At 40.1% G+C, this 288,358-nt stretch overlaps 3 protein-coding genes across 5 annotated transcripts; 2 read left to right on the plus strand and 1 right to left on the minus strand.

The window, feature by feature from the left end:
* The first annotated feature begins 14,294 nt into the window (after window positions 1–14,294).
* Window positions 14,295–33,175, plus strand: LOC130930418 (EMILIN-3). Of its 2 annotated transcripts, XM_057858384.1 has the most exons (7): window positions 22,194–22,203; window positions 26,115–26,237; window positions 26,936–27,016; window positions 27,092–27,402; window positions 27,501–27,847; window positions 27,924–28,271; window positions 30,926–33,175. In XM_057858384.1, exons 4-7 carry the CDS (start codon window positions 27,099–27,101, stop codon window positions 32,042–32,044), a joined length of 2,118 nt encoding a protein of 705 aa, XP_057714367.1. In that variant the 5' UTR covers window positions 22,194–22,203; window positions 26,115–26,237; window positions 26,936–27,016; window positions 27,092–27,098; the 3' UTR covers window positions 32,045–33,175. The 2 variants fall into 2 exon arrangements, with proteins under 2 accessions (XP_057714360.1, XP_057714367.1); XM_057858377.1 differs by lacking the exons at window positions 22,194–22,203; window positions 26,936–27,016 and adding an exon at window positions 14,295–14,807.
* Window positions 33,176–56,939: 23,764 nt separating this feature from the next.
* Window positions 56,940–125,445, minus strand: b4galt5 (UDP-Gal:betaGlcNAc beta 1,4- galactosyltransferase, polypeptide 5). Its single transcript, XM_057829880.1, has 9 exons — window positions 124,545–125,445; window positions 74,582–74,698; window positions 74,395–74,508; window positions 73,384–73,511; window positions 72,709–72,825; window positions 72,396–72,583; window positions 72,183–72,305; window positions 71,720–71,821; window positions 56,940–64,051 (listed from the first exon to the last, which is right to left on the minus strand). The coding sequence occupies exons 1-9, from the start codon at window positions 124,648–124,650 to the stop codon at window positions 63,904–63,906; spliced, it is 1,143 nt and encodes a 380-aa protein (XP_057685863.1). The 5' UTR covers window positions 124,651–125,445; the 3' UTR covers window positions 56,940–63,903.
* A 271-nt stretch (window positions 125,446–125,716) lies between these two features.
* On the plus strand, window positions 125,717–202,279 carry slc9a8 (solute carrier family 9 member 8). Of its 2 annotated transcripts, XM_057829878.1 has the most exons (16): window positions 125,718–126,059; window positions 144,494–144,669; window positions 150,755–150,835; window positions 158,395–158,453; window positions 178,640–178,723; window positions 180,512–180,613; window positions 180,733–180,767; window positions 183,441–183,584; window positions 192,461–192,602; window positions 192,693–192,798; window positions 192,872–192,988; window positions 193,074–193,156; window positions 193,240–193,351; window positions 196,019–196,239; window positions 199,519–199,665; window positions 201,491–202,279. In XM_057829878.1, the coding sequence occupies exons 1-16, from the start codon at window positions 125,824–125,826 to the stop codon at window positions 201,602–201,604; spliced, it is 1,959 nt and encodes a 652-aa protein (XP_057685861.1). In that variant the 5' UTR covers window positions 125,718–125,823; the 3' UTR covers window positions 201,605–202,279. The 2 variants fall into 2 exon arrangements, with proteins under 2 accessions (XP_057685862.1, XP_057685861.1); XM_057829879.1 differs by lacking the exon at window positions 183,441–183,584 and having other exon boundaries at window positions 125,717–126,059.
* The last annotated feature ends 86,079 nt before the right edge of the window (window positions 202,280–288,358 follow it).

The raw sequence follows: 288,358 nt of genomic DNA on the forward strand, positions 1-288,358 counted from the left end.
GGAAGCATGGGCAATCTCAAGGCTACAAGTCCATCTCCAAAGACCTGAATGTTCCTGTGTCTACTGTGCGTAGTGTCATCAATAAGTAAACTGTGGCTAACCTCACTAGATGTGGACGGAAAATATAAATTGACGAGAGATGTACAGTAAATGAAAGATTGTGCAGATGGTGGCTAAAGAACCTCAACTAACATCCAAACAAGTTCAAGCTGTCCTGCAGTCCGAGGGAGCAACAGTGTCAACCCGTACTATCCGTCGGCGTCTGAATGAAAAGGGACTCTATGGTAGGATACCCAGGAAGACCCCACTTCTGACCCAGAGACATACAAAAGCCATGTTGGAGTTTGCCAAAACTTACCTGTGAAAGCCAAAAACGTTTTGGAAGAATGTTTTCTGGTCAGATGAGACAAAAGTAGAGCTTTTTGGGAAAAGGCATCAACATAGGGTTTACAGAAAAAAAAAACCAAGATGCCTTCAAAAAAAAAGAACACGGTCCCCACAGTCAAACATGGCAAACATTTTCCTCTGGCAATGCACTGCTTGACCGTGTGCATGGCATAATGAAGCCTGAAGACTACCAAGAAATTTTGCAGCATAATGTAGGGCCCAGTGTGAGAAAGCTGGCTCTCCCTTAGAAGTTATGGGTCTTCCAGCAGAACTATGACCCCATACACACTTCAAAAAGCACTAGAAAATGGTTTGAGAGAAAGCACTGGAGACTTCTAAAGTGGCCAGCAATGAATCCAGACGTGAATCCTTTAGAACACCTGTGGAGAGATCGGAAAATGGCAATTTGGAGAAGGCACCCTTCAAATCTCAGAGACCCGGAGCAGTTGGCCAAAGAAGAATGGTCTAAAATTCCAGCAGAGCATTGTAAGAAACTCAATGATGGAAACCGGAATCGGTTGTTCGCAGTTATTATGTCTAAAGGTTGTGATACCAAGTATTAGGCTGAGACTGCCAATAGTTTTGTCCGGCCCATTTATGGAGTTTTGTGTAAAATGATAATGATTTAAAAAAAAAAAAAAAAATGCATTCTCTTTTGTGTTTTTTCGTTGCAAGGAAACTAAATGAAGATATTACTACCAAAGCATTTGTAATTGCAATCATTTTCTGGGAGAAATTGAGCATTATCTGACAGAATTGCAGGGGTGCCAATACTTTTGGCCAGCAGTATAGATCAAAACTTCTTCCTTCTTTCTTCCTTCCAATGATGTTCTGTCTTGACTTTATGTTCATTTCGGTCAGTGAGGTCCAAACCCATTTTTTTGAAGGTTAGGTAGTACTGAGGGTAAAGCAGTACCATTCATTATTCCCTCAGAGGAAAACAGATTTTACTGTCATGACACATGACACTCAACATGCAAAGACCACATAATAAACACTTGATGGTTGGAGTCTTGCTCAAAGGATACCTTGACTTAATGTGACTAAGGGAGTAAGTAACCAATTCCATCCTTTCTCGTTTTGATCCCTTACCGTATGTCAGTCTAGGTGTGGTCAGGCCACAGTCTACCCCGCTTAGTTCCCACCCTAAATCAGATGGGAGTATGTTAATGGTAAGAGCCAGCTCCTAGTAATTTGATTCCTGGGAAGTGTTGGCTTACTTGCCTGGTGATTCAGTGCATGAATTTTTCTTACAGTGCAAATTAGTGATGACGTCACACACGTATACTGTATTTGTCTACTACACCAGCTTTGTGTCGCATTCTCCATTCATGACCAATCAACCCACATATAATCTAACTGTTACACTAGTGTAACATTTGGCAAATGGTATGAATCCCAAATTCTTCATGGCATTTGGCCAAATTGCGACATCTGTGACAAGTCTCCTGAGAAAATGTCACGGTTTCAGTTTGCCTTACTTTGTTTGGTTTGGTTTGGTTTCATTCGTATTTGTTCCCATGCCTTGTTGTTGTTTTTTTTTTTATTATTATTTTTGCATTCTTATTTGTTCCCATGCCTTGTTTTGTGTTTTGTTTAGTTTCATTCCGGTTTGTTCCTCAGTGAGTCATGTTCTTGTGATTACCGATGTCACCTGTTGTTGCCTGCTCTTTGTATGTCTGGCCGGTCAGCTTCCACGCTACCTTTCGTGCTCACCAGCTCGTTACCCGTGTCTGTGTATTTAGGCTCCCCCATTCTGTTCAATTTTGTTGCGTCATTGTCCATGTCATTATCCTGTGCCTTTGTCTATAGTATGTTTAGTTTATTACTCTGGCTTTTGGTTTCAGCTTTTGTATTTTTGTAGGTAATTTGTTTTGGGAGATTTCCAGAAAGCCTCCCTATTTTTATGCACTTCGGTCACATCACATCGTTCCTCACTAGCTTGTTTATCCCATCCATGACAGAAAATATGTTGGCAAAAAAAAAAAAAAAAAACGAAAAAAAAAAAAACAAACAAAGCGTATCATATAAAGCAGAGACATGGATCAATAACTCATTTTCTGCAGAGCATGATGCACAATCCATATCTCTTTGACCATCCTCTTACTGCTTGCATGTGTGTAGCCCGGCCAGTTATTGCCCCTGAAGTGCTTCGACAATGCAGCCCAGATGAGCCCGATTTCACTTTAAAGCCTGTTGCACAGTGTGCACAGGAAATTGGGGTCTAGAACTGGGCTTAAACAGTGAGACGGAATGATCATTTGAATTTGGAGGTTCATATATAGGGTTTTACTGTATACTGTATGTCCATTCACAAAGTGGGACTGTTTCCAGTTTTAGAGGAAAAAGTAGTTCATGTTACATTTATTGAGCGAGAAGTCCTAAAATGATGATTTGTGAAAAATGCAGGCGGCAATTTTCTCCTGTGAATTCATGAAGTCATAAATGTGGCTTTCACCTCACAGTGTTTTGAAAGCTATAAAATAACATAGTGAGAAGGATTTTTATGTGCTTTTTGGACTGGTAAAACGTTTTAGTCTTTGGTGGTTATGAGTATTTAATAGACCTACGTGTGACTAGATGAGAACCAAATGATTCAACGTAAGTATTTAGTGAGGGTATTAGGTGTCAAAATCATCGAAGCTAGACAGCCTGAAGAAAGATCTCTTAGAAATTGTGTCTGTTGATATGACAGAAGTTGGCAAAAGTTGAAATTCATTCATAGCATGATTTTCCACTGATACTCTTCACCATAAAGTATGTTGCAATCAAATCCTCCCAGTCGAACTCAGAAAATGGCTCCCTTCATACATTTCTTTTTTTTTTTTTTGCTTCCTTTATCTACATTAAATGGAAAAGAGTACTTTATTTTCTGTCAGTCCAACTTTGATTTAAATATTTTTCTTATAAACTCAGCGTGACACAGTTTAAATCATATTGGTTTTGTCAGAGCCTAGGACGGCCAAAGCTCAGGATTCCCAGGATTCCCTCTCCAATAAATCATACTTTTGACCACCGTTTGCTCAAACTTTGTTTGTCAGGAAGTGGTGTTTATCAGATCATCCAAAAGAGCAAGTAAAGCTTTTTTTTCGACTTTTTTTTGGCTTAAGCACTGGTTATAATTGGCTGGGTGGTCTTAGGTTGTTAGTGACCGACATGCGCATTGAGACCCTACTAATATTACAGAGCCAGTTTTGGCACCAGTCGCAGATGGTATGGTACACCTATTGTGAGTTGGTGGGAGTTATTTTGGACTACGTCCAATTTTGTTTAGAAAGTGATATGTGATGAGCTAACTAAGAAAGGGAGCCAATTTGCCACATGGCTTGATCTCTACAATTAAATTCTTTCTTAATGGTGGCATTGTATAAGTACGTAAGAGTAAGGACTTGGTGAGTGGCCCTGCATTATTTGCGGTTTGAGGAATTTTTTGGAGGATATGTGCAAGGAAAGACAATGATACTTTTACTATCATTGACCACGAATGAACTGCTGACCACCTCCCAGTGTCTGTGGGAAAAACATACGATGCCATTTACACAAATAAGAACACACATACACCTCTACAAGCGGCACACAAGGTTGTAAGAGTGATTGGCCTGTTCCCTTTGTGTGCAGCATAGCAACAGGAAAGATAACAAACAAGCACAGCAGGTTTCTATTGTGCGTTACACTGTTAACTACAGATAAGATAAAGGCAACATGAGCAGAGAGAAAATACCTGTAACTGACTGATTTATGTTCTTTTTAGGTCGATAACGTCAACTGAAATAACATTGGACACCTGTACTAAAACTATTTTGAGTCGTGGTTGTGGGTGCACCGTTTTTTCAGTCAGGCGTGAACATCCCAGGAAAATTGATGCAATTGCCAAGTCGACTTCCACCCTGCGCATTAAGCCACGTGAAAAACCCTTAAACCCGCTGACCCCGAGCAGGCCAAATACTGTGGAACCCCCTTTCAAGTCTATCCAAATAACAATAATCCTTCATCATGTGTGTCGTTTTCTTTTTCTGGAAAGGTTCCAGGGAAAATGAAGTAAAGGTGCAGACCACTTCTTTCACACATGGAGGCACTTATGTCAGTTCACACACTCTCTACACCATCATGAGACGCGTTTTTCTGCAGTACACTGCACAGATCCAGCATTGAGTACTTATCTTCTTCATCTATACAGAATTACAGCAAAAATAATGCATACAGTGGAACCTCAATATTACAGTATTTACCCTAATTTTCACTGGACAAGGTTTTGGATTATTTCAATTTTCACTGCAAAATGTATCCCAGTTTTGTACATTAGCTTAGTTTTTATAGCGTTCATAGTCCATAGCCTGCCATACTCATTACACTGCCACTGTGACCGAGGGTCTTTTGTTTGATACTTAGACGTGCCCTGTCTTAGTGTTTTCTCTGTATTTTGGTTGTCTAAAGATGAATGTATGGTTTGACATTATTGTGTTACTGGATGCAGCACCCATCACATGAGTGACCCTGCATCTCATCCTATGGGTTAATCGAAAGCATTTCAGAAACAGAATTTTGTGATTATTTATCGAATGCTACTGTTCAATAGGCCACTATGGGGTCAAAGACAGTTAACGTTAAAAAAAAAAAAAAAGAAAAAGAAAAAAACCCCGCCAAGATTCCAAGAAAGAATTTGAACAAAGTATGAAAATATGTCATACTAATAATAATGTCCTGATAGTGATAGGCATCCATTCCATTTGAATTGGGAGAGCTTTATTTTAACCTTCAAGCTGGTTTTATGAAGATGAGAAATAGCATAGAATTCAAGGTAGAACTTACGAAATGGCCAAATCCCTTTCCAAAGAATGCCTTCCTTGTAGACGTTTAATGGTGCACACAAGTCACGGTTTGGTGCATACCTCGGTTGGGTACGGGATCGGTAAAACAGGGAAAACAAAAATGCTACTTTATCACAACATTTGAAAGTTTGGAGGGTTTTTGGAGTTTTTCCTTGCCGCCATGGAGGGTCTAAGGATGGGGGATGCCCAGGACATGAACTCATCTCATTCATTTACTGTATCTGACTGTGTATCAAATTGACTCTTTAAAGCCCTCTGAGACAAACTTGTTGTGATATAGGGCTATACAAATAGAATAGAATAGAATTGAAGAGTTTGTTCTATTGGCTAAAACTAAAAATCATCTCCTGTTAAAGTGCAAAATAAAATTAAAGAAAATATCAAACTTGTGAATTTGTGATTTTATTGTTCTAACATTCTTTAATTCACAGTTCAAAATAGACAGCACACCCTTTTTTATAGGGATTTACTGAAGTAACAGTTGAAGTCATGTAGCACTCGCCAGTTAGCAACCTTGTTAACTTTTTAACTTTTTTTTTTTTTTTTTTTTTAAGTAAAACTAAGATACTACCATTTTCAATGCATTGCATTGCGTTGCATTACACACAGTTAACTATGAACAATTACCATAACATACACTTCCATATAAGATGTATTTTTATATCAGCTAAAACAAAATGTGCAAATAGTTTCAAAACAAAAATGCAACTCTTGAAACAGTGCAAAAATAAATACTCACTCAGTGTTTCAATGATATCACCCTAGGGCTAGACCAAAATAAACATTTCCTTATTTGACAATATAGAGTAAATACGTTTCAAAAAGTGATAGTAAAACTGCATTTGATAGTTCCCACTCTTTACATTGGCCATTAATTTTCTAGTAGTGATCAATGATAACTTTTTCTTCATCTCTTTTGGTTTGTCTTCTTTCCCCTACTGTCGCTGATCGGTTTTGGTGCATTCTCTCTAAAATGTACATTTTTCTGAAAATTTTTTTGTTCTCGGAAGCGTATCAATTGTGCACGTGATTTGCTACTTGATATATTGCTTGGGTTTTCGTTCCATTTCGTTTAGACAGACAAACAAACTCACAACACATATCATACTGACAGTATGAAATACAGTTCTTTGTGGTGTCAAGTTGTTTCTCCAACATGGGAAAAAAAGATTACTGAATGGCCTGTTTGACCTCAGCATGTTGTGTAGAAGTGTAAATCGGATAGGCACTGTGTGGTTTCCTCGCCAAGAGGCTGAATGTCTTTCGCCTGCAGCTCTTCACTTCACAGCTCACTGCGGTTGCACACTCTTCTTCAATTGCTCTCTGCAATATTTCAAACTAAATGGCAGTCAAACGCTTTCTGCATGCTTATTGAACAATGGCCTTCTGTGTTACCCTGCTAAATATGGCCATTCCTTCATATACGTCACTGTAGCTGGCAACTCTTATTTCATTGCGCTGCAGCTGCAGAATTTGAAAGGGTTCGTATTCCTGCCTCATTAAGCGGCAACATGCAACAGAACTTAAAAAGCAACCATGAAAATATTTCAGCCCCGCATAGATTAGACTGATGGCAGGATGAAGAGGCTCAAATCAAATTGGACCCCAAAAAAAACAAACAAACATATGCGCATGCATTGGAAGCAGAGCAACGGAAACACTACAGAAGGTTAATAATACTTTCATAAAGTATAATGGAACAAACATTAAATTAAAAAAAATATTTTCAGACTTCTCACCATTGTTACAGCGTGAGCCTCATACAGGTCACGTGGAGTAATAAGATCTGTTCACTCTCAGGCACCTGTTTTCCTCTGCATGTCAGTAGATGTGAAGCTATGCCTGCTTTTGTACTTGCCGGTGCAATATACATGCCCATCTCAGTGATGGGCAGACCAGCAGTATTCTGTCGGTGCCAGAGAACGCTGGCCCATAAACTTGCTTTTAATTGCTTTGCAACTGGAAACACATTTGCCAAGGAAACAAGGCCTCACTGTTAGCGTGTGTTCATCTCAGCACACCTCATATTTTCTGCATGCTGCTCCCCACCAGATTTGCTGCACTGACAGTAAAACACGGTACTAGCTATTTTGCTAAGTGTTTGTAAGCCATACCCTCCTGCAGATGCTTCGTATGCACGTGTGGACAGACTTTAATACGCCTTTAAATCTCAACACCTGGTTAAGACAGCTGAGTTGTTGCTGAGGTGAATAAACACAGTGCTTCTGTGTTTCACCTGGTAAGGTTGCATGATGAGGTATGGTATCCCCCTCCAAAAAAATCACGTAAAAGTGAATTGTGTGTGTATCATGACAGATCTGCTCTGAGTGCTGTTGGTGGTGGTTTTGGTTAGATGTAAACCAGATGTGGAGTAGATGCAGGCTATGGTACCCACTTGTGGGAGAGCGATGCTTATGTGTGCATGCGGCGCGCCAGCATTGATTATAGCAGCAATGTAATTTTATGTTGCACCAACCACATTTGGCAATGCGTGAATACGGAGAAATGAGATCATGCTTCATATGACTGGTAAATCTTATAGGCTGCAAAAAAAACAGCTGGTGTTGGAGGGTTCAGTGGTTGGCGAATGGCGCCATTATTTGGCACAAATAGTTAAATCAACTCTTTCAATACACAGTGACTCTGTTTAACATTTTAAAGCAAGTATTTGATTTCCGTTGGTATAGAGATCAACCTGCTGGAATGATGATGAGGTCAAGTCAATACCATGTTTCTGATAATGGTGGCTGTTGTTAAGAGTCAAAAAATAAATGAAATTCAATAAAATTACAGTCTCTCCCATAATGAGGTGATTTTCTTTTTGGTTTTTTAAAGACTTCTGCAGTTGTACATTTAATTAACCTGTACCTGTGCCTTGAATGAAGTACACACTGTATGTGTGTGCATGTGGTTGTGTGTGTGTGTAAGCATTGGTGGGTAGTAACGCGTTACATGTACTCCGTTATATTTACTTGAGGAACTTTTTGAGAAAAATGTACTTCTAAGAGTAATGTTACTAAGCTATACTTTCTACTTTTACTTGAAGAAAAAACGCTACTCTTACTCCGCTACTTTGGGCTACACATGAGTCGTTACATTTTCTCTCTTGAAAACTCTTGAGAAAAAAAAAAACAACAAAAAAAACATTGTTTTCTGGAATAGGTTTGATGATGGAAATAGCATCTACGCATTTTTCCTGGTCGTGCGGCACTAATTTCAGATTGATTGGATCAGGGGATATGCCGACATATGAACTTTTGAATTCAGATGGAGAATGAAATTTGTCATAAAGGTCAACAGGTCAAGAGGTCATATCTTTATGACCCGTGACTTGAGCCAACTAATATTTTGATATGGAACTTTTCCAATCACATGCATTATAATATCAAAATTAGAGATGGTCAGGTTAACTCGTTTGGGTGAACTGAAAGAGAATGACCAGATGAAAAGAGGTGCTCGGTTGCTTACAAACATTACGTTATTAAATAAACAAACACAAAAGGAACACAGTGGAAAACCTTGAGTGAAAAGTTAAACGTCCTCAACTTAAATGACATAAAGTGGTACCTCTACATATGAAGTTAATTCGTTCCAGGACCTTGTTTGTAAGTCGAAATGGTCGTATGTCGAGCAGGATTTTCCTATAAGAATACATTATAATATCATTAATTAGTTCCACAGCCCAAAAACCTACACTAAATCATTAATAAATACTGCTGCTACTATTGCAAATAGCAATTACAAAGAGCAAAACAAGTAAATTATGAATAAAAATAATAATAATAATAATAATGATAATAATACCTGTAATAATGTAACGAATCGGGTTCTATTGTGGCGGACTTTCTTTTGCTTTACCTGAACGCACCGCGGGGCTGACGTGACGGTGAGCAATAGAACGCGGTTCTATTTTACTTTCTGTTTTGATGCTGGCGTCAGTTAGGGTTGCCACCGTTCAGAAATAGAAATAAGGGACGCCCCTCTCGCGCCCAAAGCCTTACGGGCGAAAAAAAGGGGCATCCCCAAAACTCCTAAAATGCATAGAAATGTATCTATTTTTAGATGCGAAAACTGTATTGTGCACTATGTGGGCAAGGCAGTTTCCTTGCAGCAGATTGTTTTGTCTTTTTTTCTGCAGGTTAGTGAAAACGAAGTTGTGAATATCGCAATTAACATTTGTGTTGTCGGCACGGAATCCGGTCACGTCATCCATTGACAAGCCAAATTTCTTAAGGGAATGTTCCAGGAGAGCTACAATTACAGCAGCTGACTCGTCTGCATTCTCTATGAAGTCCAGCATTTTGTTGGTGAGCCCAGACTCTGGACTGAAGTACTGGACAGCAAGGGGAAGCATCTTCCTGCTCAATTTATTCGAGGCATCGGTCTGGATGGAGAATGGGATGGGTGACGTTAAGATCTTGAGCACATCACCCACTGCCTTTGGACCCAGGACTTGTTTCAACAGTGCCTCTTGCTTTGTTCTCCCCAAAGTCATTTTCTTCACCATTTTGGAATCACATAAAAATCTTCTGATTGAGCCTGTGTCCACAGTCAGCACTATTGTAGCTCTGGCTGGCTACGTTTTACTGTGTGGTATACCTGTGTCACCTCAGCTGCAGTAATTCAGAGGGTAAGAGTGGGATGATGTCAAATTTACTATCAATCAATCAATAGATAGTATATATCCGCAGTAGGACTATTTATTCAGTGTTGGAATGTGCTGTTAATCTATTAGGAATGATTCCAAATGAGGAGCATTAGTTAGCGTAACAAAATATAATGTTGTTTATGGGTACATAGATCCATTCCATATTGATTGATAATAAATGTATGTTTCAAAAAAAAAAAAAAAAAAAAACATTCCTGAAAATAATCAACCATAGTAGCAACTGAAATATCCTAGCTATGCTCCTATCAATGCAAGATGTATGAAGGTAAACATAAATATAGCCTATATGTTATCCATATGCAAGAGCATAATAACATACCAAATCAAGCTCAGGGGATGTTTCAGATACAAATAATTGTGAAGAAGGCTCTTCTAGGATCTTATATTCCGTTTGTGGAGGTCCCCTGCAGCATGCTGTTTTACACTTCCGTGAGACGCTGCAAAAACTTTCCTGCCTGCCTTGCAGTTCGCTTTATAATCATCATCAGTGACTCTATCGAGCCACGGGTTCCCCTCTTACCACTCCACTGTATTTTTTGGAGACGTTTCCCCTTTTGAGGATGAGGTGGGGTGTCCTGAGCTTCTGCTGCTGAAGAAGACATTTTTGTTTTGAAAACGCGCAGGACGGTGCGCTGAACAGAGCGAGCGAGGTAACTAGGCAACGAACCCGGAAGTGGAGCGCAATGCAGGGCAGACAGCAGCGGGCAGGCAGATAACTATCTTGCTGTCTTTAATATCTCCTGCCCTTTGTGTTCATTATTGTTGGCTCAGTGGTCGCTCATGAGCGCAGGAGGTGTTTGTTTGTGTGTGACAGACGTGCATGGGCTGGGCGCACCGCCGCCCGCCACTTCCCGCCACCGGAGCCGCGGGTTGCGCGGGGTCGCCCCATGGGACAATTGTGAAATATGGAATAAACTGCGTTCCGTATTGGTTCAATACGGAACGCAACTTTTAATTCCCAATTACGGAACGATTCCGTATTTCAAGGGACAGGTGGCAAGCCTAGCGTCACAAGTTGATGGAATAAATGATTAGAAACCTGACTAAGATGGCGATTTCTTTGGCGATGTTACCACAATAAGAATTGTCACCTTAACTTATAATGACTGGCAAACAGAGGAGGGCCGCCGGCCCAGATTGACATTCTACGGCCATATTGTCGACCCAGTTCATGGATGCACACATCATGCTTATATTTTGCTATCATTTACATTTTCATTTCAGTGGTAAGCGTCAACTTTTCTTTTTTTCTCCACCTGCACTAACCTTTTCGGATTCAGTGTTGATTTCTCTCACAAGAAAATCAGCGAATGTGCGTCCGTCTTCAGGAAAAACAAAGAAACTGCGGCGCTGTCAAAAATCATCGTATTTCGAGCACGTCGTCGGGTGTAGAAACAATTGGCGAGTCAAATTTTATGTTGGATGTCGAAAAGATCAAGTATCGAAGCGATCGTATGTCAAGGTACCATTATATTTACAGTACATTTCCTTGGCTTCCTGGTGAACTAATACACGTTTTCCCATGTACTTACGGTATGCGTGTGCAAAAGGTTTATGGATCGTTTCCGTGTCATACTTGAGTTGCAATAGTTTTCGCAGCACAACGGCAGTTGAGGCCACAGGGACTTAATGAAGTGTCCCGTTGTTGCAAAAAATATACGACCTTTTTGTTGTCCAGTCACCTGCGTATGCTCCTATTTGAGGAGCAACAGACACAGTAAACACTGTCTCATATGTGATGACAACATAGTGATATTCTCGAGGACATGTGTGGACCAAGAATAAGTTACTGTACACAAGGGAGCCCTACTATATATAGGTTTGGACACAAATGATGATCCCAACCCAATTGATAAAGCAAGACATTCCACAAATCAAATGAGCCGCACGCAACAATTGCACTTTAATTATTTATTAAATGGCCGTATTTAAATATAGATTAAAGAAAAATGTTTTTTTGGGTTGTTTTTTTAAATACTATCTACTTGTTCTCATATACAGTAGCTATGTGTGTGTGTAAAAGTCCTAAAAGATGACTCAGGGAACATTGAAGGGTCACAGAAGAGTTAGGACAATAATTTATGTGCTTTATACACATAAGGTTTGATCAGAAATTATACACTTTGTCAGCATGCTTATAGGGCAAGTATCATAACCAAAAGAAAGTGTTTGTAACAATATTTATGAATTGACCAGATGATCTATAACCCAAAGCAGAGATTTGACTGTTTTACTCTACATTATAACAGTTTCCTTTCAGAATAGAGAACCTTAGAAAGGAATCATTTCTTGTCTGCTGGTGCTGTGACAGCTTCTGGAATGTCAGGTTGACTCTTCAGCAGGAAGCAAAATACTTCTGAAGCTCCACACATTCTTTCTTGAAGCTCATGCGGCATTATCTTTAGGAAATTAACGGCATCAGAGTCAATACTATACCATAATATGATTCAGACTGTGGATGAAAAAGACTTAAAGTCTCCAAAAATGCTTTGAAGGACATATTTTCAGTAGCCATTAGTCCACCCCCCAGAGAAAATACTGCATATATACATTATTTTTTCCTTCTTTTTTTTTGTCTGTGTGCTTTTATTGAATGGTTTAGGAAACTCTTCCACTCACGTGTTTTTCTTTCACTGTGGCTTGTAAATGGAGGGCAAATAGAGTAGGTTAAATGGAGCACAGATCACAGTCAGGTGAGAAAGACCTGGCAAACCAACTGTTCAAACATAAAGGCCATTTCAAACACCTGTTTTTGAGTCTCTCAGGTTTTCTTTACTATTTCTATTTTAAGTCAGGCCAGGGGGTCTTATTCAGTATGCCCCTCAACCACCGCCATCCTAACCAGTGCAAGTCCAAGTTCAATGTGAGTTTAATGTTTTACTTTTACAGAAAAATGTCATTCTTTAGCAATAAAAAGGTATTTGTGTGTTAGAACATTTAACACAGCCAAAATATTGTTTGCAGTATACATTTCAAGACAAAACAAAAACAAGAATTCATTAATCTAGTGAAAAGCAGATTTGTCATTTGACAAAAAAAATGAGTAAGAAAAAAATGAAAATGTTTCCTATCACCCTCTAACTGTGATGCCAACATTTGTTAATTTGTGAAATTCCGATATAAAAATCTGTCCTAAATTTTGATGAACATTTTGTTTTTCAACATAAAGACTATTTACTTTCATATATACTTCATATACTTTCAAGTACTTCATACTTCAATCATCACATTCTATAGCATGATAACCTGGTAACAGACTATTTTACAAAAAAATTTATTTTCATTATGCAGAAGGACTATCTCTGCTTTCTGCCAGTGTGCACAAATGAAGCCAGATAGCCTGGCAAAGACTAGTGGTGCCATAATGAGACAGTGACGTCAATTGGAAACACAGTCTTTACAGACGAGATTGAGGAACTCAGCCGTGGAATGAAGCTCCTGCATGGGCCAATGAGTTCTGGTGAAGGTGCACTTATACAATCACTCTTGGATTCTTCCTGAAATTCACGTTGGATCTATTTAAAATTAAATGCATATGGATTGAAACAGCAATTGGACAAACTAAAAAAGCTTTACAACAATTTTAATTCTGGGCACTGAGATTGTCGAGCAAATTTGGTAAAATGGCATCCAAGGCTATGAAAAATAATGTTCAAACAAAAACAACAATACTTTGGTGCCTCTTCTAAAGTAACAAATTGTTGTGATTCAACACCAAAATTACAAATTATGAAATGTTATGATGATTAACTTTGACTACATGCACATAAATATGATCAGTTTGTTCCAAGTGAAAATTTTGCAAATTCATTGGCTTGGATGTATTTTTCTATTAAAGACTTATATTACATTTTAAATATGTTGGACGGTAAATGCTGAACACATGGACTAAGACTGAGAACAATTTAGTTTTATTAATTAGCAATCTCCGAAAAAGGTTTGATGGAATAAGTCTTTAGAGCATTTTTTGGAAGACCATAAAGGCATCTTCGTGAGAACAATGTGAAAGTGCAGTGGGAAATGATTGAGGCAAATACTGGATTGTTCATGAGTGAGTGACTTTGTTGAAGCAAGCCCATTCTGTGTTGCTCTACAAACATCCACACACACGGCAGAGCACGCTGGAACTATACATTTACTGCTTTTACTGCAACTGACTGAAGTAAGGCATAGAGTGTAATGAAGAACATCAACTCCTCCTCATTCCGGTGCGGTTCAGCCAGGCTGGTCCTGGGGTGGGATATGCAAATACAATCTGTCTGTGTGCCTTCCCCCTTCAGACTCTGCTCCCTGCTCACCCCCACATTCATTCATGCATACTGCCGCGCACAAGGAGGGCTGAGCCTTGACAGTGGGTACCCCCCTCCCGACACACACACGTGTGCGTGAGTGGAATTGAAACATTTTCTGTAGACACCCGCACTATCTCTCCTCTGCCCTCCTAGAGCACACCTTTGTACTATTCTCCTCCCCTCCTTTTTGAGGCTCACAAGCCTCCTCTCCCTTCTGTCCAATGTGTACACTGTGGTTAGTGTACAAGCTGAAGGCGACGCAGGCGAGATGATGCTGATGTGACATCCATTTGGACTTCACTCTCCTTCTGGGCCCACTGAAGAAGACTGCTTCAAGTCTTCAGCACAGCAACCTGAGGAGCCTACGAAGCTTTCTCTAATCACCCCTCTTTTCCTCTGCAGCCAATTTCATATTTCAGATTGCGGGATTAATGTAAGGCGAGTTCAAACAATGAATGCTAAATTGCGTCAGGTGCTAGTGCCGGTCTGTCTTTTGGGAGTGTTCATCTCTGTGGTGGACAGCAAAGGAACTTTCTATGGAGGTCATGTCAACCCTTTTTATGGACACAGATACAACATGTTCAAGGCTGGATTCAACCCACACCCAAACAAGCCTATGACCCGACACAAGTAAGTGCTGCCCTATAGATATACAGTAGGTGTCAATCATGTGTATCCAGAGTACTATTATTACAAAGGCAAAGCTATCCAGGTTAGGCTACATATTCCTTTGTAGAAATATGGTTTTGGTTAAGGCATCTGCTTTGTAATCGATCCTTGAATTGACGCTCTGTTTCAGCCTCTTTTCTTGTGGCTCACACCTAAAACCAGCTGTATTTGGAGTAAGATATTTGAGAGAAACAATAACAAAGAAAACCCGTATTTTTGGTCTTTTTTATGCACGAGCTGATGACAAGTGTACTCATTCCTCACTGTGTGTCTTTGTGTATGTATTACAAGCTGATGAACAACAACTTTGTGGCATGGTTACGGTTTGAAAGGTTTGAGCTGAACAGAGCTTTGATATATATTTTTGCGGCTGATATTTGGCCTATAGGGCTTTGTTTCCCCCACCCCTCCTGTCTCTTTTGGTCGACTTCCCCTGAGAGCGCTTATGACTTTGGACAGCTCCCCAGCTACCTGCTGCTTCACTCAAACTGCCTCAAAACACTGCCTTAGTTTTGCAATGTCTTAGTCACCTTTTATAAAATGGGAATCCTATAATCCCACAACCACAAGTTAGGCACATCTAATAGTCTAATGTTTTCATTTTTTCCTAACAGGTTCATCAGATGGTTTTTGGAACAGATTATATGTTAGAGATACAAGTTTTGACAAGCGGACTCCATACGTGGACAATTCAAGGTCTTGGAATATTATTAATTAACCAATAACTCAATTAAAGATCCTCTAAAGTCAATTTCATATTTTGTTTATAGATACATGACGTGTGTTTGACTTGTAAAGAATGAGAAGAATTTAGCGTTGAATTGCTGAGGTGTAGCAGTAAAGTTCACAGTTCACGTCCTCAGTCGACAGAATTTTTTGAGTGAATTTAAATACGGTTTTTACTGATGTCAGTACAAACCTTGGTTTTTCTGCCCATCCCTCCCACTCCATAATGACTAAGTGCCGCAATTTCAACTTCCTCATTCACGTGGATGTGAAGTTATGGGTACAAGTTACAACCTTTCGTCCATAAATACGCGTTCTCTTGAGTTTTTATGTGTTTTATGTCACAGTATCAGGGCTTTGTATAATGGACACCGAAACAGTTGGACAGCTGCGGCTAGGAGTGCAATTCATCAATTTCATGACGATACGATCAAATATTGTTTGTTTGGACAACAATGCAATATTGTCTGATATCACAATATCTGCTCCGATTTGATTCAATTCGATTGAAGTCAATTTAATACAATATTATGGACACATTTAACACAATCAGTTCTAAATCACTCAAAGATAAAAATAAAAAACACAAATTGATTTTGATACGTTTGACAATTTTGTTGCTGCAAAATTTCAAAGATTTTAACAAAACCACTTTTTTTTAACACAATAGCATATCTAAATGATGACAATATTAACTAATTAAAAAAAAAATTTTTTTCGATTTCACTTCGGTTGTGCCTAATGAATCGATATATCGATCCAGATTGATAAATTGTTACACCCTTAGCTGGGGGGAAGCATGGAGCATCACTGGGAAGCCTAGGAGGCTAGAGCTGCCAAAGTAGCCATCACTAGATGTGCCATGGTCAGCTAAATTCCGCCAAGGGCCCCTTGAATTTCAACGCAGGCAGTTTCTTCTGGGGTTCGGAGTCAAAGGTGCATGCCTGGTTTCCAAACATTTGAGGTATTATTTATTTATTTATTTTTCACAAGGCACATTTACCAACGTATATATCACATAAGTAGCAGGCAAACTATGCTTATAATCTTATAGTATTATGTGATGACGTAACAGCAAGGTGTGTGTTTATTTGACTGAGATGTTTTTCTCCCCAGAGTATGCATTCGCAAAGCCCTGCTAACGTTGCTATGAAAGTGAGTGAGTGAAAAAGTGGCTGAGAGAGATACATTTGGGCATGCAAAGTTGCACTTGTGTGAAGGTGAGATTGGGGTATGCCCAAAATGACTTTTTTTTTTTTTTTTTTTTGTTCAACTCTGACAATTCAGAGTGACCTTTATTTTGTACAGCTTAAGGGTCACCGGTGGAACAATCTAGGAAGTCTAATTCAGACATCAGGTATCAACAAAGGAGAGATGTTCACTAACACATATTTAGAAAGATTTGTGAACAATATTAGAGTCAAAACGGCCAGTTGTGTATGTAAAAAAAGTTCTAAAAGTCCAGCTCACAAGAAATGGGTGTTACGTTTATAATCTCGTTTAGAGCATGTCTTTAGAACAAAGGTGGTTTTATAAGTTTGACTCCCGAGGTCCCAAACCCAAATGCACCCCTGCTTGGCATTGCTCAACCCCCGACCCCCACCCCCCACCCTCGAACCAGCCGAACGCTGTGGTGTACTGGCATAGCCTTCTTCTTTCCTTTATGGTTTCATTAGAAAATCCTTATATGAAATACATGAATGAGAGAACACTAGCACAGCAGAGCTGCAGACTGAGAGCCAAATATGCGCCACACAGAACCAAGTACAACAACATAGATCATAGAACCTCAGAGGAGTAGGACAGAATACACAACATTCTTTTTTTTGAGTTGTGTGTAGGCATATACGACTATCTAAGGTACAACTCGCATGTAAACAATATTGCTATTGCAATGGTCTTGGAAATTTGGGGTTTAACTGACGTCACAAGCAATGGCGGCCTATATGAAATACTTGCATTTTATTGGCTGAAACAGTTCTGGTATGTAAAAATGACGGCTAATAGCAATTTTGTCTACTTCTTTGAAGTATTGGCTTTCATTGACATCTATCTCCACTATTACAACATTAAAAATAAATCCATTTTTTAATTTTTTAAATTGTTAAAGAAGGTTTTTTTTGCTGGGATGCACTTGACCCAAAGTTTCCCAATTCCTTTAAAATTTTCTCCTGCCTCCACCCTACCCTCTCTTTTCTGACTGGGTATCCGCCCCGCGCTCCGTCGCGGTCGCTGGCTGGGCGCCGGTGTATCGGCTGGATGTTGCCTGCTCCAGCGGGAGACCCTGCACTGTCCTGGGCTTGGTGGGCCACTGGGGGTCCCGTGGTGTGCCTTGCCGGTTAGGGGGCTGCGGCTGTGGCTCGCGGGCCGGGTGGGCGGACAGGGGCCGGGGTGGGCGTGGGGTTGGTGGTGCGTCCCCTCTTGCCATCCCTGAAGGCCAGTTGATGGGTGCGTGGGTGGCCCGGGGGTGCACCCTGCATCCCGGGGGGGGGGGGGGGGGTGATGGCTCCTTTGTTGGGCTGCGCTGACCCACCCATGGGCTGGCTGGCTGGGCGCTGTGGCCCTGGGTTGGCGCCCACGTGGCGTCTCCGCTCGTCTGCGTGGCTGTCGCGTGCATGGTGGGGCTCGCGTGTTGCTGGATGTGATTGGGCGCACTCAGGTGGGGGGTCCCGGTGCCAGGAGTGGCGATGGGACGGCGTAGGGTCGGTCGCCAACGGGTTTACACTCACAAATGATTCACACGATTATTGGGTTCTAGATCACAGAGCTGATTTGTGTACACTCTACCCCTTTCAATCACTTAGCTTATAGACTCCCCCACCCTCGTCCCTTTCTTTCCCTGGTAAACAGGCCCCCCACATGGTGTCAACCGGAAATACATCTAACTGACGATAGCACCAACATATTAATAGTTAGTGTAGGCGTTCAATGTATTTCTTGTTGTTGTTTGTGTTTCTTTTCTTTCTTCTCTTGTGTTTCTTTTCTTCTGTTCCCCCATAAGCCCTTCCTGTTCGCTGCTTTGTCAAATAAACGAGGTATGTTTTTATGATCACAGTGGGAGTATGTCATACTGTGAATGTGAAACATTAAAACTGTTCAGACCAACCGGACACTTAGACTTCCATTGTCCGTGTCAAATAGATGAACAGGACACGTTTAAAAAACAAAAATGAATAAAATGTTCTCTTTGTACGTTTCAAAGCTCGTTACCCTTGACTGACAGATTAAAGAAGATTTTTTAGATAGTTTTCTGTATCTATAATAGTCAGCAATTGCTTGCTGTCAGGGTGATAATCCTCTACAAGTGCTGTTCAACAATAGCCTTTATAAAAGGGGTGTTGACCTACCGAGCCAGAGTTGGGCCCTGTTGACACTTGGGAGCAAGGCCACAACTAGAAATATATCAGATCTGCTAGTGGCAATGACAAAATATAAAGTACTTTGAAATAACTTGCATTTACTGCGTGTGTGTGAATGTCTGCACTGGGTTATTATGTGTATTAAGACTGAAACGTGTGCTTTACAGATTATATTATAACATTATAAGACCATGGTCACACAGCCTCAAATTGTAATTCTATTACAGCATTGTAAATTTGTTTTTTTACAACCATCTATCTACCACTGATAGGGAGAGCTCAGCTAAAAACCTTGCAGGCATCTGTCATCATGATGACAGACGAGTGGACCACAAATACATAACAGGTGAAACACTGTCCCCTGACTAGGTTTTGCTGGATCCAAGCAGATGCCATATGCCATCACTGAGTAGGTTAGAGCTCAAGGGCTTTCCAATGATGCATGGGACAGGGATCTACAGAGGTGGTGAAGGTCAAAGGTTATGACCTGTCGTTATAAATTTGTGTTGTGTGTCCAGTGGAGAGCAAGACTGGCTATAGGTCATAAAGACTGAATGGCAAATCCCAGTCTCACGTGACAGCCCCTGCCCTCTGCGTTTATAGCATCTTGAACATTTGAATGAGCTTTGCTGTTTATTTACGAATGATGATGGACATGCTCTAATGGTCTTATGCAGGCATAACAGTAGATTACCGATTCATCAATTTGTCTTTCAAGCAGCAGGAGTGTGAGAACGCTGCCCTTTTGCTAACTTCCTACAAACGGCGCTGACAAATGCTTCCTTTAAATATGAATCTGCAGATCATAGCTCAGCTTTAAATAAATAAACAAGGGCTAAAGTGCAGATCAGAACACTGTGGACATGAGGCCAGGAAAGTTATCGTTACCTCTGAACTGAGCCAGGCTAATGTTTCCCTTTCCCTGCAGTTGTTAGGCTTAAGCTCCTCGCCTGTTTACTGTACTGTATCTTTGATATTAGCCGGCGACCAACATGAAAGAGGTGACCTTCTCATCTAGCAGTCATTTATTCATCTGGCACGCCACAAATCTAAATCATAAGTCTACAGTATGTGGGAAATAGCTGATAGAATAAGATTTAAAATGACTTAGGCAGATAAATAGAAGATACTAGTAGATCAGGGGTGTCCAAACTATTCCTCATAGGGCCGAAGTGGGTGCTGGATTTCATTCCAACAAAACAAGATGACACCTTTTCACCAATCTGGTGTCTTACAAGTGCAGTCAGTTGGTTGCAGTCAAGTGCTGCTTGTTGCAGCAGAAACTGCATTGGTTAAACTGTCTCCGCTCGATTGGTATGAAAAAAAAACCAGGACCCACAGCGGCCGTTGAGGACCGGTTTGGACACCCCTGAGATACATGGTTAATAAATTGAGATTCATAAAGAAATTGAAACAAGTAAACAGTAGAAAATTAACTTTATTTAGCAAGTTTACTACCAAAACCTGGTCAACGTCTTGTTGCTTTTTGACTTAGTGAATTTATTATTGTTTTTAAATTATTACTTTGAATTTGGAGCCCAGGAAGAATAGGCTTCACCTTGTTAGGGAATTCAGCCTGCTGTAGCACATTAGTGCTTGTTTTATAATTGATCAAACACAAACCACAGTTAGATTGTTAGGATTCGCGGAATGGAGGGGATCCTTGTGCAGACACAGGCACGGTGTGGCAATGAACAAAAATGCTTTATTTGTGTCCAACGCAAAAGCAGTGAAACTCCCTGATCGGGGTAGTCGAGTGGGCGTGAGGCAATGAACCTCGGGAAGGAAGCAGGCATGAAATCCAACAAGGGGCACACAAAAAACAGGACCTGGGACGAGAGCAAAAAATGTTGTGAGCCGGTGCACAGAGAAATAAGTGAAGGATGCGAGATACAACTGACGGCCGACGAGGTGGCGGCGTCCACTGCTTTTAAAGAGGGCTGATTATCATTGCCATCACCTGTGGCCGCTACACCCGTCTGACGTCCACTCTGTAATCAGAATAAAAACACGCACACCTGCCAGAGGTGGGCCAGGGCTCAGGAGGGAGGAGCAGAGACCCTAACATACATTTTCCGCATGACACTTTAAATTTACAAGTGTTGTCTTGTTTTACTCATTACCTTATGAAGAATTTGAAGCATTGTTGTGAATCAGTTCATGGTTGCACTCCCACAGCCAACATAAAGTGTTAATCCTTATTAGCAAGTCCAATTTGTAACCTCTTTTTTCTAGAAACACTAAGAGGTATTCTTACTCTAGGAAGATTATGTGCTTTGCCAAATGCCTGGGGACGAAAAAAGAAAGTCAATAGTCTGTAAACAAAACAAAAAAAAAACAACAACAGAAAAACAGGCAGGAATTTCTAAAAGAGTCAGTAGAGGAGTAAAATAAATGCTGGCAAAGGTGGCACGACATCTAAGTGTTCATAGTTAGAACAAGATTTTTTGCATTTCTCTTTGAAGGAACTTTGTTGCATTCTGAGTTGTTTTGGGCACTTGAGAGGAAGGAAGTCTTGCAGCATTATTTGCCAAAAGACCGCACGTGAAAATTGGAGATAGGAATTCCGTAGGCCCCATAAGAGAGTCAGTGAGCCAGTTTACAATTGTAATGCTAGACTGGAAATATTTACAGTCGGAAGAGGCCATTGGTGGGGGAAAAAAACAAGTGACAAAGGACAATATTTTTGTGTGAGCCTGCAGAGTTGAGAAAAATTGGGAAGTGTGTCCTTCCTGGTGTTGCAGGAGGAGGTGAGGGGTGTTTGGCTTTTGATTGGAGTTTGAGTGGGTAAGGCCTGTTGCGATTGGGAGGACAACTTCACTCGCTTGAGAATTAGATTTTAGCATGAGGTCAGATGGGTGGTTCTGACTGAACGTCGACCTGGTGTTTTTAATATGTTGGGACATATTGCCACATTCTTCAATAGTGAGAGAAACAAGAAGCCATATCTTTCTTATTATATTGCGGTCCTTAAACATTTTCTTTACCAGGCTTTAACTGTGTTTTTTCCATGACAGGTTAGCAAAAATTGAAAATAGGAGTACTGTTTGTGCAGCGGACATACATGTCATGATTGTGTGCGTTCTCAGTTCTTTTTCTTCGTTCAGTACCTGATTGAGCCGGATGGGCGGGGCAATGCGACACACCTGTGCTGCATTAGGAAAGCTCAGTATTTAAGATTGCCTGTCACCATTTGCAAGTGTCAGACTATTACTTGCTAACTTGTCTGCTTACCGCTGTCTGCGTCATCTCGAGATCTCTTGCCTTTTACGGTTGTATTCCTTATCACGTTGTTGTGCTGGTATTTTTGTTGGAATTTTCTATCATTCGTTTTAGCCTTTTCTGGCCATTGTTGCCTTCCCCTTGGTTCTCCCGCCGACTCGGTTCGTGCCATTTTCTTTAAATATTTTTTTCTCGCATGTTGTGGCGTGCTCGTTTAGTTCTCGTTTTGTAAAAAATACTACAAACTTCCAAATCTGTGTTTGGATCCATATTTAACGGCTCGTGGTTTCATAACTATAAATACACAGAGAATCAGTGTGTCTCTATAGCCACACAACTTTGCCTTCTGAGATCGGAATGCGAATTTTCAATGCAAAACACCATTGAAAGGCTAATAAACACACTTACTCAACAAGTATTTGAGCATAAATGGTGTATCAACAAAAGCAGACGTGCATAATCAATACTCGCAGTGCATCTTAGTGGGTGTAAATGCTATGGTTAACATATCAGCTGGATTATCTTTATGTGGTTTATGTGTACTGAAAGTCAATGAGGAAATTAAAGCTTGCAAACAATGGAAACTCGTGGCAGAAGATAACCGTGTGGGTTCTGCCATTATTTGGGTGACTATTTTCTTATAGAGACGATGTGTTTTGTAGTGACTGGTATGTATGCACAGTAAATCAGTGACGGTCCATCTAACAACTGACAAAAGATTAATGTATTGACTCTTTCTGCAATGTTAATGAAATAGGTTCTATGCAAGGCCTTAGATTTGTTTGTGATCCTACATTTTTCAATAAAAACAAATTGCTGAATAATAAATAAATGTAAAAGAAAGCAGAGTGTTTAGAGTGCACTATTCGACCTTCGAGAGGAAAATGTACTATCTTCTTTGGGATCACGTCAATTTAGAAAGTTTCTAGAATTATTTTCTCGCTTTTCACTGGCAGACATGACAAAGTTTGAGTATTTTACAATTTGTTTGCTATTTGGGAGAGAGCAATCATGTGCAGAGGTAGGTAGCGTAGCCAAAATATTTACTCAAGAGTAGCATTACTTCAAAATAATATCACTCAGATAAAAGTAAAAGTAGTCATCTGAAAAATGTACTCAAGTACAGGTAAAAGTATTTGGTGAAAAGAATACTCAAGTACTGAGTAACATTGTGAATAACTGCTTACTTGCTTAAGTTTGATTTTTTTTTTTTTTAAACAATGGTATTTTTTTTCATCACAAAGTTATCTATAAGAACTGTTATTTTTATACTGTCCTGTATCCATTAAATAACCATATTAAGCCAAAGGAAAAAAAAATTGAATTCAGACGAGAGGGGAAAAAAATACATAAATGAAGCATCATTCGTCCAAAGAGTATGAGTGCTCTCCATGGAGAAAACATTTCCTATTATGAAATTAAAAAGATCATATTTCCGATTTTCTGTAGTTAATCAGTGACAAATAAAAACTGGGAGTGAGTTTAAAATCCACACTTGCTGCCGTCATGTTGACGGCAGCGCTCTACGTCAAATACTTAATGTTTTACAGTGCTTTAAAGATGACACGTGATTGAACAGGCCAGCGTGATCATAGAAGCTTGAGTCCAATTGGTGTAATGGAGTCATGTGATTATTGTTGCGACGTCTCATTGGTGAAACTAGTAGAGCCATTGTTGGCATCATCTCTGGCTAAAAAAAAGTACATTTTCTATGTAGAATAAAGAGGAAAAATTTAACGGCTCTTGCGTAGCCCAAAGTAGCCAAACAGTAACGTTTCTTCTTCACAAATCTACTCAAGTGAAAGTCAAAAGTATGGCTTAGTAAAACTACTCTTAGAAGTACATTTTTCTCAAAAAGTTACTCAAGTAAATGTAATGCATTACTACCCACCTCTGACCGTGTGTGATAAGAAGTGGAATAAGAAAAGACTATTGCTTGGTTACACTTATTTAAAATGCGCACATGCAACCATTAAAGTAGGGAGTCCCTCTTTCTGTAAGACACAACAATAAAATTCAACCCACAAATAAAAGACTTTACAAATCTGTTAAAATGAACATCCAATAACACTTAGTGCGAGTAGCACTTGCACATGCAGCGCCTGCTCCAAATCAGCTGTAAGCCCAAAAAGGCTTTTTTGTCAACCTTCGACTACACAAACATAAATCATAATGCTTATTGTTGCTATAAATCTATAAGAACACCAGACCGATTTGTTTGGAACTTCCATGTATAAACTTCCATTTGCTGTACTCTTAGACATCACTGTAAAACGGTGCTGAATTGGATCTTGCACAAGACTTATCACATGATGAAATATGAGAGGAAGGTCTTATTTGTTTTGGGACTAAATGCGCTAATAAATCATGCTTAACAGATCGTGAGAGAAGAGGAAATGATCGGTGGTAGTCCCCTCATACAGGAAATGTAAATATGTACTGTAAGCCTTCAGGTAGGGTAGTAGCAGTGCACCAGTACAAATGCATTTCAGCTGTTTCAACAGCGGCATCCAAAAAATTTATGAAGCGGTTGCACCACGTGATGCCAGCTGAAGTGTGTGACCATTGTTTGAAAACAAAAGCATGTTTAATACATTTTTTTCTGAATGAGGCTAAACTTAAAACTTTTTTCAATTTTCATAAATTCCAAAGAGGTCACTTAGGGCATTTGAAAATTGCCTTTGATTTTTATTGTTTTAAGTGAATCTGAGCGGATTGTGTTAAATGTGTACAAAATATTGCATTAAACAATCAATCGAATCAAATCGTAATATCAACTTATAACGTATTTTGTCCAATATATTGCATCGTATCGTCATGAATTGGTTACACCCTTGATATTGAACTAGTTCAACCATCTTTCGAATGGGCCCCCTACTAGTCACCGTCCAACAAGTACTAAGGTGCCCCAATGGAGGATTTTCAATATATTGTCGTTACGTTGTGTAAAGTAGTGCCATACTTTTGTCATTGATATGGTCCAATATGCAGTATGTTGTCCCTCGGGCGGCCATTCGCTTGGTAACTGTCAGGGTTGCCCCCATGTTGTTGCATCTTTAAATGCAATTTACTACACAATCACCCGGCAGCAGGTGGCATGTCTCCCTGTCATTCCTACACATGCAGTGATGGGAGGGCATCCGAACACTGTCAACAGAGTCACCTAAAGAAGGGGAAAGTTTCTCACAGATTGTAAAAGGCCATCATGTCTCTTCAACCTCTTAACCTGTTAACTTGGAATTCGTCAATCCAGTTTGGCCCCCGTGTTGCTCGCTGCTCCTCCAAAAACATAAACTTGTCTGGAGCAGCTGCAGAGCAATATTAAAGTCTGCATGTGTTGCTAAATACTCCCTGCTGAATGAGAGGAGCGCTTCACACGAGAATCTGAAGAGTGAAGATAATAATTTCCTGTGGAACATTTTGGTGTTGCACCCGCTTTTCTGGCAATGGAAAGGAAAAAAGATTCTGGTTTAGCATGATGCAAAAACTACAGGAAACACTTTATGGTGTGATTTTTCTGGTCACATCTCAGCAAAAAGCTAAACTGTACCTGTTTCTTGTCTTGCATATACATGCAACATCGACATAATGGCATATCCAATAGTTGTTTCCCTGAGCGATATGCCCACTCAAAATACTGTTCATGACCAGCCATTATTTCATGTAATGTCCAAAGTATGGGCACGTGTACGTATATACAGTTTCAATGTACACTACCTAACAGAGCAATGTATACAACAAAAAAGTTAAAAGTGCTTACTCAGCGTACAAAGCAAAAATGAAGACCAGATGTAAGCAAGAATACTGAAGAATTACTGTATGAACTCATGAAGGTTTCATCTTAGATGACAGATGTATCTAGAGGAAATATTGTCATCACATGCAGCTGGACAAGCAAAGACCTTTGGATGAATCGTATTATACAATATTGCATTCTAATTTCCCTTTCCTCTACTTGCAGGAACCACTGTGCCTATGTGGTCCAGAAGAACATCACATGCACGATGCAAGATGGAGTAGCGACATATGTGAAGGCTGAGTACACAACCAAGTGCATCTGGGGACAGAAGTGTCCTGTTGTCATGTAGGTGGACACAAAAATGTAAATAAATGTGCCCCAGGGGGGCGAAACGTGGCGTGTAAAAAGTGCATATATTATACTACACGAGGGGGGCTTGTTAACCTTATATCGTTTCAAGGCTGCCCTCTAGTGTTAAAATGGTATTCTTCCATAGAGAGCATTTGAACGGAAATTACTGTTACAATAAAAAGGGGGCAATAGTTGTGTGCTCATGTTCCTTTCGAATGCATTGATGATGAAAATGCTTGTCTTTATATAGAGTATACGAAAAAAGATGGATGGACATAAGGACACTTAGTAAATTAGCATGGGAACAAATGTCTGAATATGTATTTTATGCATACCGGCAAATTTCATGAGTGAGACTTTGATTTGCCTTCCAATGGCCCATTTGTAATAACATTCTGTATCTCGCAGGGGAAATTAAAGGAGTGGGTTTTCACTTACCAAAAAAGATGACTCACTTCAACGAGTGTGTGTGTGGGTTGTGGGCGTGTGTGTGTGTGTGTGTGTGTGTGTGATGAGACAGAGTTGATTCCAAAATCAAATAATCAATGGAAAGTCTACTAATCTCAACAAAAAAGTAACATTGGCATCCAATAACGACCCCAGTTCAATCCTCCAATCCTAATGCCAAATCATTTACATTACACGTCGAACTAATCTCCTAATCCCCTTCTAATCTGTTTTTAATCTGACAGACAATGACTACAACCAGTTATCTATGCCCTGCCCTTCCTGTCGTGATGTCCTCTGCTTGGACTCGTCTGTTAAAACAAAGAGTAAATTAGTGGTGTGAAACAATATAACAACATACAGTAAATAATGGCTGAAGGTGAACATGTTTTCACTTTTAGGTATAGGATGTTCCACAAACCAACATACAAAGTGGGTTATAAAACAGTGACTGAGCTGGATTGGAGATGTTGCCCCGGCTACTCCGGAGAAAACTGCTACGAAGGATCCATGTCATTGCCTGACCTGAAACCCCCTTTCAAGGGGGCAGCTTTGCCCCATCGCCCCGGGTTCAAGGGCGGTCCGAGAGTTCCTGTTGACCAGAAGCCTGGGGGAGCACAGCTGGAGCCAGGAAATTACTACCCCAATGTAGATCATCACAGACCAATACCCAGTGGACAGCTACCTGTGGGAAATGGAAAATCAAATACAGGTGAGAACATCCTACTGTTTGATGTAAATCAGATGTAATTAATTCAGTGCTTTTGCATCAAAACCCAATCTATTGTTGGTCAATCAATGCAAAAACAGGTAACAATTTTTGGATTTCTGGCGTGAGCGGCGAACGACTGGACCGTATGGAGGATGATTTACGACGCCTCACTCAGGGTTTCGACACTCTCAATGGGGTGGTGGCCGGTCTAGAGGACCGACTGCGTGCTTCTCTTCGAGAAGACACCAACAAGATCCTCGTGTCACTCCTGCCAAACCCGTCACGTGGACATGACGCCGCTGTGGGGTTTGGGGCGATCCCAATAGGGGATCCTGGTGGGCTGGGAGGGGAAGAAAATTTTAAGAGAATTGGGGATCTTGCTGGAAGGGTGACTGAAGTGAAGGATGAGCTACGAGCAAAGACACATATATTAGAGGAGATCCAGGTTTGTGCCTCACTTCAAAATACCTTCACATTACTAAAGCTCTTAACAGTCTTCATTGAAATGTATGGTTCTTTAGGGAATGGTTTTAGGTCATGACGGGCAACTCAAGAGACTTCTGGAAGGAGTAAGAGGAAGGCCCATCCCTGGCCCTGGTTCGGCTCATCTAGATAGCATTCTCGAGACCAAACTAGCCGGGATCCAAGCAGAGATCCTTGATGGATTTGAACGCCGACTTTCTCGTCTGGAGGACCAATGTGAGGAGAAAATCGGGGCCGTGCAGAGACAGTGCCACAGGGAGCACATGGATGGCCAAGAACAGATGCAGCAGTCCCTTGATGGAAGAGAAACTGGGCTCAGGGCAGAGTTGGGCTCTTTGCAGGCACAGATCCAAGGCCTAACTCTCACAGAGAGCTGCTGTGGACAGGTATTGAAAAAAGTCACTATCCAAAGTTAATATTTGCTTTTCCCTCAAAAATATGAAACCACATCTCAAGGACTTACTCTAAATCAAGGAAGGAATTCAGTTATTTGTTTCTTTAATACATTATAAATGGCAATTAGGTTACTCTTAGGGATATTCTAGGAGTATTTAGTCAACGTTTTGGGATTTTAAATCATATTGTTCATATTAAGAGGCATTTCATTAACCTTTAAGATGTTTTTGAGACAATATTTACTTTTGTAGTTATTATTATAGTACAGTATTTGTATACATATAGGAGTGTTTTACCCACATTGTACATGAACACAACAGCAGAATACACAACTGCATTTTCATGATGCTCATTACGGGAGGTTGTTGGAGATAGTTGGAAAGTATTTTTGAAGGTGGTACTTGGTGTAAAAAGTTTGAGAACCACTCCTGTATATACAGTCATTGTCAAGTTCAAAAATTGATCCTTAGGTAGACATTGTAAAACTACCCAAAAATAAGGAGAGAAGATACTCAGTTTTCGTTTTCATGGCCAAGGCGAGCAAAGATAGAGAGACATATAGTGAAATTTTAGATTACACCATATGTCCACCAAAATTGATCTAAAGAAAAACCCTCCTTGGTATTTTTATTTAGGGGTTTGTCCTAACACAAAATGGGTGCCGCCCTGAGGGAGGGGGAAGCAAGCTGGAGACACCCATGTGATTTTGATTGGATATGTGTGAGCATGTAGGTGGAAATAAGTGAGTACACGTATGTAAGCAAAGGCTCATGTAAACAATGGTCAAAATGACCCAGACACTTCAGTTATGCAACGCTGCGGCCATGGAAGATGTCCTCGGATGGAAAATTGTCCTCGAAGGTCTAGACAAAAGTCTAGACGTAAGACGTTTAAGATGTCCTAGAAGGTCTAGTTACGCAATGTTGCGGCCATGAAGCAAGGCAGTTGTCATCCCGACTCTCTTTACTCTTTGTAACACTTAAACATTATACTACACCCTAGTATAGCAAGCAATAATCATTTACTGATTATATTAATCATTTACTGGTTATATCAATAAGAAAAATAGTATTATGCAATAGTATTATGCATGTATTAGGTATGTATGAGCACAAGCAGATATTCAATCAATCAAGCAAATATTCAATCAACCCTCGATAATTAACTCAACATAAGAAAAATATTATTATGCAATAGTATTATGCATGTATTAGGTATGTATGAGCATAAGCAGATATTCAATCAATCAAGCAAATATTCAATCAACCCTCGATAATTAACTCAACAGTCATGGACGAAATTATTGGCACACCTGGAATTTTTCCAGAAAATACAGTTTCTCCCAGACATTTACACAATAACATTTTTTTTCAGTAGGAATGTGTTTATCTTTTGGATTTACTTTGGAAAAACACAAAAAAGCTGAAGAGAAAAGCCAAAATGTGCACAATTTTACACAGAATGCAAAAAAAAAATGGGTTGGACAAAATTGTTGGCACCCTCAACTCAATATTTGGTTGAGCATCCTTTAGAAGAAATAACAGAAAGCAATCGCTTCCTGTAACCATCAACAAGTTTCGTGCACGTCTCAGATGGAATTTTGGACCTCTCTTCTTTTGCGAACTGTTCCAGGTCTCTCAGATTTGAAGGGTGTCTTCTTGCAACAGTAATTTTAAGATCTCTCCACAGGTGTTCAATGAGATTTAGCTCCGGACACATCGATGGCTGTCTTAGAATTCTCCAGTGCTTCGTCTCCAACCATTTCTTGGTGCTGTTTGAGGTATGCTTTGGGTCATTGTCCTGTTGGATCACCCATGACCTCTTGAGTCTGACCCAGTTTTCTGACACTACACCCTACATTGCGGCACAAAACATTTTGATAGTCACCAGATTTCATTACTCCTTGCACACTGTCAAGGCACCTGGTCCCACAGGCAGAAAAACTACCCTAAAACATTGGACCGCCACCATGTTTGACTATAGGCACTGTGTTCTTTTCTTTGTAGGCCTCATTCTTTTTTCTGGCACTGGGTGGAGAATATGGAGACTATCAAAATGTTCTGGGTTTTCGTCAAAGGTCATGAGTGTTGCAACAGGACAATGACCCAAAACATACAGTACCACAAATAGTACCATGAAATGGTTGGAGACAAAGCGCTGGAGAAATCTAAGGTGACCATCGATGAATCTGGATCTAAATCATATTGAACACTATGGAGAGATCTCAAAATTGCTGTTGCAAGAAGGCACCCTTCAAATCTGAAACTTGTTGATGGTTATAGGAAGCGATTGCTTTCTGTTATTTCTTCCGAATGATGTGCAACCAAATATTGAGGTCAGGGTTCCAACAATGTTGTAAAGCCTATTTTTATGAGTCTTGTCTAAAATTGTGTCAGTTTTAACATTTTTTCCCCCTCGGCTGTTTTGTGTTTTTCCAATGCACATCCAAATAAAATAAACACATTCATACTGAAAAGTTTTGTAAATGCATTAATTTATGTGAGAAATTCTGTATTTTCTGGAAAAATTCCAGGGGTGCCAATCATTTCGTCCATGACTGTGGAAGTGTACTTCAAAGAGAACCTTTTGTTTGTAGTCAGTACAGTTTTTTTTTTTTTTTTACTTTGTTTCTCAATCTTTGCAGGTAAACAGCCTCTCTCAGCGTGTGCTGCTACTGGAGGAGTCTGTAAAAGAAATCACTGAATCACAGCGACAGCTCCAATCAGCACTCCGCGAGCAGAGCATTCACGTGGAGACGCTGATTGAGACCCGCTTAGTAGAACTAGAAGGCCGCCGAAACACAACAGAAGGTGGAGTGGTTGGCCTCGATGGCTTCGAGAGGCTAGAGGACAAGTTGAAGACTCTAGAGGAGAGGGTGTCTGTGGCTGTGGAGGAGCTGAACAATGCCACTGCACCAGCACTCTTGGAGGGCCAGGTTGTCCCACCACTAAAAACAGATATCGAGTCTGTGAAGAGAAGATTAGATACTAATCTTGATGGCATTGAAAAACGCTTAGTAGACCTGGAGCTCCTTTGCACCTCCTGCTCACCTTCTGCTCCTCCAGCAGGAGGTGTCAGAGTTGGTGAAGTGGAAGGGGAGTGTGAGGACATCGAGAATAAGATGACCAATCGGCTGGACTCTCATTCAGACCAGCTGGACCGCCTGAATAGCACACTGAAGAACTTACTTTTGCGCATCGCCCAGGAAGAGGCAGCAGACTCCGTCTACGGTGAGATCACCCTGCTGAAGGTCAACATCAACTCTGTGAACCGCACTCTCAAGGGACTAAAGGACTCTATAAGTTTCATCGCAAGTGAAGTAGGTCATGCCAATTCCTCGTGGGAACAACGGGAACAAGCACTGGTAAATCAGGTGCAAGGAATCACCAAACTTGTGGGCCACCAAGCCTCTCTCGTGGGATCCGGGGAGAGGCGTTTGGCCCAACTGAAGGGAGAACTTGCAGCATTGAAGAGACAGCTCACCGGGGGGCTTCAAGGCTGCCGTACCACAGCGAAAGAAGTTCAGAAAGAGGTAAAGGACGTTGATAGCAGGGTAAGCCAGGTGGAGGGCCAGTGCAACAACTTGGGGGAGCTGGCAGAGCAGTTGGAAAGGATCAGGGCAGAGCTCGAGAGACATTCGGACTCTTACCTGGCTCAGATGAACGGCACCCTCTCCATCCATTCAGAGCAGCTCTCTAAGCTGAAAGGGGAAGTCAAAGACAATATGCCAGAGCATGGCGCAACCCCAAACGTAGACCAGTAGCATCTGAGCATCTAATTGAATAATAATAACAATGATGAAGACGCTAAAATGACATCTTCCCATTATCCCCGCATTCCATTCCTTTCAGCACATATGAAAATTAATTGGAATCCATTTTCCATAAGCACCTTGCTCCAGTGCCTCCAGATGACCTGCTTATGTAGTTCAGCCAGGTGGAAAGAACACATTTCAAAGACACACCTATGGCTGTGGAGTTGAACCATGTTTTAGTTGATGAACACACACTCATATATATTTTTTTAACTTATATGATGAGGACATTGTTTTGATATGTTTGTATTAGGAGATGTTTGTGTGAGAATGCTAAACATAATTAAAGACCGTGGACTACTATGTCGCTGTCAGAGAAGCTCAAGTTCGAACTCCGAGACAAGTGTTACCTCGATAGCTAGATTAGTGAAATAAATACGACCACAACCATGAATTTAGTAGGTTTTAGTACAAGAGCTCTTGGGTACAGACGCGGATAACACACAAAGCGCCTCTCCGCATGTGGACAAAAGAGAGATACAGGGCATCCCTCTATTTATGGGTCGACACCATAGAAACAAAATCGAAACTCAGTAAAAACATCTTAAATTACAGAAAAACATCTCTCATAGGGGAAAACCACCTTAAGCTGTAACCTTGAATCAGCAGCTGTGGGCAGGAAGAAGTTTGATAAGCCACAGTTGCCACATTGTATTCATTCAGGGCATTTTGGAAACAACAGGAACATGACAGTCCATATTTGGGCATATTGACTCAGTCTACAATCGTCAAGGCTATAAGAAGGCCCACTCAAAAAGATTAGAACAGATTATTTTAACAATGATACTCTATGCTATAATGTTCTCATGCAAGCATAACAAAAGGATTCAACATATAATATATAATGGTTGTGTTTTAAGCATGAATAAATTCTCTCACAGTCGCGATGGGTTTCTCATTAGAAGCACACCCATTACCTTCTGTGTGGACAACTGTGTGGATTTTATATCAATGTGGTGCTATTTAAATTTTTGTAAATGTCTGCTTGTATACATGATTGATTGTGTCGGTTTGGTGAGGTTACGCAATGTTCATGAGGATCGGAGACAACACTTCACTGGCTGAGAAATAAAATCCCAAACTCTCTACTGTTTTGCATTTTAAGAAGGTTGTGTGTAAGAACGTGGATTATTTTTATGATCAATGGGCAGAAATGTGTGAGCCGTAGTTACTCCAGTGACATGACTGTGATTTTATTCATCCCTAAGGCCAACAGTTTATTATGATACAGATATTGAGTTTATATTTGATTTCAGGTTGTTATTTGGTGGTTGTCTAATTGCGTTTTCATTGAGGAGCCATATTATTGAGGCGCGATAGTACTTTTTTTTTTTCGCGTTAAAGGAAACAGGGTTTTCCTTGACATCAAATGGGACAACTGGTATAGAAAACGGGAGGGTGGATGGGTATAGATTGAAGTTCTTGTGTGTATAATATATTATACAATAATAGTGCATTCTAACGTGTTAAGAGCGCCGAACCACTCTTTACATATGACTTTCTGTGCAGAGTTCATGTAGTTTTCTCGAGGTGCTCTGATTGGCTCCTAACTAAACAAAAACAATTTCCAGTTCCCTGATGATGACACTGAGACAATATATGGAATTATAACTGCTGGATGAGTTAAATATAGAAATCAGACTGAAACATGACTGCAGCACTTGTAGCAAGTAAAAGATTACGTTAACGGGTAAATGCAGGGCCGGCCCTGGGCATAGGCGAGCCAAGCTGTTGCCTAGGGCGCCATCTAGTGGAGTGGGCGCTAAGGTTCTCTAGGGGAAAAATATACTGAAAAAAATATTCTCACACTATGCTTCCAAAAAGTTTTCAATCGTATCAGGAGCCTGTACATTTAAATAGGCTACATAAAGAAAATATTTGCCTTTCCAACCTGGAATGTATTAGCCACCATATGAGGCAAGGAGTCCACGTTAACAGTATGTAAGCAGATCCACTTCACAAAAAAGGACAAATAATGGAAGGTGATTAAATCAAAGGTCTTTCAAACTCATGGTTTCAGAACAGAACTAAAATTATCACACGACAAAAAACTAAATATCTAGAGTTGTCCAATAATGACTTCTAATCAATAACCGATATCCTGATATTGTCCAACTCTAAAAATCCAATACTTGCGGTAGTGGACTTAACATATTATGACTAATGGTATTATGATGCCCCATTGAATGCTTTAATAATGATGAATGTAACAACTTCAAGGTTTTCCAAATAAACATTCTGTAAAAATAAAAATAAGAGAACAACTTCAAGTGAAGTTATAGAAAAAGTGCCTAAATTGCACCGCTATATTTATTGTTGGAATCAAAATAGGGCAAATATCAGGTTTTTTTGGGGGGGGGGAATTGAGCAAGTGCATAGAGTCAATAAGGCACTGCCAAGTGCATATTTGCCCACAACCGATAATGAAAAACCGATGTCTCTATCATCCAACATAATTTCAAAATGCTTTTCTGGGCCAATATTATCTAGCTACACGTCGCCTAGGGCACCAAGTCACCCAGGGTGCCTGGGTACATGCCATCAAATCACACATATGTAGGTTACAGAAGTGTGTGCAACCCAAAATCTTATTGGAGGACATTTGTTCACATTCTTCCCTCAAATAAATCATATTAAGAGGGCATTGTGCAGCCCTCTTCAGGTCACATCTTCATCTCAGCTGTGATAGATACTGAACGTTTTGTTAATTGACCTCTTTTGTAAGAGTTCTAGTGATTTGGATGCAAACTCATCAAAATGAAAGGTGCCATTTCTCTTCAGGTCTACCAACAACGTGGGCCAATGTGGTATGATCTGATAAAACCCTATATCTCACAAGTGTATATCTCAGTATAAAATCCATAAAGCACATGCATGCTAGAATTCAGTTTCTTGACCTACTTGAAAATCATTGAAAGGGGGCAAGATTGTCAACCTACAATCTCAAAATGGGGAATGAAACCATCAGCAAAAGGCGGGGCGAGAGGCTGATAACTTTTAGCGCTGTTATTTGAAAGTGGTTAACAATTGCTTTCAAACTGCAGCTCCGTCTGAAATCTTGCTTCATGTAGTCAGGATAATCATGGTGAGAGTGATACTTTAATTTCCGCTCTTGTTTGCAATGCTGCGGCTTTGGCAATGAGGAAACAGCCAGGTTTCCAACAAGCATTGTGACAAAGAGCAGAGCACTGCATTAACAGGCACACCTTTTTCCTCCTCCCCACTTTTGTGTGACGGCATTCATGTGACGTCGCAATGCAAGTTGCTGGCTCATATTATTAGCATGGGCAGAAGAATGGCAGAATGGAAGAGGAGCCCCATGTAGCTGTGTAGTTTCAAGGCAGAAACCAGACAATTGCAAAATGTGGGATTTGCAAAAAGCCAAAACGTTTTCTCAACAGTACATGTTTATTTACTGGTATAAGTGTACTTTTGATATAAGACTTTTCTGAAGAAAAATGTTATAAAGTATTTTCGATTACATTAAAAACCTTCTATTTAATCATAAATCTTTTCCTAATTCTGTTCAACTTTTAACTATTCAAAAACAAAAAGGGAAACATCACAAAAAAAACCTTAAGATTACGAAAAATAATTGAGATTTAGCAATTCAATGATGCATCCACCTTATTTATTGAAGAATATTGGTAACATGTGGCACATTTAAACTGTTTCATCCTTGAAAGACACTCAGATTTACAATTCTCTGTGTCGAAGCAGCTGAAAACGAAAGCAAAAAAGTATCGATATTGGCGATACTGGCCCATATTAGCTTAGTATCTGATCGATACCAAAATATGCAGTATCACCCATCCCTAGAGGTTCTCAGAGTGGGTACGAGTACCACAAGTGATAAGTAGGCTTCCCTCTAGGAGTTAGCAAAAGATTGACAAAAATAAATGTACGACAAATCTTTTTTTTAATCCACTAATGCCATTCATTTATGAAGTGCAGTTCATTCCTAAAACGACAAGAGATTCACCGTGAATATTTGGAGTTTTCAAATATTTAGAATCAACTTCTATGTTTAATACCATTTAACTCAAACCCACCCCACATCCATACCCCCTGGTTGTGGCTTAAAAAAATATATTTTGCCAAAACTTCTGTGGAGTGTCCAAGTGCCATTTTGCGAAAAATTAAACGAGCAACAATGTTTTTTAGACAGCAGTGGCTTCCTCCCATAAACACCATTCTTGGCCCTGACATATAGTTTATGTGTGCACAGAGATATTGGACTTTGCCAGTGATTTCTGTAAGTCTAGCAGACACTCTAAGGTTTTTTTTTTTCCACCTCTGAGTACTCTGTGCTGAACTCTTGGCGTCATCTTCCATGGACAGCCACTCCTTGGGAGAGAAGTAACAGTGCTAAACTCTCTCCATTTTTGACACCTTCACTGACTGTTTTAAAACTTGTTTTAAAAATTTTTTAGGTAAAAATTGGTTTCAAATGCTATTTAAGTCCTAGGCAGGGGTTCACTTACTGTACTTATTTTTCCCCTCTCTGCCATTGATTGCATGCTATCCTCAGTAAAATATGAAAACCTATAAATGTTTGGGTGGGTTTAGTTAAAGCAGACACTGTTTTTCCATCTGTGTGATTTTGACAAAGATCAGATCGCATTTGATGGTGAATTTATGCAGGAATGTGAGAAATTCCAAAAGGTTCAGATACTTTTTCATACCACTGTACTTGATGTACTTGCCTTAAGAAACTTCTACAGCCATTTGATGAAATATACTAACACTTATATTTTAGATTAAAGAGCCAATGCATAACTTTAAAGTAAATAAATAATAGTCATAATGACGAGTGATTAAGCAAAAGTGTGTTAGCTACTGTATAATACTATAATTTTAGATTATTAATGTTACTGTGCAGTTTTGTTTCTGTCTTGATTTAAGAGGCCAAAGCCTGGGCGATCAGATTTCATGGTTATGAAGGTCAGTTACTCTGTGGTTTTGCTGATGTTCAGACATTTCACCCATGACCATCTTATTAGCTATGAGAAAATGATTTACAACACAGTTGACATTTGTTATAGTAATTGGAAGGACACCCGGACAGAAAAAGCAATTGAGTTTATTGAATACGGACATGATGTGTCCTTGTGAAGAAAATATAAAAACATAATATCATCTGCTTGGTTTGCAAAACATGCAGCTCACAAGACAAGTAACATGGTGTGGTCAGACAAATATGTGGGGTCATGAGGTGATGGCATTAAGGATATTAAAGTGTTTGTGGAGTTAATTTTATGGCTCCAACCAAAACCTAACTCTAGTGGGGTGGGGGGAGGGCTGACCTGCCGACGCAAGTGCACCGTCAGCCAGTCTTCTGTTTAGCGTCAGGACATTGTCTCTGAGAAATTCTCTCGAACAGCATGATTCTCTCATCCAGGCATGATGAAAACCAGAAGCTTGATTAAAAAAAAAAAAAAAAGGAAAAAAAGCTGCAAGAGTAACAGAGTGGATGCAAAAAAGGTTGAGGGCTAAAAATATACAATACTCATAAAAACTTCAAAATATTTGGTTTTTGGCTGTTATTTCAGGTTGAACCTAAAGTGCAAAGTACAGGTGAACTCACTTTGACCTGAACAAACAGTTCAACGATGTTAAAGTTTTTTTCTTTCTTAGAGGGGAACTGAACTGAATTTTTCCAATATTTGTCACTGTCCCATACATAAGCTCAAAATTCGAGTGGGCCCTGGTTGAAGAGTGTTATCGACCGAGTTTTTTTTTTTTTTTTTTTTTTTTTTTTAAATAAATTTCAATTGCGTTTGTCGTTAAATCACTCTGCTAGGTGGGTTTTGAAATAGGCCGCAGCGTGACGTCGCACCGTGCGTTATTATGCAAGTACGTAACCTCTTCGTTCTTCCATTAATATCAGAGCCTAGCATAAAGGCCTTAGCAGAGGAGCAGGAGCAGTGGACAGCTTGCCACAGGGAAACCCATGCATTGCTTGTATGGAAGGGCAGTTCAATAAATGCACTTTCTTAAGGTTTCTGGAGCTTTGGTACACTCCAAAGGTGGTTCTGTTACTTAATTGTTTCAGTGAGAATTTGGAGGTAAGTTTTCAAAGTTATGATCTCTCCCTTCTGCATGAAAAAAAGTTGTGGGTTTCTTGCGCAACAATGAAAAACTCATTTGTGGTTGAGACTATAGTTCAGTGAATATGCTTGCTGGAATCGCCAGTCTTCGTTTCCTGGCCGTGTTTCTTTTGCCATCGTTTTGATCTTTTCCCAACCCACTTTACTACAATACCTGTGTTGCATGACCATGTCCTGTCTTTAACATCGACACCCCCCCAGCCCCGTCCGCCAGTCAGCCACTCTGCTTGCCACCAGTTCCCTCCTTGCCTGGTTCTTGGCTGATGTTTTTCAATTAAATATATCATGTCAGTCGCCTCCGAATGAAATACTCCATGACGATGACCTCCAGCTAGAACATAATGGGTGGGTTTCGGCCTCAAGTGATTGAAAATTTTACTTTGAGAGTAAGCATTTTATAACTGTGCAACAGTTTTCAGTGTTCACCATTGGCGTATTCCGACTGCGAAAGAAACCCATGCCCACAAGCATGCTACTGACACAATCACTCCACTGACGGCCACTCAGAGCAAAAATAAAATAAAAATAGAAATGAAAAATATTGCATATTCAAAAATCATCACAAGCCTGTTCAATCACCGAGAGGGTAAAAGCTTGGGAAAACCAAGATGATACTAGAAGAAGGTACAGCGGCAACCCTAGGTTAAATGTTGCGTGTCCAGTAGTAGCACTATTGCACATAAATATGGTTGACATCTTATTACCACAATTATTACAAACCTTTCTCATAATACCAATAGTTGTTTTATTTGTCTGTTTGATTTCATTTGTTTGTGTGCGCAAATGTACTTTATATTAAGTAGGCTCTGTGTTCACTTCCAGTTAAGGCAGTGCTTCTCAATTATTTTCTGGTACGCCCCCCCCCAAGGAAGACTTAAATATTTTACGCCCCCCCCAAACTCTCTGCTGCCACTGTAAATAGTATCATTTGTCTATAAAATTATTATTATAAGTACGCATCTGCCTAACATTGTGTCCTTTTTTTCTACTAAAGAAAAAACATCAATATAAATGAACTTAGAATAAAGTATAACTTTATTAACATTGTTTTGTTTGTAACAGAAAAGTGTCAGGTAGTGCGGGGAAGGCAGGTGGTGTGTGGACCCAAATGCAGGGAAAGGGAGGCGAGGCAGGTAGACGGTGCAAAAACGATTTAATTAAGGCCAGCAAAAACAAAGTATCAACAAATAATGTGGAGATCCCAAAAATGCAGCAAACAAAACTTAGGTCACTAACAAAGGCTGGGTATCAAAAACTTACTGAGGCGAACACGAGGGCTTGGACAGGACTTGAAAGTGACGTTGACATAGACATTGACGGAGACTCTGACATTGACAATGACGCAACAAGGAGTGAAAAGAAACTGGGTGCTTATGTACACACATGCAGACAAGGGGTAACGAGACAACGAGGAACAGCTGGGCAATACAGGAGGACTCAGGGCCCAAGTACACTGCATGCGTGATCGTTGCGTTTCCGGTCCGACTCCGGTAAAAAATAGCGCCGGAGCCAATCCGTTCCCATTATATCCTATTGTTCAACGTATACCGGCCGCGTCAGTGCTCCGGATTGACTGCGAACCACCTCCGGCGTGCCGCATGCCCGCCGGATGGTATAGGCTATTTTCTATTTCTGCCGGACACGCATCCGACAAAATGGGCGGAGCTAGGCCTGACGTCAAAAGCCCAGGTGCCTAATCACGGTTTAAACACGAGCGAAAACGGATGATGAGCGCTTCATCATGGAGGTGGAAAGTCACAAAGTGATATACATGCAGCAGATATTACTATAAGGACACCATTAAAAGCGAAACTGCAAAGTGTCCTATTATTTGTGTTTTTCTGGCAATGGTATCAAACACGACGTGCTAAGCAAAAAAAAAAACAGACAGCGTATCTGGAAGTGGTTCCACTGCAGAAATTCTCGTGCCCCGCGCACAAACAATCTCGGTTTGTATACAGAGTCGAGGGGGAAAAGTACGAAAGAGAAAAAAGAGACGAAAGAGAAAAAAGAGACACCCACAAGTTTCGACCTGGTGGTCTATTCAAGACGTTTCTCTTTCTTTCCTACATTTCACTTGACTCTTCATAGAAAAAACAACAGTTTGCGCTGGCCACATGAATCTGCAGTGTTGAGACACCTATTCCAAGTACGCTGTTTTTTTAGTTCGTGTCGAATATAATTCGCTATCCATTTTATAAATATGACAGATTATTTATCAGTTGTTTATAACAGCTCTATGAGATGTTATGTGCCATAAATTTTAAATGTGCACAAAGATATAAACGCACCGACACAACCAAGGGCATAATAGCCCCCCTTCCCTCCACACACGGAGCCCTGATCTCAACATGATGCAGTTAATCTGGAATTAAGAGACAGACACAACTAAAATATTGTAGCGTCGCCGGGGCTGTCATCGGTGGGTTAATTAATTAATTTATTTATTTGTTAGTTTATTTATTTAAAAAAAAAAGTCACATCCAAATAGTAAAAATACACTCAAGGTACATTTTTGACCATTTGATACTGAAAAATAAAATTTAATAAAATCAGTAAATAATCATAATAATAATTTTTTAAAAAATCAAATTGATTAGAAACATTAACTCATGAGGACAATAAGCCAAAAAATTTCACCGAAAAAACAAAACTGAATAGAAGAAAATAAATAAATAAATTAAAAAAAGTGTCTTTGGACAAAAGGAAGAGTGTCTTTGGGCAGAAGGACAGTTTTTATTTTCGCTGCTCACAGTATCACCTCATTTGCAAAGGTGTGGGGTTATTTAGCACTGAGCATGCTATCAGTGCTCACTAGTTTACTGATATAACACAGACAAAGCGGGATGATTGTTGGCAATATTCGCCACGTTTTCGCTGAAAAACAATCAAGCGGCTTATCAATGAGATTGGGGTCTAATATCTTTAAGTGGCCTCTTAATTGATCTGGCTTCCGGCTGTCCGCTATAATAATTTTTAGACACAGTAAACAGTGGTTTTTCCCTCTTATCCCACTGTATTAAAAGTCAAAGCCAAAAGGCAAACGGCCCGAAAAAAGCGCATTCTCGATGGCCGAGGGAGAACCGTAGGTGAGGGCGGTCATCGTGACGATCCCAAGCCGAAAATGGCACTCCTCGGGGGGACACGTGAGAACGGAGAAGACAGTGGGTCGCTGCATGAGTACGGTCTGAAAACGGCTTTCGAAAACGGCGCACAGCTCTTCTTCATATCTCTTTTCTGTGTGCTCTTGCTTAGTTCAAAAATACTGCGCGCACTCTGAAAATGAGAGCGCCACTGCCACCCACTGAGTGGATGTGCAAGTACACTTTGCTTAGTTCAAAAATACTGCGCGCACTCTGAAAATGAGAGCGCCACTGCCACCCACTGAGTGGATGTGCAAGTACACTTTATTCCAGTAAGGCAAAAAAAAAAAAAAACATGCTCCCAGAGCTCACATGCGCCACCCCTGCCATCACTCTGCGCCCTCCTAGGGTGCGCCCCACTATTTGAGAAGTACTGAGTTAAGGGAACTCTATTTAAAAGGTTTTAAAATCCTATATATTGACTTATCTATGTTTCATACTGTATAAACAAAGAGTAACCTGAGATGACTCTGTGGCTTAAAATGATAGCCATTTGTTTGTAAATGTTAAGGTACTTTAATGTGGTGTGTGCCGTGTTGGACACATCATTCATCATAACAAATGTTAGTTCTAAGTGTGCCACAGTTACTCAATGAGAATTCTGTTTTTTGACAAGCAAAAAGTTAAAATCTTGAATATTCAAAATTGATCAAATCAGCAACATATTAACAAGAATTGAGTTTTTGCAAATAATGGAAACAATTTTAGTGCACCTTTAAGAACTATGAACTCAAGAGCGGTATTCCATTTTATAACCTGTGAACTACACTTTTTCCTAGTTCAGATGGAAAATGAACCAATCCAACACTGACCCTTGGCATGTTATTATGATGTCTTAAAGTGCCTGTGACACGAAAAAGCATGTTTATTTGATAATACACGCGGTATTTTATGCTCCTGAATGATATGGACCGCTTGGATGTGTGTGGAAGCGATCGCTATATTTATTTAGTTTTTTGAATCCCGCGCCAGGAAAATGAATAACTTCGGTCTCGCATTGAGGAGGAGGGCGCTGTGACGTGTACGGTAGAAGACGTCCTCTTCACGCTACAGTGTACTGTTGTGTATGAGGACGAAGGATTCAGCTGATTTTGCGGATTAATACGTTTATTTTTCGCATCACGCCAGACAAACGGCTGCAGAAAAATCATTCTGTATGAGGGAGAGGCATATGCGCCTTTTTGGAGTTTCAAAAGGTTCCCATTCACCGTGGATATTTACTGTGGGACCATTGGACTTACGAGGAAGTGAGTAAACATCTTTTTTTTTCATTATGTCAAATACGAATACAGCGATTACAAAGTAAACACTACAAACTTCCTTTAAATGAAGGACTTCTTACGTTTGATCATTGATAGGCATGTAAAAAGCTCTCCTAATGCATTAGCAGCAGCACTGTTAGCTGCACAACAACTCCAGCCACCCTCCTCCGGGGAACGAACTGTAAATTGCTCTCTGCCGGGCGGTTTGCCGATCCGCTAAGACATTCGACAACCGGGTCGTCATGTCAAATAATCCAGGATAGCTATGTATGATTTTCCGGTTTGAAGACTTTGAAACATCACTCGGTTCGGGTTAGCATGTCGGCTAGCTGTCACGCCTTCTGGTTTGTTTACATTCTCCGAAGCCGGGGAAGGGAAATGACATATGTCTGATTTAGGTGTCATAAAATATCGTTCGGGAGGTGCGACAGTAAAGGTGAAGTCGACAGTTTTGACCATTTTGGAGTAATTTTGCCATGTCGTCCTGAATAAATGCATTTTTATTATTTCATATTCCATTCAGCACAAGACTGTTATTTGTCATGACCATGCCATTTATTTAGCAATTGGGGAAAATACTTGGATAAAAAGAGTATCCTGTAAAAATACTGAAGTAAAGAGACAGAAACAATGACATTTTGCCGCTCTCTTCGTCGCGTTTTCCTCGTTGTGAATAGTTCCCCCTCAATGGGCTGACTGGTCCTTCTCAAGCCATTTATATAGCTATTGGGGAAAAATACTTGGGTAAAAAGAATATCCTGTAAAAATATTGGAGTAGAGAGACTGAAACAATGACATTTTGCGGCTTTCTTCGTCGCGTTTTCCTCGTTCTGAATAATTCCCCCTCAATGGGCTGAATAGTAAAATCGATGAGCCAAGTCTACCGCTGACGTCATCCACCTGTTGGGGACGCTAAAACCCTATAATGGTAGGCGTGGCTATCCGGCAGATTAAAAGACTAATTTCTCGTCATCTGTGCTTTGCTAAATTGTTGTATATAGTCGAATCGTCTCAAAATATGATTCTAATTCACATAATAATGCCATTTAAGACTTTTTATCTCGTGTCATATGCTCTTTAAAACACACTTTTAAATCAACAGACACACATCTAAACACTATCCATACTGAGAAAGCGCAAGTGCTATAGATTTTTAGGGTAATTTGAAGTTAATAGTTAATAATTTAGAGCAGGGCCGGCCCAGGCCATTTGGGGGCCCTAAGCAAAATAATGCCAAGGGGCCCATATTTTTGGCCATCCATTTCGTCACAGTGTACTGTGAAACCCATACATGCAATCTAACCCATACGTCCATATTTTGTATATTAATCATATTTTGTTGCACTGCATACTTCAAACTTCTCACCCCAAATGACATGTAATGACAAGAAAATGGATGTTTGCATGGATAAACGACGATATGCGCCACATTATTCGCGATGCTCTATTAACAAAGTATAAAATGAGGTTGCCAGATTGGGGGCCCCCTAGTGGTCAGGGGCCCTAAGCAGCTGCATAGTCTGTGTATAGACCCTACTCACATGACGTCACAACCACGCCTCCGCGCCATATTGTCCGTCAGCTCGTCAGGTTTAAGCATTACCGCTACGTAAATTCCTCCTATTATGGCGTGTTTTTCTGCTCGTTAACATTAATAATCAAAATGGTGAAGGCGTGTGTGGCGGTTGGTTGCAGTAACAGAGAAGATAGACGGAGAGACTTGAAGTTCTACCGTATTCCGAGAGACCCGGAGAGGAGAGCGAGATGGACTGCTGCAATTCGACGAGAAAACTGGGCACCAAACGATCACCACAGATTATGTAGTAGTCATTTTATATCTGGTAAGATGCATTTAATTTATATTTAGAGGGTTTTGGGCTGACAAGCACAATTAAGATCATTTTGAGGCTAATTGCCGACAACATACAGTTTCAAATTCAAGATGTTTATTTCTTCCGCCATCATTATTTCTTGAATAATATTTAGCTGGTACCAAGTGAAAGAAGCTGGCCTCGTCTCCGGATCATCAGTTAAACAGGTGTGTCCAAACTTTTTGCAAAGGGGGACAGATTTGGTGTGGTTAAAATGTGGGGGGCTACCTTGGCTGATTTACGTAGAGCAATATATTTAAACACATTTTAGCAAGCCCTTCTGTGTGTCACATTTGCTTTATTATATTTTTTTTAATTCATAATTTCAACAATCTCGCCTTTATGGCGTTCTCTTTCCACATTCGGGCTCTTGCGAAATACTGCTGCTGTGAAATTAAACTAGCTTCAAATTGCTATAATTTCTCGCTGCGTATCTTCCTTGTAATGTTGTCGTACATGTCAGCATGTCTTGTTTGCTAATATCGCGTCACATCGAACTCTTTGAAAACAGCGACTGTCTCTTTGCAAATGTGGCAGACACAGTTGTTGCGTATTTTATTGAAAAAAATAGTCCAATATCCACCTATATTTGAAGCGTCGGCCATCGCAATCAACTTTTTTTTTTTTTCTATTGTCGCCATTTTAGAAAATTGGAAGTAAAGGGTCACACAGGGTAATGTTGCTTAGAGTGCTGCTCTTAAAGATTTTCAAAGTTTCGTGAGAATAGACTGAGTTTCTGTGGACAAAATAGTTGTAGATATCAGGGTAGCAGATGTCAGGCAGAGACGGCGAAGACAGCGGGTCGAAAAATATCGATTTAGGCATCAAATATGGATCTGGCAAATGGATAGACTGAAGCTTTTTCCACATAACGCCTTTTATGCAACGCATCCAATGAGTTTACAGCGTCTGAAAGCACCGGGGCTTCCATGAATTGCACTATAAATTGCACGACAAATTGAAACCATTGAGAATACGGATAAACAATGACGGACAATATGGCGGCCGGATACAGCGACACGTCATTCTGTGACGTTGGTGAGTAGGGTCTATAGGCTGGGCCGGCCTTGATTTAGAGGCTAGAGAAAAATAAGCAGATATGAAAAAAAGAGTCTTCGGTGTCTTAGTACATCATTTTGGTAAAAAATCAGGACATTTCCTCGAAATTTCCAGTTTATCTACACAGAATTTAAAAAATAATAATAATAATTGAAAAAATTCAGCGTGTAATCACAATCATAACACTAGAACTACACACTCTACACACTATCACACTCGCAAAACCACAGGGTTGGATTGCTCCAATTAGCATCTTGAGTGTTTGCAGGGTACAGCTGCCTGTTTGCAGAACACTGTCTGACATTACAGCATTGAGAAAGAATAACTGTCTCAATCTCTCTGAATATTTAGTTGCACTGTTTCTTGTATGTATGGAGCTATAATTGTCATATTGCTGATGATGGATAGCTGATGATGCACAACACAAGTCAATTTTTGCACAAAAAAAGCTTTTTATCCAATAAAGAAACGTATGTGAAAAAGACAACAAAGGAAACTATATTGTGTAGAAGGGACGATGTAATAAAAAACAAAACAAAACATTTTTTATGTGGTGACATTTGACACTTCGCCCTTTTCCCGGGGCTAGGTGTTGGAGGTTGTTGCCGAAGCAATTTTTTCCTTCTGCGCCTTCTTTGTGCCCGCATGAGAGTGGGCCAATTCCTTTGCAAGACCCACCAAGAAGTCCACTCGTCTCTCTTGCCTTCCGATGCATGCCTGATACAACACATTCGCATTCGGTGCTGCCATGTCAATCATATTATCGGCGACTGGCTATCTCCGTGTTTGACAAAGCCAGGGGAGCCCTGGATTTACAATATTCAAGATGCTAATTGCATCTATCCAGAGTGAAATTCCCCCTTCACACTTAGGCAGCGACTCCACAGGAGTGTGCAGGGGGGTTGTCCTCTTGATTGCTTGTTTGAGTGGTATTGTTTGACAAAGCCAAGTATTCAGGTTGGTATTGGGGTCATTTGACGCCTTTCTGGTCTTTCTTTATAGCAGCCCCCCCCCCCTCCCCAGGACTTCCAGTGTTAAACTAAGTGTTAATATTAGTCATATCTTCAAGCTTTTTAAAGGGAGAGACAGTTATCATTGCACCAAGTCAGTAATCATCTTCGTTGCAGCTGCTTATCCTCAAGATCTTGTTCAACCACAGGGATGGGAAATGTGACACAATTGTATAATAGGCAGCCGGCGAGTAAGCGTGGTTATATTTTTGTCCAACTGTCACTTGTTTGATTTAGCGCTTGAGCTTAGCTCACAAAACTACGAGGGCACAGTTTATCATGAGACCGGACAAACAGTCTCGTAAAAACACTACAATTAGACAGTGTCAGGAAGAAATTAAAAAATAGGACTGGATGAGAACGGCTTTGACAGCGGGTGTAGAAAGGCAGTGAGTTGAGAACACGGTCCATTGAGGAGGAACACTGGCGCTGATAGGCAGAGATGTGACAAGGCCAGGCCAGCCCGAAGAGTTAAAAATGGACACTTATGACAGCCATGTCAAGCAAAGATGAAGACTAAGCACATGTGTTTACAACAGGAAGAAGATCAGAGTCACAACAGAGCTGTGAAAGTTTGTGTCTGCCTACTAACACACAAAAATTGTAATAGTGACACTAGCTGCTCTAGCCTGTACAACACAAGCCTGTTTAATCACAGAGAGGGTAAATGCTCAGGCAAACCAAGAAAATACTGGAAGAAGTTGCCGCGGGAACCCAGTTTTAAACATTGCCTGTCCAGTAGTAGCATTATTGCGCATTATTTATTGTAGTTGTGGTTAGTAATATGTAAATCATATTGATTACAAACTTTTAACGTAATAAAAATAGTTGTTTATCTGTTTGTTTTCATTTGTTTATGTGCGCAAATGTGCTCTGCTGTAAATTAAGTAGGCCATATGTGTTCACTTCCTGTTATTTATTTAAAAGCTTTTGAAATCCTCAATATACTGACTTATCTACAGTACAGATAGATATACATAGAGTAGCCTGAAAGGACTCACAGTGGCCTAATGTGATAGATAGCTATTTGTTTGTAAATGTTAATGTACTTTAATGTGGTATGTGGCGTGTGGGACACATCCATCATCTTAACAGTTACTCAATGAAGAGTCTCTTTTTTTTTTTTGACAAGTATAGAGTTTTTTCTACTTTTTCTTATACCACTCAACATCACTGCGATACCTTTGCCTCTAAGAAACTTCGTTACAGCGTATCACAAAAGTGAGTACACCCCTTGCATTTCTGCAGATATTTAACTATATCTTTTCATGGGACAACACTGACAAAATGATACTTTGACACAATAAAAAGTAGTCTGTGTGCAGCTTATATAGTAGCTTACATAAAAACTTCATAACGTCAACCTATATAAAAACCTCAATATATAGCCATTAATATATAAACCCCTGGCAACAACAGTGAGTACACCCTTTAGTAAATACAGTGGGGCAAATACGTATTTAGTCAACCACTAATTGTGCAAGTTCTCCCACTTGAAAATATTAGAAAGGCCTGTAATTGTCAACATGGGTAAACCTCAACCGTGAGAGACAAAATGTGGGGGAAAAAAACAGAAAATCACATTGTTTGATTTTTAAAGAATTTATTTGCAAATCATGGTGGAAAATAAGTATTTGGTCAATACCAAAAGTCCATCTCAATACTTTGTTATGTACCCTTTGTTGGCAATAACGGAGGCCAAACGTTTTCTGTAACTCTTCACAAACTTTTCACACACTGTTGCTGGTATTTTGGCCCATTCCTCCATGCAGATGTCCTCTCGAGCAGTGATGTTTTGGGACTGACGTTGGGGAACACGGACTTTTAACTCCCTTCACAGATTTTCTATAAGGTTGAGATCTGGAGACTGGCTAGGCCACTCCAGGAACTTGAAATGCTTCTTACGAAGCCACTTTTTTGTTGCCCTGGCTGTGTGTTTGTGATCATTGTCATGCTGAAAGACCCAGCCACATCTCATCTTCAATGCCCTTGCTGACGGAAGGAGATTTTCACTCAAAATCTCTCTATACATGGCCCCTTTCATTCTTTCCTTTACACAGATCAGTCATCCTGGTCCCTTTGCAGAAAAACAGCCCCAAAGCATGATGTTTCCACCTCTATGCTTCACAGTGGGTATGATGTTCTTCAGTATTCTCCTCCAAACACGAGAACCTGTGTTTCTACCAAAAAGTTTTATTTTGGTTTCATCTGACCATAACACATTCTCCCAGTCCTCCTCTGGATCATCCAAATGCTCTCTAGCGAACCGCAGACGGGCCTGTACGTGTACTGGCTTCAGCAGGGGGACACGTCTGGCAGTGCAGGATTTGAGTCCCTGGCGGCGCATTGTGTTACTGATAGTAGCCTTTGTTACTGTGGTCCCAGCTCTCTGTAGGTCATTCACTAGTTACCCCCGTGTTTTTCTGGGATTTTTGCTCACCGTTCTTGTTATCATTTTGACGGCACGGGGTGAGATCTTGCATTGAGCCTCAGATCGAGGGAGATTATCAGTGGACTTGTATGTCTTCCATTTTCTAATAATTGCTCCCACAGTTGATTTCTTTACACCAAGCGAATAGTGAAGAGTTACAGAAAACGTTTGGCCTCCGTTACTGCCAACAAAGGGTACATAACAAAGTATTGAGATGAACTTTTGGTATAGACCAAATACTTATTTTCCACCATGATTTGCAAATAAATTCATTAAAAATCGAACAATGTGACTTTCTATTTTTCTTTTTCCACATTCTGTCACTCATGGTTGAAGTTTACCCATGTTGACAATTACAGGCCTCTCTAATCTTTTCAAGTATGAGAACTTGCACAATTGGTGCAAGATACTTATTTGCCCCACTGTACATACATCCCTATCTGTCCAAATTGAGTACTGCTTGTCATTTTCCCTCTAAAATGTCATGTGACTCGTTAAAGGAGTGCTGTCAGCATTGCTGCAGAGATTGAAGAGGTGGGGGGTCAGCCTGGTAGTGCTCAGACCATACGCCACACTCTACATCAAATTGATGTACATGGCTGTCACCCCAGGAGGAAGCCTCTTCTGAAGACGGTAGACAAGAAAGTGCGCCCATCTCATCAGACCATAGGACATGGTCAGTAATCCATGTGCTTTGTTAACATGTCTTCAGCAAACTGTTTGCAGGCTTTCTTGTGTACTGTCTTCAGAAAAGGCTTCCTCCTGGGGTGACAGCCATGCACACCAATTTGATGTAGAGTGCGGCATATGGTCTGAGCACTAACATGCTGACCCCCCCACCTCTTCAAACTCTGCAGCAATGCTGACAGCACTCCTGTAATGAGTCACATGACATTTTGGAGGGAAAATGACAAGCAGTACTCAATTTGGACATTTAAGGATGTACATAGTTTCTAAGGGGTGTACTCACTTTTGTTGCCAGGGGTTTAGATATTAATGGCTATATTTTGAGTTATTTTGAGGGGAAAATAAATTAACTCTATTATATAAGCTGCACAAAGACTACTTTTAATTGTGTCAAAGTGTCATTCTGTCAGTGTTGTCCCATGAGAAGATATAGTTAAATATCTGTAGAAATGCGAGGGGTGTACTCACTTTTGTGATACACTGTATATTGCACAAACAACGGGAAACCTTTAATTTTGCTCCATCAGAAGAAAAGAAAGGCCGTTTTTGTCCCGCTTTCAGATTAGCCTTTGGTCCTCATCAGTGTGGTAAAAAGAATTCGTACCAATAACAGAAGGCAAAACTACTCACAAGTCAATAATCTTTTATAAGAAACGTGCAGTTCACTATGTACAACCAAAATATTCAAGCTTTTGAGGGAAGCCAACAACTCATAATTCATGACGCCGTAATTTGTGTTGTAGGAAACGTGGAATGTAGTTAATAACCAAGAGGGCAGAGGCTGTGAGTAAAAACAAACATGTTTTACCCATAGATAATAACAGCAGCCATGAGCTTAATTTGGGAATTCACCTCGAGTTTACTCAGAATATAAAGGTTGCATTCACTCAGTCTCGGATTTTTCCCCCACTTTTTTTTTTTTTTTTTAAGTTTTGGATTTTCCCGTAAAAAACAGACACAGACAAACATCAGTCCCTCCTCTTGTGTGTCCTCTTCCATTTTGCATCTTAATTTTCCCATTAGTTGTGCTGTCCCAACACAAGAGTTTTTGTTCGATCTCATTTGGTCATGCAAGATTTTTTTCTGGGAGGACAAAACTGTGCTGAGCTGAGATTATTGGCGCACAGTATACTGTGTATATATAATATACAGTATATAAAAACACACACAATCAAAACACCTGATTTTTACCGGATTATTTTTTTTTACCTTCATATGGGTGGAGTTGAACAGATGAACAACCTCTGAGAGACCTTTCACTTTACATTTGCAGTTTTCTGGTTCAAGGGCTGTGGATTCACATCCAGTATACTTTCAAATATTTGAACCTTTAAACTTATTTTAGGGATGTATTGAAAGCAAAATTCTTAGCCGAAACCTAAAAAACGAATATTGGAAACACTCCTGAAACCAAAAGGCCGAAAAAATACACATGCATAAAATTATTTTTATTTATTTTTTAATTATTTGATTTATTTTCCGATTAATTCCCTTTGCCTTGGCATTGGTTATACAACCCTGGAGGCTCAAGAAATTTAGTGTGAACAGTGCAGATTCGGAAACCCCATGGGAGGGTGCGTTCCCAACAGCAATGAGGTCTGACGTTGTCATAGCATTCTGTTTGGTGGACATAGACACACACGTCACGGCTGATGAAACCTTATAAATATGTATTCTTGGACGTTTGAGACACTCAAAAATGGTTCTCATACCTCGATTTGCTAAGCTAAATTAGATCTTGATGTACGTTTGTGTGGATTTGTAGTTCACAACAACAACGAAAAACTATTCTATTCTCGCTGAAACTTGTAAAGCTCTTCACAAGGCGATTAAAATCTCTCCTACACCTTAAAATAAGACTCGGTGTTTTCTTGTGCAATAAGTGGAATCGATCAAGAGCCACGTGAGTGGGCCGAGTTCTAGTGGTGACGAAGCCGAGTGAAGTAACTCCCGGCCGGATCAAACGACGACTGGCAGAGGGGGTGTGGAAGTCGCTGGAAAAAATGTGACAAAAAGAGGAAGTGGTCATACCATAAACGTATTGTACTAAAACCACAGCAAAAAAATCATTGAATTCCGACAAGAGAGAAAAAATTACATAAATGAAGCATCATTCGTCCAAAGCGCATGAATGCCCTCCAGTGGAGAAAACATTTCCTATTATGAAATTAAAAGGATCATATTTCTGGTTTTCTGTGATCAATCGGTGCCAAATAAAAAGTGAGTGTGAGTTTAAAATCCACACTTATTTATTTACTTACTTACTTTTTTTTTACGGTGCTTTAAATACACCATGTGATTGAACAGACAGGAGTGATCATAGAATGGAAAGCTTGCGTCCAAATGGTGTAATGGAGTCATGTGAATATTGTTGCGACGTCTCATTGGTGAAACTGGTAGAGCCATTGTTGGAACCATCTCTGGCAAAAAAAAAAATAAAAAATAAAAAAATATGTAGAATAATGAGGAAAAATGTAACGACTAGTGTAGCCCTAAATAGCGGAGTAAGAGTAACATGTCTTCTTCACAAATCTACTCAAGTGAAACTAAAAAGTATGGCTTAGTAAAACTATTGTTAGAAGTACTTTGTATATTTCTTTGATACATCAAAATACTTCCAAACAGCAGACGTTGGCTGTATTAGCGAGACAGCATCAGAAAGCGTGTTTCTTCTCGCCATGCTTTGATTATGTCATCACATGATGACTACGGTTCTTCACACTTTTTGGTGGTAAACTTCCGGTCTTTTAACCGAAAAACGAAAATGCAATTCTTGCTATTTTCGGCTGAAAGTTTTTGGAGCCGAATTTTTGGTCACATCTCTAGTATTTTTATTAACAAAACAAATCCAAAAATCTACACTGTATATACCCTCCTAAAATAGCCGACCTCCTAAGCATATTCAATGGGAAACAATTATTCCTAGATGTTCACAATTTGCGACATTTTTTTCCCAGCCAAAAGAAAAAAATAACATATAGCAGAAACTACAAGAATATGCTTACCTGAGATAGCAGTTCAGCTGCTTCTGTATTTATTCACGGTCAATAAGGTTTTGCTAAAATAAAATAAAAATAAATAAATAAAATCCAATGATGGCTGAAGAAATTTCCCATTTTTTCTGTGCTGTTAATGTTAATTGAGTGTCAGTTGATATTTAGCGTTCATGCGGTAAAACTTCATGGAGAAGCAGGTCCATTAGCTTTCAGCACATGTATGCGACAAGATGTATCGTTGGTTTCAAAAACACAGGTCGACAAAAAAGCCAACACCGGCATGCACACATACAATTTCCTCTTAGGCACTGTTGTTCTGTTGCTCTGATTTAAGAAGATATGAGCGAACGGGCCCCCTAGTGTATGATGTCAGCGCTTCATATGGAAAGCTAAAAATTGTCCCAAGCTAAAGGGCATGGGTGTGTATATAATGTGTGTGCAGCAGTGAGGCTGTGTTTGGAAGGACACACAAGCATGTGGCCTCACAAACTAACAACACAGAGAAAAAGAGTGACAGTGGTTGCATTCTGCGATCCTGAAGGCCACAAATCCAATTGTTCCTATCCTGCTTTCTGATATTTATTCCAGTTTAAGGCTCTCTGTAGAGAGCCGTGCACACAAGTGGCAGAGGCGCCTTCAATAACATCAAAGTGATTGAGTAGCATGCCACTTGAGGGGCTGCATGTGGATGCATTAACATCGGAGGTGTGTGAGTGTGTGAGAGCGAATGAGCAGGCTAGAGTTGCATATTACACCTGTATGTATGATCTTGTTTCCATCGATGGGAATGTGTTCCTGTTGAGTAAATAGAAGTGGAAAGATTCTGTAGGTTCAGAATTTTAGTATACGTTTTTTTTTTCTTCTTCAGGAGGTGGAGTCTTAACTGCATAGACAATGTGGTGTTTGGGTTTTCAAGAGGGATCGTGTGCAGTCATTCTTTTGAGACCTAAAAAAAATAAAAAAAATAAGTTAACAGTTCCAACGAGGGTATTTTGGATCAATAAACTACAATGAATAATGGCGTCCTTTTTACTGGAAACTCATGCTTAAAGTCAGAGGCGTAGCGTCCCATTAGGCATACGCAGGCAATTGCCTAGGGCCCCCAACCACCAGGGGCCCCCAGAGGGCCAACAGATTTGGCACACAAAGATTTAGCACACTCAGCTTCACCGCACTGTCGTAGCTACAAGTATTGGGAGTGATTCAATACCATGGAATCATTTGGCAGATTATCAAACAATTTTGTTATCAGTCCCAATTAGCATACATGTCTAAGCAAGTCCAATCAGTTTTAACCTGCATGTATGTGCAAAGAGTGATTCACCAAGGACTTTATGAAAAGTCTTTGCTGTAGTATTTTATGTTGGTTTTCACAGGCCACCTCATTATTCATGTGACTACTTAAAGAAATGGGGATTTTTCCAAGAAAGTCTATTAATGGGTCTATCGTATTCCTCGTTGAATAATCTATAAGAAAAATATAACATATATGCATCCAAAATAATCCTAAACGATTTTATTAGCAATTTTAATACTCCTTTTAGCAAGGTTCCTTGGGTATGGGGTATGCCACTGCGTACGTTCCCATAGCAACCAGTCCTGTTATTGTCCTACGTCACAAGCGCTGCATATTCTGAGAACGAGAATAGGCGTAAGCGTAAGGTGCACATTTCGAGCAGAGGATGGCCACCCCACCTGTTAGAGGATTAATCTGTGCGTCCATGAACGAATGTAAGTATTTCCTCTTCATGCCATTAAGTTCTTATGATATGTTAGAGCCGTTATCAGCGCGACCGTTCCGTGTTTTTCCTGTTACGTCGGCTGGTTGATCCCACTCGTTCTCGCTGTGTCCAGGAGAGCGTTCTTTACATTATATTCGCATTGCACATTTGCTTTAAGAGGGAAGGTGTTAGTTTAGCATCTTAAAATGATGTTGTACATCCATATGAGTGTAAAGTGCTTACTTTTCGCCACTTTTATGGCCAAGATGACGGCAAGCAGCGCACTCGAACCCCCCCCCACCTTCGTGTTCATTTTACTGTGCAAATATGTATGTGTGTCACGTGACTCAGAGTGAGAGTGGGCGGCGATCAGGCCTTTTTTTAATTGGCAAAATGAAGAGAAGTTATCTGTCTGGAAATGAAAAAAGAAAGAAAAAAAAGCAGAAGAGGAGAAAAGGAAGCAAGACAGCGGTGAGTGTACTATATTACTGTAGTTTTATGTCCTAATGTAGTAGAAGCCGGGCACTTTGAGTGTCCTAAAAAGCGCTCTATGAGAGCGAGGCGTTATTAGACTTTTATTAGATATTCTATTGCTCCAAGTCCAACTGTCACCCTGACTTGCACATGCTCAAAGGGCCCCATGTTGCCTGGGGCCCCCGGGGACCCTTGCTACGCCTCTGCTTGAAGTGATATATTTTAGTCTGTGATTTTCTAAAGCATTGACGTTTTCTGAAGTGGCAACGTTTGCAGTGTAATATAATGACAATACTTTTATGAATATCTACAGATGGAGGAAAAAGTTTGGTTCTGGAGCTGTTGTCAGTAGGAGGTACACAATACGGTGGCTGAGAGGTGTCAGGCGAAATACAGGTCCAAACACTTTGCAAAAAGAAAAAAACCCCAATCCCCAATTTCAAACGCTTGAAAAAAGCACGAATGCAAACTGCCACAACACAATCCCCAATTGCAAAAGCACGATTGCAAATTGGCAAAAGCACGAGCCCCAATTGCCACAACACGAATGCAAAAAGGCACAGCATGACAGCAAATAGCCACAACACAACACCAAGAAGCACAGCACGACTCCGGAAGTAGACTACATTTCACCGAAGTAGACATGAGCATTGCCACTCCCGTCCTCCTCCTGCTACCGCATAACCGCAATTCATCATTTCTACACACGTGCAGAGATGGAAAACATAAGTTACAGAAATTCACTTGCACATTTACACTTTGAATCTTGCTATATGTGCTTGGTGACCATCTCTACGGACCTTCACAAAGTCACCCCCTGCCCACATCAGACGCAAATTTATATAAAAATGATGTCAGTCATTTGTACTGTAAAAGTTTCGTTTGTGCTGCTGTCATTTTAGAGATATTTACAATTCTTTTATATGTAAATCTGAGGTCAGCTAGCCCGCCCATTTCGATTAAAAATTGTGTTAATTTTTTGTGCTAGAACGGTTTAGATATTATACTTTTATTGAAATATTAATTTCGAGTCGTGACGTCTCTCGTAGCTTTTCTCTAGCCTAGCTCCCGCTGCTAATGGAGCGTACCGAATCGCTCAACAACAGAGGGGTGTCCAAACAACTAGCACGAAAGTAGCACAAACGAATGGTAACACTTCGGGTCCATTTTGCAGTAAATGAGGGGCTGAGAGTGACGTAATCACTTGAAATTAATTTCTCAAGACCCCCATTTGCAGCAAAACGGACCTGAATTTGTTTGTGCTTTTGTGTTAGTTGTTTGGGCACCCCTCTGTTATTGAGCGATTCGGCACCCACTGTTAGCCGCGGCTAATTTAATTAATTCCCTCCACGCTAAGGAAAAGCTTCAAGTGGCATCACCACTCGAAATTAATATTTCAATAAAAGCATAAAATCTCCTAAACCGTTCCAGCACAAACGATTAACAGCGTTTTTAATCAAAATGGGGGGCCTAGGTGGCCTCAGATTTACCTACAAAAGAATCGTAAATATCTCTAAAACGACAGCAGCACAAACGAAACGTTTACTGCACAAACGATTGACATCATTTTTATATAGATTTGCGTCTGATTGGTGAATGGGGGATGGGGGTAACTTCTTGAAGGTCCATAGAGATGGTCAGCAAGCACATGTAGCAATATTCAATGTGTAAGCGAATTTCTCTAACTTATGTTTTGAGTTGCGGTTACGTGGTAGCAGGAGTTGTAGTCCTGATGTCTACTTCTGTGAAATGTAGTCTACTTCCGGGTCTTCCTCTTGGAGTCGCGCTGTGGCTTCTTGCTGTTGTGCTTTGGCTATTTGCTGCCGTGTTGTGGCTATTTGCTGTCGTGTTGTGGCTATTTCTTGTAATGTTGTGGCTTCTTGCTGTTGTGCTGTGGCTATTTGCTGTCGTGTTGTGGCTATTGGCTGTCGTGTTTTGGCTGTTTGCATTCGCGTTGTAGCAATTGGGGTTCGTGCTTTTGCCAATTTGCAATCGTGCTTTTGCAATTGGGGATCGCGTTGTGCAGTTTGCGTTCGTGCTTTTTTTTGTTTGCAAAGCATTTGGAATTGGGGTGCGTGGTTTTGTCTTTTGGCAAAGTGTTTGGACTTTGCATGTCACCTCCTCTCGGCCACCGTAGCACAAGATAACACAGTCAGCACAGCTGCATCTTTACAAGTTTTTTTTTTTTATTGGTGTACTTTGACAATAACAATGATGGTATAAAAGAAAACCCCCATCATACAAATTTCAATAATCAAAAGATAAATATGCCAATACACAAACAGATCCATGTAAGGCTGACATCAAGTTTTAACAAGTGGCTTTGGGTGATTAATTCAAGGCCCCTTTACAATTTAGGGACAATGTTATGTCAATAATGTATTGATTCATAATTGAGTGAAATCGGTTTCTTCTCTTAATTGGTTCGAATTCACAGAAAATAAAATAATTTAATTGTGAGCAGGTTGTATTGCCAGTTTGGGTGCCAGTATTTTTGTTACATTTAAAGCACATGGTGTTTTTGGCAGACGACGCCTCAACTTGGTGCCTCGAAGTGCAGCATATCATCTCCTTCTTAAAGGGACACTCCAGTGGAGGTTAACATTAATATAATTGGCTCAAAGAAAAAGTCAAAGTCATACAATCCAGCCAAATTTGATTTTATAAAGGAATTGCTAACTATATCTGATAAGGCTTCAAAATGGGGAAAACACTTAGGCCAGCCCATCTGCTCTCAGACATTGTAGGTGTGCCTGCTGAGTGTGCATTATTACACACAACTTATATTATATAAAACACATGTGAACCTGACAGAAGATATTGGTTACAGAGGTCATAATTCAATCCGTTGCTTCCCCCTGAAGTAAGGCTAGAAATTCAGCGGACCCTTGGCAGAACTTCAGCCAACCACAATGCATCCAATTTTGGCTGTTGCTGTACGAGCTACTACTGGCTGATTCTCATGAAGCTAACCTAAACTATGTATTTGATAAAGGGATATAGTCATTAAAACCTGAAAGTTTAAGTTGAAAGATGGTTATGTCTATTATGTAGCTCAGTCTCCTATTTCTTACCAAATTAGTACTTTGCGTTTACCAGATTTTAGAGTCGTAAATTTATGACTATAATAAATCCATGAAAGGCTTTGATGTTTTCAACTCAATACAGTAGCACAAACGTTCCATCAATATCATTATTATTTTTTTTTTAAAAATAAATTTGTTTAAAACTGTGTATATATACACACATATATTTAGCAGATTGTATTTAAAAAAAATATACATATAAAGTAAAAAAAAAAACAACATGAAAACATCCAAGCATGAAACTTTCATTCCTGTTACACTGTGTTCATGGTTCCGTCATAGCAAGGTCATTAAAAAAAAAAAAAAAAAAAAAACAGATCAATTTATTCTGACCTGTAATGCACCATAAAGAAGGCACGAGAAAAGATACCTACAAGATTGTTTGGCTTTTTAGAAAATAAAATAAAAAATTATACCGTTTACAGTTTACGCCATTGGTGATCATTACCATAATTTGTAGTAATACATGGTTTTATTGGACATTGATCAATTAGATATTTTACTATAAATAAAACATTACGGAGTTCAAAGTGTTGATGGAAAAATAAATTACTGAGTGATCATGGCTAAAGATATCCAATGTTATCAGGTAGCCGGTAAGATCGGTTGATAAAAGCATATTAAAATGATATCGAATAATATCAACATAATTTTTTCATTATCGGTTTTGAGTCAACATGGATATGGCAATGCTGTCATGTCCACTTAATACCTGCCTGTGTTTCTTGTGTTTTGTCGCCCCTTGCTGGCGCTTAGGTGAAAACAGTTATAAGTTCCAGTTATTTCATTGCTTACAAGCTGTACTACCAGTTGCTATTCAAACTGACACGTGGTGTATACTTTGCTATATTTTGCGCCTTTGATATTATTGACACAATATTTTGTTGTTTTCACTTTTACAAAAAACTATCAGTGCGCTTGTCAAGAGAAAGATGACCACAGTAAAGCCAATTCAATTTTACTCCAGCATCTGACTTCTCTATGGTGCCCCATTTGTTCAATATCTGTCGATTTATGTACCCCCCCCCCACACACACACACTGAGGAATGAATAAGTGCCCTATAGGCATTTTGCACTTGTACTGGATCTAATAAAAACTCATGTTTGTACCATTTTGATTTCAACAATAAATATAGTTGTGCAATATTGGCACTTTTTCCATAACTTCAGTTGAAGTTTTCTTTTTTTCACAGAATGTTGATTTGGAAAACTTTGAAGTTGTTACATTTATCATTAGTGAACCATCCAGTGTGGCATTACTATACAATTAACCATAATATGTTGAGTCCACAGCCGTATACATCAATATCGGTATCGGATTTTTGGATATCATTATCTGTGAAAAAGTCATCATTGGACAACTCTAATCCAATCATTCCGCTATTTAAGATTGCTTTGGTGTAGGCCCTTCATTACCGTAATGCATAGCTTTCATGAGAATCACACCACTGTCTGCCAGCCATGTTGTTTTTGCTTGTGGCTAGCCATTTGTCTAAACAAAGCCTAAAAAACATAAAACATAAACACAAGTGAGAGATGATGCATTTAGGGGATTAAGAGCTGTAACTTGGCGGCATGGCTGCAAACGCGCTGGGCACCCTACCCCCATTTTAGGCCCGCCCAAAGAATCTTGGCAGCTTCTAAGTTTCTTGCTAAAACTATAGAGATAAAGCACTCAATTGTTCTCAGTATGTGCTCATTTTCAGTAGTTACTATCCAACATATTTCATGTACTTCAAAACAAGTCACAATAACGACTGGAGTGTCCCTTCATGCTGTCAGACGCCAGAGCGGAAAAAAGGGACACTGGACCCGATATTAAGGCAGGATCCCACTTCTGCCATGACATATCTCGTCAATACCAGCATATTTACTGGGGAAGCCACTTCAATTCAAAATGTATCTGCTAATGTGATCAAAATACAAATTTAGGGAGATAAGGACTTTTTTCATGTGTTCAAAAAAAGCTGTGCTGAGAAGCAGTGATGTAAAAACATTGTTGTCACGGTGTAAGCGTCACTTAAATGGCACCCGGACCAGCCAATCTCACTCCAAATCCTTGTTCTTTATGCTACCATCAGTAGTATTTAAGACCTTATAGATTTTTCTAAAACACTACACACAACAGTATTTACAATGAGCTATAACTTGATATGCACTTATTGAAATTTAAATATTTTTGCTCGTAAAAAAAAAAAAAAAAAAAAAAAAAAAAAAATTTTGAGTGAGAAAAACACTGCAATAAATTAAGAAGCTTTTAAGGCTGCCAGTTTTGTCAGATGCCCAGGTATGGTTCCTTCATTTAAACTAGCATAGAATGGATCAGAACAGGTGAGGTTATGGTACCATGAGCAGCAGGCTCAGTCTTTGCCTGGACTGAGACCATTTACAATATATATAAAGAGGTAAATGACTGGCCAGCATGCTCCTATCGGCAACTCAAAACAATCAATTTCCTGTTTTTGACAAAGCATGAGGGTGGAGACTGTTTAGAGAAGCCAGTCTAGCTGTCATGGAATAAACAAAAGCATTTAGAATTTATCCACAGGTAGATGAAGCTGCTTGTTTTACATTGTGAAAGATAAAGCCAAATACTGAATATGACCAATTCGGTCTTGATATAGCGAGCACCCTCAGCGTCAAATATTCAGGTGAATTTCTTATCGTCTTAACTGTTTGTCTCATTGAACATTTCCATTGAGCTTTTAATTTAAAGCAATGATAAAGTAAACCATGTACAGTGTTTCATGTATGCGTCAAGAAAATAAAGAACCTGCTGGGTTGCTCACTACTAGGTTCCTGGAAAACATTACCAGTGCAGGTAAAGAAAACAAAACCACAGCTCTAGAAGGAGTGCTGTTTCACTTCTGGAGGGTTTCGCCATTTCACTCAAACACGCATGGAGACGTTTTAATGCTTTACATAAATGCTTTGACTCCTCATTACTGTCACTGGACACCTCTTTAGAATTTGGTTAGGAGACTACACAATCTCCAAAATGGTTGAGCACAGGAAAGAATCACATTTGTCACATTTTGTCCTAAGACAAGCATCTATAGTTGAGTCTTGGAATGGACAATTTTGTATAGTTTGATTTTTGACGACTTGCCAAAATTTTGTCCCAGTTTTTGTACACTGACAAAAACAAAAAATAACACAAATTACTTGGGCCTTATTTTCACGGAATTGTTATGAGTTAATCTGATTTCAAGTCAGTAGACAGACGTAGTTAAGTATTCTACCACGCTTTCTTTGGCCAAGCGGTGGCTTAATTAACAGTCACACCCAATAAACAAGCAGAAAATAGTTCAACTGTTAACAAGGCCATTATAGGGATAAAACTAAATAGGGTTTCATTTTTATTTTGAAGGCTGATTTTCCACAGGATGTTACGCGGCCGTTGCCACAACTTGCCTACAGGTATGCTTGTTTTGACCTTATAAAGGTTTGAGAAGCTGCAACACATCCCCCTCACATCAAGATTCTTCATTAATTTAACATTTATTTACAGCTTTTACTTTTAAAACTACAAGTCAATAAAACTTATTTTGATTATACTTTTGGGTAACTGGAATTAATTAACTGGATTTCTTTTCTATACTGTATTTATTTCCCTATATACCCATATTTATTGGTCAATATTTCTTTGGATTGCATTAAGATTATTTTACTCACTTTCCAGAAAGGATTTGTCACGAAAACTGACGTTCCACTTTGTTTTGTAGATTTTTTTTTTCCTCTTTAATTTGTAGATATGGCAAGACTTGTGGTTGTATGGCTGTTGTATTTACATAATCACGTAAACTTAGAACTGGTTGACTAAGCACAACGAACACTTGAGAGGGCGCTCTTAAAAAGGTCATTGAAGGAGGTGCCCAATGAATAACATGGGTAGCCAGCACACTTACAGAAATTCACTTTTTCGCCCTTCCTGCGGTTGTCACACAAAATGGCGCTCCCAGACGTGTCTGCTGAGCAGAATATACGCACACCGTCCAAAAAGGGTGCCGGTCTATTTCATCAGACTTGTATCTGTTTGAAAATAAACAGTTCCCAGGTTTGAACACAGGATCCCAATCCTCCCAACCCCACACAAATACACATGACAACAAGATTCAGTGCATCTAACACAGCCTGTCATACATCACATCATAAATCATCACATTAAATGTGAGAAATTAGAAAAACAAAAACAAAAAAAAACAACAATTACAGAAAATAATTCGTAAGAGATCAAATAAATAAAAAGAGGTCCAGCCTCACTGTGGGAACAACAGTAATTCACCCCCCCACCCCCACGCCAACCCTACAAACAAAAACACACATCTTAAATGCATACAAGGCGATTTGTGTGAAATGGAGTAGCTTTGTGACGGGAGGACAGTGATAATCATGTCCATATAGTTTTTTTTAAAGACCCAAATATTAAGGTTGAGCGGGTCAATTTAAAGCACACATAAATCAAAGAAGGGCAATTATTTGACTGCTGTGCACTTGCAGAACTTCAGCTAATGTCAGTGCACAATGGTAGACTGCACGCCACTCAACAAAAATATCAGGTAATCCATGGTACAGAAGCCGGTACCTAGAATATTCAAGCCTGCGAGAAAGAGGTTTTAGTTTTAAAACAATATTACTAAAGGCAGGCATTATTGTTAAAGAGATTTAAAGCAGGGGGTTCGGGAGCCTCACATATTCAAACACTACGCAATAAATCAAAAGCTTCTGTAAACACCATCTGGACAGTGACAGCAATCAAGTATCTCTACCTCCAGTTAACTTGTGTGAAAATGGAGGCGATTGCAGATTTGAAAACTGGGGGCTGTGATTACACACCACAAAGTAAGTGGGGTCTGAAGTCAATCCTGTCACTCGGACTCTGATGACATGACAATATGATCCATACAAGCCATTTGCATAGGCTCTCCCTCGCTAACAAACTCACAGACAAGCACGCAGCCATGCAGAGGTTCAGAGAAGACATTGTTTTCATTGGGTGTTATGTTGACTTAGGCAAAGGTGTGTCGAACACGTTCGCAAATGCACTCATTCTGTCTCGATAGTGAGTATATGCTAGCACCTGTGCTATTGCATCAGTATCATGAGGCAGTCGGGTCTAAATTCATCTCTGCGGTATTACGGCTTATTGCTAACAAGATGAGCAACTCTCACATCCATAGCCACTCATTGGCAGCCAGGTACGTCCAAAGCAACAACGCAAACATAAATATCACAGTCTTCAAATGGTATGTTCACAGGGAAAATATAGTTTTAAGAAATTATCAAGATATTAATATACTCTAAATTTTGCGTAAACTATCTCACATATAGATGATTGAAAACTCTTCATAGTTCTTTTCATTTGTAGATTTTGGCATACCTTCAGCAGAACCAGCTGCAAGCTTCCACGCGGTAAAAGTTGTGTGTGTATCTGTGTGTACATGCAAATGTTTCACAGGACTACTGCATTCGTGTAAGAAGTCAGAAGTGCAAAATCAAAATAAGAAAGCACGTCATCACCTTTTAAGTCAAACTGCTGCGCGCATAAAAGAGCGGCAAGGGTGTGTCTCACGGCCTATTTTAAAGAACTAATGTAAACTCAAGTGCAGGGATGAGTTAATCGCAGACTCAATGAAGAAAATTAATTACTTGATGGGTGTTGAAGGCCAAAATGGTGCAAAAGGCATGTGGACACTGAAGACTAGGTAATCCCAGATGAGTGAAGTGGTGGACTGTGGCACAAAAAAAGTGCAGCATTTATCCCTATTTTCTTGTATGATTTAGCCAACCCGCATATTTTGTGTCTCCTTTTTTTTTGTTTTGTTTGCAAACCCACAAAAGAAATAAAGCACGAAAAAACTAAAAATATTTTCAGCAGTGCCGCAACTGGTGAGATATGGCTGATGTCCCAGAGGACTTTTGATTCCCAGGTGTTTGTCAGTCCAGCTATGCCTACATCAGTAGTCGGCTACAGGTGCAAGACTTCTGCTCAAGTTGACTGTGACGTTGGTGTAAAGAGGCCTCTTGGACACAAGTGGGGAGTAGTTTAAGTTGTTCAGACCATCAACCTTCTGCCGCTCCTTTGAATGGCGGAGAAGACGATACCTGCGAGAGCAATCAGACAATTCATTAGGTTAGTTGTTTTTTTCATAGACTTTTGTTCAACTATTCCAGTGGTGACTTCCAATATGAGGGACCAGACTTTAAAGACATGTACAATTTTCTCCTTTGACTTCCAGGCAAAAATTTGAGATGAGTATTGAGTTTGAGCGTGTTCAAGACAAACATTAAAACTCTTACTTGTAAACACCACATATAGTTTTGACTCATTCAATCCCAAGACTGTATTTTTAATGCAATTAAAAACTACATTTCAGTCCTAAAGTTATTCCTCTCCTAAGGAGATTAGTTTTAATGTATCTCGAGACGTTTTTTTTTTTGTGTGAATATCATACATTAACACAAGGCAAATGAGGTGAAGTTGCTGGTGGAGGGGAGCAAAGCCCCATTATTTCATTTTAACCCTTGACTTTAGTCATTTGCCATCTTAAGGGAGGCTAACGCCTATTTTTCCGGCCTATGGTATAATTCAAAAGCACATTGAAGTAACAATTTTACCTTGAGTTGATTTGTGAAAGCTACAGTATACATATATTTCATATAAAACTTGTCTTTGCATCATGGCTGTCTCAAATAGCCGGTAATGGGACTGCTTCTTTAGCCGCCCATGTTTAACTTTCTCAGCAGGGCCCGCAACAGCTGCAAGCTACCCCAAAAGAGGCGTACTAGGCAAAAAAAAAAAAAAACCTGCCAGGAGTCTGCCACTGGAAGCGCGGGGAAGCCCATCTGGGAATCCAAGATCAAGTGGCCGAAAGCCAGCGAAAAAGAAAGATGGAGTAGTTTCGATGTCGCTTTGCACGCAGTCCTTCAAGGCGCTGTAAAGGGCAACACTACATCGAAGTTGAACATTATCGGCCACATCATCTACAAAGAAGGTAGAGAATGATTCGGAGGAATGCCAAGGAAAACCGCTACACCGAGGCTGATCGGAAGACGGGAGAGAGAGATCCTCCAGCTGGTAAAGGAGCAATGTCTTCTACGGAAAGCATGGAGGAGAGCAGCGGGTGAGGAGAAAGAAGGCTTCCAGAGCCTCCGGAGACAACTCAGGGCCAGGCTAGCCTAGCTAAGGCAAGCTGAACCGATTAAGAAGCGCAGAAGCCGCAAAGAAAAAGCAAGGGCAATTTTTTGGGGGCGGAAGAGAAGAAATCGGGAGCACTGCAGGTTTCGGAGCAGGAACTAGAAGAACACATCGAAGACCAGCTTAGGGAAAGCATGAGGGGGTGTCCCCTCGGATAACCTGGGTATGTTTCCCGCCCCTCAGAACCCAACTCTCCATTTGACATCTCCTCCCCCAAGTGGTCCAAAGTCAAGCACATGGTAGAGCGGAGCAAGAGCTGCTTCTGCGCCGGGACCAAATGGCGTGCCATGCAGAATCTACAAAAACTGCCCCAGGACCCTGAAGATACTGTGGAAGCTAATATGCTCTGCCTGGAAATCCCAGTCTATTCCTTCAGCATGGAGCAGAGCAGTCACCACTTTCATTCTGAAAGAGAAAGACTCCCGTAGCATCAACCAATTCAGAGGCATTGCCTTACTGAATGTGGAGGGGAAGATCTTCTCGGTGATGGCAAAGTGCATGACCAACCAACTCCTGGCAAACAACTACGTGGACACTCGCTGCCAGAAGGCAGGTGTCCCCGGCTTTCCCGGCTGCATGAAGCACTCAGCTATGATTTGAGAACACATCCATTCAGCAAAGCAGAGCAAGTAAGATCTGTGTGTGGTCTGGCTAGAGCTAGTAAATGTCTATGGGTCAGTTCCCCACCAGCTCATCCACTTCGCCTTGGATTTTTTCCACATACCATTAGACATTCAGGGCCTAGTAGCAAAGTATTTCAACAACTTCCAGATCTCCTACTCCAACCAGGAGGTCTCAACTGGCTGGCATCGCCTGGAGAAAGGGATAGCCATGGGTTGTTCCATCTTCCCTATCCTTTTTACAGCAGCATTTGAAATCATCCTGATCGGCGGAAGGCAAATGGCCAGAGGCGTTAGATCTCAGTCTGGCCACCAACTTCCAGCTATCCGGAGCTACATGGACGACGTAACAACAGTCCTCCAGAAATCGGCTTGCACAGTAAGACTCCTGAAAAGGCTCGAAGAGCTGCTAGCATGTGCCCGGATGAGGATAAAGACAGCAAAGTCCCGCAGCCTCTCCATCAGGAAAGGCATACGGACCGATACCATCTGCTTCACGGTCAACAGCGAGCAAATCCTGCTGGTAGTGGACCAACCAGTACGGAGCCTTGGAAGGCTGTACACAGCCGACCTGTCAGACAAACATGGCCACCTCGACAGGCTTCCAGCTGCTGGCCTCCTGCCAGGAAAGTACAAGGTCTGGTGTGACCAATTCACCCTATACCAGTGACTGATGTGGCCTCTCAAACTCTGCGACGTCACCCTTACAACAGCCCAGAAACTGGACGTGAAAGGTAATAACTACATCCGCAAGTGGCTAGGTCTGCCCAGTTTCCTTTCCACCGCAGCACATTTTGGGAGCACTACACTGAAGCTCCCCTTGAAGTCCATCAGCTTGGGGTATAGACAAGAAAAGGTGAGGCTTGTTTTTGTACTAAGGGATTCACCTGATCCAGCTGTCCGAAACACCCAGGCCCATGTGCGCACAGGCCGCAAGTGGGTCGCCACAAAGGCTTTCGATCAGGCTATTACCCGCCTAAAACACCTGGAAGTTCTCGAATTTCATCAGCAACGCAGGTCTGGTTTTGGCTGGGGTCCTACACCAAAGATGTGGTCCAGGGCTTCGAGGAAGGAAAGGAAAGACCTGGTGATCTCCTAAGTCGTCAAGATCGAAGAAGAGAGCTACAAAATTAAAGCTGTCAGCCAACAACAGCAAGGAAGATGGACGACTTGGGAGGCTGTTGTCAATAGAACTATTTCATGGGCCGACATGTGGAGGATGCCCCAAGCAAGGCTGAGCTTTATGATCAGAGCCACATAAAATACACTTCCCAGTCCCCAGAACCTGCACTTATGGTACAGCACAGAGGAGACATGCCATCTCTGCAACTCCAGCTACCCAAGTCTGCAACACATCCTGCACTGGCAGAGGCCCGGTTCAGGTGGCGCCATGATAAAATCCTGCGCAAGTTGGCTGCAATCCATGAGGCCCATAGGCTTGAAGTTAACAACAGCAGCCCGCTAACATCACACCAGAGGATCCAGTTCATCCAGCAAGGAGGCAAGAGGCACAGCAGCAACACTAAACAGTGGTCCCTACTTTCCTCTGGAGGTGAGTGGAACATGAGAGCCGACTTGGACCGGCAACTCACGTTCCCCGGAGTCATTACATCCACCACCCTCTGACCGGACATTGTCCTCTTGTTCCCATGAGGACAATCATCATGGCGGAGCTAACAGTTCCGTGGGGAAGAGGGGATAGACACCACGTCTGAGAGAAAGAAGGAGAAATACGCACACTTGGCCGCTGCATGTCGCCAAGTAGGCTGGAAGGTAACAGTTTTACCAGCACAGGTCGGGTGTAAAGGCTTCACAGGAACCTCCACCCAGCGGGTCATGGTGTCACTCGGAGTCACAGGAATGAAACTGAGGAAAGCCTTGAAGGACCTGGCAGAGGAAGCAGAGTAAGGCAGCTTCTGGGTCTGCCTCCGGAAGAAAGATAAAGCGTATGGGGGGGGGGACAAGGAACTTAGGACCTCCGTGTTTGGTTGGTATTCGGTCAGGCTTGCGCTTGACTCAGAGACTTTGACTACCCTGCCATGCATAGTCCCTTGGGGCCCAGCCCATAAGCCAGCTGCAGGGGGTGGCAGGGAGACATCTCTGTCACTGCCCCACCACCCAGAGATGTTCCGGGATGAAAGGGGCGAAACATTGATGAGGGGTGGCTCCCGGCTGACGACTCCGCAGCAGGCCCACCGGCACTGTCGGAGGTGCGACAAGCAGTTATGCTCAGCAGGTTCCACCTACCTGTACTCCAATCTGCATCCCAAAATCCATTTTCTCTTTGACATTTTGGAAATGTATTTGATTAAAAAATCTGCAGCTTGCGTTTTTTTCTCCCATTTGTAATCTGCCTAAGTGCTAAACTGTACAGTTGCAGTTAGGGATGGGAATTGATAGGATTTTTACAATTCCAGTTCCATTATCGATATTGCTTAACGATTCGATTCTTTATCGATTCTCTTATCGATTCTAATTTGGGGAAAAAGAAGAACAAACGTTTTGATTGGCATCGAGTTTGTTTAATCAGAACTCACAACCTTACAAACTCACAACGAGATCAAAAGAGGCCCAAAGCCTCAATGTTAACTGTGGCAATAAGTGGCAAATACACAAGAATGTGTAACATTTTACTGAAACATTTATCTAATAGAAATAAAAAATATTGGTATATAATGGCAGATAGGTTGTTGTTCTGCCTTTGGCAATATGTGTTAAAGCAGGGGTCCCCAAACTTTTTCCTGTGAGGGCCACATAACTTTTCCCTTCTATGATGAGGGGCCGGGGTCAGTTTGTAACAGAAAAAGTGTGACGATTGCAGAAGTGCATAAATGTAAAAAATTATTGTTTTTCAGAAAGCCACAATCAAATAACCATTTCTGGATTCTTCACGGAATGAAAATAAATAAAATAAAAATAATAATATAATATAATAATAATAATTAATAATAAAAACACTATTAATTAAATAGATAATAACCAAATAACCCTCTCTGAATTCTTCAAGGAAAAGGCCAGGAAATAAATAACATGATTGAGAAAAAAAAAAAAATTCAAAATGGCCGCCCCAAATGTGGAGGCGGGCCGTATTTGGGCCGCGGGCCGCAGTTTGGGGACCGCTGGGTTAACGTGTATTATTTACCATTACATTGAAATGCATGCCTTTTATTTTTTGTGGCGCTTACACGTTCAAGTGGGGGCGCCCTTGCGCTTCCTCACGCGAAGAAGAACGCGCTCACGTGAAGAAGAGCGCGCTTACACCCGAAGAAGAAATGCCGCATCCATGCGAGTGAGCGAGTTAGTGAGAGAGGGAAACACTTCTACGAGCCTACGTTCTTTGTTAATGTTAATATCTACAGAGGCAACGCCTGTATGTATCATCTTTTGTGTTATTGTTGTTGTGTTTCCACTCGCGATCGGACACTTAAATCCAGTTGTGTAGTGGTTTGAACGATGTGCTAATGCTAGCGAACGAATGCTAACCATTTGTTATTACTGTTATTAGCAGCTAATCATCGCTGATTTACGTTGATGCAAACCTGTTTGTTATTGGGGACGAAATTGATTTGTTTCATTTCTATTCTTAGTTTCACTCTTCAAGTGATGGTTGAATAAAGTCAGCAAATTATACCAACGTCTTCTGCATCGTCATTTGGGAGTTTAGCTAGCTGTATAGCCAGGACTGAGCCTTAGCCTCTCTGTGAGGACAGCGCAGTCGTATTCCCTCCCGATGCAGTTATCTCCACCTTGCAATGACTGCAAGTTGCTTTGTTGTAATTTTTCCTCGTGAAGTGAAGACACACTTTCGAGTGTTTGAACCTACGTGCTGTCATTGTTATGTTTATGGCAGCAATGCTCGTGCTTACCCGTCGTAACCTTTCATTTTCACACTCTTTCCTGGTGAAGTGTAGTCAAACTTTGGAGCGAGTGGTTCTTGGCGCCATGCTAGTTTGATGCGTCTGGACAACAAGACACGTCACGACGCAATACGCGTCTTTAGGAATCGTTAAAGGGATCGTTAAGGCTTTTTCATTGTGGTGTCGAGGCCTCGAAACACTCGGAACCGGTTCCGAATCGGAATCGGATTTCGATTCCCATCCCTAGTTGCAGTCAAACTATCTTGAGGGAATGGGGTGGGCATGATGGATGGGAGGTGGGGCACTGGGGAGTGGAGCAGTGTGGCACTCGTCACAGCAGAGGTGGAGCTCGGGGAAAGAGGCGACAGTAGTGTTTCTGCAGCATCCACCAGCAGAGAGGAGTAGTGATGCAACAATTAACTCGAGTAATTCGATTAGAAATAAGCTTTGAATCAATTTTGCTATTTAGAGCATTTGTTTAATCCGAGTGCCACTGTAATGGTTTGTTTTGAAAGTGTTTGCATTTAGTATTATTGATTTGGTTGGATACACTGCCCTCCAGTGGCAACAGTGAATATGACATTGCTTGTCTAATGGTTGAATTCAACTGCTCCCCTGTTAAGGCCAACATAAGTTTTTAAGTTTGTGTTTGAGCTAATGTTTGTTTATGCATTCATTATTTAGTTTAGAAGTATATTTAGCAGGTTTTTGTGGGAATGTGTGTTTTAATGTTTTGTTAAGAGCTTTAAAAAAAAAAAAAAAAAAAAAAAGTTAACATTTTATAGCATTTAAGCACGCGGACTTTAGTCAATTTAGCTAGCCAATTGTTCTTTTGTTGTTAGATCCTTATTTTTTATGTATATTTTTAAAACTGTTTTAAGCTAAGATCAGGTTTTTTAATTTAATTTCAAACACATTTATGAATTTATTGCTATTGTGAAATGAAAGTGCAATTCTGCATAGTTTGAAGAAACACTTTTATTTTGTATTCCTTATTCCTATTGTATTCATACCTTAGCAAGCCAAAATAAATATTATTGCAAGCATAACTACATGTTTCTTTGTTTTAAATCTCCTATAATTCATTCTGCAACACATTAAATATTCGTAATCCGATTGCTCAATTATTCGAACTGACTAATTGATACATTAATCGGTTACTTAAACAATCTAAAGCTGCAGCACTAGACAAGAAATATTTGACGATTTCCAAAACATAGGTGAATGGTTCAATAAACCACTCCAACTGTGTTTTTAACCAGGAAATGACCACATAGCATGACTAAAAGCTAAAAAAAAAAGTGAAAGTTGTATGTATCCCCCTCTTGAAAATGTATAAGAATTGTATAAGAACACAATGGCACTGCCCCGTACAACTGTTTACAACTTGGATATATCTAACAATCACGGCCATAACTTGTTATGGGAAACGCAAGTAAACATTACGAGTGACGTGATGTGAAATAATTATGTGACCCATGTGCTTGGCTCAGTACATCATTATTCCCAACTGTATATTTAGTAACTACTAACTACCGGTGGTTAGAATGAAACCACTATTCACATGATAGAGGTCTAAAGAAAGAATACAAAAGTATATGCTTTATATGTTTGTTTTCATTTTAAAAAAAAATCATTCTCTCCATTTTTTAAGAGGAGCACTTAAAATTTTGAAAACCTACCTACGTATGATCTGTGATTTACTTAAGAACGGAAGAGAGCAATTTTTTTTCCTGCTGAAAGAGGGGAATTTATTTAATAGATTTGGTATATATACTGTATGTCAAAATCCACTAGAACTGCTGGTACTGAAGGGGTGACTGGGATTGGATAAGTTAAAAACATTAAAAGATTTTAGAACATGACGGACACAGAATTTGCAACTTGAAATTTAGCAGCGAGGACTGTCCCTGAGCGGTTGTAAAGTATGTCACATGCAAAGTCTTTAAACAAGTTAGAATTCCCTTAAAGTCACTGCTTGGGCTTTTCATGTGACTGGCTCACATGAGCCTAAGCTTCATTCCAATTAGAGAGTGTGACTGTGTGTGTGTGTGTGTGTGTGTGTGTGTGAATAAGTTTAGCAATCAGTAGCACTGACCTTCCCAGGAACTGGACCTCTCCGCGATGATGGTGTGGAATAGACATGTAGCGGCCCAGTTCTCCATGTGGTCTGCTCACGGTGTAATTTGCATACAGCACCCTACAAATAGATTTTGTGCTCATTGATGCATAAAGTCTGGTCTGCTGCATTGGTGACACTAATTACCATTTGTTCAAAGAATGCCTGTCAGACAAAAAACTTAGCCTTGAACGTACAAGTAAAATTAACTATTAAATCTATAATAAAAGACCAGTGTGTCTATTCTGATTGTTGCGAGTTCACAGCTGCATTCACACAGGCCAGTTGGAAAGACAAAGTTGTGTGACAAAGGTAGATGAACGAAAGGAAAAAACTACATAACCAGATTAGGTGCTTCATCCATCTCTTGGACATATTTAGTGTTATAATGATGCACACTTTGATAGGACAATGTTGTATATGACTGCGTCTGTGCTCTCACCTGTTCCAAAGGTCATCATCTTCTCCTCCCCAGCCCCAGAACGCATTAGGAAATCCATTAATCTTATCGAACTGTCCCACTTTCAGGCCACTGACACCACCAAAGAACTCATTATACGGAAGCCTTAGAGAAACAATTAGAGGTATTTAAAATGAATATCAAGCGTGGAATACACTTATTAGAGACCCTCAAGGAGAGAGAATTAGGACTCACATGTATGAGTACTTGTCAAGTTTGACCGCAAAGTGTCTGGGCATGTCCGTGCAGCCGTAGTAGTTCCTGTCATTCTCCACGAGGTGGTCGACGTCATGGAAGACAAGACAGTCCCAATCCATATCCTTCATGGCCTCCTTGTAGCCCACATTGAACAACATCGCTCGGTTAAACGTCTCGGTGCCAGCCTGGAGAGGAGATTTGGTACATTGAAGCCATTAAAAAAATGTCTCCCATCATTGTGAAAGGGTCACTTCAACGCTTCGTGGTCTTGAAGGTGAAGATGGTAATAGATAAGTGTGCGTGTGTTTACCTGCTCTATGACATAAAAGCCAAACTGAAGCCTTTGTTTCTGAAGCACTGGCACCAGATGTCTCAGGAGGATAGGCAGGTGCTCATGTCGGTTCCGGAACGGTACTAAGATTGCCACCTGAAGTGACAAAAGAGACATAAGCTTACGTGTGCTTTTGGAACGGGAGAAAAGAAATCTCATTTGTGTAATGACATCTGACATTCAATGAAATACAGATGAAGCTGGGCAGCCAGTGTACTGAAAGGTGTGTTGTTGTTTTTACACGAACTGTATTTTAAACTGCCATTGAAAATGAACAAAGCATACGCTGAGAGCCTATTGTTAGATCAGATAGTAAGTTTGGTCTATGAGAGAGCAAATATAAAGCCTTGTTTTTCAGGGCAAACTCACAGGACAAATGAAAGACAGCATATAAAAATGCTGGATATGCAGTACGTTAAGAGTACATCAGTTTAATCAATGGAGAAATAGCTAAGACAACTAGAACAGTCCATCTTTCTTTGTGGTCATGCCCTGAAAATAACATGGCCAGGATGAATGAGAATATTAGAGTCTTTTTTAGCCTTTCAACTTGTCTGGGTTCAGAACCGAAAATGAAAAATGGGCCCTGCTGAGGATACTTTATCTAATGAATGCCTTTTGGCGACCACTCTTCTGCAGTATGTAGTGACATACCTTCCAGCGAGGTAAACAGTCTTTGGGCTTCCAGTGGCCTCCTGGGGCCATAAAAGACTCGTCCTGCAGCAGAGATCTCTCCACATCCTCTAGTGAAACTTCACTCATATTCACCTCCAACCTACCCTCTGTGTTTGTAGGGCAAAAAAGACAAGTTTTTTATTATTTGAATCTCAGCTACATGCGTTAGTGATTACCAACAGTGCGGTAAGCACGTAGGAGGAAAAATGTGAGTAAATCACTTTCTCAGTTGAGAGATCATGAGCATAATTAGCCACATGAAGTTATTCAGTTTACCGACTAAAAATTTGTACAAATAACTGGATTGAAATTAAATTGCCATTACCTCTATCCAACAGCAAAAAAAAAAAAAAAAAAAAAAAAAAAAAGTGTTTTTTCTTCCTTGAAAGACTGACATGGGAAATATTTCCAAGTGACTTTTGAAAAGAAAAAAATAACTTTATTACATTTCTACTAGACACCACTAGACTCTTCCAGTTTACTTTGAAAATTTGGTAGCCCAAATTTGGTGCCCACAAAAAAATGTAAACACCACTTAGCAGCTTAATTGAATATTGGCAAGTAAATTTTCAGTTTTTGCAGATTTGCCTCCTGCTTATGGTTAGCTATGACAGACTCCAGCACCCTTGCAACTCTTATGAGAAAGCAGTGGCAAAAATGAATAAATGAATTATTTCAGTCCATTGAAATTAATAATGGCAGCCATCTAAACTTTGAAGAGAGGAAATTCATTCCATAATTATACTGTGACGTGTATATATTTGTTTGGGACATGTGTGTAAAAATAAGACGTATCAATAATGACATTTTAATCCTTAATAGACAATTCCAATAACTGCCTCCATAACACAAAATTTCAAACTAAAAATGAAAATAATATTAAGAATATATTTTTGAACATCAGCAGGACCGGGCTATAATATAAATGGCAACACAAGATCAAGTGAATAAAATATGCATAAAGGGAAAAAATAACAACAATGAACTTACTCATTGAAGGCAGCTTCTCAGGGCAAACTTGTGAGGGGAGATACGTAAAACCCCCAGGAAGATATGCAGTGGGAGGAGCATCACTCTCACTCATGTTGAAGTCATATGAGTAATCTGGGAATAGGAACTCATATCAGCTATTGTTTGTGTACGATCAATAGACTCCTAGCAAGATGTATTCTTTTACCTGTGCCATTGCTGTAAGCACCTCTAACCACCTGCTCCAGGACCTGAGCACCGATATTCTTCACATTTTCTCTGATGCGGATCCCTCTGGCTTGGACCATGAAAAAGTACTCGTTCACTGTGAATACAGAAAGGGACATTCAAGTTAATACTCCGTATCCAAGTCTTTATTCATAGCAAATTTGAAGAAGACTGGAATCTTGCAAAAACTTCCAATAATCTATCAGAGCTCAGGTCTGACACTATAATTAAAGTTAATAGGTAAAAGTAGCCATTATATTTTTACCACTTACTCCTTGACTTCCTAAGGTTGTTAATAATTCACTCTTTAAGCCATTAGTCAGCGATAAAATATCTGATTGACAATAGCAAATAATGGGCTAAAAACAGGGGTCTCCAAACTGATCCTGAAGGACCGCTGTGAATCCTGGTCTTTGTTCCAACCGATCCCACATATACATTTTAACCAATGACGTTTTTGTTGAAATTCTGAAATCCTGCAGTCAACTGATTACACTTCTAAGACATCTGATTGGTGGAAAGTGTCCTCTTGTACAGTTCGAAAGAAATCTCTCACCTACCGCGGCTCTTTGTGGAACAGTTTGTAAACACCTCCATTATACCCTTGTCTGGCATTGTTTTTCCATAACAGTTTCTGTACTATATACTTGATTTTAGGGGTTAATTTATTACCATTTTGCCAGGCATAAAAAATGAAATCTTGAGATAAAACCGATGTTGACACGGCAGCTAAAAACAACCCTTCCCAGGTTTGTATGGTGATTATTTCTACTGTAAATGCAATGTTTCAGCTCCCACCACACATGTTAAGAGCACAATTGGCCATTCTTAGGTGTTTTTATCTGTAACATGGCTCATTATTCTGTTGAAGTACATTGAAAGTCTAGTGATTTCATTACCCTGAAGAGTCAAGACACAGTGTGCCAGATGCAGCTAAGCAATTCCACAACATATTACTGCCCTGTGTGTAAATCTCATGACCACAGTTGGTTTAAAAAGGGGTTTCTAAGCATTTACGATGGCAATGTTGTTTACATGTGTTGTGCAAGTAGTTGTATATACCTACTCGGATTTTGCCTGAGAAAAAAGAATCCTTTTTGTATTCTGTCCAACTCCTGTAGCTTTAGGTTGAGCCATACTGCCTTACTTTGGTTCTGTATGGCGTATCGGTGGCTCCCAACTTGTAGCTTTGCTGTACTAGTGTGCTCTCCATCATCTAGTTTATGTTTGCTTCATAAACAGTTTTAACTTGGAAAAATGACAATCGGAAGGCCATGCCAGCACGCCACATTATTTGACTTTTGGTTGTGCGAAGAGGAGGGCTGTGATTTGACCGCCACCATCCATTCAAGCCAAGCCGAGGACAAGTGGTCTGGGTGGCCATGAGAGCAGGGCAGAGGTTGGGTTGGAAGTCAGGCATTATAACTATCAATGTTTTATTGTCATTTATCGTTATCAAGGTAAATATGCTCAATTTACCCTCATAAGTATAGGCCATTGCCCAGCCCTATGTCATGTTTATCAGCGTTTGTGTACTGTGCACTTACAGTGCCTGCTAACATTGTAAGTTATCGCAAAAAGTGCACAAACATCAGAATATTTGTTACTGATATGTAGCAGTGTAATATAAGTACAGTGGAACCTCTAAATGCGAATTTAATTTGTTCTAACCAAAAAACCTACGCTAAATCCTTAATAAATAGTGCAGGTACAATTACAAATAGCAATTATGTATGGCAAAACAAATAAATTATGAATACAAATTGGAATAATATATTAATAATGTAACGAATTAGGTTCAAATGTGGTGGTTTTGTTTTGTATGCTGTTGCTGAACGCACCGTGCGACTGACGAGCGAGTGAGAGAGGTGCGGAAGAGTAGGAAATTTTTGCTTTCTCTTTTTATGTTGTTGTCGGCATAGGCTAAGGTGGACAGTAGCCGTGTTGTGCTGCACAAGTTCGGAATTAAATGATTAAAAACTTGATGAGGCAGGCGACTTCCTTGCCGATGTTTCAATAATAATAATAATAATAATAATAAAGCGGGAAATTTTCATTGTCACCTTAACTTATAGAGACTGGCGAACGGAGGGCGGAGGAGACAGCGTTTGGAGTGGAGGAGGATACATCTGCTTAAGGACCGTCAAGATCGTAGAAATATTCACTGACGTGCACGCCACGCTCATATTTTTCTATCATTTCCTAAATAACTTCAATGGTAAATGTCACATTTTTCCACCACCTGCAATAACCTTCTTGGAACCCATGTTGATTTTATCTCACAAGAAAATATACCATGCTGCCGTCTTGCGGGAAAACAAATCAAATAATATGTGCAAATTATAATTTTTTTTAAAATTTTGAATTATTTTAAACAATATGTTTAACGACAACATAAAGCTTTCAAATTTAAAAAAAAATCTCAATTTTGTGTTCATCATTTCTGGGGTCAGGTATTATAGGTTTAAAACATCCAGTGGGGCATCACAATACCATTAGCCATAATACTGTCCATGACCGCATATATCGGTATCAGATTTTTTGAGTTATCCGATAGGAAGGGATATGACATCAGTTAAAAAGTCATTATCGGACAACACTGGAGAAAAAACAATAGTTAAATACAACAAAATGAGAAATGGTTATGAGCACAGCCATTGCTGTGACGAGTTCAGTTATACTCACGCACAAAAATTGTGATGGATTGAAACACATGGGTAATGACAATGAGAATAATTAACATCATGAGGAAGGATGGACAAGTCTCACATTTTGGCTAAAATAGTACCGGCATTGATACAATCTCTTTCACCCCTACAGGTGGCCATTTCCAGAAAATACTGGCTTTAATTTACATTTTTCTTCATGATACCATATCAAATAAAGGTGTTGTGACTCGTCGCTCGAACTATCCGAGTTAGGAAAGTCATGTGCCTTTTTTATTTTGCACACCCAACCCGAAACTAATAAGCATCCAGCTTTCTTTGGCGTTTTGACACATCCTGGTTGGCAGTCCAAAAGATACCTCCACAAAGGAGGTTGGGTATAACTGATATTACATTTGTCCCAAAATGGCAGCAACACATACAGTGGGGCAAATAAGTATTTAGTCAACCACCAACTGTGCAAGTTCTCCTACTTAAAAAGATTAGAGAGGCCTGTAATTGTCAACATGGGTAAACCTAAAACATTGAGAGACAGAATGTGAAACCCCCCCAGAAAATCACATTGTTTGATTTTTTAAAGAATTGATTTCCAAATTGGAGTGGAAAATAAGTATTTGGTCACCTACAAACAAGCAAGATTTCTGGCTGTCAAAGCGCTCTAACTTCTAACGAGGTCTAACGAGGCTCCACTCGTTACCTGTATTAATGGCACCTGTTTTAACTCATTATCGGTATAAAAGACACCTGTCCACAACCTCACTAAGTCACACTCCAAACTCCACTATGGCCAAGCCCAAAGAGCTGTCGAAGGATACCAGAAACAAAATTGTAGACCTGCACCAGGCTGGGAAGACTGAATCTGCAATAGGTAAAACGCTTGGTGTAAAGAAATCAACTGTAGGAGCAATTATTAGAAAATGGAAGACATACAAGACCACTGATAATCTCCCTCGATCGGGGGCTTCATGCAAGATCTCACCCCGTGGCGTCAAAATGATAACAAGAACGGTGAGCAAAAATCCCAGAAAAACACAGGGGTAATTAGTGAATAACCTACAGAGAGCTGGGACCACAGTAACAAAGGCTACTATCAGTAACACAATGCGCTGCCAGGGACTCAAATCCTGCACTGCCAGACGTGTCCCCCTGCTGAAGAAAGTACACGTCCAGGCCCGTCTGCAGTTCATTAGGGAGCATTTGGATGATCCAGATGAGTACTGGGAGAATGTGTTATGGTCAGATGAAACCAAAATCGAACTTTTTGGTAGAAACACAGGTTCTCGTGTTTGGAGGAGAAAGAATTCTGAATTGCATCCGAAGAACACCATACCCACTGTGAAGCATGGGAGTGGAAACATCATGCTTTGGGGCTGTTTTTCTGCAAAGGGACCAGGACGACTGATCTGTGTAAAGAAAAGAATGAATGGGGCCATGTATCGAGAGATTTTGAGTGAAAATCTCCTTCCATCAGCAAGGGCATTGAAGATGATCCCAAACACACAGCCAGGGCAACAAAGGAGTGGCTTCGTAAGAAGCATTTCAAGGTCCTGGAGTGGCCTAGCCAGTCTCTAGATCTCAACCCCATGAAAAATCTGTGCAGGGAGTTGAAAGTCCGTGTTGCCCAAAGACAGCCCCAAAACATCACTGCTCTAGAGAAGATCTGCATGGAGGAATGGGCTAAAATACCAGCAACAGTGTGTGAAAAGCCTGCGAAGAGTTACAGAAAACATTTGGCCTCCGTTATTGCCAACAAAGGGTACATAACAAAGTATTGAGATGAACTTTTGTTATTGACCAAATACTTATTTTCCACCATGATTAGCAAATAAATTCTTTAAAAATCAAACAATGTGATTTTCTGTCCCCCCCCCCCCCCCACATTCTGTCTCTCATGGTTGAGGTTTACCCATGTTGACAATTACATACCTCTCTAATATTTTCAAGTGGGAGATCTTGCACAATTAGTGGTTGACTAAATACTTATTTGCCCCACTGCATGAATTTGGTCATGTTCTGTATTTAAACATTATTTTATGTTAAAGAAATCTGGGATTTGCAAATTTAGATTCTTTGCACAACCACTTTTCATACGAAGGTCAGCTTCCTTTTTACTTTACAGGAATAGTGATCTTGACACAACACAAACGAAAAAAGACCTTTTCTTACTATTCATGCATTTAGCAAATAGAAATGATTTTGGATAATTTTGTCTGATTTCATGTGACGATGATACTGTATGATGATTTCAAAAGTCAGTCTGTTTAATGAAAATGTTTTTAGATGACGTTATATTAATAACACAATGAAAATGTATGTAAACGTATTGTTTTAATTGTCCATATGGGTAAATATCAACTACTGCTTTAAAACATTATTCATTCCTCATATTTGCGCTCTGATAAACATAGCTGCAACAACATTACCATGAACCTAAAGAATACCAAGGCTAGCATAAAAAAAACAAACTGTCCCCAAGCTGAATAAAAACTGCTGCTGAAATCCTTTTCTGCCTTTAATGAGAAGAATTTCCCGACACACAACTTGACTTTCATTCCAAGGAGCCAACAAGTGGAATTTTAATCAGTGATAATGAGGGCAGGGGGCACAAGTCAGCAAAAACCCAACTATGAAGAGGATGAAATTATGAACTTGAATTGATTTATTAGTTCCTGTCATAATGATTGCAATGAGCCCCTTTGTTTGGTGAAACAAATTCATCTACTGACGATGAGTCACTGATGATTTTTTATGGGAAAATATGGCAAGCAAACAGGAAAAAGGCAAAACCGATGCTGCATTTGTAGAAGTAGTTCATGGAATGCTTCACACTTTCACATCATCACTATGTGCAGTGAGCTAAATTGCAATGCTGTATAAATTAATACTTAAAGGAAAATTATAACACCCACTATAAAGGACTTTCGAGTTTGGTCAGAGTATTTTAGTAGGCAAATCGTGAATTTTTAAGACTTTTGACAATGGAAAAAAACTAGAGTTGTCCGATATTACCGATAATATCGACTGATAAAAACATTTTAAAATGATACCGGATAATATCGACATAGTTTTTTCATTATCAATTTTGGGTCAATATGCATATGGCAGTGCTGTCATGTCCATTTATTGCCTGCCTACCTGTGTTTCTGGTGATTTGTCACCTCCTGTTGGCACTTAGGTGTAATTAGATTTGATAAGTTCTATAACTTTCTGCTGTCGTAATCATATGTCGATGTGAGCTCATAGAAAGCTAAATGGAAGACTTAACGTCTGAAGCCAATGTACCATAGCAGCTCTTGCCATCTCACCACATTGGTTGTGCCTTATGAAAGCATTGCTTGTAAGTTATATTATTCCTCTGTTTTATATTCATTAGAGTTTGGTAGTATATTAGAGACGTGTATATTTCGTTTTGTTTAAATTTGTGGTAAAATGTAGTTACATTATTCTGTACTACTAGTTGCCTAAATTGTTACATTTTTTTTCAAATGTATGACATTTGATACAAGCATTTCCAGTACGAATTGGAGTAAAAAACTTTGTTTCAAACCTTATTGTGTTCTCATTTAGTTAATTTTTTTTTTTTTTTACCACGAGAACGGCAAGTAATGTTTAATGTATCATTTATGATACAAATTACAGAACATTTATGCAAATTAATAATTATTATTTATTCATATTATTATTTTTATTTTTTAACATTATGCTTAAGGACCACATATAGCTTTCAAAAAACAAACAAACAAAAAAACAACAACAACAACAACAAAAAATGAATTTTCTGTTTATTTCTGGGGTCAGGCATTAAAGGGTTAAAACATCCAGTGGGGCATCACAACACAATTGGTTATAATATCCATAACAGCCATAAGACCACAACCACATACTGTATATCTGTATCGGTTTGATATCGATATTGGATTTTTGGAGTTGGGCAATAAAGGGATATCATTTATCTGTTAAAAGGTCATTATTGGACAACTCTAGAGAAAACAATAGTTAAACAAAAAAATGACAAATGCCTATGAGCACAGCCATTGCTGTGACAATTGATGTCAGTTATATCCATGCACATTAATAGTGATGGATTCAAACACATTGGTAATGACAATGAGAATTATAGACATTACAAGGAGGATGGGCAAATCTAGGAGACTCACATTTTGGCTAAAATAGTGCCGGCATTGATAAAATCTCTATGGGTTGCCATTTCCAGAAGATATTGGCTTTTATTTACATTTCTCTTCACTATTACACATCAGATAAATGTGTTGTCTTTGCTTTTAAAGACTGAGAGCATGAATGCAGGGGAATGAAAAAGGAGGTGAGCCAGCCTTAACCTCACAGAGTGATTCATAACCAAGCAGTGCATCCTTTATGAAAAGAGTAAAAGTATGCCAACACCTGTCTGCTGCCTGGATGCCTCCCTTGACTATGACAGGTTTGCCATATGAATATAAGTGACACAAGGGATTAACAGTGGTTACGACACCAGCCAGAGAAAAAAAATATGCTTATTTGTTGAAAGTTCAGTAATTGGCACCTGTTTTAAACCCTTTCTGTCCCTTATGTGAAACTCAACATCCAGCACATCAACATGACACGGTGGATTTTATACATGTGCCAATTACCGGTTTCAAGATATACTGTGGGATGAAAACGTCACATTTCAAAACTGCAAAAAATGTTCTGTCATACCGTCCAAACAGTATTAGCTATTTTTTATGTCCCAAAAATGCAGGGGGAAATCCCTCGCTTGCAGCTGCAAGGCTCAGCCTTCCCCCACCTGTTGTTGCTCAGTGTCAGTGAGTCTGCTATGTCACGATAGCTGGAGGAAGTTAAACTCCTGAATTTATTCCCCCCTTGAAGAAAACAAAATTGCTCGTATGGGAATACTTCACCTACAAAAAAGTTACAGACGGCCACGGCATAGAGGAGGATGCCAACTGACTTGTAAAAAATGTTAGCGGAGTGTGGCTGCCGAGGAGGCAATACCTCCAATGTGATTTTGGATTTATACAAAATTAAAGGTTAGTAAACATTGTCATGAACGTTGCCCAGCAGCTATTTGAGTTAAGCGTGTTGAGCGTGTTTAGTGTGTCTAGCGGTGGTAAAATGTGTTATTTTCTCTCTGGTAACTGTCTGTGTTGAGAAACATTAACTTAACATTATACTTATATTCCAAATTGCTCATATGTTTTGAAAAATAAAAATCCTGTTCAATGGATATCTCAAAGTAACACATTTTAGAGCTGTGATTGCAATACGTGATATTTTGGTTTAAGATTATCATACCGTCAGAATTTCATACTGGAACATGCCTAATGCATTGACTAACTTACTAAAGTAGTGAATCAAAACTATAGCTATATAGAGGACATGATGTTTTGGCCACAACTCCTTAAAAAAATGTTTGGCTTCAACATTTGTTTTCTTCTTTGGTAACAACATGGTAACGCAACACTCCTTTAGCTGAATCACGTCCTCTGAATTTCAAATTCAGCACAATCCCTCTGCCACTAATCCAGACCAAGCAAACCCAACCTGATGCACACCTCTGGATTAATGCAAGTCCATGTGTTTGTGAGTAATATTGATAAGCTACAAATCTATTGAATGTGACTCATCGTTGCTAATTGTATTACCATTTACACAAATTCATCTTGTTCAGTACAAAGTGCCAAGATTGCAGGACTAGACACTTGTAGTTATACAGTGACTTAAGCACATTTCCCATTTAAACTCATTCTATTAATTTAAAATACAACTGTACAATGACTGGACTTTAAAAACATCTTAGTATTATTAAAAGGCAAAACGTATTAATTGATTAATTGAATTGAATTAGTTCACAAACACACATGCACGCATACAATCTCGCCAACTGATGACCATTTGTGGCGCCATATGATGGAAAATTGCTCACAGACTTCTGGCGTGTGATCCGGTCCTGCAGGCCTCCAACCTATTTTGATATACAGTAAGTGTTCCTTCCATGCTTGCCAAACATATGTTGATGAAAATACGAGAGATGGGCCGTTATTCTAGTTTGTATATTATGAATATGGATTTGGGTGAGATATAACAGCATGTGAATAGCTTGCGTGCGCCAGTCATTGCTGATGATGATTTTAAAAGGATGGAACACTAGAGTAGTAAAGTGGGTTGGTACCTTCTCCGGTAAAAATGAATTAGTTCAACAAAATTTCATGGCCACAAAAAAAGCTGGGGTAGGAGTTTCCACCCAGACAGTTAGGAACAATCCAAAGACAGAGAGAAAGAAATAGTATACTGGGTGAACTAGAATCAAATGTGAATGAGAGGTACTGAGAAGGAATGGATAAAGCACCATAAAACACCATATTGACTTCTTTGACATGCCAAATTGGTTAGCCTATATGAAGTCACTCTATTCACAGCCCATCAACATTTAGTGCTGCGATTGAGTCTTTTATATTTTCCTATGATTAAACAATGCCACACAATCCTAATTCCCAATGGTCAATTAAACCATGAATTAGCTATAATGTCCTTTCCTAGTGACTATACAGGTTAGGTTTTCCTTGAAACATTGTGACCTCACCTCTTGGGGAAAGAAACATTTTGAATATATAAATACTGTATATTAAAAAAGCCCTGGTCATTGTTATGTTTTCCTTGAAACATTATGGTCTTCTCTCTTCAAAAAGACAGCAACTCCATTTGGGTTGAGGTTGCAGGAAAAATCATACAGGAGACAGACGGATAACATTAATAATAATCTACCATACACTGCAAAGTGGCACTCATTGGAATGAAGCAATGGTGAGTACTAGGCGTTGGAAGCTACCAACAGTGACAGATGAAATTAGACATAAGAGAGCTGGCATTCAGAAGATGCACATGCGGCAGCCAACAATACAGGGCCACTTGTACCAGACATACAAGATTGGAAAAGGTGCTTGCTTCTACTGCACACATATTCCTGAAGGGTTGTGGTCAAAGCATGTACAATTTTACCTCTGAGACCCATTTTAGTTTGCCATAGTTTCTGTCCGATTCAATTTGATGACTCTTTTTGTCTAAATGTTTACTTGTAGTACATCCATGACCAAAAACGTATAACTCAGCTAGTCATTTCCCGGAAATGAGCACCCACACAAAGCCTCCCATGAGTTAGTGACTCAGTGTGCCTTTGTTTCTCCTTGAGTGAGCATCAACCCGCATGTTCATCCAGAGCATTTCCAATGCACAGGTTTTTTGTGCTTGATTTTTCAGTGAGAATGCGAAATACCTCACCATAGGGCTGATGAAAGCGCCAAACTGCTGGTAAGGAACTGAACTCAACTAAAATGCAAACCAAAATAATAATAATTTTTAAAAAAATTGAACAAAACCAGCATAGCAATGGCCAATCTTGCCGGTATAGTAAGATTGGGTCAAAGATCATTCCAACCTGTTGAGCAAGAAGATCGTTATTATCAATTAGTGCTGCAACGATTAATCGATTAACTCGAGTATTCGGTTAGAAAAAAATATTCGAATTAAATTTTTTTGCTTCGAGGATTCGTTTAATTAAAGTGGCGCTGTAATGTTTATTTTGAAAGTGTTTGTATTTAGTTTTATTGATTAGGATGGATACACTGCCCTCTGGTCTGCCTCTTTTCACATGGCTGAATCCAACTGCTCCCTGTTAAGACCAACGTAAGCTAAGTTTTTGTTTGAGCTAATGTTTTTTAATGCATTCATAATTTAGTTTATAGGTATATTTTTGTTTTTGTGGGAATATTTGTCTGAACCATTTGTTTAAGAGCATTGTAAAAGAAACTTTAGGATTTTATAGCATTTAAGATAGCGGACCTTTTCTATGTAAGTTAGCCAATTGGTCTTTTGTTGTACATAGATCCTCATTTTTTAATTTTTTTATATACTGTTTGAGGCTCAGCTCAGGTATTTTAATTTTTCATGTTCCTTATCAGATTACTCGATTATTCGAACTAACCAGTCCATCGATTAATCCACTACTAAAATATTCGACAGCTGCAGCCCTATTATCAATGAAATATTTTTGTTTTTATATGATTCAGCAGACATTTTTAAAGGGAATAACTACAAAAACTTTGGTTGCACTGTATCACATGACGATTGACTAAACGATATTAGAAAACAATTTACACTCCAGTCCTCACTGCTCATAAAAAAGGCGTATCCTATCAAGCATGAAAGCAGTCCTTGAACGACCTTGTATGCTATACCTTGGACAAGAACACATAGTCCACATGCCAAACCCCGCCCACCCCCCACCTATTCTCTAACTGCACCCACTCTTAACCTATCTGCTCCTCTCTTCATCTTGCTCCTTTGCTGTCTATGTAATATAATTTCCAACATGTGTAAAAACCTATTTGTAGCCATTGAATAATTCAAAATGATTAGTTGCCGCCTTACAGAGACAACTCGAGGCTAAGGCACAGCAATTTGAACGGTAACAAGGGTTAAACAAAATAGAAAAGGCCAAACCAGGGGGAAAATTTTAACCCCAACATCCCAACCCCCCACCAGCCACCTCCATTTTGCCTGTGAAAGGCAATTAACTCCACATTGATAGCTCAGCAGTGTTAGGTGATCGGCCCCACTCTGCTGGCTCACTGATAAGCGCTGAAAGGCAGTTTTCCTCTCTGTGTGCACACAGGCAGTGACACAAGCGCACTCCCTGTACATACACTTCTAGCTTTCAGAGATTAAAGCTGTCACTCTGAGAAAAAGGCCATTTTTAGTGGCACTCCATATCAGTGACGCCCACAGACACCCAGGAAGAGGAGCAGAATGAGTGTCAATGTCCTCAATGAACAGTGAATTTGCATATGTATATTTTGCCCCCACCCATTTTAAAATCTCACAATAAGATAAATCGTATGATCCGCAATGAAATATACCACATGAAATATACAACCTTCAGGAACAAATGAACAATTATTAATCTTGCTGAAAGGGGTGAGCATGTTATTGCCTCCTTTAACCTTCTGTAAGCGATGTCGAGATACCCTGAGCAGGAAGTGGATCGATATACTCACATGCACATGGGCGTGCACAAATATAGATCGATGTAAAAACGCACGTTTTCTATGACTCATGTACATTGTATAGTCATGCTTTCTATGCATAATTTTTCTGTTCAAACTGCAGACTCAGGACCGTTTACATGACAATGGCAACGGGCGTGCTAACGCAATCATTTTTCCAGAAAGCTCTGTATCTTTACACAGCGACGCCGTTTTGGGGGGGACTGAATAAGCTACAAAAAAAAAAATAAAAAAAAAATAAAAAATACGCTGTCCAGAGTTGAAATCTTCAAAAACGCGCCCCTGTCCTCACCATATAAACAGTTGACAACGCAAAAGTGAGTTTTGGGTGACAGTTGACTTCCGTACGATGAAACAGTAGATGCCGATAATGCTCCAATATATTTGTCAGTGAAGGAGGTAAAGATACTGATGACGTCAGTGCACACGGACAGTCGTGGCTAATACCACTCCTTGTCTTATACCTTCATTCTAAAATAATAATAATAAAATAATTGTTGAGTTCCCTTCCTACGCTGGCGATTTAGCTCGAATACTGTTCTGCCCTCGCCAAGATTTTGGAGCCAAGTCCTGGCAAGACAGCAAGCTAAACTCCTAAATGACGATGTCAAATGTCCGTGTGGTTTGCTCATTTTATTCAGCTGCTCATGACATCAACATTCGCACGATGAAACTAAAATAAAAAACAATATTAACTCAATTTCATCTTCAATAACAGCAATTCAAATTTGCATTGATAACCAGCTGCTGATACAGCAATAACAATCCACACAAACGATTCGCACGTATCAGTTAGGGTTCGCACATCATCAAAAACAATCACATAAATTTGCCCCAAGTATTCGAGCACAATTGAAAACGCACAATAAACAGTACAAAAGGGGTCTTATACAGGTGTTGCCTCTGTGGATGCTTCACAAGCAACAAATGTCTTGGCTTGCAGCTGTAATCTGTCCCCTCTCTCGCTCACTCGGCTGCACAGTCTCTTCGGGGGAGCAAATGCCTCTTCCTCGTGTGTGCGCGTGTGTTCTTCTTTGTGTACGCAAATACATTATTCTTCCTGTGCACATGAAGTCTTACTCGCCTGCTATTCGTAATACCTGCTCTCCGCTTCCTGCGCCAAAAAAGAAAACATGCATCACACACCAAAAGTCAACATAAAAAAAAAAAAAAAAAAAAAAAACCAAACAAACAAAAACAGACTCCGGCGTTGTAAAGTCGAGATCAGCAAAGTCAGGTACGTTGTAACCCAAGGACTACCTGTAGTTGGGATAAATGAATTAAAAACGGTGTTTTTTGTCAACGACGACGTCAATGAAAACGTTTCGTTGACGAACAATTTTTTTCATGACGATGACTTAACGACGACGAGCTGAAAATGCATCTTGGTAGACTGTAACATGACGAAAAGATTGCCAATTTACGTCTGACGAGACGAGAACAAAATAAAAATGCGCCATCGTACCTGTCATATGTTCACAATGTGTGACATTTGATAGTTGTGCATGTAGGTTTTTTTTTTGTGCTCGTAGTTCGTCTGCCTGTTTCCGAGCAGTGTTTTGTGTCATTCTGGTGACTTGCGCACGCCCCCACCTTCTCCCGAGTCAGTACACATGAGCTGTGATCTAAACAACATCATTTAACAATGGCAGTTGCAACGGCACAACGATTTACGGTCACATTTTAACTATAATCCGACCGAAAGAAGAACGCAGTGCACTGTCCCCATAGGAGACCAAGGTGAAAAGTGTGGCCACATTAATACTGCGAATCTGAAGCGCCACCTCAATATTCGACACGCTGATATTTATGCAAAGGTAAGTTGTTACAAGTCATTTTAAGATATCATAGATCTATAATTTTATTGGGCAAATGGTCCGTCATCATTTTAATATGTATTTTCCACATTTTTGGTGGAAATAGAGTGCCGCGTTTTGGCTAATATTTTAGCTTTTTTGCGCTGCTATTACTAATAACCCTTTGAAAGCAAACAATGTTAATGGTGAGAGAAATGGTGGAGGAAATGTTTTGTATTCATAAATTTGTCCTCAGTTGATGTTGAAATAATGTTCCTATTGCTTGTTATTATTGACATATTATCTTTTCGCCACAAGATGGCAGGATGGGACTTAATTGTCTAAAGTGCTACTTTTATTACTTCTTTGTGTTTGACTTTGATTACTTTGATTTAGGGGATTGCCTGTGAAGACAGCAATGAGAGAGGATGTATCCGCATGTCGATGGAAATTAAACACGGCAAGTTTTGGCTAAAAGACAACTTATTCTCCGTCAATTCTTCCTACGAATGCAACGTTGAGCTGCAGCCACCTCAATATTAATCATTTGAAAGCAAACAATGTCCAGCCTGCTAACATCATGTTATTGGGAGAACATTTGGCCAAATTTGATCACGCGGCATGCGCTTTAACCTGTATTTGGACTGTCTAAAACATAGTGTAAAGACGTGTTGCTGTTCCCCATAGGTATAAAATGTCAGCAAATCTTAATTGAGCTATACAAGGTTTGAACATATGCAGCATATGTGTACAAACAATGGCTGAACGTCTTTCTGGTTATTAAGCAGGTTGCTGTGTGCTACATTCATAACAGTTTGAAACGGACCCCAATTTTTTTTTTTTCTTGATTGATAGTTTACTCGTTCAGTGGCATTGACGGTAATCGACGTCCAATCGTTTGTCTCTTTTCAGCCATCCCCTGTGAAGTTGTCAGTTTGTAGACAGTTTGTAGGTTGGCGGCGAATATTAACATTCTTTGCCAACCCTCCCACTTTTAATGACTTTTGACGTCTAGCGTCGTCAATGGCAGCCAATGAGTTAAGATAAAACAAACACGAAACAGGCCAGTTACAGCCTCTTTACATTTGTCTTTTTCATGGTCTAGCCAATATGTGTTGAATTAAAACTTGCATACGACAGTAAAAAGATATTCAGATACTCTTGTCGTGTATATCATGCTGAATGTTTTAATTGGATTTGTAAATGCTTTGCTCTCCCATCCAAATCCCTGAGATCAAAATGCCTAAAGAGAACAAGAACAACAACAGGATACAGTTGTCTAGAACAGCAGCTTTTGCCTCAGTGTCCAAATACAAGCCAGACTCGTTGGAACAATGTGCCAAAGAAAATGCGCTTGCGCTTTAGATTGTACGTACTGGGCTACCTGCTTCCACAGTTGAGTTATTGCAGTGCAATTCAATTTGGACTTGTTCTGAGTGGGCCAGGAGTTGGTTATTAGTACTGTATTGTTTTACAGTTATCAGGGTTTGGTCTATTTTAAGTTCCAAACATGTTGTTTACGTCGTCAAGTTCCTGAAAAGTTGCAAGCAACATATGACTTCTACCTCCCTGCACACCAGGAATTTAATTTATTGCATGGATTGTGCAAATTTCACCAAAATAAAGCCAGCGTTGTGAAAATAAGTTTATTTGTCTGTCAATGTTCATTGGAAATGGTTGGAAACATTATTTTTTTACTAAAACTTTGTGTATCCGTCAACTAATACTAGACCAAAATTTTGGGAGTTTTCCTCAACTAAAACTAGACTAAAACTAAACTTGTTTGAATATTCATTGACTTAAACTAGACTAAAACTAACACATTTTGAAATGACTATAATATGACTACGACTAATAAGTACCAGTATTTTCCTCCAAAGACTAAGACGAAGACTAAAATTAAAAGGACTGCCAAAAAACAACACTGCTTAAAAAGTAATGTACTTATTGTGTTTTGTTCCACACATTTTAGAAGAAAAAGCATGGAGCCTGAACATTGCCTAAAAGTGTTTTACATTACTTATGTAAAGATGAAATAAGTTTAAATACATTGGCATGTGTCTAAATGGCCACTTGTAGAGCTCGGGGAGACATTTTAGGGTATCAGTCATACATTGTGCCATCTTGTTCACGAAAGCACTTGTGGTTGAACCCCAATGAGAATTTTAATCATTTGTTGTTGCATGGTTATGAAACTTAATTCATTTGGAAAACTTGAAAATCTGAATATGCCACAGGGGTACTTGACAATAGATTTACTCATAAGACAACCGTCACGAAAAAGTCCAGTAAAAGTATTTCTCCTTTTATGCGGCTAATGTGACGTAACAAAGGAAGTAGTAGTAAATAGTAGTCTCATGACTGTCATAAGTGGATCATGAGAGTTCCTCTGAAACTTTGGCAGCACTCAGCACAGAGAGTCACGGTCCATATGTATATATTTACAAAAAAATACTAAACTATGGCATACAACCTATGAAAAACAGACCTGAAACAGACCTTTTAAAATAGTGGAACTATAGGTACACGATAATTATTGGTCCGATAATAGGAATTATGACGTTATCCCAATAAATACAATAACATTATTAATAGGCCCGATAATATACAGTATAATTATTTTGGCACGGTGTCCGCAGATTGGGATGTGTGCGTTCGTTTCCACTCCTGTTTTGCCAGTCCAATGTATCAATGACTGTGTGGGAGAAGAATAGGGAGTTGTGCCACAAATCAAGCGCTCCCTTCAGTTACGTAATGCTCAAACAACGGCAGTGTGCTTACAAAAAAAAAAAAAAAAGCATGGTGTCGGCAGTGTGGGATTTTTTAAAATTGTCAGTGGAAAACACTTCACTCGCAATTTGTAACAAATGCAAAACCGAAGTTCCACGAGGAGGGAAAAAAAGTGTCGAGCTACAACAATAAGCCACCTAAAACATCACAATCACTTCGATGGTGTTTTAAAAGAGTATGAGGATGCGCGAGCTGCAAATGAATCTGAAAAGTTTCACAAAGATGACCGCGTGCTATAGCAATCACAGAAATGATGGCGTTACCATCCTTTTCCCCCGTCGAAGACATAGGATTCAGGCGGCTACCTTGTCATTTGAAGCCCAGGTTTATCATTCCAAGCCGAATATTTACCGGCAACGTATGATGAGATTGCCACACGCTTCCATACTTGGAAGTTTCACCACAGACATATGGATGTGTAATGTTAGTCCTGTCAGCATGCTTGGTATGACGGTGCAGTGGCTGGACAAGGATTTCGTACTATGCAGAGAAGAAACCTCATGCTTTATTGAAAATGGGTACACTCACTGCCGTTTATATGGATTGTTATAAGGCAAGCCATTAATCCTTTTTGTTCGACCATATTTTTGATCATGAGGAATGAGTGATGAACCTTACTATATAATGTTTGCATTTTACAGTGTTAGTTATAAGTTAGTAAGTTATTGAGATGCCTTTTGGTTATTGATAGGCTTGCTGTCCTATAATTTCCAGGTTAGAAAGTTGTTTCATGGACCAAGACCACTACAGTAGTGTGTAGTCCTGTAGCACCAAATGTTTTTATCTGATGACAAGACACAATACCTGTTGGGTTTATGTTTTAGTTCAGTGCTCATCGTTCAGGGAACACATCTTCAATGATATTGACTAATTGATCGTGACTGACTCAAATTATATTTCAGAAAATAAATATTGGCACTTTATTTGAAGTCGAGACTGTTCTTGTCTTTGTTTTGTTCATTATAATAATGTTCATGTCATCATTAAAAAAATGGTTAGGTCAAAGGCAAATCTATGTTGAGTCCACCACTAGTTTTTTTTTTTTTTTTTTTTTTAAACCTCCAGGTGTTCAAAAACTCAGGTGAATATACATTTTAAAATTCTATATTTATTATCGGTTATCGATATCGGTATCGGCTTTGAGGAGCAGGAAGTTATCGATATCGGTATCAGTTTCAAAAAATGGATATCGCGCACCCCTAGGTTTAACACATTTGGATGATCAGATTGGAAACCACAATTCCTCTTCATAAAATTGTACATGCCTCAATCCATCCAAAAGTGGAGCATGATCTGTGGCTGTACCAAACAGTGAATTCCCAAGAGAATAGGAAATTTGTATGGATTAAAAAAGAAGCAAATATATGTTAAAATATCCAAATAGAAGTCTATTTTAACTCATGAATAAATGAAATACACATTGATTTAAAAAGTGATGAAACATTAATGACACTGCGACATCATATCCACCAGGCATATTTAAATTATTAAAGTATATAAACTCACGACACTCGTGAAGATGAGCGGTTTTGAAGATAAATGAATGAAAGACAATACATGGGTGAATGTGACCCTGTAAAGTGCTTCAGGCACTCTAATGGTGTTGATAAAAGGGCTCTATAATCAAGTTTTTGCGATCTGGTCAATTTAATCTGTGACACATGTTCTATTTATGTCATTCCTTGATTAATCAGTCAGCAGGTAAATCAGCCTTGGGTGCGCCCACTAAAATTCAGCTTTCCTTCCAATATGTGATCAGGCACACTAAATTTATGATTTAAAAAAAGACACCTTTTTTCCACACAGGGCTAAGTAGTTTTTTTTTCTTGACATACAAAAATTCCCATTGAAAAATAATATCAAGCAGCTATTGTAGTCTTGCAGACTGTTTTGACAAACATTTGTGAAAGAATGGGTCGCTCTCAGAAGCTAAGTCAATTCCAGCGTGGAACTGTCATAGGATGCCACCTTTGCAACAAATTCAGTTGTGAAATTTCCTTGCTCCTAAATATTCCACAGCCAAGTGTAAGCTTTATCATAAGAAAATGGAAGAGTTTGGGAACCACAGCAACTCAGCCACGAAGTGGTAGACCATGATGGAGAGGGTCAGCAGATGCTGGGGCGCATAGTGCAAGCCACAAAATGTTAAGTACCAAATGTTTCATATTTTGTTGAAACACTCAAGAAACTTGATGTTCTTTTCCTTAAGTCAAACCAAAACCACAAAAGAATAACCTACAGCTAAGTCAATTCCAGCGTGGAACTGCAGTGTTTCCCCTAGGATTTTTTGAAGCTGTGGTGGTGGGCTGCATCGGAGTCGGACAGCCTCACCATGTCGTGCCACAGCGAATTTTTTTTCCTTCATTTTTTCCCCCAAGAAGAACCATAACAAAGATATATTTGAAATATTTCATTAGCCAGGCTAATGTTGTACCTCTCAGCTACAGTACATGTATGTAAAATGCGTAGCTGATTACAGCTACGTTACCCGATGTACTAATGCGACTTTTTTTCTCGTGGCAATAGTACGACTTACATCTCGTAGTGACTCAGGGTTGGCAACCCAAACTGTTGAAAGAGCCATATTTGACCCCCAAAAAAACACAAAAAAAACTGATACAGTATGTCTGGAGCCACAAAAAATTAAAAGCCTTTTACAAGCCTTATAATTATCGATACTAGCTATATTAGCCTACTATAGAAATACGTAATTAGCCTTCATGATTAAATGTTTGTTATCCCTGCAGTGGATCCTATAGAGAATGACGCACCACGTGACTACTCTGTTGTACTATGCCACCACAAGTTTAACTTCATTACAATATTAATGAATTGAAAGAATGTTTGTGTCATGTTTGTCCTCCTAGAAATCCTATTAAAACAAAAAAATATATTTCCCTCCCCCATCTTTTTCCATTTAAAAAAAAAAAAAAAAGCTCCGAAGCATCGCTAAAGAGCCGCATGCGGCCCGAGAGCCGCGGGTTGCAGACCACCGTCGTAGTCCTCCTTTTTCCTTTTATTTGACCCTCATAAGTACTACATTACCACAACAATAACAGTCCTTCTGTCAACTGACCCATTTAGAGCACTGGGGGAATTCTAATAGCCGTGTAAAGAGTTTTACTTGATTCGGTGAGAAGGTGAATAGTTTTCCCCCCGTTGTTCGTAAACTAAATTTCCACACAAAGGCACGTCGAGGTACCATTAACTTAGCAAGGAGAGGTATGAAAGTCATTTTTCGAGTGTCCCAGAGCTCGCGAAATTTGGGTGGGGGGGGGGCGCATTTATCAAAGTTTCGTCAGCCGTAATTGTCTGAAGTTGACGCGCCGGTGTTGTGCCGAAAAATAGCCATTCCACGTGAAATGTCCCCCCTGACGGGAGCGCCCACACGTCACTCGTACAAACAGCCTTTTCTTACCAATCGATGGACACAGAAACGACGTTCTTGTACCGTGAATATGTATCATTTTACTCTGCTTGAACTGATAAATCGTTTACTGTGACCAACGCTCTGAAAATAGAGCAAGGCTTTATTTTGGGCCCCGCCTCTCCGCAGTCTCTCAGCGCAAGTTAGTCAAAGTTTGCTTTCCGTCCTAGACGGCCGTCCACCGCTCACTTTCGCCGAAAAGTCCGATCCAAATTATTGTAATGCCCCGGATATGGGCAAGAAGGAGAGAAGTCTGTATTTGCTTACCCACTTTATTGTGGTAACAATAATAAAGAAAAACAATAACAAAATAACAGCGGGCTGCTACAACATGCGACCGCTATCTCTCGCTATCTCGCTCGTTCTCCCATTCTTCCTACTCGTTCCCCTTGCGTCTCTTAAGGGGGGGCCTGCATAGTTACGAACATTAGGCTACAATACACAATGAATAGGTGTCCGCTGAACTCCTCCCACTCGGCTGCCGCTAGTTTGAAGCGGCCTTAAAAAAATTTTTTTTATTTAAATAAATAAATAAAATACATCTCATTTGCCAGGCGTGGCGGCTTTCATTTTAGTGTGGCGGTGCGCCACAATCTGTTGAATATAGGGGAATCCCTGAACTGTCATAGGATGCCACCTTTGCAACAAATTCAGTCGTGAAATTTCCTTGCTCCTAAATATTCCACAGCCAAGTGTAAGCTTTATCATAAGAAAATGGAAGAGTTTGGGAACCACAGCAACTCAGCCACGAAGTGGTAGACCATGATGGAGAGGGTCAGCAGATGCTGGGGCGCATAGTGCAAGCCACAAAATGTTAAGTACCAAATGTTTCATATTTTGTTGAAACACTCAAGAAACTTGATGTTCTTTTCCTTAAGTCAAACCAAAACCACAAAAGAATAACCTCTTTCCAACAATGAAAATGTTATCCCATGTACCCTACAAGATGTACAGAGCAAGTGGAAACTCCTACATCACCAATAAAGAAGTAGCATCCCCACCTATAGCAATGAAGGGGTGAGCACTGTGTCATTGAATTTTCTATCTCGTATTCAATGTGTTCAGGTAAAGACTCAAGGGATAAAAACAGCTATCCAATGGGCAAAGAAATTCAGACACACCATGATTATTAAAAACATTGGCTGGGTGATATAAGGTTTACAGTTGAACAGAAAAACGACAGATATTCTGAGCAGATGTCCCTTTTGAGAGGTTTGAAAGTCCAAAAATGAGATCACAGTCCCTGGCATCGGGTCTGCTTCCTGAGAGCCTTCAAAACTCTCATTTCCCCCTCTTTCAGCTTCCCATTTCCTCCTGAATGGTCAATTTCATTCATTAAAAATAATTTCCATTATCTAAAGCATCCAGCCTTCCGTCACCCTCTCTTTTCATTGTCTTTTTAAATCAACTGACATCATGATCACAGTATCTCATGGTACTGAATTGCTGACTGAATGAAACAATTTTGTTTAATCAAACATCACACTCCATAACTGTTTTGTACTAATTCACCACTGAAGCAAATACTCTTGACTGCAAGTTAAAATCATCAGTGTATCAATTACAAATGGTGGAGAATTCTTAGCATATCCATGAGCTTCTCTGGTAAATAATTTGGTTTTGGCACCAGCAAATGTTTGAATTACATCACAGACAAAAAAAAAATAAAATGAATATTTGAATTGGTTGTTGCTGTTGTTTTTCTGCTTCCTGAGGACTGCCTTTGTGTTGAGAATATGAGGCTACGGCGACACTAGGACAAATTTTACACAGGGTATTTCACACCTACCATCATACCTGGCCCCAATGATGTGTAGGAGCATTTAGGACCCCCCGCCGCTGCAAGCTAAACCTGAAATTGTACAGCGGAAAGGAGCCAGCCTCAGATGTTGCGTCATCGTCAGTGCGGTTTACCGGTACCCTGTACCCCACGGCCTCCGTGTCCCGGTTGAGCCCTGGTCTGTTCGGCTAGACATCCCTGGCCTACCACCCTCCCCATCGGTTGGTTGCTGGCTGCCAGTACAGCGGTTACAACACTCATACATGAGATCCTTCACCAACATATTAACACCAGTTTGCAATAAAAGCCAGTAGCCACACAGATGACACATACAACGTGAATCACCACTACTGACCATGTGATTATGACATTGACAGGTCGGCCCTGATTGGGCTGGAAAAGCAGCCATTGAGAGAAGAGGTGCTTTTGAGAGAAATTAATCATTTTTCCAAGTGGTGGGATTCCGTTGCCGGGTCCGAGATTAAACCCTATACTAACAGTTACATGTTACTCTGTAACGTGTTCAACCAAATACTGTCAGTAACAAATGAGTACGCATGTTCACAAGTGATTCCATGTGTAAAATATGGAGCAGCTAAGTCATATCTGTGTCATTAACGTCCATTGTTTACAATGCGGTGATGCCACAAAATGGGGATGGCATACATGTATGGACAAAGAGGTATTGCTGTATTGAAATTAACACATGTTTACACATGTTCACAAGTGCTTCCACATGTAAAATCAGAAACATTAAGAGTGAATACTGTCGCTTCCATTGTTTAGAACGCGATATTGCCACGCTTAAGATGGTGATGGTGCACTACACGAAAGACGGTGATGATGTCAATTCCTTTGTTTTCAATTCTTAAATGGAGACCCATTTTATCTACACCAGGCGTCAGGCCCAGAGATTTTTTTAAATAAACAGCTACCTATGCCGTGTAAAAAGAAAAAAAAAAATCTGCAGAAGAGGTAGGTTAGTGTGGGCAACATTGGGTATTGGCTAAATAAACATACATTTAAGCACTTATCCTGCCTACATTGTCTAAGTGGGGCATGACCAAATGATCTGCTGTGTCACTGGCCAATCTCCTTGACATGTAAAATTCTTCTGCAAGCTGCATTCAGAGTCATCAACGAATAAGAGCAACACTTTTTAGAGTGATTTGGCCCACAATTAGTGGAATGATATACACTACAGAAGGTCGGTATACCGAAAATTTATTATTACCTAGATGATTCACGACGACCAACGAAATTTTGACCATGTCCGTAGATTGTTTTTTTTCTCGACTATCCTCCTCAGACCTCCACTTGCCAGTCTTTATAAAGTGACAATTATTATTATTGTAACATCGGCAGGGAAGTCACCAGCTTCGTCAGATTTTTAACCTTTTTTTTAGAACTTGTGCAACACAACACGGCTACTGTCCGCCGTAACTCATGCCAACAACAATAGAACATGAAAAGAGAAAGTCAGAACGCTTCCGTACCTCTTTCACCCTTTCGTCAGTCACACGGGTTCAGGAACAGCTTGCCAAACACAACCAGTACATTAGAATCTGATTCGTCTGTTTTTATTATTAGATCATTATTACGATTTGCATTTATATAAGCATATGAAGAAGGTGACAATAAAGCTGACTTTGACAGGGCGCACCTAATAGTAAAAAAATTTTACCAAAATGGACGGTGCATCTAATGTGTTGCGCCTATTGTGTGGACTGAGTACCAAAATGTGTCTGTCTGACTTTTTGAAAAGGAAGTAAGTAATAGCCGCATGAGAACCTTAAAGGGAGAATGTTGCGTGTGATAGGGGGCGTGCCCCCAGTAGCTGTTAACGTTTGCGTGTGTGCGTTAGGCTAAACAAGGTTGTTGTGGCGAAGGATCCTCGAAAATGGCATCTACAGCGAAGAGACACGCCAACGAAGCCCAGTTAAAACTCAAGGCTATCACCTACGCTAAATAAGGAGAAACTGCTTCCTATGGTGATTATTAAGAGGAAGACGCTGCCTAAAGAAAAGTTGAGCTGCCGTGTATGATGGAGACCTAGCCCAGTTGTTCAATTCAGATACAGAAGATGAGGACTTAGATGGATTTGTGGATTGGTTAAGATTGATGTGAATCCTTTGGTAAAATTCTATGATAAAGTACAATTGAAGTGTGTTGCTCCCGCTGCCTTAAAAAAAAAGAAAGAAAAAAACGCCAGCGTAGCATGTTTTTCATGCGCCCAATAATGCTGTGTGCCTTGAGTGTGTGTTAAATACAAAAATACACCCGAAAATGAGCATGCGCCTTTTAATACGTTGGGACCTATGGTCGTGAAAATACGGTACTTTAGGCCATATCGCCAAGCCCTAACCTACAATATACAGTACAGAAAATTGACATACGCTCCTTTCGACATCCGACGTAATATTTGACTCGTCATTTGTCTCGACATATGACGACATGCTCGAAATACAAGTTCATTGTTTTCCCGCAAGATGGACACACGGAGATTTCCTTCTGAAAGAAATCAACATGGGTCCCAAGAAGGTTAGTGCTGCATTGTGCAGGTGGTGAAAAAAAGAAAAAGGTGACGTTTACCATTGAAAATAAGAATGATAAAAAATCATGAGCGTGGTGTGCGTGTGAGTGAACTTGCTAGACAACACTGCTCACCGGACACCCCCGCCCCTTTCTACCTACCAACATACCCGTTGTCTCCTCACATCGACCTCCGTTTGCCAGTAAGTTAAGGTGACGATAAAAACACTTTTGTTATTCCTTATTTTTTCATAATGTATTTGCTTTACACGTGTCTTATTTAATGCATTTGTTAAATTAGACAGAACATGGCTCACTGTATCCACATGCACCCGTCGTCTCCACCCACCTCTTTTTGCCTAAGTTAAGGTGACAAAAAAACACTTTTTTATAATTTTCATTTGTAATTATTATTATTAATATTCTGATTCGTATTTATAATTAATTCGTTTTGCTATGTGTAATTGCTATTAGTAATTGTACCTGGAATATTTATTAGGGTTTAGCGTAGGTTTTTGAGCTGTGGAACGAGTCAGTCAAATTACAATGTATCCTTATGGGCCATTCCCGCTCGACATATGACCATTTGGACTTACAAACCAGGTCTTGGAACAAATTAAATTTGTATGTAGAGGTACCACTGTACTTGAAAGCTTGCTCGCACCAAGTATTTAATTAAAAGAACAAGATACTGAAAAGTTTTTTTTTTTTTAATTATTATTATTTTTTTTCATCATTATTTGCGTTCAATGTTAGCTGTAAATGGCAAAAAAAGTACTATGATGTATAGTGGAATTAATATACACTACAGTAGTGATAGACGACAAACACACATGGCAAATGCGTAATGTGCTCAAACACCATGAAGTCTACTCAGCAGTGACTTACAATATCTTGGACTAGCCACTCCAACCCCCACCCAACCCCCACTTTCACATGCTCTGCTGCACCACAGTCCATGTGCGCTTTATCAGCTAGCTTGTGTGCATTTGAGATCTTCTCCTGAGTCACTGTGTCTACTGAGACTTAAAGCATAGAGACCAGATGCGCAAAAAGCATGCACACAGATGCTGCAGAGGTGCCAGGGCCATTTATTTTTTAACTCAGCTGCAAGCAAATAGTGGAAGACATATTGCAACTATTTGTGTGTGTAAGAGAACGAGAAACAAGGAGTGAGAGAACGACAGAGGGATAAATGCACTATTTTTTTTTTTAGCAAAACTCACTTCATCTTTTCAGCTGTCGCTATTGACTGCATCAATGAGCAAAAAATAGCCTTCACTCCTTCACCGAGAGATGGAAAGGAGGGGGTTGGTCATTGGGTTAAAAAGAAGTGACAAGTTGCGGTATTTAATAGTCCTTCTTCAACAACAGAAAATACAAGAAAAGCATGAAGGCACATGCTTTTAACAAAAATATTCATCGAAGAAATATTGTTATGTTCGAAAGTGAGCTGCATCTGTTTCGGCTCAGTGCTGAGTATCTATTCACAACAAAGGTTTCTGTTTTGAGCTATTTATTCACGCAATCCATTTTACAAATAGAGAGTCTGTCTGGACTATTAGTGGCTTTCATAATAAATGAGCATAGCTAACAGTAGTTAGTGCTGGAACTCTCAAAACCGGTCAAGACCACATTTTGGTCTTGTTTTAGTCAACTCCCTCAGGTCTGGGTTTTGTTTTAGTCTCTCCCTGACTGGCTGACAGGACAGACTTTAAACTTTTCATCATGCCCAGCACTTTAACTTCATTGCATGTGATTTTGAAGGAATAACACTTGGGGGGGGGGAAACCCCTAAAACAAACATTATGTGTTACTATATTGGGGCTGACACCAGATTAACAGGTAGGAATTCTAACAAACACTACACTATGCAATGCTCTTGTATTTTCATGACAGCCAAAAGAAAATGATGTATAAGTTCTGTATTTTTGGACCAGTTATCATCTATTTGCGTACTAGCGTTGTGCTGGTGACTTTTAGAGGATATTTCCCTGAGGGAACCTTCTAAAGGGACTAATAAAGTGTATTGAATTGAGTTGAATTTGCCTAGCAAGTGACATTTGAGTGAAGAAACTCGCAACTGATTTGAATTTGTAAGGTTTTCTGATTAGGGGTCATGTTGCCTAATGTTTTGGTTGTTCTAATGGTTCATCACTCTTCATGTTTGGTTTTATAATTAGAGGCAATGGTAGTCTATTATTTAGGTTGGTCTTTTGATTCATCTTTCTCCATGTCCATTTGATTGACTTCAAAATAACATACTTTGCTCTCTGTGTTGCTTAATTAAGCTTTCAAACCCCACTCTTGCGGGGGTGTTATGTTTTGAAAATATGTTATGATAATCTTCATTATTGGGGTTTAAGGCGTTCCTTCAAATTCATAACTTCAGGCCGGGATCTGATTTGCTTTACCACTGCACTGGCTAAATGAGGACCGGAGTTGAAAATGAATGAATGGATGGATTGACAAATCTGTGCGAGAACTAAAATTGCAGCTTTCATTACTCTTGGCAGTTCTCACTAAAAGTAAATGCTGTGCATGCCATTTAGATTCTTATATTCATTATAATTATCTAATCTGAACTGAGGTTCATTTCAGTGTCTGACCTTAATCATTTAAGACCACTCATCATGCAACAGCTTCAAACTTCTCCTGCGTAACAGTTGAAATGCCAAATCTGTTCATCTGCTTTCGGTCTGATTTTAAACCACCCTTGAGCAAAATTCAAAATGTTTTTTTTTTAAATTCATGTCACGGAGAAGGCGCAGTTGCTGGCTAGGTGGCACATTTGAGCTTGGGCTCCAGCCTTCTTGAGTGGAATTTGCACATTGTGGAGTTGTTTATATGTGTCATGCGATTGGCTGGCAACAGATTCAGGGTGTACCCTGCCTCATGCACACAATCAGCTAAGAAAGCACCTCTGCGACCCTCATGGGGATAAGCTGCAGGAAATATAAATGAACGAATGCAATAGAAAAGTACAACATGTCAATGGCACAGGTTAAATAACTTGTCTATTAATAGTAATTAAACTCTAAAATACATGTATCAAATATTTTTTGCTCCAGGCTATACCCACAGTGATTTATTGACAGAGATAAATCAATTTGCATTTATACATAACACAATCAGACGGTAAAAAAGCCAATCTAATAAATGAACATACCAAACATTTACAAAATGGTTTTAATAAATGCAGGCCTAGGATATTAATAAATCACTTTTCCCTATTTCAATTCAGTGTAATAGCTAAACTCAAATAACTACTGTGCTTTCTGGACTATAAGTTGCTACCGAGTATATGTCACACACACACACACACACACACACACACAAAAAAAAGTGCTAGATGGATAAAAGCATATACTTGTAGAAGTCACACTGGACTGTAAATCACATTTTTGGGGTATATGTATTGGGGTATATGTATTTCGCCCACCATTTGTCTTTGCCTGTCACCAAAATCAACCACTTCTACGGCCTGCTGTGTTGCACCGTCACGCGGTTCTTATACTAACTTAAAATTTGTCTAGTTTAGCAAGACGACAACGTGACAGCACTTCATTTTAACAAAATGAAACAATTATTTTTTAGTTTATACCAACTTTCATTAAAAAAAATGCTTTTCAATCATTTTTCATTGCAAAAAGCTTATATCTTGAAAAAGAAAAAGAAAATAAGGCCACATTTGGATCTGGCAACAGAAAAATTCAAAAGAACAACAGTCTTCATCCATGCAACATTTTGGTTGACAATTGTAATCCTTTCTAATTGGTTTGAATAGCATATGTATATTAAACAAATAAAGTGATCCCTCTTTTTTCGTGGTTAAGTAGCGGGGGATCACTGTATAGGCTCTATTCAGTTTCACTGCTTCTTCATGCTTCTTAATCAAAAGTATACTCTCTAATGGCCGCTTGTGGGTAAAAGTTACTTCTGGCTTGGTAAAAAAAACATCTAAACATGTGCAATTCGAAATATTCACATTACACAAGCCTCACCAGAGCAGAGTCGCAGGCCCAGCCAAAATATAAAGGAGTGACTCATAATCCTGAAAATACAGTAAATGTTTAATTGTTAAAATGTAACTCCAATTCCATAAATTGTTTAGATGAAACAAAAAGAAAATCAACTTTGCAAATGATGAATTACAGACACGACATTTTTAGTACGTACAGCACCCTCCATGTATTACAGAGACTTGTTTTGCAATAGAAACAAGCAAACCCCGTTTCCCGTCTCACAGGATGGTGACAGACAGAATGCTGGGAGGACTTGGGCCACCAAACAGTGATTTATTCCTGCAGGGCCCCTGCCTCTCCCTGCTGTCAACTCGTTTTTGCCTGCTTTTGTTACTGGCAGCTACCCAGAACATTCTCAACATTATTGTAATAACCGGACTGCTGTTTTGGTGCATGGGATACACAGGAATGACACTCTTTGTTCAGTGTGCAGAGACAATGTAAAGAATGACATTTGATATACGCAGATAATGCGTCTGTCTATTTTACTAGTCATTTCCCATCCAATAAGGCTGCAATATAGCCAATACATGTGCAGAAAAACACAGGGTGTCATTCATATTCTAGTTAGCCTTTTTGTTTAACTAGAAGTTGCTGCTGAAAACGGCACAATAATGTGTGTGAGTGTGTGTGTGTGTGTGTGTGTGTGGGGGGGGGGCTTTATTTATGTGGCTCCAACTGTAGTCATTGCTGGTGGAAAACCAAACCGGTTCTTGGGAAGCATGTGATTCGAACCAATAAAGCAAAGCACGACCACTAGCACAGAGCAGGGACTGTTTTGATGGAAAAATGGGTGATAGCGGCCAAGGCAGAGTTCGTGGGGGGAAAAAAAAGTGACAGGTAAAGACAAGATTGGGTCGCCCGACAAAGGTATTGTAGTAATCCACAACAAAGGGACATGTACTTTATGTGTACATTTATATACCTCATTTGTATGGCCAGTTGTGGTTCAGCAACCCTCTGTCCATTTTTTTTCCTCTGTGAAATTGGTTTACTTTCATTACTTATCTCTTTTAAGAGGAAAATTGCAACGTGCTTTGATGCATATTACATAAAGCGACTTTTTTTTTTTTTAAATTAGTAGCTATCCAATATTTCTGCAAATGCATCACAGTCATTTGCACAGGAAAACTGAGTCATGAAATTAAACCATATATTTTCGAGCTACAGGGATCCTAGAAAAATGTTTTTTTTTTTTTTTTTTTAAACACCCATGTCGCCAATATCATGACTTGTCACTATCAAGCTTTGCGTGTGATAAAGGTAGTGGTGAAACGCCAACTTCCTCCTCAGTGCTGCCGACATGAGTGGACATGGAGGAAACATGAAGTGAGCATGTACAGTGGTATCTCTACATACGAAGTTAATTCGTTCCAGGACCTTGTTTATAAGTCGAAATGGTCGTATGTTGAGCAGGATTTTCCTATAAGAATACATTATAATTCCATTAATTCGTTCCACAGCCCGAAAACCTACACTAAATCCTTAATAAATGCTGCTGGTACTATTGCAAATAGCAATTACAAACAGCAAAACAAATAATTGATGAATAAAAATCAGAATGATAATATAGTATAATAATAACTGTAATAATGTAAGGAATCTGGTTCTAATGTGGCGGATGTGTTTTGTGTGGTCTAACTGAACGCACCACGGGGCTGACTTGACAGAGTGAGAGGGACTTTTTACTTTGACTTTGTTCAGCTGCGGCAGACAGGAGGCATGTTGTGTTGGACAAGTTCTGAAGTAAATGAATAAAAACCTGACAAAGCTGGGGATTTTTTTGGCGATGTTACCACAGTAATAATCGTCACCTTAACTTATGACTGGCGAAAGGAGGTCGTCGGAGGACTGTCGAGATCGTAGACAATCTACGGCCGTATTGTCGAGCCAGTTCACAGATGCGCGCTCCATGCTCATATTTTTCTATCATTTTCATTTTAATGGTAAGCCTCACCTTTTTCCGTTCTTCAACACCTGCACCAACATTCTTGGAACCCATGTTGATTTCTGCCACAAGAAAATCCGCTGTGTGTCCGTCTTGCGGGAAAACAAAGAAACTGCCGTGCTGTTATGGTCGTATTTCGAGCTTGTTGTTGGGTGTAGAAAGAAATGGTGAGTCAAATTTTACGTCGGATGTCGAAAAGATCGTGTGTCGAAGCGATCATGTGTCGAGGTACCACTGTACTTGCAAAAATCACATTGTGACCACTTTAAAATCCTGTTGTTTGCACAGCGATTTTGCTTACAAAAATGACTGCAAAAAAATCACTAACCACATACATTAGATGACAACACTTCATCCAGATCGCACACTCATTTTGACCTATTTTTTTTTCCATGACACTGTGAATAAAAAAATTGTAATCCCACGAAAGGTCACCATTTTTTTTTTTTAATTTTACACTGCCTATTTAGAACATTACTTCTGCTTATACGAGGAGGGTACAAGTAAAAAATAATCAGGGCACTAATGATCAGCCATTTAATGTGGATATCCCCATTGAACGGCCGTAAAGAGCCTTTGTCAAAAATATTCTCAAATCATCTGAGCCTCCCTGAGAGTATATAACATACAAGCCTTGACTAATGAAGCTTCCAAAAGCTCTACTCATTGTTTGTGTTTGCTGTCATGGCTGACCCAAGGTGCTGGTCTGGTTACATTCATCCATTTCCTAACAGCCAGTGCAACCATCTGCAACACGTATGTTTAAAAACACAAATAAAACAGTTGACATCCCTCCGGGTTGAACATTCTTTTATCTAATTTTCATGAATTGATGTCAAAGTCTGCACCTGTTCCAAACAATCTATATAATTGGATATGGCAAACAGAGCAGGATACAAAGGGGAGGGTCATCTTTTGAATGTTTTGTTTCACAGACTTAAATAGCTCAGTGACTGAATGACATAATAGAGATCCTTGACATCAAGTGATGCTCTGTGTACACAACAGCCTTTGCCGAAAGCTCAGAAGCAACTTTCATCTCCGTGGTATTTGTTGAGTCCGCTAGGTTAAGCGTGTTAAAATCGTGCCTCACCTTCAATCTTGTCCAAAAAGCGTAAACGGCCGAACAGTATTGTTTTTAATCCTAATTAACTCTAAGACAGCAGAGTCAATGTCAATGTCATCAATAACATCAATAACAATGTCATCACATTGTTATTAACCTGTGCATTATGTTTGTGTCACTGTTTTCATCCCTTGGACAATATGCTAGCTCATTTGCAGGCTACATTTGTCCCCAAACACTTGACTGATGTAACCATGACAACAGTCTCAGTAACAAAGATAGGCCCTTGCATAGTCAACAAAGATGGGATTCTCCCCAGAATGATTAGGTTACATAAATGATTAGAGAGTCAATGTAAGAGCTTTGGCCCACCCATGCGCTGACTCACAATCCTCCACGTAGACCAGTACAAACAGTAGCTCTTCCTCTCCCTGGATCACCTCTAGTGCACTCAGCCCACCATCTGTCTGTGGCAAGATGTCCCGACAATAGGGGTTGGAAGAGGGTCATCTTACAGACACTGGAGTAAGATATAAGACAATGTTTACTGAGGAAATGAACACTACAAGGGTTGCGCAGTTAGGGAAGTTGGTTTGTAACATCCCTGATGAAACTGTAGGAAGTTTCAAGTTTGTAGGCACATTTAGCACAACAAAAGGATATTACAAGGACATGTGCAATATACAGTATTTGAGAATGGTTCCTTGCTGCCTACGTAAAAACTAAGATTTAGCTTTAAAAACCTGGAATTTTTGTTAAATGACGAAAGATTTTAAATTTGGCATTTAATAAGATGCTAAAATATTCACTTAAAAAAAATACATTAAATATGTTATCAAATAATGGGAACTATGGGGAAATAAAGTCTCCACCTTTGTTTCAGATGGCAGGTTTTTGTGATATATCAAAAAATGTTTTATGTCAAATTTATCATGCAAAACACTGCTGAAAAAAGTGGCTTGATTTAAGTAACCTACACAGATCCAAAGGAATATTTGTCCGTTTTCACAGTCACAAGTCAGAACAGTTATAGTATGTACCTCATATCCATCCAATCCTGAATGCGCGCACAACACAGGGTCAATGAGAGGCTATAAAAGGATTGGTCTTGCCTCTGACTGACTCAGAGTGCAATGAACTCCTATTCTATTGATGTTTAACTGGAATAACTATTAACAATGGAATTTTGAGTCACATGTCCTTGGTTTGTGCTCACACATTTAGAAAACAAAGTGTACTACTCTAACAAGCCATTGTCGAGCTGCACAGAAATAAGAGTTTTCCACTTTTGTTTATTAATGGAAATGACTTGTTTCAGTCTGTCATTGACAAAGGGCAGAAGTTTTGTGCCATCGTAGGATCTTTAAAAACAATGTAAGGAGTTTTACAAGGGTCCAGTTTTCACTCCCAATGACAGTGGGTCTTTGCCACAAACAGCTACCAATGCAGTAGTCTTGGGGATTTTTATGTCACCCAGGTCATCCTGGGAACAAGGATAGCAGGTTTCTATGGTTGCTGTGACAATAAATAAGGGTTAGTCCTAGTTAGGAATAAGCCCTGTAGGAACCATGGCAACTGAAGTGAAAATGTCAAACAGTAGCCTTTCATGCTCCAGCCGCAAGTGTTACAGTGATTAAAGTGGCATTCATTAAACCCCCTATGTTGCCCTTTCGTGTCATGTTCTGTTTATTAGGCCAACCAATTAAAAAAACACCTTCTTCAAAGTCTTCTTTAAGTTAGGGATAGACATTGCATAAATTATCTCTCAATTTGATATACTTGCTTTCTATGTTATCAGCAAAGTATCCATTATGAGGCTGACAACTTGGAGCTAAACAGGTGGATGATTTCGGCAGCATAAATTAGTTGGGTGGGAGTAGCATTACGGTGGGCCATTTGGGGAAGAGATTAGCTGGAATGAGGGCTTGGTGTCAGTTTTGGTAAAGAAATGCAAGACGAAATCAGAGTGCCATCATGTGAACATAAACATACTAGACATGTGCCGGTTATCGGTTTACCGTGGTGTGAAAACGTCGCGGTTTCAAAACCACTAAAATTTTCCGTCATACCTTAGTACGGTATTCGCTATTTTTCATGTGCCAAAATGCAGCCGAAGTGGCTTGGTGCGGCAGCGTTCACCCCTTCCCGTTTGTTGCCTTGAGTGTCAGTGATGCTATTCTGCTAAACAGCCAGCAAACCCACAAACAAATCCTCCAAACACAAGGCGTACTTTTCTTCAATTTATTGAGCTCTCAAATCGTGGTGAAATATACAAATGAATACATTTAAAACGTTGTACAATTGTATTTTTCCACGTGTGATTAGGTTCAACAGGATAGCAGTAGCACCATTAAAAAGTTCGCCAAAAACAAAACGCACATTTTCCTTTCAAATTCAATATACAAACTAACTAAAACTTACAAAGACGAATGTTAGCCTAGGCTAAGCTGGGAGAGCAGCTTCGTTGTGGTTTTATGTCTCACAGCCGCTGAGTGAGAGACAAGCTTGAATGATGGGGGGAAGAAAAAGAATCGCGTCAAAGATCGCTAATTGAGAAAAGAAGGTCTCACTCCTCACTTTTTTTTTTTTTTAGATGAAACCTTTCCTCAACAATATTTACATTTTAACTAATTTATAAAACTAACTTATACATTTTCAACTAACTTATTAACTTATGAATTCTTTGTTCTTTTTAACACAAAGGCATGGCACCATGTAGACTAGAGTTGACACAGTGGCTGAAAATGGCGAAACTTCACTTGAGCTTCCCCCTTTAAAAAATCATACAGTATATATTTTTAATTTTATTTAGAAGTCTTTTTACTCTTTATAGCAATTATTTTGTTCTTACTCTAATATTGAGCAACTTGAGCTGTGGCTGTCGGTATAGTCTAGGTTCTATTTATTTTAATTTTATATAAAACATGTTATTTTTGTTTATTTATTTTCACATTATATTCATGTTCCTATTTGCAAATATGTTTTGAAAAGAAATCCTGTTCAATGGATTTTTTTTTTTTTTTTTTTAAACCCATACATCTCAAAATTTTGGAGCTATAATTGCAATACCGTGATACCGTGAAACCGCGGTATTTTTGCTCACGGTTATCGTACCGTGAAAATCTCATACCGGCACATGCCTAAAACATACTAGTTTAAAATGAGTAAGGTAAATACTCATCACTGCAAATGGACCCCATTGTGCCCATACAAAATGCCTTAGGTCATTCTGACTTTGACCCCCATTATCATCAGGCAGCAAACATATTAACACAAATGCCTTGTAGTTTGTCAAGTAAAGCAACTTTACAATGTGTATATTTGAGGTCAAAGTACGAAGTAGCAATTCTTTGCAGCGTTTAGTCTTAGCGGTGGTATTAAAACAAATCTAAACAAGTGTTCCGCATGCTGCATGAAGCTAACAAGGAAGTGACAGGAGTTCATAGTTAATCATTTATCCTCATTAACCAAGGAAGAGTCGATCTAAAACATCAAGACAGTTTTTTGTATCAACTCTGCTTCTAAAGATGTTCCATTTCTTCTATTGCGAAATGTACAAGCCCAAATATATTCTTCATTAGCTTGTCCCCACTTTTAGTACCGTTTTGCCTTGAGTTCAGTAATACCTGTAGGAAGTGGAGCCTATGACGAACCTTCTTGAACAGCACCAATTTTTTGGGAGTCCAGCTACAGAAGGGATTACTCCTTCTACATTTCGAAAATACAAACTAAATGGGACTGGAGAATTCAACCACTCTTGTGCACGCCTTGACTGTTTTCTGAGGGGAGTGCAGTACCACAACTTCACAGCTAAAAAGATTTTTTTCCCTGTATTGTTCCCTTTCCTTACCATTAAATAACCAAGCAACTTTTAATGTTGGCAGGTGAGCTATAGATGTGAATGCGATAGGTTAATCCTGCACACAACCACATCCCAGTCCTTCCTTCACTTCCCCTTTGAAAAAAACCTTTATAGTTTGTTTACTTACAGGTTAAAGGTCACAGGATAGTGGGAAAAGTTTTCACATGGTCTAGCTTGGTCTTTTTTTTTTTCACGTCACAAAAACCTGGACTTTAAAGAGATGAGCGTAGACATTTTATACCCACAATATGTAAGAGTCATTCACTGTTGAGCAGCATAAAACACACCCGTTTAAACCCCAAAATAGACTTTGAACTGCCTCTTGATAGACTGCAGCTGAAAATAAATTTTGTGTTGAGATAACTATTAGGTTTATTATACATGTGCTCAAGTTAATTGCCGCTGCATTTCATATATAGTTTGCTTGTTGAATTAATGATGCTTTAGGACTAGGTAAAAATACCGTATTTTTCTGACTATAAGTCATAGTTTTTTTTCATAGTTTGGCTGGGGGTGCGACTTATACGCTGGAGCGACTTATACCGTAATTTCCCGAATATAAGGCGCACCCGTGTATACCGTGCACACCAAATTTACTTGTAAAATCTAGGGAAAATTATTGTACCCGTGTATAAGGCGCACCCTAATTTTAGCACCAATAAATAGAAGAATACAAGAAAACAGAGCTCGTGTACAGATACAGAAATGTCATTTTACTGACTGGTTAAACAGAGCACAAGCATAGCACATTGGTAGTTCAAAACATTACCGTAAACTGACAATATGTACGGTAATAATATGATCTGATAACTTCTTGAACTTACCAGAATCCAGGAGAAAACAAAACAGACGTGACTTTTCTTTTAAAGGCTGCCGTATAACTTGCTCGTTTCATCATGAATAATATATGTTTCCTCCATGGATTGTTACGGTAAAATGAAAGTGAGAACGTAAGTCGGAAATCCGAGAGAGCTCATTGCTGTTGACACGACAGTAACAATAGGAACTATTTTTATTTGGATTTGAGTTTCCCGAGGGACAGATATAGTTGGCGGACGCAGGTCACAACACAAGTCTGTGTTGTTACATTTGTTATGGTCCGAGTTGCGGAGCTGCAATAAACGCTGACTCAAATGAGTTCAAGAAATTCAATTCTGTGCTTTATGAAAAGTGAAAAAAGCAGAATTTAACACCGATGAAATCATTCGGCCGATCAGAGTATTATAAACAGGGGTGCACATAATTTTTTTGCCCAGGTTCTCAGAGGAGGACCTGGAGATGTGACTTGGTCCTCATTGAGCTTGAGAGCCAACCCGCCTGATGCGATAAATTTATGATAAGCTTTACTTGGAGCCAATTAACTTTAATTAATTATATTAACAATTAATGCTTGATTAACATCAAATGGCACAACAAAATTGCCATTATTTTGCAGTGAAATGTAAAGAAATAAAAAGCACCAATTCAAAATAAAGGGCATTATGCGGCTCCCACATTAACTCCAAGCCTTTTTAAAAGTGGGATGTCCTCCTCGTAAGACCTCATTGAACGTGCATGTTTAGCTTTGTAAAATGCGAGCAAAAACACGTTTGTCAGTGCAATGTTGTTGTTCATTACCTTTATTCCGCCACTTGTCCATAGGGCGAGTGGGGTCCTGTTTGACATCGATAGTTTGCTTAATTGCCACATGCTCTCTGTTTTTTCTGTGGGTTTTCAAAGTTTGGATGGCTGAAATTCTTTGACCCTACATAAAATGCGCTGCTCTTATCGGCGACATTGGGATTCTCACGGCACATTTTGTACCGCATTTCCGTGCGAGCATCATTTGCTTCTTGCCAGCAAAAGTCCTTTTTTTCGGTAGCTCCGGTGACGTCTCTGTCGTCTGTCTGTCTTTTGACAGGGGTGGGGGAACACGGAAGTAATTACTCAGTGTGGCCTGCCTCTTCGACATTTTGAGAAGTTATTTTCTCGTGTCCTCCGCAAATACAGTGGTCAGCCATCGGTACGCAAAAGCGTATGGAAGCCGTTGAGGGCCAGCGCGTTTGTCTACGTCCAGTACGCATGCGCGCATGCGGACCACTTATGTGCACCCCTGATTAAAAAATATTACCGAAACAAAATGGTGACGTCACGTAACGTAATGGCCGGCAACGGATCGCCGCATACGTTTCTTCAACACAACATGGCCGTGTTGATTAAAAAAAAAAAAAAAAAAAAGTTTATATATTACATATATATATATATATATATTTCTGTCTCCATCCATGTACCCGTTTATAATGCGCACCATGATTTTACAAGTGGATTTTAAGGAAAAAAGTGCGCGTTATATTCGGGAAATTACGGTATGTGAAATTATTAACACGTTATTATATAATTTCACATCTTATTTTGGTGTTTTGGAGTGACACTGATGGTTTGGTAAACTTGTTAGCATGTTCTTTATGCTTTAGTCATCTGAATAACACTTAATAGCTATGTTACGTTAACATACCGGCCACGTTCGCATTTCGTTGTTAATGCATCATGTAAAATTATCATACTGTACACTTATTTAGCATGTTGTTCTCTATTGTATTTTTATTTTAAATTGCCTTACAAGATTAAATATCTATGTGTTGTATTTTATCAAGTAAATTTCCCTCCAAAATGCGACTTATACTCCAGTGAGACTTATCTATGTTTTTTCCTCTCCGTTGGACATTTTATGGCTGGTGCGACTTATACTTAGGTGCGAATTGTAGTCCGAAAAATACGGTAATCAACTTCTCCATAAAACTGGTACCAACTGGTTTTATCCTGTTTGCTGAAGAAGAAAGAAAGAAGTTTCAGATGTTTGATAAATGACTTGCATAAATTTGTTGCCAAGATGAGCGATCCGTTTTTACACATATGTGTTAATTGTACTTACATGCATTGCACACATATAGACAGACAAGTTCATGGGGTGTCGCCAGCTTGCTTCTCCAATTCTCTTTTAGGGTAAGAAACCCATCTGTTGCTAGGTCCAACCCGAATAAAAAGAAAGGTCATGGGAGGTGTAGGTTTAGAACAATCTTGGAAACTCTATAGTGTAGTCTAGTATTGCATTGTATAGTTCCCTTCTGTTCTCCTTGCAAGTTTCATAAAAAGATGAGTGCCTTCTCTCCTTATTTTGTGTAAAATATATAAATATAATCCTAAGGAATTGTATTTAAACTTAACAATGTTCATGCTCTGTAGGATAAAGCAATGGTTTTACACTTGCTAAGCTAATGATCTCACATACAGTATACATACAATGAAACCAGTAACTACTCTGCAAAATATTGGTAACAACGCCGGTAAAAAACATTGTAGGAGCCATTCCCTGTTGAGCAATATGAAACACACCCGTTTACACCCCAAAATAGACTTTGAACTGCCTCTTAATAGGTTGTACCTGAAAATAAATCATGTGCGTGCTGTGTAGAGTAAAGGGATAGTTTTAGAGCTGCTCAGTCTCCAATAAGATTATCAAACAACAGTATAATGACAGTGAAACCAGCAACGACTCTGCAAAATGTTGGAAACAACAGTAACAAACCACAATCCACAAACTACAGAATAATGAAAAACTAATGTGCCATAATCATCCAGCAATATATCAAAAATGGAAAACATTACAAAACTCTGGCTTGGACATGTGCAGAAACATTAAACATAACTTAAAGTTGTATTTCATGTTTTACGAGTGCTCGATGTGGCCACCGCTGGCAGTGCGGGGGGAAAAAATCTAGCCAATATGAGAATTCCTTTCTAACGCGCCACAGCATGTCTTAGCTGTTAGTCAATTTTTTATGTTATCAATATTTGCTGGAAGCGGTGGAACATAAACTTCGTCTTTAAAATACCACCGTCAGACAGAGTGAGAGAAACTTCCTATATGATGTAAATATATACACTGCTGACACACACTTCAAAAAGCACTAGAAAAAGGATTGAGAGAAAGCACTGGAGATTTCTAAAGTGGCAAGCAATGAGTCCAGACCTGAGTCCCATAGAACACCTGTGGAGAGATCTGAAAATGGCAGTTTGGAGAAGGCACCCTTCAAATCTCAGAGACCTGGAGCAGTTGGCCAAAGAAGAATGGTCTAAAATTCCAGCAGAGCATTGCAAGAATCTCATTGATGGATAACGGAAGCGGCTGTTCACAGTTATTTTGTCTTAAGGTTGTGCTACCAAGTATTAGGCTGAGGCTGCCAAAAGTTTTGTCCGGCCAATTTTGGAGTTTTGTGTAAAATGATAATGATAATTTTTTTTTTTTTCATTCTCTTTTATGTTTTTTTCATTTCAAGGAAAATAAAAGAAGATATTACTACCAAAGCATTTGTAATTGCAATTATTTTCTGGGAGAAATTGAGCTTATCTGACAGAATTGCAGGGGTGCCAATACTTTTAGTCAGCACTGTATTACTCTATATCAGGGGTCGGCAACCTTTAACACATAAAGAGCCATTCTCGACCTGGTTTCCACGAAAAAAAAAAAAAAAACAATGGGAGCCGTACACATTTTCTATCCATCTCAAATTAAGTTGTTAGCCCAAAGGTCGGGAACCAGTCAGGCTCACTTTTATACACCATTTATTCATTATTTCACCAACTATGTAAAGTCATGGTGTCAATCGGAAAGTGGCATGTGTGACCTGTGCTGGTTGCAAAGAAAGGGATCCTGGCTTGTTCTGCTCACTAGAGCGAAGCTAAATTCCTTTGTTAAATCTCAAAAGCGCCACAATTAGTTTTGATCAAATAATCATCTTTTATTTTTAAAACTGAGCTGCGTCAGAAGGATCAAAGAGCCATATGCGGCTCTGGAGCCGCGGGTTGCTGTCCCCTGCTCTGTACTAATCAGCTCTTTCAGAAATTAAATAAAGGGACTGCGGTGTATTTGCAATAAATGTACATGCCTTATGATTACAATTATCCCTACTTATATTTTAGGGGTGCTAAAAAATGAATCCCTTTTAGCAGCATTTTTTAGATGGGAGCATCCACCTACGTACCGACATTCAATTCAAAGCGCCCGTCTCCAGAGACAAAAGGGAGCCACCTGGCCTGTCTCCTCTGCTCTGCTTTCCCCGGATGTGGAGGTGTGTGTGCACGCATCTATGTTCAATCCTATAAATAGGATTTGTGTCTTCCCCGGCTTTTGCACCAATGGGATTCTCTCATGTTTTAATTAAATACACTGCTGCAATCAGGCCCAGCTGTGGCCTGCATCTCCAGCCTGCATCAGTCAGCATCCGTGCTCTGGGGTAACACAGAGGCAGAGGTTTCAGTGTATTAGCGTGTGCGGCAGCAGACAAATAGGAAAAAAAAGGGGCAGCTCGTAAAAGGGGAGTGACAACTTAACTAAGCAGTGAAAGTGGGGCATTCTGCACGGAAGACATGACTAAGATAGGAAGCCCTGCACAGGTTTGCTGGAATCAAGTCCCCCATGTATAAACCGAACGGAAGTGGAATTGTTTCTTGGCTCTACCCGCACCACCCCCTCCTTGTACTTCTTACTTTTTTTTTAAATTTTTTTTTACCAAGAAATTTTTACCACTGCAAAGTTTTTTTTTTTTTTTTTTTTTTTTTACATCATATTACAATGTAAAAGACAGAGAACAACCTATATGACTCTCTCATGTCTGCTGTATACAGTGCCCTTCATAATTATTGGATTTATAATAATTATGTGTTTTTTAGCTTATAATATATATTTTTTTCTAAATAATATGGGACCTTAATGGAAAAAAAAGAGAAAAATCCAACCTTCAATACAAGTGCATTTATTCAGTGGAGAAAAAAATCCCACATAAAGAAATAATTTTTTGACATCAAATAACGTGTGTCACAATTATTAGCACCCCTGGTGTTAATACTTTGTACAACCCCCTTTTGCCAACAAAACAGCACCTAATCTTCTCCTATAATGTTTCACAAGATGGGAAAAGACAGAAAGAGGGCTCTTCAGCTGTTCCTCTTTGCAGAATCTCTGTAAATTATCCAGAGACCTGGGTCCTCTCCTCTGTACTCTCCTCTTCAGCTCGCCCCACAGGTTTTCAATGGGGTTGAGGTCTGGGGACTGAGATGGCAATGATATGAGCTTGATTTTGTGTTTGGTGAAACATTTCTGTGTAGATTTGGCCATATGTTTCACAATAGCAATGGCACCCATGTATTTCAAACAAAGCAAAGCAAAACATTCCTACAGAACTCCGCATTTTGGACAGAGGATAAAGTTGCATTGATTCATCTCCTTCAGCCATCGATTCTCACGTTTTCTTGAAGCTCGCATGTTAATGCTATCAATTCGAAGTGGTCAGCGGCTGGTTATGATATCTGGCTGTCATGGACAACTGCAATCACTGGCTCAAGCGTGACTTTCACAGGTTAAAGGTTTTTTTTGCCCCTTTATGTGGAAGCCCAGCAATATCATCAAGCCTGTAACAGTGAGGAAGCCCATCCAGTGATAATAATAACAATAATAATACGACTAATAATAGGGTTTATACTAGGGATGCCCCAATGTTTTTTTTATCTGATTTGTTTCAAGGTATGTTTTGCCGATAGCAATTCGATACCTATATTTCTAGACTAGTAAAAGTAATGCAAGAAATACGGTAATATTTTTTGGTGTTAAATTGAGCTCAGCTGGTACCTCAACAATATTACACGATACTCTGTTACCATTAGTTTCTACAAAGCAGTACTTTCACTTAGTGGACATAATTGTGTAGTGGTTTGTTTAACAGCAGCTGAAAAGCACAGTGATAGGCCACTGAAAACACAAGATAACTGGATCGGATCCGATCTTGTGACCAAATCAGATACTGCCAGATACAGTGATCCTTCAATACTTTGCGCTTCAAACTTCGCGCCCTCGGTCCATTGCTGATTTTTTTTTTTTTTAATTAAAAAAAAAAAAAAAAAAAAAATACAGATAGCTGTCCCGATCCGACCACGTAGTCTCACTCTACCTCCTGCTCCTTTTCTTGGTCAGGCAGAGCACTGTAGTTGCTGATTAAATGTAACGATGATTGACAGATGTTAAAGTTTGGTCTTTCAAGAGATGCCTGGAAGCTGAAACTTCAAAGCGCCGCATACGTCAATAATCGTTTAACTTGGTAAACATTTACTGTGGCAACTCATTGTAAGTGAGCGGCTTAAGCGGATTTGAGTGGACTCACTCAATGAAGCATTTATTAAAGACAAGCATTTTTTTTACTTTATTCTTGTTTAAAAATAATTCGGTGGGACAGTAACATGTTTAAAACCATTTATTGAATGGTTTATTGAACTCACAATGGAAAAACCCATTGGCAGTGTATCAAATACTTGTTCTCCCAACTGTATATAGTATACACACACATATACACACACACTCACCGGCCACTTTATTAGGTACACCATGCTAGTAACGGGTTGGACCCCCTTTTGCCTTCAGAACTGCCTCAATTATTCGTGGCACAGATTCAACAAGGTGCTGGAAGCATTCCTCAGAGAGTTTGGTCCATATTGACATGATGGCATCACACAGTTGGTGCAGATTTGTCAGCTGCACATCCATGATACGAGTCTCCCGTTCCACCACATCCCAAAGATGCTCTATTGGATTGAGATCTGGTGACTGTGGAGGCCATTTGAGTACAGTGAACTCATTGTCATGTTCAAGAAACCAGTCTGAGATGATTCCAGCTTTATTACATGGCGCATTATCCTGCTGAAAGTAGCCATCAGAAGTTGGGTACATTGTGGTTAAAAAGGGATGGACATGGTCAGCAACAATACTCAGGTAGGCTGTGGCGTTCCAACGATGCTCAATTGATACTAAGGGGCCCAAAGAGTGCCGATAAAATATTCCCCACACCATTACACCACCACCAGCAGCCTGAACCGCTGATACAAGGCAGAATGGATCCATGCTTTCATGTTGTTGACGCCAAATTCTGACCCTACCATCCAAATGTCGCAGCAGAAATCAAGACTCATCAGACCAGGCAACGTTTTTCCAATCTTCTATTGTCCAATTTCGATGAGCATGTGCAAATTATAGCCGCAGTTTCCTGTTCTTAGCTGAAAGGAGTGGCACCCGGCGTGGTCTTCTGCTGCTGTAGCCCATCTGCCTCAAAGTTCGACGTACTGTGCGTTCAGAGATGCTCATCTGCCTACCTTGGTTGTCACGGGTGGTTATTTGAGTCGCGGTTGCCTTTCTATCAGCTCAAACCAGTCTGGCCATTCTCCTCTGACCTCTGCCATCAACAAGGCATTTCCGCCCACAGAACTACCGCTCACTGGATATTTTTTCTTTTTCGGACCATTCTCTGTAAACCCTAGAGATGGTTGTGCGTGAAAATCCCAGTAGATCAGCAGTTTCTGAAATACTCAGACCAGCCCTTCTGGCACCAACAACCATGCCACGTTCAAAGTCACTCAAATCACCTTTCTTCCCCATACTGATGCTCGGTTTGAACTGCAGGAGATTGTCTTAAATCATGTCTACATGCCTAAATGCACTGAGTTGCCGCCATGTGATCGGCTGATTAGAAATTAAGTGTTAACGAGCAGTTGGACAGGTGTACCTAATAAAGTGGCTGGTGAGTGTATATACATATACATATATATGGCGGAAAACACTCAGGTGACTTGAAGTTCCGCTCCGAGACCCCCAATGAAGCCCACTTTCAAAATTGTCCGATTTGCATGTGTGATACATCATTGGAAAGCTTAAAATCTCAATTTTCTGGAGGAATAAAAATTTTGAACAGGGGGGCATTTTTTTGGAAAAAAAAATGTTTTTTAAACAGCAAAACCCCATCTGGAGGCGAGAGCACGCGAGAGCAGAATTACAGACGCCATGACTTTAACGAGATATTATCGAGTGCTTACCTTGTTTTGATCCAAAAACTCCATGTAGCATGTATCACTGAGTGCCAAGACACAGCTGTGAATGGCCACAGCTGGATTTTTGGGGGATTTTATGGGTGAAACATGGTAATTTAACAGGGGTCGCGATGCAGAAATCGCAGACATCAAGGAGTGGTTGAGAGTTTCTTTTTCATATATTTACCCTTTAAAACTTTTTTTTCAAAATTGTTTTTGTTTGGGTTGATTATTTATCATCTAAAATATCGGAGAAAATGCGACAGTAACAAAAAAAAATACAATTAAGCGATAGTTATGAGGTAGATATCCGTGACTTTTTTACAGACGCCATTTTTTTCATTGTGGCATAATTTGTTTAAAAGTTTAAAATATGCGAGTGAATAATTTTTTTAAGTCGTTTTTTTTTTTTTAAACGAAATATGAGACATCAATTAATGATTCTAAGCTAAAAACGACAGACATTTTGAATAATAAATATAATTAATTACCTTCGTTTTACGGCTGGGTTGAAACAAAAGCGGTTGCGCGAAGTCTGTAAACGGGGGTTTTCAGGGTAAAACGGACAAATTAAAAATAGTTTGGGGGCTTCATGCGCCATGAATCTGCTATGGCAGCATATAGACATATTGTTCTATCAAACACAACAGTTCTTTTGGCTTAAAATGCAGCAGTATATTTTAAAGAGGGGTACAAGAGCAGAAACTGATCTTTCAGTATTGTCTGTGTTTTCCGCCATATACATATATATATTTAAAAAATGTTTCAATTATTTTAAGTATTTTTTTTAGTACTAAAAATTTCTTATATGTATCGCTTTCCAATGCTAAATCTGAATTAATATATTCAACACACACAAAAGAAAATAAAAAAATGTAATTTTTTTTGGGGGGGGGGGCTACTTCGCGGTTTTTCACTTATCGCAGTGGGTTCTGGTGCCCATTAACTGGGAAAAACAAGGGATCACTGTACTCCAAAAATAGCAATAATAGACGCCAATACCAATATTTACTATTGGATCGGGACTGGGGTTGCCAACAGTCCCTTGAAAAACTGAATTGTCCAGTATTCAGAAACAAAAGTACACATCCCGTATTAAGCTTACAAGGGATGTGCTTTGTCCCGTATTATCATGGAAATCCAAAAGTGTTCCATTTGTAGAACGAAAAAATACTGGTATGCCGCTTTTCAAGAATATTTAGAGCACATGTGTCAAACCGATTCCAGAAAGTGCTAAGTGGGTGCTGGATTTTGTTCCAACCGATAACACGCAGAGAGTTTAACCAATGAACTTCCCGCTGAAACAAGCAGCACCTGACAAAGTTTAACTGATTACACATGTAAAAGATCTAATTGGTGAAAAGGTGTCCTCTTCATTGGTTGGAAAGCAAACCTCCACCCAGTTGGCCCTTTCTGGAATCGGTTTGACACCTGTGATGTAGAGGAACACATTCCACCGCCTTTACTGATTTCTGACAAATGAGCTGACAGAACAACGATAATCTCGCTCATCTCATTGGTTGAGGAGGTATTGTCGCCTGTCATGAGGATGGAAGAGAACATAAGAGTGTGGGAGATATTAGGTTTTAGTGAAGCGAGAGTAAAATGCATGTTCAAAATGGTGATCATTTGTTTTCTTGCTCTTCTCTGTGTACTTAATTTACTGTTTGTATTATACTTTTGTGTTCTGTCAATTTAGTTAGCATTTTCAAATGATTTTTGCTACTCTGGTTCGTCTATCACAAACTATGGCAGCCACTGAGTTATATAACGATCATTATCATCCATCTTGCGTTTAGAGCTGTAAAATCAATTTCAAGACGATATGATACTATATGGAATCTTTACATCGCTGATCACGTCAGTTAGAACCAGTGAGTACGTATTATTTTTGTTTTTATTTAGTTATTTACCTTTCTATTGCCTCAAAATACGTTTGCCGTGTTTTCCTCTGATAGCTTTTAAGTATTGCGTTTTCTTGTGGTAGCTTTAAAGCAGAGTGTTTATCTGTTGACCACCATTAGTCACGTAGTGCATTTAAACCATCCTTATTTGCTATTACTACTTTTAAGTATTTTCTTTAGGCATTCTTTAGTATGTTCTTCCTGTATGCAGCTAAACAAAACAAGCTGAAAGCGTAAGGTACTACTTAGTGTGTCAAATTCACTATTGGTAGACAGTTCGTCGGTGGAGGTTATTTTGGCAGAACAACGAAATTGACAAAGAACATTTGTAACAAACGAATTTCTTAAGAACAAGATTTTTTGTGTGTAAAAACAATGTGACCATTGAACTGCTCAAAAGAACTATTTGTAAGAGGAACAACTTTACAAAGTTCAGCTGCAGTTAATTTGTTATCCAGAGACTATGACAGTTCTCGAAAAAATGTTTTCAATGTCGATCCACCTGCTGCTCGCCTCATTCTTTTATGTTTTGCGCTCTCTGCATGATGTTCTAGGCTGTTTTGCCCCTGCTGCCCACGGCCACGTCACAACAACAAAGTGTGCAAAAACCATGGAACGAGTCTCGACTGCTTTTGGCAAGGAACTCGTGCTCTTTCGTCCATTCAATGTTAAAAGATGTGCACCGTTTTGGCATGCTTGCTAACACTGTCGTCAGATAGCCACACGTGAAGCATTGTTTACATTTTATTGAACCGATGAGATAGGACGTTTTTAACTGAAACCACTCTTCGCCAATCACAGATCAGTTGTGACAACCGTGAGGCTGAGTTGCGTCGCATAAACTGAACCGCGGCCCATTATCTTTAAAAGCCGGGCAAATAGCGTTCGGTTGATGGGTTGCACCGGACGCCGGACACATCAGTGAAAAGGTTGAGTGTCAGTCCTAAAACCATACAGGTGGTCACCCTAATCGGATCGGATGAAAATGTTTTCATTCTCATGGCAGATGGAAGAACGATAAAACTTTATATTCAAACAATATTTAAGATATGGTCATGGATGAGAGAAATGCTTTGTTCGCCTGCCTGCCTCATTGCATAGTTACATCAGTCCCAGGTCCAGTTTCACAAAAATCGCTTTTGAGAGAAAAAAAAAGAATTGGTCAACTAATCTTGGCAGCCCTAGTAAGTACATATATCAAACATAAAACTTACAAAATCGATTTCGGCAGCCTAACACTGAATTTTGCTGCTTTAGCTAATAGGGTCCAAGGCAATAAGGAGCTGGAAAGACATTCTTCATCGTGATATGGTAAAATTGAGTCTGAATGCTGTTGTGGTTTAAAATGTTTCTCTCAACTAGAACTATTTGCTGATGCTCACAGATACACTGACCACAGAACCTCAGAAACTTCAACTAATGATCAGGAGCAAGCTTTTCCCTCCTTAAGTCTAAATAAAGTAGATGTCGCGCTTAAGCACATCCTTTCAAAACCTCAGCTAATTTGTCTGATGGAGTTCTGACTGGCACCCTGGGTGTAAAAACTAAAGTAGCTTTTAGTAACAGCTGGAGAAGCAGTATTGCTTCTGGTTACCATGTATAATTAATCAAATAGTGCTGCTGGTCTTTGTTCAGTTCTGCTCCAACTCCTAGTACGCCATGTGATCATTTCAGTCCTGCACTTAACACCCAAAAGAATGGAACTGGCACTCTATCCTGTCACTAATGTGTCTTCTATATTAGAATTGATCCAACTATTGATTGAGTTATCCACAGAAAAAGCGATATGGAAACAAATTTAGAAACTCAAACATGTCTAGCCTTACAACATCACTTCCTGCGCCGAGAATGTCATTATCTTTAAGAGCCTGTAAGTAAATGAGGGGATTTGCCTCTAAATACATTTACGGGACATGTTCGAAGATAAGCCATGAAATGGTCAAGAGATTGAGAACTCTGCAGTGGTGAAATATAGAGATATAGCATGAAACTGTTTTTAACATTTCTGTGCTTCTATTTACTATATTTGGCACAAGTTAAACAGTTGCCCTGCTATGGTGGCCACCTAGTACGAGTTGCCCCTCCCTCATTATTTAAGACTTTGAGCAACTTTTGTTTGATTCAGTGGCTATCTGGCACAAACGCAAGACAACGTTTTTATAATGATTATGTTAATTTCTAACAGTAGAGTGTGAGATTGCCATCTAGCTACACTTAAGTTTTTTGGTGGGAAAGACTTCTTCATTTCATACTGTATTTTACTTTTACCTTCTATCCTCATCCATCCACATCCTGTACCTACAGAACACCCTTACTGTATTGTGTCTGACAATCACTCTCGTGTCACAAATATAAAGCTGTCCTGAGAGAAACAATTCACTAATTTGACAGAATATATACAGTATGTAATATATAAAATATACAGTATATTATTGAAATAAAAACACTGGATACATCCTGCTACCCATGATACATGTGCTTGATTCCCAAAAAAATCGTCAGTGCCTGTCAGCCAATTATCAATGGAAGTCTTGTGATGTGCTCACATGCTTTACACACCCGATCAGATGCACTGGACCAAGTGGACAGAGTCCCTAAAGCTAAGCACATGCCTCTGTACATAGCTGGAAAAACCCCCCAAAATTTTTACATAATTCTAATGACCACAAGAATATTAAGGCATTTTTAATACCGCAATACCACGATATTGTGACATCCGCATGCTACACATTTGATGAGTTTGTATTAATTAATATTATTAATTATTATATATATTTTTTCTTTATTTCAAGTTTTTTTTATGTAGGCGAATGCCATCCAACTAAAACAGCCCAGCTTTAGCAAGAGTGCCTATTCAGCCAGCACAACAGGATATCCAACCAATGCTGACTCAAGCAGCAAATTGGAAAAGGAATGTACATTGTTTTTTTTTTTGTTTTAACAGATACTTTGTGGAAGCAGGTGAACGTCAAAGCTTGCCAATGAGGTATATGCTTATGTCCATTAAGGCATTCCCTGTCATTGACAGAAATAGACATTAAATCTATCTTAACTGAGATGGCTGAAATGCAAATAATCATGTTTCAATGCCATTGACGGCAGCAGATGTCCAATCCATTTGGACTGGGAGGACTGACAGTTATCGTTATGACATAACCATAAAGCAGCTAGACCAGCCGTTAAATCATTTATCGCCAATGACAGCAATAAGACATCAAATACTGTACATTGGATCTGGGATAGCTGACATTTAATTATCATGTTTCAGGGCAAATGATCACTGCCACCCTTCCTAGTCCAAATGGATTGCCCAATTCCTGCAGTCAATCACAGCCAGTTCGTTCCTTTATGAAATAACATTAAAGCCATTGGAACAGTTGGTTACTTTCTGGTCAGTGTAAAAACAACATTTCAAAGCAACTCTTGTTAATCTGTTGCCGTCAATGGCAGCCATTGAGTTAAGATTCAATAGTCTGAGTTGTGTGGTCGTAACTTTGTTAATGATCTTTAAGGTGGCAACTAAGATTTGCCCTTCCTATCAACAATAGTGCTGAACCATGCTCCAAGATAAGAGATTAAAAGGGCCATGGATTACACAGGTGCTTTGTAAACATGAAACCCGTGAGCAAAAGAGAGAAATGAGGAATGTACAATGACACATGCATGTGACTTCCCGGCTGCAAATGATGAAATTCACCAAAGACTCATATGACTGTATGTTACCTGTTGAAATCAGAGTGAGAAACGTAATTTAGACTCATGACTCACGGTATAACCTTTCGTACAGCAATAAGCAGTCAGTCTCACTTGGCATTTGCCGAATCCGCACATGGCGGAACTAGACTATTCAGCGGGCCTCACAGTCCAACCCAGAAGCATTTTGAGCTGTGTAATCATAGTGGTTAGGCCTGCTAACACGAGCCGCATTTCAGTAGCCAGTAGTTGCAGCATCGATGTAACTACAGTGGGGCATTACTTTTTGTTACCATTATCATTGCTATCATTCATTATCATCATCCTAATGGGATCGCGTCCCATCCAGTCGGGTATCATCATCACCAAGACTAAGAGCTGATGAAGGCTCAGCCCAGGCGCATGTCTCCACTCCCAAAGGCTGTCACACATGACTTAACCAGCCGATCTCCCACCACAAGATAATGGCATATAATAATCATTAAAAAATAACATTGAATCGCGCTTACCGATGCCAGGTGCAGAGTAGATGACATACAGTGTCGTGGTTGAGAACGAGAAAAGGAATAAAAGCCCAAGGAATGACCTTCTCCGGAATCGCAAATGTGTCGGCATTATACAGGCAGCAAAAAGCACACGGGGGCACGTTTGCGTTATCTATGCACAGCTGACAGAGCGCTTCAGATGTGTCCAGGTACTGAAAGATTTGGACAGTGACAGGCTTGAAACGTTCCGAGCGTTGTGGCGGTGTCGCTCTCTGCGGCAGGCGTCGATTTCCTCGGCAGGTTGACAACAGGAGAGAACCTCCGGTAATCAGTCCAGTCATACAAATTCCATTCCTGGCAGGGGTGGTTTGGGATCTAATGGCGACTAAAAGTCCTCTCCGTTTCCTTTCGTCTTTAACACTGGCTTCAGCGGTGACAAGAGCGAGGCAACCCGGCGGCCCTGTTGTTTTCAGTTCGGGGCCATCGTTTGTCACGCTGTACTTCGCTGATGGAAATCGGCCGCTCCTGAGCGTTCCTTCCCAGTCTGCCTGCTTGCCGTGCTGCCTGCCTGTTCGCCGTGCTGCCTGCCTGTTCGCCGTGCTGCCTGCCTGCCTTCTTGTCTGCTATAAGCTTTTCGATGAGGAAAATGAGCAGCGGCACCTCAGTGGGCGTAGACGCCGAACAACACTGCAACGTGCCTTTAGCGTTATCCTACACTTGGGGAACAGGGGGCGCTTATTCGCACCGTTGCATCGAACACTCCGCTGACTAACGTTCGTTTGTTCATGTATTGTTTTAACTCTGTAAAGGTTAAAGACGCACGAAAACCAGCACGATGCTATACTTAACCACGTCAGCGTTTTGCGTAAAATCCCCGCTTTATTTCCATTGTAGGCAACTTGTAAGACGCTTTTGCATCATTGCATCATTTGTGATTTAGTGTACGTCCAGTTTTCGGCCCTTGTCAAAAAAAAAAGACATTGCAATGGATTGTGGGAAATTGAGTCTGTCACCGGAAAAGCTGCCATTAACACCGTCATCAATGAGTCACTTTGTTTAGTCTCACAAAATATACATATATATATAAATATAAATGTGAATTTTAAATGCTACAAGGAAATTAAACGAGATTGTTCTGTATTTGCTGCGTTTACGTGTAAAAGTGAAAACTACAATTCCCATCATCCCAAATACAGGAAGTGGAATTCTCCATTGAAAACATACATGGCGCTATTGACATGGAATTGCAAGTCCTTTCTAAGGGCAAACATTCGTTTTCTTGTTTGAACGATTGTTGACAATAATGACAAGTGCGAGGGTTCACTTTGTAGTCTTCTTTGTTCTGTTGTTTCTTCACCCTTGTGTGTCAGAGCGAACCGAAAAGAGAGAGACTTTGGAAGTGAACGAGAAAGATGACGAAGGTTCGGAAGCTATCCGGAAGGATTATTCTCCTTTGCAAAACCATCTTTCATTGATCAAATATGAATTTGAAGATTCACGCGATTTACTCTACCGACCCGAAGACTTAGCGACTGTCAGGTTTGAACTAATGTTTATATCTGTATTTGTTCATGATCTTTTTTTCCCTTGAATATGTGCTAAGCCACTGTAAGTTCCCACCTTGTTACTGATACAGTATACTAGAGTAATGGATAGACGTCATTAAAAAGTATCCGGCAAAAGGATATTAACAAGTTTGAAGATGTCGAGAAAAAAAAGCAAGGGTTCAATTTCGATAGGGAAGAGGTGGTTAATCAATCACCTTACTCAAAACAGTATGCTGAAAATCTAAAACTACTAACAAGGACTAGTGTCTACATATCCGTGCAAATCAATTCCTGAGTGAGAAGGGACACAAGTAAATGCAACTTAAAACCATAAGATTAAGATTTATAATTTGCAGACATATCAATGTCATGCACTCAGACACATAAAAAAAAAACATATATTTGGGAGTCACAGTCATTTCTTGATTCACATCTCGAACATGGAACAAATGTACACGATTATTGTTTTACAAAATAAAAGCCATTGTTTGAAAATGTCTTACTTTGGAGAAATTACAGTGAGGAAAATAAGTATTTGAACCCCCTGCAATTTTGCAAGAAAAAAAATCCAGAAATCACAGTGTAAGATTTTTTTAACGATTTATTTGTATTATACTGCTGAAAATAAGTATTTGAACACCTGTCTATTAGCTGGAATTATGAGCCTCAAAGACCTGTTAGTCGCCTTTAAAAAGTCCAACGAATAAGTGGAGTGGAGTTAGACATTTTGAGTCCAACTTTTTGACCTGTTTGAGGCTGTTAGCTGCATATAAACACCTGTACACACCATACAATCAGGAAGACTCCAATTACTTAGATGGTCAAGACCAAAGAGCTGTCTAAAATGGAGCTGTCCAGACTAGTCGACGTTGTCGACGTCATCGATGGCGTAAATGCGTCGAGGGGCACAACATACCATCGGCGGGTAATGACGAGTTTAAAAAAAAAAAAGTGCAGATAAAGTTGAGAATTGCGGACACTCGGGATGTAAGCGGTGAAAGCAACATAAAGCCAAAACAGGGAACCAGAGTGGCCAAAGCCTGGAATTATTTTAACGAAAATAAGGAGGGTGCCACTGTGTGTGATCTTTGCAATGCTGCACTGGCATACCACGGTAGCACGTCGGTCATAAACGAACACTTAAAGTGCCGTCACCCAGGGGTAATTTTGGAAGATGACAAGAAACAACCAGCTGGCAGATCGAAAGTCCATATAACTAACAATTAAATTTTTTTTTTTTTTAATTGAAGCTGCCTTTATGTGCGTCGCATCAACGTGCATCATTAAGTTTTTTTCATGTACTTCACGGATTTATCTACTCTGCTACTGCTCCCGAAAGCTGTAGGTCTCGAGTCTCTCGACATCTCTGTGGATGGCTTGCAGATTGTATTTATTAGGATCATGGAAGCTCTCGCTTGGGGAAAAAACAAACAAACAAACAAAGTATATATATATATATAGGAATAAGCGGCATGGAAAATGAATGAATGAATGAATATATATATATATATATATATTAGGGCTGCAGCTATCAAATATTTTAATAATCGAGTAATGGACTGAAAATTCTATCGATTAATCGAGTAATCGGAAAACAAATATATTTTTAGGTGAAGAGCAATTATAAATATACATGAGAAAACAAGACATTTAATCTAATCTTGAACCATTTTCAGTCAATCAATGTCTTTATTTTCGATGTATATTGTTGAAAACAGCCAACAATTGCATCTCAGATGCAACTAGAATAATAAAAGACATTCACTAGTTTCACTCAAAAAACCTTTAGATCTTATTAAAAAAAAAAAAAGAAATATATATATTAGCGGTAACGGTTTGCGGTTCAAAGCCGAACCGTTCGGTTCGCCCTGCACGGTTCAATACGCCTTTATGAACCGCGCCTATTCGGTTTTGCAATTAAAGGGGATGTTTCGGCAAAGGGGGTGTGAGACATCAATAGAACCGTTATGCGCCAAGATAACAAATATTGATAAAGTTAACAAAAAAATCAATCACATTAATGAGCAATTATCGAAAATAGATCGAAAATGACGAACACTACCGAAAGTGTTCCGGAAACAGCCGAATGGGGCGGCGACGTCACGACAAGTGATTGAAAGTCGAGGCGGAGCTAGGTGCCATTGTTTTTTAACGACGAGAGAGTAGCGTTGGGGTTTGTTTGACCAAAACATCACAACAATGGTTCAAAACTGCTGTGCTATGTGGTGTACAAATAGTTGTTTATCGGAATATAGTATCCATGAGTTCCTGAACGCGAAAAAAAAAGCTGGACTACACAGAAAATGGGTAAAGTTCGTCCGTGCAAAGAGGGCTAATTTTCTAGACACAGCCTCCGGCACGCTTTTCTGTGGTGCGCATTTTCCAACTGAAAGCTTCTCGAACTATGGACAAGAGAAATCGGGTTTTGCTAAAAGATTGCTGCTCAAAGGAGATGCGGTGCCGACCATAGATGCACAGCCACCTAAATGTCCCGAGATATCAAGAGAGAGACGATGACTGCTAAAGGAGGCTAAAGCTACGCAAAGAAGGGAGCAGCCAAGCTTGAAATGGCCAGAGTGAGTACTCTTTTATAATTAATAAAAAAAAATGTCACGCCTTTGGATACAGGACTCGACACATGTATAAATGATCGTTCGTAAAATATATAGAACAAATCCTCTGATCCCGTTCATATTTGTGTCTGTTGGCAGAGCGAAAAGCTATGATAGCGCAATAAATTATAATTATTCTATGCATTCCTTTATTTTGCAGTCACGGTGTATCAGCTTCACAAAAAGAAATGCTAAACAAATCATTGGTGTTTCCCACACGATCTGCTGCCGATGTTTCATCAGTGTCATTGCTCCCCTCAATGACCGTTTCATTACGCTGCATTGGCGTTCGTTTGGGCTCAAATTGGTCACCTATAACACCGATTAAAGCTTTGCAACTCTCCTCGTCACCATTAGATGAACATTCGTTACGTCCTTCTACGTCGGATTCGTCGCTGAAACTAGAAACGAAATTGACTGCCATCATCGCCGCCATTCAGTATTAAAGCACTGAGCCTTTTTCTTGTTGAAGAAACAGCCCTCACTGCCAACTCTGAATTCTCTTTTATTGACAACGAGCGGTGTTTCTTCATGAGGGAACCTGGAATATGTGCAGGACGAACACAATGCATCAGCATAAACAGCTCAAAACACCCCTAATTCTCCCCACACTAGAAGGAATTATATTGATGCAGACAGGCGCTGCCCCCCTAGTGGCCGGTGGCACGCTCTTCACTTGACGTGACGTCACGCACACAATCTGCCAGATCTCGGGCGCCGGTCGTTTTAGCTTGACAATCGAGCCAAATTTCTCTCATTTTCTTGTGTGTAATTACACGAAGTGGCATGATATGAATACAAAAGGCATGCGTTTATGGATAAATGATGGAATATCAAAATTTTCCCAGGGCGCTACATCCCCTTTAATGTATTCCGAACGCTTATGGAATGAATTGATCGAGCTCTGTGTGCCTGTGTGTGACGTGAAGCACCGCTGTGGAGAAATTCCCGCCCCGCAAGTAAATGTCGGATCGCTGTCAAGCACCTGTGTAATAGAAGCCGAGTAACGCCCTCTCTCGCTTACGAGTGAAGTGAATGTGAAACAAGAAAGAAAACAAATAGCTATGGCGAGCGGAGGAGTGAAGAGACAGAATTTTGAGGAAGCACCGGCTTCTTTCAAATCTGCGGTTTGGCAACATTTTGGCTTCCCCGTGGATTACAATGCGGAGGGAGAGAAAATATTGAAAAAAAAAATTGCAAGCATTGCTCAGCGCTTGTTCCCCATGCTAATGGCAACACTTTTATAATATGACTCCGGCACCTCAGCCAGCATCACCCACAGATATCAAGTTCTCAGGGTAGGACAACCCCGAAGATGACACCAGTGAAAACACACGGCGGGCTTTTATTTATTTGCAACGCTTGACCCGCATTACATTGTTCCCTCGCGGACATATTTCTCCAACAACGTAATCCCCGACATTTATGAAATGGTACGCAAAGCCATCGAAGATGATTTCGCTAAAGCACATAGTTTCGCCCTGACCACTGATATTTGGAAGCTGGACGTCCCGTGCTACAGAGTGCTACAACCTAACTGTGACAGTCCACTATAATTCATACCTGTCAAATTGTACAGTCTCGTCGTAATTTGTACAAGTGAGCACTCATTTTTGAATGTGTACGCCGTACATTACGTTCAAAATCTGCACGTTTTTCGTGCATTACGGTTTTTTTTTTTTAATCCGTTCGGATTCGGTCACAGTTTCTGCAACGAGATAATGCGTTGCTTGAATGACGCGAGAAAAGTCAGAGACTCGGAGAGGGAAGAGTGTTTGTTGAGACGCTGTAGCAAATGCTACCGCCTAGCAACCTAGGCTAGGTGGCTCCAATATTACCTGACTTAGCCGACAACATACAATCTACGCCTAGATGTCTCATGCGTATGGAACTACATGCGAAATGACAGACTCGGTAGCGTTAGTAAACAGCCGCCATTTTAGAGCAATAAACTTCTCAGAAAGGCTCTGTTGTAGTAAACCTTACGAGCGAACCTAAGCAACTTTTTATCTAAAATACTCCTAAATCGGCAAAATCTTGACTTGAGTCTGTCTTTAAAGGATGAAACAGTTTTAAAATTTTCACATGTCGAAAGTAGACAAGGGAACTAATGCAAAAACGGGAGCAATTTTATCAACTTTAACGGTTGATTCACAACATTAAATGACCTCCAAACATAGCAAAGGTGACTATGTTTTTTTTTGTTTTTTTTTAAATGAAAAAAACCCAACAAAAACATGAAAGGTATCACCAGTTACTTTGCCAAGTAACTTTTTTACTACTGTGTGTGTATTTCAGTAGTCAGTCACTACACTAGCCAAAGAGCTAAGAGGCATTTTAACAGTCGAAAATTTTTACATTTTAAGTGTTTATTTCATTTTTTTAAAAGCAAAATAAAGGCAGTTTAAAAAATAATAATAATAAAATAAAAAAAAGCAAAACGCAAACCGAAACCGAACCGAAACCGTGATCCCAAAACCGAGGTTCAAACCGAACCGTAGCACCCCTAATAAATATATGTATATATATATATGTATATATATATATGTATATATATATATATATACACACCTAAAAATGCCGTTACGCTTGATAACACACATCACTTAAAAGTTTTTAAGTGATTTTTTCCCACGTGTTTCAATTAAATTTCTATTTGTGTCAAGCCATTTTTAAGTTCTAGTTAAGTTTTAATTTAGTCTAAACTGTAAGTCTGATAGGATTTTGAGTTTTTGCAGTGTTCAAAATAAATGTATGATACAGGCTGTATTGGAGCACAGTAGGGACCCGTGCTACTTGGTGTTTTATCCAGCAATGACTACTGAGCTAAAATTGATAGTTAGCATTATTGAGTTTTTATTTTACACCCTCATCACTCCACAACGCTGTTATGTTAAAGCCTGTATGTAAGACACGTTAGCCACGCATCGAAAGTGGTCATAATTAATAGAAACCTAGCCCTCCGCAGGGCTAACGTTACTTGAGCTAGTGACAGTAACGTTAATCTTATTTATTAGCGCTCTTTATTAGCGCTTAGCGCTCTTTATTAGCGCTCTTTATTAGCGCTTAGCGCTCTACTGCTTTAAGATGGCGGCTGTTTACTAACGGTGCCTAGACGCGGCCGAGTCTGTCATTGTTGATCTAGTTCAACATACATGTGATCTCTATGAGACTTATCAGACGCTACCTGCTACCAACGTACCATCGTGCGGGCTAGTATTTAGCAACGTCGGCGTCGTTTGTACCGGCTATCGGCTGCAGTAAGTTTTTTTCAGCGCATTGTCCCGCATTAAAAGTAGTCCGAGCAAAACGTGATGATTACAGCTGTCAAAATAAACGATTACTCGAGGTGAATAAAATTACTCGGATCAGTTTTTAAACTCGAGTTACTTGAGTTGCTCGAGTATTCGTTTCAGCTCTAATATATATATATATCGTTTCAGCTCTAATATATATATATATATATATATATATATATATATATATATATATATATATATATATATATTTAGGCCTGAGCGATATTGGAAAAAACTATTGCTGCGATTTTTTTGGGGTTTGCGATATATTGCGATATTATATTGCGATATTAAAAAAAATGTGTATATATTTTTTTCAAGAAATTTTCACAAGATGACTTAAATAGCTGTTTGGAAAGACTTTAGATGACTCACCATCACCACAGTGTACGGTCACCCCTTGTTTTTCGCGGTTAATGGGGACCAGAACCCGCCGCGATAAGTGAAAAACCGCGAAGTAGCGCACCCCCCCATTTTTTTTTTTTTTTTTTTTTGTGTGTGTGTGTGTGTGTTTTTTGTGCCCAGTGTATTTATTCAGGTTTAGCATTGGAAAGAGATACATATAAGACATGTTTTTTTCTCACTTTTCCCCCAAAGTAATTTAAAAAATGTATATAAATAAATGGTTTTTAAGCACTTCAAATGTCATAATTATGATAAGTTTTAAACATAACTGTCCAACCAAATCATTTTTGAACAAGAATAAAGTACTGTAGCAGATAAATGCTTGGCTTTATTAAATGCTTCTGTTTATCTACTTTAGCTGTGACCGTTGAAGTGACATGTAGAAATTTCAAACTCCTCATGATCACTTCTGGCATTTAAATGTCTCCAACGTCCCCACAGTACACACATTCGTTCCAGCGCGGCTTCCTTGCAACTGTTTAACAAGTTAAACGATGATTGACAGATGCCCGTGTGAAGTCTGCTTCTTTGGCCAGATCAAAGCCATCGTTGTGCCGCAGTGACTGAGAGGATCAAAAGGCTGAGAGAGGGAGGGTAGGAGGCTGTGCGCAGACCAGAAAGTGAGGTGTATGTGGATAAAAAAAAAGAAAAACTATCGCACGTGCTTGCGATGGGACTATCGCGCACACGCACATCGCGATGGCGATGTTTAAACGATATATCGTTCAGGCTTAATATATATATATATACATGTACGCACATGTCCCGCTCAGACAGTATTCTGCCTTTTGGTAAGTTTACAGCAAGGCTTTTTGTGCTGTCTAACAGCGAACTCTTGTGGTCGTTTTGCGACATGGTTTATTTTTTTCTTGCCAGTTCAATATGGCTGCACAACGTCTGGGGCTGACGCCTACGTTTTAATGTTGCGCTTATATGATCCTTGGACAAGATTTGTCCGTGAGTATGGTTGTTTTAAAGAATGTACATATTATGTTAGTAAGCGAAATGTTCTATTTTTTGTATGAGACGCTTTTTGTTTATGTTTAGTGAACCTCTATAGCATGCTAAGCTAACGTTGTTGCTAATGCAAAGCTTGTGTACTTTTATTTTTGTAGTTTTATGACGGTCTAAAGAGGACAATGGTTTGAGGCTATTTTATTAATAAATCAGATGAAAAAGGAAGAAGTCTGATTATTAAGGCGTCGTTCACTAGCTGTCTAGCTTTGGAAAAAGTAGACGCTTCGGAGTGAGGACAGCATAGACAGATTTAAATGACAGTAGAGTGAAATGCCCACTACAGTCCTTATGTACCGTATGTTGAATGTACAGTGGGGAGAACAAGTATTTGATACACTGCCAATGGGAAAGCCCATTGGCAGTGTATCAAATACTTGTTCTCCCCACTGTATATATCCATCTTGTGTCTTATCTTTCCATTCCAACAATTTATTTTACAGAATATATATATAATTTACAGAAAAATATGGCATATTTTATAGATGGTTTGAATTGCGATTAATTACTTTTAATTAATTTTAATCGTTTGACAGCCCTAATATATATATATATATATATATATATATATATATATTAGGGCTGTCAAACGATAAAAAATTTTAATCGAGTTAATTACAGCTTAAAAATTAATTAATCGTGATTAATCGCAATTAATCGCAATTCAAACCATCTATAAAATATGCCATATTTTTCTGTAAATTGTTGGAATGGAAAGATAAGACAAGATGGATATATACATTCAACATACGGTACATAAGGACTGTATTTTTTTATTATAACAATAAATCAACAAGATGGCATTAACATTATGAACATTCTGTTAAAGTGATCCATGGATAGAAAGACTAGTAGTTCTTAAAAGATGAATATTAGTACAAGTGATAGAAATGATATTAAAACGCCTCTTAATGTTTTCGTTTTAATAAAATTTGTAAAATTTTCAATCAAAAAATAAACTAGTAGCCCTATTCTGTCCTCAATGTGTGTGAGTACACAAATTGACAGATAGCGAACATAAGTTCCAAAAAGAAATCAGACGGTGTGGCAAAGTTGCATGGGCTTTACTGAAGTCATCTCTTTTTGACAGAAGCACGTTTGTTGTATTTTTGTAAAACTGAAAATAACAAGGCAATGTGTCAATAACTTGCATAAATCACAAAATAACATAAAATGTACACACACACGTGTCCATTTGAGCAGTAGTACTAGCCAATTAGCTCACAAGCATCTAACAATGTAACTGCATTTCACCATATATGTGAACAAATTCAAATACACATCATCAATAACTATCTAATGCTCATGAATATAAACAAAGGAGGAATATAACTCACAAGCGATGCATGTATTAGACACAAACAGTGTGATGGGGCTATGAGAACTGCCACTGAATACTGAATGCGGACGTTAGCTGGTCTGAAGAGCACTGTCTATTAGTGCAAGTTCGCGTCGACATATAATCACGTCAGAAAAGCGCGCCGAAACCCAAATAATCAGCTGCACTGAATCGCCAGCAGAGGGCGACATTACGCCACATAACATATGCAAGTCACACCCAAGCGCCAACAGAGGGCGGAAAAACTCCATAAAGCACAATTAACAAGTTGGCCTTTCACTGTACTGACATTTAAATTTGTCTGAGCGGGCCTAGTGCGTTAATTGCGTCAAATATTTTAACGTGATTAATTAAAAAAATTAATTAACGCCCGTTAACACGATAATTTTGACAGCCCTAATATATATATATATATATATATATATATATATATATATATATATATATATGGAAACACTGGCCTTTTTACTATAGTCCATGACAGCACTATTCTGACTTTTTTTTAAATTATAAAGTATTATTATGTATACACGTATAGTACACTATAGCATTAATACTATATATTTGCTGGCAGCATTTCACCTCATTGTTTGTGATTTAGTATTGTTATTCATGTTTAATATTTGTATGTTAATAAAGAAATTATTCATTCATTCATTCATTTTCCATGCCGCTTATTCCTCACGAGGGTCGCGGAGGTGCTGGAGCCTATCCCAGCTAACTACGGGCAGTAGGCAGGGGACACCCTGAATTGGTTGCCAGCCAATCGCAGGGCACAAGGAGACACACAACCATTCATGCACACACTCACACCTATGGACAATTTAGAGTGTACAATCAGCCTACCATGCATGTTTTTGGGATGTGGGAGGAAACCGGAGTTCCCGGAGGAAACCCACGCAGGCACGGGGAGAACATGCAAACTCCACACAGGAAGGCCGAAGCCCGGGATTGAACCCTTGATCTCAGAACTGTGAGGCAGACGTGCTAACCACTCAGCCACCGTGCCACTTAAAGAAATTAGTAAAACATATATATATTTATTAGATGACTAATCCAAAAAAAAAAAAAAAAAAAAGTCTGCTGACTAATCGGGAGAAAATTAGTCAGTTGGAGCAACCCTAGTCCAAAGACAGAATCCAGACATGAAAATCTCTCACCTTTCGGCGAAATTCGCCGTTTTGAAGTCAAAAAGGATGACCTACGAATCGTGTAGATCCGAGGAGAAAATTTTTAAGGCGGGTGGGGGGGGCTTAGGTGCAGGCATGTGCCGGTTACCTTCATGGTTTACCATGCTATGAAAACGTTGCGGTTGCAAAACCACTTAAATTTTCCTTCATACAGTAGTACGTATTCATTATTTTTCAGGTGTCAAAAATGCAGCCAGAAGTGGCTTGGCGCAGCAGCGCTTACCACTTTCCGTTTGATGCTGCGTGTGTCAGTGACGCTATTCCAGCAAACCCAAAAACAAACACTCCAAACACAACTTTTCTTCAATTTATTGAGCTCTCAAATCATGGTAACTGAAATATACCAAATGAATACATTTAAAACCTAGTAAAATCGTATTTTCAGCGTGTGAGTAGCTTCAACAGTTTAGCTTCATGAAAAAGTTTGCCAAAAACAAAACACATTTTCTCACTCCCAATTTGTTTTAGATGAATGCATTTGCCAGCATATTGAATTTGGTGAGTAATGGTTGTGTTGTTCATTATAAATGGCACCAAGTTGTCAGACCTGGATGACGAGGCGGACTCAGCTGCGGAGGTTGAGGCAAAACTTTTATTTTGAAAAACAGGTTCTTCCGCTGACATGCGAGAATGAGAAAAATGCACAAACAAAAAACTCTCCAACGGAGGAATAAGTCAAAGCAATCACGATCAGGGTTCAAACAAAAAAGCACTCCATAAGGGAGGAAAGGGCAAAAACACAAAACGCTCCTAATGGAGGAAAAAGCCAAGATAGCGAAGATGAAAAAAGTCAAACACAAAGCGCTCCAATGGAGGTTAACATTCAGTAGAACTGTACTCGACTATGACGATAGGCTATGACGAGAGGCTGACGTGACTGACCTTGGATGAAAGACACTTCTGCACTAGACAAGGGAAACTAAGGCAATATATACACAGGGGGTAATGTGGAACAGGTGGAAACAATAGGTAATTAGGCGACCAGAGGAAGGGCAAGTACGCAGACACAAGGAGGGTGAAGCTTTCAAAATAAAACAGGAAATGACATGGCATGACAGAACCCCCCCCTCTAGGACCGGCTACCAGACGGTCCAGGTTGGTCGGGGTGATCCCTGTGGAAGTCTCTGATCAACGAGGGGTCCAGGATGAACCGCGAGGGAACCCATTGTCTCTCTTCCGGGCCGTAGCCCTCCCAGTCCACCAGGTATTGGTGGCCACGACCTCGGGGTCGCACCGCCAGCAGCCTCTTGACCTGGTAGGCAGGGCCACCGTCGAGCTCCAGAGGAGGTGGAGGCGCTGGCGTAGGTACCATGGAGCTCTCAACAACAGGCTTGACTTGGCTAACGTGGAAGGTGGGGTGGACCCTCAGGGAGCGTGGAAGACGTAGACGCACTGCTGCCGGGCCTACGACCTTCGAGATGGGATACGGACCCACGAAGCGGTGGGCCAACTTCCGGCAGGTGGCCCGGAGGGGAAGGTTTCTGGCACTTAGCCACACTCGCTGTCCCTCCTGGTAGGTGGGTGCTGGGCGTCGGTGGCGGTCTGCGGCCTTCTTCACTCGATCCCCTTGGCGGACGAGGACTTGGCGAGCTGCTTCCCAGATGCGTCTGCTACGGCGGACCAAAGCATGTGCGGACGGGACAGAGACCTCCCGCTCCTGTGCGGCAAACAAAGGCGGATCGTAGCCATGGACGCATTTGAAGGGTGACATACCTGTGGCGGAGGTGGGAAGAGTGTTGTGAGCATATTCAACCCAGACCAGGTGGTTGCTCCATGTGGATGGGTTCTGGGATACCAAACACCGGAGGCCGGTCTCCAACTGTTGATTGAGGCGCTCGGTCTGGCCGTTGGACTCCGGATGGTATCCTGACGTGAGACTGGCCTTAGCCCCAATGAGGCGGCAGAATTCCCTCCAAAAGAGTGACACGAACTGTGGCCCCCGGTCCGAGACAATGTCCCGGGGGAATCCGTGAATGCGGAATACCTCCCGCATCATGATCCCTGCAGTGTCTTTGGCCGAGGGCAAGGCAGGCAGGGCTATGAAGTGGGCCATCTTTGAGAAGCGGTCGACCACAGTCAGGATTGTGGTGTTCCCCTGGGATACAGGGAGCCCCGTGACAAAGTCCAAGGAGATATCAGCCCATGGTCTGGAGGGAATCGGGAGAGGCTGAAGAAGGCCCATGCGTGGTCTGGTGGACGTCTTGTTTCGGGCGCAGACCGAGCAAGCCTCGACGTACTCCCGGACCTCCGGCTCCATGCCTGGCCACCAGAACCTCCGGGAGATGGCGTGCATGGTGCGCCTGACTCCCGGATGACAGGAAAGAGGCGTGGAGTGGGCCCATTGGATCACCCGGGGGCGTAGGTCAGCCGGGACGAATAGTCTGTTCTCAGGGCACCCCCGAGGTGTCCGGACCCCCCCTAATGCCTGCTTAACCTCCGTTTCTATTTGCCAAGTTACCGCCCCTACCACACAATTCAGTGGCAGGATGGGTTCAGGTTCCTTGGCTACAGGCTCGGGGTCGTAGAGGCGAGAGAGGGCGTCTGCTTTGATGTTCTGGGACCCCGGCCTGTAAGAGATAGAAAAGGAGAATCTGTCAAAAAAGAGTGCCCACCTCGCTTGGCGAGAATTGAGTCGCTTAGCAGTTTTGAGATACTCAAGATTGCGATGATCAGTCCAGACTATGAAGGGTTGCTCTGCCCCCTCGAGCCAATGCCGCCACTCCTCCAGAGCGGTTTTGATGGCGAGTAGTTCTCGGTCGCCCACGCTGTAGTTCCGCTCCGCTGGCGACAGGCGGCGGGAAAGGAAGGCACAGGGATGCATCTTCCCATCATGCTCAGCTCGTTGGGACAGTATTGCCCCAATGCCCTCACAGGATGCGTCGACCTCCACCCCGAACTGACGACGGGGATCAGGCATGGTCAGTATGGGGGCTGTGGTGAAGCGGGTCTTCAAGGCCAGGAACGCTGCTTCAGCCGCAGGGGTCCATTGGAACTGCACCTTGGAGGAAGTAATAGCGTGGAGAGGGCCTGCAATTTTACTAAAACCGCGGATAAACCGCCTGTAAAAGTTGGCGAAACCAAGGAACTGCTGAAGCTTCTTTCGACTGCCAGGTGTGGGCCAGTTAACCACTGTTTCCACTTTTGCAGGGTCCATCTGGATACCCCCAAGAGTTATTATAAAGCCCAAAAAGGAAATAGTCTTGACATGAAATTCACTTTTCTCAGCTTTGACAAAAAGATCGTTGGCGAGAAGGCGCTTTAAAACCGACTCAACATGGTGCTTGTGGGTAGTTATATCCGGGGAGTAAATAAGGATGTCGTCTAAATAAACAAAAACAAAACGGTCAAGAAATTCTCGGAGAACGTCATTGATCAACGCTTGGAAGAACGCGGGGGCGTTAGTGAGGCCGAAGGGCATAACTAGATACTCGTAATGGCCGTCTGGGGTGTTAAAGGCCGTCTTCCACTCATCTCCCTCCCTAATACGGACTAAGTGGTAGGCGTTGCGTAGATCTAATTTAGTGAAGACCTTGGCCTGCTGCAGTTGGTCGAATACTGAGGACATAAGGGGGAGTGGATAGCGATTCTTAATGGTGATGTCATTGAGCTGGCGGTAGTCTATGGTGGGACGGAGTGATCCATCCTTCTTTCCTACAAAAAAGAAGCCCGCCCCAGCAGCGGACGAGGAAGGACGGATGAGCCCTGCTTTCAGGGAAGCTTGAATGTATTCACGCATGGCGACTTTTTCAGGACCGGAAATCGGATAAAGGCGCCCCCTGGGGATAGTGGAGCCTGGGATAAGGTCAATAGCACAGTCATAGGGACGGTGGGGTGGCAGAGACTGGGCTCGGGTCTTGTCGAAAACCTGGCGTAAATGGTGATAGCACTCTGGGATGGTGCTCAAGTTGATTTCTGCTTCTGGAGTGACAGAGAGAGAAAACTTGTTAATTGCGGTCTCACCATTAACATGACCTTTGACCCCAGGGTTCTTTTCTCCTAGACAACGTTCCTTACAGTCCGCACCCCACCCCAGTATAGAGCCAGAGTTCCAATCAATATGAGGTTGGTGTTTGCGGAGCCACGAAAGACCTAACACCAGTGTCTGGGCTTGAGCAGAAAACAAATGAAAAGACATTGTCTCAGTGTGTCCTTGAACAGTGACTTCTAAGGGCTCGCATGAGTGGGTGATAGAAAACAGTTTTTCATCATTGAGAGATCTGGCCACCAGGGGCCGATCGAGAGGGATAGCCCGAAGGCCCATGAGACGGCAAACCCCCCAAGGCATCAGACAGTCGTCCGCGCCGGAGTCTATCAGGGCGGTGAGTGCATGTGACAAGGCTCTGTGCTTTACCTGGACTGTGGTCGTTGAGCGGTGGGTGGGGCTCGCTGGTAGACTGCTATGGCTGGGCCTGGGTCTGCGAGCGGTGCAACCTGCCACAAAGTGTCCCGAGCTCCCGCAGTAGAAGCATAGCCCCTGTAGTTGTCGGCGCTTACGTTCCTCAGGGGAGGTGCATGTGGGACCAAGCTGCATGGGTATGGGGTCGTTAGGATCCCTAGGAGGTGAGGCCGGCAGGGTGTGGGTACGGCGAGGTCCTGTCTGCTCCAGCGACTGGGGAGGTGGTCTCACAGCTTGGATAGGTCGGGTCCTGCTCAACTCCTCAAGGCGATGGTCGGTGCGTATGGCGAGGGCGATGAGGTTGTCCAACCGCTCCGGGAGGTCGAGTGGCACAAGGCGATCCCGGATAGTGGAGGAGAGCCCCTTAAAAAAGGTATCATAGAGTGCAGTGTGGCACCAGCCGCAACCTGCGGCCAGAGTACGGAATCGTATGGCATAGTCATTGACCGAGGCTTTACCCTGACGCAGGCTGCTGAGCTCTCGTGCTCGGTCTCTTTCGGAACACACTGGGTCAAAAGTGGTCTTAAGGGTATCTGTGAATGAGGACAAGTTATGGCACGAATACGAATCACGCTCCCACTCAGCCATGGCCCAGGCTCGGGCCCGTCCCGACATATGGGACACCATGAAGGCAATGCGAGAGCGGTCAGTGGTGAACTCGTGGGGAGAACAGTCAAAATGCATACTGCAGTCCGTGATGAAAGCTTGGCTAGTACCTGGGTCCCCGCAGAATCGCTCTGGCGGCGCCAACCTCGGTCCTCTTCCAGGAACCAGGGAGGAAGAAACAGGAGGGGGGCAGTCAGGCTTATTGGAAACGGAACCTGGTTGTGCTGGGAGTAGCCGGGCTGTGAGTTCCATCAGCTGATTGTTCATTTGGACCAGCTGTGCCGCCATCGTGGCTTGGAAGTCCTCCTGGCGGGTGAGACGAGCAGATTGCTCTCGGAGAGTGGCAAACAATTCGGGGGCCTCCGCTGGGTCCATTTCTGGCAGAAGTGTTCTGTCAGACCTGGATGACGAGGCGGACTCAGCTGCGGAGGTTGAGGCAAAACTTTTATTTTGAAAAACAGGTTCTTCCGCTGACATGCGGGAATGAGAAAAATGCACAAACAAAAAACTCTCCAACGGAGGAATAAGTCAAAGCAATCACGATCAGGGTTCAAACAAAAAAGCACTCCATAAGGGAGGAAAGGGCAAAAACACAAAACGCTCCTAATGGAGGAAAAAGCCAAGATAGCGAAGATGAAAAAAGTCAAACACAAAGCGCTCCAATGGAGGTTAACATTCAGTAGAACTGTACTCGACTATGACGATAGGCTATGACGAGAGGCTGACGTGACTGACCTTGGATGAAAGACACTTCTGCACTAGACAAGGGAAACTAAGGCAATATATACACAGGGGGTAATGTGGAACAGGTGGAAACAATAGGTCATTAGGCGACCAGAGGAAGGGCAAGTACGCAGACACAAGGAGGGTGAAGCTTTCAAAATAAAACAGGAAATGACATGGCATGACACAAGTCGAGTAATGAACGAAAGAGCTGGTGCTCTCATTTATTAGCCAACAACTTCGCTAGGCTTGTTTTTTCTTTTGTGTTCCCGACATCCCGGAAGTATCTATCCCAAAACTCCTCCCGTCAACACTCAAAACAAATACAAACACATAGCGCCCTCTGCTGCTGCTAATAATAATAACAACATCCATAATTTCACATATCAGGACAATGGTTTTAATCGTTTTCATATTTTGCGGTATGACAGCTAGCCAAATCCTCGGTGAAAAAATAGCTCCCGTTAAGTTAGCGTCAAGCTTGAGTATTTAACGGTAATATAAAAGCAGTGTTGTCAGTCACGCGTTATGTGAGTAATGCGTAACTGTAATCTGATTACTTTCAGTAAAGAGCAATCTAACGCATTCATTTTTCTAAATCAGTAACCTAATTAAAGTTACTTTCCTTGATGCCTGTACGTTACTATTTTGTTATTGCCCCATTATGTATGTAGAAAGAAGAAAACTGTAGTCATGGGAGTGACATCATCACATGTCACATTTTCTAATCGGGGATGGAAAAAAAACGGGTCACGTGTATTACCATGGTGCGTGAGCCGTGAGCGCTGGGAGTTTGGGGCCAAAACAACATAGCCTTGCTACCTCGCCAGGATGCAATGAAATAGGCAGGAGAAATACTACAAATGGCCGCATTTGCACACTGGAAACACAGCCATTACTTCACATTTTTTGTCCAGTAAAGATGACAAAAATATCTTTGTGCGCTGCGAACTTTGCGCTGGCTCAAAAAGACTGTCGACCGCTAAAAGCATGTAATACAAGCACCACTTGGAATTACAGCACAACAGGTAACAAGGCAGCCAGGACTTTTTGATACTGCTCGTGCTCAATCCTCGGTTCAAGCTCAGTTGTTGTTGAAGGTTTTGAAAGCTTAGGTTTAAAGAAATTCTAAACATCCATTTTGCCTCCTCAGCTGTAGTTTTGGCTAAGCAAAGCAAACGGCTGTCTCTAAGGTGCTTTAGTCACATGATCTGTTCGAAAAATCCGATTATGAAATACTTTGAAGGATTCTTGTTCATTTCATTCATTTTTGTTGTTTTATTGCTCTAAAACTGTTATAGACAACATATTCAATGGTCTTTGTTTTAAAGGGGAAGTTCAGAATTTTTTATATTAGGCTTAATCTTTGAGTTAGCCAAGGTTTAATTAGTCGTTGGAGTTGATTTGAACAAATTCTGTGCAGTTTGCCAGTTATTTGTTAGTTTCAGGGCTCCGGAGTGGCTAAGCTAGCGCGAGTCAATGGTGATTGAAATCAACTCCTTCAACTAATTAAACCCCCGCTAACTGAAATATTAAGCCTTATGTGAAAAATCAAAATTGTCAAATTCGCCTCATGTAGGACGTTTCGCCGACAGAGGACATTTTGGCAGAACGCCGGAACATATTTCCTTCACACCCTTCTCACCTTTTTAACCCCTGACCCATTTTCATACCTAGAATTGTAGACCTCTACAAGGCTGGAAAGGATTATGGGGCAATTGCCAAGCAGCTTGGTGATATAAAATCCACCGTTGGCGCAATTATTACATTATGGAAGAAGCTAAAAATGACTGTCAATCCCCTTCGGACTGGGGCTCCATGCAAGATCTACCTTGTAGGGTCTCAATGATCCAAAGAATGGTGAGGAATCAGCCAAGAACTCCACAGGAGGAAGTGGTCAATGACCTGAAAGGAGCTGGGACCACCATTTCCAGGGTTATGGTTGGTAATACACTAAGACATTATGGTTTAAAATCATGCATTGAAAGGAAAGTTCCCCTCCTTAAACCACCACTTGTCCATGCCCGTTTGAAGTTTGCCAATGACCATTTTGATGATCCAGAGGAGTCATGGGAGAAAGTCATGTGGTCATATGAGATTAAATTGGAACTTTTTGGTCTTAATTCCACTCATAGTGTTTAGAGGAAGAAAAATAATTAGTACCATCCCAAGAACACCATCCTTACTGTGAAGCTTGGGGGTGGTAGCATCATGCTTTGGGGATGTTTTTCTGCATATGGGACTAGAAAACTTCACTGTATTAAGGAGAAAATAACCAGGGCCGTGCATTGTGAAATTTTGGGGAATAACCTACCCTCAGTTCGAGCATTACAATGGGTTGTGACTGGGTCTTCCAACATTACAATGGCCTGAAGCAGACAGCCAAATTTACCAAGGAGTGGCTTTGTAAAAAGCGTATCAAGGTTCTGGAGGGCCCCAAAAACTTATTTTCCTCACTGTAGGTATTTCTGTCACTTTGGAAGCAGTTTTGGTCTCCTGGAGACTGTATGCCGTCATTTGACTTGTCAAATCAGTAAAAATGTATGTAGTTGCACTGGATTGGTGAAACGTGTCATACAACGCAAGTCACTCATCTGACCAAAAGTAGTACCCAACAGTAAATACCTGTGGATAAAAGTACAGTAAGTGAAATGTAAAAATAACATTAATTTCTTCCTAACAAAAAGACTCCCCAAAAATGTAAAAAATATCTTAGATTGAAACGAACCTGAAGTACAATTAATTAAATGGTAAATGTCTTTGAGTCAATGATGCTTTTTATATACCCTTTTCTAATTACAACTTCTCTTCCCCTTATACTGCTCTGATTTTCTACTTGTAGCAAGACTAACGACACAGAGAACCACACAAATGTTTCCGTCCACTCCACATCATCAACCAAACCAACTGTGGCACCGCCAAATCCCAAGGCCATTTTGCCAGTGCAGACGGGGGTCCAAGCGCAGGAAGAGGAGCAGTCAAATGGATTGACCATATTTTTTAGCCTTCTCGTTATTGGTAGGTTGCCTTTAATTGTGTTCATTTTTTATGTGCCTGAGAGCAAACACATGGATTTGACAAACTGTAGCTGACCACTTTAAATTGTAATATGTATTATAATCGAACCTTTTCTTAGTTTTTTTTTCCTGATTCAAAGCAACTGCATGCTTTAATCACATTGTTTGTTAAGGTAATGGTCTTGCATTTTTTACACTTCTGTTGACAGAACTTAACAGTATAAAATCCATTCTGCGTGTTGATTGCCCGTTGTGGAAAATTACACTTTCTATTTGCAAAACCATTTTGTAATCAATTTTCAATAATACACCAATAATACTAAACCTTATAGTGAGCAGAATGAAGGCCTCTTTATATTGCCGCGTCAATGAGTGCGCTGGCACGCGCGTTGCATCACACGATCATCTCCTTCGCTCAACATGCATGTGTCGAAAATTGTAGCAGTGCATTGAATGCCGCAGAGGCTATATCTCATGGTTGGTCCGTTTTGTCACCTGCTGGGACGACATCCTTGGGGTTTCCCGGCCCGCGATACTGACATCTTAAAACCAAATATATGAGCCAATACAGTACAGTGGGGCAAATAAGTATTTAGTCAACCACTAATTGTGCAAGTTCTCCCACTTGAAAATATTAGAGAGGCCTGTAATTGTCAACATGGGTAAACCTCAATGAGAGACAGAATGTGGAACCCCCCCCCCCAGAAAATCACATTGTTTGATTTTTATTTATTTGCAAATCATGGTGGAAAATAAGTATTTGGTCAATACCAAAAGTTCATCTCAATACTTTGTTATGTACCCTTTGTTGGCAATAACGGAGGCCAAACGTTTTCTCTAACTTTTCACAAGCTTTTCACACACTGTTGCTGGAATTTTGGCCCATTCCTCCATGTAGATCTCCTCTAGAGCAGTGATGTTTTGGGGCTGTCGTTGGGCGACACGGACTTTCAATTCCCTCCACTGAATTTCTATGGGGTTGAGATCTGGAGACTGGCTAGGCCACTCCAGGACCTTGAAATGCTTCTCACGAAGCCACTCCTTTGTTGCCCTGGCTGTGTGTTTGGGATCATTGTCATGCTGAAAGACCCAGCCACGTCTCACCTTCAATGCCCTTGCTGATGGAAGGAGATTTTCACTCAAAATCTCTCTATACATGGCCCCATTCATTCTTTCCTTTACACAGATCAGTCGTCCTGGTCCCATTGCAGAAAAACAGCCCCAAAGCTGATGTTTCCACCCCCATGCTTCACAGTGGGTATGGTGTTCTTCGGATGCAATTCAGTATTCTTTCTCCTCCAAACACGAGAACCTGTGTTTCTACCAAAAAATTCTATTTTGGTTTAATCTGACCATAACACATTCTCCCAGTCCGCTTCTGGATCATCCAAATGCTCTCTAGCGAACCGAAGACGGGCCTGGACGTGTACTGGCTTCAGCAGGGGGACACGTCTGGCAGTGCAGGATTTGAGTCCCTGGCGGCGCATTGTGTTACTGATAGTAGCCTTTGTTACTGTGGTCCCAACTCTCTGTAGGTCATTCACTAGGTCCCCCCGTGTGGTTCTGGGATTTTTGCTCACCGTTCTTGTTATCATTTTGACACCACGGGGTGAGATCTTGCATGGAGCCCCAGATTGAGGGAGATTATCAGTGGTCTTGTATGTCTTCCATTTTCTAATAATTGCTCCCACAGTTGACTTCTTTACACCAAGCGTTTTACCTATTGCAGATTCAGTCTTCCCAGCCTGGTGCAGGTCTACAATTTTGTCTCTGGTGTCCTTCGACAGCTCTTTGGTCTTGGCCATAGTGGAGCTTGGAGTGTGACTGACTGAGATTGTGGACCGGTGTCTTTTATACCGATAATAAGTTAAAACAGGTGCCATTAATACAGGTAACGAGTGGAGCCTCGTTAGACCTCGTTAGAAGCAGTTATACCTCTTTGACAGCCAGAAATCTTGCTTGTTTGTAGGTGACCAAATACTTATTTTCTACTCTAATTTGGAAATAAATTCTTAAAAAAATCAAACAATGTGATTTTCTGTTTTTTTTTCACATTCTGTCTCTCATGGTTGAGGTTTACCCATGTTGACAATTACAGGCCTCTCTAATTTTTTCCAGTAGGACAACTTGCTCAATTGGTAGTTGACTAAATACTTATTTGCCCCACTGTATATGCTAGGTCTGCATGAGAGTCCCATCACAGGACGTGCTTGTTTTTTTTTTTCTTTTTACGCGAAAACTTTTGTTTTGTTTCATAAAAGCAGCAAGATGCTCTATGCTCTGTACAGCTTCATCCATTTCATCTAAATTAATCATCAATTTTATGCACAAAAAAAAGCTCACCACGACAGACCGATACAGCCTCACCCATTTCACCTAAATTATTCATCAATTTTTTTTGCCCAAAAAACTCACTATGATGGACCGGTGCAGAGTCTGCACCACTGCAGACACCGCACCGATCCGCCTGTTGATCTCCCGTTGCATTTTTTCCTCACTTGTGAGCAAGACTTCGAGATACTTAAACTCCTTCACTTGGGGAAGGACCTCATCCCCGACCCGAAGAGGGCATTACACCTTTTCCTGACTGAGGACCATGACCTCAGATTAGGATGTGCTGATTCTCATCCTGACCACTTCACAATTGGCTGCGAACTGTTTCAGTCTGAGTTGAAGGTCACAACCTGATAACGCCAACAGAAATACTGTACATTATCTGCAAAAAGCAGTGATGCAATACTGAGGCCACTAAACCGGACCCCGTCAATGCCTTGGCTCGATATTCTGTCTATAAAAGTTATGGACAGACCCAGTGACATCGGGCAGCCTTGGCGGATTCCAACCCTCACTGGAAATGGATCCAACTTACTACGAGCGCCTGATAATGTCTAATTCAATTTCGTGGATTACAGTTTTGATGTGGAAAGAGGCCACCAAATTACAGACAGCATATCTTTTAACTTTATATCATTTAATTACTGGAGCAGAATCTAGTAGAGTATTAGTAGCAATTAGGGGTGGGCGATATGGCCTTAAACACGTATCACGATAAATTGAGCAGATTTACCTCGATAACGATAAATGACGATAAAGTCGCCCAAGCGGACTGTTATATAATTTGAAAATCTGAATCAATGCATGAAATACAGATTAACAGTTTCTTGTTGATTTAGTTACCAGCATTCAGTTTGATATATTAAACAATTGTACATGCAGTCTAAACATTAAGTTTATAAAAATGTATTGTAAACAATAAGAATTCAAGTATGAGCATTTATAACAGCGTGTATGGCTTGAACAATGTACATTGTCAAAATCAATATGCCTGTGCAAACATGTCATTGTAACACAAATGACTTGCAGCTTGAATAGTACACTTCAAAAAGACAATTCATTGTTAATGGCTGCTGTGACATAATTATTCAATACAAGTGTTTACTTTATGGTTTCAGGTTTCCCCCCCCCCCCCCCCCCCAGTGCATTTTTTAATAAATGTACGCATACATGAACCCCCAAACAGGCAGACAGACAGAGACACATTAAAGCTATATTGATCTTCTGCAAATGAAACACTTAAGATTTTATGATAGCAATAATGACACAGAATTAAGCACATACAGAAAAATAGCTGGGGCCATTTCTCGTTCATATTATAAGTTTCACCGTTGGATTGTGCTTTATGCTGAATGCTTTACCATCACAAAAGCTATCAGAGAAATCACACACAGTCAGATACAAAATAACGCGACATAGTAATTGCTAGATGCAGTCCGTGCCCAATCCACTCATTAAGCTCAGCCGTTTGGACAAGGTTAGGGCCGCTATCCGACTCCATCACGTTCATTTGTAGCGTTAGCCGCTACAACCGCTTCCAGTATCCATCAATGAGTTTCTTACAATGCTCTGCTGGAATTTTAGACCATTCTTCTTTGGCCAACTGCTCCAGGTGTCTGAGATTTGAAGGGTGCCTTCTCCAAACTGCCATTTTCAGATCTCTCCACAGTGTTCTATGGGATTCAGGTCTGGACTTATTGCTGGCCACTTAAGAAGTTTCCAGTGCTTTCTCTCAAACCATTTTCTAGTGCTTTTTGACATGTGTTTTGGGTCATTGTCCTGCTGGAAGACCCATGACCTCTGAGGGAGACCCAGATCTCTCACACTGGGCCCTACATTATGCTGCAAAATTTGTTGGTAGTCTTCAGACTTGATAATGCCAAGCACACGGTCAAGCAGTCCGGTGCCAGAGGCAGCAAAGCACCCCCCTAACATCAGGGAACCTCCGCCATGTTTGACTGTGGGGACCGTGTGCTTTTCTTTGAAGACCTCTTTTTTTCCCCCTGTAAACTCTATGTTGATGACTTTTCCCCAAAAAGCTCTACTTTTGTCTCATCTGACCAGAGAACATTCTTCCAAAACGTTTTTGGCTATCTCAGGTAAGTTTTCTGGGTTAGGAGTGGGGTCTTCCTGGGTATCCTACCATAGAGTCCCTTTTCATTCAGACGCCGACGGATAGTATGGGTTGACACTGTTGTACCCTCGGACTTCAGGACAGCTTGAACTTGTTTGGATGTTAGTCAAGGTTCTTTAGCCCCATTCGCACAATCTTTTGTTGAAATCTCTCGTCAAATTTTTTCTGTCCACATCTAGGAAGGTTAGCCACAGTGCCAAAGGCTTTACACTTATTGATGACACTGCACACGGTAGACACGGGAACTTAAGATTGCCCATGCTTCCGCACAATTTTGCTTCTCAAGTCCTCAGACAGTTCTTTGGTCTTCTTTCTTTTCTCAATGCTCAATGTGGTCCAAACAAGGACACAGGACAAAGGTTGAGTCAAGTTTAATCCATTTAACTGGCTGAAAGTGTGATTTAGTTTTTGCCATCACCTGTTATGTGCCACGGGTAAGTAACAGGTGCTGTTAATTACACAAATTAGAGCATTATCATATGACTTTTCAAATGGTGGCAATACTTTTATCTGGCCCTTTTTTTCAGTTTTGTGTAAAATGATAATGATTTTTTTTTTTTTCCTTTCTCTTTTGTGTTTTTTTCATTGCAAGCAAAATAAATGAAGATATTACTACCAAAGCATTTGTAATTGCAATCATTTTCTGGGAGAAATTGAGCATTATCTGACAGAATTGCAGGTGTGCCAAAACTTTTGGCCAGCAGTGTATAAAACATTTCTGAGGATTCATTTCTCCAGCCCAGATGTTACCCCTTACGAAAGCGTATTGCAGCCATACCAAAAAAGAAGGGGAAAAAAAGTCATTTATTATGATTTTACATGATCTTTATCATGTAAATTTTTTAAAACTATCCTTTAAAAGCGTGATATACAAGCACTTTAAATTCCCTCTGAGTGTACGGATACTTATTCAACCACCTTTCACGGTGCTTGATAACGGAAATTTTGCCGTGTCCCAATCCAAGAATTGAATAAAACAATCAAATTGTTCAAATCATTAGCCATTCTGCAGTTTCTTCTTTCAATGTTTTAAAGTCTATTAAAGTTTACTTTTGAAAATGACCACATTTGTACATGATAATTATCAGTTTTTACACAATTACCATGTTTTACATCTACATTTAGATTTACATTTACATAATATTTTTACATAATTATCACATTTTTACATCATGTAAAATGTGATAACTCATGTAAAACATGATACTGGACTTTTTTTTGTTTTTTGTTTTTGGAATGGCAGCAATATGCTTCCGTAACACCTTGGTCAATGAAAGCAGCTGCATGTTTTTCAGGGTGCTAAATTCAGTTCAGTAAAGTATTGTTTTCTCTAAATTGTGGTTTCTTCAAGCATGAGTAGGTTGCAGGATATGCATTAGAACATGGCTTCAACAGCTTTCTCCTCTTTACAAAGATCATATTAATCATTTTGTAATACCCATTAAGCAAAGATGGTAGTTGATCAAATGTCAGTTTGAAAATATTTAGCACCAATGGGCAAATAGACACCAGGGTTGTTTGCTATTTGTTCTGCATTGTACTCGATGATGTTTTTCCCCTCATGATAAGAAACTCAGATGAGTCATTCTGTTCTCTTTGCACTCCCTTGTTACCACAGGTATCTGCATTATCTTGGTTCATCTGCTTATCAAGTTCAAGTTACATTTTCTTCCGGAAAGTGTTGCTGTTGTGTCCCTTGGTGAGTTTCCTTCTATGGTTGTCTTTTGTGACCAACTGTCTTGAATCACATCGCACGTTATCAATCAGTCTGTACTAAAACCAGTGTTGGGTGTAAGGCGGGTGGGACCCAAAAAAAGCTTGGCTTCTTTCCACTCCTTTTCGAGCTACACATGTATGTATTGTTATCATTTCTGTTATAATCATTATTACTGTTTTATTTTTTTCTCCATTCTTGTTGTTTTTTGTTGTTCTTGCTAGAAATCCATCAATCAATCAATAAAATCTGTAAAAAGTTGTTTTTCCAGTAAAAAGTAGCTTAAGGCATTACTCCTCTGAAAAACTAATACCGTATTGGCCCGCATATAAGACGGCGTTTTTTGCATTGAAATAAGACTGAAAAAGAGGGGGTCGTCTTATATTCACGGTCTAGACATTATACCTATTCATGAAGTTAGCTGGCGCCAGATGTCATTGAAGCGATGTTCTGTCATGACAGATCTTGGCTACTTTCCCCATTCACGACGCTAGATGGCGCCAGATATATTTGAAGCGATGTTCTGTCAGATCTCAGCTACTCTCAAGTTTAACCAGTTTGCATTATTTTATTGCAATGTTTTTCCTTATTCAGATTTGTTTCAAGACTACAGTTACAGTTAGACTTCACTTTGATGGTTAATGCAGTTATTGCAATTTTGTTGTTTTATCACAATAGATTGGTTTATTTACATTTCAAAAACCAGAAGCCATTCATTTACGGATGTGATTGCAATTTAGTTTACATACAGTGGGGAGAACAAGTATTTGATACACTGCCAATGATTTGAATGAGGCAAAATAACATGCTTTTTCTCTCAAATATATTGTTATAATCATTTGTTTCAGATGTACTGTAATTATTTTCTGTATAAAAATTAATTTGGCGTTCAAAAAGTCTTTTTTCAAACTTGAGTCTTGAAAAAGAGGGGGTTGTCTTATAATCAGGGCCGTCTTATATTCTGGCCAATGCGGTAATATTAGTTTTGCAAGCTCATTAGGTGCGTTACATTGGTAGAACAGGGCTTCCAGGACCTCCATCGCCCCGATGGAATTCCATCGTTTGGAAATTATTATCAAAAAAATATATTTAAAAAAAATATTATTTATTAATATATTAGATATTAACTATTAAGAACAAATAATATATTTGTAGCTCTGAAGTGCCTCCTTTCCTGCCCACTGAGTTTTCTGCATATCTGAATCGGTGGTGGCCTGTCGATTGCACAGGCACAGAAATGCCGATTCGCGGCATCAACCTTATCCATGTGGCAGAACATTTGAACATAATGTAAACCAATTTTTCATCGCTAAAATAACACTTTGATTTCTAAACGTGGTCGCAATTCCCACATGTTGCGTTCTGCAACTGCTGAGCTAAACTTCATCGCTTGCAGGCAGTAACTATCCGGTGCGGGGGGGCGATGGCCCAGGAAAGTCAGGCTGAGGCTAACCTGGGCTCAGCCGGGACGAACACGCAAGGCGGGGAACCACCAGCAGCCGAACACAGCCCAGTGTGGTGTGTCGAGGCCACATGGTCCGAGCTGCCAGCTCGAAGTTCAAAAGCAATTTCCCCAGCTGTGGTCATTAACTAACCCCTCACAGGCTGGCAACCACGTTGCTATTTGAAGGCTACGTGCAAGTTGGCATCTGTTACGTTACCAGCTGCTATGTGACTAGTTAGCTGCTAAAATTGAACTTACTATTATGTGGCACATATTTTAAAATATCACTTTTTGAGTTACGAGCCCCAACGCTGACACTAGAGGTGTGCATCGGCACTGCCCTCACGATTCGATTCGATTCGGAGGGCCACGATTCGATTAGATTCAGAGGGTCACGATTCAATTCGGTTCGATTCGGCAATGCATCGTGATGCATTAAAGCCTGGGATGCCTTAAAATTCTAAAGCAAAGCATATTTTTCGTGAATCATGAGGCAACACAAGCGGTCAGACATTAAACAACTTTTTATTGGCTCTTGTGTCACTCCTGGTTGAAGTCAAATGAAAATAGTATACTTTCAGATATACATATATATATATATTATTAAAAAACAAAAAAAAAAAGATCACAGCATTTAATTTGTGCTTTGAATGACACCAGGGCTTTCTCTTTTTTTACACACAGTAGCACCCCCTCTTTCTCCGTTTCAGCCAGTGTTATGTTATGTCCTATCTCTCTGCTCTCTCGATTGCAACTGCACATGTCTGTGACGTTACTCCGGTGAGGAAGCGGATTTGGGTTCCTCGTCCCCCCTGCATTGCTTTGAATGTAAAGTAGCTTCCTCTACAGGTAAACATGAGAATAATAATACAAATGGGAAACCAAATACGTTGCATCACCGGAATTGCGCAGGGAACATTTTTTAACGTAATTATATTAGAGCCTAGTTCGGGCCTAAAAAATCCAGCCTGACCCAACCCGGCCCGCGCGTGTTAACGCCCAGCCCGGCCCGAGCAATTAACTTACCTTGCAGGGTCGAGCCCGAAAAAACCCGAAATTTTATTTTTTATTTGTATGCCTGAGCCCGAAAACCCCCCGAAATTTTACGTTTTATTTGTCGGCCCGCGCCCGGAAACACACACGCACCACTCGTGGATTCTTGCCTTTTCAATCCCCCTGTCTCTAGTTTGTGTTTCACCTCTTGCTGCTCTATATCGAAATTCGAAAAGGAAATACGAGGATGCAGTTGCAGACTCGCGGAGAGGCCAAAGCGCGAGGGGAAGATTAAAAGGAGGGCAAGGCCACGGCGTTCATGTGCGCAAACAATGCACTGGCTCCGCTGCGGCTCATGTTTGGGATTACCCAAGCGCCTTCTCTCTGTTTTATCCAATTTATTTATTTTTATAACAAATATTCCTTTGCTCAACATCCATACATCATTTTAGTATACAAATATATATTTATTTAAAAAAAAAAAAAAAGCAAGCGAGAAGTCCGGCCCGACCCGACCCTAACGTAAATCATTGACATTTTGGACCCGACTCGGCCCGAAATTCGGGTCAGGTTAGCTCGGGTTCGGGCTCAAGATCTAGGCTATTAATCTTATGTATTTTAAAATGCGCTGAATCGATTCGGCTTGTTGCCCACATCGAATCGAATCGTCCATGCACCGCATCGGGATGCATCGCCGCATCGATTATTGTTGACACCAGTAGCTGACACGTGGGATTTCTGGCAGCCCTTTTCTTTTTCATCTTTGTCAGTTGGACGAAAATACTTATCCGTCTTAGTCATATTTCAGTCTTTTCAAAATATGTTGATTTTAGTTGATGAAAACCAGTTTTCGTCTTATTTTAGTCAATAAATATTTGAAACTTTTTATCTGAAATATTTTGCAGGTTTTAGTCCGTAAATAATCAAAACCTACCCATTTTGAGAGCTTACCTGAGGGCTACTCGACCTGAGAACCTGAGCTACAGTGTATCACATAAGTGAGTACACCCTTAGTATTTCTGCAGATATTTAAGTATACCTTTTCATGGGACAACAATGACAAAATGACACTGACACAATGAAAAGTAGTCTGTGTGCAGCTTATATAATAGAGTTCATTTATTTTCCCCTTAAAATATCTCAAAACATAGCCATTAATATCTAAACCCCTGGCAACAAAAGTGTGTACACCCCTTAGTGAAAGTTGTCCATATTAACATACAACATGTCAACTGTCAATATTTTGTGTGGCCACCACTATTATCCAGAACTGCCTTTACTCTCCTGGGCATGGAGTTGTCCAGAGCTTCACAGGTTGCCACTGGAATGCTTTTCCACTCCTCCATGACGACGTTGCGGAGCTGCCGGATATTTAAGACTTTGCGCACCACCACCTTCCGCTTGAGGATCCCCCAAAGATGTTATATTGGGTTCAAGTCTGGAGACATACTTGGCCAGTCCATCACCATTACCCTCAGCCTCTTCAGTAAAGGTGTGTAGAGGTGTGTTTGGGGTCATTGTCATGCTGGAACTCTGCCCTGCGACCTAGTTTCTGGAGGGAGGGGATTATGCTCTGCTGCAGTATTTCACAGTACATGTTGGAGTTCATGTTTCCTTCAATGGAATGTAACTCTCCAACACCTGCAGCACTCATGCAGGCCCAGACCATGACATTCCCACCACCATGCTTGACTGTAGGCATGACACACTTATCTTTGTACTCCCCATCTGGTCGCCGCCACACATGCTTTAGACCATCGGAACCAAACAAATTAATCTTCGTCTCAGCAGACCATAGGACATGGTTCCAGTAATCCATATGCTTTGTTGAGATGTCTTCAGCAAACTGTTTGCGGGCTTTCTTGTGTACCGTCATCAAAAGAGGCTTCCTCCAGGGGTGACACCCGTGCTGACCCCCCACCTCTTCAATCTCTGCAGCAATGCTGACAGCACTCCTGCGACGATCTTTCAAAGAAAGCATTTGGATGTGACACTCAGCACGTGCGCTCAGCCTCTTTGGACAACCAACCCAAGGCCTTTTCTGAGTGGACCCTGCTCTTTTAAAACACTGGATGATCTTAGCCACTGTGCTGCAGCTCAGTTTCAGGGTGTTGGCAAACTTCTTGTAGACTTGGCCATCTTCATGTAGCACAACAATAAGTCTTTTAAGATCCTCAGAGAATTCTTTGCCATTTGGTGCCATGTTGGAACTTTCAGTGGCCAGTATGAGAGAGTGTGAGTGCTGCACTACACATTTGAACACACCTGCTCCCTATGCACACCTGGACCTAGTAACACTAACGCGTCACATGACATTTTGGAGGGAAAATGACAAGCAGTACTCAATTTGGACATTTAGGGATGTAGTTTCTAAGGGGTGTACTCCCTTTTGTTGCCAGAGGTTTAGATATTAAGGGCTATATTTTGAGTTATATTTAGGGAAAAATAAATTAACTCTATTATATAAGCTGCACACAGGCTACTTTTCATTGTGTCAAAGTGTCGTTTTGTTAGTGCTGTCCCATGAAAATGTATAATTAAATATCTGTGCAATGTGAGTGGGTGCACTCACTTTTGTGATACACTGTAAATTGTTTAATAAAAACCAAGGAAAGTAGCTTAATTAAACAGCAGCGGCAGATTGATTCACGGACCAGTGAGGCTCAAGATGGTCCTTAGAGAAACTTTGTCTCAACAGGTCACTCCTACTCGTCAAACATGACAACAAGTGTAAAATTAACACAGGTTACAGTTCTTAAATTAGGGAACAAGATAACACCATCATGTGCCTACCTAAATCACAGCAGCCAGCTAGGCTCAAACTGGTTCCTGGAGTGCCACTGTCTCTCCACCGGCGACAATGACAGACAACGCAGCATCTTATATGTTGTGCATGAAGCCATGAACTAACATGAACTAATAAAGCACAAAGGAGGAGAGGCAGGAAACTCGCATTTTCGTCACATTATCGTCTCGTCAGACAAAAACTGGCATTCGTCTCTTTGTTTGTCTCCCAAGACACGTTTTTTGCCTATTATCATCTTGTTTGTCGACGAAATATTTTCGTTATCGTCATCGTTGACAAAAACAACAATGCCATTGTCTTTATGCACTGACGTCATAAAGATCATGAAGAATATATCTCCATTTTGTTTTGTCCTTCTATGATTACTCTCAAAAGGCCTATTGTGGCTGAAGAGCTTCAGCAGAGTATATTGTCCACACAGTATTAATATCTTAAATAAAAATGAGTCATGCAAGGATTGCGAGGTCACAACAGTGTATTTACTACCTCAAAGTCTAGTAGCCCTTTTTGCATGCAATCTATATTCTTTCTTGGTTGCACTCCCTCAAATTTTGTCACGCATCTGGCTTGACCGCAAAAGCCATTTCCTCTCGTGTCCCTTGCCCCTCGATTGCATTGCGATGTCGGCGTGTTTAGAGCAGGACTCTGCTAAGTAGAGATAACAATGTGCTAACAAATCAGGCAGAAACTGCTTTTCCTTCCTTATCTCCGCTCTCCCATCCACTTATTGTCTGCCTTCCTTCTCACCATCCTAATTCATCAAACTTGCCTGCAAATCTGTAACTCTAGTCTGATGCTTACACTTTTGGTTGCTCCATTATCTTGCTCTTCCTTTTCTCACTCTTTTAGTGTTTCTGCCATGCTTTGTAATGAGCACTACAGTTAATGCTGATTACGCATATCATAAATTGGTTTAATGATTCCAAAGTTGTAGTCAGGTTTTTTCTAGCATGTCAATTTTTTTTCTACACAGCTTACTTAATGTTGATACTATTTACACACAGTTTTAATTACTATAGCCATATCCTTTGTAAAAACATTATAGTGTTTAATAGATATTGTAGTCATAGCTGTTGCGTTTGCATTTTATTATACGTATATTTATTTTAATATTTATTTTTAACAAAATAAGCATATATGACTCATTGGAAGTCAAAGGAAATGTCTAAAGTTGTTATCTTAGCGATAGGAAGATCGACTAAATATACAGTATATATATTTTTGTTAGGGTGCTCAAATTTTTTTATTTGAGTAATTTTGTTTTGATGCATATTGCGCATCTTTTATCAATCCCATATACTTAGTTTCACTTCTAAAGTACTACTGTGTCCATCAGTTATTTTTTTTATTGAACAGAACTAGGGCTGCAGCTATCAAATATTTTAATAATCGAGTATTCTTCTGAAAATTCCATTGATTAATTGAATCATCAGATAAAACATTCTTTTTTCTCGGTAAAGAGCATTTATAAATATACATGAGAAAACAAGACATTTCGCCTAATATTGAACCATTTTTAGACAATGTCTTTATTTTACTGTTCTAACAGGCGGATAGTGGATTTGACATTTATTTTATTCTCCTCAAGTTGGCAGAAAAAAAACACAAGTTTTCTAAATGTTTAAATAGTCTACATATTTTATGACCATTTTAAATGCATTTACACAACGAAATAATGACGGAAAAGTTTGTTAAATGTATTTCTCGTATGAGACCAAAGCGCCACATTCGTTTACATTCAGTGAAGCTGACACAGTGTTATATAGCATCTTCAATCAACAATCAATTTGAATCCTTTCCATATCCCAGTCCTACCGCAGTGTTTGCTTTTCAATTCCCCTGTCCTTAGTTTGTTTTTCACTCCTATAGCTGCTCCATATCGAAAATGAAATACCATGATGCATGCGGAGGGCGCCAACACGCGAGAGGGGAAGATAGAAAAGAGAGCCACTGCGTTCACGTGCACAGGCATGCACAGCGCCTTCTCCGTTTTATCCAAATTATTTATTTTATTTAACATCCATACATCGTTTTAGTATAAATATATGAATATATTTATTTTTAAAAAAGTTAGCGAGAGAGAAGTCAGCCCGACCCGACCGTAAATAATCACATATAAGTCGCTCCAGAGTATAAGACGCACCCTCTTCCAAACTATGAAAAAATTGCGACTTATAGTCCGAAAAATACGGTAAATGGGCTCCATGTCTCTTTTCTGCTTTAGCTGCTATAGGTTGGATTTTTAGTTTTTTTTAGTTACATGGTCTGATAGTTTTGTTCTCTTGTCTCTGATCCCTGTAGGAATTCTAATGGGAGGATTTATTAAGATCATTGAGTTCCAGGAACTGGCCAACTGGAAGGTACAGCAAGACTGTGTTTTATGTGGTTTTGTATATATGTGGATGTTTACATTCGGTTGTCCCCACCACCCTGACTTTTCTGTGCGCTTGTTTTTCTTTTTTGCCCAGCCTTGCCATGCGTGTTTGTCTCAAATCATAACTCTCCTCTCTTTTGACCTGTCCAAACTGTTTGTCGCTCACTTAATCTCTTGGAGATCTGACTGTACCCGCTCTTGTTTTCTTCGAGTGCTTGCAGCCTTTAATTAACATTCCTCATTCTCGACCATTGAGTGAAAGATGAATGAATGAACAAGAGAGAAATACAACGAAAGAGGGGAGGGACAATACAGGTTGTGTCAACATTTTGTATACACAGGGTCCATTGTTCTGTTGTTGTTCTACCGTGGGCCCCTTGGGTTTCAGTGTATTCATTGACCTCAGTAATATGAGCCCCAAAAGCCCATTCCCTCCTAGGGATCCTGTGTTCTGAACCTCCAATAGTGTTACCGCTGCATACATCTTTATTTGTGCTGGAACATCATTACTGGTGCTCCACAACATAGCTTGTTAAAAACTTACTAAATGCTGGTCTTTGCACACTAAAGTACGAGAGGTGGGTAGTAATGTGTTACATTTATTCCGTTCCATTTACTTGAATAACATTTTTAGAAAAATGTACTTCTAAGAGTAGTTTTTCCATGCCATACTTTTTCTTTTACTTGAGTAGATTTGTGAAGAAAGGCTCTTCCTACTCCACTACTTAGCGCTATAGTGGTCGTTACAATTTTCCTCTTTTTTTCTCTATATTAAATGTTACTGTATTTTTGCCAGAGAGCCCCACAGTGGCTCTACCAGTTTCACCAATGAGGCGTTGCAACAGTAATCACATGACTCCATTATACCAATTATACGAAACCATTATACCAATCATACAAAAAAAGACAAATGATGTTTCATTTCTGTAGATTTTTCTAATCAGATTTGTATTATTTTTGTGTGTTTATTTGGCTTGATATGGCCTTGCAATAGGTTATGGTACAGTATAATAATAATGATGATGATGTTGTGCTGAGAAGAAAGACACATTGTTTAAAAAAAAAAAAAAAATCAGACATTGTAATCCGTTGTTCATTACTCGAATATTCTTTTCACTGGATACTTCATTGCTTGTGCTTCAGTATTTTTTTGATAGCTACATTTACTTTTACCTGAGTTATATTATTTTTGAAGTAGCATTACTCTTACTTGAGTAATTTTTTTGGCTACTCTATCCACCTCTGTAAATCACAGCTCATGTTGCATATCCTTTATCTCTAACATGAATGTTTTAGAGACCGCTTTTAATAACAGGATGTTCCTAACCTACGCAATTACTCTGTCAGTCAAACTATGTTGCATTGTATTCCTTCGCGGAAAAGTCTTTTAAAATATTAAAAACAGTGGACCTTATTTTATCATTACATTCAACAGAAACAATGTGTTCCTTGATTCTATTCATTATACCTATGTTTGTTTATACATATGGGTTTAGACACTATCTCCAAACCTGGCCTATTTTACTAATATATCAAGCTTTCAGCATCATTCTACAAACCAACAATGGTGTACAGACCCTCAGTACAACCACATCCTGCCATTGCATGCTTTGCTTTTGTCTTTCACCCACAATCTGCCTTATTTCACTTTCCTACAAACTTCTTAGTATGAAGTTGTCTCTCCACTATCAAGCACATAAAAAAATATATATATGTGTTTGTGATTTCGTTTAATCGCTTAATTGCTTAATTGCCTAAAATAAATAAATAAATAAATAAATAAAAAATGGAATGTCGCTAGAAAGTCACTAGCAGCATTTGTATATTAACATACAAGATACATTAGTGGATACAAACACACACTCCTATTTTTTTATTGTCTTAGTTATGCCTACATGGGTGTTTTTCTTTCTGTTGTGGTGTTTTAAGCTCAAAAGGGCAGCATATATGTAGTTTTTATTCAAGCCCTTTTACACCAAGAAAATAGATAACGTTAAATAAACAAAGAGAGAAGAGTGGGCCCTTTTTCTAGTCACAGTAGAATGTGTTAGGGACCTGAGCAATACTCTAGTTTGTCTCTCATTATCTCATTTGATTACAATTGTGTTTGCAAGTAAAGTTCTGCAAACAGTAAGAATATAAATTTAGGGGCGACGCTGGTGCCGGTGGTATAGTGGCTCGTCCATTGATGGAAGGATCAGGGGTTCAAATCCAGCTCCTTCTTGTGCCCATTCAGGGGTAGACAATAAGGGAAGTCAGTTATTGATCCCAATAACCATGAAAAAGAACAATTTGCTTGAGTAATATTTATTTTTGTAGGTAAATTTAATGAAAAGTGCAGATAAATGGTGCAAAAATATGAATCTAGAGCAAATAATTCTATTCCAATTCCATAGTCATTCCATAATCACTTGTTTATCCTCTATCTCCTCCTCAGTTGGCTGATTTTTGCGCCATGATTCCGATTTCTGCCAAGAGGCATAGCCTAACTCATGCAGCCACTTGAGTGCTGTCATCACACATATTTTGAGTCCATTGGTCACATGACCACGGAGCTTTTGCGCTAAAATGATGTTTATAATTTTTATTATTTTTGTGTAACGTCAGCGTGTAACAAACTAGCGTGTGGAGTCAGCATTTATCAATTTTAACTTTACAGGGTGCACCAAGCCAGAACACGAATAACCCAATCAAAAACATGAATAGAGCTGTCCCGACTAGTCGACGTTGTCGACGTCATCGATGACGTAAATGCGTCGACGGGCAATGACGGGTTTAAAAAAATTACATGCGGATAAAGTTTAGAATGGCGGCCGCTCGCGATATAAGCGGTTGTTACTGGCACCCCCAAGGGGGCCGCTGTTATTTCAATGTGACCGGCGTTGTCAGATTGAGCAAAGAGGAAGAAAGTGGGCGAGCGCGCGCGAGAGAGGGAGCGAGATCGGCGAGTTGGAAAAGTGCGCGGGTAGCGCCGAGTTGAGTGGCTTCATCCCCCACGTTTTTGGTTTTGGTCAATAAAAGTATCCTTAAAGAGCCATCCGACGCCTCTCGGTGTTTTTATGCACGCCGCCGCCTTCCCGAGGAGGAAATCGGACAAACCCAGACGAACCGACGACAACGAGCCAAGTGAATCGCCGGTGAGGAATTGAAAACACCGCCAATTTCCAAAAAGGGCAGAGACGGTAACACGTGAAAGCGGCATAAAGCCAAAAAAGTGGACCAGAATAGCCAGAGCCTGGAATTATATCAAGGAAAATATGGAGAGTGCCACTGTGTGTACTCTTTGCTAAGCTGAGCTCGTATACCACGGTAGCACGTCGGCTATGAACGAACACTTGAAGCACCGTCACCCAAGTATAATTTTCGAAGACAACAAGAAACAACAAGCTAGCGGATTGTAAGTCCATACAACTCTCTAACGATTTTTTAAATGGAAGTTGCCTTTATGTGCGTCGTATCAACGCGCATTTTTATTTAATAAAATAATTAATATAATTATATATATTTTTTAATTATTATAAAATTTATTAGGATCATGGAAGCTCCCACTTAGGGAAAATATATACTACATATATCCTGTATATACATAATATAATAAAAATATATATATGGAAACACCAGTGTTTTTGATAACGGCGTCAGAATATAACGGCGTTATTAACGGCGTTTTTTTTTTCAGTAATGAGTAATCTAATTAATTACTTTTCTCATCTTGGCAACGCCGTTACCGTTACTGAGGCGGGAAAGGCGTGCGTTACTATGCGTTACTAAGTTGGTTGAATAAAAAAAGTCTGAGAGAAACGGACTCACGGAAATGAGAGAGCAGAGCAGGAGTGGGGAAGACGCCGTTGCAAACGCAATGCTAGGTGGCTCCAATCCTATCATACCTGACTGTAGCCATAGCCGACAAACTACGCCCACATGACACGGTAGATATCATATTATATAACTAGATGCAAATGGCAGAAACAGCTGCATTGGCAACATGTTTTAAGGACTACATGCGTTAGTAAACAGCCGCCATCTTAAAGCAGTAGACCTCTCAGGAAGGCTCTGATGTAGAGATCCTTCCTAGCGAACCTAAGTAACTTTTTTTTTTTTTTTTTTAATCTAAAATGCTCCTAAATCGGCAAAATCTTAACTTAAATCTGTCTTTAAATGATGAAACAGTTTTAAAACTTACATGTTTAAAGTAGACAGAAGGGAACTAATGCAATAACGGGAGCAATTTTAACAACTTTAACGGTTGATTCACAACTTTAAATGACTTCCACACATAGCAAAGGTTACTATCTAGCTATCGCAATACCCTTGTGTCTAGTTAAGTGGAGGGTAAAGAATTGGGCCAGAAAATTAAAAAATTAAAAAAATTAAAAAAAGAAAATTATCACTAGTTACTTTGCCAAATAACTAATTACTCTTACATCAGGTAACTGAGTTACTAACGCAATTACTTTTTGGGAGAAGTAATTTGTAACTGTAATTAATTACTTTTTTAAAGTAAATTTAACAACACTGGGAAACACCACTGGCCTGCTTACTGTAATCAATGACTGCACTAATGTTAATTATTTAATATTATAACGTTTAACATATAGTAGTATACTATAAAATTAATACTATATACTTAATTTTTGTTACTGTGGGTATGTGTGCCTTTCATTCAAAATAATTGTGGTAATATTTCAGTGTGCCCTCTGCGTTATCTTCAGGTTAATACAAACAAAAGTTGAACAGTTTTTCCCCTCCCCAAAAAATGCAGAACACCGGAAAGAGTATCTGAACTCACACAAAGTATTCTGAAAATGATGTCTGGGACATTGCAATTCATTTTAACATTTAGAACAATATAGACAATGACATACCGCAAAAAGAGTAAGAATTGTTTTGACTCCTGTTAAAAAGGTGAAGTCACAGTATTTCCGTTTACATTTTTTTGCACCAGTTAATGCCAGCAGCATTTGACCTCATTGTTCGTGATTTATTATTGATATTAATTTATACGTTAATAAAGAATGTAGGTGTTCCAAAATGTTTTTTGTGAATTAATAGGCTTTAACAAAAATTTCATTATTAGATTTGTAAAAAAAAAAAAAAAAAAAAATTAGATTAGTCAACTAATCGTAAAAGTAGTTGGCTGACTCTTTGGGAGGAAATTAGTCGTTTGGTACAGCCCTAAACCTGAATAAACCAAAATCGTCTCCACTGACCACTTGAACATATTTTAATGTTTTTGGGAAACACATAAAAAAAAAAAAAAAAAAAAAAGAAAAATTGGGGGTGAACTTCAGGGGGTGGCGAGCCCACGGGAGAGCCCTGTGCCTGGGAGAAGCTCTCCTGTCTTTCCCTTACCGCCCTCTGGAAGTCTGCCCCAGCTCGGTTGTCGTGGCAACAATGTGGAAGTTAAAGAGATGACTCAGGCAATTATGGCTCACGATATTATTAGGAATTACAATATTTTTAGAAATGAAAGAAGTCCATGCATCGGATATCATCATCACTGGTAGTACTTGAAGATATTGAAAACAAAATATATTATTCGGCTATAAAATTTAAATGTTTTAGTCTAAAAGTAAATAAATGAAGGTTTCCAACAATTTCAACTGAACATTGACAGACAAGCACATATTGTAGCATCTACAAGGACAAAGCAAACTTTGTGATGATACTACAGTCTCAGCAGTACATTATTTTCAAGAAATTATACCCACCTAGAACTGTATGTAAAAAAAGTTGTCTGAGAATTTAAGACTACGCGCACAACACTAAATGCCAATGCTAATGCGAATGCTACGCTAACACTGTGGGTTACATTTTGTATGTGATAATCACTCAGCACAGACCTGCAAAGACTAAACTAAAGCAACATTGGATACCTCTTGCCAAGATAAGAAAACAAATCTTACCATACGTTTCAAAACAAGCACAAGCAAGCCTGGAAAAGACACCGGTGATTAGTTTGTGTGTGGATGGTAAATAATGTTACACTTGTATAACGCCTTTCCACCTTTTAAAGCCCTCAAAGCGCTTTACACTGTCTCCTCATCTACCTACTGGTGACGCAGCACCAGGAGCAACGTGGGGTTCAGTATCTTGCTCAACAATTCTTAAACGGGTTCATCGGGGGGGAGACTCGAACCCACAACCTCTGGGTTGGGGAACGACTACACTACCACTGAGCCACGTCATCCCCGGATGGGGGGTGAGTGAGTTGCCTGGCACAGCCAGACTGTTCTCCCTGTGTTTTTCAAACACTGAGAGTATAGTCTGGGACCCAGCCCATTAACGGCCTCTCGAGCAAGTACAAAATCAATTGACAAATCAGATTCGTTTATTTGCATGACGTATCTTAACGAGCAATGTCACTCTTCCGCGTCGGAAGTCGTCTCCACACAGATGGCGAACAGGAGAGCCAAGAATATGTTCCAATCCACGGTAAAATCAGTTTTAAATGACCAAAAACACATCGACACAAGTCATTGACAACAGTCTGTCTCGCGCTAGCCATGTTGAATAAACTCCGCTCTCCTCGTATGTTTACTTCCGCGCGCAAGTCCCTCGTCCCGCCCGTCGCTGATTGGTCCACTCCGCTGTGTTTGCTGTGTCTTGCTCCGCCCTCGAAATTTTATCTGCTTAATGGTGGCCAGACTCAATAGCCGGAACAGCGGTGAGTCTGGAGTACCAGGCTAGTGCGTGAGTGGCACAACCAAGGACTGCTGCGATGCAGACTAACTGAGAAAATGTCACACATTGTGAGCATACAGCGAAAACTGTGGCGCATTTTCGTGTTGTTCTTTTCTCCTCAGACGAAAACCAGCATTCGTCTTGTTATGTTTTAGTTTCCCAAGAAACATTTTAAGCTCGTTATATTTTTGGAAAAATTTTCGTCAACAAAATATTTTTGTTATCGTCACCGTTTATGAAAACAACATGATTTTAAGCACAAATGCGCTATTACTGCACTTAAGTGTCTTAAGATTTATTTATTTATTTATTTATTTATTTAAATTAAAGTTAAATAAGTTTGACAGCCTTTTTAACAATGCTGTTTTCTTTGGCCTAATTACACAATTTATTAATGCTGTCTTTCACTTTACAGGAGCTTTTAATATGTATATGTATGGCTGGCAAACTACTCTGCATGTATGATACACTATCTTCTTTCCAAGATATTATATTCATGTTTGACCTTTCACTTTCCCCAAAGGGCAAAGTTCCGGTACAGCTCCAAATTACAGAAAAATTCAGAATAGCTGCTTTTTCGAGCATCTGAAAGGAATTATGCAAAAGAGTAGTCTGTTTCTCCATCATACATTCTCTTTATGCAATCTCTACACTTGACCTACTTTTAAATGGCTTGTAGTTAGAATTTTGTAGATTGTGTCGACAAGCTGTCTTAAACCCTGAATAAGTAATCAAATAGATAAAAATGTAAAACAAAGACTGAACATTTAGAAAACATTTTCAATTAATTTCTAATAATCATCTCTTTGGCTTTTTTCCCGCTGTACTGTGTTGTTTATTCTATTTTTTGTTTAATTGTCTGGTGTGAAGATGGTCTGGTTTTCATTAGCACGCTAATTTTATGCATTTTCTGCTCAGAAAAATGAAACGGCATTCATTATCAATCATATCAAGCCGTTGTGGAGCAATTTGTAATTAATTAATTGCTCCTAGAATTCACCTTTTTTCATTGCCTAAGTCATACGTCGATTGCGATCTACCATTCAATCGCGATCTACCAGTCAATCGCAACGCAAGTGTGAGTAGATCACGGCATCACCCCCCCCCCCCCCCCCCCCGAAGGCTAAAAATAAAATTATGATTTGTTTTGTATTATTGCTGCTAAGCTTCGTAGGCGCCCCCACGCCCCCCCAAAAAGGACAGAAAAGTACTTGGGACCTTAAGGGTTAATCATGTTTTGTTGTGTAATATTGCTGCTGACCTTTGCAGGTGTTGTACATATGGAGGTAGGTTTGTGTCTTTATTAGTCAATCCCAAAAAATTGTTGGTTCAATCAAAATACAGATTTTCAATTAAAAAAAGTCAATTACATCATTTTTTTTCTCAATCAAAGAAAAAAGTGTTGGATTGCAAAAAAAATAATTTGAGACAAAAAAAAAAAAATCTATTTTAACTCATTTTTCTTTGAGTTATTATTATTATTTTTTTTAATAGAAATTTTTTTGATTGACGTAATGTTGTTTTGTGTTCGGGCCATATTTTGGGGAGGAAATTTGTGTCTTTGTAATTCAATCAATAAATATGTTATTGGTAAGCTTACCAACGAGTAAACTTAATATCAACTTCACCACTGCTCGAGTTGTTGATAAGCGTACCAACATCTCAATCACTGCTCGAGGGCTCACTAGGCTGGCAAGTGGCGGCCGACGGCGACTATGATTCTTGCTTCTTCATGCTTTTCAGAAATACGCCATTAGTGTAGACACTTGTCTCTCAAACATGTCTTACAAATGGCGAAGCGAAGCGTGACATTTGTGTCTACTGACTCAATCAAAACGTTTTTTCACTTCACTCAAAAAGACTTCAAAACTTTTTCATCTCAATAAAAAAAAAAAAAAAAGTTCAAAAATATTTTAAATATTTTTTTTTGAGGGTGCGGGGGTTATTTTTGCCTGATTTTTTTCTTTGATTGAAGCAACTTCTTTTGGTGTAGACACATATGCCCTACCTCTAATATGGCCCAAACACAAAAGGGATTGCTTCAATCAAAAAAAAAACATTTTCAATTAAAATTTTTTTGGGTTGAAGTGATTTTTTTTTTTTTTGGGGGGGGTGGGGGGTACAATTATAAATGCTCACACGTCTTTCCCAAAATTTGGTCCAACCACAAAACAACATTACTCATATTAAACGTTATTTCAATCAAAAAAAAAAAAATATCAAAAACTGTTCAAATCCATTTTTGGGCATCTCAAATTTATTTTTACACTCACTTCTTTGATTGAATTGTTTTTTTAAGTGACTTTTTTTAACTGAAAATTTATATTTTGATCGAAGCAACTTTTTGAGGATTGAGGCAAGGTAAGACAAGCCAAATTTATTTGTATAGCACAATTCAATACAAGGCAATTCAAAGTGCTTTTCATCATCATGAAGATCCACTAACAGAAATAAAATGATTCGTAAAAATCACATTAAAACAAAAAGATAAAAACAAAGACAATTGACACAGGAAATAAAATGATACATAAAAATCACATTAAATCACCAAGAGAATTTAAAAAATAATTGAAATTGGCACTGGAATTAAAGCCAAAAAATGAATAAAAAGCAAATAACTTGAAATTTGAAATATATAGACAGTTATGAATATGCTGTGGTAAACAACAGCGTTTTTAGCCCTGAATTAAAGGAGCTAACAGTGCACACTGAAGACCTTCAGGTAACTTGTTCCAGAGGTGAGATGCATAGTAACTAAATGCTGCCTCACCCTGCTTGGTTCTTGTTCTTGGAACATAAAGCAGACCGGCTCCAGACGACCTTAGGGGTCTAGATGCTTCATAGGGGTCAAAGAAATTGAGCATGTATTTTGATCCAAGGCCATTAAGTGTTTCAGGCGTCAGGCTTCAACTCGGACCGGACACGGTCGCAGGTTTCAACTGGGACCGTGTGCTTTGGTCAGAAGAGACCAAGATTTAGCTTTTTGGAACCAAACACTCTAAGTGGGTCTGGCGTGCCACGAAAGACCTGCATGCTGAAAAGCACCTCATACCCACTGTGAAGTATGGGGGTGGGTCAGTGATGCTGTGGGGTTGTTTCGCTTCCAAAGACCCTGGGAACCTTGTTAGGGTGCATGGCATCATGAATGCTTTGAAATACCAGGACATTTCAAAAGAAAATCTGTTGCCCGCTGCCCGAAAGCTGAAGATGGGTCGTCACTGGGTCTTTCAGCAAGACAATGACCCTAAACATATGGCCAAATCTGCACAGAAATGGTTCTCCAGACACAAAATCAAAGCTCCTCCCATGGCCATCTCAGTCCCCAGACCTTGTTTTGGTGGCAAAAGGGGGTTGTACAAAGTATCAACACCAGGGGTGCTAATAATTGTGTCACACATTATTTGATGTCCAATAATTATTTCTTTATGTGGGATTTTTTCCCCACTGAATAAATGCACTTGTATTGAAGGTTGGATTTTTCTCTTTTTTTCCATTAACGTCCCATATGACTCAAATGTTCAGCTCTTCACCGAACCTATGGAAAAGATATGTTTAAAACGAATAATAAGCATGTTTTTTGCTGTGGGGACATTAATCTAGATATATTGAACCCCCCCAAAAATCCGCATATAGATGACTTTGTTGCTTCCATGTATTCTCAAGACATGAGACCTCTGATTACACAACCAAGATGAATAACGACACATAGTGCGACACTCATTGATAATATATTTACCAACATTCTGCTAAATCAGACTCAAAGTGGCTTGCTAATCTGTGATATCACTGACCATCTGCCTGTCTTCACAAACTACACTCTACGCAACTATTGCGTAAATCCGACAAAGACAGTGTACAAAAGAATTAGAACTGATCAAAACATTGAAAACATGAAAAAAGATCTCTCAACTCAAGACTGGAATGATGTTTATAATGCAAATAATGTAAATGCAGCTTATGGGTGCTTTATGAATACACTTCAGCATATATACGACAAAAACTGCCCGGTGAAGTTGACTCTCACAAAACAAAGAATGCAAAACAAACCTTGGATGACCAAGACGCTTATCAATGCTTGCAAAAAGAAAACCTCGCTGTACAAGTCTTTTATCACCCCAAAAGACAGGGCCTGCTGAGGAGAAGTATAAAAAAATACAGGAATAAGCTAAATTCCATTCTGTGAGCATGTAAAAAACAATACTACAGCAAATTATTGGAAGACAACAGAAGCTACGCGTGTAGACTATGGAAAATACTAAATGGGATGATAAAAAAAAATAAGGAGTCGGGGAAATCTTACCCTGACTTCTTTTATGCAGACAACAGTGAGCTGAGGAACAAAGAAGAGATTGCAAATAAATTTAAAGAATTCTCTGTGATGGTTGGGCCTAAATTAGCTGAAAACATTCCCTCTGTAACAGCCCATAGGCACCCTGACCCTAGACTAAAATCCATGTTTTTGGTACCAGTTCAGGTCGCTGAGGTTAAGAACTTAATTACAGAGTGTGCCAACAAACAATCGACTGACCTAAATGAAATTGACATGCTTATTAAAAACATTCATAATGAAATACTACTCCCCATAACTATTTTTTTCAATTTTTCAATTTTTTTTCTTTTTTTTCTATTTCTATTTTCATTAGATCTTTTGAGACAGGAGTCTTCCCTGATGAACCTCACATAAGTTCAACAACTATAGACCCATCTCTATCCTGCCTCAACTATCTAAAATCCTCGAAAAACTCTTCAACAACAGACTGGACAAATTCAGAACAAAACGTCATTTATTACATGATAGCCAAAATGGGTTTAGAAAAAAACACTCCACTGCGCAGGCCCTAGCAGAGTCTGTAGAAATCATCACAGATGCTATTGACCAAAAAAAAATACTCAGTGGGGATTTTCCTGGACCTAAAAAAGCCTTTGATACTGTAAACCACCTAACCCTAACCCTACTGGACAAACTAGAGGGACTTGGAGTTCGAGGCGTCGTTCTAAATTGGGTACGTAGCTACCTGGATAACCGATTGCAATATGTAACATTTGATGGGCGCAAATCAACTAGACGTCAAGTCACATGCGGCGTGCCCCAAGGTTCTGTCCTGGGACCAAAACTATTCATCCTATACATAAATGACTTATACAAAGCATCTGAACTACTAAAAATTGTACTTTTTGCGGAGGACACCAACATCTTTTGTTCAGGAAAGGACCTGAAAAGTCTCTCTAAACAAATAAACGCAGAACTAGCAAAACTGCAAGAATGGTTCGACGCAAATCAATTATCCCTAAATCTCGAAAAAACTAAATACATGCTATTTGGCAGAAAAGGCCTTAACGAGCACTTAAACATTCAAATAAACAATGTTATGATACAAAGAGTACAGCAGCACAAAGTCTTAGGTATTGTCCTAGATCACCGACTAACTTGGAAGGCCCATGTGGTGCGGCTGCGCAACAAGCTTGCTAGGAGTAGTGTTGCACCGATACCATTTTTTGGGCCCGATACCGATACAGATACTTGGCTGTGCAGTATCGGCCGATACCGATACCATTCCGATACCACTCTGTTAGCAAAAAAAAAAAAATACATATATATATATATATATATATATATATAATATATGTATGTATGTACAGTATAAGGGATGCAATGATACAGTTAAGTCACGGTTCGGTACGATTTTCGATACAATTCAATACATTTAATGCTCTGAAACAGAAAATATAACTGTTATTATTATTTTTTTTTTATTATTATTATTTGCTAACAAGCAAAAATAACAGTGCCATCATATAAACAAGCATTTTAGTGCATAATATTTATGTGCTTACTTCTCACTGATCTGAAGAAATTTTGTATATAAGTGCTGAGAACAATCTTTACTTTTTGTAAAGTGGGGCACACTGTTGATTGCTGCAGCTCTCTTAGCAGCTATATTTACCATATAAGTAAAACATCCTATTTGTGGTCCGGGTCCATCTGAAACATGTACTGAATTAACAGTATTTGCAGCATTATCTATAGTCACTGGTATGGATTGATTTGGCCTGCTTAACTTCCATTCAGTCATGGCGGTTTTCTATTTCATCAATGTCGTCGTCGGCTTTTATATGGACTACGCGTCGCTCTGGGCTCACGCAGCTAATGGCATGGGATCTAATGTAGCACATCTAGGATGCTATTTGATGATATCTAGTGTGCGCGCTGCGCCGCTTGAGTGTTTTCTGGCCACAGAAGTTAATTCTGCTCATTACTGCACAACATATGACAATCGACTTTCATGAACAGGACGAGTTTGAAGTACGGTGCTCTTAATTTGCCACTTATTGTTCATCATGAAACCATGAGTTTGCTTAGTCTCCCACGGTCTTAATCTTTCTGATCCCATCGGCGCTACAATAGCAAGCGTAAGCTAACGCATGCTAATCGTTTGTGAATGCCATGTTTGATGAGCAGCGAAACATCGTGGATATGTTGTAGTGTACATCCGTAATATTGAAGACAAAGGTGTAAATTTCGTTTGGCAGTGTCGAGACAAAGACATACAGATGTAATGATTTAGGAAGTTAGCTCACATTGGGAGGACAGTATATTTGCGTTCAAGTGATGCCAGTAGATGGTATCGGCACCCTAAATGTTGGTACTCGTCGATACCGATACCACCAATTCGGGCCGGATCGGCGCCCCCTGCCGATACTGGTATCGGTATCGGTGCAACTTTAGCTAGGAGCATCTCCATTCTCTTTAGAGCACAAAATATGCTAGATAAGAGGGCTCTCCAAACCCTTTGCAGCGCACTTGTCTTGCCGCACCTCAGCTACTGTTTGGAAATCTGGGGGCACACATACACAACACATCTTTATCCACGTTTTATCCTTCAAAAAAAGGCAATTAGGATTATTCATAAAGCACCGTTCAGAACGCACACAAATGAACTCTACATCAAGTCCAAGCTATTAAAATTTTAAGACTTGATTAACTTCAAAACTGCTCAAATGATGTACAAGGCCCACGCAAACAGTCTCCCGCCTAACCTACAAGCTCTATTCCACCTAAGGGAATCAATCTACGACCTAAGAGGAATCAGATTGTTTTCCTATCAGGCAACTAGGACAACATTAAAATCTTTCTCGATTACGAACATTGGGGCTCGCCTATGGAATACATGTGATGCAGCGCTTACGAGTATAAAATCATTGAGTTACTTCAAAAAGATGTACAAAGAAACTATACTAAATCGTTACATGGACCAAAATGAGACATAGCTGCACTGCACACACACATCCGCAACAAATTGTTCCCACAACAAAAAGGCAAACAAAGGATGATCCAATATCAGGGACAGAGACTAAGACATAACATTGCATGCTCTGAAGATATGCCTTCCAGCAAAATTAGATCACTGATCTGCTATTGCAATGTGTGCGCTGTGTTTAACCTGCTGGGAGATGGAGCTCCTTGACTGGACACTTAGCTCATTGGACAAAATATTTTCTACAATGAGACCTACACCAAACCAACGGCCATGTCCGGCCAACACCTTCACGTCTGGATATGTGGAGGATGCCTGGGGAAAATGGAGGCCCATATGCTTAACGTCTCTCCAGATTGAGAACGTCGAGGACCTCTTTATCTTCGGCTCTCTGATGGCGCTCGCCTTCCTGCTGCTTCTTGGGGCCCTCTGGGTACACCGATTCTCGATGAGAATGAAGCGTCAACTCAACGAGGCAATGGAGATTGCTTGTAACAACGGCGACAAATTGTCCCAGGTGACAAAGGAACAAGCAGCGTTAAGTGATGCCACCGCTCAAATGGTCACGAAAATCGTCACGGAGATCCGGGATCATGAAAGGCTAGCTCGCGGGAACCGGGCAAGGGAGGATGAGGACTAATCTTCCGGAACGGATACAGCAGACGTGGGCCTCCATGATACCCCCAGCCATCCCTCCCTACACCAACTTGGAAATCAACCTATGAATCAACCTAACCAATGAACCTACTCAAATTGACAATATTGCGAAATGCCATGGCAATCAATGACTTCTGGAAAGATATATGAGTAAAAAAATGGACTATGCAACACTAACATGCTAGACTGTGCATCCTGGGCTGTTGGGGGACGAGTATCGATAAGCATTTGCTTTTTTCCCGTCTTCCTATGTCTGTCATCGTCTTTTCGGGCAAATTATTCCATATTCTGTGTCAATGTTTCTCTTTCTTGGCCAAACTATCCCACACTCTGTAACTGTCAATGATACTGATGATGATGACAATGACAATAAATTCATTCATTCATTATTTGAATAAAAAAATTTTTTAGAAGCTAATAAACACATCTTAACCAGGGGTGCCAATAATTATGTAGGGCACTGTATATGCGACACTATACAAATACAGTTGAATCTTTTTGAATAAAAAAATTGAAATAAGCCTGAGCCCTGCAGCTTCCACTTCTTTCACCTGATTGGCTCACCATCAGAAGGTGACCAATCCACATTAAACCACAATATGGCATATTGATTCGTGGAAGAGCGAAAACATTGTTGCCTGTTAAGAAAAGCTTTTCGTGACATCCTTTCCTCTTCTTTTAATGCGGAAATTAAGTGTATTTCCGACAAAACTTCTGAAATTGAACTATGAACAAGAACTGCCTTGCACTTTGACATTGTATTCAACCAGATAGTTGCTTCCTGCTCATGTCTGCAGCCCCCGCCTCTTTCTCTTGATTGGTTCGAACATCAGATAACCGGGATAGTGGTTGGACAGTTGAGGTTTGCAAGACGATGCTGCATGATGAAGCAATAAATCAAGAAGTACTGTATCATTCCAAGGCTAATGTGGGCAAAAGAACACATCAGTTAAACATATTAGTATAAACATATTGTCATGCTTGCTGAAACCTCATCTTGCTAGAATTTCTAAACACTGCTTTGTTCAGGCTTGCTCTTGCAACCGGGTGTGGGACAGTCTAAAATGTTGAACATCCATAAATGTAACTGGGAGGGTGGCGTAGAGTTACTTTTTAGAATTCCGTTTCGAAGTGTCCAGAAACTTAAAGAGTATTACAACACCTGGGAAAATGCTAATATTCCATCATTTATCCATTTACGCATGCCTTTTAGATTCATATCATGGCACTTGAAAATGATAATGATAGAAATTTGGATCGATTGTCAAGCTAAAACGACTGGCGCCCGAGATCCCGGAAATCTAGCATATTGTGTGCGTGACATCACAACTAGGAAACACTCGGCTCAGTGCTTAGTACTGAATGGCGGCGATGATGGCGGACAATTTTGTTTCTAGTTGCAGCAACGAATCCAACGTAACGAACGTTCTTCTAATGGTGACGAAGACAGTTATGAACCTTTCTTTGGTGTTTTGGGTTATCAATTTGAGCCCAAACGAAAGCCAATGCAGCCTAATGAAACGATCATTGAGGGGAGCAATCACACTGATGAAACACGGGCAACAAATCGTGTGGGGAAACACCGAATGGTTTGTTTTGCATTTCTTTTCGTGAAGCTGATACACCGTGACCACAAAATAAAGTAATGTATTGAATAATTATCATTTATTGTGCTATCATAGGTTTTTCGCTCTGCCAACAGATACAAATATGAATGGGATTAGAGGATTTGTTGTATATATTTTACGAGCAATAATTTATACATGTGTCCAGTCCTATATCCAATGCTAATATGTTTTTTATTATAAAAGAGTACTCACTCTGGCCATTTCGAGCTTGGCTGCTCCCCTCCTTTGCTTAACCTGGGGTGGTGGGGTGGTCTCATCAGTGCCAGTCATCTTCCTCTTTCTTGATATCTCGGGACATTTAGGTGAATGCGCTTGTATGGATGGGCACCGCATCTGCTTTCAGCGGCAATTTCCTTTGCAAAACCTGATTTCATCTGTCCATAGTTGGCATAGCTTTCAGGTGTAAAATGTAAAATTAGCCCTCTTTGCACGGACGAACTTTACTCATTGTCTGCGTAGTCCAGCTCTTTTTCTCGCGTTCGGGAACTCATGGGTACTACATTTTGACAAATGGCTATTTGTACACCACATAGCCTGACAGGTTTGAACCATTTGAGCGATTTTTTTGATAAAACATGAACGCAACTCTCTCGTCGATAAACAACGGTGGCACCTGCCTCGACCTTTTATTTCCTGGCTGTGACGTCAAAGCCCCATTCGGCTGTTTCCGGAACTTTCAGAAATGTTCGTAATTTTAGATCTATTTTCGATAATTGCTCATGAATGTGATTAATTTTTTTGTTAACTTTATTAATATTTGTTATCTTGACACATAACGGTTCTATTGATACAGTATCTCACAGCCCCTTAGTATTATAATTCTCTTTTAACACCAGGGAGTGCCTTGCATGGCAGCAGCCAACTGACGCATCAATGATGACACTCATTTTATTGTAACAAGGAAATACTACAAGGTATTTTTCATCTGGTTAGATTATAGTTATGGTATTATGAGCTCATACAGATGTACATATAAACACAAATAGTATGTCATTCTTTTTTATTGCAGATATTGATGGCAATGAAACTTTTGAACAACATGATAACATTTTTTGTTTTATTTAAAACAATTATAGTGCATGTGCAAAACAAGACAATATATCATAATTTATAAAAAATATTAGAGAATTCATAACAAAGGTAGAGCATGAATTGAGCCTTCCATCATCAAGGTAGAATGCACTTAGTCTCGATATATGTCCATCAACATAAGTGTGAGCCACATCAAGTTGTCTTCCCTTGCCCAACAGCGTTTTTCACCTGTTTCCAAACAAACAAAAAAGGTGTAACACTTGCATTTATGCATTTAGGGTAAAAGTCTCGTATGTGACTTGAAAATTATAGATTAGTGTTTGTTTTCCGTCTCTTTATCGTTGAATCACTAGCAAAGCTAATGATGCGTCAGCTGTGACGCAACACACAGAATTGTAGTCAAATTAAACATAATTGTACCTGTTATTGCTTTGTGGGTGGCACTGCCTTGGTTCCACACCTGCCTTCCCATATACCCATATTCATGTATCAGGACACATTAGACTTTGTTGCTGTGCAAATAGGTACAAGGTGCCTCAGAGCTTTTAAGGTTTCTGACTGTGTTTCCATCCACTGCCATTAAATCAATAAAATACGAAAAATATTTTGTTTGTGTTGACTCTTAGTCATTTCTTCATGTTTTCCTCCCATGTCGTGATGATGGCAGATGGATGCGGTATTTCCAAATTGTCTTTTTTGAGGGATTTTGATGAGTGATGCTACCAGCTCCATTGTTTTTTTTTTTGGTAGAGAACGTAGAAAACGGAAGTTGTGCGCAGAAATGCAGAAGTAAAGTGGAAGTACCTTGGAAACTTTCTATATCGTTTTGGTGCCGAAATGATCACTGCTTTTGGATATTAAGCTCTGTTCATTCATCCTATTTCACATTCATTGTTTTTATACGGCTGCCCCCCCCACCCACATTCACAAGTGGCACTGAAGCCAATCATTTACTATTGCACGCACATATCAAGAGACATAACAGTGCTCCAAAATTATTCTTACTTGCTATTTTAATAAGCTAAAAACATGCTAATCTAGGCTGTCATATCCATGCTTCTCTAGCAAGTAACAACAAGCCCACCTCCTTAGAGCCTTACCTTCATAAAACCAAAGATTTGCACTTTTTTCCAAGCTAAAGGAATTCAATGTGCTTGTCAAACCAGTGAAAATATGTGTAGGCACTAAACATAAAAACTGATGTTCCCCCCGCCCCAAAGAAATCTTTATATTCTTACCTTCATCGTAATGGACCAACCAACAATTTAAACATGACCTTGTACAACGTGTCTCATACAGATTTCAAAAACTAGGACTATTGGTTGCCTTCACCACAAGGGGTCAGTTTTCCATCCCTAATTTTCTCGGGTGTGCTGTGCCTGGAGTGGATGACTGTAGACTGTGTTCGCCTCCATCTGCTCGTTGGGTCATTGGGGCACGGTAGCTCGAACAAGCTGTCAAGACTGCAGCCTAAACACAAAGGGAGAGATTGTTGACAAGATGGACTAAATATGGAGCAGCCCTTTTCGATCTTTCGGACAGAAAATTGATACAAATGTCTCGTCAGCCACCACCCATAAATAGATTGTTCCTTCTCTTGCTCCTAATGCATGCAATGTATTGAGTTTAACTTTGCACTAAAAGGAATTTATGGACATTCTGCTGCACAGTTTGTTGGTCAGTCCATCCTTGCTCAATTTATAGCTTCTTTTTACAGCACATTCACCGTGAATTTAATGCAAGGCCAAATGATGCATGTACATTAGAGCCCCTTTCCAGTTTGTGTATGCATCTGTGTTCATTGTGCTTATACGGTAAACTTGTTCATGCAAGAACACATGGTTTATCATGCACAGTCTCACTGACAAGCAGAGTAATGCATGGGCACATGATGCCTACGCCTGACCTAGGAGGCTGGCCCACTTATCTGAGGTGAAACAATGATTTCATTATACCACTGAAATAATCAGAAAGTTACGATTTGAGAAATTTGGTTTGTGCTTGTGTGTGTGCATGTGTGTGCGGATCATTCTTTAGGAAGAATTTACGTCTCTTTACACCATGTGTGTTTGAGTGTGTTTGTGGTTCCTGTTTGAATGCTTGGATGAATGAACAGGCATTCACTCTGTATTGTGTCTGTGTATGCATATGGTAGTCATCCAGAACCAACATGCTAACATGCCCTATCAGAAAAAGTACTGTGTCTTGCAATTCAAACTTGGTTTTTTGCTTTCTGTATATCCCTGTCCGCCGCCATGTATAAAATCTCCTGATCTGATGTTGCCACGAGTGAAATGATTGGGAAATATTTGTGGTAGATTTAATATAAACATGCATTATATTTTCTGCACTGATTTGGGTCAAGATCATAATTTAGATGAAACCTATGTGTGTTTATTCAGACAAACGTCCGGAAATAAATTAGTAATGTATCAAATCCAAATGAATGAACTTCCTAAAAACAGTCTGTCTGATTGCTCTCCTTTTGAATTCAGTAGTTTGTAATTTCAATCTTCAATAATTTGCACGTTGAATTTCTCTAGTGTGATGTATTTTGGTCACTGAGTAACCCTTAGTAGTGTTTGATTATTCAATAAAAATGTAACTTATGGACTTTTTGTTAATAGTTTTATAACTTAACATTAGGCGTTGGTGATTTTAAGATCAAGAGTGTTGATCAAAAATATAAATATTCAGGTAAATGTTGGTGATCAGCCATTACATATTTAATCAATCAGAAATCAAGTTTCACCCCCCCCCCCCCAAAAAAAAAAAAAAAAAAAGAAATCACATAAAAAATCAAGATCGGATGATATGAAAATAAAATGTGTTCCTTTTTTTGGTGCGATCACCCAGCTCTTCTTGACACGTTCATTCTGACTTCTTCTCTTTCTCTTCTTTTTGTGTTCAAATAGGAGGAGGAAATGTTCCGACCCAATATGTTCTTCCTTTTGCTCCTGCCACCTATTATCTTTGAGTCGGGGTACTCTTTACATAAGGTATTGTACAATAGAAAAAGGAATGTGTTAAATTAATGTAAAATCTGTACTTAATTGACAGTATAATTCATGTAGGGAGTGCGTAACAAAAATCGAGCATCTGTTACAAGTAAGCCGAGGTAATGGAGGGAAAAAAAGCTTCCTAACTGTATTGTTTAGCAGTGAACAATGCCCTAAGCAGACAACGGGCTTTCAAATTACACATGCATGAGAATGCAGACACATGAGCAAGCTATAAAAATATCTCACAGTTTGTTATTGTACTGTATGTCATTATTACTAAAGCCGTTTTAAAGCAAGGATATGTGTTACAAACCGTTATTTCAGTTTACCGTATTTTTCGGACTATAAGTCACAGTTTTTTTCATAGTTTGGCTGGGGGTGCGACTTATACTCTGGAGCAACTTATGTGTCAAATTATTAACACATTATTATATCATTTCACTTGTTATTTCGGTGTTTTGGAGAGACACAGGTGGTTTGGTAAACTTGTTAGCATGTTCTTTATGCTATAGTTATCCGGCCATGTTCGCATTTCGTTGTTCATGCATCATCTAACATTATCATACTGTACACTTATTCAGCATGTTGTTTTCTATTGTATTTTTATTAGGGCTGTCAAAATTATCGCGTTAACGCGCGGTAATTAATTTTTTAAATTAATCACGTTAAAATATTTGACGCAATTAACGCACATGTCCCGCTCAGACAGTATTCTGCCTTTTGATAAGTTTTACAGCAAGGCTTTTTGTGCTGTCTAACAGCGAACTCTTGTGGTCGCTTTGCGACATGGTTTATTGTTGTCTTGCCAGTTCAATATGGCTGCAGGACGTCTCGGGCTGACGCCTTTGTTGTAATGTTGTGCTTATATGATCCTTGGACAAGATTTGTCCGTAAGTATGGTTGTTGTAAATAATGTACATATTATGTTAGTAAGCGAAATGTTATATTTTTTGTATGAGACCCTTTTTGTTTGTTTTGTGAACCTGTATAGCGTGGTAAGCTAACGTTGTTGCTAATGCAATGCTTGTGTACTTTTTTTTTTGTAGTTTTACGACGGTCTAAAGAGGACAATGGTTTGAGGCCATTTTATTAATAAATCAGATGAAAAAGAAGGAAGTCTGATTATTATGGCGTCGTTCACTAGCTGTCTAGCTTTGGAAAAAGTAGACGCTTTGGAGTGAGGACAGCATAGACAGATTTAAATGACAGTAGAGTGAAATGCCCACTACAGTCCTTATGTACCGTATGTTGAATGTATATATCCATCTTGTGTCTTATCTTTCCATTCCAACAATTTATTTTACAGAAAATATAAATGATTTACAGAAAAATACGGCATATTTTATAAATGGTTTGAATTGCGATTAATTGCGATTAATTACGATTAATTCATTTTTAAGCTGCAATTAACTCGATTAAAAATTTTAATCGTTTGACAGCCCTAATTTTTATCTTAAATTGCCTTTCAAGATGACTTATCTGTTCTATGTGTTGGATTTTATCAAGTAAATTTCCCCCCAAAATACGACTTATACTCCTGTGTGACTTAAATGTTTTCTTTTTTCCTCTTCATTGCGCATTTTTGGGCTGGTGCGGCTTATACTCAGGTGCGACTTATAGTCCGAAAAATACGGGTACATGGTTTCCAGTCTTGCTGACATTTTCTAAAAATATTGTAGCATAGTTTTAACATTTATTTTTATTATTGCCTTTGTTGCCAATAGCATTTCGTCACCATTTAAATCATAGCAGGGTTACTTTAAAAGCTGTGCCTGTACTGTGTAGGGTAACTTCTTCCAGAACATTGGCTCCATCACTCTTTTTGCTGTGATTGGAACTGCTATCTCTGCATTCATAGTTGGAGGAGGCATCTACTTCCTTGGTCAGGTAAGACCTGATTAGGCTATGTTGTACTCATAAGTGTGCTTGTCATAGTGGCCAATGTCCTTCATGGTGTATAAATGCTGAGCTTATTTCTTTGCTGAAATTTTTGCTCCCCCCCTCAGGCAGATGTGATCTACAAGATGACCATGACAGATAGGTGAGACTTTCCATTTTAACATTTCTATGCCTTAGTTGTATTTCTGCCCAGTTTATGTGATAGTTAATACTAGACTTGAAATGTGTGTTTTCCTCGGCGTGTTTTGGGTGGCGTTTCCTATCTTATCCTATCTTAATGGCTTGGTTAGCACAATTCATCTAGCCAATTAGAGATGTTTTGTACCATGTAGCTTCTTATACTGGGAATACTAACACATCTACACATCTAGGTAGGTAGGATAGTGTCAAACTCACATAGGACACAGGAAAGGAATGAAATTAAGGGGGGGCAGTCGCTCACTCTGAGGAACGGGTTGAGTCAGAGGATAAAGATTCCAGTCAAATTATGGACAGAAATGTAAAAATGAAGTTGGTGGAGAAGTTCTTGTCAGGTTTCTGCATTCTGTTGTGGTACCCTTTAGCAAGACATCTTCTTGCGGTGACAGCAACGAGTGGGGAGCAGTTCTCTTTGCCCGCCTGGCATGAAGGCATACAGTGGGGCAAATAAGTATTTAGTCAACCACCAATTATGCAAGTTCTCCTACTTGAAAAGATTAAAGAGCCCTGTAATTGTCAACATGGGTAAACCTCAACCATGAGAGACAGAATGTGGGAAAAAAACAGAAATTCAGTTTGATTTTTAAAGAATTTATTTCCAAATTAGAGTGGAAAATAAGTATTTGCTCACCTACAAACAAGTAAGATTTCTGGCTGTCAAAGAGGTCTAACTTCTTCTAACGAGGTCTAACGAGGCTCCACTCGTTACCTGTATTAATGGCGCCTGTTTTAACTCATTATCGGTATAAAAGACACCGGTCCACAATCTCAGTCAGTCACACTCCAACCTCCACTATGGCCAAGACCAAAGAGCTGTCGAAGGACACCAGAGACAAAATTGTAGACCTGCATCAGGCTGGGAAGACTGAATCTGCAATAGGTAAAATGCTTGGTGTAAAGAAATCAACTGTGGAAATGGAAGACATACAAGACCACTGATAATCTCCCTCAACCTGGGGCTCCATGCAAGATCTCACCCCGTGGCGTCAAAATGATAACAAGAACTGTGAGCAAAAATCCCAGAACCGCACGGGGGGACCTAGTGAATGACCTACAGAGAGCTGGGACCACAGTAACAAAGGCTACTATCAGTAACACAATGCGCCGCCAGGGACTCAAATCCTGCACTGCAAGACGTGTCTCCCTGCTGAAGAAACTACACGTCCAGGCCCGTCTGCGGTTCGTTAGACAGCATTTGGATGATCCAGAAGAGGACTGAGAGAATGTGTTATGGTTAGATGAAACCAAAATAGACCTTTTTGGTAGAAACACAAGTTCTCATGTTTGGAGGAGAAAGAATACTGAATTGCATCCGAAGAACACCATACCCAATGCGAAGCATGGGGGTGGAAACATCATGCTTTGGGGCTGTTTTTCTGCAAAGGGACCAGGACGACTGATCTGTGTAAAGGAAAGAATGAATGGGGCCATGTATCGAGAGATTTTGAGTGAAAATCTTCCATCCATCAGCAAGGGCATTGAAGATGAGACGTGGCTGGGTCTTTCGGCATAACAATGATCCCAAACACACAGCCAGGGCAACAAAGGAGTGACTTCGTAAGACGCATTTCAAGGTCCTGGAGTGGCCTAGGCAGTCTCTAGATCTCAACCCCATAGAAAATCTGTGGAGGGAGTTGAAAGTCCGTGTTGCCCAACGACAGCCCCAAAACATCACTGCTCTAAGGGAGATCTACATGGAGGAATGGGCCAAAATACCAGCAACATCAGACAATGTGATTTTTCTGTTGACAATTACAGTCCTCTCTAATATTTTCAAGTGGGAGAACTTGCACAATTAGTGGCTGACTAAATACTTATTTGCCCCACTGTATGTGAGATCTGGGTCTATGTTAAAAGAGAAATACAGGCCAGATTAACTGAAAAACACTGGCAGTCTAACATGGTTTACTAACACAAAGAAACAGCAAACTAACAGCATAACACAGTGACTTGGACAAAGACTAAAGTGAAAACCAAACCTATAAAGTGAGACACACAGGTGAGTGAAACAAGAATTAGTTTTTGCCCTCTGTTGTCTTCATGCTCCTCCATCTTTCAACACTTTCAGCAGTTATATAAATTTCCATAACATTCATAACAATTCAACCAGTCACAGCCTCTACTTTTAGGCTAACTGGGATAACCATTAATGTTTTACCATTACACAAGGCATATACTATAATCTAGAGTAGCTGAGCATTTTAAAATTCTAATCTTTTTTATTAGCCTGGTGAATTGGTAAATAATACAGAACTTCTTCATCTAAGTGAATTTACTGTTATTCACTTCCTTTGGTTTAATCGCCGTTTTAGATCCTTGCGGAATCATTCAAACCATAGACGATTTAAACGAACACTGGTAGTTTGACTGACTCGGTAGATGCTGTGCGTTAAAGAAGAGGGCTAACAGGATGATACTGCAATTTGTTGAGCATGTCCACGCTTATATATGATACAGCCATGCAGACTGTCCATCCTCTCTCCTGTTTATTCATAGCCACCACTCAGATTTCTCTCCTTAATTCTAATAATTTTATCATAGAAGTTATTTTTCTTGGATAAACTATTTATTCAATTACGTAAGCTATTTGGTTAAAATTGACTTTCTTTTTCTTTAGTTTTGCATTTGGCTCACTCATCTCCGCCGTAGACCCTGTTGCTACCATAGCCATCTTTAATGCACTCAACGTGGACCCAGTCCTGAACATGTTAGTGTTTGGGGAGAGCATCCTTAATGACGCTGTCTCTATCGTCCTCACAAAGTAAGATTCCTTCTCTTACATTTCTTCAGAATTTGCAGTTTCTTCCACCAGATTTGGCAATCTGTGACACACTATTTGCTTATGCTCAATGTGACATACTTAGTCAACCATAGGAACTGTAAAAAAGAAAAAATGGTAGTGGACAAAAAAGGCTCAGTTAAAGTGATTTCTGAAGCCCAAGTGCAATAAGAATATACGGGTAGTGTGTGTGTGTGGGGGGGAGTGTATATGTATGTAAAATAACATCAGTTTTTACATATGTTTTTATAGTTGCTACCAGAATAATTGGATTTGAAACTTGATATTGTGTATTACAGTATATGTTGCTGTATTTCTGTATGCCTGATGTATCAGGTAGCTGATAATATCGGCCGATAGAACCATTTAAAAATGAAATCGGATAATATCAACATTGTTTGTTTTCATTATTGGTTTTGAGCCAAAATACATGTGGCAGTGCTGTCATGTCCCCTTATTGCCTACCTGTGTTTCTAGTATTTTGTCGCCCCCTGCTCATGCTAGTGTGTAATTAGTTTTGATAAGTTCCAACACTTTTTGCTGACGTAATCATATGTCGCCGCGAGCTAATAGAGAGAACTAAATGGATGAGCTAACGTCTACAGGCTATGTACCATCGCAGTTCTTGCCATCTCACCACATTTTTTGTGCCTTATACAAGCATCGCTTGTAAGTTATATTCTTCTTTTGTTTTATATTCATGAACGTCGATTTGTTGGCGATCTGTCGATTTGTGGACCCACACAAATATTGAGGACAGAATAAGTGCCTTATTGGCACTTTGCACTTGGTCCAAAAAACTGATATTTGCACTATTTCGATTTCAACAATAAACATTGTAGTGCACTATAGGCACTATTTCCATTACTTCAGTTCAAGTTATTTTTAATGCAGAGTTAATGCATTAGTTAATGCATAATCAGACAGTAACTAAAGGTTTGGTAAAATTAAAAATGTACATAGGCGTATATAGGGTTAGTGTTTAGGTTTGGGTTTGTTAACTTAAGCATCTATAATTTCTTAGTTAAGGGACACATGTGCTACACTTTACAAGAAGGGTCCAAAAAGCATTCAGTAAAGATTAATGAAGGTTAAGCGGGGGGAACTTAAAGGGCAACTGAAGAGCTTTTCAGATTTCGCTCTTAAGTGTTTTACTCAGTTGAATTGTATTAAATGCGTCATTCGCTCTCTCAAAAAGTCACATAAAAAAAAAATAATAATAATTGACCGCGTAGTTTTTGAGTTATGGCCATAGCAACACCATAGCAACGAGGGACGCGCCGTCCTGCCGACCCCTACCTCATGACGTAACTTCCAGGAAGCCTCGCCACCACTCTGAACGCGGAAATATAGCACCACGCTATCCTCGCCATATATTGCAAACATTTTCTGGGTTTTACTCGCGGGATTCGTCATGCCATCTCGATGTGTAGCGATGAATTACTCACAGGAAGATTCGAGACTCTAGGAGTGGTCCCAAAACAACTTCTCCTGCAAAGGTTTGGACCGTTTTTGTTAGCATGCATACAAGTCCCCAATCGGCTCATTGTTTTCATCATTTCAGCCACGACAGCTTTGAAAACCTACAACAATGCAACCTTGGTTTTGCAAAGACGTAAGTAGAACATTAATGGCTTTTTTTGATAAACGAGGAGGACTCCTACTGCCTGTTTGTTGAAGTGCGACATTTTTTTTTTTTTTTTTTTTTTTTGCTGTTGGCCTGTCATAAGTAGTAGATAGGTTGGCTGACGTCGTCTACTCGTGTGATTTTATTACTATATCAATAGGTGTTATGTAATTTCAAATGTCCCCAGCACCAAATAGGTCCTTGGCTCGTTTTTTATACTTTAACATCAAGGTCTGCCCATTTTGAAGAGGGAACAATAGCATCAAATAGATGCTGCTATGACTGGGGCATTATTATTTGATCACCAAGAAATTATTATTAAATTAAAATTAGGATTCATCCAATATTTTCATGCTGCTGTGATTTTTTTTTTCTCCAGGAAGCCAAACATAAAAAATTAAGTGGCGGAAACCCTCAACACGATGAAAAAAGCGTTGCAAGTCAGTTGCCACCCAGTTTCCTAAAATCAAGAGAGAGTGGGTCGAGTCATATGATGACCGAAGTGATGCGGTGTCCAGCGATGACGACTGAAGAGATCCTATGAGGCCTGCCAGATGCAGAATTTCTTCCATCTGCGACATCAGATGACGATGATTTAGGAGAAATAAATGTAGCAAATTTTGATGACATGAAATCATAAACTAGTCATATATACAGTACACATTTTTTAAAAGAAAAATCAAGTTACCTTCATATTTTAATGATAATGCATTATCTTTGTATAGAGAACACTTCATGTTACAGAAAAGAGTAAATACATATACATAAATCTGGTATCATTTATTATTGTGGCCTTTCAAATATTTTTTCAGAATGTAATATAATTACAATATATTATATACCAATAGAATACATTAAACAGTCAACAAAATGTGTCAATGTTGTTAACAATTTATGGTTTTAGTTTTTTAATGTAATTCATGCCCCTGTCAGTGCTTCAGCCTCCTCAAGTTTGGCTCTCACATCTGGGATCTCCTGATGACACAGGCATACTCTTGGAAGGGTAATTACTTGACGGTTTACAGCAACACCTGGAAAATAAAATGGTTTTGTCATTTATTTTGAAATATCAATAACATATCATTCATTTAGCCACATTTGGGCTAGCTTTATCATATTTAGATCGGTAGGAGCTGTCCCATTACCTAATCCAGTTTTAGCTATGTGTAGAGCATTCATTTAGCCACATTTGGGCTAGCTTTATCATATTTAGATCGGTAGGAGCTGTCCCATTACCTAATATCCAGTTTTAGCTATGTGTAGAGCATTCATTTAGCCACATTTGGGCTAGCTTTATCATATTTAGATCGGTAGGAGCTGTCCCATTACCTAATATCCGGTTTTAGCTATGTGTAGCGCATTCATTTAGCCACATTTGGGCTAGCTTTATCATATTTAGATCGGTAGGAGCTGTCCCATTACCTAATATCCAATTTTAGCTATGTGTAGAGCATGGAAAAAATACACAACCATGTAATCACATTCTGATTAAAAAAAAAATCACGATGCTGGACTTACCACTCACTCTCCCGTTTGTGAAGTGTCGAGCTTTCAATTGGCGTCATGACGCCATCTGCTGTGTCAAGTAAATCGCCGTCATCTGACGCCTCAGGTTCAAACATGTAGGGATTAATTGTAGTTCATCTTTCCTGGGAGCCTTTGCCATCGGTAGCGTCACGAAAGAGCGATCCTGAATGGTTACCTTTGGTGGAAATATCACTGACATCGTTGTTGCTGCTATACTAGCTCTGAGTAGTCTTCTGTTGCCTATGTCACACTTCCGGGTTTGCGAAGGGACCATTAACGGAGTGCAAAAAAACTAAAAAAACACAAATTATCCTTACAATTACGTGTTAATAATGTCATGGTTGTTTTGATGAACTTGTCCCAAGTTTATATTCATAAAATTACACCAAAATCCGGAAAGGTCTTCAGTTGCCCTTTAAGCATTTTTAATTTCTTAGTTAAGGGACATATGTGCTACACTTTACAATAAGGGTCCAAAAAGCATTCAGTAATGGTTAATAAAGGTTAAGTGGGGGGGGGGACTTAAGCATTTAGAATTTCTTAGTTAAGGGATGTGTGTGCTAACCTTTAAAATAAGGGTCCAAAAAACATTCACGAATGCCAAATTAAGATTAAGTAATACTTTATAGGGCTGCAGCTATCGATTATTTTAGTAGTCGATTAATCGATGAACTAGTTAGTTCGAATAATCGAGTAATCGGATAAGGAACATAAAAAATTTAAATACCTGAGCTGAGCCTCAAACGATATTTTAAAAAAATGAGGATCTACAGTGCCTTGCAAAAGTATTCGGCCCCCTTGAACCTTGCAACCTTTCGCCACATTTCAGGCTTCAAACATAAAGATATAAAATTTTAATTTTTTGTCAAGAATCAACAACAAGTGGGACACAATCGTGAAGTGGAACAAAATTTATTGGATAATTTAAACTTTTTTAACAAATAAAAAACTGAAAAGTGGGGCGTGCAATATTATTCGGCCCCCTTGCGTTAATACTTTGTAGTGCCACCTTTTGCTCCAATTACAGCTGCAAGTCGCTTGGAGTATGTTTCTATCAGTTTTGCACATCGAGAGACTGACATTCTTGCTCATTCTTCCTTGCAAAACAGCTCGAGCTCAGTGAGGTTGGATGGAGAGTGTTTGTGAACAGCAGTCTTCAGCTCTTTCCACAGATTCTCGATTGGATTCAGGTCTGGACTTTGACTTGGCCATTCTAACACCTGGATACGTTTATTTTTGAACCGTTCCATTGTAGATTTGGCTTTATGTTTTGGATCATTGTCCTGTTGGAAGATAAATCTCCGTCCCAGTCTCAGGTCTTGTGCAGATACCAACAGGTTTTCTTCCAGAATGTTCCTGTATTTGGCTGCATCCATCTTCCGTCAATTTTAACCATCTTCCCTGTCCCTGCTGAAGAAAAGCAGGCCCAAACCATGATGCTGCCACCACCATGTTTGACAGTGGGGATGGTGTGTTCAGGGTGATGAGCTGTGTTGCTTTTACGCCAAACATATCGTTTTGCATTGTGGCCAAAAAGTTCAATTTTGGTTTCATCTGACCAGAGCACCTTCTTCCACATGTTTGGTGTGTCTGCCAGGAGGCTTGTGGCAAACTTTAAACGAGACTTTTTATGGATATCTTTGAGAAATGGCTTTCTTCTTGCCACTCTTCCATAAAGGCCAGATTTGTGCAGTGTACGACTGATTGTTGTCCTATGGACAGACTCTCCCACCTCAGCTGTAGATCTCTGCAGTTCATTCAGAGTGATCATGGGCCTCTTGGCTGCATCTCTGATCAGTTTTCTCCTTGTTTGAGAAGAAAGTTTGGAAGGACGGCCGGGTCTTGGTAGCTTTGTAGTGGTCTGATGCTCCTTCCATTTCAATATGATGGCTTGCACAGTGCTCCTTGAGATGTTTAAAGCTTGGGAAATCTTTTTGTATCCAAATCCGGCTTTAAACTTCTCCACAACAATATCTCGGACCTGCCTGGTGTTTTCCTTGGTTTTCATAATGCTCTCTGCACTTTAAACAGAACCCTGAGACTATCACAGAGCAGGTGCATTTATACGGAGACTTGATTACACACAGGTGGATTCTATTTATCATCATGGGTCATTTAGGACAACATTGGATCATTCAGAGATCCTCACTGAACTTCTGGAGTGAGTTTGCTGCACTGAAAGTAAAGGGGCCGAATAATATTGCACGCCCCACTTTTCAGTTTTTTATTTGTTAAAAAAGTTTAAATTATCCAATAAATGTTGTTCCACTTCACGATTGTGTCCCACTTGTTGTTGATTCTTGACAAAAAAATTAAATTTCATATCTTTATGTTTGAAGCCTGAAATGTGGCGAAAGGTTGCAAGATTCAAGGGGGCTGAATACTTTTGCAAGGCACTGTATGTACAACAAAAGAACATTTAGCTAGCTTACATACAGGGCCGGCGCTAGCTATTTTGGTGCCCTAGGCATTGTGGTGACTACGGCTTCTTACTAATGGAAACATTTCGGTATCAACATAGTTGTTGCATAAAACCACTACCGGTATGTCTCGTAAAATTCCATTTAATTTTCATTGTGCAATGAATTTGCAAGTCACATCATTTCCACCACAGCGTTTTGGAATGTTTTTTTTTTGGTTGTGCACACTAATAAATCGATCGTAACCCGATTTCTGGAGTTACCAGATTATTCAAGTGGTCATGTAAAGAGTATGATCCGCTATCCTTTATCTGATAAACACCGCTATTTTTCATCTCTGAGCATGTGTACAAATGTAAAAACGGATGTCGCTAGAGAGGCCTTAGGGACGCCTAACTGATTCGCTTTCAGCCTATGGGCCTACTCTGCAGTTAGCGAGCTTGTGTAACGCAATCGCCACGCTCGCATTTGAAGAGGTTCAGTGGGATAACTTCAAGCAAGCATGGATTTTTGGTAGACATAGAGGAAGGCCTATGCTGAGACCAGGAGTTTTACATCATGTACTTGGAATCGAACTATTGACTTAACATATAAACCAGGTTTTTCCTGATTATCACAGCACTGAAGTGCACGTAAATGCGTCAAATCTCATTATTGTCATTACCTGGTTATTCCCAGTTATCAGATTATTGTAGTCATGTAAACGTAGCTGATAATAAATAAACAATTGTTTAAAAAAAAAAAAAAAAATCTTGCCTGCAAGTGATGCGCGGGCATCATCTCGCTGCTTTTTCCTCTTCCTATTTTCCGCCCCCGACTCTTGTTGTCTTTTCGATGATTTCCTTTCAAGAATAAACTTCTGCCAAATTTGCGACTGAAGCATAATGGAGCAAACCACTAGGGAATTGGGGGGGGGGGGGGCACCAAAGGTAGACTGACGAGAGGGCCGCACAGGAGATTCTTTTTTTGTGTAAATAATGAGCCTATGTTACTTATATTTATATTACTTGCATTTATCAGGGTTTACAAAGTTTTATTTTAAATACTATATATTGTTGTTATTATTACAATTACTATTTTTTAGGATTTTATACAAACTTTTTTTTTTTGGTGCCCCTTCAGGCAGTTGGTGCCCTACGCGCAGTGCGTGTTATTCGTATGCGGAGCGCCGTGTCTGCTTACATAGCACAGGCCGCTATCTTAAATGCTGTAAAACGTTAACTTTTTTTTTTTTTTTTTACAATGCTCTTAACAAATAGTTCAGACACATATTCTCACAAAAAACGGCTAAATATACCCATACATTACGGATGCATTAAAAAAATCATTAGCTCAAACAAAAACTTAGCTTATGTTGGTCTTAACAAGAAGCAGCTGGATTCAGTCACGTGAAATGAGGCAAACTAGAGGGCAGTGTATCCACCCAAATCAATAAAACTAAATGCAAACACTTTCAAAACAAACCATTGGAATGCCACTTTAATTAAACGAATACTCGAAGCAGCAAAATTTACTTCGAATATTTTTTTCTAACCGAATACTCGAGTTAATCGATTAATCGTTGCAGCACTAAATACTTATAAGGTACGTTCACGTGAAATAATACCATACTTAAGGTTAGGTTAGCAGCACCTAAGGACTCACAGAGCAATGTTTCTCATTTTAAAATAACATAATCACTTACTAGCACGAGTATACATTAATAGCTATTTATTGATGCACTAATGTATATGTGAATTAATGTTAAGTAATGTATTATATATATATTATATATTCTAACCTAACCTTAAGTATGGTATTATTGCACGTGAACGTACCTCGTAAGTATTACTTAACCTTAATTAACCATTACTGAATGTTTTTTGGACCCTTGTTGTAAAGTGTGGCGCACATATCCCTTAACTAAGAAATTATAAATGTTTAAGTTCCCCCTCTTAACCTTTATTAACCATTACTGAATGTTTTTTGGACCCTTATTGTAAAGTATAGCACATGTGTTCCTTAACTAAGAAATTATAAATGCTTAAGTTCCCCCTCTTAACCTTTATTTACCATTACTGAATGTTTTTTGGACCCTTGTTGTAAAATGTAGCACATGTGTCCCTTAACTAAGAAATTATAAATGCTAAGTTAACAAACCCTAACCCTATATAGGCCTATGTATTTTTTTAATTTTACCAAGCCATTAGTTACTGTCTGGTTATGCATTAACTAATGCATTAACTCATGTTAATTAATATATTAATAAATGTTAGATAAGCACTTATATTAATTATTGTAATGTTACTTAAACATTAGTTATTGGCTAAAAATGCATTAACTAATGTTAATTAAGGGACCCTCATTGTAAAGTGTTACCCATTTATCATTATTGTCAAATGTATCACATATGATATAATAATTTACGGACCTCATTGCAGTGGAAAAAAAAATTGTTTCAAACCTTATTGTGTTCAATCTCACTTTAGTTGTATTTGTTTTACCAGAGAACTGCATCTGATACTTAATGTATCATGTATAATGCAAATTAGAGAACATTTATGCAAATTAATTATTATTATTTGAAATTTTTTGTTTAAGGAGAACATATAGCTTTCAAAGTTTAAAAAAAAATCTGAATTTTCTGTTCATTATTTCTGGAGTCAGGCATTATTGGGTTAAAGCATCAAGTGGGGCATCACAATACAATTAGCCATATTGTTAAGTCCACGAACGGATATATCTGTATCGGTTTGATATCAGTATCGGAATTTTTGAGTTGGACAATATCAGGATGTCGGTTATCGGTTAAAAAGACGTTATCGGACAACTCTCATGAACATATATATTTTTTACAGTTAAAGAGAATGTATGCACGTACAAAAAAGATTCATATAACAAAGTATAACAGAAATATCCTCATAACAGTACCATATAAAGTTGTGATGTCGTACCTGTCCTAACTATAAAATAACTATAAACAGTATTTAAATTGCTTAATATTCATCTCAGCAAGTTCAACAAACAGTTCTGTAATGTGTACACATTGCTGTATTTGAAAGTTTTAGTTTATTTGAGTTAAACACGAAGTAGGGTGTTATTTGCGTATATCTCTACAAAGACCATTAAAAGCCTGATGTGATACAGTCGATCTGCTAAATAAACATTTTGACGGTGGGTTTTTGTCCTCTGCATTCCAAAGGGACATTTTTCACTTGTAAATAGAGTATGACTGGCCTCTAGGGTCAGTCGAATGTATTGCTAGTCTTCAATCTCATTTTGTTCTCTCTCTCTTGCCTTTTCAGTACTGCCGAGGGTTTCTTTTCCCGCTCAGACACAACTAGAGTAACAGGCTGGGAGACATTTTTGCAAGCAGTGGGTTATTTCCTCAAAATGTTCTTTGGTTCTGCTGCCTTGGGGACTCTCACAGGACTCATCTCTGCTCTTGTATCCAAATATTTTGGGTTTTCTTTTAGTTGAAAAAGTGAACATCAATTTTCAAGACGTGTTATTGAGCCTCCTTAACTCGCACCACAGTTCTTAAAACATTTTGACTTGAGGAAGACACCTTCACTAGAATTTGGCATGATGATTATCTTTGCTTACCTTCCTTATGGCCTGGCAGAGGGCATTAAACTGTCTGGTAAGTGTACATTTGAAGGATGACTAATAATGTGAATGTAATGAATGAACCCTTGGCCACTCTCTATCCACAGGAATTATGTCCATCCTGTTTGCGGGAATCGTGATGTCTCATTACACCCATCACAACCTGTCTCCTGTAACCCAGATTCTCATGCAACAGACGCTGCGCACAGTGGCCTTTATGTGTGGTCAGTTAATTCCTACGAATAGCTGTAATTTCCCCATCACTAATCACAGTTATGGTCATTAACATTATTTTCCTTCTCTCTTTAGAGACATGTGTGTTTGCCTTTCTCGGGTTATCCATCTTCAGCTTCCCTCACAATTTTGAATTATCGTTTGTTATTTGGTGCATCGTAAGTGTTTTTCTAATCTTAACATCTGTGTCAATGATTTGTTTTTATTTGTATCGGTAGACTAACGATGAGTCTTTTTCCAGATCCTGGTTCTTCTGGGCCGTGCAGTCAACATCTTTCCCTTGTCATTTCTGCTCAATTTTTGCCGAGACCACAAGATCACACCCAAGATGATGTTCATCATGTGGTTCAGTGGTGAGATGAGACAAGTCAACATTTGTTTTTAAAAGAACAATAAGTTACAGTATGCTATAAACTGCCGGTCCTTAGAACGACTTGGAGGGCGCAATTAGGCCACCTCCTGTCATAGTGTAATCATGTCACATTCAGCCTTTGTTTTTATAAAAGGCCTCTGAAGATTTGTAACCAGTAATGGGGTTAGAAACTATTTTCGTGTTGAGGTCATGTAGGAACTTGATGATACAGCCAGCCATCATATGAACTGTTGTAACCACAAGTCTGATCCTTTGCAACTTACAAGTTGTTGCTGGCCAGCCACAGATGCAGTGTTTTTGTGAATATAGTGAGAAGCCTTTGCCCCCTTCTCAATTTTGTTTTAAATAGTTTCCCCACTTTAATTTTCAAAATCATCAAAAAAAACTGTAACTATTAGACATGATTACCTAAGTAAAAATAAATAAAGTGCAGTTTATATAGTAATTGGTTATTTCATGTACTCTTTTATATAGCAAAGGTGGCTGGGGTTTGAGCAAGACTAGTCTTTTTTGGAGCAGAATTGCTGTGGGTTTTATCCGCCGATATGATGAACCTGTCGAAGTATTCTTGAGCAAGATACCACACCCCATGTAGCTCCTGATGCTGTGACTGCCCAGCCATCGCATCATTACTATGTACAAAATTTTATGATTGATAAAATTTGCATATTTATATTATTGACAGATTAACTGATTTACTTCATTATCGTTTGAAACAAACATCTATTTTCTTTACCTCGTATCCAGCATGGACTTCATAATAATTGACATGACACGGGGCGAGGGGCCGATCCGTAGGGTGCCTATTTTCAAAAACTTCAAATTCAAATATTTTCAAAACCAAAGCTGCTACCTGCGTAAAACCAAAACAGGCACCTACCTTAGGCATACATGAGTCTCCATGCGCAGCAGCATCAAAAAATTCAAAATCTTTCCCTGATTAAATTCTAAATAATTATTTTTTTATATACAGTGCATCACAATAGTGAGTACACGCCTCGCATTTCTGCAGATATTTAAGTATATCTTTTCATGGGACAACACTGACAAAATGACACTTTGATACAATGAAAAGTAGTCTGTGTGCAGCTTATATAATAGAGTTCATTTATTTTCCCCTCAAAATAATTCAAAATATAGCCATTAATATCTAAACCCCTGACAACCAAAGTGAGTACACCCCTTAGAAAGTACGTACATCTCTAAATGTCCAAATTGAGTACTGCTTGTCATTTTCCCTCCAAAATGTCATGTGGCTCATTACAGGAGTGCTGTCAGCATTGCTGCAGAGATTGACGAGGTGGGGGGTCAGCCTGTTAGTGCTCAGACCATACGCCACACTCTACATCAAATTGGTGTGCATGGCTGTCACCCCAGGAGGAAGCCTCTTCTGAAGACGGTACACAAGAAAGCCCGCCCGTCTCATCAGACCATAGGACATGGTTCCAGTAATTCATGTGCTTTGTTGACATGTCTTCAGCAAACTGTTTGCGGGCTTTCTTGTGTACCGTCTTCAGAAGAGGCTTCCTCCTGGGGTGACAGCATTGCCGTAGGCATAGGGGTTGGTGTAGGACCAGATGCCCTCGAGGAGCTCAAGGCTAGCGTAGTAGCCAGCATTGTTGGCGTAGCCGTCAAAGCTGACCGAGTGGAAACACAAAGAGCTTTTTCCGCTGAAAATTCTTGTGAATAAATGCTTAAATCCCTGAATTCTTTATAGATATAGATGTAAAACAGTCTCGATTCTTGGCTAAAAGCAAAAAAAGAGAGGAAAAAAAAGGGCAGTTAGCAGTTATTTTAAGTAAATATTTCGAATATGATGCTAGTTAAGTCACTGTGGCGGTCTCCTTAGTACAACAAAGAGCTTTATACGTTGAAAATTTTTGTGAATAAATGCTTAAATCCCTGAATTTTTTGTAGATATCGAAATAAAACGGTCTCGATTCTTGGTTAAAGGCAAAAAAAACAAAAAAAAACGGGCAGTTAGTAGTTATTTTACGTAAATAAGTCGAATGTGCTGCTAGTTAAGTCACTGTGGTCGCCCCCTTAGTACCACAAAGAGCTTTTTGCGTTGAAAATTCTTGTGAATAAATGCTTAAATTTCTGAATTCTAGTCTTGATTCTTGGTTAAAAGCAAAAAAAAAACAGGCAGTTAGAAGTTATTTTACGTAAATATTGCAAAGTATAATGCCAATGTTGTAGCCCCTAATTACTCCAATGGATTTTTTTCACGTTTCACAATGCACACATGATACGAAAAATATAATAATTACCTTGATTCCTCGAACAAATCATTCCTAAGACAATCCTTCATGTTTGTATGCAGTACAGCTTTCGTACTTTTCCAACATAAATCCGGCGTTACATCGCTGCATGTGACCGACTGCCAATAAATGAAGCGGAGTTTGGGACGACCCCCTTCGGGAAGGCTGACGCAGTGATTGGCAAATGTGTCAGGTCAATACTGTAAATTATGAAGTCTAGGGTAGGAAGAAGGCAAAATCAGTCAATCGCAGGACTGATGCAGGGTGACAAATAATTTACAATTTCAACCATAGTCAGTTCAATGAATTGAACATGTTAAATTTTAAGTGTTCTGCATGTCTGAGAAAATATTAATGGCCTCTTGTTTTGATCCTGCATTTTTAAGGACTGAGAGGCGCTATTCCCTATGCTTTGAGCCTGCATCTTGGCCTGGAGCCGATTGAGAAGCGGCAACTCATTGGCACCACCACCATCATCATTGTCCTCTTTACTATCCTCCTCCTTGGGGGCGGGACCATGCCGCTCATCCGCATCATGGACATTGAAGAAAGCCAATCGCGGCGAAAGAGCAAAAAGGACATCAATCTGAGCAAGACGGAGAAAATGGTAACCTACATTCACACCCCCCCCCCACACACACACACACAAACACTGCATTGATACAAGTGTGTGCCACCCTCTTAAATAGAATGAATTGGGAAAATCGATTGTTTTCAGGCCACAGAACAGTGTACGTTAAAGATAATCATTCATTTCAGTGGTGTTACCAGGATGCCAGGTGTGGGTGGGCATTAGTCTTACCTGGGGGGGGGGTGGGGGCAAAAAAAAAAAGCTACAATGCTCTAGTAGTTTGAAATCCAGCGTAGGGATACTGCACCTTAAAACATGTTTTGTTTTCTCCTTGAGATAACTGTTGCTGTGATTTGGTCTAAACAAATAAAAGTTGATTTGATTTTATTTGACTTAGAACACATCCATAACTGAACAGTATTTGAACATGCAGGTGACAATGTTTTTTTTAGGTAACCTATTGTTGTTCCTCGGTTTTATTAATTATTATTATTATTATTATAGTTATTCTGTGTTCCGCAGCCCCTTTGAGCTCAATTTGACCTCCTTAGAATCCTTCAAAATGCACCAAAATCGGCAGGCAGGTCAAGACAGGTGCAATCTTTGATACCGTGTAAATACAAATTCCAAATACAGTGGTACCTCGACATACGATCGCTTCGACACACGATCTTTTCGACATCCGACGTAAAATTTGACTTGCCATTTGTTTCTACATCCGACGACAAGCTCGAAATACGACAACATGGCAGCACCACAGACGAAAGCACGGCGGATTTTCTTGTGTGACAAATCAACACAGGTTTCAGAAAAGGTCTGTACAGGTGGTGAAACAAGGGAAAAAGTTGACACTTACCTTCTAAATAAAGATGCAAATTACAAAAAAATGAGTGTGGGGTGGGCATCCGTGAAATGCTCAACAATGCATCTACACGGGCCTCAGACGACCATCGTTCGCCAGTCTTTATAAGTTAAGCTGACAATTCTTATTGTGGTAACATCTCCAAAGAAATCGCCAGCTTCGCCACATTTTTATCATTTATTTCACAACTTATTCAACACAAAACGCCTACTGTCGTCCGCAATTGACTGTGTTCTCCAGAAAACATTGAAAGTGAAAGTGAAACTCTTCAAGCTCACCGCTCTCTGTCTCTGGCACGTCAGCCCCGCGATGCGTTCAGGTACAGCAAAAAACGTCCGCCACATTATAACCCGATTCGTTACATTAATACAGGAATTATTATTATTATTTTTATTATATTATTCCGATTTGTATTTTTAATTTATTTGTGAGGAAAAGCGACATGGAAAATGAATGAATGAATGAATGAATGTTTTGCTATGTGTAATTGCCATTTGTTATAGTACCAGCAGTATGTATTAAGGATTTAGTGTAGGTTTTTGGGTTGTGGAACGAATTAATGGAATTATAATGTATTCCTATTGGAAAATCCTGCTCGACATACGACCATTTCGATTTACAAACAAGGTCCTGGATCGGATTAACTTCGTATGTAGAGGTACCACTGTACACTGTAGGGCTCCCTAGCAGTCATTCTTTGTCCCGCCGACGCTTTGAGCCCTACTTTGACCCCCTCAAAATGCTTCAAAACTCACCAAACTCAACAGCCAGGTGAACACTGGTGAAAACTTTGATGAAATGTAAAAAAAAAAAAAATAATAATAAAAAAACATGCGTAAATGTGTGTAGCACCTCCTAGTAACAAAACCAACATTTGATTTCATACATATATGGTGAAAAACACAGACAAGACTGAAAAAGCAGTTTCTGCTCTTGCACTCCTCTTTAAAAGAAACTGCTGTATTTTAAACCAAAACAACTGCTGTGTTCGATAGAACAATATGTCTATATGCTGCCATAGCAGATTCATGGCGCATAAAGCCCCCGAACTATTTTTAATTTGTCTGTTTTACCCTGAAAACCCCCGTTTACAGACGTCGCTTAACCGCTTTTGTTTCGACCCAGCCATAAAATAAAGGTACCGTAATTATATTTACTATTCAAATGTCTGTCGTTTTTAGCTTAGAATCATTCATTTATGTCTTATATTTCGTTTAAAAAAAAAAAAAATCATTCACTCACATATTTTAAACTTTTAAACAAATTATGTCACAATGAAAAAAATGGCGTCTGTAAAAGAGTCACGGATATCTACCTCATAACTATCGCTTAATTGTATTTTTTTTGTTACTGTCACATTTTCTCCGATTTGTTAGATGCTCCAAACAAAAAAAAGTTGAAAAAAACGTTTAAAGCGTAAATATATGAAAAAGAAAATCTCGACCACTCCTTGATGTCTGCGATTTCTGCATCGTGACCCTTGTTATATTACCATGTTTCACCCATAAAATCCCCCAAAAATCCAGTTGTGGCCATTCACAGCTGTGTCTTGACACTCAGTGATGCATGCTACATGGAGTTTTTGGATCGAAACAAAGTAGGTACACGATAATATCTATTTAAAGTCATGGCGTCTGTAATTCTGTTCTCGCGTGCTCTCACCTCCAGATAGGGTTTTGCTGTTTCATTTTGTGTTTTTTTTTTGTTTTTTAAATGCCCTCCTGCTCAAAATTTTTCTTCCCCCAGAAAATTGAGATTTTAAGCTTTCCAATGATGTATCACACATGCATATCGGACAATTTTGAAAGTTGGCTAAATTGGGGGTCTCAGAGCAGAACTTCAAGTCACCTGAGTGTTTTCCGCCATACATATATATATATATATTTTTTTTTTTAAAGGTGAAAGAGGAGGCAACAACGCAAAGGTTAAAACTTAGAACACATCGGTACTATATGAATGGGATACCGTACGCAGTGCCCAGACTGCCGTTAGTACTACATCCAGTTTTCTTTGGGTAGGCAGAACGTGTCCGTGGGTGGGCACTGCACCCCTGGTAACGCCCCTGATTCAGTTTTATCACAAATAAACACTAATGTTGTTAATGAGTCAATATGGTTGCTTCAAATCATTGATGTAGTGTCTGTATAGCTTATATTTTTCTTGTGCTGCATTTTCTTATTTTATGTTGTTCTAATGTGGACGAACGCTGCATTCCAACATCAGATTAGCTCACATTTCTCTCTACATTTAAAATTCCCTTTGCGTCATCTTCTCTCCCATTCATTGAGATGGTGTGTGATCTCGTCACTTCCTGTCATCTGGACCATCTTTTTTCTGGCCCAGCTATCTTCCCTTCATCCTTTTCCCCCTTTGGCCACTTAGTCTGCCCAGCTGCCATTTCTTTCTATTTATCAGACCCCCCATTCCCTCTACCCTCTTCTCGCTGCCACCAGGGAAATACTGTTGAGTCGGAGCATCTATCAGAACTGACAGAGGAGGAGTACGAGGCTCACATATACCAAAGACAGGATCTGAAGGGCTTCATGTGGCTTGATGCTAAGTATCTTAACCCTTTCTTCACCCGGAGGCTTACCCAGGAGGTAAGAGATGACAAGAGAGAGAGAAATCCTCTCTCACATGGGAGACTGTTTCATCACTTTGATAGCAGTCCTTTAAGCCAATTAAAGTACTCTGCATAGGGATTCATGATGGGTTTTTTTTTGAGCCCGAGTGTACACATCATTCTGTTAAAAAGAAGTGACAGAGTAAAAGTAATGCTGTTTTCAGTTAAAAGAAAAAAAAAAGTTTTGTTTATTGGTATTGGCACTCACGTGGGCATTCTGCGTAATGTTAATTTGTGTCTTATGGGGATACATTAGATTTTGTTACTTTCTGTGTGGCACTTTTTCATGTAAAGCTATCCAGTGGTAATGTGGCGAAGGAACTGTAAATGTCCATTCTCCAAAACTATACAAGGTCAAAATGAACTATGACCACTCAACTCCGTCTGTTGACTAACTCAAAACCTATAGGCAACAATAAGTCCACAATTAATTAATTTTATTTATCGGCCCTGAGATCAGATCGATACATACGTGGAAACCAAATATAAACCCGATCTTTCCACAAATAAGGGAGGAGTAACTGTATTAATTCCACAATTAATTAATGTAATTGATCAGCTCTGAGAAAAATAACTAAAAATAAAAAATCCAGCTCTGGTTATTGATGCTTGTGCATCCCTAAAATATGCCAACCAAATTTCATTTCCATCTGACCACAAATAATGGCGGAGTATGAATTTTAACTCCGTAATTCATTAATGTAATTAATCCACCTTGAGACAAATCAAGCCTCCAAAGATTGATTTTAGGGAAGTCCTGATCACATATTTTTCCACCAGAGTCCGAATCACCTGATTTTGAGAGTCTGCCGATACTAAGTCCCGATCCGATACCGAAAACGGTATCTTTATCTTTTTGTTTTTTTTAACATAAGTTACAAACATGTTACTGTCCAACCATGCCGCCTTCCTAAAGTGGATTGTTTTTAAACAAGAATAATGTAGAAAAATTCTTGTTTTTATTAAATTCTTCATTGAGTGAGTCCATTCACGCTTTGATGCTCACGCTGCAGAGAAGAGCCTCTCCCTTACACAATGAGTTGCCACAGCACACTTATGCAAGTTTAACAATGATTGACAGATTTGTGCCTTAAATTGTAAAGCTACCAAGCCTCTCTGGCAACATCAAAGCTACAAACCTGTCAATCATAGTCAACTTTAAGTACCAAACGCAAGCTGGACCGTTTGGCCGCACTGCTTAGCAGAAGGGAGGGTGAGAGGCTGTGGCGCTGTACGAGCATGGAGCAGAAAACAAAACAAAAAAAACAAAAAAAAAAACAATGTTTTTCACTCGATTCCAATCCTCTGAAAAATGGCGCGATCATCCCGATTTCCGATCATGTGATCTGATCGAGACATCCCTAATTGATTCGTATACATCCCTAGAGTGTACCTTCCAAATTTAATTCTGATTCCTCCACCAATAATAGAGGAGTAGAAATTTGAGTTTGTGCCCTCCACAAGAAGAATAAGAACGTAGAAAAGTAAGTGAGATTTTAAGCTTTCCTTTTGGCGGTCCAGAACATAAACGTGTCGAATTAATACAATTGAAAGCATTGTGGAATTTAACTCTCTGGCTGCCCTTGATTGTGATAGATTTAAAATCTATCCTACCTGGGAGGGTTAGCAGTGAAATTCATTACTCCCAGTTCAAATGGATTGGAAAAATTCAGATGGATTAACAGCAAAAGGATAAAAAGAACAACATGATCAAACTTCTGTAATTGCAAATGGCACTGAAAGAGTTTGCACACAATTTGCACATCCAACAACGCTGTTAACTTGTAACATGTTTTCGAAAGGACCTGATGCATGGAAGGATCCAAATGAAGACGCTAACCAACAAGTGGTATGAAGAAGTCCGTCAGGGTCCTTCAGGTTCAGAGAATGAGGACGATGAGACAGAATTGTTGTAAAATGAACACTGACATGACATGAAAAACAGTCTGCACATATTTTGTGGCAGTCACATGCACTTCCTTTTCTGCCCTCGTGGTAACGCATGTGCTGCATCTACTGGTTGTGTTGTTTTATTCCAAAACTACACTCGAGATCACTGGAGGCATAAACATTTCTGTGAAAAGAATTTTTTCTTACTTGAATGCCATACCTTCAGCATGATCCAGAGATCACTGATGGTGGACAGAACTTTGGGAGTTCTTTTTTTATTTTTATTTTTTTATTTTTACATTTTCCACATGTGATTGAACAGACACTTTGAATGTAAAGGAAAAACAAGAGCACAGTTTCTGTTTTTTTTTTTTTTTTTTTTTTTTACTGTTTCTGGTTTATCAAAAGGGAAATTTGTGTCTCATGAAGAATGTGAAATCATGTCACTTTATATTCTATTCATATATATTTCTCGCCACGTCTCTTTGTTTGCACCTTTGATTAATCGAATGGGGATAAAATGTAAGTGCGACGATGCACCTGTCAGTTCTTTGAAAGGCACCAAAAAAAAAAAAAAAAAAACAATAATTCCTTTCATATTCATTAATTTGCTCTAATATATGAGTCTAGTCCCCGATGGGATGTTTCATGTTTTTATCCCCAGGCAAGATTCTCTTTGCCACGCTGTACTTTAAATACAACTACAAATGTGGCTTCGGGGGGGAGGTTTAACTGTGGATTTCTAACAAAGTTGACACCAATAATTTTCTTCGTTTTTGCCCATTTATTTAAATTGCGTTTTAAATGTTTTTGTACAATCGCCTTAAACAATTTGGGAATAAAAACATCACAAAATTCATGTGAAAAGTGTGCATTTATTGGGTTTTTCTCAAATGTTTATTTATATAAAATATTTTGAAAAAAATCTCAACAATGTCACATTGAAGAAATACAGTGCATCTCAATTGTTACACAAATATTTGTCAGTAATCACGAGTGAAACCCATGTATTAAATAAATTCACTCGACACTTTAATTTTTCCAATTTTGCCTGCAGAAAAGCATGTTCCCTTCGTTCATATGCAGTCAATACTTGGTTGGGTGCTCTTTATGCATGAATTGCAGCATCAATATGTGAGCACCCTATTAAACCGCTAAGGTGTTATGGAAGGTCATGCTGCTCTTAAAGTCCTTAGCTTGTCTGCATAATTGGATATAGTCAAGTTTTAATGCTGGCTAGCCAATTAAGTACAGTAATGTGTATATGGTTTTACAGTTTTGCCAATCTTTTTAAGGTAACAACATTGAAGAAATCAATTTTAGTAGATTGAAAAAGAATTTTTATTCTCTGCTATTAAAGAAAAAAGCTTGTACATGTAGAATCCAGTGTACATTTTACTGTTTGGAATAAAAATGCATGTCCTTAAGTTAAATCCTTCACATTCCAATTTATTGATTTTTTACAAGGTTCATCAGCATTCCCAAAGAAGTAAATGTTTGGTTGGCATGCAGGTAGGCACACAGCACTATTATTAAATGTTGAACAATCAGCTTCAATTGACTCCACTTCATCTAGGGTTTATAAGACCCTGGCCTCTCTGTGGATCTTTGCATAAAAATAACCAAATACTTTGCACCAGAAACCATGTCGGATTTACTTTAGCCTATTTTCTTAAATTCATTTCATGCATAATATTTGTTTCATACCCTTGGGATTCAATTCCTAATGTGTTTACCAATTATCCTGCAGAACTAAGAATAATTTAGTCAGGAAAAAAAACTACTTTGCTTATCAGGTTGTTTTATGCAGTATATAGGCCTACTGTATGTGTTTAGAATGATAAAATATCATTCACTTAAAATTCTTCTATCCAACAAATAATAAAATCTGAAATGCTGAGTTGGATGAGAAGACGACTTGATATACAGTTGTGCAAAATAGAACGCTTGAGTATGTTGATGTTGTATGTTGTATTACTTATACAGTAGTCAGGAAATTAGTTTTGTAATGCAATTTTGCAACCTTTAGGGGGTGGTCTAACTCCATCTGTCTAAGAGCAAACATACCGTAACATTGGGTCTTTTTTTTTGTGGGGGCGGTTGTTCGTAGCCTTACTTTTGTATGCATCTCCTATGACACGTTAATATATGCATGCAACAACTCAAAGAAGTGAGCGGATGACCTTGTTCTGTACCGTACATAAAAGGGCAACATAGATGTGGTTCTCTGCTCCATGCATTCTGATGATGTAAAATGTAGTGGATTGATGCAGGTGCAGTGGAGTCCAACTCGGAAATCATTCAGCTGAAAAGACAATTCTCAGCCATGAAACGTTATTTTATGCCAACCAATACATTGTAACTGAACTGCAGGAATCAAAGATTGAAAACAATGTAGTAAATTGGGTGATTTTCCTCATCATGTCTTGATATTGTTAGTGGTGTCCCTTAGTTCCCCCAGTAGTAGGCTCTCATAAAATAAATAAATGAATGATATGTGTAGTTATGGGTTCCAAGCTACTGTGTTTTACATTATTTACTAATGACATTAATATTTTTTTACTTGGAGGCAAGCAGTACAATTTCAGGAGGATATAACAACAGAAATGAACAAATTGAAAATATGGAATAATTAATATAAATAAATAAATTTAAGGAAGACATTTTACTTGGAAACTAGAATGAACACAGGTGAAGATAAAAGTACAGAGTATAAAATTTGAGATAGTTCATGAAATAACATTTTTGGAGGTAATTATCGATGATAAATTAGCTGGAAATCATATATACTGTATATACATATATAGAGCATAATCTCAAGAAACAGCATTATTAAATAAAGCAAAAATGGTATTTTTCGCAGTACTGTGCTGATGTTTGGGGCAACAACTACAAAAAATCGCTATATTCAGTAAATACTCAACAGAAAAGACTCATTTAGAAAGCTGGTTATGATGATCAGACACAAACATTACTGCTAAAGTCACAATTACTCAAGTGACATTCTTTCACGCCAAACAGAACAAATGTTCAACACAAGAAATACTGTAATTTACTACCACGGAATGCATGGAATACTTAGCAGTTGTTTAAAAAACATAAAGAGACATTGTGTCTTCAAAAAAGTTTTGAATGACAAGAAAACAATTTTGTCTATTAGTATGTGGGGTGGGGCTACTGAAGGGATTTAGTATGGATTTGAAACAATGTACAAATATGAGAGTTTAAAAAAAAAAAGCTATAAAAATGTGATTTTTGGACATGTGTGCTGGGACAACTGTTATTTATTTTGTGTTAAGTCTTATTTTGGTTATTTATATTTGGTTTTGTTCTTTTCTTGTTTTGATTAGTTTGACCAGTGTTTTTTTGTTTCTTTGTCTTGTGTAAGTATAATAAAGGAGAAATAGATTTTGAAGTGGGACTGTACATTTGGTAATAAATTAAAAAAAAAAAAAAATCATTTATGGGTTTTAAACAAGTGACTTCTCGGTACCTTTCGAATGTTCATTTGTTTGTTTTCTTTCTTTATTCAATTATTGTTACTTATGTATTGACATATTGTTGAAAATATTTGAAATAAAGTAGGGCTGTCAAAATTATCATGTTAACGGGTGGTAATTAATTTTTTAAATTAATCACATCAAAATATTTGACGCAATTAACGCACATGCCCCCCGCTCAAACAGATTAAAATGACAGTGTCATCATGTCCATTTGTTTCTTGTGTTTTTTTGGTGTTTTTTCGCCCTCTGCTGGCGCTTGGGTGCGACTGATTTTATGGGTTTCAGCACCATCCATGAGCATTGTCTAATTATTGACATCAACAATGGCGAGCTACTAGTTTATTTTTTGTTTGAAAATTTTACAAATTTTATTAAAACGAAAACATTAAGAGGGGTTTTAATATAAAATTTGTATAACTTGTACTAATATTTATCTTATAAGAACTACTAGTCTTTCTATCCGTGGATCGCTTTAACAGAATGTTAATAATGTTAATGCCATCTTGTTGATTTATTGTTATAATAAACAAATACAGTACTTATGTACAGTATGTTGAATGTATATAGCCGTCTTGTGTCTTATCTTTCCATTCCAACAATAATTTACAGAAAAATATGGCATATTTTATAGATGGTTTGAATTGCGATTAATTACGATTAATTAATTTTTAAGCTGTGATTAACTCTGTTAAAAATTTTGATCATTTGACAGCCCTAAAATAAAGATATCATTGGATCAAAAAAAAAGAGTATATGACTGGAGGAGAACAAACAGATTTAGGTTCAGTGATTAAATGCCACTAGCCTACTGAGGACATTAAGAAAAACAAACAAAAATCAAGGTGTCTTTGCCCCACGCTCTATCACAGAAAGACATGTGCTTCCAGGTGTTGTACTTAGTTGCTCTGCAAAGGCACAGATAAACACACCGAAGTCTAGGGAGTCAACAAAGTGACTGTGACATAAAGCTGGACTCCAAATGAAGTGGGAAATGTCCAGCTGGGCCAGCAAACTGTCCAGACTGGCATGAACAAGCTGCCAATTTGAAAGTGTTCAACTTTGTAAAATAAAGAAGCACGTGTACTATTACAGGCTGAAAGCTGCCTTCTTTTGGCTAACTTATCATCTACAGGCAACTTGTAACCTACAGACAACATTTTAAGGTCTGCACAGCTCTCTACAGGCTAACTCACCACCTAACGTCACAATATGTGTACAATTACATACTGTATGTGCCTAAAACAACTCATACAATGCTGGCCAAAAGTATTGACACCCCTGCAGGTAATGCTTTGTCAGGTAATGCTCAATTTCTCCAAGAAAATGATTGCAATTACAAATGCTTTGGGAGTAAAAGTTTCGTTTATTTTCATTGCAATGAAAAAACACAAAAGAGAATGAAAAAAAAAGTCATTATCATTTTACACAAAACTCCAAAAATGGTCCGGACAAGAGTACTGGCCCCCTCAGCCTAATACTTAGTAGCACAGGCTTTAGACAAAATAACTTCGAACAACCGCTTACAGTATCCATCAATGATTTTCTTACAATGCTCTGCTGGAATTTTAGACCATTCTTCTTTGGCCAACTGCTCCAGGTGTCTGAGATTTGAAGGGTACCTTCTCCAAACTGCCATTTTCAGATCTCTCCACAGGTGTTCTATGGGATTCAGGTCTGGACTCATCGCTGGCCACTTAAGAAGTCTCCAGTGCTTTCTCTCAAACCATTTTGTAGTGCTTTTTGAAATGTGTTTGGGTCATTGTCCTGCCTGAAAACCCTGAGACTCTCCCTCTGAGGGAGGGAGACCCAGATCTCTCACACTGGGCCCTACATTATGCTGCAAAATTTGTTGGTAGTCTTCAGACTTGTGACATGTGCTTTAATGCTTTTGCACATTAACAGTATTTAAACCAATTATGTGTGTTTAAAACTAGGTGTTATGATTGTTTTCTCATGTAACAGTCTATTCGCTTGTGCTTTAGTGCTTACACAATGAAAAGAGTCATAATGTTTCCTTTTTCAGTAGACGTCACCATAATGTTTCCTTTTTCAGTAGACGTCACCTTAATGTTTGTTTTCAGTAGACGTCACCATAATGTTTCTGTTCTCAATAAAAGGCTGCGCTCCTCAGGGGTTAGGTTAGATAAGCTTGTTGTAAGCCACACGGCCCGCATCAACCTTTTCTCCTGACGGCCGTTAGCGTAAAAGCTTTATCCTCGTCTCAAGTCTGATTCTTCCTCCGTCCCTTCCTAGGTCTTTTGTTGTTTTCTTAGTTCAAGTATTAAGTTTAGACCTAACAAGACTTCATAATGCCATGCACATGGTGAAGCAGTCCAGTGCCAGAGGAAGCAAAGCAACCCCAAAACATCAGGGAACCTCCGCCATGTTTGACTGTGGGGACCGTGTTCTTTTCTTTGAAAGCCTCGTTTTTTGGCCTGTAAACTCTATGTTGATGCCTTTTCCCAAAAAGCTCTAACATTCTTCCAAAACGTTTTTAGTTTTCTCTGGTAAGGATCAGCAAACTGAAGCCTTTTTTTTTTATGTCTCTGGGTCAGAAGTGGGGTCTTCCTGGTTATCCTACCTTGGTTTCCCTTTTCATTCAGACGCCGACGGATAGTACGGGTTGACACCGTTGTACTTGTTTGGATGTTAGTCGAGGTTCTTTATCCACAATCCGCACAATCTTTCATTGAAATCTCTCGTCAATTTTTCTTTTCCGTCCACATCTTGGGAGGTTAGCCACAGTGCTTAGTGCTTTCCACTTATTGATGACACAGCGCACAGTGGACACAGGAGCATTCAGGTCTTTGAAGATGGACTTGTAGCCTTGAGATTGCCCATGCTTCCTGTCAGGCCCCGGGCTGGGCAAGTGTCTGTCATCCAATTACAGGACCAGCACCTGACGCGTGGAGCGACGGGCGCTGTCTGCAAACATCATCAACAGCCTACATAAGCCAGCCACAGCTCCACCACGTAGCTGGATCGTCTCTTTCAGTTCACTGTCAGTGCCTTCTCGCGTTTTGAATATTTCTGTGTGGACGCAACTGATCATTGACTCATTTGCTTTGTTCCAGGAGCTCGTCCACGCCTCTCGTTAATGGTACCTTCGCCCGGAATCTTCACACCAAAGACTCCACAGCCCTGTGAACAATAAACTGCTTGAACTCAGATCCTCGTTATCTCTCGTGCCTGTTTTGGGGGTTTTCAGCCCACGTTCATAACACTTCCTCACAAGTTTGCTTCTCAAGTCCTCAGATAGTTCTTTGGTCTTTGGTCTTCTTTCTTTTCTCCATGCTCAATATGGCACACACAAGGACACAGGACAGATTTTGAGTCAACTTTAATCCATTTTAACTTGCTGCAAGTGTGACTTAGTTATTGCCACTACCTGTTATGTGCCACAGGTAAGTAATTGGTGCTTTTAATTGCACAAATTATGCCCCCTTACCACTGAAACTAGTGGGTCAACGCGCGTTTTTCCAAGCCGATGCAACCCACTAGCAATTGGCATTTGGCACCTTTCTCATTGACAAAAAAAAAAAGCCGTGTCTTTTTTTTCTTTCCACCCGTCTAACCCCCACCCCTCTTCAGCCGTGAAGTAAGGTTACGTGACGTCACCACGCTAAAATGCGCGTCGACAAATGCGACCGAATTCATTCAGTTCAAGGAAGTAAACAATGCAGAGCAAAATTAAGCCTCCTTTCCGTTTGTGTTCTCTGTTTTCATGCTTTTTACTTCCCTCAAAATGGTCGAAATGCAGCAAAGGATCAACGCTCTGCTTGTGCTGAGGCGACGTGAATTTTGGTTTGAGTCGTGTGGGACGTGTTAAATGGGAGGCGACTGGTACGTTGTTATGACGCATCACGTAAGAGCCTACGTCACCACGTAGATTAGGGTGTTGACTGTTGACCCGGGGTTTTGCTTTCACACTGCACGACGATCGGAGCCGAGGTGATTTTAACGTGTGTTGCTTGGCAGGTTGATTGACGCGGGTCGAGGCGGGTCGCCGCACCTTTCCCACTGCCACCAAAAGACGATTGTTAGTGGGTTGACACAGGTTTTTGGGCCAGTGGAAAAGGGGTATTAGAGAAGCATCACGTGATTTTTCAAAGGGTGCCAATACTTTTGTCTGGCCCATTTTTTTGAGTTTTGTGTAAAATGATAATAATTTAATTTTTTTCCATTCTCTTTTGTGGTTTTTCATTGCAAGCAAAATAAATGAAAATATTTCTACCATTCGTAATTGCAATCATTTTCTGGGAGAAATTAAGCATTATCTGACAGAATTGCAATACTTTTGGCCAGTTCTGTATACTCTAAGTAAAAACCCAGGTTTAAAACTATACCCCTTGCGACCCTCATGAGGATTTAATGTTACAAAATGTCACATTTAATTTATGTTTTCTAAATTCATACCCTGCCTCTCATTGTAAACTTTTTAAAGTTAAGCTACGGTATATACTGTATTTTCGGACACTTTTATCATAGTTTCACTGGGCCTGCAACTTTTCACACAAGCACTGTTTGGTCCATTATAAATGGACCAGAGTTCTTTTTCTCAGATAGTCCGCTTCATTTTGTAAATGTGAACGCGCATCCGAACTCTCGTTCGGGCCAATCAAACGAACTCTGGTCCGCTCAAAAATCGTGTGAGTTTGACAGAAATATAGATAGGCGGAGCCTCTTGGGGCAGCTGTTTCGTGAGTCTTGCTTTTTTGGAAGTGGCGTCAATTTGACAGTCCAAAAAGTCACGTAAGTGAGCGCGATAGCGCCTGTGTGTCTTGGGCTATCACATGGTCCACTTTTTGTGGTTTAATTTTCCCCTATACGTTTTTTATATATTCCAGGTCGCTCGGCATTGAGTTGGGAGGGAGCGACCCCACTGCTGGCCGAGCAGCGACTTGCTATGCTATGCTACATTACGTGCAGTATCACAGCACCACGCTGTGACACTCCACATTTCTTCTATTCCCAGAAGGGAGGTATTTCCTCTTCGAGATCTGTCCAATCATCGAGTGCGCCTTTCGTCCAAGCGATGCTACTTGGAAAGTTTGGTTAGTGCAGTGTGAATGCTGAACCTTTTCAACCACTCATTTGCAAGTGTAGCTGCGAGGTAACCCTCCAACCGGACCCTGGTCCTCTTGGTCTAGTGTGAAAGTGCCTTTATACTGATGCGGGTGGTAGTGATGGCAGTAGTGATAGTGACGACGCGATGATGATGACGATATTGGGAAGTGACTGTATTCTCATGGAACTTTTAAGGAGGGAATTGGGGGTGGGACCCAATAAAGCTCGGCCTCTTCCCACTCCTTTTTGAGATACATATGTAGGTATTTGTTATTATTTGTTGTAATCATGATTGCTGTTATTATCTTTTTCTTTCCACTCCTGTTGTATTTCTTTATTACAGCTCAAAATCAGTAAATCAATACTCAAGTGCAATTTAAATATGCTTTTTTCTTTCATTCTGACAGCTGCGAGATTGTTATGTTGTGTTGTTTAGGCTATAGTTATCGGAAATTTTCTTAAAATGTTATGTTAAGAGATGCCTATGTAGCCTGCTGTTCTCCATTTTACAATTATCACTTTAAAGAGTAATGTTTGGTCCTGGTTTCTGGTCAATTTAAAAATCCCCCAAAAATGCGACTTATGTAGTGCAACTCACGAATGTTTTTTTTTTTTTTCTTGTTCATTGCGCATTCTTTGGCTGGTACGACTTGTAGCCCGAATAATACCTTAATAGCTAGATAATATTTGAGAACAGCAAATTGAGATCAAGTGCCTTTCCTTAATTGTTCTAGACACAGCTCAAAGTGGAAAAGCACATTGATGCCAGACCCGTGCCGCCCATAAGGCGATTTAGGCAACTGGCTAAGGGTGCAGCAGCATCCTGAGGGTGTCAAGAAAAATATTCAAATAATATTTGATGATAGCAGTATTCAAAAAATTAAAAAAAAAACAAACAATAAAACAAAAGAACAACAAAACCGTTCATAATAAGTCTTTAAATAATTATGAAATCATTTTTCTAGTGTGCCTTCCGCCCGTTTCACTTATTCCTGTGATGCGATAATTTCACCACAGTCCCTAGTCTCACTCACCACCCAGCAAACGAGCGAGCTACCTGAAGGTGCAATTGAGCGACGTTACAGTAAGAAGTCAACTTCATGAAAAGATAAAAGCCCTCCGGGTCGGAAGAAAAAGAAAGAAGAGACCATGAACGTGAAGAAAACCAGAGGTTTGTTGTGATGATTTTTTTCAACAGCATAAGCACGTAGACTTAGTGCAACTGCAAGCTAGCGGTTATTTACATAGAGTTTATATGACTTAGTGCTAAAGTAAAATTATACTGTATCATTAGCCAGGCTGTTGGTTTAGAAATATTTTCAGTATTCAGCCAGCTGTTGATTAGTTTCAGTTAAATTTACTCCCCCTCCAATTTTTGAGAAATTTGGACAAAGTCCAAATCTGTATTGTCTTGCTTACTTTCATGTGATGTGAACCACTTTTACCTTGTGTTAAATTGTGCTCTTCAAATAAATTTGCCTTGCCTAAAAGTAAATACACCATTAAATATGCAATTAATAATTTCAAAGTTCTGTCATATGGGGGACTAAAAGTGCCATGGATTTAAATGCAAACATTTGTTTTTAAATGTGTCATTAATCCATTAAAATGCCGATCACATTCATGTAAAAAAATATTGTTTATTTATTTTTTTGCTATCATATATTGTTTAATTCATTATTATTGGATAGTCTTGTGTAGTTGCAGTGCTTCAAGAATTTATTTTCTTTCAACTACGCCCATCAACGATAGTGACAGGATCCAATAGACAGGTACAGTAGGCTGCAAGAATTTAGGCGCTGTTATGGTTATGTCATGCTGGTTTCACAATCAGCAGCTCTTTGACTAATATAATGTAACATTCCACTTTCTTCTCTTTGTAGATGCTCTTCTGAAATATTTTCCTTCTACCTCTGTACATCCTTGGCCATCTTTTACAGTGAACTTATCCACATCAGCACCAAGTCCAAGCCCACCAAGTTCAGGAAAGAAGTACACCTTCCAAAACAACTATGATATGAAAGTGCAATGGATGGTTTTGCATCAGTGAAGACAAGGTGAGTAAGGTTATAGGTCAAGGTGAAAAAAAGTTGCATTTTAAAGTGTTCTGTGTGTCTTTATACAGGTTTGTGTTGGTCGGTGCTAATCATATTGTAATAACAATTGTAATTTATTTAATGCATTTGTTTTTGTAGTGTTTTTATTGGTGCGTTGAATAGTTATTAGAGCATTTTTCTTTAAATTTCTGCACTTGTTCATTGTCTTTTTTTATATAATAAATTACAAAGAGATAACGTGCTTTTTCAGTGTGAGCGTTTAAACATATGTGGTGAAAATAGGGGGGGGGTGCCAACAAATATGTTGCCTAGGGCACCAAATTGGTCAGGAACGGCTCTGATTGATGCTATACATTACCAAATCCATAAGAATGATCCAAAAAAATATTTTTCAATTGCCATGCTGTAAAAGAAATAAAGACAAATTACACTGTTTGCACTTTTGCCACTACCTTCTGTCATTCACAGCTGAAACGATGCCCAATTTGTATGACTACAAATTCAGTTCAATTAAAATTTGACCAGAGTATGAATCATTTTAGGCTTATGTCAAGATGAGCAAGTTCAAACGATCCCTTCCAATAGTTTGCCGGCTGAGTAATGTGGGAATTTAATACAGCAGCTTGCTGGCATGTTGACAGCCCATTACTACGAATGAAACGAGCGCTTTCATTTGCATGAAAATGTGCTTGTACAGCAAATGTTCTGGTTTAGCATCAGGCTTGCAGCATGAGTTTTGAGTGCAGTTTTCCTCGTCCTTTGACACTTTAGGCAAGCATTCATGAGCATATGGTCACTTTTTAGAGGCAAAACCTTACTGGTGTCAGCTCTATCATACAGTTTTGCACAACAGGTATGAATTCACAAGATGTGAGAACCGCACAGATGTAACTGAAAGTTTTTTGATTGAAAAGTTACTTTCCTGCATGAGCCCTGAAACATTAAAATGGTGAACTACTGCATATGATTTCTCAATAACTTGTGCCACCTACATTTTCTTCCATTCTCTTTTTGAAGGCTCATCTTGGTTTGAATCAGAGAAACGGAAACATCAACATAAAGACTAACGATGCACCAATACCGATACTAGTATCGGCAGGGGGCGCCGATCCGGCCCGAAATGGTGGTATCGGTATCGGCGAGTACCAACAAAGACGGCGCCGATACCATTTACCGGTCCATTATTATAACATTTGACCACAGCCTTTTTCTCCTCCTGGCGCTCACTACACTCTGTCTCTGTGTTGTGTGATGACACGTGAACACCAAGCAGCTATCGCTATTGGCCTGCTCCAGACCAATGAGAGCGGGCCAATAGCCACTCCTGACCAATCAAAAGGGGGCTTTTTCATATGGACGAAAAACAAACCAGGAAATATGGCGGCGCCGCGGCGGTCGGGAAATATTTCCAAATAGAAATCCCGTCGATTAAAATCAATGGCTGCATGCAAGATTTGCGGCCTGAAAGTTTGGAGATGTGGAGTTAAATCGGCCAGTTTCAATACCTCGAACTTGATAAAACATTTGAAGACGAAACGTGAACGAACACAAAGAGTTTGAGCCTGCAAGAGCAGGACTGCTATCCAGAGGAAGAAGGCCGCTGGACCGGAGCAACAATTTCTGGTCAATTCACTTCATCTACTTTACTTTTATTGTCTTTTACTGAAAGAAATGCCGCAGTAATTTGGGAAGTGTTTCCAAAGTATTGTTGCCACCTTTCAGAAATAGAAATAAGGGACTCCCACCTCCCGAAAAAAAGGAGAGACGGGATGCTGTGGTCAATTATTATTACTTATAATTGTTAGCGTCCGCAAATGCGGAAACAAGGTTGAACCTCGAAGCAGACAACAAGCGGGGGATACATAAAAGGGTTTAATGATTGCAAACAAAAAATAACACGCGATTGCGGGACAGTAGAAATAACAAAAGGAGTCCGTGACAGCAGGTCGACGGACAAACTAAGACGATAGGCAGCGGTTACAAACGAGAGCAGCACACTAACAGAAAAACCCAATGCAGGGGCATAACAAGCAAATGTAGCGAGATTATTGTGCCAGATGTCAAATAGCGATCAGCAAGGCAAATATCTCGGCAGCCTTCTCTGAGATCACCCGTGCTTAAATGCTGCGTTGATGAGCCTGCATTGGATTCAAGTGCCACGCCCCCACGCCCAGCAACAAAACACAATCTAACCAGCAGCAGAATGTGACAATAATTTCATGAAAGTTGCACTGTTTGGACTTTGAGAGGTTTAAAAAAGTTTATTCAGTTCATTCAGAGTTTATTATTATGAATTTATTTTTACTTTCTTACTGTTGGGCTAGTATTATACATGTTTTCTTAATTTCACAAATTTAGCACTATTTTGGCCTTTGAGAGCGGAAGGTTTATTCAACTATTGTCTACTAGGGTTTAGTGTACTTTTTCCTATTTTGCAAAGGTAAGCAACAGCCTGACAAAGCCTTGATAGCAATGATTTCACATCCAATTATGTAGCTCTTTGGGAAAAAAAATAATAATAAAGAAAAAAAAAATATATATATATATATATATATAAAATCGGGGTGGTATCGGTATGGTATCGGTATCGGCCGATACTGCACAGCCAGGTATCGGTATCGGGGCCAAAAAATGGTATCGGTGCAATACTAATAAAGACCAACGTCAGATGCAAAGTTTATCTACAGAACTTAAAGTATGTTCAAGTAACACACACACACACGACTTCTCTGGGAGAAGTTACAAGAATGGCTTATAATAGCAGCATTCAAGGCCACAGCACCCTTTTTTTTATTTTGTCCTTAACAAAACTTGGTATTTTTGAAATTTTGAAAATGAAAAACTGTCCTTACAAATAAGTAAATCTACTTTTGCCAGTGAATACAGCGCTCAGCCAAGTATGTGAAGTATTGAATCTGAGTTTGAATAATTTTGCAAACATCAATGACAACTCCTTAGGGGTGGTAATTATTCTATTCAATATGCTCATGACAGGAATTCAATAAAGCAAGGAACAAGCCTGAAATAAAATTTGGTATCCAGGGAGAGGTTTACTTCACCAGATCAGTTATGTAATTGCTTTCAAATTTGAAATAAAAATGTAAACCAAAGCACATGCTGCCACCTGCTTTGTAGCAATTTGTCATCATTAAGTGTTGAGGTTGTTCATGGCCTCTCTAAATTATTGAACTGATTTAGTTACTTAAAGTGCTTGTGACACGAAAAAGCATGTTTATTTCATAATACACGCGGTATTTTATGCTCCTGAATGATATGGACCGCTTGGATGTGTGTGGAAGCGATCGCTATATTTATTTAGTTTTTTGAATCCCGCGCCAGGAAAATGAGTGACTTCCGGCTTCGGTCTCGCATTGAGGAGGAGGGCGCTGTGACGTGTACGGTAGAAGACGTCCTCTTCACGCTACAGTGTACTGTTGTGTATGAGGACGAAGGATTCAGCTGATTTTGCGGATTAATACTTTTATTTTTTGCATCACGCCAGCCAAACGGCTGCAGAAAAATCATTCTGTATGCGGGAGAGGCGTATGCACCTTTTTGGAGTTTCAAAAGGTTCCCATTCACCGTGGATATTTACTGTGGGACCATTGGACTTACAAGGAAGTGAGTAAACATCTTGTTTTGTATTATGTCAAATACGAATACAGTGATTACAAAGTAAACACTATAAAATTCCTTTAAATAAAGGACTACTTATGTTTGATCATTGATAGGCATGTAAAAAGCTATCCTCACGCTCATTAGCAGTTAGCTGTTAGCACGTTAGCTACACAACAATTCCAGCCACCCTCCTCCAGGGAACGAACTGTAAATTGCTCTCCGCCGGGCGGTTTGCCGATCCGCAAAGAAACTCGACAACCGGGTCGTCATGTCAAATAATCCAGGCTAGTTATGTGTGATTTTCCACTTCGAAGACTTAGAAACATCCCTCGGTTCGGGTTAGCATGTCGGCTAGCTGTCACTCCTTCTGGTCTGTTTACATTCTCCGAAGCCGGGGAAGGGAAATGACATATGTCCGATTTAGGTGTCATAAAATATCGTTCGGCAGGTGTGACAGTAAAGGTAAAGTCGACTGTTTTGACCATTATGGAGTAATTTTGCCATGTCGTCTTGAATAAATGGATTTTTATTATTTTATATTCCATTTAGCACAAGTTATTTGTCATGACCATGCCATTTATTTAGCAATTGGGGAAAGTACTTGGGTAAAAAGAATATCCTGTAAAAATATTGAAGTAAAGAGACAGAAACAATGACATTTTGCCGCTCTCTTCGTCACGTTTTCCTCATTGTGAATAGTTCCCCCTCGACGGGCTGACTGGTCCTTCTCAAGCCATTTATATAGCTATTGGGGAAAAATACTTGGATAAAAAGAATATCCTGTAAAAATATTGAAGTAAAGAGACAGAAACAATGACATTTTGCAGCTCTCTTCGTCTCGTTTTCCTCGTTCTGAACAATTCTCCCTCAATGGGCTGAATAGTAAAACCGATGAGCCTAGTCTACCGCTGACGTCATCCACCTGTTGGGGACGCTAAAGCCCTATAATTGTAGGCGTGGCTAACCGGCAGATTAAAAGACTAATTTCTCGTCATCTGCGCTTTGCTAAATTGTTGTATATGGTCGAATCGTCTCAAAATATGATTCTAATTCACATAATAATGCCATTTAAGACTTTTTTTCTGGTGTCGTATGCTCTTTAATGTTTCTGCTTTCAATTTGTTTAATGTGTGAAGTAAATCCAAAGTCTTACAGGGCTCAGTGAACTAATGTTGAGTTTTTGTATGTTTTACCCAGATTGGCAGGAACTGGACCCAGAATGCAGATTCGCAACAGACTTGACAGTTTGGCAAGGAGGCTGTTTATTCTAGTAGGCAACACAATGCAATATCAGGTCACTTCCTGTTGATTTGGGGACATTTGGGGGACACGTCCTGGTCATGGCAGGTCACTTCCTGTTGATTTAGGGACATTTCGGGGACATGTCCAGATCATATCAGGTCATTTTGGGACATTTGGGGGTGTGTCCTGGTCACATCAGGTCATTTGGGGACATTCGGGGGGCGTGTCCTGGTCATATCAGGTCATTTGGGGGCGTGTCGTGGTCATATCAGGTCATTTGGGGGGCGTGTCCTGGTCATATCAGGTCATTTTGAGATATTTGGGGCACACGTCCTATCGATATCTGGTCATTTCCTGTTGATTTGGGGACATTTGTTTTTTTGCCATTGAAAATGAATGGGAAATTTGGACGTACAGTACATGGCCTTCAATGGCATCCACTTACATTTGCGTCAATGGAATCCAAGTACATTGGCATCAATAGAATCAACCAACATGGCCGTCAATGGCATTAAACAAAGAAAATGCCATTGAAAATGAATGGGAAATTTGAACGTCTATGACCATCAAAGGCATCAACTTACATTTGCGTCAATAGAACATTGGCATCAATTGAATCAACAAAAATGGCCGTCAGTTGCATGAAACAAAGTAAATGCCATTGAAAATCAAAGGGAAATTTGGACGTCCATTACCGTCAATGGCATTCACATCCATATGCGTCAATGAAATCCAAGTATGTTGGCATCAATAGAATTGACATACGTGGCCGTCAAGGGCATCTGTCTAAATTGGCTTCAATGCAATCTAAATGACATTGGAAATGAATGGGAAATTTGGAAGTCCATGGCCGTCAATGGCATCGACTTACATATCCGTCAATGGAGTCCAAGTACATTGAAATCAATAGATTTGACATACATGGCTGTCAATGGCATCAATGCAATTTAAATTCCATTGGAAGTGAATGGGAAATTTGAACGTTGCATCCCATTAAAATGAATGGGAAGGTTTTTGTGTTTATCCACCACCACTATGTCAGGCTGGTTGGCCATCAGTTTGTCTTTCTGGATCTGAAAATCCCACAGGATCTTGGCTCGGTTGTTCTCTTCCACTTTTGGAGGTGTTGCCCACCTTGACTCTGGGGTCTCCAGTCCGTAATCAGCACAGATGACCCTGTTAACTATGCCTGCTACCTGGTTATGTCGTTCCATGTATGCCTTGCCTGCCAGCATCTTACACCCTGCTGTGATGTGCTGGACTGTCTCAGGGGCCTCGTTGCATAGCCTGTACCTAGGGTTCTGTCTGGTGTGATACACCCCGGCCTCTATTGATCCTGTATTTAGGGCCTGTTCTTGTGCTGCCATGATCAGTGCCTCCGTGCTGTCTTTCTGTTCAGAGGTTTTCCAGCCACTGGTATGTTTTTCCCATGTCAGCTACCCCCTCAATTTGTCAGTGGTACATACCATGCAGGAGCTTGTCCTTCCATGATAGCTCCTCAGGGTCCTCCTCCTTACTGGGCTTCTGTTGCCTGAGGCATTCACTGAGTAGGTCAGTTTCTTTTTATTTTTCCATAATTTCAAACAAGAATGCAGAGCGTTTGACGTGTGACTTTAAATACATCCCCAGGTGTGCCACCATTTAACTCATATGTTGTCAGTTAACCTATCAGGAGCTTCTAAGTCATGACCTCATCATCAGGACTTCCCCATGCATGTTCTTGAAAGACATACCTGTACTTTTTATGTGTGTAAACTTTTGACCATGAAGAATGTAATATAAAATTCTCTAAAGGGCCAATTACACGACAATGGCAAAGGAGGTGAAAACACAAAATCTTTCCTAGAGAGCCCTATTGTTTACATGGGACCAGCGCTTTGGCGGGCTGAAAAACAAAAGTTTGAAAGCGCCTTCAAGAGTGGAAATCTTAAAAACACTCCACCCTGTCATCGCTGCCTAAACAGTTGACAATGCAAAAGTGAGTTAAGAGTGACAATTGACTTCCGTATTCCAGAACAGTAGGTGGCGATAATGCTCGAATATATTTGTCAGTGAAGGGTGTGAAGATACTGATGACATCAGTGCAATGTCTTAAAGTAGCAACCTTATAGTTAGGTAAAGAAACAGCTCTACCTCCTATCAGTCCACACAAAATTACTCTGCCTGATGAGCCTCGCGATGTTGTTATTTGACCAGGACGATAGAGCAAAAAGCAGAAGGGTTACACACAAGAATCAAGTTTTGGTGGTGCTGCCACCTACACATTGGGAATGCATACTACGTCGGCAAATTAAAGGCTTCATGCACTTTTGCGCTTCCGTGTGCATGCAGTTTTCCCCACACATGACAGTCGTGTAAACGCAGAATTATATATATAAAAAAAACAGCAAAATGCCACTCTTGCGTTATTGCGTAAGATCGTTGTCGTGTAAACGTGGCCTAAATAGTTCTCTCTCATTATTGTGGCATTTAGCTAACTCACCTGAAACAGGAGAGGTTTAGTCTGATTTGATTTCAGAAGGTGAGACAAAACATAAAAATGTGTGTTTTAGCACAGTGTATGTAAACACAAGCCATGTTTATCAAAAGAAAATGCGGGTGTTTGAAATATGCTTGCATCGAGGCCACTGCATCTGCTACTCTTACCCAACTCTTTTTTCTGAATAAAAAAAAAGTAGATGAAAAGATTTTGTCCACATCAAATATACCTTTTTCAACAGCAACCCTGAAGGTTTTCAGAAACAACCTATTCATCCTTCAAGAGCTCGTTGGAAAAAATCCACTTGAATTCACCTCCTCAGTCTGAACTTTGCCTGAAGTCAGATGGGACACTTTGTATCGACTTGATTATATCTTGATCTGTGATGGTGGATGGTGACAATGATTAATGCATGCTTAATACACTGCTGGCCAAAAGTATTGGCACCCCTGCAATTCTGTCAGATAATGCTCAATTTGGCCCAGAAAATGATTGCAATTACAAATGCTTCGGTAGTAATATCTTCATTGATTTTCCTTGCAGTGAAAAAACACAAAAGCGCATTGGGAAAAATTTTTTTTTAATCATAATCATTTTACACAAAACTCCAAAAATGGGCCGGACAAAAGCATTGGCACCCTTTGAAAAATCATTTGATGCTTCTCTAATTTGTGTAATTAACAGCACCAATTACTTACCTGTGGCACATAACAGGTGGTGGCAATAACTAAATCATACGTTCAGCCAGTTAAAATGGATTAAAGTTGACTAAACCTCTGTCCTGTGTCCTTGTGTGTACCACATTGAGCATAGAGAAAAGAAAGACCAAAGAGCTGTCTGAGGACTTTAGAAGCAAAATTGTGAGAAAGCATGGGCAATCTCAAGGCTACAAGTCCATCTCCAAAGACCTGAATGTTCCTGTGTCTACTGTGAGTAGTGTCATCAATAAGTGTAAAGCCCATGGCACTGTGGCTAACCACCCTGGGGGCCTCTAGGGAAACTCAGCTAATGATTTATAGAGCAATGGTTCGCTCTAGATTAGACTATGGATGTATGTGTTTTGGAGCGGCTGCAGCCTCCCATCTCAAGAAACTGGATACAGTTCAAGCAAAAGCTTTAAGGGTCTGTTGTGGTGCTCTCAGAACAAGCCCAATCCCGGCAATGCTGGTAGAGTTGGGTGAGACTCCTCTGTCAATTAGGAGAGCAAAATTAGCTATGCAATATGTGATCAAATTATTAGCATATCCGGGGTGTCATCCTGCGAGGCAGGTCCTTGAGGAGGTGTGGGAGTGGGGGGCTAACAAGACTGTGCCTTATGTATACAAAATGGGTAAAGAGCTGCAAAGGCTGAAACTAGGAGAGGTGGGTGTGGCTCCGAGTGTGATTTGGACTGGTAGTCCACCATGGACTTTACCTACCCCGGATATTGATATGTCGGTGATGGCACTGGCTAAAGAAGGAAGTAATTATGTGGGGCTTGTGGATAAATTGATGGCGAGTAGATGGGAGGGGTTTCTCCAAATTTACACTGATGGGTCAAAGGACCCCAAGTCGGGAAAAACTGGTTTTGCAATTTACGTCCCTGATTATGATGTTCTTCAGTTTAAAAGTATTTCTAATGTGTCTGTATATGCAGCTGAAATTGCAGCAATAATATGTGCTTTACAGTGGGCAGAGAGTACAAAACAGGAAAGGGTAGTGGTGTGCACTGATTCAGCATCTGCTCTGGAAGCTTTGGGGGGGAGAGGACAAGGTTCACGACCTGACCTCATCTCAGCATTGCTGTCAATCGTTCATAGAATTGATAGGGCAGGCGGTGAGGTAGGTTTTGTATGGGTTCCAGCCCATGTGGGGATCTTTGGAAATGAAATGGCCGATATGGCGGCGAAGTGGGCTCTCAAACGGGAAATTCAAATTGAAATAGTCCCTGGAATTTATGAGTGGAAGGGGAAAATTAAGGCATATGTGACAGCTGTCTGGCAAAAAAATTGGGAGAGTGACACCAGGGGGCGTCATTACTTTGCTATTAACCCATCTGTCAAATTTACTCCGGTGTATATCGGTAAAGAAAGGAAATATGCCGTCATGTTAACGCGTCTAAGATTGGGTCACTGTGGACTAGCTTGGGATCTGGCCAAGATAGGTAAACATCCTGATGGTAAATGTGAGCACTGCAAACAATATCAAAGGGCGGCCGTGGCGCAGTTGGTAACTGGAGTTGTCCTTGGGCTGATAGGTCAGTGGTTCGATTCCTGGCTACGACTGCCCACTGTCGAAGTGCCCTTGGGCAAGGCACTGAACCCTGATTTGCCTCCAATGGGTTGACAGCGCCTTGCATGGCAGCAGCCCCATTGGTGTGTGAATGTGTGCGTGAACGGGTAAATGTGTGCTAATGTAAAGCGCTTTGGGCATGGTAAACATGCAGATAAATGCGCTATATAAGTACTGTCCATCCATCCATCCATCCAATATCAAACGGTGAAACATGTGCTGATGGAGTGTCCGCTATATAGTGAGCAGCGACGGGAGCTTTTTGGAAAAAGAGGGCCGTTGCCGCATGGCACTGTGACTATGAACGATCTGTTGTGTCCCGCGGTGGGACAGGATGGAACGATAAGAGCTTTGGCGGACTTTTTTGTTGCCTCCGGGCTGAGATGGACATAGAGGTCATTACGTGATCTGGCCACATTGGGTAAGGCAGCAATGTGCCAACAGGCATCGAGTCTGCCGGAAATCAACGGAAGAAGAAGAAGAAGAAGGCTAACCACCCTAGATGTGGACGAAAAAGAAAAATTGACGAGATTTAAATGAAATATTGTGCGGATTGTGGATAAAGAACCTCGACTAACATCCAAACAAGTTCAAGCTGTCCTGCAGTCCTAGGGTACAACAGTGTCAACCCCTACTATCCGTCGGCATCAGAATGAAAAGGGACTTTATGTTAGGATACCCAGGAAGACCCCACTTCTGACCCAGGGACATAAAAAAGCCAGGCTGGAGTTTGCCAAAACTTACCTGAGAAAGCCAAAAACGTTTTGGAAGTATGTTCTCTGGTCATATGAGACAAAAGTAGAACTTTTTGGGAAAAGGCATCAACATTGAGTTAACAGGAAAAAAACCTTCAGAGAAAAGAACACGGTCCCCACAGTCAAACATGGCGGAGGTTTCTTGATGTTTTGGGGTTGGTTGCTTTGCTACCTCTGGCACTGGACTTCTTGACCGTGTGCATGGCGTTATGAAGTTTGAAGACTACAAACAAATTTTGCATCATAATGTACTAGTAGGGCCCAGTGTGAGAAAGCTGGGTCTCACTCAGAGGTCATGGGTCTTCCAGCAGGACAATGACCCAAAACACACTTCAAAAAGTATAAAATGGTTTGAGAGAAAGCACTGCAGACTTCTAAAGTGGACAGCAATAACTCCAGACCTGAATCCCATAGAACACCTGTGGAGAAATCTGAAAATGGCAGTTTGGAGAAGGCACCCTTCAAATCTCGGAGACCTGGAGCAGTTGGCCAAAGAAGAATGGTCTAAAATTCCAGCAGAGCATTGTAAGAAACTCATTGATGGATACTGGAAGCGGTTGTTCTCCATTATTTTGTCTAACTGTTGTGCTACTAAGTATTAGGCTGAGGTTGCCAATACTTTTGCCCGTGCCATTTTTTGAGTTTTGTGTAAATGGACAATGATTATTTCTTTTTTTTTTTTTTTTTTTTTAAGTTTGTGTGCTTTTTCATTGCAAGCAAAATAAATGAAGATATTACTACCAAAATATTTGTAATTGCAATCATTTTCTGGTAGAAATTGAGCATTATCTGACAGAATTGCCGAGGCTCCAATGCTTCTGGCCAGCAGTGTATATAGTACCACCGAAGCTTCAATTTTTCACACTTCCATTGCTGTTCTTTCAGTCCACCTGAAATGTATAATGTAAGGTTTAGAGAGTCTGTTTGGGTGTGTTTGTTGTGAATTTGACAGGGCTAAACTGACCACTAAATTGATCACTCAGCAGCAGCAGACATAAAGTCATTATTGGCAATGAGTTCAATCAATAGCACTATGTTTAGACCAGTTGCTAACCTTTTAGGGGTAATTAGATCATAGGGCCTGGATCCTAGTTGACAGGTCTTTGAACCTTATTGACATTTCCTGGCCATGCGTGCACATTGTATCTTTTCTCTCAGACCCGGCATCACTCAATCCTCACACACTTAATGACAGAATTTAGTGCCCGCAAGATTTTTGGGGGCTTGAAAGTTTTATGGATTGACTTAGCACGAGGGTGCACATTAGTATTCTATATCTTTTATTTTATTTATTCATTTATTTTTTAATGCTTTGTTTTAGTTGAGTTTTTATAAGTTTAAGTATTATGTACTAGTATGTAAAATTAAAAGTTAATGATTATTTGCTAAAAACAGTTTATCAGTTTGCTTTTTTTTTTAATCAGTTTGAATATTAAATATCTTATCTTTGTGGGTTATTCATTTAAATATAGGTTGAACATGAACTGCAAATAAATGTATTCTGTTTACCACAACATCTGATTATGTTTGTTTCGTTGCCTGAAATGTAAAGTTGAAAACTGACGAATAGATGTCTTAATGAAAGCAACTGCCTGAAATCGATAAATAAAAATTATTGTAATTGCTTTGCCTTTTCAACCAATTATGCTGCTCAGGGTTGCGGAGCATATCCAGGCCAACATCGGGCGAATGGTAGACTACACCCAGAAATAGTTGCCAGTCAGTCGCAGGGCAACCATTTACACTCAAATTCAGTTCTGAAAACCATTCCATGATACAAGACATTTGTTTTTCTTTCTGAGACAGTCAAAGACAGATAGCTCAATTGATCAATCAGTAGGTAACAACATGGTGAGTGGAATGACTAGGTGGGAATATCAAACAATTCTTAAATATTCGATTTACTCGTGTCCTGTATGTACCGGTGACGGAAAATTGGCAAAGCAGATATACTGGACACGCATTCAAAATTAACCTCACAAGCTTTTTTATGTTATTACCGTAATTTCAGTACTACAAGTCACATCGGAGTATAAGGCGCATCTTCAATGAATGGCCCTTTTAAAAAACTGTTTTCCTATATGGGGTGCACCGCATTATAAAGCGCAGTAAGAGTAGTAGTAATGGTTGCGGTTGAGTTACGCATCCACTAGATAGAGGTGCAATAAAGGGAATGTCATGTCATGATTAACCAATACTGATCTATATATAAGACTCATCAGATAATAAGGCATAATGTGTGGTTTTGAGAAAATTGAAGGCTTTTAGGTGAGCCTTATACTGACCATAGTGACACACTTTTCAATGTCAATCAGGTGACTCAATCAAGCGAATAATTTCTCAAGGCACATTAATGTGTTTGGGGATCGTTGTATTGATACTGGGCTAAAACAAGATGAAATTTCATTTTTTTATTCATTGTGCAAACATCTGTTGCCACTGGATCTTGTCCTTGTTAGGTTTTGTGTTTTCCCTCCTAGTGTGACTTATTCCTGTGATTGCCCATTGATTTTACCTGGTGTGCCTGCTCCTAGTGTACCCTCCAACCTGCATCTTCCTGTGTCAACCACCTGCTCCTCGTTGACTCCTTACCCCGTGTCTGTGTCTATATAAGCTCCCCGTTTTTGTTGAGTCTTGTCTCGACATTGTCAATCTCCACATTCATGTCAGCGGTTTTTCCCAGTTCCTCATGTTCCTCATCCTGCTTCGAAAGTAAGTTGATTTGTTAGCTTGACTTTTGTTTAAGAGTTTTTGGACAGCCCGGTCGTTTTGTTGGCACTTTGTTTTTTGTTAGTATTAATATTAATTAAAATATATTTGCACCGCCTTTCTGGCTCGCTTCCCTTTCTCTAGGTCCACACAACCGCCTGCCCGCCCGCGTTACCTGACAGTTCTTGCAAGGGCAAATAGTTCGTGGTTATTCTTGTTGTTTCCACTTCTGATATATTTTATTAAGTGCTTTGAAATTATGAAAATGGAGGATCACGCTTCCAAGTGTCTTTGCACAATTTCCCACCTTACACAACTATTCCTTTTTCCTGCTTTTGTTAGTTACACAAGAGAAGCAACATTTTGTATATCTCTCACTGTGATGTTGTCTAATTTTACTCCACTACACACTTTACAGTATTCTAACAACCACTTTAAACCTGCCAGAGACCATTTTATCCCTTGACACCTTTATTAGTGTTGATAAACTGTTTGAACACCCACTCTCACACAAAAACATTTGTCAGACTGTATATCCATTTTGGTATCCAGCACCCGTCTAATCTGCCTCATCCTTTGATTGTATAGTCCCGTGAGTATAGACTACAGTTTATTTTGATGTATGTTAACCAAGATGTTGTTTTATTCATGATTACGATGCATAGACATCGCTGAGGTCAGTGGCCTCTATCTGTAGCGATAAGCTGCAAAGCTCATGTGATTGGACATAAATAAAGCGCTGCAATTTTCTCAAGGAGATTAGCACAACCTCCTTTTCTTGAATGCAAACACACATTTACCATTTAAAAGTCTCATTACCCCTGAGATAGAGTTAGACTGTTCTGAGAACCGAATATTTTGCCCTTCTTGTCCATCGTAATCCAAACTGTCTTCGAGTAAATAAATAGCATGACTACAGCCTAGATAAACTAAGTTATGTGTGCATCTTTTAATGAATTTAAAATGTTCTCTGTTGTGCATTTGTATGAATAAGTAACCTTGGAATTTTTTATCCTCATCAAATTGTCCTTGGAGAGAATCTCTAAATGTAATGAAGGAGATAGAGGAGCACCATGGAGAGTGACAGAGCGGGGAATAAAGAGAAACACAATGAGACAGCGAGGGAGATTTGTTCCCCACATGAAGGCCACATTGTTACATTCCGTCATGGCTGCATCCACGGGTGGCATTATCAAGATTAAGTGTTTCTTTTTGGTTGCAATACATCACAGCTAAACTTTGAAATGCGTATACTCTTTCACTGTTATATGTTCTAATAATAAATGTGCACCTAGTGGTTATTACAAGTTCACCTTTTAGCTCAGAATGCTGACATTAATGTGGTGGCCTGAATGTAATGCAGAATGGCATACAGATTTATGTGACACTCTTGATGAGAAAGCATATTATTATGACATGACAATGCAATAAAAAGTGTGCTGGCTTTTCCATTTTGTCAGCCCATTTAACTGATGCTCGTGATAGAAAATTCAAGATTCTATACAATAGAAATGCACATAAAATTGTTAAGAAGATACAAAAATATATATATATTTCTGTTCGATGTATTTATTCAGATCTATAATTGGAAAGAGATACATTTAAAACATTTTTTTTATGTTGTGTGTTATTAAATTATTTTAGGCACTTTAAACGAACGATGATAAGTTTTAAACATTTTACTGTCCCACAGAATTATTTTTAAACAAGAAAAAAGTAGACGTCCAATCCATTAAAAAAAAAAAAAAAGTATACAAAAATAAATAAAATAGTTTGTCTTTGTCTATAAAGAAAGACCAGAAAGGCATCAAATGACCCCGATACCAAACTGATTACTTGGGTTTGTCAAACAATAGACAACTCAAACAACCAATCAAGCAAACAACCCCCCTACACACTCCTGTGGAGTCGCTGCCGAGGTGTGAAGGGGGGCTTTCACTCGAATAGCTGCAATTAGCATCTTGAATATTTGCAAATCCAAGGCTCCCTTCGCTTTGTCAAACACGGTGATGGCCAGTCGCCGTGTTCTACAATATGATTGACATGGCAGCACTGAATGCATATGTGTTGTATCAGGCATGCAACGGAAGGCAAGAGAGACGGTTGGACTTCCTGGTGGGTCTTGCAAAGGAATTGGCTCACTCTCATGTGGGCGCACAGAAGGCGCAGAAGGAAAAATTACTTCCGCAACAACCTCCAATACCTAGCCCCGGGAAAAGGGTGATGTGTCATATGTCACCACATAAAAAATGTTTTTTGTTTTTTATCTCACCATCCCTTGTACTGAAGGCAAACTGCAGCTTTTGGAAGATGTAAAAAGGTTGTCCGCTTGATTGCCTACCTGAGCGGTCCACCGACAAAGCCAAGGCACCCCTGCCCTGCAAACACTCGAGATGGTAATTGGAGCAATCCAACCTTGTGGTTTTGCGAGGGTGAATGGGAATCACTAATGAGGACCTCAATGCTCACAAAATATATGCCGATTAGGGTCGGATGACCCTTCTCTGGATACAAAAGGGATTTTTATCAACTGATCCACCATTGGTAGTTCTAGTTAAATGCTTCATTGAGTGTCCACTCAAATCCGCTCTAGCTGCTCACTTACACACAATGAGTTGGCACAACAACTGTTTAACAAGTTAAAAGATAATTGACGCATGAGGCGCTTTGAAGGTCGAGTCCCTGGCAAGATCAAAGCTTAACCGTCTGTTAATCTTCGTTTACTTCATTAAGCAACTCCAGTTCACTCTCTGACGAACAAAGAGCAAGGAGAGGGATGGCGGGAGCATGCTAAGACAGCGCGATAAGCTCGGGACAGCTCATCTGTATTTATTTATTTATTTCAATTGAAAAAAAAAAAATCCACGATGGACTGAGGGCGCGAAGTTTGAAGCGCGACGTAGCGAGGGATCACTGTACACTATTTTGTGACGATGAATCAGATTATTTTCACTAATTGATTTTTATTGCCGGACTAAAGATGAAAGAAGACCCAGGAAATGTCAAAGCAATTGGATTATTTCAAGTGTGCAGTGAAAAAATAGGGGCACATTGGAAGAATTTAGTATCACTCATAACATCAGTTGTAGAGGAACAACAGTTTAATTATAACTCCAGCAATGCATGGAAAAAGTGGAATCTCAATCATATGATAAAACTTCAAGACATCTTAAATTCTGGTTCATTTGAAAAGAAAAGTGGAATTGGTTGTGTTCTTCGAATTATCAAGAAGGAAGTGTTCCTGCCTTTGGACTTATTCTCCGAACGGTTGGATCTCAAAGCCAGAAAGGTCATCTTGATTTCACTCTAGCATTTCATGTTTCATAGCCCAAGGTGCTTTTCCCCAAATGGTACAAAGATGTTTTGAATGGTGGACTACTTTCTTTGACAAAACAAAGTGCCTTGTAATGCAAATGTGCAGAAAGGGGAGGGGAGGGCCTTGCATATCAAAGAGTGCTTTAAAGTTCTATCAGATGCTTTCAAGGTTGATTTGTGCACACAAACAATAATTATGTTGCCTTTTGCCACTGCTTCTTGAGGGTTTTATGCTTTATGTGTTTTCATGAAGTGACATAGACATGTTATCTTATAGTAAACCAAACAGCCTTGGAAAACAATTTCCTGGGAAAACTATGGATGAGCAAAAGAAAAGGATCACAAGTGAATGCTTCCATTATTGTCTGCTCGAGAGAATCAGAGAATCCTCTTTGGGATGCCTCACAGTATTGATAGAAGGTGCCAACGCCCACAGTGACCCCCATATGACTGTTTACTTTCTCCATTTTGGATCAATGAAGAGTGGAGACCAATAAAATCGAGGGTGGGGGAAGGGGGAGACCTGTCCTTGAACGTAAACGCCCACTGCATTCTGACTAAATAGCAGCACATACCACAGCTAATAACTGATGGCATATGCTGGAGTGCTAAATTACCACAAAGCGTGATGAGCATCTAAATGACCATCAAAAACAGGCTCAATAAACCTCACCTGCTTTGATTCCCCCATCTTAAGGTCCCGGCTGACAGTCTGCTCAAATCTCAGTGGCCGACTTCATTTTTTTCTGGTTTTATGCAACATCTGTTGAATATTGGTTAAGAATGAGCCCTTACTCACAAAGTTTTAGGCTAGTAACCCACACTTTCACAGAAATGTAAGGAATACGTATCATCATGTTTCACTTCATTGAGTGGTGGTCTTGCCAACAGCTGACAGCTACACATAATGGATTTTAGGATGTCCCGAGTGCAGTGCAATTGACCGCTCTGTTCACAGAAGGTAGAGAAAGAAACACATTTGAATGAAAAATGAATTGTATTGTGATCACTGACCAGCCCCTCCAACTGGACTTGTGATGGAGATGCTTTTCAGCAGTCTGGACAGGTGGGCGGCAATGACGTGAGCATGAAAAAGGAAAAGATGAATTTAGTTCTTTGTCACAGTGTTTTGTTTGACTTAACTCCTGCCAGGGGTGGGAGTAATAGTAGTGATCTGATTCTGTAAAGAAGGGGTTTTGCATCCACTGACTTTCCAGGCAAAAAAAAAAGTGTTAAATGTCCAAATATTCAATTAACTTTATTGTCATACCAGCACACATACACAGCTTAAGTTATGCCTCAATGACCACCAAGGACATTGGAGTACTTTGTCTACAAGACAGCTTTCAAGAAATGTTGGTCTGTCATTTAGCATTTCATGAGGGGAAAACAATGCACCATCAACACCAATTATAGTGGAGATGAGGCACTGCTGATCCTAACTTGTTGCGTAGTGAGTCATGATGATAAATACTTCAAAGACCTCCCCAGGTCCACAAACATTGATGGTCGGATGGAAGAATGGATGGATATTGCATTTACTGTAGCTAAAAGCATATTTTGGTGTTGGAGCTTTTAGTAGTGAACAAAATACTTCAAATTTAGCATATGTACGTCTACAGTTAAGGTTTGAGGTCCTGAAATCATTAAATTCCTCTGGAGTTCATCTCATTGCAAACAGCTAGTAAAAAGCACCCAAATGTCTGAATTTTTAAACTTTTTATCGCCAAAATGACATAATAGTGACTTTCCCACTAATCACATTTATGAGAATGAAAGTTTTTGGGAGAGTACCTACTTGTCAGTACTTTTCTGAGACTGGTTACAGGTCAGCCAAAGAATTCCAATGGTCTTAGCCTGTGTTGCCTTGCCATACAGTACTGCATTTCCCTCAGTACTAATCAGCATCCGAGTTGAGCAGGTTTGCCAGCTGGCCCTGACAGCACCACTCTGTGCTCCACAACCTAACTCAACCTGTCTTTGGAAGCAACTGGGACAAGATGGATGGTGCATCGGCCTTCCGCCTACCCCTGGGACAAAATGTAACATATGCTGCCCACAGCTGCTGGACTCACATTAACACATACAGTAACTAGAGTGCATGTGGCAGCATGATCAATGTAGCTGCATACATGCAGGTGAATGCACAACTGGCAGCACAGGTCATGTTCGGCATAATGCGTACAGCTGGCAGAGTGTGGAGAGATGTGACAGATTTCCTGCTTTCTAATTTCTAAATTTCTAAAATTTTAAAAATCCCGTTATTGCACTGACCACACCCATTTGCCTGCCTGATAACAGCTGAATGTTGACCTAATGACCTAAGTCAGTACATACTGTAAGTCATGACATTTCTTAAGTCATCTGTATGAAATGCAGTACAGATTAAGTTGTTTTGTGATGGTCTCTGTGGTTTTGTAAGAGAATCTTTGGGAGGAAACAAAGAAAAGAAATGCCACCATGAAATCCAAGAAACACGTCAGACAGGTCATGGATAAAGTTGTGGAGAAATTTAAAGCAGGATTAGGCGATGAAAAGATTTCCCAATTAGTCCATAATACAGAAATGGAAAGACAATGCCACATCTAAAAATCTACCAATCCTTGATTGTCCACCTAAATTTACAGGTTGAACAAGGAGAGTGCTGATCAGAGATGCAACCAAGAGGCCCATGGGGAATTTAGATAACTGAAGAGATCTACAGTTTTTGTTGGGGAATCTGTCCACAGAACAACAGAAGAGTGGCAAGGAGAAAGCCATTATTTAAAAAAAACCAACTGAAATTTTGTTTGCAGTTTGCCGCAAACTATATAAAGGACACAGAAAACGAATATGCTCTAGTCAGATCAAACCAAAAGTGAACTTTTTGGCCATATGCAAAATGCTATGTTTGGCGGAAAACTAACACTGCACATCACTCTCATCACCGTCCCTCTGTCAAACATGGTGGCGGCAGCATCATAACCTCTGGGTGCTTCACTTTTGCAGGGCCCGGGAAGATAGAGTTAATGGAAAGATGGATGGAGCCAAATGCAGAGCAATCTTGGAATAAAACCTGTTGGAGTCTGCATAAGACTTGAGATGAGGGCAGTGATTACCTTCCAGCAGGAGAAGAACCCTGACACTTTTGATAAAGCCAGAGCTACAATGGAATGATTTAAAGGAAAATGTGTTCCTTTGTTGGAATGCCCCAATTAAAATTCAGACCTAAATCCAAATAAGAATCTGTAGCAAGACCTGAAAATTGCCGTTCATTAATACGCTCCATCTAATCTGAACTGAGTTTGAGCTATTTTGAAAAGAACAATGGTCAAAAATTTCAGTGTCCAGATGTTCTAAGTAGGTGGAGACATACTCCAAAAGCCTTGCAGCTGTGACTGCAGAAAAAGGTGGCTCCACAAAATATTGACTAAGAGTGGCTGAATACTTTTGCAAACCAAACTTTTCAGGTTGTATTTGTAAAATAAATAAATAAAATCATGTATAATTTAATTTTCTTCTTGTACTCTACAATTGTATACAGTACATTTTACTGCTCCATCTGTTGCTCTTTCATATTAAATTCCAATATAATATATTCATGTTTGTGGTCATAATGTGAGAAAATATTTTTCCATTTCACTGTAAAAGTAACATTAATGAAATCCACTAGTAGACAACGTATTAGATGCAACAACATATGTTTTAACTTTAAAATAAACATTTAATGTACATGCATAATGAAGAAGGTGCTAACTAGCATTAGCCTAGTTACCCATTTTACGCTGCCTGTTGCAAAACGCCAACGTTATCTACTGTTACATGAATTAACACCCTGCCACTTAAAGTGTGATAATGCTATCATTAGCAGGGAGACACCAGACGTGAAGGCTCATTATGCATTTCAAAATCCAGTTGTACCTCTCTATACCAAGCGTTTAAAGAATTTTCTCAAGGAGGATAAAATAATTTTAATGCAGTAACAGTAAAAAGTAGGAAAATCGTATTGGGGCAATGAATGTTGTTCATTGTAATGTGATTAAGTTACAGTACATTCTGAGGTTTTGAAGCTAGTCCTGACCCCTTTCCCTATAGCTAGTAGCCTACGTAAGTTTTCATTCGAAACAAGATGAGTCACATGACATCTCTAACTCTGTAGATGTAGTCTACAGGACATCGCATCGGCCAAGAGGCCATGATAGGCTTCATATCTTTATTCTGTGATAAGGGTTCAGTATAACTATTTTTTCACACAAAAATAGTTGCTATGACATGGTAGAATACAACATTCCAGTAGTTTATAGGCTTTGGCACGCTTATCTCTTCACCTTCAGAGTTTGGCACAACTTCATTCTTGGACCAGGAAAATTTATGCCAATGATGAACCCTAAAGCCTGAGTTGTGCTTCTGCGTTGCGCTGTAGCGACTATGGCATCAATGAGAATTCGATAGTTTTGCGGCAAGGGAACGTGTTGCTCTGTAATTCACCGCCAAGCCACTAGAGGGGTGTGGCGTTGTGTTTGTACGGTTTAGGGGAACTCTTGTCGATTTCTTTTTTCTTCCGGTTGCACAACAATGCCAACGGGAATGGAACGCTTGAATGTAGACCTTCAGCTCATCAAAATTGAACAACAAATGTTGATCATACCGTAATGTCCATAACTAAGCACGGGTCCTTTAATTAAGAGGTGATCAGACTTGGGAGTGGTGATGTAGCGGGAAGCGAGTGGAAAAAAACGGGAAAAAGCGAAAGTTAGTGGTCGCATGTTGCGACAGCCCGCTACTATTTTGTTATTTGTTCATTTTATTGTTGCTACAATAAAGTGAGGAAAGCCATCATCGACTCCTGTCCTTCTTCCCCCCATCTGGGGCTATTACAATACAAGTTCATGGATTCAAGGATTTTTATTGTCTCATCAGTTCACATTTACATGTTAATGGTGAGAAATTAGGCGCAGGCGACTCAGAAGACGGTTGCGGAGGTGGTGTTGTGTGGGGTTATTAGACATTTACCACACAGTAGGATTGAACAGAACAGGACGCAGCTTTATTTCTTATTGCATGCACTGAACACTTCTTCTCCCCGACCCTTAGTTCTATCCTGCCACAGCACTTGGGATAGCGCCCTCTATAGGACTCTTATATTACATGAACACAACATCTTCCCCTTATCAACAAAGGATACTTCTTATACCATGAGCTCTCAATGTATCAAAATAACATTCACGTATACTGCTCAGTATTTAGTATGTAACTCAAAAACTCAAACTGTTAAACAAATAAGGCATTCCTTTGCACTCATTTAAACATGACAAAGTCCTTGGTCCAACTTGGTGGTTTTCTATTCCTGGTAGGCCTAGGTGCAGAACCAGACTCAGGATCAGGTGGTTTGTCAGTCCCGTGCTCAATACAGTCCATTGCATTGTCCAAGTTAGATTCTGGGTTCAACTCCGGCAATCTGGATAAGCGTGAGGTGTTCCAGACCCGTCCATCATCTAGCAAGTAACTGTTAGAACTTTTCCTGGCCACAACAGTCATTGGTTTGGTGAACTTCCGGTCTCCTTTCTTTACTTTCCATGGCTTCCTTACCCGAACTTGGTCACCAGGCCGGAATGCTGTTGTTTTGGCATGTCGGTGAGCATCTGTGTATTCTTTTGATTTTATTTGTTTTTGTTTGACTCTTTCACGCATAGTGTGCTCATCTGTGGACGGTACAGGCATCTCTTTAATTACCAGCTTTGTTCTCATTCGACGTCCATGGAGCAGTTCTGAAGGGGATACTCCAGTGGTGGAATGAGGTGTTGCTCTGTAGTCCATCAGGAATGTTCTCAGGAATGTTTTCCATGGTTGCTTTTGGATTGTAGCGGACTGTAAACAGTCTTTGATAACACGGTTAAAACGTTCTACCTCACCATTAGCTCTCGGGTAGTATACCGATGATTTCAAGTGTATAATCTCCCTTTTCTTGAGGAACTCGGCAAACTCAGTGGAGACGAACTGAGGTCCGTTATCACTGACCAGCTCTCTTGGATTCCCCTTTCGACAGAAAATATTGGTCAGGAACTGAATCACAGTAGCGGTGTCAGTACGGGGAGTGAAAGCCACTTCAGGCCATTTGCTATAGCAATCGACTAGTGTTATAGCAAACCTACAGTCAGCAGGTGCTATCTCGAACGGGCCCACAATGTCCACTGAAACCTTCTCCCAGGCAGCGGCTGGCAGAGGTACAGGATGAAGCGGAGCATCATGGGTTATGGTTGTTTTGTCGTTCTGACGGCAGGTTGTACAGTTTTTAACAAATGTCTGTATTTGTGAGTCCATCTTGTACCACCAATACAGTTCTCGGAGGCGTTGTTTTGTCCTAACAATGCCTTGGTGTGTCTCATGAGCGATATCAATGAGCCTTTTCTGCATGGACTCAGGCACAAGTAAACGATGAGTACCTCTGATGACACAGTCCTCAATGACCACAAGCTCATCTCTAATCAGACAGTAGGGCTGTAATTCAGGATCAAGCGCTGTCTTCTTTGAAGGCCAGCCCCTCTTTATCTGAGCGCGCAGCTTTGTTAGCACCGGGCAGGCGCGGCAGGCGGACTGAAAGTCATCCTCAGAAACAGCACTTAGGTCAGTGAGAATGGTTGCAACAGACTCCACATTCTCAGCATATGCGGCATCCATCTCTGGTAGTGGGAGCCTCGATAGGCAGTCAGCAACATTGTTCAGTGATCCTTTTCTATATTCGACATTATAGTCAAACTCCATCAAACGAGCAGACCACCTGGCTATCCTTAGGCCAGCGCGGTTGTTCCCTTTGGTCGTGAGGAGTGTAGTTAACGCTCGATGATCGGTGCGCAGAAGGAATTTTCTTCCCCAGAGCCATGTTCGCCACTTTTCAACAGACCAAACGCATGCTAGCGCTTCCTTCTCGACAATGGAATACTTTCTTTCAGCATCCGACAGACTGCGAGAGCCAAAAGCCACAGTACGTTCTTCACCATTGTTGTCCATTTGAGTAAGGACGGCTCCAAGTCCATAGTCGGAAGCATCAGTAGATACTATGGTAGACTTGTCGGGATCAAATAGTGCTAGTGCAGGGCTGTTCACAATCAGACGTATGACTTGGTCAAAACTCACTTGACATTCATCATTCCATTTAAATGTACTGTTCTTTCTCAATAAAGCTCTTAAGGGCTCCACAACATCAGCATAGTTGGGAACAAATTTATTGTACCAGGTTGTCAGCCCCAGGAATGAGCGCAGCGTAGCAAGGTCAGTAGGAGGCGGAGCATTCAGAATTGCAGTAACGTGAGAATCATCTGGCAGCAGACCATCCGGGCCAATCTTGCAGCCAAGAAAACTCAGAGTAGTTTGACGAAATTTGCATTTGTCCATGTTCAGTCTCAGGCCTGCATTGTTTATTTTACGTAGCACAGCCTTCAAATTTTCATCATGCGCCGCTTCAGAAGTTCCATAGACAATGACATCATCAAGGTAGCACTGTACACCTTTAAGTCCACTGAGGATCATTGACATCATCTTCTGAAACGCGGCAGGGGCGGAGCTAAGACCGTATGGAACTCTGCAATATTGGAACAGTCCGTCGTGTGTCACAAAAGCAGTTAGCCCTCTGCTATCTTCATGCAGCTTCAGTTGATGATACGCGGATTTGAGATCTAGGGTAGAAAACATTACAGCACCACTCAGCTCAGACATTATGTCCTCAATCAACGGCAGAGGATGCCCATCTACAACGACAGATTTGTTCGGTTCCCTCAAGTCCACACACATACGAATGCCACCAGTTTTCCTCTGGGTGACTACGATTGGGGATACCCACTCAGATGCATCAACTCTCTCGATAATTCCGTTTTCTTCCAGGTTTTTTAGTTCACTTGACACAGCATCACGCACTGAAAGAGGTAATCGGCGGAGCTTTTGTTGAACTGGCTTGACTTCTGGCCGTATCTTTACCTTGTGAACAAAGTCTTTTGCACATCCAAATGCAACTGGAGCTTTCACTGTTTGTTTGGTTGAGGCTGCAGTTTGATGAAGGGTTGCACAGACCGTAGCACTGTCAGATAGCAACTGTCCTCCTTTTATCTCCAACTCAAGAGCAGCAACAAGGTCCATACCAAGTATAGGTGTTCCCGTTTTGACAATGTAAAAATCAGTAGTAGCACTCTTACTATGGTAAGTAACTTCAGCTTTAAGACACCCTAACACATTCAATTTATCTTTAGAATATGTAACCAGTTGCACTTTGGGTTCATTTAGCTTACTCAAACTAAAGTGATTACGGTACACATCACTAGGCAGTATAGAAACACCTGACCCTGTATCAATAAGCATCTCAATATCACAAGCCTGAGCAGTAGGTGCAGTAATAGTAGCAGTACACATTAACTTAGAAATGTCAATACCACTGTTCACAGCCAAGACAGTAATTTCAGGCACAATCACGTCATCACTATCATTAGACACTTCATTTACAGGCTTAGCAGAGGATTTACAAACGCGAGAATAATGCCCTATTTTTCCACACATTTTACATTTGCAGTCTTTAGCAGGACAAGATTTATCATTAGCAAGATGGTTTTCTGACCCACAACGGTAGCATGTGTTGCCTTTTCCGTCCATCTTTGGCTTGCTTTTCCCGTCCATCTTTGACTTGCTCCACTTTGTTTTGAAATTGCCCTTCTTTTTCACGTGCACCGCGGCAACATCTTTTGAAGTATCGCTCTCCGTAATGGCCTTTGCATTGGCTATAGCAGCTTCAATACGCTGAGCTATGTCCAGTGTTCTTTCTAGAGTCAAATTCTCCTCCATTAGCAGTCTTTCACGTATGCGCGGATTGTTGGTCTTTTCTACAATCTGGTCGCGCAGCATCTCATTCTCGATGTTGCCAAATCCACAATGTTTAACGAGCTCACGCAATGCCGCAACGTAGTGATCTGTAGACTCACCCACCGCTTGTGCCCGCTGGCGAAAACGGTACCTCTCGGCGACAACATTCACTTTCGGAGAAAAGTATTTTTCCAAAGCGCTCACAGTCCCTGTGAAGTCATCAGTATCGAGTGGCAAAGTGCTGTAGATTCGTTGTCCTTCTGTTCCCAAGCAGTGAATAATCAAGGCTCTCTTCCTCTCCGCGGGAAAGTTATGTCCCCCGATAGCAAGCAAATAGTTGTCGTACAACTTTTTCCACGCTTCGAATGCGATCTTTGGTTCACCCGGGCACTCCAGGAAAACCGCAGGAGGTTGCAAGGAGAGTAAAGCCATTTCGTCCTCACTACTTGCCTCGTCGCCACTTTGTTGTGTGGGGTTATTAGACATTTACCACACAGTAGGATTGAACAGAACAGGACGCAGCTTTATTTCTTATTGCATGCACTGAACACTTCTTCTCCCCGACCCTTAGTTCTATCCTGCCACAGCACTTGGGATAGCGCCCTCTATAGGACTCTTATATTACATGAACACAACAGGTGGTCTGTCCGATTTCTTTGCCGTGTCCTTCAACCAGCCAGCAGGAAGTCATAGCAAATTTCTGGCGGCTATGGAACTTCCCAAACAGCGTTGGAAGCCTTGAAGGTAATCACGTTATCCTAAAAGCACCGAGGCACTCTCAATCAGTGATGATGTATCAATTGTGTGTCTATCTGTAGTTGAAAAGTAAACATCAAAACCACTCTTATGACACCAAACCTGTGCTTTATTCTTCACATAGTTAAAGTGTAAAATGTGAATAAATCACAGACTCACAGCAAAAATGTATACACAATAAATGATAAAGTGCACCAACCTATAATACGACATAAAGTGATAAAAAGCTGGCAGATTTTGGCCCTCTGTGTCACCACTTCGTGTGGACATTCGCTTCCGAACACACACATACTTGTCTCGGAGGGTCTTCCATTTTTTTTATACCATCGGTGACCTCCAGTCCCGTATTTTCAGCAATCTCCTACCACAAATTGTTTGCCATTTGGCAATCTTTATAATGTCTTGACGAGACATTGTAGAGGTTGTCATACTTGCGGACCTCTTCGATGATACTCTCGTTGGCTTGGTCCAGTTTTGCGTGTGGCACAACGATGTTTGAAAATGGCAATGATTTTGTGCTGAACCGGTAACAACAGCCTGAGCGGACTAATCACAGTCCATTTGCATCATGTCTCCACGTGTTGACATGACATGAAGTCAGAAAATTGTGGAGCTACACGTCAGGCTACGGCGAAGGGTCGTATATCGGGTCTACCTTGGTGGCGTATGTATGCTGCATAAGCGTAACTCAGCCTTAAGAAAGAAGTATATGTTAACTGTTTGTTGGGATAGTCTACCCATTTCTCGATGTATTAATTCTGCATTGATGGAAGGCAATATTCGAATGCAAATCTTTGAGCGTAATTGTTAGCGGAACGAATTTGGGAAATCTGTTATACAAAGACTTACATTCAGCATGTATTATATAGTAGATCAGATGATTTGATCAATAATCTTGATGGCAATGCCACTATTCTTTGCTAATCTGAACACTTTGGTGGTATCTCTTTCATGTTACTAAAGATAAAGTTGTCTGCATTCAATGTGTGGCTAAATTTACATTTGATATTGTTGCCTGGATTTATTGGTGGTGATTTAAATTCAGCCCCATCACTGAGGCCTTTTTCTACATATACACATACATATAATTGCGCACACACTGACGATGATCACACTGTAACTACATCTAATTCACACACTAATGACACAGCACGAGAACCAATTAGTGGGTTCAGTATGCAGCTTCAAGATGCTTTGACACTTGACGTCTCTGAAGGATCAAACCAGCAATCTTTTAATTGCAACGCAGCCACACAGCCTCCTTAGTCGCAATGCCATAGCTTCATCAAGGCTTTTCCTTCCATATCCAATCAAATGAATTGAATTGTGATGAATGTTTGGATTACAAGGGCCAACATTCTCATTCCTCCAGGCACTAAATCTTCAGTGGATCCCCCCTCCTTCCACTGATCCAACATCGTAGAAAGTAAATTGGCAAAACGAAAATGACACATTCATTCAGGGTATGGTATGGTGTCAAATAAGTCACCTGGAACTTTTGCATTGTAAAACTGACCGAAAGTTTGGAAATGATAATGGTTCATTCGCTTCCTTTGTGTCTGTGGTACGTGGGGGTGGGTTTGTGTATGTGTGTGTGTGTCACAGGAACTGATAAGAGTTGCTTGGACGTGTCCTCTGGATGTCACAATACCCTGTGGGAGAAGGTGTCACAGAGAAGGATATCAGGCAGAATGAGGTTGACTCTGCTCTGTGATTGTTGTTGGGCACTTTTCCCTCCCAACCCCTCTGTTTATTAGTGTGTCCCAGAACTGGCAGTAAACATTACTTGCATTGGTAGCTATTCCATTCATATTTACACATTTGGTATGCAATGGTCACGCTTGTCGAAAGTTTAAAAAAAAAAAAAAAAAAAAAAGTTGACTTCTTCAGTCACATAATGCGATATGAACAATATTATGATTACACTTGTGTTTTGATAATTAGTAAAAGAAGTATATTGAAATTAAAACATTTATGCCACTAGCTATCCAATCCATTTTAACTGGGAGCGATTATATAAGGCCAGCTTCTCCCTGTCAAATATGAGTGCCTGGGGCAGCCAATGAGTTAAATGAGTCCCCCTATGAAGGGTTAAACAATTTAGGAACAAGTTCCATAATTCTCTTCACAGAGTTTTTAACATGAGTGAATTGGAATATAATGTAACATGCATGCATAGAGAGCCATAATATGACGAGCTCACCTTGGAGACTTTGAGTGCAGGAATGTTACGTCCCTCTATCCATCTATTGCAATGAAGGGGAGCAACTGCAGATGACACTTTTAATTAGACATGTGTGAAACAATACAATATTTTCATCATTAAATAGCACATACTAATTATCCTGGACATCCATGAAAAAAGTATTTACGTATTTTATGGTTAATATTCTGTGCCCCCTGAATCATCACCTTATCATGGTGGAGGAGTTTGCATGTCTCAAAGATCCTAGGAGATACGTTGTCTGGGGCTTTATGCCCCTGGCCGGGTCACCCATGGATTAAAAGGTCCTAGGTGAGGGACCAGACAAAACATGAATCCAAAGACCTCTTATGATGATGAACACAAATCGAGTCAGTTTTCCCTTGCCTGGACGCGGGTTACCGGGGCCCCCCTCTGGAGCCAGGCCTTGAGGTGGGGCTCGAAGGCGAGCGCCTGGTGGCTGGGCCTGTCCCATTGGGGCCCGGCCGGGCACAGCCCGAAAAGGAAACATGGGTCCCCCTTTCCATGGGCTCACCATCTGTGGCAGGGGCCAAAGAGGTCGGCTGCGTAGGGAGTTTGGGGGCCGCCAAATGGCGGGGCCTTGGCAGTCTGACCCCCAGTCATAGGAGCTAACTCATGGGACATGGAATATCACCTCTCTGGCAGGGAAGGACCCCGAGCTGGTGTGTGAGGCAGAGAATTTCTGACTAGATATAGTAAGACTCTCCTCCATACACAAGTTAGGTTCTGGTACCAATCCTCCCGAGAAGGGTTGAACTCTCTTCCACTCTGGAGTTGCTCATGGTGAGAGGCGCTGAACATGTGTGGGCATACTTATTGCCCCCCCCCCCCCCGGCTTGGCGCCTAAACGTTGGGGTTTAGCCCGGTAGACGAAAGGGTAGCCCCCCTCTGCCTTTGGATGGAGGGGGACAGGTCTTGACTGTTGTTTGTGCTGATGCACCGAACAGCAGCTCAGAGTACCCACCTTTGTTGGAGTCCTTGGAGGGTGTGATGGAGAGTGCATCCTCTGGGGACTCCTTTGTTCTGCCGGGGGACTTCAATGCTCACATGGGCAATGACAGTGAGACCTGGAGGGGGGTGACTGAGAGGAGCGGCTCCCCCGATCAGAACCCGAACGGTGTTCTGTTATTGGAATTCTGTGCTCGTCATGGTTTGTCCATAACGGACACCATGTTCAAACATAGGGGTGTCCATATGTGCACTTGGCACCAGGACTCCCTAGGCCACAGTTTGATTAACGACTTTGTAGTCGTGTCAACGGATTTGCGGCCACATTTTTTGGACACTCGGGTGAAGAGGGGAGCGGAGATGTCAACTGATCACCACGTGGTGGTGTGTTGACTCCGATGGCGGGAAAAATGCTGGTCAGGCCTGGCAGACACAAACGTATCTTGAGGGTCTGTTGGGAATGTCTGGCAGAATCCCCTGTCACAAAGAGCTTCAACATCCACCTCCGGCAGAACTTCTCCCTTGTCCCAGGAAAGGTGGGGGACATTGAATCCGAGTAGGCCATGTTCTGTGCCTCCATTGTTGAGGTGGCCGATCGGAGTTGTGGCCGTGAGGTGATTGGTGGCTGTCGTGGTGGCAATCCCTGTTGTAATGGATGCCGTCAAGCTGAAAAAAGATTCCTACCAGGCCTCCAGAGATACTGACAGGTACCGGTTGATCAATCGGAATGCAGCTTCGGCGGTCTCTGAGGCAAAAGCTCGAATATGTGAGGAGTTCGGGGAGGCCATGGAAAACGATTTCCGGATGGCTTCCAGGAAATTCTGGTCCACCATCCGGCATCTAAAGAGAGGAAAGCAGTGCACAATTACGACTGTATAGTGGAGAAGGGGTACTGCTGACTTCAACTCGGGTCGTCGTGAGTCGGTGGGCTGATTATTTCAAAGACCTCCTCAATTCCACCGAAGCGCATTCCTTTAAGGAAGCAGAGTCTGTGGACTCTAAGGTAGGCTTTCCTATCTCTGGGGACGAAGTCACTGAGGTGCTTAGAAAGCTCCTCGGTGGCAAGGCCTCTGGGGTGGAAATCCGGCCGGAGTTCCTAAAGGCTCTGGATGTTGAGGGACTGTCGTGGCTGACACGCCTCTACAACATCGCGTGGACGTCAGGGACAGTGCCTCTGAATTGGCAGACCAGAGTGGTGGTCTCCTTGTTTAAGAAGGGGGGGCCAGAGGGTGTGCTCCAGTTACAGAGGGATCACACTCCTGGTAAGGTCTATTCATGGGTGCTGGAGAGGGGGGTCTGTCGGGAAGTCAAATCTCGGATTCAGGAGGAGCAGTGTAGTTTTTGTCCCAGCTGTGGAACAGTGGACCAGCTCTACACCCTCTGCAGGGTCCTCAAGGGTGCATGGGAGTTCGCCCAACCAGTCTACATGTGTTTTGTGGATTTGAAGAAGGCGTTCGACAATATCCCTCGGAGAGTCCTGTGCAGCGTGTTTCGGGACTATGGGATACAGAGTTTGGTCCTCATTGCTGGCAGTAAGTCAGATTCGTTCCCAGTGAGGGTTGGACTTCACCAAGGTTGCTCTTTGTCATTGATTCTGTTCATAATCTTTATGGACAGAATTATTTGCGCAGCCGAAGTTTTGAGGGGGTCCGGTTTGGGGGCCTCAGCATTGCATCTCTGCTTTTTGCCAATGAAGTGGTGCTGTTGGCTTCATCAAGCCGTGACCTCCAACTCTCATTGGAGCGGTTCGCAGCCGAGTGTGAAGTGGTTGGGATGAAGATCAGCATTTACCTCCAAATCTGAGATCATGGTCTTCAGTCGGAAAAGTTTAGTGTGCCCTCTCCGGGTCGGGGATGAGATCCTGCCCCAAGTGGAGGAGTTCAAGTATCTTGGGGTCTTGTTCACAAGTGAGGGTAGGAGAGAGCGGGAGATCGACAGGCTGATCGGTGCAGCATCTGCAGTGATGCGGACTCTGAACCGCTCTGTTGTGGTGAAGAAGGAGCTCAGACAAAAGGCAAATTTCAGAATTTACAAGTCGATCTACGTTCCTACCCTCAACTATGGTCATGAGCTGTGGGTCGTGACCGAAAGAACAAAATCCCGGATACAAGCGGCTGAAATTAGTTGCCCGGGAGTTGTCCGGGGTCTCCCTTAGAGATAGGGTGAGAAGCTCGGTAATCCGGGAGGGACTCGGTGTCGAGCCGCTACTCCTCCGCATTGAGAGGAGCCAGCTGAGGTGGCTCGGGCATCTGGTTCAGATGTCTCCTGAACGCCTCCCTGGAGAGGTGTTCCGGGCATGTCCCGAGGCCCCAGGGATGACCCAAGACATGCTGGAGAGACTATGTCTCTCGGCTTGCTTGGGAACGCCTTGGGATCCCGCTGGAGGAGCTAGTTGAAGTTGTTGGGGAGAGAGAAGTCTCAGCTTCCCTGCTAAACCTGCTGTCATCACAACCCAACCCCAGATTAAGCGGCAGGTAATGGATGGATAATATTCTGTGTAGATTATTCGTCCTCAATGAAATAAATGTTATGATTACTGAAATGCAAATAATCTTAAAAATACACACATGTTGGCCCTCTAATGTTCATTACATGGGGGTATTTTAAAGCACATTACTGAGACACCGAGACATCTTTTAATGGTCTCTTTGATATTATTTTCTCTTCAATTCTCATTTAGGATTTTGAGATTTTGAAGTGGCATTTCCATACGTACACAAACAAGGAGGCGTTATGACACAAGAGTTAACATGTACATAAGTACAGCAAACACATACTAGTAATATAAAATCTATTAGGCAGCTAATTAGCAATAACCTATTTCCGTGCAAATATGTTGACTGAAGTGGATTACCTGCAGCAATGGTATTTGAATGACTGTTGTTTTATCTTTGACCTTGCCCTCATTTGGGATTACTACATTCGGCACCTGGATTTGAAGATTCAAATAGAAGACTTCAGTTGAGCCCTTTGCAAAAGTAAACAGAAATTTTGAATTACTTTTTTAGCTCCATTTGGTGGCTCCATAGGTAAAGAAGCAGTATGCTGCACTAATGCCCCCCAAAAAACAGTGAGTGCCTGGTTAATCTGTGTATGCTGGTGGTTTTTTGGAATTTGCAACCATTTTTTAGTGCTCTTCAGCCAATAAAAATCATGAAGATGCTTGATTGAAGAATTGATGATCGGAAACCTCTTTGTTTGTCACTGATGGCTGTTATTGAATATGAGGATTGACTCTCTCTCATCAATTAGTTTGTATGTACCAATAACACTGAATGAGAAACTGTTGACAATGTTCAACATTTGAGACATCTTTTTGAACACTGCAAATGTTAATTGTACAGTATACGGCAGGGGTGGGGAAACCGGCCCTCAAGGGCCGCAATGGGTACTAGTCTTTGTTACAACTGATCCAGCACAGGCAGTTTAACCAATGTGGGGTCCGAGGAAACAAGAAGCACCTGAGTGCAATCAACGGATTGCACTTGTAAGAGACCAAATTGAAGAAAATGTATGCTGTTGTCCACTGTTCACCATCCACTGCAACACTTTGTGGAATAGCTTGACACACCTGGTATAGGGTAACAAGGAGCATAGAGCATTAAGATTAGGGTTGGGCATCATTTAAATTTGAACGGTTCCGATTCCACGTTTCGATTCCGGTTCCAAACGATTCTCAATTCCGATTCTTTTAATAGGCTGGGTCAAAGAAAATCGTATCATTTATATTAATTTCTTAACTTCTCGATTATTTTTTTTTAATTATATGAACTTTCAATTAACTTTGCTATGGATATCTCCCAGGGCTATTTTTAACTATTTTTGTGTATAAATATCAGTCTTTGAACTTGAACATGATGAAGCTTCTTTCCAGAGGAAGGCACAAAGAAGAAGAAGCTCACGGGGAAAACATTTAAACATATTCTTTTGCCCATGTTTTATAGTGTCTTATGCTGCAGGCATTTTTACATGTTATTGGGCTCCCACTAATGGGCTAACCTGGTGCAGTATATCAATCAAACAAACAAACAAACAAACAAACAAACAAACAAACAAACAACTTGTAAAACACAGTCCAGATTAGCAGCGGGTACAGTATAAAATCAGAAAAAAAATTTGTTGAGGAAAATGATCATATTTGCCTTCTCAGGCAGTAAGCATTGAGCGTTCAGGATAGATAGTGTCTCCTGCAGCGGAGAACACACGTTCACTGGGTGTAAATGAAACTTAAACACATAAATATGAGAAAGAGAGATCTGATAGCAAAGGACAAGTCTTTCTTTCGCTCCACCACCATGCAGCAGGGTCCTCAGACAAAACAGCTGGTGGCTGGTACTCACAGCAGAGTAGATAAATAAATGATCACTGTATCACTGTAGTGAAGTACATGAAAAAAAAAAAAAAACTAAATGATACACTTTGATACAACAGAGTATTATGGCCAAACCAATAAATTTTGAAAAAGGACTACGAGATTAGTCGTACTATTGCTTCTAGAAAAAGCAAATATTACCTAGCGGTAAGGTAGCTGTGAACTGCTACGCACTTTACATACATGTACCGTAGCTGGCAGCTACGACGAAGTATTAGTATAAATTCTTTTATTAATGAAATAATGATTTCCTTATCGTAAAACTGATTCTAAAACAAAAGATGCTTTTAATACTGTTAATTTTAACGGAAGTAGCAACACGCAACGTAAGTACGGAGGTGCTTATATAGCTACATTAGCCCGACGTAATAATGCGACTAATTTTCCATCCATCCATTCATGTTAGAGACGTAAGTTATTGTTTTACTTACCTGGTTCTGACTGGTTAGTGGACACCGATAGACTCAAACACAGCTATAAAGAAGCTTTAAAAAATGGCGTATAGCACATGATTTATTGATACTGTACCTGTTCAATCTGTTGTTGTCTATCTTTTTCTTCATCTGGCACACAAAGAGAGCCCGTCTCTTTTCTTGGATCCTCCAACATGGTGCAATTTTATTTAAGTCGTAGGATGCAGGAAAAAGGCAAAGAAGCCGTAAAAAAGGAAGTCTCTTACACACGCACTGTTCAACTCAAAGCTAGCCTCAGTCTCTCTCTACTGGTACCCTATTTTATTGTTAAAACCGAGGAAGATGTTCAGCTGCTCTGTAAGAGAGGCAAAGTTTGGGCAGCCAGCCACCATGGACTTGGGTGCTTTGTCGTCATTCTATTCAGGCCCTGCCATGCCTCTCTTGCTGTCCCCTGGTTTTAGCCAATTTGGTCTTCCTCCAAAATTCTTTCTGCAGCTTCCTCATTCTGACTTTATATTCCTCTAAGAAAGCACCCGCCCCCCACCACCAAATAGGATTTCATGTCCTTGGTGACACGTTTCCTGTTGTTGAGGTGGATTGTTACTATTAGGGATGGGAATCGAGGACCGGTTCCTCTAGAGACCGGTTCCGTGCGCTTCAATTCCATGGAACCGTTTGGTGGTTGGCAGTTAACGTAACGATTCTCTTATAAATTCCAACCAGCACAAAGTACATGACGTGTTACAGACGCGTGAATCTGCAAGTTAAATTACGTGATAATAAATAGAGTGATCACTCACCAAGTGTAGTCTGGAGAGCCACCGTCGAGTGATTGTGCATTGATTTTCACAGGCCATGTCATTATTCATGAGACTACTTAAAGAAATGGGGATTTTTTCCCCCCCCAAAAAGTCTATGGATGGGTCTATCATATTCCTTGTCGAATACGCTATAAGAAAAATATAACATACATGCATCTAAAATAATCCTAAATGATTTTATTTGCTATTTCAATGCTCATTTCGGTCGGTAGTACACCAATCAGTGTTTTTTTCGGAATAATTTCAATTTGGTGGGTAGTACGGCCAACCTCCGCATCCAGTGGAGGTAGTTTTGTGTTGCTACGACTAACGGAAGTGGATGTTCCAAATTACTTCCCGAAATGCACCTGACGACCACAGCCAATCAGCGTATTTTCGCTCGTAATTCGAGATAGGATGGTGCCATTGGTTCCAAACCACTTTTATTCTACTCAGCATCAAAAGGCCTTTCCACAGAGTACCCCAACTATGTCTAGGAAGTTAACAAATCCAAGTTAACGGAGGATTGTGCTAAAATTCCTCTTATATTGTATGAGATCCAACCGTCCTTATGTAATTACACCAACCTAATTATAGACTTGTTAATATTTGGGACAACAAAAGAGATACTCTGCCCCTGCTGTCTGGACTAGCTGAACACTTTCTGTGTGTGCAGGCTTTCTCCACCCCATCTAAGAGGGTGTTCTCCACTGCTGGAGATACCATAAGTCCAGAAAGATCAAGTATCCTACCTGAAAAAGCAGACATGCACTACGAACTGTTCTGTTGTATTTGACAGTATTTATCTTTTTTTATTATTGTTTTTGAGTGCTATCATCTCATATGTCCTCTTAAAAAGGAGGATTTTTAAAATTTCTATTAGCGAAATGTTTCAGTAAAATGTTACACATTGTTTTCTATTTGCCACAGTTACATATTGCCACAGTTAACATCGAGGCTTAGGGCCTTTTTTGACCCCGTTGTGAGTTTGTAAGATTGTGACTTCTGATTAAACAAACTAGATGCCGATCAAAATGTTTGTTTTTCTTTTTCCCCAAATTAGAAACCATAAGAGAATCGATAAAGAATCGAATCGTTAAGCAATATCGATAATTGAATCGGAATCGTAAAAAGCCTATAAGTTCCCATCCCTAGTTACTAGGGTTACCAACTCCCTGAAAGAAAAAAAAGGGGACACCTCCTTTGTACAGCTGGCCGGCCCGATAACTGTCACCCTTTAATTATTTTTGGGGATGTGAAAAGTAATTTTTTATTATAATTTATAATTAGGTACATATTTGAGTCATATAAGCACATGAAAAGCAATAATTGCAGCAATGTATTTTTAATTTAAAAAATACCTGAAAGCTAAATTCTTTAAACTGTATAATTTAAAGTGATCCTCTAACTTAAATACATGTAGGCTCTAATAAACCACAATTGTTCTCTTGAACTAAAATATGTCGTTAGAAACACATAAAATGTTAAATCAATGGCAATATTTTATAATATTTAGTCCATATTTTGATCGTTAGTTGGCGCCATGGTTTGCGGGCTCGCAGTGATGACGTAATTGGTATCTTTCCAAATGTGTAGCGTGTTAAACAATTGATTATTGCTGCCTAAACTCGCGAAGTAAAATGCCACGATGTGCTGCTTTTGGATGCAATTTCCAGTCAAATGGAAACAAGGGGAGTGAAGTGAGTGGGCAAGGTGGAATTATTATTTTTAGTGAATAAATGTGCATAAGTGGAAGCTTCTCCCCCTTTTTGGTCCCTGTATGCACGTACCCTACCCACCACGCGTTACAACTGGCGCCCGAACATGTTTCCTGGATCCTCAGTCTATTTTCTGGATCCGACGGTCCCACCACGTTTGCAATATTGGCTTCGGATCTGTCCATTTTTTTAATTCGTCGGTCCCACAGCGGCTTTTCGGATCAGTTTATTTTGTGGAATCAATGGCTGCAACATTGCCAAGGGATCGGTCTAATTCCTGGATCTTCGAGTGAGTAAAAAACACGGATTTGGATTACTATTGCTATCTTTTATGTTGACTATTCTTCGTGGGAGTTTTCCCCAAATCATACTAAATAATTAAAGCACTATGGCACGCTACAGTGACGACAGTGACTCCGACGTGGACCTCGCAACAATGTTGGAGTTCGTCAGGGAACGCGTGTTTGCTTAATGCTGAGCTCCCGACTGAAGAGTGGTCAAGGTGGAAATATTTTTTGTGAATAAATGTGCATAGTGGAAGCTCCTCCCCCTTTTGGTACTTTTATACACGTATCCTAGCTACCACGTGTTACAATGTACAAGACATTGATTACACAAGGTGTGCTCTTTGGCCTGTACTGTATGTAAAGCACACGACAGCTCTGGATGCAAACAATCTACATAATTATATTGGGATAAGTTTGAAAACGCAATATGCTTACCTTGAATATCTGCTAATAAAACCGGACAGCATACATTTTCGCTCCCAACTGGAGTTCCAAACAGCATACACTCTCGCATTACCAGTTTTGCCCAACTTTTGTCTTATCAGGTTTTTGCTGCACGCATTTTTCCCTGAAGCTCGTCTTGTGAACGACCGACAGTGCTGTCCTGCTCTTCACTTTTCAGATCTGGTTCAAATAGGAAGGGTAGAACTGACGACATGTTGGGAAAGCTAACGAGTGACACGCTTGAATTTCGGCAACGGGACCAGTGACGTCACGCACTGCGACGTAACAAGAATGGTGACCTATCACTTAAAATAATTTTACAAACTTTATTAAAACAAAAACATTAAGAGTGGTTTTAATATCAAATTATTATAACTCATACTAACATTGATCTTTTAAGAATTACTTGTCTTAAAAATAGAGGATCCTTTTAACTCTTAAGTGTCAAGCCCCCATCTGGGCAAGTGTCTGTCATCCAATTACAGGACCAGCACCTGACGGGTGGAGTAATGGCAGCTGTCTGCAATCATCATCAACAGCCTACATGAACCAGCCAGAGCTCCACCACATCGCTGGATTGTCTCTTTCAGCTCACTGTCAGTGCCTTGTTCCGTTTTGAATATTTCTGTGTGGACTCAACTGATCATCGACCCATTTGCTTCGTTCCAGGATCTAGTCTACGCCTCTCGTTCACTGTACCTCCACCAGGAATCTTCACGCCACAGACTCCACAGCCCTGTGAACAATAAACTGCTTGAAATCAGACCCACGTTATCTCTCGTGTCTTTTTTTTTTTAATGTGCAAACCTTAACTCTGAGGAAAGCTTTTTAAAAAATTTTTGAACAATTTAAGTACGTTCAAAGTCCTCTCAGCAATAAGTTTCGCAAATGATCACTTCAAATATAATGTGGAAATGCAAACGAAATTGACAGAACAAAAAAATCTTATTGACAAGTTTCCGAGGTACTTCCGCTTTACTTCCGCATTTCAGCTCACGACTTCCGTTTTACACTCTCTCCAACCAAACATCAGTGAAGCTGGAGTGGCATCACTCATCAATATCCCTGAAAAAAGACACTTTGGAAAGACCGCATCCATCTGCCATCATCACGACATGGAAGGACAACATGATCATGAAGGCAGATGTGGAACCAAGCCCGTACCACCACAAAGACTGGGTATTTATGTAGCCATGTTGCCGCTGTGTTAAGGAAGGTATGTTCTTCCTATCCCTGCATTTTCATGTGTCCAGTGCTCCAAAAATACTAAAGCTAAAATCTTGTGCATGAAACGACTTGTTGTCTTTGATATTGTTATTACGATGATGATTGTAATTATGATAATGTTTAATATTATTTACTACAACTACTGTACTGCTGTGGCTGCAACACATGCTATCTGCTGCTAGACTTTTGCTAATCGGTATGTGTAGGATGGCACAATTATGTTCAATTTGACTGCAATTCTGTAATTTACTTCAGAGCTGAGACATCATTCGCTTTGCTGAATTCAAGTTATACAACGATAGAAAAATGAAAAACACACTCATCTACTACAAGTCATACATAGGCTTCTTACCCTAAATGCATAAATGCAAGTGTTACAAGTTTTTGTTCGTTTGTTTACAGGTGGAAAATGCTTTAAGGCAAGGGAAGACAACTTGATGTGCCTCACAACAACACTTACTGTACGTTGATGGACATATATCGAGACTACGTGCATTCTACTTTGACTAAGGAGGCTCGACTTATGCTCTACCTTCGTTAATATTTTTTCAAATAATTTCATTAATTCTGATTTATTCACCTGTTTTGCTCATGCACCAATCTTTTTAAATAAAACAAGAAATGGAATCATGTTTTCCAAAAGTTTTATTGCGATCAATATGCAATAAAAAAGAATGACATACTATTTGTTTTTTTATGTACATGTGCGATGAGTTTATAATACCATAATCTAAACAGATGAACAATTCCTTGTTGTATTTCCTTGTAATAAAATCTGTGTCAGCCCATCTTCATTCAGCAACTGTAATATTATTTGTAATTTTGTCTCATTTTGGTCACTCATGTAGCAGGTGTATCAATCTACACCTCATGTTAATACAGGCTGCACAGATTGTTAGAATTTTGTCCACAAACGATCAACGAAGTGATAAGAACAAACGCACAACATATAAAGTTCTGGAGCTTCATCACCTCTGGTTTCCTTCATGTTGTTCTGTCTAAACCGGAAGGCAGTAGCAGAAAATGTCAAAGATGGTTTGCTTGGAAACTTGTATAGACCCTTCCCACGTGACGTCACAACTCCGCTCTCCTGACTGGTGCCGCCCACTTGTCCGTCAACACATCGTGTTGACCTGTTACGGCTACGTACTTTCCTCCTATTTACGGCGTGTTTTTCTGCTCGTTAACATTAATAATCAAAATGGTGAAGGCGTGTGTGGCGGTCGGTTGCAATAACAGAGAAGATAGACGGAGAGACTTGAAGTTCTACCGGATTCCGAGAGACACGGAGAGGAGAGAGCAAGATGGGCTGCTGCAATTCGACGAGAAAACTGGGCTCCAAACAATTACCACAGATTATGTAGTAGTCATTTTATATCTGGTAAGATGCATTTAATATATATTTAGAGGGTTTGGGGCTGACAACCACAATTAAGATCATTGCTAGGCTAATCGCCTACAACATACACGTATGTATGTAGTGAGAGTGCTATCGCTAAACCATATAAACATTAAAAGCCCTAGCTCCATTGACAAATGACATGAAATACATTAGACTTGACAGTGGATGTTAGCAAGAACAAAAGATTTTGAATTGAAAATTTCGTAACTCACCTTCTGAGCACAAGATTCCTGCCGAATTTTCGTGTACGAGGACCTGTTTCACCCAACTAGCAACGTAGCATTTATAAGCCTCCAAGCTCTTAAAGTTTTTCAAACTTTAGTGAGAATAGGCTGATTTTGTGTGGACAAGATAGTTGTAAATATCAGGGTCAGGCAGAGACGGCGAAGGCAGCCGGTCAAAAATCATCGATTTAGGCATAAAATATGGATCTGGCGACTGTATAGAACGAAGCTTTTCCACATAACGCCTTTTATGCAACACATCCAGTGAATTTACGGCATCAGAAAGCACCGGGTCTTCCATGAAATGCATTTTAAATTCCTCGATCAATTGAAACCAATGCTAATACAGAGACAAAATGACGGACAAGTGGGCGGAACCATACAGCGAGCACGTGGTTTTGTGACGTCGGTGGGTAGGGTATCTAGACAAATAGTGAAAATACACACAAACACGCACGCACGCACACACACACACACACACACACACACAAAACAGAAGAACAAGAAAACAAAAAAGAACAAAACAAAAATTCTCATCATCTTGAACAGCTTTTTACTTGCGCTCCACTCACACATTTTTTTTTTACACACTCTTTTGTTGTCTTCTGTTTTCCTCATCGCAAGCGCCAGTACCTCTTTGACCAATGAGATGAGCGGGATTGTCATTGTTCTGTCAGCTCATTGGTCAGAACGCAGGAGAGGCGGGGGAATACGTTGCCCTACATATTCTTTAATAGCACCTTACCAGTATTCATTAATTCTACAAATACACATATTTTTTGTTTTTCTATGATAATACGGGAAAAAGCGCATCCCTTATAAGCTTAATACGGCATACGTACTTTTGTTTCTGAATATGAGACGATTCCGTTTTTCAAGGAACAGTTGGCAACCATAATTGTTACCTGCTTTGTTTGGGTGACATTGCCTTCACAGAATATAATATTTAAGGCGAGTACACCAGAGAGTAAACAGTTGTTAAAAAGCATACCCTATACGTCAGACTAAATCAGCCCTTTTATTATCTCATCCTTATTCCAGATCCTAATGTTTTTTTGTGATTGTTACCTGTCTTGAGCTGTGATTTATGTTTTCGGAGCAGTATGAAAGGCCTAATAATTGACATGGTTTTGAAATGTATGCCCTAGGTAGTATATTGCCAAAGCTCAAGCATGCTCTGTCCCCTTGTTGGGGGTTTGACATACTGGCGAATTGCTGGAAAGATGTGTTGCAATATTTCACCTGTTAAAATCACCCAATAAAATCACTGGCTCCTCTCTTCTTTGAGTTACAGCTCTGTTGTAACTTTGTTTTTCAATCAGCAGCTACTGCACATAGAGTTAAGTCAGGTCCTGGAATTTGTATTAAAATAACATTGACCTGTACACATTCTTGTGGTTAATAATGTTGTCTGAAAGACACGGTCATGTATTAATTGGATTTGCAGTACTCAGTATGTAACTACTCACCCTCACCATGTAAGTTTGATAGTTGCCCAGTTATAATAACCTTTTCTGGGACATGCAGTGTTCAAGTTAGAGTGAGAAGAGCCATGTGGACTACAAGACTAGTATTCTCTCCTCCTCATAATGTATCCCTCCTCTGGAGCCTCTTTGCCCTTTATAACCATTTTAATGTACTTTTTTTTTTTTTTTTTTTTTAAACGGTATGTTGGTGCCACTGAGGACTAACCCGAAAAGAAAACACTCAGCTCCTGCCCGTTTTCCCTAAAGTAGATGACCCTACCTGACATGGCAGTATGTGGCCACCTCGATCCGTTGACTAGCCATAGACTTGTAACTATGATCCCTATCAGTGGCGGATGCTGGTCTTTCAATAAAGGGAAGCTCCAAGTGTGTCCGCCTGTGAGTGCTTTGTGGTCGGTGGAGGGGCTTAGAGACACCCACTGAACAGTAGGGAAGGAAACTAGAATGCCACAAGTCAAGTCTCCAAACTTAAACAGGTACAAAACACAAACAAAACAAAACCCACCAAAAATAGAAGCTCAATTTTTCGCTACTCATTTTTAACAAAGCAAGTGTCGCTAGGATGATTATGAAAGGCTCCGTGTCAACTCAGAACAATGTAACGAAAATTGTAAAATGCCTTCCGTAGATGTTAATACGACAAATTCCCTGATTTGCTCATTCGCTGTTAATCAAAAAGGGATTCGGACAGATCATCCAATCATCATGCAGAGAAGCAGAGCGTCCTAGTTAGCCGAGCCCATAGACCCCCAGAGATGCACAGCGTCCGATGGGCGGTATAAACCTAGCCTTTTGCCAATGACTCGTCTCTCGTTTTGCTGTAGTGGAACATTGCACTCTCAACTTTGGAGATGCGGTTGCAATCAGTGATAAGAAGCTAATTCTGAACAAAAGACCCATTGTAGCACATTATCAGTCAATGCCATGTACATACAACACCATACAGTGGTCCCTCTACATGCGAAGTTAATTCGTTCCAGGACCTTGTTTGTAAGTTGAAATGGTCGTATGTTGAGCAAGATTTTCCCATAAGAAAACATAATTCCATTGATTAGTTCCACAGCCTGAAAACCATCATGAAATCCTTAATGAGAACGGCTGGTGTTATTGCAAACAGTGATTACACAGTGCAAAACAATTAAATTATAACCAATAATCAGAATAATAGTATAATAACAGTAGTAATAATAATAATAGTACTAGTAATAATATAAAGAATTGGGTTCTAATATGATGGGTGGCGTTTTACGAGGTGTACCTGAACACACCGCGTGGCCGATGTGACAGAGTGAGAGAGGTGCATTAGAGTTTTTACTTTCACTTTTCATATTCTGTTGTTGGCGTCAGCTGCGGCGGACAGTAGGCGTGATATGCTGTACAAGTTCTGAAATAAATTATTAAAAACTTGACAAAGCTGGTGATTTCTTTCCAATAATAATAATTGTCACCTTAAATTACAAAGACTGACAAACGGAGGTCAGAGCAGGACCATCGAGATCATAGGCTTTCTACGGCCGTTTTTTCGAGCCAGTTCACGGACGCGCACACCGTGCTCATATTTTTCAATCATTTCCATCTTCATTTCAATGGAAAGCGTCCATTTTGCAGGAAAACAAAGAAACTGCGGCGCTGTCATAAATCGTCGTGTTTTGAGCATGTTGTCGGATGTATAAATAAATGGCGAGTCAAATTTTGCGTCGTATGTCGTAAAGATTGTGTGCTCGAAGCAATTGGATGTCGAGGTACCACTGTTCATTTGATCACTTATTTTTTGACATTTTGGGGGAAGCTGAGCCTCCCTTGCAGTGATCCACATGAAAATCTCGTTATTATTGTCCACATCACATAAAATCACACAAATTAAATGGTAAATATCAAACATACAAAAAAAAAACCCCACTAATATTCACACACACACAGGGCCGGAGTGGGACTCATTTTCGGCCCTGGAATTTCATGCCTCAGACCGGCCCACTCATTTAAAATTATGTCATTATGCATACACGTGTTAAGTTCAGTGTTCTCTAAAGCCGTGTACTGTAATTCTGTGTATTCCAATTCAGTGCAGGTCATGGTTGTTTAACAAGGTGGCTTTATTTTAACAAGTGCAACACAACATATTTTGAACAAATTTAAAAATGGATTTAAAAAAAAACTATATTAAATGATACATTTGAAAAATAAATTAGGCCTGTCAAATGATTAAAATTTTTGATCGAGTTAATTACAGCTTAAAAATTAATCGTAATTAATCGCAATTCAAACCATCTATAAAATATGCCATATTTTTCTGTAAATTATTGTTGGAATGGCAAGATGAGACACAAGATGGATATATACATTCAACATAAGGTACATAAGGACTGTATTTGTTTATTATAACAATAAATCAACAAGATGGCATTAACATTATTAACATTCTGTTAAAGCGATCCATGGATAGAAAGACTTGTAGTTCTTAAAAGATAAATGTTAGTACAAGTTATAGAAATTTTATATTAAAACCCCTCTTAATGTTTTCGTTTTAATAAAATTTGTAAAATTTTCAATCAAAAAATAAACTAGTAGCCCGCCATTGTTGATGTCAATAATTACTTACACAATGCTCATGGGTGCTGAAGCCTATAAAATCAGTCGCACCCAAACGCCAGCGGAGGGCGGCAAAACTCCATAAAGCACAATTAACAAGTGGGCATGTCATTGTACTGTCATTTAAATCTGTCTGAGCAGGGCATGTGCGTTAATTGCGTCAAATATTTTAACGTGATTCATTAAAAAAATTAATTACCGCCCGTTAACGCGATAATTTTGGCAGCCCCAAAATAAATGAATAAATAAGACCTTTTCTGCAACATCAAATATTAACAAAATGAGTGCTTACAGATAAAACAAACATAGCAACATAACAATATGAAAAATAAAGAATACGTATTGCACATTGTAACAACTTCTAATGATACTATTATCCATTTTCCATTTCCACTTTAAAAACGCCACGTAATTGATTATATTAATTCTAATGTTCACTCGCTGAACGACATGGCAATCCTACCTTCCAGCTCTGCACCTGTGGTGTGTTCATTATGGCTAATGCTTGCTGCTACATATCCCTTGTGAGGTGCTACAAGAAGCCAAAGTTTCCACAATTACATATTGTCGTATCACACGGTGCAAGTTGCATTTTATTCGCCATCTGGCCTTACCACTTTCGTTGTAATCCTCTGTAGTTTGAGGCAGCAAGGTCGTTGCATGAAAAAAATTAGCTATTTTCGCGCATTTTGCCGATTCTTTCACGAGTGCTTTTCTCTTTTTAATTCTTATTTTTCAGCGCCACCCTTGCTCTTTTTATCCATCCGAGCACCGAGATAGCAGCTAATTTGGCTCAATACAGACTACAATTAGGGGGCGGAGCTGCATGCTGTATTTTTCGTCTGCACACGTGAGGATGAGTCTGGAAAAAAAAATAATACTGTTTTTTATTTTTTTTTAAGACGGCCCACAGGGACAGCGGTAACAGAATGTAAGTTATACTCAGTGACACTGTCATAAATAAATACCAAACAAAAAATGATAACAGTGTAATTTTTTTTTTTTTTTTTTAATAAAACGCGGACCGGCCCATCTGGCCGGCCGGCCCTTCTGGAATCGTCCAGAAGCTCCCGATTAGTCACTCCGGGCCTGCACACACACACACACACACACACACATACTGTGATCAGCCATGATAGGAGTCGCCGTCAAACAATAGCGCCCCCCATTACCAGGGTTTATGGGTGAAAAGACCCAAAAGTTTTGTGAGATATGAGATGTTACTCCACGAGCTGTGTTCAAAGACATGCAAACTGAACTTAACTCTCTTCACAACAAGCAGTAATTGTTTTTTTACTCACTGATTGCCTAATTTTTCTAATTATATAACAACATATGCTCACAGTCGACCTTTATTTGAATGTTGGAATTTTTTTTAATTAATCAGGAAATGGTGCCATGCTTAAAATTCTAAAAAAAAATACAAGGTGGAAGTGTCATTTGTTGTTTAACAAAGTGTCGTACAATTGTCTCTGAGTCAGTCATAAGCGGGTTTTCCACTGTCTCGTTGTCATCCCACCATACATTATTGCATTCTGCTGCTTAAAACTTGTTGCCACGATACTGCAATTTTCTCATTTTTCTCCTGCAGTACAACCAACCAATTTAAATGCAGCACACAGGGAAGCAAGGGCTTCACAATGTGGCCACCAGAGTCATGAGTCTTTGTCTTGATTTTTTTTTCTGTTGCTAGTACAATAGGAAAAATCGATTCACTGTCTAGCTGACATATTGTACTTCATTTAAACAATTTTAATAGAAAGAAAAATAATTGCTTTTCCTTAATGCCTGCATTTTGTTTCAATGTTAATTTGTAGCATGTTTCTTGTGAAATTTATTTATTTTTCTCATCATTTAGTTTGTTTTGTTAATAAAGTGGTACTGTCTTGATCTGTATCAAGAGTTTGAGCGACAATAAGTCGAGTCTAAAAATAATTACTTTTCCTTAATGCCTGCATTTTGTTTCAATGTTAATTTGTAACATGTTTCTTGTGAAATTGATTTTTTTTCTCATCATTTAGTTTGTTTTGTCAATAAAGTGGTGATGTCTCGATCTGTATCAAGAGTCTGAGCGACAATAAGTCGAGTCTAACAAGTGGTACATGGAGTAAGAACTTTACTGATCTTGTTGTTACATCCTAATCATATTTGCATAATTGTTTTTTCACATGGACGTACGTAAAATACAAAAAATAATACAGTATCTGTTTTTTTTTTTTTTTAAATTTTTATTTCCATCAGTCTCGGGCCTAGTTTTTATTGTTTTATTATTCATGGTATTTTGACTGGAAGCAAAAGTCAGAACCTTTATGCCATGCAAATTAAGGAGCAAAGGAAGGTTAATCGCTACTGCAATTTTTATTTGTCAGAATGATGCGAGAACAAACTTGTCAGGTCATCTAGATTTGGCCCCAGCACTTTAGCTTTTATGACACTATTGCTAGTGCTGTATTTTTCGGACGATGAGTCGCAGTTTTTTTCACAGTTTGGCTGGGGGTGCGACTTATACTCAGGAGCGGCTTATGTGTGAAATTATTAACACATTATGATATCATTTCACATGTTATTTTGGAGTGACACTGATGGCTTGGTAAACTTGTTAGCATGTTTATTATGCCATAGTTATCTGATTAACTCAATAGCTATGGCCATGTTCGCGTTCTGCTTTTGGCAATGTGTGTTCAATTGTATTATTTGTGTACTTTTTTATATTGAAATGCATGCTTTTAGTTTGTGGCGCTTTCATGCCCAAGTGGGGGTGCACTCGCACTTGTTTGCGCGAAGAAGAGCGCTCACACGCCAGAAGAAGACGGACAGCTAAGCAGCGTCTCTGAGCGAGTGGGCGAGAGAGAGAGAGAGAGAGAGAGAGAGAGAGAGAGAGACACGGCTTTGAACCAACATTCATTGTTTATGCTTGTAAAATATCTCTACAGAGGCAACGCCTTTGTGTATCATCTTTTCTGTTGTTGTTGTGTGTTTACCACCCCCGATCGGCCACTTAGAGCCAGTTGTGTGGTTGTTTGAATGATGTGCTAATGCTAGCGAACGCATGCTAACCGTTTGTATCATTGCTGTACTATCAGCTAATTATAATTTATTTATGCTGATGCGAACTTGTTTGGTATTGAGGACGAAATTGATTCAGCAAATTATACGGACGTCCAGCATCGTCATTTGGGAGTTTAGCTCGCTGTATAGCCAGGACTGAGCCGTAGCGTCCTGGTGAGGACAGTATATTTGCATTTCATTGTTCATGCATCATGTAACATCATACTGTACAGTTAAGCCTGAGTTATACTCCTGCGTTGCGGTGACGGTGAAGTGATTACGGCGTCAATGAGCATTCGATAGTTCTGCGGTGAGGGAACGCGTTGCTCTGTAATTCACCGCCAAGCCACTAGAGGGGTGTGGCGTTATGTTTGTACGGTTTTGGCGCATGCTTGTTGACTTCCGCTAGTCTAGTTTAATGGAGAAAAAATAAACAATGCAAGATGGAACGCTTGAATGTAAATCTTCTGCTCATCAACATCGAATAAGTATTGATCATTCAAATGTTGAGGGGCAGGCGACGCAGAAGCCGGTTTCGAGGCGGTCTGGCCGACTTTTAATGTCGCACAGAGAGTTCTAGACTCGGGTGGAGACAGGTAGCTGGGGTGGCTAGCTTCAAACTAGCATCGAGCACTGACTGCGCCCAAGGTCTGCAAAGTCCTCCAGGCCGATTTGTTTCCCGTGTCCTACAACCAGCCAGTGGGAAGCCATAGCAGATTTCTGGCGTCTATGGAACTTCCCAAACTGCGTTGGGAGCCTTGATTTTAACGTTATCATAAAAAGCACCGAGGCATTGTTGAGGTGGTTGCAGCTCAACGTTGCATTCGTAGGAAGAATTGACGGAGAATAAGTTGTCTTTTAGCCAAAACTTGGCGTGTTTAATTTCCACTGACATGCGGATACATCGTTGAGGTGGTTGCAGCTCAGCGTTGCATTCGTAGGAAAAATTGACGGAGAATAAGTTGTCTTTCAGCCAAAACTCGGCGTATTTAATTTCCATTGACATGCGGATACATCCTCTCTCATTGCTGTCTTCACAGGCAATCCCACAAATCAAAGCAATCAAAGTCAAACAAAAAGAAGTAACAAAAGTAGCACTTTAGACAATTAAGACCCATCCTGCCATCTTGTGGCGAAAAGATAATATGTCAATAATAACAAGCAATAGGAACATTATTTCAACATCAACTGAGGACACATTTATGAATACAAAATATTTCTCCCAACATTTCTCTCAACAGGCACTCTCAATCAGTGATGGTGTATCGTGTGTGAACTGTTATTGAAAATTAAAGATCAAAACAACTCTTTTGACACCAAACCTGTGCTTTATTCTTCATATACTTGAAGTGTGACACGTAAGTAAGACACAGACTCACAGCAAACATATGTACACAATAAATGACGAAGTGCACCAACCAAAAATACGACATAAAGTGATAAAAAGTTGGCAGTTTTTGGCCGACTGGGTCACCGCTTCTTGTGGCCACTCGATTCCGAACACACACGTCTCGGTGGTTCTTCCATTTTTTTTTTCAATCGCCGACCTTGCCATTTGGCAATCATAATAATGTCTTGACGAGACTTGCTCTTCGATGATACTCCCGTCGGCTTTGTCCATTTTTGTGTGTAGAAAAATAATGTTTTACAATGGCGGTGATTTCACGCTGAACCGGAAACAACAGTCTGAGCGAATCAATCACAGTCCATTTCCGCCACGTCATATGCGTTGAAAAGACGCTAGGCTGACGCCCGGGTTTGAAAAATCAATAGGACCGCGTCAGGCTACGGCGCAGGGTCATAAATCGGGTCTTCCTTGACGGCGCAGGTCTGAGGCGGAAGTATAACTTGGCTTTTATTCAGCATGTTGTTCTCTATTGTATTTTTAAATTAAATTGCCTTTCAAGATGACATATCTGTTCTATGTGTTGGATTTTGTCAAGTAAATTTCCCCCAAAAATGCGACTTATACGCCAGTGCGACTTATATGTTTTTTTTCTCTTCTTTGGGCATTTTATGGCTGGTGCGACTTATACTCAGGTGCAATTTATAGTCCGAAAAATACGGTATATACAATATATGTGTATAAAATACAGTTTGAGTTTTCTATACCTTTCTCCAATATTTCTCCTTGATCGTAGGCTTGTGATATACAGTACCGTTCAAAAGTTTGGGGTTGCTTGGACCCCAAACTTTTGAACGATAGTGTATGAAATACTTCTGTATCAAATCAGACATGAAAGATACCACGTGTGAATCTCTCGTAATTTCTTAGCCCACAACCAAGATCTCTACTTTCATCTTGTCCACTCTTTTTCCACTGCTGGTGGACGAGGGATTTTCACTTCCTCTCTTGATAGTATAAGATATTCCCTCAAGGCAATGTTCAAAGACTTAAAAGGAGGGGAAAATACTGTATATATTGTACTTACTGTACATAGGTCAGAATAGGGTTTAGAAACGACCAAGTGCATTTTTTCCCTCTCTTGTGATTTCTGTTTTTGAATAAAGAAACTCGAAGGTTGCCTTTCACTGATTGAGTTTAGAGGATACAATGGACCAAAATGTCTCTTCTCTCTAGGAAAGAAAAAACTGTATCAATACAAGTGCGAATAATCCTCTACAATTGGGTTCAAGTGGGATTTGAATGTCCATTGCAACAAATGCTTTCTTTCAATGAGAATAACTGCAGTAACTTCAAACCACACGACACAGCCCAACAATGTGGCTCAAAGTTCATATTGACATAAAAAGTTCAATTTTAAGTTCTTTTCACATACACCTGGGCTGTATAGGGTCACCTGCGATGGCCATAAGGGCATCGTTTCTATTTCATTCATTCATCCATCTTCCAAGCCACTTATCCTTACAAGGGTCACAGAGGGTGCTAGAGCCTATCCCAGCCAACTAATTATGGTAATACTTTGTGATCTGAATCAATAATTCTATTATGAAGCCTTTGAAATCATTCCGCTACAAAAAGACATTTGAAAAGGTTCAAGTATCCAATATATATTGGAATCAATCTTGCGTTAATGCCCGTGTAATCGCCGTGTAACTGGTGATGACATTACTGTTTACCTCACCCGTGGATTAAATCTGTTTCTTTTAAGTTTTACATGCAAAGCACTCACTGGCATTCATTACACTTACTTCCTGAAAACATTGCTCCCAATTTAGACATGGCACTGGAGACCAGTCTGGTGGGATAGTGACATCACTGTGCTCCCTCTTGTACTCACGCCACCCATATATTACACCTGCATGTGTCATCTTTTATTTTTTTGTAACACAGGCACCATAAATCCATTTGCTGTGCGTGCATGACCTCTAATGGCTAACTCGTAACCGACAGGCAACTCAGGCACCAATAAGTCTGCAATTAATTAATCAGTCCTGATACAAAAAGTAAAATAATAATCAAAATTTGGGCCCCAGGGAGCAATAGATACTGGCCTGTGCTACATTCCGACTGAGTTCAATGATGACTGGTTCAGAAATGATGGAGGAGTAGGACTGCTCCAAGGAGCAATAGATATTGGTCTGTGCTTCATAGCTACCAAGTTAAATGGCGATTGGTTCAGAAATGATGGAGGAGTAGGACTTCAAAGTTAGGGTCCATAAGAGGAACAACAACAACCAGAGTGGGAACTTGCCAGGGTTCAGCCCAGGGGTCGCGTTAACCGAATATTTTCCGTCGTTGACCGATTTTTTAAAACGCTGACGGAAAAAACTGAAGTCCATCTGTCATTTTGACAGGTTGCAATTCACACCCCAGACCACAGGGTGGCGAGTGAGCATATTAATTAGCTATTGTCTCTCTTGATGCATGACGTCGTTGGCCTTACTCGGAAAAATGTCAAGGCAACTGAGTGTCCGAAGTTTCTTCAAAAAGCCCCAAAACGACGATGGTGTTGATAAAAGAGGTGAAAAAAGAGGGACTGCACAAGTGGGCACACAATTCAAGTCCATGCGCACCAGGAGGAAAGTGTGAGACTGCGTTCAGGCCACAGCAGGTGAACTGCTAATTTCATTGTTCCATATGTAACCTCATCTGCTTGATGTGTGATGATGGCACGGTGCGGATTCTGTGTTAAGCTTGTTCGGACAGAATATTAATTTAAAATGAATGAAAACTAAATACTATTGAATATGTTGAAGCGGTATGCAATGTTAAGAGTCTTGTTAGCTCGAATTGCTGTGTCCAGCTGCTGTAGCGCTGTTGCTCTCTGTGAACTCTCTATTCAAGCCGGAACGCGCGCGGCTTTTAAGTGTCTCTGTCACGTGACTGTGTTGTAGCCGGTAACGCGCTCGGCCAAATGGACACACAAGTACGGAAGGTGAATTATGCCAAACAAAGGGTCACCACAATGTCATTATCATCATTTAAAAAAATTAAGTGACCGGTAAAACTAGATTATGACCGGATTTTTATGACCCTGTCAGTCAAAATGACAGACAACGAAAAAGTCTAGCTGCTGTCTAACTTCTGAAGTCTAACTTCTGCTTCAGCCTGTAAATAACCCAGAAGCTCAGAAGGGAAGGTGAAAAGAAAGCCTTATATTTTTTTGGGGCCGTTATTAATGAAAACGTAGCACATTAAAAAATGTGTCTAAATGCTGGGTGGGATGGTAGCATTCAAGAAAACCCTCCCCCTATCAAATCTTCACTATAAACCTTTCCTATAAATTGTTGAGTAAAACAGTAAAATTTTGGTCTAATGGTGGCAGTTCAATTTTGTGATGATTGAGCTGCCAATTCATATACCATAGTTCATGTGTTTTTCCTTCAGGTGCTTAAGATCATTAAACACTAATCAAAGTTTAACTTTGAAAACCAAGAGAGCTAAAACTAATTGGCTTGTCAATCACTCAAACAACCGTCTACATTTAATCCCACTAAGTGCTGTGAATTGTTCGGCAATATGCAAGCGCATCCTCATTTCACTGCATGTGTGGCTCATTTCATCGAAACCATTAGGGAAGTGTCAGTGTCACTATAATAATTCAAAACATACCATTCTTACCATGGATTTAATATATACTCTATATTATATACAGTGATGTGAATTCAGGGGAGGCAGAGCCTCATTTGTCAGTTATGGAAAAAATAAAAATGTAATTATAATATATAGTACTTCATGATTTTTGTCATTTGGTATGTATTTATAAACCGTTTTCCATTTGAATCCAAGAGGACCCCCCGATGTAGAAAATAATATTCGCATACTCCATACCTCCTGTTCAAAGCATGAAGGAAATGCGCTGCGAAGCAGGTCCTTGCTGCACCGCTTGGCACGCTGTGTAATCTCTCAGTAACCCGGTTGGTATGCACCGGAAATAATGTGTCTCTGTTCCTCTATACCAGTATATAACAGATAAAACACTGATGAGGGGATGGCGTGGCTCAGTGGTAGAGTAGTTGTCCCCAACCCAGAGGTTGTGGGTTTGATTCTCTGCCCTGATGAACTCGCCTAAGTGTGCTTGAGCAAGATACTGAACCCCACAATGCTCCTGGTGCTGCGTCACCAGTAGGTAGATGGCGATGTATTGTAAAGCGCCTTGGAAGGTGTAAAAGTGCTATACAAGTCTAACACCATTTACCATGATGATAGGCCCTGTATTTCCATAATCTGGGTAATGTATAAAAAAATTTTCTGAAACATTTTTTAAAAACTTGTTGATTAATTATAAAACAGCTGTAAATAATTCACTCCGTGAGGCAAAAATACGTCTGCCTCACAGGACGGCAGAGGGCGCCTATCATAGGCGGACTATCAGCCTTCATTCTCAAACGAAGATGACGAAAGAAGAAGAAAAAACGTCACTTGCTCTTTTCAAGTGGTACACGCGAAAAAACTGACTGTGTGGATGTCCCACGAGAAACCGCGTTTTCTGCTTCCCCTGTCTTGTTTTCAACGAGTGGCATTGTCTGGACTAAAAATGGATATTGTGATATGAAGAATTTGTCTCGAAGCCTAAATAAGCTAGACCAATCAACCACTCATGTTAAAAGTCAACGCTGAAAACTTTTCAGCATTAAAAAATCAAAACATACAGTTGGAAGAGGACTAGTCGAGGACGACTTTCATCCCAGACAATGATCTTCTTTGAAACACAAAGACTTTTAAAACTGCAGGACAACAAGGTGGACCTCTTTAAAAATAGTCCGGAAGGTTCATCACATGAATTTCCTGTACAAGTAAAGGTACCACCGACAGCGTGGATTCACACCTGACTCAAGCTGCCGTTTCTTGCAAATGAATAATAAACAGTGATTTTGTCGCAGTCTGCATTTTTGGCTCCATTTGTCCCTTAGCCAGTGCCATGTTTGGGTCGTGTCACTCGTGTGAGATGTCCTGTGCCCACAACCTGTCCGGCACAGGTAACTGGTGGTTAACTCATTCACTACCAAAGACGTGGAAACTTTGCTTTATAATATATATATGTTGCTAATTAGTACTTAAAAAAAAGTTCTACTCACGGTTTCCAGTCATTTTATAGTAATTAGCATTTTTGTGTTGGTCTTGTGTCGGACACAAAACGCTAATTACTAAAAAAGTGACTGTAAACGAATTTGACTCATTGCCGGCAATGTGGACCAAACTCTGACACTGGTCGTACATGGACCGAACAGCCTTTACCAAGGGGCTCGGTACCCCGTACTCCCGGAGCACCCCCCACAGGACTCCCCGAGGCACATGGTTGAACGCCTTCTCCAGATCTACAAAACACATCTAGACTGGTTGGGCGAACTCCCATGCACCCTTGAGGACCCTGCTGAGGGTGTAGAGCTGGTCCACTGTTCCACGGCCGGGATGAAAACCACACTGCTCCTCCTGAATCCGAGATTCGACTTCTCAACGGACTCTCCTCTCCAGCACCCCTGACTAGACTTTACCAGGGAGGCTGAGGAGTGTGATCCCTCTATAATTGGAACACACCCTCCGGTTCCCCTTCTTAAAAAGGGGGACCACCACCCCGATCTGCCAATCCCTTGTCCTTGTCCCTGATGTCCACGTGATGTTGTAAAGGCATGTCAGCCATGAGAGCCCTACAACATCCAGAGTGAAGGAATTCCCCCCCCCCCCCCCCCCCCCCCCCCGCCAAGCTGCGGAAACACCGCCAGCCGAACGAAGTGCCGCTCTGCCGGCACCGCTCCCGCAAATCTGAAAGCCACAGCGACCGACGCCGGTCTTTATGTCCTAAGCACCCATTATTAACTTTATATCCTGGTTGGGCGGCGGATGCTTTTTGTTTTAGGACAGAGCGCCCTGCTCTTTGTCCTTGGAGTGGCTGGGAGAACTGATTGCGAGAGTTGGTGCGTCAGTCTTGCTCGTGACACACATGTTGGTCTTCTGTGATAAGATGGCGTTGTGTATCTATTCTGCTACTTGTTTTAGGACAGAGCGCCCTGCTCTTTGTCCTTGGAGTGGCTGGGAGAACTGATTGCGAGAGTTGGTGCGTCAATCTTGCTCGTGACGCACACGTTGGGCTTCTGTGATAACATGGCGTTGTGTATCTATTCTGTTTCTTTTCATTAAACTATGGTATAAGTGTTATTTATTACCTGGTCTTTCCTCTGGAAAGATCAGGTAGTGAGATTGTACGGCCTCCCCCCTATATGTTATTGTGTTTTTTTTTTTTTAATGGGAATCCTTCGGCGCGCTGCGCAGCCCGAACCGCTTGACCGATCGGCACCATTCAAGTACCGACACGTCCGGAATTTTTGCGCGACGATGGGAATTTTTCAAACGACCCCGAAAAATTTTCCGTTTGCCCGTAAACGGCAAATTTCTGAAAAAAAAAGCAATTTTCAAAATGTATCTAGTCCTACAATTTTTTACCAAATTACATAATTTAGGTATCAAAAATTCCGGGACGGTGAGGGGCATAAAAGTTGTATACAGAATTTGGAAAAAATTTACGGTTCCCCAGAAATTTGACAAAAACTTGCCCATTCATTTTTAATGAGAAAAAAAAAGTTTCAAAATGTATCTAGTCCTACAATTTTTCACCAAATCACACAATTTGGGCATCAAAAATTCCAGGACGGGGAGGGGAATAAAGGTTATTAACACAATTTGGAAAAAATATACGGTTCCCCGGAAATTTGCCAAAAACCTGCCCATTCATTTTTAATGGGAAAAAAAGACAACTTTCAAACTGTTACTAGTCCGTCAATTTTTGACGAAAACACACAAGATGGGCGTCAAAAATTCCGGGATGGCGAGGGGCATAAAAATGACAGCGGTAAATTTTTTGATAAAATGTACGGTTTCCCGGCAAATTGCCAAAAACTGGCCCATTCATTTTTAATGGGAAACGAAGAAAAGTTTCAAAATGTATCTAGTCCTTCAATTTTTGACCAAATCACACAATTTGGGCATCAAAAATTCTGTGACGGCGAGGGGCATAAAAGTTGTATACAGCATTTGTAAAAAATTTACGGTTTCCCAGAAACTTGCCAAAAACTTTACCATTCATTTCTAATGAGAACATTTCCCTTTCACTTACAATGGGATTTCCAATTGAATTTTTGACATTGCATTGATGCCATTGACGGCCATGCATGTCGAATCTATTGATGCCAATGTACTTGGATTCAATTGACTTTATGGATGTCGATGCCATTGACGTCCATGGACGTCCAAAATTTTTCCCATTCATTTTCAATGGGGAAAAAACTAAATTTCCCCAAATCAACAGATAATGACCAGATATCAATAGGACCTGTCCCCCAAACATCCCTGACTCCATTGACGCTTATAGGGGGTGCTGCCATTGATGTCCATGGACGTCCAAATTTTTTCCCATTCATTTTCAATGGGAAATGTTTTTTTTCCCACAATCAACAGAAAATGACCAGATATCAATAGGACGTGTACCCCAAATGTCCCCGATTGCATTGCAGCTTATGGAGGGTGATGCCATTGACGGCCATGGACGTCCAAACTTCCCATTCATTTCCAATGGCATTTCTTCATGTTTGTTCATTCTATTGATGCCAATGTACTTGGATTCCATTGGCGCTTATGTAAGTTGATACCATTGACGTCCATGGACGTCCAAAATTTTTCCCATTCATTTTCAATGGGAATTCCCCCCCCCAAATCAACAGAAAATGACTAGATATCAAAAGGACGTGTACCCCAAATGTCCCCGATTGCATTGCCGCTTATGGAGGGTGATGCCATTGACGTTCATGGACGTCCAAACTTCCCATTCATTTCCAATGGCATTTCTTCATGTTTGTTCATTCTATTGATGTCAATGTACTTGGATTCCATTAACGCTTATGTAAGTTGATACCATTGACGTCCTTGGACGTCCAAAATTTTTCCCATTCATTTTCTATGGGAATTTTTTTCCCCCCAAATCAACAGAAAATGACTAAATATCAATAGGACGTGTCTCCCAAATGTCCCCGATTGCATTGCCGCTTATGGAGGGTGATGCGATTGACGTCCATGGACGTCCAAACTTCCCATTCATTTCCAATGGCATTTCTTCATGATTGTTCATTCTATTGATGCCAATGTACTTGTATTCCATTGACGCTTAAGTAAGTTGATACAATTGACGTCCATGGACGTCCAAAATTTTTCCAATTCATTTTCAATGGGAAAATTTTTTTTTTCCCTAAATCAACAGGAAATGACCAGATATCAATAGGACGTGTACCCCAAATGTCCCCGATTGCATTGACGCCGATGAAGGGTGCTGCCATTGACGGCCATGGACGTCCAAATTTCCCATTCATTTCTAATGGCATTTAATTTGTTTAATGCCATTGATTGGCATGTTTGTCCATTCTAGTGATAGCCTTGGGCGGGGCTACGATCTGTATAGCCACACAGGAAAGACCAGGTGTAATTTCTCCTGAAATTGCAGTTTCTAGTTTTATATTAGATGTGTTAGAGTAGTACAAACAATCCTACAGTACATATGAGAAATGATATTATTCCCTGATTGATTGTATTACGTGTGTTAGAGTAATGCAAACAGTTAGATGGTGTCTACGAGAAATGGTGCCATCCTTTTCATTTCCCCCTCTTGAGCCCCAACAGGGCTGATAAGGTGATTCACTTTACTGTGTCCAAGGGCATGGAGTGACGTCTGCCTAAACTATAATTAGATGCTTTACTATAATGAATGTGTTAGACTAATTCAAACAATTATATGGTGTGTGCAAGAAAGGTAACTATTTCCTTCAAGAGCCTTTAGGAACTCCGGGCGGATCTCATCTACTCCCGGGGCCTTGCCACCGAGGAGCTTTCCAACTGCCTCAGGGTCTTCAACCCAAGAGATCGGAGAGCCCATCTCGGAGTCCCCAGACTCTGCCTCCTCAAAGGAAGGCGTGTCGGTGGAATTGAGGAGGGCTTCTAAGTATTCTCCCCACCGACTCACAATGTCCCGGTCAAGGTCAGCAGTACACCATCTTCAGTATACACAGTGTTAATGGTGCACTGCTTTTCTCACCGAACTCCTCCCATGTCAGAGTTTTTGCCTCAGCAACCGCCGATGCCGCAGTCCGCTTGGGCAGCCGGTACCTGTCAATTGCCTCCGGAGTCCCGCAGGCCAAAAAGGCCTGATAGGTCTCCTTCTTCAGCTTGACTGAATCCCTTACTGCTGGTGTCCACCAGCGGGTTCGGGAATTGCCGTCGAGACAGGCACCAACCACCTTACGGCCACAGCTCCGATCGGCCGCCTCAACAATGGAGATGCGGAACATGGCCCTCTCGGACTCAATGTCCCCCACCTCCCCCGGGATAAAGGAGAATTCTGCTGGAGGTGGGTGTTGAAACTCTTTCTGACAGGAAATTCAGCCAGACATTCCCAGCAGGTCTGGCCAGCCTCTTCCCTGGCTGTAGGAGCAAACACACCACCAGGTGGTGATCAGTTGACAGCTCCGCCCCTCTCTTGACCCAAGTGTCCAAAACATGCGCCCGCAAGTCCGATGACACGATTACAAAGTCGATCATCGAACTGCGGCCTAGGGTGTCCTGGTGCCAAGTGCACATATGGACACCCTATGTTTGAACATGGTGTTGGTTATGGACAAACCGTGACGAGCACAGAAGTCCAATAACAGAAGACCACTCGGAACACAAATTAAGTTTCATTACGCAATACTTCTTCTGCACACAAACTCCAATGATAACCAAAACATTGATTATAACGTAAACAACAGTATGCGTGATGGCTTGTTTCCCCTGTGTTTGTAGCAGTGTACCCAACGGAATAATCACTAGATTAAAACACCATAATGAGATTTTGCATGCTTCGTTTATCTAATATGTTCATGATTCATTTGTGGCTAAGTCTATGTTATGGAATAAACAAATCCAGAAGGACATGGAATGCGTATTGGACATTTATTATGTGCTAATGAATGTTTTTCTTCAACAAACAATGTTCCTTCTGTATTGGCTTGGATATACATATGTATGCCTCTTTCAGTATTCAAGATTGTGATTTTTTTTTTCTAATTTAATTTCGATTTAGTGTGTTGCCAATGTAGTTCCATGAGGTGTAACTGCAACTCTAGATCAGATAGCCACTGTGTAACCTGAGAAGAAGAAGAAAAAAAAAACACAAAGCTAAACAAAATTAGAAAGTGAGAACAATTTAGAAATGGAACAAAAAATCATGAAATATACAGTAGCTGTACAAAATATTACTAATAGCAACATACTTCATGGCATACAGGCATATGATGTGTGATACTCAAAGTTGTACAAGGGCACACTTGAGCCACATCTCAAAACAACAAGGCTTCAATCAATGACTACATTTGCCCATAACGAATCACGCATTGAAATGCCTTCCTTAGCAGAATTTGGCCCATCACTATTGTGACCTTAAGTAACACGAACACATAAATGTCAATGTGAAAAATACTATTCCAGACAAGTCAGAGAAATGGAAATGTCTCTGAACCATTTATCTGAGTTCTGTTTGTACTAATGATGTCATTCAAGTCAAGGCATGAGATTAGATAGATAATGAAGTCAGTCGTTAAGGCCTGTTCTCCGTTCATGTCAGTTTATCTGAAATTTCCTTACTGATCATTAGTTGGCTATCTTTTAGTGGACAAATCTTTTCATTTATTGCTGCATTTATATGAATCATTATCCTCCAAGGCCTCAGTCAAGCTCTACAGCAGCAAAATTGACAATCAACATTGTACAAATGAAAATCTACTCTAAAATCTACTCACCCATCTTTAGAAATAATAGGAAAGGTGGAAGGTATGCCTCCCAGAAAGATTTTAGATTGATTAGTGCCCATGACCGTTCCAATTCTACGATGGTTTTTTGCATCTTAAAGCACTGAAATCCTTGCATCCATTTCTAACACCCTAACTTTGTCAAGCTTATATTTCTGCCAGCAAATTATATCATATACAGTACTGATGTTGATTTTTCTCCATTTCATCGCTTAGATCTGGTGAATGCAACAATAAAGATTGAGCCCTGTTCTATCAACTCTAAATCTTGATTGCCATCTCCACTTTTCCTTTCCTTTGATCTTCTTTTCTATCATCTTCAGTTCTTTCATGTTTTCCCTCTATTCCTTTCTGTTGTTTCTGCATCGTGTTGAAAATTGTCCATCTCTCATCTCATTTGCATCTCTTCGCTGCAGGGCCGCTGCTCACTTGAAACCAATTGGGGCCGCTGACTGTGCTCAGTTAATTGCTCTCTCACTCACCACAGCCTTATGTTTCCAATGGTGTAAGCAGGATGGAGTCGTTCACGGTTGAGCTGAATGGCTTAAACAATTGTCCAATGTAGAGTCAAAGACTTGTTTATAGATTCTCTGGGAATTGGATCAGATCAAGAAGAAAGTGTTCTTGACATTATAGCTTTTCTTGTCCACTTAAAACAGGGTTAACCATTCATCTAAATAATGAAGCCTTCATCAAACTAGTTTTATGAACTGACACAAATAAATAAAAAAATAAATGAAAAAAAAAATCTCCGTATGACGTTACCATCTACCTTAGCCATCAATTTCATCGTAAGGGCCACATAGTCGTAACTTTACATCGGAGTAAGTCACCTGGATTTGAGAATCTGCCACACTTTTGGTCCAGGAGCAGGTCGAACACCTGCTTTTGCGGAGTCCTGCCTCGCTTTTGTGACCATTGTTGGTGCTGACTGACTCTGTTTTGCTGCTGTCTGATCTTCTTCCTCATCACTGTGCTCTATCATTGATGCTGGCTGTGCATCATCGTCATGCTGCTCTGTCTATCTCCTCCATCCTCCCCCTAGCTAAGCCTGTTGTTCCCCTGTCGTCTTTCTCTACTCCTGTGCTAATTTTCTTCTTAAAAGAAGGAACGTCGACTTTTTCATCGTCTGAAAATTGACCAGCAGCACCTAGCGTTAGCCACGTAACTCAGTTACACAAGTCAAAACCACATCAAAAAGCTGCTTAACAGGTGTGTAACAGCACAATTTAGCTCTTAAAAAGCACGTTACTTTTTTTTTTTACAAAGGTATTCTGACCTACATACTTACTTGTAGTCTTCTCCGTCTTCTCTCTTTACTTTTGTGGCGTTCACCGAAATAAACTGCCCATTGAATTGTGCCACCTTGTCACGCGCACTAAACCATTGCTGTCGGAGCGCACGACAACAGCGGGGGCGGGGCGGGGGAAATACTGTGAAGGTGAGGAGCAGCGGCTTGCCTGGCAGTGCATTTGGGATGAAATGCATAACTGATGCTACAACAATCTAATGATATACTGGCAAGCGGGGTGGCCAGTGGGGTGGCCAACAAATTTATAGGGGGGGGCGTGGCCACCCCTGGCCACCCCCTGGTGGCGTCACTGTTTAAGATGCCTCTGATGTCTATGCACGTATAAATGGCTATGACTATGGTAAACACTGATACACGCGAAACAGGTGAAAAGTATTTAAAATAATAGGTCTATGTCAGGTGACGTAACACTGCCAAAAGCCGCAGTGCATTGTGGGTCGAATCACCATTTTGAGTGCACACTTATTGTAAACAACTGAGCAGTAAGAATCGTCTTTGCTTTCATCATTGTCTTTGATAAATGGGACACTCGTGTTGTTTGAAAGGCTGCCATACTAAATCACACGACAAAAATGGCAGCAAAGTTGACCACGACGTAAGATTTTTTTGTTTCCCCTCTTGGAAAAGAGGTTATAGACAGCAGGTTGAGGACCTACCGAAGCGGCGTCGGATGGCCTGGGTCGCAGCGGTGAAACGACTTTCTACACCATATCTCCCTTCCTGCGTGTTTGCTCTCGGCATTTTCATAAAGGCAAGTCAGTTTTTTTCAAAGTATTGATACTGAATATGCTGTTTTTTTTGCTTTCTAAAGTCGCTATTTTCTCATTGGCTAACCTTAGCTAGCTAGCCTCACTTGTAAACTACAGGCAAAGAGGGAGGGCAGTTGAAATGGGTTAATCTGTACGTGATAAATCAGTGTTTAATTTATTCAGTCATCGTTTATAAAAAGATTATAGAGTGAATGATTTAAAGATAAAGGTAAACAGCAAAAATGCACAGAAATATTTATCAATGCGTGAGATTTCCTTTTGTGATCTGAGTGATCTGATGGGATGGTAGCATGTTTGATTAAGTGTTTACGATTGTGAAATGCCATGGAAATATCCAATCTTACCTAGCTTTCTAAATAAAACCTGTGATTGCAGGTGAACCAGCTTATGAAATGATGGAGACTGACCCAGACTGGGCACCTACATCTGGGACACACATGTCACACCGACAAACACTGCACGCTCTGCAAAACGAAGTAGGCGTGAGCAGCTCCGGAAAGAGACACTGCAAGCACCAGAGATGGGGGTCCAGCAGGATGCAAACATTGAAGAGCTGCAGACCAAGGAGGGACCATCTGAGCCTGGTGAAATAAACAGTCACCAACAGAATGAGGAGGGGACACCTGACGCTGGAGAAGAAAGTGGTCAGCAACAGACTGAAGAGGGGACACATGAAGCTGGAGAAGAAGGTGATCAGCTAATCACAGAGGGTGAGACGCACAACACCAATCAGGATGTGACACAGACTGTGATTATTGACTGTTTTGAAATTTTCACAGAAAACCCGTCAAATCTGAAAGCACGTGCCCAAATATTTTCCAGCTACAAGCACCACCACACTATGAAGTATATAATATGTATTACACCCAAGTGAGCCATTTGTTTCTTATCAAAAGGCTGGGGAGGGCGTACAAGTGACAAACATATAACCCTGAACAGTGATTTTTTTGTTGTTGATAATTTGTTACCTGGGGACATTGTCTTGGCTGACAGATGTTTTGACATCCAAGAATGTGTGGGCATGTAGTGTTCAGATGTCAAACTCCCAGCATTTACAAAAGGCCGCTGTCAGCACATTTGAGAATCCATGTTGAAAGGGTCATCGGAAATGTTTGTCAGAAGTATAAGATCTTAACAGGAACCATACCCATAAACATGATTCTTCCATGTGAAGGTGAAGAAGCCACAATGTTGGATAAGGTTGTCACTTTCTGCTGTGCCCTGATAAGCCATTGCCCAACAGTAGTATAGTACAATTTTCTTTTCGTAGTGTTTGTACAAGCAGTTTTTTTTATACGTTTGTAGATGACTTAAACCTGTTTAATAAAGTATGTCAGTGACAATTTTGAAGTCTTGACTCCTTGCCTCTCTTAGGTACGTAAAACACTAGTGTTGGTTTTGATAATGAAAAGTACTTTTTTTTTTTTTTTACTAATTACATTCAAACAATTTTGTGGAGATAAACACTGAATAGGAAATACGATGTTTGCTAACAAAACGAGATGTTTGACAGGTTTACTTTTTTTGGATTTATAATTTTTACAAAAATTCTCAATCAAAACACAGCAGCAGCACAATGCCACAATGGTTTAGAAAAAAACACTCCACGGCGCAGGCCCTAGCAGAGTCTGTGGAACTGATCACAGATGCTGTTGACCGAAAAGAATACTCAGTGGGCATTTTCCTGGACTTAAAAAAAGTCTTTGATACTGTTAACCACAATATCCTACTGGACAAACTAGAGAGACTTGGAATGCGAGGCATCGTTCTAAACTGGGTGAGAAGCTACCTGGAAAATCGTTCGCAATATGTTACATATGATGGGTGCAGATCGTCTACACGTCAAATTACATGTGGCGTTTCCCAAGGCTCTGTCCTGGGACCGAAACTATTCATCCTATACATAAATGACTTACATCAAGCATCTCAACTACTTAAAATGGTACTTTTTGCGGACGACACCAACATCTTTTGTTCTGGAAAGGACCCACACAGTCTATCTATACAAATAAATGCAGAATTAGCAAAACTGCAAAAATGGTTCGATGCAAATAAATTATCCCTGAATCTCGAGAAAACTAAATACATTCTATTTGGAAGAAAAGGACTGAATGAGAACCTAAACATACAAATAAATAATGTTGTGATACAAAGAGTACAACAGCACAAAGTATTAGGTATTGTTCTTGATCACCGCCTAACTTGGAAGCCGCATGTGGAGCAATTGCGCAACAAACTCGCTAGGAGCATCTCGATTCTCTATAGACCCTACCCACGTGACGTCACAACTCGGCCCTCCTGACTGGTGCCGCCCAATTGTCCGTCAACACATCCTGTTTACCTGTTACGGCTACGTACATTCCTCCTATTTACGGCATGTTTTTCTGCTCGTTAACATTAATAATCAAAATGGTGAAGGCGTGTGTGGCGGTCGGTTGCAATAACAGAGAAGATAGACGGAGAGACTTGAAGTTCTACCGGATTCCGAGAGACCCGGAGAGGAGAGAGCGAGATGGGCAGCTGCAATTCGACGAGAAAACTGGGCTCCAAATGATTACCACAGATTATGTAGCAGTCATTTTATATCTGGTAAGATGCATTTAATATATATTTAGAGGGTTTTGGGCTGACAACCACAATTAAGATCATTGCTAGGCTAATCGCCGACAACATACACGTATGTATGTAGTGAGAGTGCTATCGCTAAACCATATAAACATTAAAAGCCCTAGCTCCATTGAAAAATGACATGAAATACATTAGCTTGACAGTGGATGTTAGCAAGAACAAAAGATTTTGAATTGAAAATTTCGTGACTCACCTTTCCAAGCACAAGATAGATTCCTGCCGAATTTTCGTGGACGAGGACCTGTTTCACCCAACCAGCAACGAAGTATTTATAAGCCTCCAAGCTCTTAAAGTTTTTCAAACTTTCGTGAGAATAGGCTGATTTTGTGTGGACAAGATAGTTGTAAATATCAGGGCAGCTAGCAGATGTCAGGCAAATACGGCCTAGACAGCGGGTCGAAAAACATCGATTTAGGCATCAAATATGGATCTGGCGAATGGATAAACTGAAGCTTTTCCACATAACGCCTTTTATGCAACGCATCAAGTGAGTTTACGGCATCCGAAAGCACCGGGTCTTCCATGAAATGCATTATAAATTGCTCGATCAATTGAGACCATTGATAATACAGACACAAAATGACGGACAAGGGGGCGGAACAATACAGCGTCACATGATTTTGTGACGTCGGTGGGTAGGGTCTATAGAGTTCAAAACATGCTAGATACGAGGGCTCTCCAAACCCTGTACTGCGCACTCGTTCTGGCGCACCTCAACTACTGCCTGGAGATCTGGGGACGCACATATGCAACACATCTATGCCCACTCGTTACCCTTCAAAAAAAAGCCATTAGAATTATTCATGGAGCACCGTTCAGAGCACATACCAATGAACTTTTCATCAAGTCCAAGCTATTAAAATTTCACGACCTGGTTAATTACAAAATAGCTCAAATGATGTATAAGGCCAACACAAGCAGTCTCCCGACTAACCTGCAAGCATTGTTCCAACTAAGAGAATCCTCCTACGATCTGAGAGGAAACAGAATGTTTTCCTATCAGACCATTAGGACTACAATGAAATCGTTCTTGATTGTAAACACTGGGGCTCGCCTATGGAATAGACCCTACTCACCTACGTCACAAAATGACGTGTCGCTGTATTAGGCCGCCATATTGTACCTATTTTTTAGACCTATTCTCATTGTTTTCAATTAGCCGTGCAAGTTATAGAGCAATTCATGGAAGCCCCGGTGTTATCTGACGCTGTAAACTCATTGGATGCGTTGCATAAAAGGCGTTACGTGGAAAAGCTTCAGTTTATCCATTCGTCAGATCCGTATTTGATGCCTAAATCGATGTTTTTCGACCCGCTGTCTTTGCCTGACATCTGCTATCCTGATATTTACAACTATCTTGTCCACACAAAATCAGCCTATTCTCACGAAAGTTTGAAAAACTTTAAGAGCTTGGAGGCTTATAAATACTTCGTTGCTGGTTGGGTGAAACAGGTCCTTGTCCACGAAAATTCGGCAGGAATCTATCGTGTGCTCGGGTGAGTTACGAAATTTTCAATTCAAAATCTTTTGTTCTTGCTAACATCCACTGTCAAGTCTAATGTATTTCATGTCATTTGTCAATGGAGCTAGGGCTTTTAATGTTTATATGGTTTAGCGATAGCACTCTCACTACATACATATATAATACTTAATAAATACGAAGTGCGATAGCACTACTCCAGATTGTCCCTAGTTGAATTTATTTTTTGGCTTTTGACCTCAATAGTGAAATTGTAAATTAATTGTATGACAACTGTCTGATTATCCCCTTATAATTATATATTTTCAGGTAGTTCATTCACAACGTCTGAGTGTATGTTGTCGGCGATTAGCCTAGCAATGATCTTAATTGTGGTTGTCAGCCCAAAACCCTCTAAATAAATATTAAATGCATCTTAACCAGATATAAAATGACTACTACATAATCTGTGGTAGTCGTTTGGAGCCCAGTTTTCTCGTCGAATTGCAGCAGTCAATCTCCGTGTCCTCTCCGGGTCTCTCGGAATACGGTAAAACTTCAAGTCTCTCCATCTATCTTCTCTGTTTTTGCAACCGACCGCCACACACGACTTCACCATTTTGATTATTAATGTTAACGAGCAGACAAACACGCCATAATAGGAGGAATTTACGAAGCGCTAATGCATTAACATGACGAGTATACGGACAACATGGCGCGGGGGCGTGGCTGTGACGTCACGTGAGTAGGGTCTATACATGTGATGCAGCGCTAACAAAGATAAATTCATTAAGTTACTTCAAAAAAATGTATAAACAGAATATAATAAAACAGTACATTGACCAAAATCCATCGTAACTGTAGAACGCACACACATCACAGATAAGATGTTCTCACAGCAAAGGATGATTAAATGTCAGGGTCAGAGAATAAGACATAACACTTGCACTTAGGATATGCTGTTGAGAGAAATGGTGGAGGAAATGTTTTGTATTCATAAATGTGTCCTCAGTTGATGTTGAAATAATGTTCCTATTGCTTGTTATTATTGACATATTATCTTTTCGCCACAAGATGGCAGGATGGGACTTAATTGTCTAAAGTGCTACTTTTATTACTTCTTTGAGTTTGACTTTGATGACTTTGATTTGTGGGATTGCCTGTGAAGACAGCAATGAGAGAGGATGTATCCGCATGTCAATGGAAATTAAATACGCCGAGTTTTGGCTAAAAGACAACTTATTCTCCGTCAATTCTTCCTACGAATACAACGTTGAGCTGCAACCACCTCAACAGGTTATGGGCCCAGGAGTCATTCGAAGGTAAAGTCAGTTTCCACCGTGTAGAAGGTCGCGAAGGACAGCGTGCTCAATGACTGCTGATTAGCGGAAAAAGCTAACAAGCAACATGGATCCACGAGGAACAAGTAGGTTACCTCGACTGGCATTTGACTGAGATGAAGCTAAATATGAACTCTGGGAAACTAAAATGTTGGGACATTTTCATCTAATCGGGCTAAAGAAGACAGTGCTGGTAGGACCAACCACTGAAGCAGAGAGAGAAAATGATGAAATGGAAAATGCGGACGCGTATGTTGAAATTATACAACGTCTTGATGATAAAAGCCTTTCATTAATAATGAGAGATGCGCCAAATGACGGAAGAAAAGCTCTGAAAATATTAAGAGAATATTATGCTAGGAAGGGAAAACCCAGGATTATAAATTTGTACACCATGCTAACATCTCTTCAAAAGGGAACCGAAGAAAGCATAGTGGACTACATAATAAGAGCTGAGACCGCCATCACAGCATTGCGAAATGCAGGTGAAACAATGGCAGATGGTCTACTTATCGCAATGGTCTTGAAGGGGCTGCCAGAAAGTTACAAGCCATTTACAATTCATGTGACGCATACTGATGAGAACATGACATTTGCAGAATTCAAAACCAAACTCCGAAGTTTTGAAGAAATGGAAAAGTTAAATGCAGCAGAAACAAGCGACAGAGTGATGAAGACTAAAGCAAGAGCTTCAAAGCAAACCACAAAAGCAAACGCTTGTGACCGGATCAAAGACGACGCAGAGTTGGTGTGCTTCAAATGTGGGATCAAAGGCCACCGTGCAAAATCATGTCGACAAAAGACATGATGTAGTCGGTGCAAAACGGACACGCACAAAGACGCCACTTGCAGACGCAAGGAAAGACCGGACGGAGCGAGAAAAATTGCTGAAGATGGAGATCCTGACTTCGCGTTCAAGGTGAGAGATGAACAGCCCGACACCAGGCGGCAGGATACACACAGCATCCGGGAACGAGGTCTGATGGTGGACACGGGAGCGACATCTCATATCATCACTGATGTGACCAAGTTCAAAAGCTTCCAGGAGAAGTTCAAACCAGAGAACCACAGCATCGAGTTGGCAGATGGTACCAGGTGCAGTGGAGTCGCACTCAAAAGAGGAGATGCGGAGTGCTACCTGATTGACAACAGATGACATGATTGCAGATATCATGACAAAACCTGTAACAAAGTTAAAATTGAAGAAGTTTGACAGTGTTACTTTTGGAATTTGAAATTCAAAAGTTCATTTGGTTGTTAAAAAGGCCATCAACATGAGAACAAGTGGGGGTGTTGAGAGAAATGGTGGAGGAAATGTTTTGTATTCATAAATGTGTCCTCAGTTGATGTTGAAATAATGTTCCTATTGCTTGTTATTATTGACATATTATCTTTTCGCCACAAGATGGCAGGATGGGACTTAATTGTCTAAAGTGCTACTTTTATTACTTCTTTGTGTTTGACTTTGATGACTTTGATTTGTGGGATTGCCTGTGAAGACAGCAATGAAAGAGGATGTATCCGCATGTCAATGGAAATTAAATACGCCGAGTTTTGGCTAAAAGACAACTTATTCTCCGTCAATTCTTCCTACGAATGCAACGTTGAGCTGCAACCATCTCAACATATGCCCTTCAGCAAAATCACATTACTGAGCTGCCATTGCAACGAGAGTGCTGTGTCCCTGTGTCCATTCACCTACTTGGACATCAACTGATACAATGAACTCACTCAAATTGACAATATGTGAAAATCCATGGCAATCAATGAATTTTGAACGAAATCTGTAAGATTATGACTGGACTGATACACAATATGCTGTTTGTGCGTTCCGGGCTGATGGGGGACGGGTTTCGATAAGCATCTGCTTTTCCCGTCTTTCCTTGTCTGTCTTCGTCTTTCCTTCGGGTAAAAATTCCACACTCTGAAACTGTCAATGATTTTGATGATGATGACAATGACAATAAATTCATTCATTCATTCATTCATTCAAACAGAAAATAGCAATAAAAGGAAATATAAAACATGTGCATATGAAGTAAAATAACACTAGTTGTAGAATAACGTGTTCAAGTAAATTTGTCCCTCTCCACATGATAAGTCCTGCATTCAGAGAATTGCACCTTTGCATGGCAATGTCAACACTGAAACAATATATTGTGCAATATACATGAATTTGCATGTCATTATGACAGTTCCTTCACCTGTTTTAGTCATGTGATGTTTAAGATGATATTCAAGGTATAATTCAAGTTCAAGGATATTCAAGTAAGAGCTGTATCATGTTTCTGAGAGGAGCAACGAGTGACGACTGTGTTGTCGCAGTCCTGCGGTCGAAATGCGAAGATCCTGCACCGAGCCATTCGTTAAATGTCCGTGAGCTTCGAGAGATTTATAGTTTTTAAAATGTAAGCGCTGATACCGTAAACGAGGGACTTTTTTATATCCAGCGATGAAGTTGAAGGCAGTAATGTGGCGTCGGAGCTACTCCTGTTCTGGTTTGTTTACATCCGTGGTACACTCAAAATGGCGCATGGGGGCGTGTCCGCTAGTTTGGGCACGTGACTGACAAAGGCCGGTAGGCACACACTCTCCTTTCATCTGAGAGAGACACAAAGCCTGCTTCACTTTCTAGGTCTATTGAAGCGTATGTCATCCATTGCCGTGCATTTAGCCCACAAAATGTAAAGTAGGGTGATCAAACCTCCTCTGTTGCTCCAATGAAGCTGCTGAGAGAATCATTGGAATGACTCTCCCTGAGATCAGCACCATCTACTCCACTCGCTGTTTAAGAAGAGTGGACAACATCCTGCGGGACCAGCACCATCCTCCTCACCACCTTTTCCACCTGCTGCCCTCAGGGAGAAGGTACAGGTCCATACATGCCAGAACATCAAGCCTGGCCAACAGTCTATCCACAGGCTGTGAGGCTACTGAACTCTGCCCCTCTCCCCTACTGCCCCCCTCTTATAGACAATAATCCACATCCACCAACAACAAAGCTCTTAATTGGTTAGCATTGTTGCAGTATGTCACTACTCACTACTTTCTCCTCCCATTCCCCTTCCCCACCCTCCCCATTGGTTGATGACCAGTATACTTGATTAACTGATCTAGTTTTTGCACTGATTTATAACAGTTATTATCAGGTATATTTTGCTCTGCACTTTAGCACGTACATGACTTTATGCTGCTGTTGAATCTTTGTTGTATTTATGTCCAATAACGTGTCACTGTTTACACTTGGTACTTAAGGGTATTTATTATATGGGTTTTGCACTTTATCAACTTAGCTGTATGGATGCTCCAAACAAAGTTTCGTTATGCTTTTGTGCTTTTGTAACAATGACAATAAACATTCTGAACCTGAATCTTTTTGACGTCGGAGCAGTGTTCCATCATCCCGCAAAGTGCTAAAAAAAAAACAAAAAAAAACTAAAAACTAAAGACTAAAGTGATGTTTTTTTGTTAAATTAGTATTGTTTTGAGGCTACAGTTTTATTTACATTATTTCACTGGAAAGAGTGAAAAGCCTTTTGCTGCAGCTGGGTTTTCTACAGAAGACATATTATTTAGAACACTATTTTAGATTACCGTATTTGTACAGTAAGAATTGAAAAGATAGCTATTATTCTGTTCAGGGATGATTCACTAAAACAGAACAAAAAATTTTAAAAATCATATCATTCCAGTTTTTGATTTTATTTTTTTACATTATTATTGTTCTATTATTTTGGTAATAATAAAGCATGTTGAGTAACCCCTGACAATTTGAATTTGTCTTAAAGTTATATACAGTAGCTATTATTTTGTTATAAAAGAGAATTTTCTATCCAGACAGAGGAGGCACACTTCAAACGTATTAAAGTTATAAAGCATCTTTAAGTGAACTTCGAGTAAAATTTAAGTCTCCCACCGGGCCGAGTGTCCTGTTTTTTGGAAATCTATATATGGTCACCCAATATAAAGGCAAAACAGGGAACACAACCGCTTTCACAATACAAGCACCCATGGTATATTGTTACTAATGTTGCTGAAATAAGAACTGGACAATCAGTCACTGGAAGACAAAGAAGGGCTGCTATGTGCGCTTAGATTGCTAACCTTCAAGTCAGAGTCTTTCAGAGAGGAGAATCTTGCTGATTGTACTACCTTATGTGTCCCTGGAATCATCTCGTTAAGTGAACTAAGTGGGAAAAAACACGAGTGGTTTCAACAACACTCAACAACAAACACTCAGGTGACTCGAAGTTCCGCTCTGAGACCCCCAATTTGGCCAAATTTCAAAATTGTCCTATATGCATGTGTGATACATAATTGGAAAGCTTAAAATCTCTATTTTCTGGGGGAAGAACCATTTGGAACAGGAGGGCATTTTTTGACACCTTAAAAGTAGGTCAAATCAGGTGAGTGAAAAAGACATTTTTGAGAACTTTGAAATTTTCTTTAAGTTTCTCATTCACAAAAAAGGTTTTGGACACCCATCCTGGTACATAATAAATAATGGTCACTTGAGTAGACATAGGCGGGTCGTCTTGAAGTCTATGATCATCATTTTGAATGCACTAAGACGTGGGTGGATGTACAATAATAAATGAAATTGTTGTGTGAGTAAATGTAAATTTAATTTAGCCCTGTGTTTTATTTTGTAAACAAACATGGCTAAATGGGGAGTTAGCTGTATAACTAATGAAAATTTTACTGCATGCAGTTTTTGATTTGGCTTGATTTTAATCTGTGCAAAGAAAAACATTTCCAGGGGAATGTTAGGTGTTAAATTCCAATACCATAATATTTCAATTTTTGCTGTGGGCTTTTAGAATGTTTTTTCAAATATGATTAAAGACTGTGAATGCAAGATACTGAGAATAAAAGGCTCCATATGCATAAAGGGAACATCTAATGTGAGCACATAACAGTAACTGTTTATTGTATTTAGCCTTGAAGCCTAGGACCTAGGCTTTATGATTTAACACTGGAACTACTGTTTTTTTTTTTTTTTTGACTATAAAGAAAAAAAAAAAAGGCGTCAAATGACCCCGATACCAAACTGACTACTGGGCTTTGTCAAACAGTAGACCACTCAAACAAGCAATCAGGCAACAATGAGTCCAGAAATGAATCCTATAGAACACCTGTGGAGAGACCTGAAAATGGCAGTTTGGAAAAGGCACCCTTCAAATCTCAGAGACCTGTAGCAGTTGGCTCCAAAAATAAAAAATCAAGCAGAGCATTGTAAGATACTCATTGATGGATACTGGAAGCGGTTGTTCGCAGTTATTTTGTATAAAGGTTGTGCTACCAAGTATGAGGCTGAGGATGCCAATAATTTTGTCGAGCCCATTTTTGGAGTTTTGTGTAAAATGACAATGATTTATTATTTTTTCTCCCTTTCTCTTTTGGGCTTTTTCTTTGCAAGGAAATTAAATTAAGATATTACCACCACACCATTTGTAATTGCAATCATTTTCTGGGAGAAATTGAGCATTATCTGACAGAGTTGCAGAGGTGCCAATACTTTGGCCAGCAGTGTGTATGAATGGAACTTTCTGTGTGTGTGTGTGTTCCTTCCCTATATGGATTCCAAAACGGCTGGGCGGATTTTGATGAAATTTTACATAGTTGTACTTAGGGATGTCACGATCGCATATTTTTGCACCCGAGTCCGAGTCACCTGATTTTGAGAATTTGCTGATACCTAATCCTGATCTGATACAGAAAAAAGAGTGTTCTTAAAAAAAGTTTTAAATATTTTACTGTCCCACCGTGCCGCCCTTATAATGTGATTTTTAAACAAGAATAACGTCAAAAAATGCTTGTCTTTATTAAATGCTTTATTGAATAAGTCCACTCAAATCCCCTCACTCTTTGACGCCCACGCTGCTGAGAATTGCCTCCCACTGACACAATGAGTTGCCATAGCACACTACCGCTAGTCTTTAAAAAGCTAAATGAAGATTGACACATCTGGGGCTTTGATGATAGAGCTACCAAACGTCTCTGGCAAGATTAAAGATGCAAACATGTCAATCATCATTAACCCTAAATAGCTAACTACAGTGCACTGCTGACCAAGAAAAGTAGCAGGAGGGAGAGTGAGAGGCCTTATGAGCATGAAGCGGAAAAACATATATATTTTTAGTTCAGAAAATCCTTTTCACCCGATTCCAATCCTCTGAACAATGGTACGATAGGCCCAATTTCTGATCACATGATTGGATCGCGACATCCCTACTTGTACTTTATGTTTCTGGTAGTGTTATTAGATGGGTTTGATCTCTGCAGGCCTCCATTTAGTGTGGGAAATTAATATGAAACTTCAAAAATTAGCATAGGAAATCCCTGATTGCGTAGGCGACAGCGCCGTCTTTCGGGCTCTTGCGATTGCAATGTCGCAGTTGGCTTCCAAACTTTATGGTTTTATGTACAAATTTAAATGTGCTGTGATGATGCTGTAGCTTTGAGTACTGGATATCAAGACACTGGATTTGAAAAAAAACATATACAATTTTCCAGAATATTACTATGGGATTCATTTTGGCTGAATATTCATGCTGTTGTGGCTGGTATTTATTATGTGTTAAACCCTCAAGGGTTCATGGATAGTTGTGGCATCCATGCCAGAGAGTGAGATGTTGTTATTTTATGGTGTTTTCTGTTCAATAAATATCACCCTCCTAGGGTCGTGCGAAATATGCTGCACAAGAGCAGCAAGTGTTAAATGTAAAAACCGTCTCTCTCATTCTTCACCACATCGCTCGCCACAATACCGTACACAGTGATGGAAAAGTGATTGTGCATTAACACCTTCGTGGTGTCCTTTTACTATTACTACATTACAGTTCTATCTCTTTGTTTTATCTGCCATTATGTCGTATTGCTTTCACGTTACAAAACCACGAGGAACTGTTAGCAACTGCCATACTGCTAGTGCATATATATTTAAATATGATTATCCTAAACCTGTCATAATCTCAAGCGCACACATGTCATACCTGTGAAAGGTAAAATTCTATTTACTTTGCTATCAGATCACCAAATGTAAATTTGAGCAACACAATCAGATTATTACCTGCATAAGTAATATCAATTCTTTGGTGCATACTATTTATGGATAATGAAACTGCTTTGAGACCACCCTAATTCTTACTTTTATTTAATGTATCAGACCCCATAAGCCATCTGGTTCCCTGAAATAAACAGTTGATGTTGTGCTACAGACACAGTAAAAATATTTCAGCAGGACAGTGATTATGTGCAAGTGGTTTATTTAAATTCTGTGCGTTGTAAGAAAGCATTTGACAAAATCTAAGAATGTGTTGTACCGGTATATGCTTTGCTTTCAGTGACTGGTGCCTCACATTGATTACCCTCCCAGTTCAGACCACCTGAGAGGATTCTACTGGGGATGCGGGTAATAACCATGAACACTGAATTAGTATGCATGCTGTGTGTGAAGGGGTGTCAGAAATGAGAAAGTATGTATGCAGGCGTATAGGCGATGGCGAAAGACTAGATAGAAAAGGTAGACATATATAGAATCCATTCAGAAAGACATCTTGGAATGCCTGATTTTACCCCCATTTATTAATGCATTTTGAAAGTGTAGCAGTATTAATGGTCGCTTATCTATTTTTACCTTTGTGTAAAAACATTCTTTGTTGAATGTTGTGACTGATGCAGCTGAATGCTTCAATTCCACCACTTTCTAAGGATGTTCAAAATGTCTTATATGTCACGTAAGAGCATTATGCATTACCTACTGGTTTCCTTTTACTTTGGAAACGGTGACTCTTATAATTTGAGTGACCTCCCGTTTGAAGTTAAGGTTCTCAGTAAAACTGTTTTTCATTGCATTGCCCCAGACATACTTCAGATTATAAATGCTTCCCTCCAAACAGGAGAGTTCCACAGACTTTAAATACTGCAGTAATAAAACCTCTCCTAAAAAAACCTAATCTGGATGCCTCAATCATTAGTAATTACAGGCCAATATCAAATCTGACATTCCTGGGGAAAATTATCGAAAGGGTTGTGTTCGAACAGATCCAGACTTTCATGATGCAAAACAATCTTTTTGCCTCATTTCAGTCTGGATTTCGGCCACAACACAGCACCGAGACCGTACTTATCAAAGTCCTAAATGATATTCGTTGGAATACCGATGCAGGCAAATCATCTGTTCTGTTACTATTGGATCTCAGCGCCGCATTCGACACGGTTGATCACAACATACTACTCAGCAGATTGGAACAGTGGGTAGGGCTTACTGACACTATACTTCAGTGGTTCACATCCTATTTACATGATAGGGATTTCTTTGTGTCAATCGGAAACCATCAGTCAGAAAGAACCAAATTCACGTGTGGAGTCCCTCAAGGGTCAATTCTTGGACCACTCTTATTTAACATCTATATGCTTCCCTTAGCTCAGATAATGGAACATCTCCTATCACGCCTATGCAGATGACACACAACTGTACATTTCTGTGTCCCCACATGATTATAGTCCCTTAGTCTCCCTGAGTAAATGCATTCATCAAATTAATGAGTGGATGTGCCAGAATTTTCTCAAGTTACATGTGGAGAAGACAGAGGTGATCATTTTTGGGCCAAAAAAGGAAAGGTCAAAAATAAGCAGGCGACTTAGCTCAATGTCACTTACAGCTACAAATCAAGTCAGAAACCTTGGCGTAATTATTGACTCAGACCTAAAATTTGATAGCCATCTAAAGTCCGTCACTAAATCCGCTTATTACCACCTAAAAAATATAACTAGAATTAAGGGGCTTCTGACTCAACAAGACATGGAAAAACTTATGCATGCATTCATTTTCAGCAGATTGGACTATTGCAACGGTATATTTATGGGTCTTGATAAAAAATCAGTCAGGAAGCTGCAGCTAGTACAGAATGCTGCAGCCAGAGTCCTCACAAATACAAGGAAGCTGGACCACATTACACCGGTTTTGAAATCGCTACACTGGCTTCCACTGAGTCAAAGGTTAGTCTATAAAATACTACTGCTCGTCTACAAAACACTTAATGGCCTTGGACCAAAATACATGCTCGATTTGTTAGATTCCTATGAGACATCTAGACCCCTACGGTCGTCTGGAACCGATCTTCTGCATGTTCCAAGAACAAGAACCAAGCAGGGTGAGGCAGCATTTAGTTATTATGCTCCTTACCTCTGGAACAAGTTACCTGAACGTCTGAAGTATGCTAAAACTGTTAGCTCTTTTAAATCAGGGCTAAAAACG

Source organism: Corythoichthys intestinalis, chromosome 2 (assembly GCF_030265065.1).
Source record: "Corythoichthys intestinalis isolate RoL2023-P3 chromosome 2, ASM3026506v1, whole genome shotgun sequence".
Lineage (NCBI taxonomy): Eukaryota > Metazoa > Chordata > Actinopteri > Syngnathiformes > Syngnathidae > Corythoichthys > Corythoichthys intestinalis.

What these genes read in the sequence shown, in the direction of transcription:
- LOC130930418 (XM_057858377.1), top strand. Translation starts at nt 14,629, where the DNA reads ATGAATGCTAAATTGCGTCAGGTGCTAGTGCCGGTCTGTCTTTTGGGA. An exon ending in AAGCCTATGACCCGACACAA is followed by an intron (nt 14,808 to 26,114) that starts GTAAGTGCTGCC and finishes CTCTACTTGCAG; the next exon opens with GAACCACTGTGCCTATGTGG. An exon ending in AAATGGAAAATCAAATACAG is followed by an intron (nt 27,403 to 27,500) that starts GTGAGAACATCC and finishes ATGCAAAAACAG; the next exon opens with GTAACAATTTTTGGATTTCT.
- b4galt5 (XM_057829880.1), bottom strand. Translation starts at nt 124,650, where the DNA reads ATGCCGACACATTTGCGATTCCGGAGAAGGTCATTCCTTGGGCTTTTA. An exon ending in ACTGTTTACCTCGCTGGAAG is followed by an intron (nt 72,826 to 73,383) that starts GTATGTCACTAC and finishes TTGTCACTTCAG; the next exon opens with GTGGCAATCTTAGTACCGTT. An exon ending in GATGATGACCTTTGGAACAG is followed by an intron (nt 71,822 to 72,182) that starts GTGAGAGCACAG and finishes ATCTATTTGTAG; the next exon opens with GGTGCTGTATGCAAATTACA.
- slc9a8 (XM_057829878.1), top strand. Translation starts at nt 125,824, where the DNA reads ATGACAAGTGCGAGGGTTCACTTTGTAGTCTTCTTTGTTCTGTTGTTT. An exon ending in TTTTAGCCTTCTCGTTATTG is followed by an intron (nt 144,670 to 150,754) that starts GTAGGTTGCCTT and finishes TTGTTACCACAG; the next exon opens with GTATCTGCATTATCTTGGTT. An exon ending in CGGGGTACTCTTTACATAAG is followed by an intron (nt 178,724 to 180,511) that starts GTATTGTACAAT and finishes TGTACTGTGTAG; the next exon opens with GGTAACTTCTTCCAGAACAT.